Here is a 288,358-nt window from a genome sequence, read left to right on the forward strand (position 1 = left end):
TGAACTTATTCAAAGGAGAGAGAACACAATTACATCACCATGTCATATGAAAATTACCTAAAGGAACCACTGATATTTGTGACTTACCTAATACTATATTACACTGAATCTGAGACATTAATGATTGTATTGTAGTTTTTATTTTATGCTCCATGAAGATAAGACTACCAATTAAAGTAGGAAGCTATGCATTCTTATGAAATACTTTTTATTTTATATTTGTTCCAAGAGCTGCTTAGGCTTCTTTTCCGGTGTCTTTTATTACATAACACTCTTTTATGTATGGAAAAATGCTCAAATAAATTGAGTAAGATCTTTTTAAAACTTCTTCCCATTCAGGATCCAACTCCCCCATATTCCTTTTGATTCAGAGCTAGTGATGGTCAGGTTTTTCTACTCAATGTCATCTGTGCTACACCACAAGCATGGCTAACAACATTTTTAAAGGAAGCGATATAAGCTCTAAAAGCCTCAGGAGCTCTTAAACAGGTTTTGCAATTATGTAGCTTTGACTAACCAACTGTGACCCTCTCTTTGGGAAGGTTGCTAAGCACTCCTAATTCACCATCCCCTGCAACACTTTGATCCTGGGGTTTGAAGGAGTCCATCTCTACCGTCCCCTGGGTGGTTTTATGGGCCACTGACACTCTGTCTGCAAGTTTGGAGGCTGGAGCTTTGATGTCTGTGCACCGCAGGCAACAAGCCCACCCAGCTGAAGCCACCGTGAGAAGTGGTGGCACATTTCCATGGTGAAGCAATTGAAATGGAGGGCAAATTTGCCTTTCAAATCAATGAAACACATTCATGCCAAGTAATTCTGGGGCTCTTGCCATATGGCAGTCACTGGCCTGCAAGCCCCACATACATTGCCACATTTAATCCACAGAGCAGTGTGTCAGGAGGCACTGCCACCATCCCCATCTTACAAATGACATAAACAAGGGTGGGAGAAGTTAAGCAACTTGGCCCACCTGACAGCTTGTCGGTGAAGATAGTGAGTGATAACCCGAGACCAGCCCTGGCTCTTCCCAAGCCTCTCTGAGGGGATGTCACCTCGGAGAAGAGATGGTGGCCTGCCAGCACTTCGAGGGCTCTCTAGTGCTAAAATTGTGGGGACAGTGGAAGGGTCTGGCTCAGAGGGCAGTGAGCGGCCCCATCCGCACACTGAGGTTTCTACTTGTGGTCAGGGCCCAGCCCCCACGTTATCTCTCCCCAGGTGTACAGGTTAAACCAGGGGGGCAGGTGCAAGCAGCCTGCACACCTGCAGGAAACAAGCCCCACCCACCGGCACTCACGGGCCAGGGGTGGCCACTCAGACCCTGCCTGGAGGAGCAGAGGACTCCTGTGCTGACAGACTAGCCCCCACCCTAATGAGGGAGTCATCCCTGTCAGTAGTAGAGGAAGGAAATCAGTATCTCAACTAACAGAAAGATCTTTAATGTTTTATTCCTTGGATAAACATTGTGAAATCCTTATCGATTTTAAGTATGGTACTGGGCAAATACACCTTTTGAAAAGTGGCCTTTTAGAAAGTTGCTCACTGTTGATACAAAGTTGATCTTCCCCTCACCTGCTGAAAACCCTGAGGTCATCTCTCCCCAACCTGAGAGGACCTCTGGGGACTCGTGGAGGCACCTCAGATGGAGCCATCACTTTCACGAAAGCCTGTGATGACCCTGTGCTTTGTGCCCTGGCAGCCCCCTGCCCCAGCTGGTGAGCACCCACTGGTGAGCAGACCCCTTCTGCCCTCTTCAGATGCAGTTGTACTTAGAAGTTAAACTTCACAAAGCTTCACTTAAAAATTCTGCATATGGTCTTTCCCTGGCCATTAACTCATAATCAGGTAGGATCTACAAGCCCAACTATCTATGTGAAATGATTACTAGAGGGCTTATTTCACCCAGGACCTTAGAAAGACATCAGAAGTATGTATTGAGAATGTGTGAGACCAATTCTACAATGAGAAATATGTGTTTATTCTACAGGCTTATATACAGTGTCTGCAAAGACATGCTGTAGTTTTTGGTGTTGGCCTTCAGCTCTTCCTCAGTAAGAAGAATATAAAATACTCTTTTTACATTTACCAGAAGCTCTCCTGGCCCTGAGTTTGGCAGAAAGTCCCTGATCCCATGTGGACCTCTTCTGGGAGCCCCAGGCAGTCTGCACTGTGCTGGGCCGGCCCCTCCTTTCCTCTGTCCCCACCAGTGCTGAGACCAAAGCACAGCTGCTAGGTGTCACACTTAACCAACCGTTACCTATCAAAGGCTTTGCCCCCTCCCCGCCTGCACCAGTGCCGCTACTTACATCTTTCCACAGGAACCGTGCTAAGTGTGTGTGTGGTCTCATGCCCCCGGGGGCTGTGATGGCCCTTGGCAAGACCCACCCCACCCGCCACCACCTCTTCCCTCCTGCCTACCCTGGCTGAGCCAGAGTTCTGGTGGAAGAGACAGAAGACCTGGATTTGATTCCTGGAAATAAGATCCTGCACAAGTCATTTGGTTTCTTAGAGCTTCAGTTTCCTCATGGGTAAAGTCAGGATATATATATATATATAGATGTTCCCCATGATGGCTTCATGACCAAAGAACATCGCGTATATTAACAATCATTATAAATATGTGAATCATCGTCACCATCATCCTTGTCATTGAAGAGGCGTGATTACCATTAGCACTGTCATGTTTTCCTGTGGAAGCCACACCTGTCTCTGAGATAAGGCCTTCCAGGACTGGGTCCTCAAGATCAGGGGCTGGGAAGTGTTACTGTCACCATTAACCCCATTCAACAGCATTTATTAAATCCCCGGGTACTCTGGGCAGAGCTGGACAGGGGACAGGCAGAGTGCCTCTGCCTTCAGGGAGTTCAGGGTTTGACCTGGAGGCTGCCAGAGCTAATGTGTGGCGGGATGCAGCAGAGGAGAAGTCAACTGCCATGGAGAGGGGTGAGCCTAGGGTCAAGGTGCTCCAGTCTCCACCTCCCATCAGGAGGCCTAGAACAATCCAGCGTGTGAACTATGCTGGTCCAACCCTTGGCCCTGAAGAAATGGCTTCTCAAAGACAAGGAATAACATCGGCAACTTCTAATATTCATATTACTGATATACTGAAATATGAAAAAGTAAAAACAAAGCAGTGTTATAAAAATTGAGATATAATTGTTTGCATGTAACAAACTAATCCATACAAAACTTGATGAGAAGTCTGCATTCAAAGCCCCTGAGTGAGACCTGGGCCTTACACGGCACCCTGACACCCCCCTGAGGGCACCGCTTTCAGCGTTTTGAGCTTCCAAAGAACTGGGGTTGTTCAAGGGGACATAACACAGAGTAGATGGTAACATGGGACTGAGTGAGACCCATCTCATGCCCCAGCACACATCCTCTGAAGCTGCTACCAGCCCATCGCCTCTGTCACCTCAGCTGCACTGCACACCTCTCTGTCTATGCAGCTTGGTTCTGAGGCACATACTGCCCCGGAAAGTGTGCACGTTAACACCCAGTGGGGTCACTGCTTGACCTCCTTCCTCTGTCCCACAGGAGATAATTCTGATGCACATCCTACAGAAACCCAATAGGGTGGAGCCCCAGTGGCCTCAGAGTGATGGCCAGCTCAGCCAAGCAGCCTTGGGAAAACTCCCCCATGCCCACCTCCTCGCCCTAACCCTTCACCCCGGGTCCTTGGTATCACTGTCCAAACAAACAGTCCGCATCCAAGCCCTTCTCCTGGATGCTGATTTTGGGGAAAACATAGGTAAGATGAGGACTACTGTGCTATGATTTTGGACTCCAAATGCAGAGAAGAGAAGGCTCAAGCGTCGGAATAGGTGAGATGTGAGAGAAAAGATGGAGAGAGCAGGAGACAGAGGCTGTGCACAGACTTTGGGGAAATCCTCATTTATAGGGTGATGAGGAAGGGAATATGCTGGAGGGGCCCAGCAGGGGCGCCTGCGGCCCGTAAGTCTCTGACTACGTACTGTCTGTGGCTGCTGTGCCCTTCAGCAGTGTCCAAACTGGCCACTCAGACACTGCACACAAATTCATTATTTTGAAATACTTGATATGAGAAAGACCAATAAGAAATCCATTAAAATCATTACAAGAAGTTCCAACATTACTTTTGCCAGTGAAAGAGAAGAAAAGAAGAATTGCATGAGCCTTTAAATATAATTTCAACTGCTGTAAATTTTTGAATGGTTATAAAAAAATGGTTTTAAAACTTTTATCACCGACTTGTGTGAACAAGGTTTTTAGTCAATGGTGCCTTTAGGAATTTGAACAAATTATCACTAAGTCTGAGGCATAAACTTCATTGTAGCTATTTTAAGCCTCAAAACTGATACACAGAAAAAGCCAGCTCATGAAAGCCAGCTCAACTTTCTCATTTAAGAAGTTTTATGGATTCCTAGAATACTTAGACAAGTTTATTATTTAATGTCTTTCTTAAAATTGTGTATTTTATAATTTCTCATCAACCTTAAGTTATATAAAAATAATGTAATGAATATTTTCACCAAGTGTCAAATAAACCCCCAAATCCCCTGCAGGTCACTCCAGTGCACCATTCAAATATTGTTTTCTGTGTAAGACACACAAAAAAATAAGGTCAGGAAATGTTGTGGAAAGGAATCAAAGAGAATGAATAAAATGTTGATGTACATGTGTGGGCCAGGCTGCCACACGCCAGGCAACAGTCTTCCCAGCAAAGCGCCATGTCCAAGGGGTGAACCCCCAGGTGGGAACAGTACAGGAGGCCCAGAGGGTCACTGCAGCGGGTGGGGCCCAGGCAGAGTGAGCAACCAGCCGCATGCCTGCGCTTCAGGGGGAGAGGGTAGACGAGCGGCTGGTAGAAGGAGTGATGGGCTAAAACACAAGGCTTTGGGGAAGGGAGGAGTCAGGGATACCTGGGTTCAAATCCAATCCAGGTGAACATCTGTGGGGCCCACTGCCTTTACCTGCTCCCCTTTCCACACAGAAGCCCTTCTCGGGGTGTCCAGAGGCACCCTCCCTGAGATGTCACACAGCATCACACAGGCAGGAAGTGTTTCCATTTCAGAAGTGCTCCTCTCATCTCGGACTTCAATCAGCCAAATGTCGCTATACTCCCTGTTGCAACCGCAGCCACAATGGGCACCCTCAGCCTGCCACTCAGCCACTCACAGACACCAAGTCTCCACCTGGAAAGTCAAGGGATGGGGTGGGCCTGCCCTGCATTATAGGAGACACTGAACAGGCCTGGCTGTGCACAGTTAGGGCCTCTGGCCAGCTGAGGGACTCGGCCCACCCATGCTCCTTTTCAGATTTCTCATTTGTGAAATGAAAGGCCTTTATTATACGATCTTTAAGGTACCTTCCATCCCTAACATTTTCCATTTCTGAGTTAACCAATATCCAGAAGATTTAATTAAGTATTGGTTCAGATCATTGGATCAAAATCACTAGAATGGACTCCCTTGACAGGAAATATAGCTGCATTGTTCACAGCTATGTCCCTGGTGCTGAGAACAGACCTGGGCATACAGTAGGGACTCAATAAGTACTGAATGGATGGATGGATGGATGGATGGATGGATGTGCTTTCTAAGAATGTGTACCAAGCAAAGGCTGTTAAAGACATTAAGTTAATTCACTTGGGAAAAATTCAACTGGGCACAAGGACTCATCCCACCATGACAAAAGTAACCTGATTGGGGCATCACAGCCACATTGGGAAAATGCATTGAGAGTGGAGGATTGTGGACACATGCACATCAGAATTCCCAGATGATGGGCTCAGGGATGCTGTCAATTCTCACTTCCCAATTTCAGAAGGTTTCTAGAAGGAGAGAAGACTTAAAACTCTGTGAGGAGGGTGAAACTCAATGCTGTGTGCAAAAGAGCACACAGACCACGTGTAAGAAGCCATCAGACGCAGACTGAAGCCCAGGCACAAGGACTGGGGGAGGAGGCGTGGCAGAACCACTCCTGAAGCTGAATGGCCCGGTTCTTTCATTTGTTCAGTGGCCCCAACATCGCTGCCCTGGCTCTTTTCTTAGGTTCTCCTCTGAGCCCTCATCAGGACGGTAATGCCCAGCATGCCAGAGAACGCCTAGGAGCTGCCCACCGTCCCCAGGGAGGACCTTCACCCTCTAAAGTCAGCACTGAGCACCCACTGGAGGTCTGTCTATCCTCTGGCAGTCGGCGCCCGCCCAGCTCCGGGTCTCCTCCTCTGCTTTCATCAGGACTAATCCCGGAAATGCAAAGACCTCAAATGACAGCTGGGCAAGATCCTTAGGAAGGTGCCGTCCTCGGTACGGGACCACCCACTCACTGTGCAGGAGCCTCTGCTCTCGCAGACAGGTGAGAGGCTCTCCCTCCAGGCCCACCCGCTTCACTTACCTTTCCTCTCTGGGACTCCTGGTCCAGGGTCCGTGCTAGAACTCGATGTGCTTCGTCATCTGCAGTTGACCTGCAGGCCTCCCCCTACCCATCATCCCCTTTAAGTGGGAGAGCAGACTTCCCAGCTCCTAGCTCTGTTGTTTCAGTGGAATCACACACAAGCCACCAAGAGAATTGCTCACTCATCATCAGAACACCATCCCTGACATTGTATTTGCTTCCTGATGTGGCTTAAATAACACACATCTATGATTTTATAATCAATGGTCAGGAGGTCAGAAGCCCAAAATGGGTGAGGGGGCTGTCCTCCTTCTGGAGGCACCAAGGGACAGTCTGTGACTCTGCCTTTTCCAGCTTCTAGAGGCACCCGAAATCTCTGAGTGCTGGCCCTCCCCCACCTCCAAAGCCAGCGGCATAGTGCTGTCGTCTCCCCCCAACTCCGACTCCAACTCCGACTTACTCTGCTTCCATCCTCGCTCCTCCTCTCTCTGACTGTCCTGCCTCCCTCTTATATGGACCCTCATGGTGACATTGGCCAGCCTAGATAATCCAGGGTAATCTCCCTGTCTCAAGATCCTTAGTCTAGTCATCTGCACATATTCTCAGGGCCCAGGGTTTGGAGTGGTGACATTGTTGGGGGCCATGGCATGGCTTCAGAGACTCAAAACCACCCAATGGCTTCCTATAAAAAAAAAAGTAATGCCCTGACAATGCCTGAGCCAGCAGTTCCCCAGCTACCTCTTTGAGGTCAGTATTGACTAGTCTCTTGTGCACACTTGGTTAGCCACGTGATCCTGCTCGGGATTCCCCGTGCAGGCCAGGCCTGTGCTCAGGCGGGGCCTCAGCCTGCAAACCTTCCCTTGCAGGTGAACATGGCAGCTCTCTCTCCTCTCCCGTCTCTGCCTGAATATCACTTTCTCAGTGAGAACCTCCCTGACCACCCTTCCTAACATGGCAATGCTCCTCCTGCCTGCGCCTGCCTGGCATTCCCTACTCCCTGCTTTATTGCTCTTCTGGGCCCTTATCACCCTCCAGGACACTGTCTCAGTTCCTTTGCATCTGCTGACAGTCCACCCCTTGCACTGATAAGCTCCATGAAGAAGCTGGTGTCTGTCCTGGCCTAACTATAATCCCAGGGCCCCTACAATAGCCCCTAAAACTGAATGGGCACTCAGTAAACATCTGTGAAATTTCATTCCAAATAATTTTTTAAGCACCTATTATCATTGCACAATTCCAGGAGGCTCTGTCCACATCATAGTTTATGCCCCATTGCATCTGGTGGGAGAGTCTCTGTGTTAGAAGTAGGAAAGATAGAGAAAGAAGACCGTCTCTGTCCTCAAGGATTAGGACATCCAGCAGGAAAGGCAGAAGCAAAACCAAATAACAGCACTGTGGTGAGGCAGGCAGTAACCGACCCCTCACCTCTCCATCTCACGTAGGCACTGACAGCACGGCCACCTTGCCTGTACTTGGCTTTGACAGCCTCATGCAGTAAACAGCAGGCTTCCTCCACGAGGCTCAGAAGGCAGGTGTGTGATGACTCAGAGGGTTGTTTCCAATAGAAGCATAATAAAGCAACCCAATATCACTGATGCCTTGTTGCAGAACTGGGTCAGGCCAGCAGAGGCCATCGGCCGCATGCCGCCCATCTGAAAGAAGCTGGGTCCCCATGGCCCACAGCACAGTCTGCCAGGAGCCTACAGTGCCTACACCCTGAGCTCATAAAACTAAGTGCCCAGCTTGGACTCAAAACCCACATTGCTCTCTTTTATCTCCTCCTGGAGATGCAGTAGAACAGCTAGAATGAAAACAATTAATCAATGCTTCTAACACCGGAGCTTTTTTTCTCTGCGTAGCACCAATTATTTAATGTCATAGAAAGCAAGCTGCCTGCATGGGCTGAGGCTGCAATGCTTCCAGACAGCCTCCTCCCACAGATGACGCAAAGGTAAAGTCCCTCTGTGTTGGGCAGCCTCTGCCTGTGGAAGGCCAGAGGCCAGGTCCCAGCCTGGAGATGCACGTGCGTCTGCAGCGCTGTGCCCCTTCATCCATGCCTGGACTGACCGTTCACTGCCCCCACCCCAGGGTCTGGTCACGGAGCCTTCCTCTGCCTTAATTCAGGAGGCCAAGGGGCAGAAGGATCTACCCTGCTTACTCTGATCTGGCCGTAAATGGCTTGCATTTGGGGGCACCAGTGAGAAAGGCACAGCCCTATCAGGCAGCAGACAGCGCCCTGGGCAAACCAGTGGGTCCTCCACCCCACAGTCCCCACTGACCATGAGGACTCAGGAGTGAATCAGTCCATTAGACAGAATTCCCAGAGCACTTACTACCACACCACACACCGTGGGGGAAAGAAGGAATTTAAGTAGAATCTGTGTTCTCAAGACTACATGGACAAGCAGCTGGAAAACCATCCCACTCACGTAAACACATACACAACTGGGAGCCACATAGAAAGCACAGAGAGGATGGGTCAAAGAGCCAGCCAGGGGACACAGAGGCCACAGTGAGCCGAGGCAGTCGGGGGAGGCGTCCCGGGAGACGGCGAGGGGGCTGCTTCCTGGTAACGAGGGTCTGGCAGGCACCCCCGTGGGTAGAAGGAGGGGCATGTGCAGAGACCAGGCACAGGTGTTGCATGTCAAAAGGGTGACTGCAGACCCCTCCGCCTAGGACAGCAGACTCATTTGAGCAAAGCACAGGAGGCCAGCTTAGAGCAAGGCAAACAAGAAGCCAGCTGGTCTGCCTGCCAACCCGTGCCATCCTCTTCCAACATGGCAAACTCACAATGCCACCTCCAAACCAACCACTCCAAAGCACGCACTGTGTCCAAGCACTGTCTCTGCACTTTTCAGGTCCCACGTTACTTATTCAAACCAACAACCCTATGACCTGGACATCATTTTGTAAATGAGAAAACTGAGGCCCAGAAAGGCTAAGTGAGTGGACTGAGGTTGCACAGCCAGCAAGTGTTGGAGCTGGGTTTTGAACTGAGAGAGTCTAGCTCCAGAGCTCACCGAGTTGTTTTTATTCCCAGTGCCTTTATTTCTTCAGAAGTGATGTCTTTTTAGTCCACACTTTGCCTGACAACTACATCAATTAAGCCTTAACAGAAACAACCACCCATAGCTGGACCCCCACAGATCAAAACTGCGGGTCCTGGTTCCTGGAGCCTTGGAGTCCCCACCACTGGGTTGGTGTGCTGGCTCCCACACAGTCAGTTCACAGCAGCTGCTGAAGCCTGTCCACTCTGCCTGCTGGAACACCTCCGTAGGACCCCCAGGCCTCCCCCCTCCAGCAACAAAAAGATTAATACCTAACAGCCCACATTTTTAACTGCTGTGATACATTACCTTTTGCAAACAAGTGCTGATGGTGTCCAGAGAGGATGATTACTTATCCCTCTTGAGTAAAATAAGCAGAAGCCAACCTCAGGCTCTGGGGTTCCCTGTAGAATATGGGTCTAGGTGTTGTCAGAGCAAGCAATGGCTCTGATGAGACCTGGGAGAGGACACCTTCTGAAGGGCCAGCTCAGCCCTGCACATTTCCAGGTGCCTGCTGCCTCCCACCATAGGACGACCATCAGGGACCCTGTAAATGTGGGACCTTTGGGGCTGGTGACAATTTTGATGGGCTGCACTAAAAGAATCTGTTAAGATGGTTAAGATTTAACATGAATGACTGCCTAAATGCTTCTTTTTATGTGTGTATAAAACTGGTATCATCAAAGCAGAGCCTTGGAATGATTAATGTGCCTGCAGTCTGCAGGGAGTCCGGGCAAGGATTATTACCTGCCCAGAAGTATGGCCAGAGGGGCCCTGACAGGAAGGATGTGGGCAGCAGGTGAGAAGGAGCAGCAACAAGGCAAGGAGACAGGATGGGCCCGGGCGAGGGGCAGGGGCTCATCAGCGACGCTGGGCTTTGAGATGCCACCAGGAGAATGGAGATGCCACACATTGATGGGGAAGTTAGAAGGAGAGGAGTTTTATTTTATATGATAAATTGGTAGACTAGGCCAGCCTGGAACTTGGGAGAGAAGGGAGAGGTGGCATCCCACCTCAGCTGGAGGGCGGGGTTCATACCTTTCTCATCACAGTATTCTCTGCGCATGAAGATGCGAAGCCCATGGCAGTCACTCACGTCTTGAACACGACGATTTGAATACTGTCACTGTGACCATGGAGTCAGACCTTGACGTTTAACCAGGTTTGTGAGGACTTGGGACAGAAAGGTCGTGACTGTTAGGACCCATCCAGAAACCTGTGTATTTCTGTTCCGAGGTCATGAATGTCAGCTGTCTAATCTGATGACTGGAGCACAAAGGCCAGAAGCATGTAGTTCCATCAGGAATTTTCCTGGGCTTCCATGTGCCCCTTCCACCACAATCCCCCAAATAGATGGCTCCATGAGAGAGCAGACCTCTGAAGTCACAGCCCATTTATAAAGGAGCTTGGGTGCTCACTAATGCAGCTCTGGTGCTACAGCAAAGAGTAGCAAAAGCCTCAGGGAAAATGGGGAGAGATTAAATCAAGGCTTTCTTATGTCTTGGTGATTTGAGAAGCCACTGTTACCCAGAGGGCTGGCTCATGGTCTGGACTTTAAAATCCCTGGCCTGTGGAGTCTGGACCCACCAACCCAAATGCACACAGGAAATCCCCGTCCCTGCTGGAGTGTGACTATACAGACCCTGCTTCCCATCCAGGCTCTCAGCCCAAGACCCAGCCACATCCCATCACCAAAGGCAAGGTTCTGTACTTCAAGCTCTCATAATCACAGAGGTGGTTCGCAATGTATAAGATAGAAATGTCACTCCAGATGACACATTGGCTTCCCCAGAGCTAGAGGGGTGCCTCATCCACTAACTGGGTTGCAGGGACAAGGGCACCCAGCCAATGACCTCAGTGCTCTGGGAAGACACTGTGCACCCCTCCCACCTCCCTCTGAGCAGCATGACCACCAGGAAAGAGCCAGGAGCTTCCTGGCTGGACTCTCAAATTCCACTCCCATTTCATAGGTGAGGAAACAGAAGTTCAGAGGAGGTAATGAGTTGCCCAGGAAATAAGGGGCAAGTCCGTGTTCTCACCCAGGTATGTGTGACCCAGAATCCTGCATGGGGCCAGGGGGATGGACTGAAGAATAAAGAAAGGAGAGCCCCAGTCAAACGGCTCAGCACTGCCTCAGAGCCTGTCCACCCCCGGATGCCTTTCCCAGCCAGATCCCTGTTAGGGTAGAGGAAGGGTCAGGGCTCATACTGTAAGCTGGGCTCAGGCATCAGCCCGGCACACCCAGAAAGGAATGGGATGTGTGTTCCATTCAGATGCCCCGGAATCTTACCTCACACAAAGTGGACATTATGTCATCCATTTCTCTCTCCACAATGGTGGATTTGACAGAAAGAGGAACTGTATGGGCTGAGAAACCTACTTCCCATCCCACCAATTCCCATCGGCTTGCCCCTCACGGAATCAGAGCATCTTATCTTCCTCTGCTGCATTCTCCCATCACCCAGGACTGTCGCCTGCTCTCTGTCCTCATCCCTCCAGCGCCGGGTCCTTCTCTGAGTGGCCCTGGGCTCTTTTACCACCACTCCGTCGCCCAGCAGAGATTCCTGCCAGACAGGATGACCCAAACCACTGCATGAAGGCTGTCCTGATGCCAGGACGGGCTGGGGTCTGTGCGATGGCCTGGGGGCTAGACCACACAGGAGCACCTGTGCCGCCTCTCCTGTGCTCATGGCCCAGCACCAACAGTGGAGAGGAAATCCTGGGAGACTTTCTCGAGGCAGAATCTGCTCTCTCAGAGGGGGCTCTCAGTGGCTATGATGCCTCAGCAACTTTAAAAAGCAATGATCTCTGTGCCAGGCTTCCCTCTGAGAGCTGATGGGACCAAAAGAACAGCTTCACTCAGGGGGAAAAACAAGGGACAGAAAGTGTCAGGGTGAATACAGCCAGTCAGAGAGCATGGCTCTGCTGAGCTGGAGACTCTGGGGTGTGGTTTTGTTTTTGCTTTTCTCTTTGCTGAGATGCTTATGAGGCTGCTTCAGGGCACAGACAGCTCCTCTCGCTAAGATGCTTTGCAGGAGAGAAAGAAGGGAAGAGCCTCCAGCTTCCAGAAGAGTCTGCGTAAATCTGGGGGGTGATTTCAGGTCCAGAGCTGAGACTCCTGTGTGAACGGGCAAGTCAGGGTAGTAAATAGGGATTACTAATCGGTAACTGGCTCCCACCCCTAGAATTTGTCAGGTGTTTGGTAGCTGTTCTGATCCTCCCTCCACTCTTCACAGTTCATGTGTCACAGGGGCCAGTGGGCAGACTGGAAGCAGACCCAGGATGCTTTCCTGCTGCCTGAGGTCCTGGCAGGGTGCAAAGGGCCTGGATGGAGCTGTGCTTCCTGTGGAGATCTGGGTAAAGGCACCTTGCCTGTGGACAGCAGAGAGATACTAGTCACAGGTGCAGACAGCTGTTGGGTTTAAACCTGGCTGCCTTATTTACCAGCTGCAGGGTCTTATTCTCTGAATAGGAACAGTTCCAGGTGGAAATGCTACCCAAGGCGAGAGGGAAGCATCTCAGGCATCCATCTACCTCTTTCTGATGGACTTTGATCAGTATTTACTGATATATTAATAACAAAGTATTGATATATTTACTGCAACTAATACAGCACCTCAGATTCATTAAGCACCTATTATGCACATTGTACTTTCTAAGCAGTATGAAATAAAAAGCACAACACACCCCACATAGAACCACTAATACACAGAACAGCCCTTGAAAGCCCTTGGTTCATTTCTACCCATTCACTCAGCATTTAATCACACCGCCCAGCAGCCCCAGCTCTGATCTAGGCACTTCGGGAAATGCTGGGATGAGTCAGATACAGCTTCTAGCCTTACAGGGAATACATTCTGGTGGATAAAAATAAATTATGATTCACAAAAAGCCAGAGTGGAAGCTTAGGATTGTAGTGACTTCTGAGCTGGGCCCGGGCGTGTTCAGGAGGAGCTCAACAGATGGGAGAAGAATGGCTGCCTTTCCAGTAAAGACAGTGGATCACACATCGGGGAGGGGAGTTGCAAACACAGTAACAAATAACTGGCAAAGGGCAGAATGTGATAAATGTCAGATGAGTGTTTCTGACAGTAAATGTCAGACAAGTTAGAGAAAAGTGCCTGTTTGAATTGGGGGGATCGGGAAAACTATACAGAGAGGCCGGATTTTTACAAGGATCTTACAAAACACCCAGGCTTTGTTTAGTGGCTGGAGAAAGGAAGCGCACTCCAGGCAGAGGACAAGGTCAAGGAGAGCCAAATTCAGGACATCTGGAGGCAGGGCCACAGAGCTCAGAGTTTATTCTTGGAAGTGGGCAGTCGTGAAATGTCAGCTCCAAGGGGGCGGCTTGAGAAGAGGAGTGATTTCCCGTCCGAAGCAGAAAATCCCAAGCTGCAGAGCAGGACCGTCTCGGGCAAGCTCCGCAGCGAGGGATGGCAGGACAGCACCCATCTCCAGGGTGAGCCTGCTGCCCAGGGAAGCCTCCTTGCCCTTCAGAGGCTTACAAAGCACCCCTGCACCCCATCCGCCCCCACACACACAGTCCAGCAGCACTCACCCAGGGAGTGGCTGCTGCTCTTTATTCAGAGAGAGGCTTTTCTATCAAAAACAAAATGGAAACACCAAGGTCTCCTAAACAGTTCATCTTGAAAATACAATATTCCACTTTCTCTTTGCAGGTGGTGATGTGTGGTGCTCTGGACACCTTCTTAAGAAGATATGCCTCTTCTCTTGAAGCCTTGGAGCCCAGATGACTCCCCTCTGCTTTGTGCTATGTAGCAACTGCCCTGCCCAGGGGCCCAGCCAGACAACTCTCCAGTATTTACCTGAGGACACCAGGGAAGAGAAAACTATGCATGAACAAATCAGTAGCCTGACTTCCACAGAAAGGAATCAGGCAGGAAATAAAGATCACATATAATTCCATCGGCCTCTGCTAACATTTTAGTACTATATTTCTTCCTGGTATGTTTTTACAGATTTCTATACCATTGGTGTCATGTTATATGTACAATTGTGTATGCTACCTTTTTCCTAAGCACTTCCTGATGCCGGTCTGTAGCAGAATTCTCCTCTGACCCCTTGATCTGGCTAACTCTTACTCATTCTTGGTGTCCCAGCTTAGATGACATTTCTTCTAGGCAGAGTTCTCTGACTACTCATATTTTTAGTAACAGCCTCTCCTATGGGCTACCTTAGTCCTGTACCAAAGTCCTTATCAGCAGTAATAGAATTTCCTGGTTATGTAAGGGCCATGAGGCCAGGGAATGTGTCTGTTTTGACAATTGTATCCTCTATGCCTACCATAGTCCCTCACAATTATAGCCCCTATGCCTACCATAGTCCCTGACAATTGTATCCTCTATGCCTACCATAGTCCCTGACATTTGTATACTCTATGCCTACCATAGTCCCAGGTACATATTAAGTATTCCACAAATATTTGTTGGATGGATGCATGTCATTCTTTATAGACATCACATTTAAAGGTCACATAATATTTTAGTGTAAGGACATACCATATTTATAGCATGGTTGTATACCATAGTTGAACAATCCTCTATTTTCTTACTTTCCAGTTTTATTGAGCTATAATTGACATATAGCATTGTAATAGTTTTAGGTATACAACATAGTGATTTTATATATGTATATATATATGTTGCAAAATAATTGCCACAATAAGTTTAGTCAGCATCTGTCACCTCACAGTTACAATTTTTTCTTTTAATGATAAACAATTCTTAATTGTTTTACTCATTTGTTTCTTTTCTCTCCAGTAAACACTAAGTTCCACAAATTGCAGGAACCCTGTACTTTCTAGTCACCAGCATATCCCCAATATTGAATATGGTGTGTAGAACATAGCAGGTCTTGATATTTAAGGAATAAGTGATTTAAAGAGGGAATTAATATTTGGGTTGTGATTCTAATAAGTAACACTAGAATGAACATCCTTGTGCATGAATCTCAAACACAAAGGAGAACTATTTAATCAAATGGTTTGAACATATATAAAGACTTCTCATACATGTGCTCACACTGCTGTAGATTAAAGTCCTGCCATCAGTGATCAGCATATGAGAAAGCTGCTAATATGTCCTCAGTTCTTGTAGCACATCAAAAAAGATATCTTTCAAATCTTTGTTGATTTAGTAGGTGAAAATAGGAACTCATTTTCACTAATTTGCACTTATTTGATTCTAGGAAGAATTAACCTTTTTAATATGTTTCTTAGACCTTGGTATTTCAACCTGCCCACTTATTATCTTTATTATTTATGGGGTTTTAATATTTTTCTTCCCGATATAGGTGTGAGCTCTTCAGATAATTTATTCTTTGTTTTTGATAGCTGTAACTTTTTCCATTACATTTTCCTTTTCTCTATAGAACACTTCTGATGTACAGAATTTTCAAAAATCATCAAATTCTTGTTATTTCTTTTATTACTTTTATGTCTAAAATATGCTTTTTATTTCAAAGTATGCACAGACTTACATTTTTTTCTAATTTCAATTTCCCATTGACATATATCCCTTTTGACATATGGTATAAAGTGAAGTTCTAAAAAGCTTATTTTTCCCAAAGAACAAGTCATTTTTCCCCATAGTATCTGATTGCTTACCCCTTGCTGAGATGCCAGACCTCCTACAATCTATCAGGACTCTTATCTGGGTTACTCTGCGCTATATAAATCCCTCTCCTCCTCCTTGGCTACTATACTGCCTTGGTTAGTAATGATTTTTGATATGTTCTAACATATGGTAAAACACACCTCCCTATCATAATTCAACTCCTCTGTTCTCATTCTTAGCTGTTTTCTTAGCTCTGTATTTGGTGTGGGTGGGGCACGTGGGCAGGCAGAGAGCTGTGCGGGATCCAGTGAGCACTCACCCTTTCCGGCATGTCTCCCCCAGAAATAGAGGTCACAGGGCAGGGCCTGGCCCCTGCCAGCAAAGAGCTGCCAGCAGAAGATCCATACAGCAATTATGCAGCTAATCTAGAGCCCAAATGAACATTTTGATCTGAAATAATTTGGTACCTTGGGCCAAAATAAAGATAAGAAATAGAATATACAAAGTAGCAACATCATGGCATAATTACAAAAAAAAAAGGCACCTGTAAGCATGAATCCTGATCTCAGCTCTGCTGCTTCCCAGCTGTGTGATCAGGGATACCACGTCTCCTCTCTGGCTGCCCTATTTGCATCCGTGAATAGGTTGTATTAGATAGTCCTGAAATTCCTTTAGTTCTCTGAGTTTCTACCAGCCACATCTACAACTATTGTGCCTACATTTGCTTACTGATTAGCAAAATTTGGAAGATCTCACTCATTGGCCCTTAACCCTAATTATATGACATGTAATTTATCTTCAGCATTCCTGTCAATGACCTTTAGGGTCAAGCCTAAGACACCTACAGGACACTGGAGCATATTCCTAGGACCTCTGTGCCGATGCTGAAATCAGGAGTCAGACGGCCCTCACACTGCCCCCTGCTCTTTGGGATCAAGGCTGATGACAATGGTCCGGCCAGCCTCTTTCCCTCAATGACCAGTCAAATGGAACCAGCATGGGAGACACAGCCAAAGCCACAGGACTCAGGAGGGTCTGGGGAGGGCAGGCACAGGGACAGCGTATCACTGAAGGGTGCAGTAGGCTGGAAATGCCCAGGGCTCTGGACCCTGCAGGCAGGCTGCCAGTCTCAGGGTAAGTCCCCTTACCGCTGCATGGACTGCGGTCACCTGTGCGGTGACTTCTGGTGATACCTAGAAGGGGTCATTGTCCAGGTTCTTGTTGTTGCAGAAATTAGTTCTAATTCTGAAACACCCACTAACCCAAACAAATAAGGCTTTGCAGGGGGGCCCCAAATGTGGTTCTGGCTAAAATAAAGGAAATAGCTGAGTCCCCCACAAAGCTCCATCATGCAGACTTAAGGGAGCTACACTGTGCCTGAACCCAGAGGAGAGATTGGGAAGGGACCCAGCCTATCCCAGAGCCAGAAGTATCGGGAATATCATGGAAAGAAGAAAGATACAATGAAATGAAGCCTGAAGCTAAATTCCAGCTCACCACTCAGCAGCTGAGCAACATAGGGCACGTTGTTTAACCCCTCTGGGCTTCAGTCTTCACCTATAAAGTAGGAATTATTATTCATATAGATAGTGTCTCCATATGAGAGGCAATCAATAAATATTATTTTCTTCCTTTCCTCTTCCCAACCCAGGAGCAGAGATAAACTAAAAAGAGATACTGTCAAAAAAACAATTCAAATCCTGGCTCCCCACCTGTTTGTTAACAGGGTAAGTTGGATCTTCTCTTGAATCTCCCCCTTCTCAGCAGTGAAGGGGAATGATAATGCTCACAGCAGACAAGAGAGCAGTAGACAGATGTGAACATTCTTTATCCATTGAAAAGTGCCATGAAAAGGCAAGAACCCAGATTTTTAAAAATGGAGGAGGGCGCTTCTCTACAGATCCAGCGGTGCCTGGGGATGCCATGTGGCTGCTTGAGGGGTGGCTTCACCTAATGAGCACCCAGTTCCTGTCCTTAGAGCCAGTCCCGCAGGGGGCCTGGGTCCGGGAGGGAGGGCGCCCCCTGCTGCAGGAGCTAATGATGACATGATAACCTTCCCCGGGGGTGTCCTTCATCGCTGGGCAGCGAGCATGAGCTACTTTCTGGCTCGTCTTTGCCTCTCTCAGCGGGGCAGCGGCCTCTGTGCAGGAGCCCCGGGGACTCTCCAACAGTGGTTTTTCTTCACTGCAATGTTAGTCTTCAAGAAAATAGGATCAGAGGGCTCAGATACACTCCCTGACTCTGAGAAAAGTTAAATCGGGCTGATATGTCCCTTGGACTCTGGGCTCTGCCGTCCTCCCTGTAGGACACCTTCTCCCTCTCCCTCTCCTGAGGGCCTTCTTCAGGATGCAGTTTGATGAGCCCAGAACGCCCCCAGAACTCACCACACCATACTGCTTACATGTCCCCTTCCCCAGGAGCATGACCAAGCGGACCGCACCTCCTCGCTGTGTGTGTCTCCAGCGCCTGCTCATAACTGGCACTGGATGCAAGACACACCTAGACGCGCCTCCCCCCAAGGTCACGTGCTGAGGGCCCAGAGCAGCCGGGGCGAGCAGGGCAGTGTGGGGGTGGGGCTTGGCACACTGAGAAGGGCAAGGGAAAAGAACTGCCAGGAAACGGGGGACTTCAGCAGTGGGCCACTCCTGATTCGGGAACGGCATCCCACAGTGGGGACAGAGGCCCCGTTTTTGCCAGGAGACTCCTCAATTTTGAGGTCATCTACCTACAGCAACCGTATTTTCGAACCAAAATCTGAAAAATGAGGATAAGAACTAAATCACACATGGTAGCCCATTCAAGGACCCCATTTACTGAAATGAACACAATCATGAGAAATCAACAGCAGAGTTCCAGCTTCTTGGTGGAGGCATCCGTGCTCCCGGCCGGGCTGTGAGGAAGCCCCCCAAGCCAAGTTCCAGAAGCATATTGCAGGTTACTGTGCCGCAGCCAGTTCTGCGTCCTGGGCAACCTGGGGCAGTGGGGTGGGGCAGGAAGGGCTGTAGACTCACCCACCCAGTGCCTCGGGTCTCTGCAGAGAGCAGAGGTTTCCTCAGAGCCCATCTTGGCCAGGCATACTATCTTGAGCCCCTAAGGGACATAGAATGAACCAGGAGACCTGGGCCCTGCTCCAAGCTCTCAGATGCTGTGTGATCTTGGGCAAATCCCCTGGAACCTTAGTCTCCATACCCACAAAATGGGTGCATGGGACAGTCCATGGTTTTTCTGAGGCTCCCGGGAGCTCGCTGAGGTACTTGGGAAGCCAGGAAGAGGTGACCCACCACTGCCCCCACCACAGCCTGCCTCACCCTCAACCCCAGGGCTTAACCCACCTGAAGCAGGAACAGTAATTCTTTTATCTGTTGTAAACACTGGAGATTATTATTGTTTGGGAAAATCAAGTATGTAAACCACTGGACTGGATATCGTCTAAGAATCTTCCTGGCTTTTATCCCTGCGCGCCTCTTCAGTAGAACTGGACAGCAGAGCAGAGCCTGGCTCCAGACGGTTTCCCAGGCAGCCCCACGAGCGGACACCTCCCAGAAGGCGGGGGCTTCTCCTGGTGGAATGAAAGGGTCAGGACGGAGGTAACGTCCCCCCTCTCAGCTGGGACCAGAAACACATGGGGCCTGCTGCCCTCCCGCTATAGCTGTGCACCCTCCAGCAGCTGTTTCAGCTTCTCTGACTTGCTGTTTCCCTGCCTGCTAACTAAAAGGAAAACACTTCCCTGAAAGGTATTGACGCAGGGAAGTGTGGGACTCCTGGGAGGGCCTCTCTGAGTGCAGGTCCTTCCTTTCCCACTGTAAGGGGAGAACACTGGTTTGCTGCTTCTAAAAATAGCATTCCTGTATCCAGAGTTCTGTTTTTGGTTTATTTTTTCATAAGAGGCTTGACTGAGGAAAAATGTATAACCTTCTTGCATTATTATTAAAAGCATCCTTTAATCCTGCTGTGAAGAGCAGCAATTTATTTGGGGGTGGGGGCTCGGGAATAGCAAATTGCACCTCCAGAACAGAGTCGTCATCAGTTTATAAGCCCTCCAGGCCACTAAGCCAGGACTTCCACTGACCCTGCCAATGTGCAGGTACAGAAGAGGACAGGAAGGAGGGGGTCCCCTGCCCCTCGACCCCCACCCAGGATCCTGGGGAGCACCAGCCCCATCTCACGCAGCAGGACTGCAGCCTGACAAACATCTGGGAAAGGGAAGGTGAGCTGAGAGTGTGTGAGGTCCCCGAAGCTGCAGATGCTCGCACCCCATGATCCGGCTTAGGCAGGGGTGTGTCAGTGCCTGCCTGTGGGCCCCAGATACTATGCTCAGCTACTGCTCATCCTGCCCCTCCTAGGTGAGTCCCTGTCTCTTCTAGGCCTCTAGGGCTGGCACACCCACTGCTTACCCCCTTCCAGGAACTGGGAAACTTTAGTTCATACAGTTGGTCTCCTGCTGCATCCGCCAGAGCTTTCTGCATAAGCCTCCTGCCAGCCTGACCTTCTCCAGGCACCTCTGTGCCAAGCTCCCCCACCTGCCAACCTTTTAGTTCACCTCCCCATTCCATGGCCCCTGGGATCCAGCTGGCTGTCTTCCCTGCTGCTAAAACCTGCTCTGTGGACTGCCCTGAGCTGCCCAGTCTCTTAACTCATAATCCTGATATTTTGCTGTCAAGAAAACCTCAGATCTAAGAGACCTTGTTTCCATCATCTCCCTTGATAGTGGCCCTTGAATGCTATCAAGCCTACTACCACGCCCAATCTACCTGAAGATCAAGGTTCTTTATCACCATAATGCTAAGCAGACAATGCTAAACAAATTCCCCCACAGAATTACTAAGAAGTAATTAGGTTTAGACATAGTCATACATGCTAATCAAAGACATCTAGAATTAAAAGAGTCTTATACACAGCTCACCAAGCCCATCTACCCCATTTCAATGTAAAAAAAACTCAAACTCAGGAAGGGGAAGTGATTGCTGGTGGTCACATAGCAAGTCAATCACTTACAAAGGGAATAGCAATTCCTCCAGACACCGTGGGTGATAGGGATGGTCTAGGAATGGTCCTGCCTGGAGACAGGAACAGGACTAAGAGGCAGGAGTGGACACCAGGGCTCAGCAGCAGGAAAATGGAAGGAGCATTTTACTAATGGTGAGCTTCTCTGGCCCCTTCAAGTTAGTGTGGCTCTGAAGAGTTAAAAGAAAGGTTCTGAAAGCATTTGGTCTCTGTATGCTCCCAGTCCCAGCAAATTTATTTCCATTCTCTTTCTCTTGTACTCATCAGATACCATAGACCAAGGCAATGTGGCCAAGAGACCCATATGCAAAAGATGGACCAGATTTGAGACCCTACATTCCAGAACACTCACAGAACATGGGCAGAGGACACGTTTGGGAGAAAGAATATGCTGCTCTCTTCCTACCTCGGTCCAGAGCTGTCCTCCCAGGGAGGGAAGATGGGGGAGAGCATCAGACTGGGCCAAAAGAACACCTCGTGTTTCTGGGCTTTTCTCCTTGAGGAGCCTCAGGACCCCAGTGTGGCTGTGCTGGTCTAACTGGATTGTAAGAGAGAGAAGGAATTTGAAGCCCACATGACAGAAGAATCCAGCTTACTCTGCAGCTTGCACTGAAGAGCTAAATGACATGTAATTCAGTTAAAGGAAAAAGAAGCAAACCTCATCACAACAGTTGAAAACACAAAAACAACAAATAAACAGCTGCTTTGAGCCTGCAACAAGGAGGCCAATTTGATTTTTGCAGAAAGAAAAGTGCCGTCTTTTGTGTGTGTGTGTGTGTGTGTGTGTGTGTCTGTGTGTGTGTGTCTGTGTGTGTGTGTGCCTGTGTTGGGAGGGGCAGCTCTCTTCAAGAAGCTGCAGCTGCAAGCAGTTCAGAGCACGGCATTAGCCACGTTCCTGGAATAATTTGCTAGATTAGAACTCCACAGTTCACAGCACACAGAGTAGGGCCCCAGGTCACAAAAATAATGAGCTGCACCCCATACATGCCACCAGTGCACGTGCACACACACACACTCACACACACACACGCACACAGGATTCTTGGCTGGACCATAGAGAGAAATATTTGCACCCTGAGGCCAACAGCCCTGATCTTGAAAAATGTATTCCGACACTCCTTCCCACCAGCCATGGGCCACTGAGGCAAGCAGTGTGGCTTTTCCCGTTCAGTGTGTATTAAGGCAAACCCCTGTCACAGAGCTTCAAGGCATCAAGTCAGGATGAAGATTCCTGGGGCCCTTCCGCATATTAGTAAATCTGAATCTCCTGGGGTCCAGTGAGCCTGTGTTTCCACAGGAATCTCAGTGAACCTTTTGCAGACAAAAGTTGAAGAAGTACTTGGTGACACTGCATCTCAGAGCTTCAGCTGGCTATTGCTATAGAAATTCTGCGTAATGGAAACAAATGAACAAAACCTTAGTGGCTTAAAACAACGGCCATTTGTAGTCACAGATCTGCAGCCCAACAGGGCAACTCAGCTTCAGGCTGCAGGCCTGCAAATGCTGGGGCCTGTCCACAGGTTCTGGGCCCAGGCCAAGGGGCAATAACTCTTCTCACAGCTATGGCACAGGTGGAAAAAGGCAAAGGTCTACAGAGCCTCTTAAGCCCTGGCTTCAGCATGGCTTGATGTCACTTCCACCCCATTCCGATGTCCCAGGTAAGTTACATAGACAGGCCCCGAGTCAAAGAACAGGAAACCATACTGCCTGCAGCAAGACTATGACAGGGGTGTACATTCAGGGAGCGGTGAAGAATTGGGACCAACTGAGCCTCACAGTTCCTTATTTTCTTCATCTACAAAAAAGCCTCAGTTCTCTTATTCTATCTGTAAAATGGGTACATAGTAATCCCTGTCCCTACCTCTCTCATGGAAGCAATTCAAAGATGTAACATAGTCATAATAAGAAGATAGTGTGTTAGACAGTGGTTTGTAAATGGTATGAGATGATATGTACATTAGCTAAGATGACTATTATTCCTAAGCACAAGCCTAGAATAGTGGAGGCTGCTAACCAGATGACCTCTGCATTCTGACAGGTCTTCCAAACCCACATCGGAGGCTGAATTATATGGTGTTCCCTGTGCTTGCTTGCCTGCTCGCCCCTCCTGCTGCCATGCTCTCAGCACACTAGGGAACACAGAAGGAGCACCTTTGACCTAAGCCTTCCTACTGGAGAGGGTACATTGAAATTTCTAAATGCCCCAGCCATGTGAAAAGATCCAGAACCTTTCACGGTGGACATGGCCCCAACCTGACGCCCCTGCTCCTCAATACCCTTCATCATTTTGGCCTCCAGGAATGGATGGATCCCAGCTGGTCAGCAGGTATGTCACTCTCAGGGTGACCAGAGCTCCAGCACTTATGGTAAAAGCCTGTTCTGTTTGGTGAATTGGTGTGGTCCCCATGTGCTTATTAGGAAGAGCTCTGCCTGGTCCCTCAACCTCAGGGAAGATGCAGATTGGTGCTGGGGTACGTCTGCCCCACACACTCATGATGCTGGGCCAGCAGCATGGAATCATAGCTCCAGGTTTCATCACGCCTCTCCACAGCCCTGTGCTCTGTTCCTAGGTCACTCAGGGACACTGGGCACCTGCAAGTGAGCATGCGGTCTAGTGGAGGGGAGCCCCAGGTGCCCGGAATATGCCCATTTCCCTTAGACCACTGAGCCTAAGCTTGAAGCCAGACACTGGTCCCTAGCTAACTCCTTTGACATTCATCTGGGACTGGGCTCCTTCTGTGTTCTTGGATCCATGAACGTCAGGTGAGTCCTGCCACTCACAGCAGAAACGTGGTCTGAAGCCACATCCTCCCTTCCCCCACTCCCCTACCTCTCCCAGAGCTCCCTCAGGGTCAGTGTTGACTGGGTACTCATCTGTCTAGAACTGAGGGAGAGGTAATAAAGATGTAACTAGAGCTCAATGAGCTTTTTCAATCTTCAGATTCAAGATTTTTGACAAACCAAGAAAAATGTCCGTGTTGCTACCTTTTCTCCTTCTTTTCCTTCTGCAGCTCCTGCTACTTACATGTGAAGTCTCCAGAATCTGCCCTCCACTTCCCTCTTTTTTTCTTCCTCATAATTCCCAACTATTTTTTACCCTGTATTTGAGATATTTCTTCCACTTGATCTTCTAAGACACTAATTTGCTTCTCAGGAGTTGGCATTTTCTTTAATCCAGCTACTGAAGTTTTCAGTTTGGAAACATGGCTTCCGAGCCTAGAAAGTCCCCACTATGCTGTGATTTCATCTCCCTAGGTGTTTGGGTTCTGTAGTCACTCTTGTTGTTCCCCTCTGTGGCCTCTAGCAGAGGCACCTACCCTGCGTGTTCTGATTGTTCTCTCCCTCATGCCGAAGGGATCTTTTCACTGTGCTTCAGTTTTCCTTTGCTACCCCATATTTATTTCATGGTGCTTTCAAGATACTGAATTTCCATGAGCAGAGGCAAAGCAGCATTGCTGTGAGTCCTGGCGATAAACTCTCAGTCCAAAAGAAATGAAAAGATGGACATCCTGCTGCCTCCAAACTCTCATCCTGTCTTGTGCCCAGGCTCCAGAAGGAAGGCTCTCTGATTCTATTCCATGCAGCTAGAGTAAGATTCTCTCAGCCTCCGGGGTGGAGAGGGACACAGGCCAGCCCTGCAGCTTCCAGCAGTTTTTCTTAATCTGGGGAGACCAGTCATTTCCAACTGTCTATTCGGAATTCATACTTATACTCTCTATTCAGAACTCAATATCCATCTCAAACTTAAAGACCAAAACAGAATTCTTGGTTTGTCCTAAAAAATCTGATTCTCTTTCTGCTATTCCCCTTCTTTGATCCACAAACCTCTTAATTCCTCAGTGTCCCTCATCATGCACATCCAAAATCCATCAAATCTTCTTGGTATCCTAGGTCTCATTAGCACATTTTCCTATCAAGACATTTTTTTTATAACTACAGTAATCAGACTTTCCTTATCAGGCCGTGTAGTCCTAAGTTTTGCCTCCCACTTCTGATTATTTAGTAAGGCGTTCATGCATTCGAACATGTGTGTGAAGTACCTACTGGACACTAGGCCCTAGGTTAGGTGCTCGGAATGTACTGGTTGACCAGCCCTGGTCCTCACCCTCGAGATGCTTATTATGTACAGCTGGGGAAATGTGTCTACAAGCAGGAAATACTGCACAAAGGGCAGAGGACTATAGGGAAAAGAAACGGGAGTGAGGGGCGCCCATTTTCTCTGACACCATTTCTCTGATTCAGTCCCTTCCTTCTTCTCTCTACCTCCCAATATCTCTTCCTATTTAACAGGAGTCCCGAATGTTTTGCATTCTGCCTGTCCCCACTCTCCGTGAATGTTTTCCCCACCTGTCTGATGCCTTATTTCTCTCATGCATCTCTCCTGCTCCACCCTCTTTCCCCGGCAGGAGCTCCTGAGACCTTCTAGTCTTAATCCTATAGAGCATTGCTGGAAGGAGCTGCCTCCCCTGTGAGTCCACCTCCCCCAGCAGCTTGAGAACCACATTTTATTACCTTCTCTTACCTGCTCCCCTTACTTTCAATATCTGAAGTCAGCACCATTTAAGAGTAAAAGATCCTGGCTTGGCAAACCTTCATTCTAGCTGTTCTCAGCTCTGCCAGCCTTATAATTTTAGGGAAATATCAGGACCTCTTGGACTACAGTGTCCTCATTTGTAAAATGAAAAAAATTACACAAGATCTCTTTTGGAGGAGAAGGTCTCTTCTAGACTTGACATCCTATGATTTTATAAAACTTGTTGACTATGAACATAATGGAACATAGGAAATGAAAAGAAATGAAAAGATGGACATTCCTGCTGCCTCCAAACTCTTACCCTGTCTTGTGCCCATGAACTTGGCTACTCAAGGAGAAATTATTGGACTCATGGTATCAGCATCACCTTAGAACTTTACAGAAATTCAGGATATAAGGCCTTCTGAATCAGAATCTACATTTTAATCAGATTCTAATCAGAATCAGTAGATTCCTAATTACTTTAAATTTTGAGAGGCACTAGAGCACGTGACCCACAGAGTTAAAGGGAGGCAGATTTCAGTTTTCATAGAAAGAACTTCCTGATTTAAAAAGCTACCGTAGAGGGAAGGGATGTCTTAGAAGGTAACGGGGCCTCTGGCATCGGGTTAAATCGATCTAAGACAGGCACCCCTGAGGGTGTTGTACAGAATAGCATATCCTGCAGGGGTTTGGGTGAATTACCTCCGGTTCCTTCTAGTTCTGAGCTATAGGGGTTTTAAATCTACCTCTGCCCATTTCCTTGGTTCTATCCAAGGGGCCGCTGGAGCCAGAATGTAAGCCCACTACTCTACTTAGCTGGTTTTGAGAAACTATTGCCCAATGCAGATGTAATGGTGGAAGACAGCAGAGCAGCACAGAGGAGAGTGACAGGTGCCCCTCCCAATGGTGCACTATTTCCCTCTTGCCCAGGGACCCTTTCTGGAAAAACCCCTTGGCTTGTAACAGACCCATAAATCTCTTTCCTGCCTGGACTGCACAGAGCCCCTTTTTCCTTTCATGGTCAAGGGCTTGGATTCTCAACTTAGAAGCTTATTCTTGTTCAAATTAGTCCATCTCATAGATAGAATTAGAAACTGGGCGATGATTTGGAAAATACAATCAATTTAGTCCAATTGCACTTGCATGTCAGCTCCATCCAATAATGAAGAATTTGCTCCTCAGGCTCTGGTGCTGCCAGAGTGCCATTATCAATGGACTGAGGTAAGTCTGACAGCACAGGAGCCAAATAGGTTAAGGGCTACCTTCGGCCCCAAGCAAAGGCTCCTGCCAGGGCCAGAAGGGAGGTAGGGGAAGGGAAACTAGTGATCAGATTCTACCAAAGAAGGAACACCTGACCACAGAGGACAATGACTGCTGTGAGGTCAGACCCCAAGACAGGGGCAGAACAAGACAGTCACCCATCTGTGCTCAGCTTTCTTATATATAATTTGGGGGTAATGGGACCCACCTTGCCCTTATCATGGGGTTATACTCAGGAACAAACAACATAATTTATGTGAAACTTCTTTCATTTTTAATAAACACTTACAACATCTGATAATCATCTGGCATCTAGCATGTAAGAAGCATTGCGCTCAGTGAAAGAACTGATTTGATGAACAAGACATAGTCTGAACTCCTGTGGAACTCATGTGTAATTATATACTGACCAAATAAATAGTGGAGATGATGGTGATGAGCATAGAGGTGGTGGCGATGGTGATTACAATGAAGACATGATGATGATTAAGCTTTTGCCCCAGAAGGTACTCTTGGCCAGGGCTTGATTCTAATGTGCAGTGAAAGATTACTCCTCCCATGCACATCTTGGCTCTGAGCTAAGAGAAATTAAAATGCTTTTGTACAAAGCAAACAATATACATATTTTATGAAATACATTTCTCTGCCTGTTTAATTGTGGGATCTTCAAGAGAAGCAAAGAGAGTCACCATTCACCACTGAGATGAATGGATTGGGTTTTATAGACCTCAGCCTCAGCAGGGCCTCTGCCCACTGGAAATGTCCGGGCTCTCCAGGCCCACTGGGGGTCAAAGCATGCAGGAGAACTGGCAGCCATGTGATGTGGCCCGGGCTGCTTTCTTTCCTCTCTGGCCTCAGTGTGAACCAAATGGAAAAATTTAAATGTCTACTTTCCCATTGCTTAAGGTTTCTTAAGCCTGTTTTATCACAAATGAATCTGCTGAAATTCATGAAGATGATAGGGAGAGAAGAAGCAAGGACAGTGGGAATGGCCTGCCTAGTAGCTCTAGTTGTATTCCCAAGTTGTCTCATTGCAAACACACTCCCAGCCTACCCCTTAATCCCAAACCTAAAACAAGGACATTTCAGCAACACACCCCAAACAATACTAGGAGCTTTAAGGACTGTTTCCAATTGTGAGTGTGCTGGGCCTTCCTGTCTGGCAACCATGGAGTTAGTTCTACTAGATGGTGTTTGTGTGACCACTTAGCTAGGCTAAGTCTAGAGGAGGTTCTCTGATTGCCCTAGCTTTATCAGCAGGCTACTGTCATTCAGCAAGGTGTATTTAATCTAAAAACAAAACAAAACAAAATGAACAACACACAGTAGGCTCATAGACACTAAGAAGTGACTGCTGGTCACTATGGGGAGGGGTTGGGGTTGAAATAGGTGAAGGGGATAAAGAGGCACAAAACTTAAATCAGAGTATAAATTACGGGGATGAAAGTACAGCATAGATAAAATAGTAGTTCTGTAACATCCTTCTTTATGGACAGATAGTAACTACACTAGTTGGGGTGAGTATCTAATAATGTACATAATGTTGAATCACTATGTTGTACACTTGAAACGAATTTAATATTGCATATCCTTTGTATATACTTCCGTTCAATACAATATCTATTGTATATACCTCAAAAAAATTATTATTTTTAAGAATGAGAAAAAAGAAAAACAAGGTCGGTGTACCAGCAAACTGGTGACTCAGAGGTGGACCTCAGAGCTATGTCATGGACAGCTCACTTTCAAGTTCTGCCAGTTGGGCCACTGACATGCAGAGAGGATTGTAATTTGATTTGGGAGACCCATTGTGCCAGGAACTCATCATATTTGTACTACCAAGAACATGTCATCAATTCCATAGAGTGCTGTCTTTGTGTCTATTTATTTGTCCCTTTTCCCTTTAGGCTGTAAGCTCATTGCAGGAAATATAATGTACTGCCCAAAAACAAGCACCTAACAGACACTGGTAGAAGTTAGTTGAAGGGTGAACTAATGAATTTTTTTTTTTAAAGAAAGAAAAAAAGGAGAACACACAGAATCACTAAGTTTTAGGGACATATAATCCCAGAAGGTAAAAGGATCTTAGATATCACTAGCATGAATGGCCATCACTACCCTACTACCCATCAAGGCAAACCTCATGGTGCTCTGTCCTGCTTGCCACAGATGTAATTTTAGAACACTTTACACAGCACTTCACTCACCCACAACTAATTTACTAAAACTGGCATGCACAATAAAGTTGATTTGCCATTCCTGATCTAGTTCAGACCCTCATTTGGAATATGGGACATCTTAAACTTCTTCAGTCCTCCCCTGAATATATTGTTTCTACTCATATGTCTTATCTGGCTGTCACTTTAAAGAAGCTCCTGCCTTTTTCAAAGAAACACAGCTATGAGGCCTGGAAACAGGCCGGTTTTGCATTGCAGATGATGGTTTTATGGGACACTTCTGGGAGTCAGACTGTAGGAGCTGGGCCAGGACCACAGCAGAGGCAGGGCTCCTGTCCTGCTTAACTACACAATAAACACGTAATAGCTTGTCCCACAGGACAGACTCGGGCTTTGCATACTAAATATTTTGGTGCTAGGTTTGGGGGGCCTCTGAGAAGAGGGGCTTCCTCATGGTAGTTTAAGGAGGAGGAGGAGGAGATGAAGTCATTCAGGGAGATCCAGGGGCCACGCAGATGTTTCCAGCAAGGGCTAAGTGATGGAGATGCACTAAAGCTCGATGTGGAAGGGAAGGATCTCCACTTACCTGTAGAGGCCAAGCAGAAAGAAAGAAAAAGGGTAGGATGGTGGTAGTTATGACCCCAACACCCTGTGGGACTAGTGTAAATGAATGTGCTTGTGTGTGTATGCACATGCATGTCTTTATGTAGTGGTGGATGCAGGTATGCAGATGTGCATGCACACATGTGTGCACTTGAGGTATAAGAGAGTTTAGTGTGCTGGGTGTGTGTCTGTTCCTGTGTGCCTGCTATGTGTCTACATAGCTGTTTGTGTATTTGTGTGTGTTCATGCACTTGGGGTATTGCCAAAACTTCCCACGGAAACTAATGGCAGGCTGTTCTCTCTTCACTGAGACTTATCGTGCTAATTTTAATCCCACATTATTGTTTTAAGTTGGCTCTAAAAATTAATATTAAAAATTTCTGTAAACAGAGCCTGGGGCTAAATTGCAAGACAGGTCCCTAGGAAGGGTTTTAATATCACTATTGTTCTTATAAGAATGGTGAAGGTAAAGCTTGTCACCTTCCCTGTTCCCAGTGATTACCTCCGGTTAGCAAAAGGGAGAGCCCCCAGGATACCTGCAGAGGGGGTCCAACTGACCACAGCCTGTCAGGACCAGCTGGACTCAGACCAGTTAGTCCAACCCCTGGTTTCATTACTGCGGAGACTGGCTGTGAGGGAAGGCAGTCTCCCAAATTAGTCTGAACCCAGGCCTCCTTACTGTGTGAGTCCCACCATGAGAGGCTGTGCCTGTCCCAGAGGAATTAAGGGAGAAATAGTCATGATCCCCACCAAGGTCTCACGCACATTCCCTACATGCTGCTGCTGATCCCCTCTGTTGGTCTCAGTTTCCCTGTTTGTAAAATGAGGGGTTAGAGCTTGAAACTCTCTAAGGTCATTTCTGCCTTGCCATTTGGTGATCTTGTGACTGGGACTGGCTGGCTCAGCTGGGGAAAGAGGCAGTTTATACACCATGCAAACTGATGGCCAGGCCCCTCCTTGTACTCTTATGTGCTGCCCTTTCCTGCTCCTGCACCTGCCCTTCCCTCCCTCTAGATGGTGCGAAGGGGGAAGAAGAACATGGTCATGTGTAGGCAAGGAGAACACGGTCTCAGCACAGGTTCTCTCAGCTGATAGTCTGAAGCAGGAAGGTTATTCCAACTGGGGAAGGAAAATGCAGAGTAGAGTTCACTATAATTTATGCCTTATTAAGAGACTAAGGAAATGATCCTGCAGTGCAGCAGGAGGTACTCAGGTTAGATCTGAAAGAATTTCCTTGCTGGCAATGAGGGCTGTTAAGCACAGGAACAGAAGAGGGAGTGAGAGGGAGGGACAGTTGTCCGTAGAGGCAGTAATTAGTTATTTTTTCAAGTGTCTGTGAGATGATGTGGACCGTAGAGTCCCTTCCTCACCTTAAGGTCTTGACCAATGTGGCTGATTCTGAAGCCCCTGCCCTACTGCTACCCCACCCTCCAGCCCCTGTACATACTTGGGAGAAGCAGGACCTGGCTCAGTACTGACCAGGACAGAGAAGGTGGCAGGCGTGGTACAATTCTCATTCAACAGTGCCCGACAGTGGGTCTAGAGTTGGTTACCAGGAAAGGGAAGAAGGTGTCAGACCTTGTGGAAGATTCTGCTACTTAAAATCTCTGACACACTCTGGCCCTGCTGGGGCCAGAACCCCAGCGACAGGCACTGGTCTTCATCTGGCGCTATGGAGAAGGCACAGATGGCCCTGACCACAGGTGTCCAGGAAGAGGAATAGCCTGGGATACAAACCTTTAAAGCGTATATAAGGACAGCTTCTAAGTCTAGGAAGTTGACACGAAAACATCTAGAAGTATCTCTATAGATGGCTACCTGTCATGGCTAGGTCTGCACCCCCCATACATGCGTGCACACACGCGTGCATAGGCACGGACTCACTGGTCACACGTCCCCCAGTCCACCCCACTCACCCAGCCCAGGACGGAGAAGCGGCTTCTTTGCCCAGGCAGCCCTGGGAAACTCCTGGATAGCCTGCTGGCTCCTGTGCTCCAACCCTTGTCCTATTCTAACTCCTGCTCCACCCCAAGAATCGCCTCTGGCCTTTCCTTTGGACCGTCAGGGGGCACTGTGAGCGGTGCTGACACTCAGCAGCTCGACGTACACTTCCAGGAGGCAGAAGGCCCGCAGGTGAGACTGCTTTATTGCCCCGTGCCTGAAGATCCCCATCTCCATCCCACCGAGGCACGTACCATCTGCCCCCAACAGCCATCCCGCACTCTGGGTCCCTGAAGCCAAGGAGGGAGCCGCACCCTCCCCGCTCCCAGGCTCTGCCTAGCGGTCCGGGAGAAACGCCCCCCACCCCAACTGCCCGGCCAGGAAACAATCACCGTTTGAGAAAGGCTGCCAAGCTGGGCACCAGGAACAGCCAGGATGGAGGCGGGGTAGGATGGGGGTGCAGGCGGCTGGCCGGCAGAGCTTTAACCCTCGAGAGCCGAGACCGGGGGTGCTACCCCGGCCAGCAGCCCCCGCCGCAGCGCCCGGAGCCGGGGCCGCCCCCGCCGGAAAGGGACGGTGCGCAAGTGTGCAAGGGGGTGATTCCAATCCCGGGGGCTGGCGGCCTCCTCCTCGCGCCCCCGCCGCAGCTGCCGAGGTTGGTACCGACCAGTAGCTGCACGGTCCCGCCGGCAGCTCCGCTTGCGGCAGGCCGCGTGGGGGCGGTGCCGGGGCGGAGGCGCTCTCATCCGCGGCGGCACCGGCGCACCGCCGCCGAGGGGACTCCGTGCCGGCCGGGTCTGCTCAGCTCCGGCCGCGCGCCCGCCCCTCCCTGCCGCCTCCTGCTCGCCCTCCGCCTGCGGCCGCAGTTCCACTGAGCCCGGAGGAGCTGGCCGGGCCAGGCGGGCGCGCTGACCCGCGGTCATGAAGTGGCCCCCAGGGGCCCGGAGCCAGATTGCCCCGAGGGAGGGAGGCGCTCGCGGCCCGGGACAGCCACCTGGAGGCAACGGGGCTGGCGCGTAGGGGCCGCCGCCCGCGATGGACGCTAGGGACGATCCGGAGTCACCGCCGCAGGTCAGTGCCCCCGAGCTCCATGCCCCGCGACCCCCACAGGCGCTGCCGCCGCGCAAAGAACCCCTTTATGCGTCCCCATCAGTACCCATGCCATGTCCTCCTGGTGAGAACTTTTGTGGTGTGTGTGTGTGTGTGTGTGTGTGTGTGTGTGTGTGTGTGTGTGTGTGTGTGTGTGTGTGTGTGTGTGTGTGCGTGTGTGCGTGCGCGCGCGCGGTCTTGGTTTTGCGTGCAGTGGGCAGCTGGAAGGGAGATCCGGAACAGGGCCGGGGCTGGGAGGCGCTGCCTCTGAAGGGCTGTGAGACAAAACCTGGGGGATGCCTGCTCTCTGCCGGCAGTAAGGGGGAGAGCTGGTTCTCAGCAGCCTCTAACAACTGGCCCAGGCTCTGGGCTCCAGAGTCCCTTTCCACCTCAGCAGGTGATTCCTGGTGGCCCTGAGGGCTCAGGGGCCAGTACCCTGAACGCACCCCTGCATCCCAGCAATCATCCCCACCCACTCGGAGCCTCCAGGCACTGACAAGTTAATGCTCTTCAGGGGACCCCAGCTCTGCACCTCTGCAGGGGAGGCTGAGGTGCTGAGAGGTAGCAAAGGTGGCAAAGAGAACTTGGGATCTTCATTGTAGCCAAGAGCTAGGAGTCATAGCCAACCCACCCTTCTGCCCCTGGGCTTAGGCCTGAGGTCCTGATCCCTCCAAAGTCAGAACATGCTCCTTCCCAAAGGCAGCTGAGAGGAGCCAGACGAAAGAAGGAAGGAAGAGACCACAGGGTCTCACGGTGCCAGTGAAAGGAGGTGACAGCCTGACACCAAGCTGCTAAGGTCAAGAGACACCTCCCTCCCCAACACACACTAACAGATAAATGAACAAGGCCTTGATTAGCGCCCCCTTATCCTTCCTCCACCCTTCCAGTCCTACTCTCAGCCGTGCACTATTTGGATGGATTCTTGCAGAAGTGGGATCTGAGGGACTCAGGGATGTCTTAGTTCACAGGACTCTGAAAGCAGCCCTTGCTGATAATTGCTAGCCCTGATTTGGTGGCGCAGCCCTACCTACCTAGGTACCAGCCTGGGTGGAGAGTCCTTGGGACCCTGAGCTTGGTCTGTGGGGCCTGCACTGTTGAAAAGGGGATTGGGTGGGGATGTCCTGGGTGCATAGCACTGTAGAGTCGTACGTTTTTATGTGGGTCTGGGAGGCACACAGCTTCATAAGTGACTCTGGTTGCGGTGGCGTGGGGGGTGGGGGAAGCGGCTGCTCTAGGGTTTCTAAGATTCATCTTCCATGCCTCCTGTCTCCCTACCTCTGCTAGTAGCCACGGTAGAGATTGAGGCATTTCCTCGCAGAACCTGCTTAGCTGGTGACCATTATTGACCTTATTAGACTGAACATCAAGTCCCCCTTCCTTCATATGAGGTGAAGACACTTCCCCATGAGACCCTCAAAGATACTGTCCACTCTGCCAATCCATGCCTGGCACATGGAGCTACCTGCCATCTTCCTCTGCCCCTTTTGGTGGCAGAGGTTGGGGTCTGCAGAACTCTAAAATAAGACTCCCTGATTTGCAAGATGTAGTGGCATCTGTGGGGGTAAGGGGAGCAGGGAATACTGAGCAGTAACTCAGAGCCAGCAGAGGCCTCAGCAGGTACTAGGGCAGCTTTCTCTTTCTGGCCCTGAGCAACCAGCCATGCTACTCATGGCTGACCATGTGCAAATCCTCCAGCCACTCTCCTTTCTGCACAGGTGGATGACCAGGTGCACCACGTACAGTTCTTCCCAGCGGGAGGCCCTCCTACCACCATTGTCTTCAAGGTCACCCCATGGGCTTACAGTGGGTCACAGCCCTTTGGTATTGTCTTGCACACATCAAGCTTCTGTGAACTGAGACTGTCTTTCTGAGACTCTACCAGCTGCTAGTAGGGGCTGCCCACAGAGCCACAGCTGCAACCTGAAGTGAGACCTGGTGTACCATGGACGGTGATGGGGAGGTTCCCCTGCCTGGGTACTTCCTTTCCCCCTGCTCACCTGGTCCTGGAGGACATGTTTGTGCCATCATCACCATGGCCTTTTAGCATCTTTACATTATGCACTGAATACTTCCAACAAGAGCCATCCTATTCCATAATCCAAAATAATTAACATGTCCTGCAAATTCCTCCAGCTGCTGAAATGGCTATTTCTAGGAGGTACAGGTACACCCACTAAGGCATTCTCTCCCACCAGTGTTCCAGCCCAGATCATCCCCGGTGAAAAGGTTTTAACAATTTCACCAAAGCCACATGCTTCATCTACCACCAGTGATGGGCTCTCATGGCTGGCTTCCAATGGACGACAGATTTCCAAAATCCCATTTTAGAGTCTGCATCCTAAGACCACATCCCGTACCAACTGATGTAGGCTGAGTTCCCCAGGGAAACAAACCCCACAAGATTCTGAGATTTGCACGCAGGGCGTTTCTTGAGAAGTGCTCTTGAAATGGCACCCCAGGACTGAGGGGAGCTGAAGCGGAAGTTAAACTGCGATGTAACTGCAGGAGAGATGCCAGCCCATCCTACCAGCTGCTCAGGAGCTGGATGACCCTTCAGTGTCATTCCCACTGGAGCTACAACATTGGCATTTGTAATGCTGAACTCACCAGTCATTGAATGCTGCTGCCAGTAGGAAGAGGGATCGTGTTGGGTGGGCCACCAGCCTTCAGGGAGGATTGTTGCAAAATGTCAACAGGCAATGCTTCTGAAAGCAGGGGTTTGAGTGTGTCAGTCAGGAACCAGGCAGCACAGCATGGCATCCCCTCCTGGAAGTACAACGACCAGATGCTCTCTGCCCTCTTCTCATGACAGGGCACCATAGAGCCAATGAAAATGCCTGCACTTCTGAGTCAGACACACATAAGTCTCCACTCTGAATCTTCCAAAACAAAGAAAAAAAACCCCTCAGAATAGGGCTAATCATGCTTATGAGGCAGGGACCATGGGTTTAGACAGAGTAGGGTGAGGGCCTCAGGAAACAACAAAGCAAGATATTCTGAGATCTGCTTTGGCCTGCTGGGGGGCCCAGCTTGGTTTTCTGACTCTACCCAGGTGCTGCTTCTCTTCCTCCAGCCCTAGTCAAGGGATTTGCCACGTGGGCAATTTAACAAGCAAGCCCAAAACAAACAGGAAGGATTCCATCTTGAAAATAAGATTGCATTTTAAAACGGAATTTGTTATAAAGTAACTTTCTTAACATCTTCTTTAACAACAGACAATAACTCAGCCCACCTTGGGAGCAAAGCAGGCAGCCTTGAGTGATAGGCTCCTAAACCAGGAAGCTGCTATCCTGGGAGGAAATCAGAGCAGTACATTTCTTGTAAATAACCCAGAAGACTAATAAGAAACTTAATGTCTCTTCAAAGATAAACATTTGGGGCCACTTGGCAGGTGTACATCCCTAGCCCTTTGTCTCTCAACTGCCTATAAAACCCCTAGACAGGGCACCACCCCGGACTCCTGTGCCCTCCTGGCCTGAGCAGGAGCTCTGTCCTCTTGCTTTATCTCTAAATGAAAGCCTCTGCCTTGCTCTCCTACGTTGAGTGTTTGAGAACAAGAACTTCGACATCACATATGACTCAGACTTGTAAAGATTCAGTATTTGCAATGGTTTATTAATAACCTATTCTGGGTCAGGCACAGCCCCAGCTCCTGCCCTGGGGGTGGTTTCACTACAGTTGGGGGATACAGGTAGGTGCTGGGAAGGCACAGGGACAGGCCTGTGGAAGTGTTTACAAAGGAATGCTGAGAAAATACCTGCAAGGATCTGGGACCATCAGCTTCTCCATAAATGGAAACCCTGGGTCACATGACTCAAAAAAAATGCTGGACTGACGTTCCTGTATGAACATGTCTAGGGGTTTAAATGTGGCTCCATGTGCAACACGCCTCCAGGCAGCTAGTGAGAACACAAGGGTTACTGGTCTTCCTCCCTCCATCACCAAATCTCCGAAAGACACGCATGAGACTGCAGCACTCTGGGGCTACTTAGCTCACAAATCTGCATTCGCAGGAAGCACATGAGAGCTGCTGCTCCAGGCCCCCAGGACCCAGAGTGGCCCTAGCCCTCTGCTTTTATCTCACAGCTGTGAGACACAAGGACACGGGAGTGGGCGTGGCCGTGTGAGGAAGCCATGCATCCCTGAGAGACACAAGCTTCCCAGGAAGGAGGAGAGGGCCAGAGCAAGCTCCCTGGTCAGGCACGGGCAGGCTGAGGTAAGTCTGCAGTAAGAGAAAATGCTCTGAAAGGAGAGCCTGGGAACCTGCCAACCAGACCGTATGGCCATGGGTGAAGCCGCAGTCCCTGGGAGCTGAGTTGCATTCCTCTGAACTGCGGTTGGCCTCTGTGGCATCCATGCTGGGAGCAGCTGGGAGCGGCTGCGGGAGCGCAGGCAGGATGCTTACATGCAGGAAAAGGTACAGTGCGACTTCACACTGTGTTCCCCAAACCAGCCTGGTGTTCTTCACCAGCACCACCCATGTGTGGGCCACAGGTGGTGCTGGGGCCACGGGTCCTGCCACCACCTCTTTGGGGACACACTCCTTCCACTTGCTTCTCAGAGAGCTGCTGAATCTGGAAAAGGCTGCAGAGGCACAGAAAATGGGGCAGGAAGTGCAGAGCAGCATGCCCCAGGGACAAAAGTCTTGTAAGTGGGCTGTCGGCAGTGTGTAGAAGGGGAATGTCTGTCTTTGACACACAGGAGGACCCCTCTGGCCCCTGAGTGTACCCTCCTGCCCCTCCAGATCCCTGAGGTATCGCAGAGATTCTATGGCACCGTCACAGAGTCACTCCCATGGACACAGCCTCCTGGTGACCCCCAAGGCTGCCCAGTGTTAAATTCAGCAGCCATCTGTGTTGCTCCCGTCTCTGCGACCTCGGCATCAGTCTCTCCCAGACACACCCTGTGCCTCCCTGTCTTCTCACCTCTTGGCCTTGAAAGCCCTCTGCTCCCCTCCTCTGAGTCCTTCAGAGCTCCCCTCAGCACTCACCCACTCCCACCAGCAGACCAGAGAGGTCTGCCCCCGCTGCCAGCATCACCCACCACACCTACCCGAGGCCTGCTGTGCCCTCCCCCCAGCGTCTCTCTGGCTGACTCACAGCTCTCTCATGAGCAGGGGTCTCACCTTCCTGCTTCCTGGAACTTCGTAGGCATTTAAGGATAGACACTAGCTTCTGCTTCCCAAAGATCTCTTAAAGGTTAAAAAGCAAAACTTTTATACTCCAAGGAATCTATCTCTTGATATTCCATGTTTGTATTTATGATTTGGGTGAAGTATCAAAGTAAATTTTGCTAACTTGGTGGAGTCACCCAGATGGCCTGCCAGCAGCGCCATGGAATTCAGAAAGGCCTTGACGTATAAAAATTAATAGAAATGACTTGCTTTCCTTGTGGCAATGTTCTGCACTAAGCTCTGGCACCTTGTTAGCTATAGGATGTCCTGATCAACCTGACTTCAAGTGTGAAAGAAGGGTTGTGCTTAGGGGCAGGTTGACAACAGCTAAGCTGTGGTATAATTTCCAGAAACGCATGGGAGTCTGTGTTGATGAGAAGCTCGGTTGTTACATCCAAGGCTGGTCGGCAGGTTACCACCCAAGTCAGTTCAAGGAAAAACACGCAGGAGTGGAGCCTCTCGTTCTGAGCACCAGATGGCAGGAGGGGCTGGCAGATGGATCCTATCCATGAGCAGCGTTCACGGTCACAGAAATACGGAAACCACATGTGAGGGCCATTCTGTGTGAGAGGAGGGGCCCAGGAACACCGCCAGGGAAGAAATAACCCCAGCGGCTGGCCCCTCGGTGTGCACACTGTGCAGTCATGGGGCCCTGAGCTTAGAGGGCCCTGTGCTTGGCTTACTGCTCCACTGGCCCCAGTTTCAAGCTCTGGACCACAACGGGGCCCTGCCATCCCAGTCAGAGGGCACAGTGTGTATGGTTATTTCTGTTGCTCTGAAGGAGAATCCACAGGCGTCTAATCAGGCATCATCATGTCGGGGTGTCCTGAGGCCCTCTGTGCTGCGCGCCACACTGAGCCCTGTCCTGATCGTGGGTCAAATACCAGCCAGCCGAGCAGCCGAGGTCCCTACCCTGTGGGAGTCACCTTCCATACAGAGAGAGGAAAATAAGCAAGCAAACTGCTATATGGGCTAGGATCATGTCAGATGATAGCTCTGACTGCTACAAGGAAGAACAAAATCCAGCCAAGGTATGGAGTGAGAGGAGCCTGTGGGTTGTCGCTCTCCTTCTGTAGAGATGTCTGAGCCTGAGGATGCGCAGTCGGCACGCAGCTGTCAGGAGAGAAATTCTGCACCGGAGAGCAGGCATTGCAACGAAAGAGACCGTCAGGCAATCACAGTCTGGAGGGAACGCCTGTGCGGCTGGGCCAGGTGGACAGGGAACGTGGGGGTGGCCAGTGGATCAGGGGTCCCAGGCCACAGAGCTGGGGGTTGTGGCATGGAATTTGGGTTTTATTTTAGGTTGCCCAGGAAGCCATCAAAGGAGTTAAGCCAGGACCAAGCAGAACGAGTAGGTGCACTAAGGAGGCGGAGCTGGTGGAGAGGTGAGGTCTCCTGAGCGGCTGTCACCCTGCATGGGACCCTGGAGGGAAGGAGACGTGCCTGAGACGGGAGTGGCCCAGCACTCCTCAGAGTCAGGGTAGTTGATGAAAAGCCAGACTCCACTCAATGTCTCTACACTTCAGGTTATATTTTTTTATATCATTAATCTACAATTAGATGAAGAACATTATGTTTACTAGGCTCCCCCCATTACCAAGTCCCCCCCACAAACCCCTTCACAGTCACTGTCCATCAGGGTAGTAAGATGGTGTACAGTCACTACCTGTCTTCTCTGTGTTGCACAGCCCTCTCCATGCCCCCCCCCGACATTATACATGTTAATTGTAATGCCCCCCTTCTTTTTCCCTGCCCTTATCTCTCCCTTCCCACCCATCCTCCCCAGTCCCTTTCCCTTTGGTAACTGTTAGTCCATTCTTGGGTTCCGCTTCAGGTTATTGTTGTTTTTGCTATTGTTTTAGTACATAACATACAGGTAGTACCTCCTCCGTAAGGTTGTTGTTATGATTTAAGTAGACGAGGTATCAGTTGCTCAGAACAGCCTGGGACACAGCAAGGGTTAAGAAATGCAGCTATATTATTATTGGTGATGCACAACCAGGTGAGATTTGGGAGCATCAACTGCATAACCTGCCTGTAAGTAACAGTCCTCTTCGCTTAAGCAGGAGATGCATCAGTTTTCATATCTGAGAGATGGATAAGCCAGTGACAACCAGGGTCTCAGTGATGACCACAGAACAGAGAGTCTGACTGATACCAGCTGGCCAGCAGGAAGGGTCAGCTCCAGGAGGATCAGGCAGGAATAGTGGCCAGGGCCAGGGCGGAGACTGAGTCACGAGGAGGTGGCACTGGATCGCAGGTGCTGAGGGAAGGACACCTTCAAGGTCATGGCAAACAGGTGTGCCTTTTGCTCCTTCAGTTCTTCCCTCCAGGCATGCTGAATGTTGCTTTGATGGTAGCTAAGGTCTGCAGGGCCTGCTTGTAGTTCAAGCTGAGCATTTTCAGCATCGGAATCCAAACACTCAAACTGCCAGGGCAGCTGAGGGGTGAGGGGCAGGCTTCTGAAATTTCCTTAAATAGAAGGATTGAGAGTGTGTGTGGGTGAGAGGACAGAACAAGAAGAGATTCAGCAGAAAATCTTTCATTCTTGCTAATTGCAAGACAACAAGGTGCGTCTGCTTAGAAAGTTAGAAATACTCCACACAAATATGAGGAAGCCCTCAGAGAAGAACAAAACCCGCCTGCAGCCCCACACACCCTCCTTAGAACCACCTGCACTCACAAAGTGGGAAGGGCCATTGCAGAGCAATGAAAGATGAAGTTGGAACATAGCTGTGCTCCTGCTTAGTGACAATTTCTCTCTCCTCTAAGTGAGAAAATCATCACTTTCTCCAAGCTAAGAGAAATGTGGAACAGGAATGTATTGAAAAAAAGAGAAGACAGATGCAAATTTCCATTGCCAGGCCAACATGTGAAGAGCTTGGAAGCCATCACTCATGGACTTCTAACAAGAAAAAAAGCTAAATAAACCAAAAAATTCTTCTTACATATATCAGAGTATTGGGGTCATAGGCCAAAGGCTGATCTAATAACTGGAGGGGAGATAGATGCAGAGAATCACTGCTTTGCAGGAGCAGAAACTGGTGATGGAGCCCAGTAGGGACACTTAACTGCAGTTGATGGATTGCTGGAGGCTTGATGTGGACTAGCCTGAGACACAGCCAGCTGATCTTTCACCAGTAGCAAAGGCAGTTTAATGAAGACAGGGGGGTCTTTTCAACAAATGGTGATGGAACGATTGGACATCCACATGCAAAAAAAAAAGAAATTTAGGCAAAGAACTTAACAACTCACAAAAACTAACTCAAAACAGATCAAAGACTTAAATGTAAAATGCAAACGTAAACTATAAAACATCTAGGTGACCTTGGTTTTGGTGATTACCTATTAGATAAAATATCAAAGGCACAATCCATGAAAAGAAAAGTTGGTAAGTTGAATACTATTAAAATGAAACACTGCTCCGTCAAAGAAAGAAGACAAGCCACAGACTGTGAGAAAATATTTGCAAAACACACATCTGATAAAGCACTGGTACCCAAAATATGCAAAGAACTCTTAAAATTGAACAGTAAGAAAACGAACATCCCAACTAAAAAATGTACAAAAGATCTCAACGACATTTCACTAAAGAAAAAATTCAGGTGGCAAATAAACATATGAAGTGATGCTTCACATCATATGTCATCAGAGAATTGCAAATTGAAACAACGTGGTACCACCACAGACCTATGAGAATGGCCAGAATCCAGAACACTGACAACACCAAATGCCGATGAGGATGCGGCAACAGGAACTCGTTCGTTGCTGTATGGATGCAAAATGGTGCAGCTACTCTGGAAGACAGCTTGGTACTTTATTACTAAGGTAAACATACTCTTATCATACGAGCAGCAGTGCTCCTTTGTATTTACCCACATGAGTTGAAAACTTATGTCCACCCAAAAGCCTGCACATGGGTGTGTAGAGCAGTTTTAGTCAAAATTGCCAAAACTTGGGAACAACCGCCATGTCATTCAATCAGTGAATGCATAAGCAAACAATTGCACATCAATAGGAGGGGATACTACATTCAGTGAGATGAGCTATCAAGCCACGCAATGATGGAAGAGATTTCAATGTGTGTTGCTAAGTGAAAGATACCAACTTGAAATGCCACCTACTGTATGATTTCAATTATATCCCATTTTGGAAAAGGCAAAACTATAGAGACAGTGAAATGATTGGTGGTTGCTGGGGTTCAGGAGGCTGGAAGAGGGGAGAAACAGCAGAGCACATAGAAATTATAGGGCAGGGGAAACTACTCTGTATAAACTCCCTAAAATGGAGGACCCACGACATTATGTGTTTGTGAAAACCCATAGAATGGACAACAAAAGAGTGAACCCTAATGTGAACTATGGACTTTGGTTAATAATGTATCAATGTTGATGTATTAATTGTAACCAATGTACCATAGCATGCTAATCACGATGCAAGATGTTAATAATGAGGGATGCTTAGGCTGTACGGGAACTCTGTACTTCCTGCTCAGGTTTTCTGTAAACCTAAAACTGCTGTAAAAATTCAAGTCTATTACTGAAAAAACATGATAAAACACAATTTTAAGACCTCTGTAGCCAGACATCATTTCTAGGTAGGATGGTGTCAATATAATTCAGGGCATTAACTAAAAAGGGAGAAAAATTCAATGACTTTTTGATAATTTTATTTTTTATTTCTTATTTTTATTTTTATTTTTGAGAGGGCATCTCTCATATTTATTGATCAAATGGTTAACAACAATAAAATTCTGTATAGGGAGGTCAATGCTCAATGCACAGTCATTAATCCATCTCAAGCCTAGTTCTCTTCAGTCTCCAAACTTCTGAAGCATAACGAACAAGTTCTTACATGGTGAACTAATTCTCACATAGTGAATAAGTTCTTACATGGTGAACAGTACAAGGGCAGTCATCACAGAAACTTTCGGTTTTGATCACGCATTATGAACTATAAACAATCAGGTCAAATATGAATATTCGTATGATTTTTATACTTGATTTATATGTGGATCCTACATTTCTCCCTTTATTATTTTTATTTTTAATAAACTGCTGAAGTGGTAGGTAGAAGCGAGATAAAGGTAGAAATCATAGTTTAGTGTTGTAAGAGAGCAATTGTAGATGATCAGGTGTGTGCCTGTAGATTATGTGCTAATCCGAGCTAGACAAGGCAATAAAACATCCATGGATGCAGAAGCTTTCTCTCAACACAGGGGGGGTGAGGTTCTAAGCTTCACCACTGTTGTTCCCCAAGTTCTCACCTGATAGCCCCCCTGCGACTGTGCCTGTCTTAGGTTGTTCCTCCCTTGAGGAATCTTACCCATCTCTGGCTAACCAGTCATCTTCCGGGGCCATACAGGGAAATGTAAAGTTGGTAAGTAAGAGAGAAGCCATATTGTTTGAAAAGCTTAGCTTTTTACTTCTTTGCAGATTTATGCCCTGTGGCTTCTATGCCCAGCACTTGTCTCAAGGTATCTTTACCACCTGGAGGAATTATGATACTCGGTAAATTCGATATGAGGCACGAATTCTATTTAAGGGTTGTAATTAGGAAGGAGGAAGAAAAGCTATAGAGGTAGCAGATGGAAGAAAACATGGGAGGGTTGATTATTTCTTTGACATATCTTCTTGTAGAGTACCTTAAGCATGTATAGGTTTTAAACTACTAACTAACTTGCGCACACATATTAACATAATAGGAATAGGGTGACATAAACAAAGCAAATCTATAATTACCAGCCATCTCCAGTGAAGCCAAGAAAACCATTTAGGCACCCTAGGCATTTGTGAAAATTAGTCTATGATATGATGGATATTGTCCAACTGTACTTGAACAGTCTGAGAGAAGTCAGACAAACTAAAGCAACCCATTTCTGGGATCTGTTCACATCCCATATGCTCTTTTAACCGTAGATAGTCTATAGTCGTAAGATTTTGGAGCGCTACAACTTGCACCCCTCCCAACTCCTGATTGAGTTCCAACAGTACAGATCCGGTCAAATTCATTGTCTCACTGTATGCACATGCCAGCCTAGAGATCTCCCTCCTCATTCCAGTGGCAAGTCCAGGAAACGGTGGGGTGGACACAGCCACACCTGCAGCATCACACAGATCCCTGTGGAGGCTTTTTGATGATCATCCCCCGGCACAAGTCCTCCAGAGAGTGCTGATGCCGGAAGCTCCTCCTCATATCGTATCTTAGTTCATTTTCTGGGTAGCCAAGCTAGGCCTTGATCTTCTGCATAGAAACAAACAGACCCTTTGCCCACACTTTGACATGCCCTCTATACCACTGTGCAGAACTCATTGGAGGTCAGCACACAGGAACTGATTTTTTTTTTAATCTTTAATGTACACTTACATGAAGAATACTATGTTTACTATGCTCTCCCCTATACCAGGTCCCCCCTAAAAACCACATTACGGTCACTGTCCATCAGCATAGCAAAATGTAGAATCCCTACTTGTCCTCTCTGTGTTGTACAGCCCTCCCTCCCCTTTCTCCCTCCCCCCACTATGCATGCTAATCTTAATATCCCTCTTCTTCTTCCTCCCCCTTATCCTCCCTGCCTACCCATCCTCCCCAGTTCCTTTCCCTTTGGTACCTGTTAGTCCATTTTTGGGTTCTGTAATTCCGCTGCTGTTTTGTTCCTTCAGTTTTTCCTTTGTTCTTATACTCCTCAGATGCGTGAAATCATTTGGTGTTTCTCTTTCTTTGCTTGGCTTATTTCACTGAGCATAATACTCTCCAGCTCCATCCATGTTGCTGCAAATGGTAGGATTTTTCCTCTTCTTATGGCTGAGTAGTATTCCATTGTGTATATGTACCACATCTTCTTTATCCATTCATCTACCGATGGACATTTAGGTTGCTTCCAATTCTTGGCTATTGTAAATAGTGCTGCGATAAACATAGGGGTGCATCTGTCTTTCTCAAACTTGATTGCTGCGTTCTTAGGGTAAATTCCTAGGAGTGTAATTCCTGGGTCAAATGGTAGGTCTGTTTTGAGCATTTTGATGAACCTCCATACTGCTTTCCACAATGGTTGAACTAATTTACATTCCCACCAGCAGTGGAGGAGGGTTCCCCTTTCTCCACAGCCTCGCCAACATTTGTTGTTGTTTGTCTTTTGGATGGCAGCTCTCCTGACTGGTGTGAGGTGATACCTCATTGTAGTTTTAATTTGCATTTCTCTGATAATTAGTGATGTGGAGCATCTTTTCATGTGTCTGTTGGCCATCTGTATTTCTTTTTTAGAGAACTGTCTGTTCAGTTCCTCTGCCCATTTTTTAATTGGGTTATTTGTTTTTTGTTTGTTGAGGCGTGTGAGCTCTTTATATATTCTGGATGTCAAGCCTTTATCGGATCTGTCATTTTCAAATATATTCTCCCATACTGTAGGGTTCCTTTTTGTTCTATTGATGGTGTCTTTCGCTATACAGAAACTTTTCAGCTTAATGTAGTCCCACTTGCTCATTTTTGCTGTTGTTTTCCTTGCCCGGGGAGATATGTTCAAGAAGAGGTCCCTCATGTTTATGTCTAAGAGGTTTTTGCCTATGTTTTTTTCCAAGAGTTTAATGGTTTCATGACTTACATTCAGGTCTTTGATCCACTTTGAGTTTACCTTTGTATATGGGGTTAGACAAAGATCCAGTTTCATTCTCCTACATGTAGCTGTCCAGTTTTGCCAGCACCATCTGTTGAAGAGATTGTCATTTTGCCATTGTAAGTCCATGGCTCCTTTATCAAATATTAATTGACCATATATGTTTGGGTTAATTTCTGGAGTCTCTAATCTGTTCCACTGGTCTGTGGCTCTGTTCTTGTGCAAGTACCAAATTGTCTTGATTACTATGGCTTTGTAGTAGAGCTTGAAGTTGGGGAGTGAGATCCCCCCTCCTTTATTCTTCTTTCTCAGGATTGCTTTGGCTATTCGGGGTCTTTGGTGTTTCCATGTGAATTTTTGAATTATTTGTTCCAATTCATTGAAGAATGTTGCTGGTAATTTGATAGGGATTGCATCAGATCTGTATATTGCTTTACCAGGATGGCCATTTTGACGATATTAATTCTTCCTAGCCATGAGCATGGGATGAGTTTCCATTTGTTAGTGTCCCCTTTAATTTCTCTTAAGAATGACTTGTAGTTTTCAGAGTAAAAGTCTTTCACTTCTTTGGTTAGGTTTATTCCTAGGTATTTTATTCTTTTTGATGCAATGGTGAATGGAATTGTTTTCCTGATTTCTCTTTCTATTGGTTCATTGTTAGTGTATAAGAAAGCTGCAGATTTCTGTGTGTTAATTTTGTATCCTGCAACTTTGCTGTATTCCAATGTCAGTTCTAGTAGTTTTGGAGTGGAGTCTTTAGGGTTTTTTATGTACAGTATCATATCATCTGCAAATACTGACAGTTTAACTTCTTCTTTACCAATCTGGATTCCTTGTATTTATTTGTTTAGTCTGATTGCCGTGGCTAGGACCTCCAGTACTATGTTAAATAACAGTGGGGAGAGTGGGCATCCCTGTCTGGTTCCCGATCTCAGAGGAAATGCTTTCAGCTTCTCGCTGTTCAGTATAATGCTGGCTGTGGGTTTACAATATATGGCCTTTATTATGTTGAGGTACTTGCCCTCTATTCCCATTTTGCTGAGAGTTTTTATCCTGAATGGATGTTGAATTTTGTCAAATGCTTTTTCAGCATCTATGGAGATGATCATGTGATTTTTGTCTTTCTTTTTGTTGATGTGGTGGATGATGTTGATGGATTTTTGAATGTTGTACCATCCTTGCATCCCTGGGATGAATCCCACTTGGTCATGGTGTATGATCCTTTTGATATACTGTTGAATTCTGTTTGCTAATATTTTATTGAGTATTTTTGCATCTACATTCATCAGGGATATTTGTCTGTAATTTTCTTTTTTGGTGTGGTCGTTGCCTGGTTTTGGTATTAGGGTGATGTTGGCTTCATAGAATGAGTTTGGGAGTATTCCCTCCTCTTCTATTTTTTGGAACACTTTAAGGAGAATGGGTATTAAGACTTCTCTGTGTGTCTGATAAAATTCCGAGGTTAATCCGTCTGGCCCTGGGGTTTTGTTCTTGGGTAGTTTTTTGATTACCGTTTCAATTTCTTTGCTCGTAATTTGTTTGCGTTTCTTCCTTGGTCAGTCTTGGGAGGTTGTATTTTTCTAGGAAGTTGTCCATTTCTTCTAGGTTTTCCAGCTTGTTGGCATATAGGTTTTCATAGTAGTCTTTAATAATTCTTGGTTTTTCTGTGGGGTCTGTCGTGATTTTTCCATTCTCATTTCTGATTATGTTGATTTGTGTTGATTCTCTTTTTCTCTTAATAAGTTTGGCTAGAGGCTTATCTATTTTGTTTATTTTCTCAAAGAACCAGCTCTTGGTTTCGTTGATTTTTGCTATTGTTTTTATTCTTCTCAATTTTGTTTATTTCTTCTCTGATCTTTATTATGTCCCTCCTTCTGCCGACTTTAGGCCTCATTTGTTCTTCTTTTTCCAGTTTCAATAGTTGTGATGTTAGACTATTCATTTAGGATTGTTCTTCCTTCTTCAGGTGTGCCTGGATCGCTATACACTTTCCTTTTAAGACTGCTTTTGCTGCATCCCACAGAAGTTTGGGGCTTTGTGTTTGTTATTGTCATTTGTTTCTATATATTCCTTGATCTCTATTTTGATTTGTTCATTGATCCATTGATTATTTAGAAGCATGTTGTTAAGCCTCCATGTGTTTGTGAGCCTTTTTGTTTTCTTTGTAGAATTTATTTCTAGTTTTATACCTTTGTGGTCTGAAAAGTTGGTTGGTAGAATTTCAATATTTTGGAATTTACTGAGGCTCTTTTTGTGAGCTAGTATGTGGTCTATTCTGGAGAATGTTCCATGTGCACTTGAGAAGAATGTATATCCTGTTGCTTTTGGATGTAGAGTTCTATAGATGTCTGTTAGGTCCATCTGTTCTAGTGTGTTGTTCAATGCCTGTGTGTCCTTACTTATTTTCTGCCCAGTGGATCTATTCTTTGGGGTGAGTGGTGTGTTGAAGTCTCCTAAGATGAATGCATTGCAGTCTATTTCCCTCTTTAGTTCTGTTAGTATTTGTTTCACAAATGCTGGTGCTCCTGTGTTAGGTGCATATATATTTAGAATGGCTATATCCTCCTGTTGGACTGAGCCCTTTATCATTATGTAGTGTCCTTCTTTCTCTTGTTACTTTCTTTGTTTTGAAGTCTATTTTGTCTGATATTAGTACTGCAACCCCTGCTTTCTTCTCACTGTTGTTTGCCTGAAATATGTTTTTCCATCCTTTGACTTTTAGTCTGTGCTTGTCTTTGGGTTTGAGGTGAGTTTCTTGTAAGCAGCATATAGATGGGTCTTGCTTTTTTATCCATTCTATTACTCTATGTCTTTCTATTGGTGCATTAAGTCCATTTACATTTAGGGTGACTATTGAGAGATTTGTACTTATTGCCATTGCAGGCTTTAGATTCATGGTTACCAAAGGTTCAAGGTTAGCTTCTTTAGTATCTTCCTGCCAAACTTAGCTCGCTTATTGAGCTGTTATATACACTGTCTGGAGATTCTTTTCTTCTCTCCCTTCTTATTCCTCCTCCTCCATTCTTCATATGTTGTATGTTTTGTTCTGTGCTCTTTTTAGGAGTGCTCCCATCTAGAGCAGTCCCTGTAAGATGCCCTGTAGAGGTGGTTTGTGGGGAAGCAAATTCCCTCAGCTTTTGCTTGTCTGGGAATTGTTTAATCCTGCCATCATATTTAAATGATAGTCATGCTGGGATACAGTATCCTTGGTTCAAGGCCCTTCTGTTTCATTGCATTAAATATATCATGCCATTCTCTTCTGGCCTGTAGGGTTTCTGTTGAGAAGTCTGATGTTTGCCTGATGAGTTTTCCTTTATAGGTGAGCTTTTCCTCTCTAGCTGCCTTTAAAACTCTTTCCTTGTCCTTTTTCCTTGCCATTTTAATTATTATGTGTCTTGGTGTTGTCCTCCTTGGATCCTTTCTGGTTGGGGGTTCTGTGTATTTCCGTGGTCTGTTCGATTATTTCCTCCCCCAGTTTGGGAGGAAGTTTTCAGCAATTATTTTCTTCAAAGAGACTTTCTATCCCTTTTCCTCTTTCTTCTTCTTCCAGTACCCTTATAATAGGAATATTATTCCTTTTGAATTGGTCACATAGTTCTCTTATTGTTGTTTCGTTCCTGGAGATCCTTCTATCTCTCTCTATGTCAGCTTCTGTATATTCCTGTTCTCTGGTTTCTATTCCTTCAATGGCCTCTTGCATCTTATCCATTCTGCTTATAAATCCTTCCAGGGATTGTTTCACTTCTGTGATCTCCTTCCTGACATCTGTGATCTCCCTCCGGACTTCATCCCATTTTTCTCTGCATCTCTGTCAGCATGTTCATGATTTTTATTTTGAATTCTTTTTCAGGAGGACTGGTTAGGTCTGTCTCCTTCTCAGGTGTTGTCTCTGTGATCTTTGTCTGCCTGTAGTTTTGCCTTTTCATGGTGATAGAGATAGTTTGCAGAGCTGGTACGAGTGACAGCTGGAAGAGCTTTCCTTCTTGTTGGTTTGTGGCCTTCCTCTCCTGGGAGAATAGTGACCTCTAGTGGCTTATGCTTGGCAGCTGTGCGCAGACAGGGCTTCTACTACCTGTCCATTTGCTACAGAGTTTATATCCGCTGTTGCTGTGGGCGTGGTCTGGTTAGGGCTGCTCCTCCAAAATGGTGGAGCCCCGTTGGATGGGGAGCGGCCGGGAGGCTATTTATCTCTGTAATGGGCCTCTGTGCTCTCTGTTGCCCAGGGGTTTAGAGTGCCCAGAGATCCCCAGATTTCCTGCCTCTGGGCTAAGTGTTCTGTCCTGCCCCTTTAAGACTTCCAAAAAGCACTCTCCAGACCAAAACAACAACAGCAACAACAAAAGAGGGAAAAGAAAAAAAAAGGAAAAAAACACGCGATTTTCTTTGTCCTCAGGCGACGGTCTCAGGCACCCACTCACTGGTCTTGCTGCGCTGTTTCCCTACTATTGGGGTCCCTGTCCCCTTAAGGCTTCCAAAAAGCACTCGCCAAAAAAAAAAGGGAAAAATGTGTGATATTCTTTGTCCACAGGCGCCAGTCTCAGGCACCCGCTCACTAGCCTTACTGCCCTGTTTCCCTGCTATTGGGGGTTCCTGTCCCTTTAAGGCTTCCAAAAAGCACTCACCAAAAAAGAAAAAAAAGAACTGCTCCACTTTCTTTCCACCCGCCGGGAGCCGGGGGGAGGGGCGCTCGGGTCCTGCCGGTCTTGGGCCTGTATCTTACTCCCTTCGTGAGGTGCTGGGTTCTCGCAGGTTTGGATGTGGTCTGGATGTTTTCCTGTGTCCTCTGGTCTCTATTTTAGGAAATTGTCTTTGTTATATTTTCATAATTCTATGTGGTTTTTGGAGGAGAGTTCCTCTGCTCTGCTCATTCCGCCATCTTGGCTCCGCCCTGGGCCCTTGATAATTTTTTAAATAACATTTGATGAATTTTATTCATGATGAAAAAGATCTTAACACTATTAATCTTAAAAATGGTATCTATTAAGTTAAATCATATGAAATTGCCATTCTTGTAGATCAGACCCCCAAAACAAATACCATATTTACAGTGAATTACTGAAAGAGCAAGAAAAGAATGCCTACTGTAATTGCTGCTATTCAGGATTGTACTGGAGGTCCTAGTCCGTGTCTGAAAAAAAGAAATGATACACATGAGTAATGGAGAGAAGGAAATAAACTGTACCTATTAACAGCATAATTGTGAACATAGAACCAGAAGAATTCATGTAACAATTTTTGGAATCAGTAAGTTTTGTTGTAAAAATTCACATACACACACACATTTCCCGTGCCCTTATCTAACTTGGATCCGGCATCGTCAACACTCAATACCGGTTTGTTGGATTATTTTCCATAAAGGGCCACTGGGTCAGTTCTGAGAGCGCAGTGTCTGGTCCAGGATTCAGGCCGGCAAATTTCCAAGTGGCCAGGGACAGATGAGAGGGCTTCCAGTCGTGCAGCCCACCATTCCCCCATCCCTACCCAGAAAAAGGTGGGAAATGTGTTGCTGATCTGTTGAAGGATGTTGAGCGGCCAGCAATTACCCTGTATCAGCCCCGCCGCACCCTGTGAACTCTAATTGAAAGTTTAATTGTCTGTCCTGCCTGCAGGATTAGAAATTAATTTTGTGGATATGATCTGATCACTTTGGTATCCCCAGCACCTGGCAAAGAAGTGGCTTATAAAAGGGCATTGGAAGTGTTTGCCACTCTCGAATATGTGTAGCTTACTTATCTTACTTCTGAGATGGGAATATAGAGTTAGCTTCCTTTTAGGCATTATACTGACAGGCCTTGGGAAACTACCTATGACACTTAGCCAGCACTGTGGTCTCAGCACAGCAGTGAATTCTCCTACCTCCAGCCTGACGTTACATATTGTACATTATCTGAATTTACTAAGTCTGTGGTGGAGTGCCAGCTTCCAAGGGCACTTAAGGCCTCTAATAGTGTATGATTCAGTGGTCATCTCTAAAACAGAATGTACTGCACAGACTTGGTGAAATATTCCTTAGAGTAAGGGGGATTTATAAATCTTATAAAGAAGCAAACTTTGTAAAATGCGTGAAATGCAGGTCAATCTCATCTTGAGCCTATTGACTAAGATCTTTTATGCTTTCAGACAATTAGATCAGGGACTCACATCAGTGGATGCATCTTTATTGCAGCCAATCAAAGCTTCAAAGAAACTACAGAAGAAAAGAAACTTTAAGTGCCCCTGAGGGACCAATTAACACCTTGAAATTTTCTTCTAAAAGCTTTTTTATTGGATACCTGACTAACACATGCTTAAATTCTAGGCTGATAATAGAATCCTAGTAGGGTTCTTTGGGTTTTCTTTTTTTTTTTAACCCATTTGCCAGTCTACACTGAGCCGTAGATAATCAGAGTATGAGGATAAACTAATTTTAAATAAGTAAGAGTAATTGTGCATGGGAGAAAAAGCAAATCGTCAGCAAAAACATTCTTCATGATACCGTTCTGGTTAGTATATTCTGCTATGTACTTTACCCATAATATAGTCTATGATTATAGAATTTTCACAGAGATACAGGTATATTTTAATACTCATGGTATTTACATAAACTTATAAGTTGATAAACAATATGTCTACATAAAAGTACACAAATACGTGTATACTCTGCGTTTTGCAAAGTGAACATAGCCATGTAACCACCACCAACAAGGGAATAAATAGAACCCCTATCCTGATTCAGTCACTATTCACATCCTCTCCAAAGGGAATTCGGTCCTAACTGCTTATACCATAAATTCACTTTGGCTGCTTTTGATCTGGAACAAGATAAGTATATATACTTCTGTTTCACTTCTTTTGCTCAGCATTTTATTCATACCATTCAACCTGCTGTAGGGTCTAGCAGTAGTTTATCATTGTTCTATACTATAGCATTATATGAATATACTACAGTTTTCCCCCACTGTTGACAGATATCTGTGTCGTTTCTCACTTGGCACTATTAATGACAGCTGCCACATTCAATCCTGTAGATGGCTGAGTTTTGATGCACTGTGTTTCTGTTGGGCATATACCTAGAGGTGAAATTTCTGGCTCACCTTTGTGCATGTATATGTTACACTTTAGTCAATATTAATAGCCAGCTCTTCGAATGGCTTTACCAGTCAATATTCCAGCCCTCAGAATGAAAATTCCAGTAGTTCCTTTGCTCTCCATCCCACCATTTCTGTTTGCATTTCCTATTTCAACCATCCTGGGGGGTATATAGTGTTAGTTAGTTGTGATTTGAATTTGAATTTCCCTGATAACCAACTAGTTTGAGTGTCTTCTTCATGTATGTATTTATCAGTTTGGACATCCTGTTTTGTGGGATGCCCATTCAACTGCTTTGCCATTTTTAAAAATCCTACTGCTTTGAAAGTTCTCTACATTCTGGATAGAGGCCCTTTCTTTGTTCAGTGTAAGTAATGTGGGCACCTCCCATTCCTTGGGCAGCCTGTTCCTTCCCATAATGGTCTCTGTCAATGGACAGAAAGCCTTCACTCGAATGTAGCACAAGTTATCAGCCCTTTTCTCCATGTTTCATGCCTTCCCTCCTGAGCTCAGGAAGATATTCTCCCATGTTACACACCCGAAGATTTACTTCTCATGTTTCAGTCTATCATCATGGAAATCATTTTTTGTTTATTGGGTGAATTGAAGGTTAAGGTCACCTCCCCTTCTATTTGCCCTCTGTTGCTCTGAAGGCATGATCTGTGGGTTGTGTGCTCTTTGGTCCTTCCAGCTTCTGCTTCATTTTTAAATCCACTTCTTTCCTCAGTTACATTGCCTCCTTTCTGAGCTTCCTTAATTATTTTCTTATGCTGATTATTCTTAAGTATCTGGAGGGGGTTAGGTTGTAGTTTCATCTGTTCTGTGAGCATGTCTTTCTGACATTCTTTGCTGTAAGGATTCTATTCTGTTCCTTACTCTCATTGGTCTACAAACATCATATGGGATTCAGCTAGAATCCTTTCCTGTTGCTCATTTTTATATGAAATTGGTTTTCCTAGACTTTAGAAAGGAGAGATCAGTAGAGCTTTGCTAGTTCACCTCTGTCGCTCTTTCTGCTGCATAAGTAAAATGGGCAACAGCATGACTGGGTGCTTTCGTGACCACCCGGCTCTGTCCCCTCTCCACCTTATCTGGGCCTCCCATTTCACTGGCCCACTGGCCCTGTCCTGTTCAGCTCGGCTTCTCTTCCCAGCAGATTTCCTCCCTGCATACAGCTCTGTCTTGTAAGGGATCTTCAGATGGCTGTTTTTCACAGCTCACAAGGCTCAGCTTGCTCAAGCCCTCAAAACATGACAGAGGACCTTGCATTCACTGGGGAACTGGAGAAAGAAGAGCCCGTGTCAGTTTCAGCTGCTCCTCTCAGACTGGCCCCCAGCTGTGCCTACCAGTGTCCTCACCGGGATGCTGATGGATTCTGCTTTTAGATCATCACACAGTCTCTTGTTTCCCTCATGCTGACAACATGCAGCACATAGAACAGCTGAGGCATTCCCTACTTGTTCACACTCGGGGGTTCTACGGGATGACTTTGTTGTATCTACTATCTTATTTTTCTGGATTTCCTATCCTCTATGATGTTATGAATGGTTTCAGAAGGATTAAAAATCTAAGCTGTAGCTGCTGAAGAATTTTCACAGCATTCTTTCAGTAGGGTCTGTTTTCATGTCCCTAGCATTTTAGAATTTGGCCCATGCCAAGTGGGGTGGAGAGGAAGAGCTTGGCTTTATGGCTGCTGTCTCCCTTCTCCATTCAAATGTCCAGCTGCCTCCCTCACACGGGGCCTGGGGAAGCCGGCTTGGAGAAGCGCTTGCAGAAGAGTCTGCGGATTATGCCTTGTCAATCTGGACTCTTTCCAGAACGAGAACTGACACGCTGCCCACCACGGTGCACTGTCGGTCAGGAGTAAGTCGACGGCAGAGAGACTTAGGACGAGGATGTGGGCTCCCAGGTGCCAGAGGGCCAAGTTAGTGGTGGAAGACAGGTGTGGATTCAGGTCCCTGAGGACTTGGATAAGGTCCTATGTTTGGGGCTTCTAGGGTTAGAGAAGATAAATGAGAATGAGAAAAAGTAGCTTCAAAAGCCCCCAGAAGGACCCATAACTCAGAGATTTGAATAGGCCTTATCTATAAATGTATTCTCCATTCTGACTGATTAGAAATACAAGGAATATAATTAGTTAAAAACCACTTTTTTCTAAATTCTGAAATACTTTGGGGAAACAGGTTCCATGTACTGGGGAGTAGACACTATGGTAATCTCTCTCCCTTTAAGAAAGTATTCCTTTTGGAACAAGTTATCTGCTGTTTGAAAACATGCAGCCAGTGTTCTTGAGCCCTTGATAGATGCCGGAGCAGTAGTCATGGTCAGTCAGGCTTGAGGCCTGGAACAATGGGCATTCTGAGCAGTGATATGAGGAGATGTCACTGAAGGCGACCTTCACCGAGGTGAGGGCGAGGTTAGGAAAATCACCCAGGGAGAGTGCCATCTCCAAGGGCTAGCAGTGTGGGGGGACCATAACGCTGTGAGGCGAGGGGGCTCTTCCAGGACCCAGGGAACTAGTACGCCCCACTCTTCCAGAGACCCTGGAGTGGACTTCAGGCCAGGGTCAGGTGCCATGGCTGCCACAGTGCGCCAGGAGGATGCAGGGCACAGTGGGTGATCTCCATCTGCCCTGACACAGGGGAGCAAGCAGCAGAGGTCCCCGACCCCAAGGAGTTGATTTTTCTAGTGGAGAAGGGAGACAAAAAGCAAGCATACAGTTTAAAGTTCAGTAGGAAGAAAAGCCGGGGGAGAGGAGGGGAAGGGGTGGAAGCGGGGTGCTGACGCCCCCAGGGGTTCATCTAGTAGAGGTTCTGAGAAACGCCTTGGGAGCATAGGCTTGACTGGGAGGCCAATTCAGGAGCAGAGAGAGCAAGTGCCCAGGGATGGGAGCTTGCTTGGGATGCTTAAGGTACATCGGCATTAAAAGGGGACTTGTTTTCTGTTAAGCTACTGAATAAAGCACGAGGACTTACCAGTAAATATCACCACCTGGAAGCAGGGTTTCCTCTGAACGTATAAGAGCAGCAAGGAACACAGGACAAAGCAGAAGTGTTCTCAGACGCCGAGACACCTTCCTACATGTCCAAATATTCAGGGGAGTCCTACCTGCCTTCCTCGCTGCCCCACACTTTGCCCTTTCAAGGAGACGGTGAGCTGTGAAGTGGTAGCAGGGAAAATGCAGCTCCTGTCCTGGAGGGGATGTAAAATCCCAGGAGGAATCCTGGATTGGGAGGTGCTCATCAGGGAACCCCCACCATTGCCTGGGGCCTCAGCTGCACCTGGGAGTCCTGGGGAACCCTGGTAGGGTAAAGGAAGGAGTGAAGAATGAGGGAGGAAGAAGAGGAGAGGGGGGAGGGGGAGGAAGGGGGAGGGGAGGGGGAGGCGGGTAGGAGAGGGAGCAGGAGCAGGGGTCCGAGCACTTATGGAGCCCAGACTGTGCTGGGATTATTCTAAGCACTGTGCGTCGTTGACTCATTTAACCCTCAGTCCTATGGGTTGGTACCGGAATCACAGCTTTCTTAAAGATGATGGGACTGAGACACAGAGGAGTCAGCCAGTCTGTGCCAAGGCCTCAGAGCACAAGTGGAGGCACTGGCCTGTGAGCCTGGGGCCTGACTCCAGAGCCAGGGCCTAAGGGCACAAGTGGAGGCACTGGCCTGTGAGCCTGGAGCCTGACTCTAGAGCCAGGGCCTCAGAGCACAGGTGGTGGTGCTGGCCTGTGAGCCTGGGGCCTGACTCTAGAGCCAGGGCCTAAGGGCACAAGTGGTGGTGCTGGCCTGCGGGCCTGGAGCCTGACTCTAGAGCTGCACTCTCAAGGCCACAGCTCCTCCAGATGAGCCTTGAAGCAGGAAGGACCACCCCAGGGACGCACACCTCCACCTGGACCCGAGAAGCATGGCGCCTCTCCCTCCAGCCCCCATGCTCCAGGCAGGACTTGGAGGGCCACTTTTCTTTCTGATTATAATTAAGGCCACCCCTAATTATAATTCCTCCAGATTTCACTTGGGGTAGCTGGGAGGAGGGAAAGGAACGGTGCTACACCCAAGGTTTCCCTATTTGGAGGTACATACTGCACGTCCTCTCCTTTCCCTATCCCAGCTGTACCCCAGAAGCCCCCAGTCACAGTGGCCTTCTGCTGCACCATCCACCCACCAGCTCTCAAAAAAGGCCAGGCTTCTGTGGGGTACAGATTGCATCAGGCAGAAGTACATCGAGGCACACTCAGATTGGTCACTGAGCAACTGCTGATTCAGGGAAGGACAGAATGCAGAGAAAACACTAAAAATGATCAAGTTCCCAAGAGCAGCAACAGCAGCGCCCCCATCCGCCGCCAGATTCTTGCAGGGGTTGTCAGCAGACAGGACTGGAGTCTGGAAGGAGAAGCTGTGGGGAGAGAGCCCCCTAAGCAGCCAGCCCTCGGTGACCCCACAGGACAGAGGGAAACCGACCCCCACCTCTCTACCCCCGCCGTGCCAGTGGTGTTCTGCCTACTGGTGGGGCCTGTCCAGCAGAGGGAGCGCAAGGCAGGGCCCACAAGGGAAGCCCCCAGGCCTGCAGGACCTGGGGGAGGGTGCATGCAGCTTTATTTATAATAGTCTCTAACTGCGAAAAACAGAATCAGCTGTCACATATCAGTACAACGACATACTGCTCAACAACGAAAACGAATGACCAGCCAATGCACACAACATCATGAATGAATATGGAAAGCCATATGCTGAGTGAAAGAAAATGGATGCGAAAGTCTGCAATGAATTCTAGAAAAGCAGAGACACAGTGACAGAAAAGGAAATATGGGTGCCAATTCCCAGGGGTCATGGGGGCTGCACTAAAATGGACATAAAGAAAATCTTCTATAACTCATTGTGGTGATAGATATTCTACTATGCATACTTGTCAAAATGCATCAAATTGTATACTTAAAGTTGATAACTCTTATTGAATGTAAATTATGTGTTAATAAAACTGATTAAACAGCACTGACAGCAACTGAATACAGAAGTAAAGTAAAGCGCAAGCAGTTGTTCTGAGGGAAGCACGGTCGTGTACTGGAGCACAGCAAAATAACCAGCCCTTTATTCACAGAGATCCCAGTGAGGGAAAGCGGGTGTAGTCACAGAACACACAGCCGTCCTCTTTTTGAAGCTGAAGGAGGCGATGTAAAGCGGTCTTTCCTGAGCAGGGCTCCCTGAAACAGATTTCCTCCTGCCTGCGCAAATACGGGTAGAGCTCCGTGTAAAGCCCTTTGCGTTAGAGCACCAGCCTTGGCCAGTGGGTGGGGGTGTCTGAAGGCAGCACCCCGAGGGCGAGTGTGCTGGGCACCAGGCGGGGAGCACAGGCCAGCAGGGTGGGGCTGGGGCTGGCAGTCACGTCCCTGAGGCGGGTGTCAGGTGAGTCTGACCACCAGATGTAGACACTAGACTCTCATTTATTTAAAATCATGATTCTCTTTCCAGACGTGAGGTAACTCAGTATGGATTTAGGAGATACTGAATTTTTGTTTAATTACCTTAATCCACGTGCCAGGTAAAGGCCTTAAGTCCCACTCTGGCTTCCAAGTGCTGTCTTCACTGTTCTCAGATCTACCTGCTTGACTTCAAAGACACCAACTTATCATTATAGATTCTGAAACACAAATTCTGGCAACATGTGTATACATCAGAGTATTATGTTGAATTTGTTCTGTCTTTGTTTTCTGGAGAAAATGGAACAACCCATTTATTCTCACTTCTTTTGCAAAGTGTATGTTATCTTCCTTGGAAACACCACTTTCTGGCCCATTCCAGCCAGTGAGGACTTTCCCTACCAGTATGACATACGGAGGACCATCACTGGATGACAAGAAATCCTGTTATTTATTGAGAGATATATGAAATGAAGGGATGAGGACACATTTAAAAGGTTTAAAGAGAAGTGGAAAGTGCTTCCTCACCTCAAGGGTACATTTTAAAGCCTCCAGCTTCAGCTCTCAATGAACAGATCCACAATTCAATTCCCAAGCCAGACTTTCCTCTGGTCGGGTCAGGCAGAATTATCACAAGTGCAGAGATGAGTTGTTCCAAAAAGTCTCTCAACCAGGGAATAACTCCTCTTGATGAAGTAACCAGCTCTGGAGGGTCAGAGGCACTGAGGACAGGTTGCTCCATTTTCAAAGGAGGGCATGTTTATGGGGCTCTGCACCACTCCAGGCAAAGGGGGTATTCGTTTAATGAGGATTCTCTGTCTGGAGTTGAAATGAGGCACCGTCAGGGCCAGTTGTGTTTGCATACAGACTACAGTCTGCTGCAAATTCAAGGTTCCCAGGTCGAATTCAGACAAAGCTGTTTGAGAAGTACTGTACAAAATTAAATATAGCTCTTTCTTCATCTCTCTTCCCTTATTGAATGAGCACATACCCCACTGTGTCCACTGATGTGTGTGCATGAAAATGCACACACACAGCATGCTCGTCAAAGACAAGGCACTGGGACAAGCTCTGGCAGCTTTTGTCACTTCAAATCGAATATAGCCTGGCACATGCTAAATAATTGCTAACCTGCATTATGACTGCATATACACAAGTACACACAAGAATACACAGGCCATGCAAAGGCACACTGGGTTGTCAACACCACCTCATGTGTACTCACACATGTGCACAGTGTGAGAAGAGTCTTTGACCCATCTGGACAAACAGAGGTGTATACCTTCCTGGCCCAAGTGTGTGAACTCAGATGCACACAGCCACACACAGGTGTGTCACTCCCAGGCCAGGGTCAGCACGATGGCCCCCCACGACCTCACAGTACCCATTTGCATGCTTGACTTGCCCTTGCCTGTCCTTAGACCCTCTGAGATGCACGTGGGCAGGTCTCCACAAGACCCATGCCCACCCTGTTATGGGCTGTGCCCCTACCACTCAAAGGGCAGCATGCCTCCACACTCCAAAGTATTCTGCCCACAGTCTTGGCAGCCTGCCCTCCCCAGCAGCCTGTAGGGATAAGAGCCTACACAGAGCACCTCTGGTTTCAGGGGAACCCTGGCCCAGGAAAAGCCTTCCAGTGTTCCCCATCCTGCCAGTATTAAGTCTAAACCCCTTTGGGCTGTGTGCAGGGTCAGACACGAGCGCCCTCCGCTTGGGCCGCAGCCCCCACCGCCTCCACTGTAAACTGCCACCAGAAGCACCTCCTGCTGTCACAGGCTGCAGGGCCTTCTTTACGCCTTCCCCACCCCAGCAAGCTCCTCCAAGGTCCTCAAAATCCGACTCAAAGATCAAAGCCTATCTGAATAGTCCCCAGAATGCAGTTTCCTTCTCTGTGCCCGGCCTGGCCCCGTGCTGTGGCATGGATTGTGCTGCATTGAGATGATTCTGCTGGGGTCAAACCCACCTTCTCCCACTAGCCTGCTCTGTCCCAAATCCTCTGGCCCTATAGATCCTCCCACCTCGCTTTCCACTCTCTGTCCTTTACTCAGGGCCCATTCGTATCAGTCTCCATCTTGGGCCTCAAAAAAACTAAACCTGTTGCTGCCTTTGGGCCTTTGCACTGCCCCTCATCCTTCAAGTCTCAGCTCAAATGCCCCTTCACAGGGGTCTCTGGACAACCCCTTGCCCTGCCACTCTGTTAGTCATGCTTTGTATTTTCTTTGCAGCTCATCCACAGCCTACAATTGCCCCATTCAGCTGCTTCCCAGTTCTCACCTGTCCCCCCACTTAGAATGTCAGCCTGCCAGTCTCATGCTCTTTCAGCCACTTGGAACTGTTTTCCCATCAGGCCCAGACTCTCTGAAGGACAAGGACTGTGGTTAATATTCACAGCTCTTTCCTTGGTATCTGACTCTCCAGGGGCAATAGGAGCTTTTGATGTCATTCAAACAAGGCCTCTGCCCCCTCGGGTAAGGCTGAGGACACAGAGCTGCTCGGTTTGAAGCCCCCATACACACACGCATACACCCACACACGCACCCAGGCACCTCACGCTCTCTGACTAGTTTGGGGCCCCTCTAGAATCACTAGAGCTCTGATGAGCTGAATGTGAAAAACACCCCACTAGGGAGTTGGCTGAAGCATGTAGCTGGCATCTGACATTTGTGTCCCCCGAAGTCCATCTATGAAATCATAGGTCCCAATTTGATGACATTAGCAGGTGGGGCTTTGGGAGGTGATCAGGTCATGAGGGTGGAGCCCTCGTGGATGGGATTAGTGCTGTTTAAGAGCCTCCCCTGTGGTTCCCCTGACCTTCCTTCCACATGAGGACGCAGTCCGAAGTTTGCAGACTGCCACCTGGAAGGCAGCCCGCGCCAGAGCCCAGGCAGGCTGGCACCCTGATCTTGGACTTCCAGACTCCAGACGTAGGCGGAAAAGATTTCCGTTGCTTACTGGGCACCTGGGCTGCGGTACTTGCTGTGTCGCCCAAAGGGCCAAGGCACATGTGTTCCTTGATCTACGTTCTGGGCTCTCCAGGTGAGGAAAAGGCAAACAGCTGCAGTGACTGACGCCTGGGGAGAGTCAGCACACGCGGGAGGCCTTCACACCCGCTCCCTCTGTAGACGGGAGGCTGTGGGAGTCAGGAAGCTGGAGGCCTCACGGAGACCAACAAAGGGACGCTCACGGGGAATCACGTCTCACTGTGCACGGGTGAGATCAGCCAGGGGCTCCTTCATCCGCCTGTGGCAGACGGTGCCTTCTGAGAAGCCCGAGCCACCGCGTTAGAGACAGACTCGCAGAGAAAGGGGTCTGGGCTACTCCCTGCGTCCGTCAGGGTCCTCCAGAGACACAGAACCAACAGCATGGGTATAGAGACAGAAATTTATTTTAGGAAGTATCTCACATGAATAAGCATAGAACAAATACCTGTAAGGAGGCTGGCCATTCCAAAATCTGCAGGGTGGACCAGAAGGAAAGAGCCAAATTTGCAGTTTATCTCTGAAGCCTGTCTACTGGAGAATTCCCTCTTCCTCTGGGGATGTCAGCCTTTTGTTCTAACCAGGCCTTCATCTGATCGGATGAGGCCCACCCATTCCTGGAGAGCAATCTACTCAAAGTCCACTGACTTAGGTGTTAATGTTGTTCAAAAACACCCTCACAGACACATCCAGATTTACTTTTTTTTTTAATTACCAAAGTATTGTTGATATACAATTGTATATTGATTTCAAGTATACAACACAGTGGTTCAACCCATATTATTAAATCATCTGTATTAATGTTTGACCAGACATCTGGGCACCATGGCCAGCCACATGGACACATGAAGCAATATCCGAGCCACAGATTATGGCTGGTCAGAGCTCAGGGCCACAGACAGGGCAAAGCCCCAAGACACAAGAATCGCGCTCTGCATCCCCTGTTCCCAGGCGGCATCTCAGGGATGGTATGAAGCTGGCCACAGCTATAGAGCTCCTCTAACTTCTGCACCTAATGAACCTCCAAAGCTCCTGCCAGCCGAGCTACTACTCCCAACCAGGAACGGCAGAGCCCATCTTCAGCACTTCCTCTGCAGTCACAGTGCAGCTGGACAGGCAGCCGGCCAGCCCTCAGACAGCAGCGCTCTCCTCCCAGCAGCTCTGACATCCCTGCCGGTGCACAGGGCCCCTCCCCCTGACCTGCTCCCCGCTTTCCCAGGGTGACTGCATGCTCTCTCTGCCCCAGGGCCCTCACCTACCACACTGCACCCCTGTCTCCATCACTTCCCTCGCCCCCTTCCCTTCCAGCCCCTCCACACTCTTTCTCTCTTCTCCACTGCTGTTCCCATCCCTCTCCCCTCCTCCATTCCCCTCACCGGCATGACCCTCCTCCCTTCCCAGCCGCTCTCCCCATTTACCCACCTTCCTCTCCCACCAGCCACCCACCCAGTGCTGCCCTCCATCGCTGAGCTCCTAACCCCTGACCCCTCCCACAGGACCAGGAGGGAGTGGGAGCTGGGAGTTGCCCCTCCGGCTGGTGCCCAGCAGCTGGGTTGGTCCCTGAAGGCATGCCCTGAGAGGCTAGGAGTCCGGGGCCCACCTCGGACCCACTTGCCGTGTTCTCCTCGGTTCTCCTCACGTCCGTGAGACAGCCTCTCCTGCAAGTGCACGTCTGCTGACAGAAAGTGACGGCAGTCACACATCCCTGGGCTGAAGCACCAGTGGTCACCCAGTATGAGATGTCCAGTGGCCATGAGCTTAGTGTGGAGGCAGCGTCCTATGTAGGTAAGGTGCCTTCTGGGGTTAGAAGGCTTAGGCTCACATCCCAGGCCTCCCGATTGTTAGCTGCGGGAGCTTGGGGGGCAGTGTAGCCCCTGCTCTAGTGTCTGCAAAATGGAAATGTGACGTGTGGCCCACAGCCTCTCAGGAGGCTTAGATACATGGATGCCTGGGAAGCAAAGGGGCCAGCACGGAAGAGCTCTGCCCACGCCCTGCTGTGTGGGCCTGGTTCAGCCTTGGGCACCAAGGGGAATTGTTCACGTACCAGGACACTGTAGGAGGAGTGGGGGAGTCCTGGCCACCAGGAATGGCGTCCCCTCAGCCTCTTCCTAACAGGTAACAAGGTCTCCTGACCCTCCCTCACCTAGATGGGGATGGGGCTGACTTCCTTTCTCCTCCCAAGTTGCCAGGCGAGCTCCGTTCCTCCTGCTCTTTCCCTCCTGATGTAAAACCAAACATTTGCCCTGTGCTGTGTGTGTTGCAGGATATCCCGTGCGTCTCAGCGCACACAGAACCGTGCTGCACAGGATGTCCTCTGGGAGAGCGACGGTGAGATTCAAAGCATGAACTCGGAACTACGAAGCCGGCTTTGTCAAGGCTGCAGACCTAGAGGATGTGACCGTCTCCGGGATGGCAGGGAAGGTCCCCCTGGGCCTCCAGAGGCCTGACCTCCAGCAGAGGCTGGGAGCAGGCTGCAGTTGCTGGAGGCTGACTGGTGCTAACCAACCACCACCACTGGGCAGAAATAGCTTTCACCAGGTGTGGGACACAGGTTACACAGGGAAACATTTTTCTCAGCAAAGAAGAAAAGGTAAAGAAACATATCCAAGAAAGAAAGAAAAACATATGGCAATAGAGAAGGAATTCTGCAGGCTCAGAGGAGAAGATTGCTTTATTTATCAGGAGAACTCAGCAAGACACTAAGAGCCCTTGCTTGTGGGGTGTTGCCAACTCTCCCTGGTTTACACCAGGATCCTTTTAAGAAACAAAGCTGGAAATGGGGAAGGAGAGATCTCAGGCCTCCAAACACTCTTCCCTTATCACCTGCCCCCCAGTGCACTGGTAAGGAGTGGGGGACCCTTACCCTCTCCCAGTCTGTGGTCACCTGAAGCCTCAGCCCTGCCTGCCTCACCAAACTCATGTGGCACCCCCCTATTGATGATGCCTCAAGTAACAATCGCAGAGGGGGTGGGACTGGGAGCAGAAAATACAGCCTTGATTGGCCTTTGTGCTGTGGCCCTGGGTCGAAATTACTCTGTAGGTGAACTTCAGTCTTTGCAAAAAACAAATTTCAAATCACTTGTTGTCAAGACCATATTTCAAATTATGTGTCTTTCTGGTTCTTAATTATTTCGGGGAACCAAGGACATAATTATGAAGGCCAGCTAATGCCCTCAAGTATGCATGTGTGTATGTGTACATGCAGGCCTATGTGTATATATATATGTTCATGTAGGTATGTGTGTGTCTAAGTCTGTGTGTGCATGAACATGCTTGAGTTAGGTGTGTGTGCGCATGTGTCTGTTTGCTTAGATAACTCTTTTCCATCTCTTACATGCATGGTAGGTAGACATCCATGTCACCCAAGCCTCCAGGAAGGCCAGCTCTTGGCCAGCAGACCTGGTGTGAGGGGCAGTGGTAGGGGTCTACAGCAGAGGTTCCTTGTCCCAGACTCAAACACCGTGCACTGTAAACAGAGTCTGCACACCAAAACAGGTCATTAATGGGCTCTGAGAGGACAAGAGGCCTTCAAGGAGGCCAGGAACTTCGGCTCCTAGCACGCCCCATAGCACAGAACTGCCTCCACAGACACAGACAGCCTGCCTGCGAGTCCAGTGTGCACAGGGCAGGATTAGGCTCCTTGCCAGCCTACCTCCCCCTATCATGTCTGTCCATCCCCCACACCTGTGAGTGTGCTTCCAGCTGCAAGTGTGGAGATATCCACTAGCTGGGACACCACTGTAAGGACAGTCACTTCCTCAGGTTCTAACTACAAGTCTGGATGCAGAGCGGTGCCCGCTCAAGTCAGCAGAGCAGGGGGACAATGACATCAAGGACTTCCCTCATGGCATCTTTCCAGCTCGCATCCTCACAGACTGCAGACATCCCTCTTCCTGTTTGCAGAATGGCAGTAGCAGGTCCCAGCCTGAAATGTAGGCATGACCTTGTCATGAAACAAAGAAGTGGGGCATTTTCTTCCCTCCAAGTGTTCACCAAGGAGGAAAAACTTTGTCCCAAACTCTGCATCTGACTCTGCCTCAAGCTTTTTGGATAAGATTGGGTCACAGTCCCATGAACTAGTCGGAAAACAAACTGGAAGAGCACATGTCTGACCTCTTCAGCCCCCTGTGGAGTGATGGGGAGATCATTTAGGGAAGCAGACATCCATATGTGTAGGTGGCACTTGTACCCAAACACACCAGCCATCACACATGCTGGTCCCTCTGTCCTTATTGCCTTCCCCTCCCCAATCCCATCTTTGCTTACAAACTCCTACTGGATCTAGAAAGTTCCCTCACCTCCCTCTGAACATCATGGACTCCCCATGTAGTAGAGTTGCTTTATTAAATCCCACCCTGAAAATTCCATCTCGTTACCGTCCACATCTGCTCTGCTAATGTGAGCTTCCTGACCCCAGGGACTGTGCCTTACTTGTCTGCATGCTCCAGACTCCTCCTCTCTGGCCCCACTGAACCCCACACCCAGCTGGTCAGCTTATAGTCGTAACTCCGGAGGAAATATATTTATCTGTTTCTCTAGACAGTGGAAAGGGTTATCAAGGAGAGAGACTTCGGCAGGTGAGAGACACACTTCCCCATCACTTGGAGGAGCTGAGCAATGACCTATGGGATGCCCTTAAGGGAGAGGGACAGTTATTGAGAAGACAGGTTGCGCTCCTGGGAGATGCATTAGCAGCAAGGGAGGAGGCAGCAGAATCCGTGTTGCAGGAGGCCTTGGGGGAGGGGGAGGAAAGAGCCCTTCAGCCCCGGAGATGGCAGAGGAGCTGTCCAGGGAGCATGAGGGATGTGGCCGAGGGCCAGTCTGTTGCCAAGGCCACCACCAGAGGCACCAGCCTCTCCCATATTAAAGGCCCACCTGATTGTAATTAAGAAAATAAAAACTCATCAGCCATGGGCTCCTCAGGGGAAGGAGCCTGCCCATCCCCAGGTTGTAGGGCACTCCATGCTCCGCTCCTACCCAAGATGAGCTGGTGGACGTGAGCTTCCAGTTTCAGCAGAAGCTTTCGGAACCTCTGCCTCCACGGCTTTTGCATGTCTGGAATATGGGGTTGGAAAACCTTGTTATGTTGGGTTCTGAAATGGGTGGACTGCCTTCCCTAACGACTCACCCTTCACTCCAGCAGCAGTGGCCAAGTGCCCCTCACACCTCAGGGAATCAGGCCCTTCTGGACTGGCTGACAGCAGCCATCAGGGCAATTTGGCCTAATCAGGGTGATATACCCTACTTAAACACCAGCTGGGAAACATATGTAGAACTCCAGCAAGTATTACGGGAGTTGGACATGAAAAATATCATCTATAATATGGACCCCCAGGGCCCCAGTGCAGAGCTGTTCACTGTAGGAATGAGAAACCTGGTGCTGCATACAGCTCCCCCAATTCTCTTTGTGTCCCTAGTGACTATTCTTCCTCCCACCACAGGTCAACCCCGTAAGTGAGGCTACTCGTACTTTAGAAGATCTGGGGGAGGTTGAAACAATAAGGGCACAGAAGGAAGTACAGGCTACAACTGAAAGGAGAGGTGCAAAGGGCCCTGTGAAGGTCTCGAGGACACAGATGTGGGGTAATTTGATAAAGGCCGAGGTAGTGAAAGAAAAACTTGATGGCCAGCCCAATAGGATCTTGTTAGAACTGTGGCACCAATTAAAGCCAGAGCAGCAGTTCCAGACACTGAGGCCCAGGACTCGGAAGCAGCATGCAAAGCCCCATATCTGGCCTGTGTCCTTGCAAGACTCCTGGTGGGCAGTACTCAGGATTTGCCTGGCCGCCCCCCCCCCCACAGGATGATGATTGGGTGTCGTGGCTTGACTGAGGTGGGGGTCAAGGCCCCCACTTTGGGGGATGTGGTGGCAACCAGAGGCCACATCTTGAATTAGTAATTTATTGGTCCCTGCTGTATGTACAACGTGTCCTGGTGCTGCTGGACACAAGGGCTGAGTGTTACCTGATTTATGAAACCCTGAGCATTTTCCTGGGACCCCTGTGTGAGAGATGGCTATGCGGGTAAGATAATTAGAGTGAAGAAAGCCCAAATCCCACTGGGGATAGGGCGTTACCCTCAAAGGAGTATACTGTGTACACTTCTCCCATCCCTGAATATATTTTGGGGGTAGATATCCTCCAGGGCCTGTGGTTAATACTGCAGGTGAGTTCAGACTAAGGGTACATGTGGTAAAGGCAGTTCTGAGGATACATGCAAAGCACCCATCTGTAGCTCTGCCCGAACCCAGGTGGGTGACAAGTATTAAGCAGTATAAATTGCCTGGGGGACACAAGGCAATTGGAGAAACTCTATAGGAATTGGAGAAGGTGGGCATCATAAAGCCCACTCATAGTCCTTTTAATGCCCTGGTGTGGCCAGTGAGAAAGCCAGATGTCTCCTGGCATATGACTGTGGCCTACAGGGAATTGAATGAAATCACACTCCCTTTGCATGCTGCTGTCCCCTCTATAGCAGCACTTATGGACACACTCAGTCATGAACTAGAGACGTATCACTATGCTGTGGACCTTGCTAATGCTTTCTTCACTATTGACATAGCACATGTCAGTCAGAAACAGTTTGCCTTCATGTAGGAAGGCCGGCAGTGGACGTTCACTGTCCTTCCACAGGGGTATCTCCACAGTCCCACCATCTGTCACGGACTTGTAGCCCAGGACTTGGTCACATGGAAGAAACCACAAATGGTAAGGCTGTATCACTACATTAATGATAGTATGCTCACATCTGAATCTCTTGCAGATTTGTGAGGGGCAGTTCCTAGACTGCTGCAACATCTACAGGAGAAAGGATGGGCTGTGAACAGCACCAAGGTTCAGGGACATGGCTTGTCTGTAAAGTTCTGGGGGGTTGTCTAGTCAGGTAAAACTAAAGTTTTTCCTGAAGCAGTCATAGAAAAGGTCCAGGCTTTCCTTACCCCAACCACTGTGGCAGTATTACCAGAGTTCTGGGTCTTTTAGGCTACTGGGGAATGTTTATCGCACACTTGACACAAATTCTGAGGCTGTTATATCAGTTGGTGTGAAAGGGCATCAGGTGGGACTGGGATGAAATATGTGCAGCAGCTTTTCCTACTACTAAACCAGCAGTCAAGGCCACATAGGCCTTGAGTGTAATGGACTCACCAAGGCCCTGTGAGCTAGATGTTCATGTAACCAAAGATGTTCATGGGTGGGGCCTTTGGCAGCAGCTTGAATGAACATGCCAACCTATTGGATTCTGGTCACAACTATGGAAAGGCACAGAGATCTGGTATACCCTGATAGAGAAGCAACTGGCTGCTATGCATCATGTCTTACTGGCTATGGAGCCCATCACCAGAACAGCTCCAATCAAGATAATAACCACCTGTCCCATCATGGGGTGGGTGAGAGACTGGACCCAAATGCCACAGAGTGGCATGGACAGACATCTACGCTGGTCATATGGGGTACATATTTACAGCAGCATAGCGCCCTCTCCAATAGCCCTTTAAGTGGAGAACTCTAACACTTATTGGGGCCAGTGACCTATACCAGTGGAAAGCAGAAAAGAATTTGCTTTGGAACCACTGGTAGCCAAGAGTCCCTATCAGGAGGGAAAAGCCCCTATATCTGAAGATGCTTACATCTGTACAAATGGCCTCTCAAAGTGGAGGACTGTGGCTTTCCATCCTAAGACTGAGAGAATATGAATGGAGGATGGAGAGGGGAAAAGCAGCCAATGGGCTGAGTTGTGGGCTGTATGGCTTCTGATCACCCAGGAGCTCTCCCCCATAGTTGTCTGCACTGACATCTGGGCCGTCTATTGGCGCTTGACTCTGTGGCTACTGACATGGTACCATGCCACCTGAATGGTTGGTCACTGGCCCCTTTGGTGGCAAGAGCTGTGGCAAGACCTACGGGCCTCTGGTCAGACTAAGACTGTTACCATATATCATGTGACTGGCCAGTTGCTTTTGACATCCCCAGGAAATGATGAAGCAGACACATTGTCCCAGGTGCGTTGGCTAGAAGGAAAGCCTGCCTCTGATGTAACCCAATGGTATTTTGCACACAGGGCAAAAGACATTGTTGGCTATAGCCTGTCAGAAGGGCTTGCTGTTGACCTCTGAAGAAGTCAGCAGAGCCTGGAAGGAGTGCTTTGTGAGCTCTAAGAGGGATTTGCACTGAGTCCCACAGCAACACGGGACAATAGTAAAGGAACTGATACCCCTTCTCGGGTGGCAGATAGACCATACTGGGTCACTGCCCATATCAGAAGGATATCAGTATGCCACGGCTTGTGTGGACACAGCTACTGGACTGTTGGTTGCTTTCCCTGCACATCATGTAGCTCAGCAAACCACCAGAAGGGGTCTAGAGCATCTCTTTGCAGCCTATAGCCAGCCTCAGGTGATTGACAGTGATCAAGGCACCCATTTTACTGGACATGTATTACAAGAATGAGTACAGCAATTTAAGATAAAGTGGAAGTTTCATATACCATATAACCATACTGGGGCAAGCATGATAGAGAGGTACAATGGTTTGTTGAAATCTGGCCTGAAGTGAGACAACAATAATCTACAGGGCTGGTCAGCTCGCCTATGGACAGTGCTGTGGCATTTGAATGAGAAGCCACATAAAGGAGCTTTGACCCTGTGGATATGCTCACACACCTTGCTGCCTCTCCTAAACGTACATGCAAACCAAAGAGGAGTTATTGAAGCCAGGATATGGTCAGCACAGCAACATCCTGCTACCAGCCCCAAAAGCATTAAACCCTGGAGACTCTGTTGATTGGATGTGGCCCTGGACATTTAAACACATGGACCAGCAATGGCTGGCCCTCCTGGCATATTGGGGAGAAGGCCTGGAAGCTGGCCTCCTGTGTATTCCTGCAGTAACAGCAGAGTGGCCCCCAAAGATCACAGTAGTGAACCAAAAACATCTGGAAGGTAAGAGCATTTATGGGAAAGTTTTGTTTTATATTTACAGCCAGTGCATGTACCTCCCATAGATCTGTATATGGACACATCTGTAACTCCCACAGGTCTGGGAGTGAAAGTCTAAAATACTAGACCAGGATGAGAACCCATTCCTGCCACTGTGCTATCACAGGAGCACTCAATTGCATGCATCCTACCTGATGGACAAGATTTGCCTATGCTGGTGTCATTAAAACATGTATCTTATTGCCCTTAAGGTTATTTTCTCCTACAGTTCCTCTGGCCTGGACGTGGCTCCTGGATGCAGCTGCTGCCTGGTGATTGCTCTGGACTCCCTACCTGTTCAACCACCGACCACCTGTGGAATGAATGAGCTATGAACTTAATCTGATATGAATTTGGACCTAGCTGAATCCTTCAGCTTGAGGATTATTATGATGTTACTGTTGTTGTTATTGTGCATTATTAGTCTGGTTACAGGGCTTCAGTTTTCTCACCCAAGGGCCATTGCAGAAAATGGGGAGTGAGTAGATTGTGAGGTGAGATTTCTGGAGGGATGTACTGTGGGTGAAATTGCAATATTTCCAGAATCTCTTGCCTGTCCTTAGTGCATCTCCATATAAATAAGTGTTTCTGGGGGTGGAAAGGAGTAGTTCATCTCCATATCAATAGGTGATTACATTGGGGAGGAGGGCATATCTGGACCTGAAAGGTTGGGTGGGGTCCCTTTTTGCAGACGTGTCACCAGAGACATGGGCAAGCAGATATGGACAACTGCTTGTAATTATATAAATAGGTTTCTCCCACTTAATTTCTCCCTTTGACTGATTTCAGTTTCAAAGGTGTTTTCCCCCAGGCTGGGAAAGAATTTTCTCCCTGGAGTTACAGACACCCGTGCGCATTTGGGAGCCTGGAGCTTTTTTGGCTGAGAGGAGGAAATCGTTCCTGGTGTCGTGGAGCGAGGGATGGTGCTCAGGTCTTCAGGCACCAAGTCAGGTGCTCCTGACACCCTTCCTGCCAGCAGGTGTCACCACCAAAAATGACAGTGACTGCGCATCCCTCTCCCAGAGGCTGGATAGCAAATGGCATCTCAGGAGGAGAGACACAGCCTTCCACGGGGGCTTATCTCTGATGTGACTCGGACCACCTCCCACAGGGTCCCCAGAGGCCCGAGCAATGACTGGGGAGTGTTGGGGCATCTGCCACTCTGGGCCCTGCACAAAGGCGAGCTTTCCATTTGGCACTGGCTTTCAGCTTGGCTGCACCCCACCGAACTCACCGGCCACCCATGGTCTCTGCTTCAGGAGAGATTTCACCTGCTGGGAGGTGGCCCATGCTGGGTCTCTGCAAGGTCGGCTCTGGGGCATGGGCTCGTGTGTGTGTCTGTGCGCTCTGCTCCAGTCCAAGTATTCATAAAGTGGTGGGATGTGAAATACAGCTTTGGAGCTTACCTTCCACAGTCCGGGGAGAATGTGTATATCCGTGTCTGGTTAACAGGAAAGGGACTGTATTTTCTACATCACTGATTTGTCATCATTAAGGCTTCATATACAGTGCTGTGTGAGTCAGCCTCAGGAACATGCTTCTCTTATTTTATTTACTTCAGCTGAAATCACCTCCAGCTCTCTGAATGTTCAAATAGACTGGATTCAATGTGGGGTGACTGCCACCCCTACTCTATCAAGGGTTACTTCTCATTTATGTTCAGAGTGGTTTTAGTGAGGCGCTCACAATTAAATCACAGTACTGACAAGAGCACCTTGGGGTTTGGGCACCCAGATTATGCATGCTTGTGGGGAAGAGCAGGGGAGCTAACCCCACTGGCCCCTGGCCCCTCACCAGGTACACCCAGACAAGCTCCCTGAACCTGGCAGTGCCCTCTGGCTGCAACAGGGATTTCCTAGGAGAAGGAAGTACACAGCTTCCCCAAGGCACAAGTTTGGGACATGGGTTGTAGAGACCAGATTCCTGATTGAGACAAATACCCATTGGACTCAATAAAGAGTCTACACATCCCCAAACCCTCAGCCCCATCCTGCACCTCTGGGCAGTCACCCTTCAGGAGCCAATCCCCTCCAGCTGTGTGACAGGCCTGCCAGAGCAGAGGTTTGCCTCCTGACTCACACAGAAGCAGGTGACAGTCATCCTAATGCACAGTCGTGCTGTCACACACAGAAACACACTCAGGAGCAAGAACATAGGCTCGCGGCCACATGGTCATCTGCAGACGCTCACAGGGAGAGTCACATGATGCACACAGATATTCATTTACTGTTACATCACTCTTTTCTTTACAGCAATTGTCACTAAACTGAAATTATGTTAGTTGTCTTGATTTTTGTCCCTCTTCATAAGGCAGAGATGTTTACCAAATCTCTTTTGTCCTCCTCCTGGACCTGGTTAGACTGACCTCCCAGCCCCCTGGTAAGTAGATGTGCTCAACCTATATGCCTTGTGATGGATGTCGTGACCCCAAAATACCATTCTCCATGATCCTGCCCCCTTACTGCCAGCCTCCTGCCAATGAACTCAATGGACACATTTTGAAATTTTCATTACAAATTAGAAATTAGAAAAGAATTTATCAGTCATTAAGGCACTGAGATTTTGGAGTTTATTTGTAGAGCACCTAACAGTGTCTGAATTCCAAATGCTCAGTACATTCTTCCAACCAGGAAGCCAGCTGCGTGGGGGTAGAGGCAAGTCTTTGCTCTATGCCACCCTCCATCCAGCACCCAACACACAGCAGGCTCTCATAAGTACTTGCAGAATGAATGAGTGAGTGAATGAATGAATGAGTGAATGAAGGTCTGTGCCCTGGGTACTTTCACATGCCCTCCCTCTGCATCCCCTACTTCTCCAGCACAGACGTCACCCTCTCTGGGAGGCTCTCCCTGACCCAGTCTGGATTGGGTGCCTCTTCCTGGCCATGTACAAAGGAGGACCTGTCTCTCAGGTCAGGGAGTCTTGGCATTGCATCCCATGCCCTATAAGCCGCAGAGCCTTACATGGCATGGCTGGGCTCCCAACTCTACTGTGGGGCTCCTCTGACAGCAGAAGCTTCATGAACATGGGCTACATGAGCAAATGGAGAAACTAATATTTATTAACACATTAGCCTGAAAATCACTTTCACAGACAAATGTCCCCCGCCATCCAGATCTGTTTGATTCCTAGGTTCAGACAGTGAGAACAGTGGTAACAAGGGCAGCATGACCTGAATCTGCTACTTCTTGTGTTGATACCAAGTACTGAGAATGCAGGTGATAAACTGGATAATGATCTCTTTTGTTAATCTTCTAGTTAGTAAGTAAGAGAGCAAGTGTCACCTGCACTTCAGTGCATTTCACCTCTGCAGTAATCCTCTGAGGTATTAACATCCCTGTGGTAAATGGCTCTCTGTGTTCAGAAATGTTGAGTAATCTGCCGAACCACGCCCAGCATGTGAATGGTAAAACTAGACCTGGACCTCAGCCAGGATGCTCGCTCCCTCTGTGCCCTCTACAGAAACCTGAGATTGTCTAAGAACAGCAGCAGGAGGGCCTGAATTTTCTGGTAAAGCCTGATTTTAAATGGTTTCCCTATTATACTTGCAAGTGCCCTCGAACTTATCAGGCCCTGGTGCAGTTCCCCCTTGGAGAACATGGTTTCCACCTGCCCAAGGCCCAGCCCAGGCAGACATGCGTATTATCTATCAGGTACTTCAGACACTGAGCTCCATGAAGACTCATCCCTGAAACCACCGCCATCCACCCTTGCTGCCATGCTGCCTGTCTTATCCCTACCACCCATGCCCACAACAGACCCTTTTCTCCTAGGAAACCAGGGGCCTCCTGGGGAAGCCTTTCCTCTTTCCCTGGCCTCCCAGCATTCTGTGGTCCAAGCTGACAAGGCGTGGGGAAAGCTCAGGGCTGGGAGGGCTCCCTGACCAGGGTGGGGCTGGGGGACAAGGCATCCAGACCCTGACTGAGCCATTTCACTGAACAGCACGGGAAAGTTGGCAGCACAATTGACTCCTGCACCTGTGAAAATGTAGGTCCGTGTTTCAAAGCAAATAAAAAAGCATGACCATCTGAGGGAAAGATAGAAGGGAAGCAATTACAAAACATAGATTAAATAACCAGCAGATAACAAGCCAAGTAATAAGTATCAACACATGGAGATAAAGGAAAACAAGTCAGTGGCTTGCAACTGCTTCCCAAACTTGTCAGGAGGACCCCTCCTTTCTGATGATGGCCAGTGGAACGCTGCTCCATCTCTGGGACCTGCTCACTCTTCTCTCTGCCCTGTGCTTGCAGCTGTCTCAACCCAGGCGATTCCCTGTCCCGGAGGGAGTAGCGGTTGGCCCCTGCCACAGGCTGTATGGGCTTAGGTGCAGTTTGTGGGTGTTAGGAGGAGACAGCACTTGGGGGTGCTCTGGGAGCTCTGAGAGCCCCAAGACTTCTGCTGGGGTTGTTAGCTTTGGACAGCGTTAGCATGAAGTCCTCCAAAACCCCATGTCCAAAACCCCCACTTGAATGGAGTTGTCTCAATATTGTTACAGCTTTGCTCCTTTCACTGGCAATTTAACTGCCAGAAGGGAAAGGCCAGAGAGGGTTCTGGAAGGTGGGCAATAATCTTTGTGAGAACACCCACATCTGGAGTTGGTTCTGTTGGTTCCCTGTTAACCTACTGTGTGGCCTTGAGTAAGTTAGTTAACTTTTCTGGGCCTCAGTTTCCCCTCAGTAAGACAAGGGTTTCACAAGATGATCTTTCTGACAGCAGGACACAAGCAACAATGGAAGGTTTCTTGTCTGCTCAGTGGTTGAGGTGCAAAGCGGACAGAGCCCAGGAGGCAGACCACCCTTTTCCTCCTCGAAGGACTGAACAAGCCATGTGAGGTGTGTCACCTGAGGTTCCCCCCAAGCTGGTCGCCACGTCATCATCCCTGCATCCCTCACTCCCTCACCAGCATCCTTCCAACCTACCTGGGTGACAGCTGAGTGATAGCTGGGGGCCTTAGCTGGGTGGCTTAGGGGGTGACAGTGAAATGCTTGGTTGGGGGGTTCAGCTGGGTGGCTTAATGGGTAACTCAGCTGAGTGGCTTAGCTCGGTGACTGGCTGGGTGCATTATCTGGGTTGTTTAGTGGGCGACTTAGTGGATGACTTAGCTGGGGGGTTTAGCTGGGTGGCTTAATGGGTATCTTAGCTGAGTGGCTTAGTTGGGTGACTTAGTAGGTGACTTGGCAGGGTGACTTGGCTGGGTGACCTGGATGGCTGACTTAGTGGGTAACTGACTGGGTGACTTGGCAGACACTCAAAACTTCTATGCTTTCTGTTCTCACCTGTCCAACAAGGACAAGAATACCCATCTTCATTGACTTCACTGTTATGTTGTAAGGAACCATCAGGAGCATAGACATGAAAAATATTTAAAAATATAAAAATACAAGCTGAAAAGAGGAAGGAGCCAAGATTGCGGCATGAATAGGGCAGCAGAAATCTCCTCCCAGAACCATATACATTTTTGAAAATACAACAAATACATATATTGTTAATGAGAGACCAGAAGATATCATACAACAGCCAGGCTACATCTACACCTGCAAAAACCCAGTGCCTCATGAAGGGGGTAAGACAGCCACGGCCTGGTGGGACCCGAGCGCACCCCCCACACCAGATCCCCGGAAGGAGGAGAGGAGTTGGAGCAGGGGAGGAGTGGAAGCCCAGGACTGCTAAATACCCTTAATTATCCCAGTTGCCTTCACTGGGAGCGCAGACACACAGTGTGTGGTGTGCTGGATACTTTGGAAATGGAACCGTAAAACCTAGGAACGGCTTCCCACAGCTAACACTCCTGGGACAAAAGAAAAGCGAGTCCTTTTTGAAAGTCTTAAAGGGATAGGAGCCTCACAGCTGGATGGAAGCATCTCAACACACTCAGCCCAGCAGCTGGGAATCCTAGGGAACTCCAGGTGCCCTAACACCCTGCGCAGCAGTGCAGGCTCTGAAGCCCCTCATGGTGATAAACAGGCTCCCACCTGTTCCCCTTCTGGTACGGCCCCGCCATAGCGGGGCAGCAGCCTGAGACAGGCCCGGGTCACAGCAGCTGTGCGGAGCCTCCCCCCACAGCTGCCCAGTCCAGACTCAGAGACCCCATTGACATGCAGCTGCCCAGCACAAGCCACTAGGGGTTGCCTTCTTGCAGGAGAGGAAGGTGAAGAGCAAGCAGGAAGGAACTTTCTTCTCCCAGCTAATACATGCGCCAACTGTTCATGACTACTTATATCACCATGAAAAGGCAGGAAAATTTGATCCAGACCAGAATCACACAGACATCCCCTAAGAGGGAACCTGGGGAGATAGATTTAACCAATTTTCCTGAAAAAGAATTCAAAATGAAGGTCTTAACCATGCTGATGGAGCTGCAGAGAAAAATGCAAGAGATAATGGATAAAGTTGGGAGGGAGAATAAAGAAATAAAACAATATCTGGAAGAACTTTAAAGCAGAATGGACAAGGTGCAAGAGGTCGTTAATGGAATAGAAACCAGAGAACAGGAACACAGAGAAGCTGATGCAGAGAGGGATAAAAGGATCTCCAGGAATGAAAGAATATTAAGAGAACTGTGTGACCAATAAAAATGGAACAAAATTTGCATTATAGGGGTACAAGAAGAGAGAAAAAAGAGCTAGAAAGTGACTTTGAAGAAATAATTGCTGAAAACTTCCTCAAACTGGGGGAGGAAATAGGTGCTCAGACCACAGAAGCACACAGAAGTCCCAACAGAAGGGACCCAAAGAGGACACCACCAAGACACATAATAATTAAAATCGCAAAGATCATGGACAAGGACAGAGTATTAAAGGCAGCTAGACAGAGGAAAAAGATCACCTACAAAGGAAAACCCATCAGGCTATCATCAGATGTCTCAACAGAAACCTTACAGGCCAGAAGAGAATGGCGTGATATATTAAATGCAATGAAACAGAAGGATCTTGAACCAAGAATACTGTATCCAGCAGGATTATCATTTAAATATGAAGAAGGGATTAAACACTTCCAAGACAAGCAAAAGTTGAGGGAGTTTGCCTCCCAAAAACCACCTCTACAGGGTATTTTAGAGGGACTGCTCTAAATGGGAGCACTCCTAAGGCTCCCAGAGAAATGTCACCAGAGAAAATAAAATCACAGCAAAGAAAGCAGACCAACCAAAGACTAACTAAAGATGAAAAATAAAATCAACTACCCACAAAAGCAGTCAAAGGAAACACAAAAGAGCACAGAACAAAACACCCAACATATGAAGAATGGAGGAGGAGAAATAAGAAGAGAGAGAAATAATCACCAGACACTGTTAATAATAGCTCAATAAGCAAGTTAAGTTAGACAGTAAGATACTAAAGAAGCCAATCTGGAACCTTTGGTAACCACGAACCTAAAGCCTCCAATGGCAATAACTACATATCTTTTAATAATCACTCTAAATGTTAATGAACTGAATGCACCAATCAAAAGACACAGAGTAATAGAATGGATAAAAGAAAGCAAGACCCATCTATATGCTGCTTAAAAGAGACTCACCTCAAACCCAAAGACATGCACAGACTAAACTCAAGGGATGGAAAAAGATATTTCATGCAAACAATGCGGAGAAAAAAGCAGGTGTCGCAGTACTACTATCAGACAAAATAGACTTCAAAACAAAGAAAATTACAAGAGATAAAGACATTACATAATGATAAAGGGCTCAGTCCAACCATTATGAATATATATGCACCCAACACAGGAGCAGCAGCATATATGAAACAAATACTAATAGAATTAAAGGAGGCAATGCATTCATTTTAGGAGACTTCAACATAACACTCACTCCAAAGGATCCGCAAAACAGATCCACAAAACAGAAAGTAAGTAAGGACACAGAGGCATGAATAGCACACTAGAACAGATGGACTTAATAGATGTTGGCAGCCGCGCTCAGAAAATAGCGCCCAATGCAGGGCAGCCGGAAGGCCCCGAACTTCCTAATGACAAATCATCCCACACCACTAAACTACATGCTAATTGCGCCTTGGCATAAGGACCAATGAGACCCACCAAATGGTTATGCTAATAAGGCATATGGAGCCGCACCAACCAGGTCAGAGCATGAGAACTATATAAGCAAGCCTCTCCTTCCCCTCTGGGTCCTGCCCAACTCATTTGTTTCACAAAGAGCTGAAGAATAAAGCTTTCTGCAGAAGAATCCTGCTGTTGTTGCATGCTGTTCTTGCCAGCGAGGACAGGGCACGCGACAAGTGGTGCCGAATCCCAGGAACCAGAACATCACCGGCACAGGGAGGACCCTTCAGACATCTGGAGAGGATTCAGAACTGCAGGTCAGAAGAAAGCCCGGAGGGGTAAGTTCCGAGAGGCCCCTGCTTTTTAGGATGATGGTTGATGGTTCTCTGTAAATAAGGAGGCACCATGGGGAATGCACCGTCATTAGTCACGGCGCTGCAGACAGCTCTCAAAGAGCGAAACTTGAAGGTCTCCAGCAAAGTCTTAGGATCTTTTGTGAAGGAGATAGACCGTGTGGCCCCCTGGTTCATTTGTTCAGGGTCCCTTTCAATCCCGAGCTGGGACAAACTGGGGAAAGATCTTGATAGAGAGGAGGAGGAGGGTAGCCTGAGGGGAGGCACCAGGCCCCTCTGGAAACTGATTAGAGCTTGTCTGCAAGATGAGAGATGTGAAAAGGTAATAAAAGAAGGTCAGAGAGCATTGACAGATATCCAAGAGAGCATGTCAGAAACGGAACGGGAAACAGAGAGCCCGCACGGCCGAAAAAAGGCCACAAAAACGAAGGTAAAGAAACCTCAGAGTGAGGGAGAAAGCCCGCCTAGGGCAAAAGCGAAAGAGCCCCGAGAAGCGAGTGACGATCGCCTCGGAGAAAATAGTAAATACCCCTGGAAAGAGTTGAGGGACCTCCAACTCTCCAATAGGGAATCTGAGGAGGAATTAACGTCCGCAGAGGAAGGGGAAGAGAATAAAACCGCAGAGTGCAGAAGTAAGGGAACCAGCAAAGTTGAAAAGCGGACCAAGGAAAAAATGAAAGCAGGGTGTCCCCCGACGCCCGTTGCCCCGCCACCTTACGTGAGTGGCGCACTCTCCTTTTGCCACCCAGATACTCTTCAGGCAATTAGACAAATGTTTCCTGTATTTGAGGATAATGGCGTACGCTCTCACCAGCCCCTGAGCCATAAACAAGTTAAGGAGTTAGCAGAATCCGTTCGGGCTTATGGAGTCAGTGCTAACTATACCATAGCACAAGTTGAGAGATTAACAGAGACAGCCATGACACCCGCAGACTGGCAATATGTAACTAAGGCATGCCTTTCTAGTATGGGGCAATACATAGAATGGAAGGCATTGTGGCATGATATCAGCATGACCCAGGCACGCGCAAACGCGGCCGAAGGACAGCCTGCGTGGTCATATGATATGCTGACGGGCCAAGGACAGTGGGTAGCCAACCAGACCGCCTTCCCCTTACAGGTATACGCACAAATAAACACGTGCACTGCCAAGGCATGAAAAGCCCTCACCAACAAAGGAGAAGTATCAGGCAATTTGACAAAAATTATTCAGGGGCTGAGCGAGCCATTTTCTGACTTTGTCGCTCGTATGATGGAGGCCGCAGGCAGAATATTTGGAGATCAGGAACAAGCAATGCCCCTAGTGGAGCAATTAGTATTTGAACAATATACCAAGGAATGCAGACAGGCGATAACACCCTGGAAACAAAAAGGGATACATGCCTGGTTGAAAGCCTGTAGAGAAATAGGAGGGCCACTCACCAATGCGGGCCTAGCCGCGGCCATATTACAGAGCCACAAACAAGCCAGGATCACTAACAGAAGTATCAAATGCTTTCAATGCGGGAAATTAGGACATATAAAGAGAGAGTGTAGGAGCCCAGCTTCAGAACAAACAACCCAAAAGACCCCTGGGTTGTGCCCTAAGTGTAAGAAAGGCAGGCATTGGGCTAATGAGTGCCGGTCTATTAAAGATATAGAAGGGAAACCCTTAGAACTGCCAAAAAACGCCCAGAGGGGCCCCCGTCACCAGGGCCCGCAAATATATGGGGCAACCAGCACGCAAGTGTCATTCGGGAACAACCAGGCCCCCCAAGGAGAGCCCACTTCAGGTTCCGCGGGATTGGACATCCGTGCCACCACCAGAATAGTGTTGACTCCACAGATGGGAGTTCAGCCTATCCCTTCAGACTTTAAAGGCCCCCTACCACCAAATACCATTGGGTTACTCCTAGGGCGCTCTTCTGCTGCATTGAAAGGCCTGGTAGTTCATCCCGGAGTCATAGATCAAGATTATGAAGGACAGGTAAAAATCATGTGTTTGGCCCCTAGAGGAATCTACCCTATATCTCCGGGAGACCGCATAGCCCAGCTCTTAGTTTTACCTAGTCTCCACGCCAATTATCCTGCTACCAACACGGAGAGGGGAGAAAGGGGCTTCGGCTCCTCTGACTGGGATTCAGCCTTCATAGTATTAGATTTAGCAGACAGACCAAAATTAACTCTTCAAATAGAGGGAAAGAGCTTTGAGAGAATCCTAGACACTGGAGCAGATAAAAGTATTATCTCTGCAACCTGGTGGCCCTCCAAGTGGCCTGTGACCCAATCCTCACATTCATTACAAGGTTTAAGATATGAGTCAAGCCCTTCAATTAGTGCCAAACCATTGAAATGGCGAGCCCCTGAAGGACAAGAGGGTACAGTCACCCCTTATGTACTCCCTCTACCGGTCAATTTATGGGGGAGGGATGTCATGAGAGACTTAGGCCTCAAACTCATTAATGAATACTCCACCCCCGCCCAAGGCATGATGATGGACATGGGATACATCCCTGGCAAGGGGCTGGGGAAACACCAACAGGGACACATAGAGCCCATCCTGCCCAAAGTAAAGAATGACCGTCACGGCCTGGGTTTTTCATAGGGGCCATTGAAGATGCCATGCCCATACCTTGGCTCACAGAGGAGGCCGTATGGGTTCCTCAGTGGCCCCTATCCTCTGAAAAATTAGAAGCAGCTCATTGCTTAGTGCAAGAGCAGCTCCAAGTGGGACACCTAGAACCCTCTGTGTCCCCATGGAACACACCCATATTTGTAATCAGGAAAAAGTCAGGATCATGGAGGTTGCTTCATGATCTGAGAGCAGTAAATGCTCAAATGAGAATGCTTGGACCCGTACAACGGGGACTGCCACTCCTCTCTGCCTTACCCAAAGAATGGAAAGTGCTCATAATAGATATTAAAGATTGTTTCTTTTCTATACCTCTAAGCTCCAAGGACAGAGAAAGATTTGCTTTTACTTTGCCAGCTATTAACCATGAACAACCCGATGCCAGATTTCAGTGGAAGGTCCTCCCTCAAGGAATGGCAAATAGCCCCACCATATGTCAACTGTACGTTCAGCGAGCGCTAGACCCAATTCGTAAGACCTATCCCACGCTAAAGATCATCCATTACATGGATGACATCCTTCTTTGCTCCCCACAAACAGCGGAAATAGAAGAAGCATATATAGATCTCACTAGATCCCTAGAAAATTGGAGACTGAATATAGCAAGCGAGAAGGTCCAAAAATCTAGTGTTAGCAAATTCCTAGGAGCAACCATTTACACAGATGTAATTTGCCCCCAAAAGCTTGAGATAAGACATAATCAATTGCGAAATTTGAATGACTTCCAAAAACTCCTAGGAGATATTAATTGGTTGCGCCCATACTTAAAGATACCCACCACTGAATTGACTCCACTATTTAAAACCCTAGAAGGAGACCCACAACTAACGTCACCGCGCTCCCTCACACCTGAGGCATTACAAGCCATTCGCAAAGTAGAACAGGCTTTGATGACAGCACAATTAAATAGAGTGCAATCGAATGAACCCTTTGAGTTGTGTGTGCTTCCCACCCCGGAGCTGCCAACAGCAGTTTTATGGCAGCACGGCCCACTGATCTGGATCCATCCCCAAGCCTCTCAGGCTAGGACAATAGAGTACTATCCGGCAGCCGTGGCCAAACTTGCTTTGAGAGGAGTAAAAACCTCCATGACACATTTCAGAGAGGCTCCAGCTAAAATTATAACCCCTTACAGCGTAGAACAGATACAAGTATTATGTGCTATGAACGATGATTGGGCCATACTTGCTTACAGTTTCTCAGGAACCTTTGATAATCATTTCCCTAAACATCCCCTCATCAACTTCGCCAAAAATCATCTCCTAGTATTTCCTCGGGTCACTAGCCTAACCCCGCTGCCTCATGGAAAAACAGTTTACACAGACGGGTCTAAGACAGGCACAGGTGCCTATGTCCATGATGGCAAAGTTGTGACAAAAGGCTACACGCCTGACACTCCACAAATAGTGGAATGTCGCATAGTCTTAGAGGTCCTACAAATCTTTCCTGAACCTTTAAATATTGTGTCTGACTCCTGTTATGTAGTTAATGCAGTCAAATCTCTAGAAGTGGCCAGGCTAATCAAAGCGTCCAGCCCAGTAGCCACTTTGTTCAAACAGATACAATCAGCACTACTTCATAGGCAATCTCCTTTGTATATAACTCATATCAGAGCACATTCAGGCCTTCCCGGGCCTATGACCCAAAGAAACCACCTGGCAGACCTCGCAACCAGAAATATAGCTTTTCCCCTGCTAGACCCTATCACCACAGCTTCAAAATTCCATACACAATTTCATGTCACTGCCGAAACACTGCGCAAGCGGTTTAGCATAACCAGGGCCGAAGCTAGGAACATTGTCCTTAGCTGCCAACATTGCTGCAGCTTCCTTCCCACACCTCATGTTGGGATCAACCCCAGAGGTATTAGGCCTTTACAAGTTTGGCAAATGGATGTGACGCATATTTCGTCTTTTGGGAAACTGAAATATGTACATGTATCCGTGGATACTTGTTCAGGAGTCATCTTTGCCTCCCCATTGTCAGGAGAGAAAGCTTCCCATGTCATCCAGCACTGCCTTGAGGCTTGGAGCGCATGGGAGTTACCACAGATTCTGAAAACAGACAATGGCCCAGCCTATACCTCTACAAAATTTGCTCAATTTTGTCATCACATGGGGATAAAACATATCACTGGCCTTCCCTACAACCCACAGGGTCAAAGGATTGTGGAACGTGCGAACCGCACGCTCAAATCCTATTTACTTAAACAAAAAGGGGGAATTGAAGATATACCCCCCACACCAAAAACTGCCATAGCCCTAGCACTTTTCACTATAAATTTTTTGAATCTGGATGCTCAAAGCCATACAGCAGCGGATCGCCATAATCAGTGGCCAAAAGACCCACAAGAACTAGTAAAATGGAAGGACGTGTTATCTAACCAATGGAAGGGCCCGGATCCAATCATAATCAAATCCAGGAGAGCTGTGTGTGTTTTCCCCCAGGGTGAAGAAAATCCCTTCTGGATCCCGGAGCGCCTAACGAGGAAAGTCCTAAACAAAGGAGATGACTTCGCTATGCCTCCTGACCCTGCTCCTGACACTGGAGACCCCGACTCAGAGAGTATTGAGATGGGGAATCCTGTCTGCCTTTCCTAAGCCTATGCCTGTCCGTTTCAATGCAGCCGTTTTTCCGCGCTTTTTCACTACCAATGCTAGTATGAACTTGCCCTACTTAGTTAAAGACACCCTAGTAGCTCCCCTGGGAGAAAACCGATCCTTTGTAACTAATGGGTCATTATGCTTCACCACTCAGAATCTAGCTAGCTGTATCTCCCTGAAACGGAAGAAATACAGATAGTTCAGTGACATAATTCTAGAGGCCAGTAGCCTCCCTGTTATGTCAGCTAAATTTGAAGGGCCTAATAAGGAAGGGAGCCCGCCCTATAAAAACATGACTATCCACCAGATGGTTCTCTAGATCAATGGCACATTTGTACACTCTCCCAGGAACAATTCCACCGACAGGACTCGTCAACCCAAATATGCCTCCCATTGTGTGGGCGACTATGAGGGAGAGCTGTGGCCCTGGACTGACTGTCAGTCAACTGTAGTAACGTGGGCAACTGAGAGGCAGGTAAAAATCTGTATTTTTACCATCTCCCCAGATATGGAGGGACGGCCAGCCAATGAAGCTTGGTGGCCAGTAAAGGTGCTCGAAGGCGAGTTTCGTCAGCAGCTGAGCATGAACCCCTTCCATAAATGGATGCTGTGTGGAGTCAATGGCTCGTGTACCGACCTCTCCCCCTTTTCCGCCCTCCAGGGTGGGGGAATCAGTGTAAAAAATATCACCTTTTGGTGCGAGAATAACCACATGCGCGCACACTGGAACATGATCATGACCCATAACAACGAGAACTACACGTGTTCAGCAAAATCAGGTCCAGAGTCACCTGATTCCCTTTTTCCACCTTCTCCAGTATGCGTATACCCCCCATTTCTGTTTATCTTATCCAATAGTAGCTTTGACTCCTGCTCCAATGAAACCTGCTTTCTGTCTCAGTGTTGGGATGCGCGTAACTTTACCAATGCTTTGGTAGTCCGCATCCCCCGTTGGGTCCCTGTTCCCGTAGACGCCCCTAACACCATGACTCTGTTTCGAGAAAGGCGCGATTTCGGTGTTACAGCCGCCATAGTGCTCCTGATCTCCGCGACCGCGGTCGCAGCCACCGCCGCTGGTATAGCTTTAGACACCTCCATCAAATCGGCTACAGAGCTCAATAACCTTCCAGCCTCAGTAGCTTCTGCCCTAGACCAACAGTCCACACTTGATGGCAAACTGAAAGGAGGAATAATGATCCTCAATCAACGCATAGATCTCGTGGAGGAACAAATAGAGGTGCTCTGGCAAATAGCCCAATTGGGATGTGAGCAGAAATATCGTGCCCTCTGCATCACTAGCATTCAATATAAAAATTTTACACAGGCAGCTAATCTGTCACGAGACCTGTCCCAGTATCTTTCAGGAAACTGGTCCCAAGACTTCGATGGGACACTAGAAGAGCTGCGGCGAGAAATTATCCACATCAACTCCACCCGTCTAGATATCTCCGTAGCGGAAGGACTCTCTTCCTGGTTCCTCAGAGCTCTCTCCCACGTCAAAGAGTGAGCGGGAATGGCTAGGATGGGCGTGTTCCTGCTTGGAGGTCTCATGCTCTTACTCTGGTTGTTATGCAGAGTCCGCAACCAACATAAGCAGGACAAGGTGATCCTTGCTCAAGCCCTAATGGCGATAGACGTTGGCGCCTCTCCCCAAGTGTGGCTCAACATGCTTAAGAAGGAAGCTCAGCTTTAGCTTGAGGTAGCTCTTGCACCCTGAGCCCATGTGGCACTGCACCAGGCCCGAGTACCTCAATGCTTAATCACAGCTTTCTTTAAGAAGCTCATGGTGCAAGAGCGTTGAGAAAAAGGGTCCAAACCCTTTGTACCAAGCGGTCCCAACGCCAGCCAGAGGATGCGAGGCAAAGCACTGCAAGAGGTCTTGGACCCCTCTGAGAGGCATGCCTGACTGCATAGGGGTAGATGCCCAGAACCCCTCTCCAAAAAGGGGGCATCAGGAAGTATGATGGAGATCAGGCCTCTGTCTCCGCCTCTGCTGGCAAGTTCCGCCTTGAGCTTCTGTTAGACAAAAAAGGGGGAGATGTTGGCAGCCGCGCTCAGAAAATAGCGCCCAATGCAGAGCAGCCGGAAGGCCCCGAACTTCCTAATGACAAATCATCCCACACCACTAAACTACATGCTAATTGCGCCTTGGCATAAGGACCAATGAGACCCACCAAATGGTTATGCTAATAAGGCATATGGAGCCGCACCAACCAGGTCAGAGCATGAGAACTATATAAGCAAGCCTCTCCTTCCCCTCTGGGTCCTGCCCAACTCATTTGTTTCACAAAGAGCTGAAGAATAAAGCTTTCTGCAGAAGAATCCTGCTGTTGTTGCATGCTGTTCTTGCCGGCGAGGACAGGGCACGCGACAAATAGACATCTATAGAAATCTACATCCAAAAGCAACAGGATACACATTCTTCTCAAGTGCACATGGAACATTCTCCAGAATAGACCACCTACCAGGCCACAAAAAGAGCCTCAGTAAATTCAAAAAGATTGAAATCCTACCAACCAACTTTTCAGAACACAAAGGTATAAAACTAGAAATAGATTGTACAAAGAAAGCAAAAAGGCTCACAAACACATGGAGGCTTAACAACATGCTCCTAAATAATCAATGGATCAATGACCAAATTAAAATAGAGATCAAGCAATATATGGAAACAAATGACAACAACAACACAAAGCCCCAACTTCTGTGACATGCAGCAAAAGAAGTCTTAAGAGGAAAGTATATAGCAATCCAGGCATAATTAAAGAAGGAAGAACAACCCCAAATGAATAGTCTAACATCACAATTATTGAAATTGGAAAAAGAAGAACAAATGAGGCTTGGAAGATCATGGCAGTAAGAACAAAGGTCATTCTAACTTTATATAATTTTCATTATGAATGTCCTTTGCTTTTCCAAGATTGAGTATGGCAAAAAATCATCAGACATGAAGAAACAGCTGGATATGGGGATTTTTTATTGAGAAGAGTGGTCCAAATTGAGGGTGTTGACATGAAGTAAAATAGACCTTGAATAGAGCTGCTTGAAGAAGCTGCTCTACCACCACTTGCAAAAACAAGCATCCAGTGGATGAAACTTCATTGGCAGCAGTGTCAAAAGAGATAATGGTGTCTGGGAGGAAGAAAAAGCTGTTTGTCATCAATAATGTGGACTCAGCAGGTCCCGTGGCAGCACCGCAGGTTGTGAAGGCTCTGAGGTGTACACGTGCCCACACTTAGGGAGCCTCCACGTGTAAGAGAAGCGGGCTACCAAAACATCCCCCTGGGTTAGGGTGCAGGGAAACTACAGCACCCGGAAGCCTTAGCAGAATGCATGGATGAAGGGCTCGGTGGTGCAGAGTTATCCAGTGAGGGTCCACCTGAAGAAAGGGCCTGAACATCAGGATCCTGAGCTGCGAATGCTGTGCTGAGCAAGAGGCGCTTCTTGGCCGGGGCCTGGTCAGTCAGCTCCTGAGTCCCCTGCTCCCGAGGACGACGGCCAGGACCACGCCTGCCAGTTGGGTGGAGACCCAGGTCAGATGGGTCCTGGGTTGTCAGCAGGGCTGAGCCACGCTCCACGGACCGACAAGTGGCATCCCTGCCCTGAGCCACAGAGGGAGGAACAGAGGCCTGCACATGGCGCCGAGATGCGGGCAGCCTAGGGGCGCGGCGGTGACCCCCTCGCCCCACAGCCACATTCCTGGCAGGGCTCAGTGAGCGGCAGGGCGGCAGGTCCCGGAGGCCCAGTGTGGCTCTCCTGGTTGCCCACAACTCCTTCCAGGTGCCCAGCTCTTGGCTGCCCATTGCTGCAGGTGCCACATGGTTCACTGCCTCCCGGTCCTGCCCGCGCTTCCAGAGCTCATAGCGCTCAGGCTGCAGGGTGCGCACGAAGACATCAATGGGAAAGCTGACCCTGGCCTCCCCGCAGCTGCACTGAGAGGCCGCTTTGCCGTAATCAATCCAGCGAGGCATGGCAAAGTTGATGGCCTCCGCGCAGTTGAAGCCGTGGTTGAAGCCAGCGTGGTACCCGTACGGAAATGTCACTATGAACTCGCCAGCCTCCTGCGTGACCCGACTGAAGGGGATCCTGTTGTCCCTGAGGACAGTGGGAGAGATGAGGGCCACCTTGTGCCGCAGGAAGGCCCCACAGCTGTGGGCACTAGCCGGGAAGAGCTCCTTGGCCAGGTGTTCCAGGCGCCAGCCATGCTCCGGGGGCACTGCATACCACGTTTTGGGCTCCCCAAAGTGCACATAGTTGATACTGTATAAGTCCATGTCCTCCGTGTGCCACGCGAACGTGGTCTTCCACATCCCGAAGTACAGGTAGGGTGTGTTGACACCTTCGATGACCACCCCACACTCCTGCTCCAGCAGATCCTGAATGGTTCCCAGGTGTCTGAGGTTCCACTGCTTGGTGTTTTTAGCAAATAAGGAGCCGTTGACGTCAGCGCCATAGATTGGTGAACTGTAGAGCCGGGTTTTCCAGAATTTTCGCTCCAAATCGTCAAAATCTACGTGTGGTGGTGCCTGATATTTACCACTCTTCGCCAGGTCACGATACTCCCCGACCGTCATGGCCTTCTTCTTTTTGGAGTACTGAGTGAACACACCAGCCCTACCCAGGACGTCCTGCTGGAGGGGAGAGGGGATTAGGATGTCACCGATGTCACTGTATGTCTTCCTGGTTTCCCACCCCTTGGGGGGTATTATCTTGGCCACACCTGCTCGGTGTGCACCTTGAGATTCCATATAAATAATATATTTCTCAAAATCATTAAACTCTTCTTCAGTTGGGTAGAAGGTCATGATTCTACAACTTGGATTCTGGGTACAGCTTGGCTGAGACATCATGGCTTCCGTAATGAAGAACAAACAAACTCTCAGGTCTTCAGCTATGGTCTGGATAGTTGAGCATGGTGGAAAATGCTATTATTCCAAAATTGGTTTGAGTGTCTCTGAGTCAGCAGGAAACACCCGTGGACTTTGGTGTAAATGAGATGATGTTTTGGGGCTTGCTGATTCACCAGGAGACGGCCCCCTGGGCAGAAGCTGATACAGGAGCTGAACGTGCAACTCTGTGATGTTCCTCAGCTGGCACTGGGGTTTGTTCTCTGAGGCCTCCTGACTCAAGCAGTCCTGGGTGCACGGTGTCCAAATGTACTGTCTTCAGGACAGTGTTTAAAACAAAACCTAGAAGAAAGAATACAGAAGCTTGAACATCAATGTTTGGAGGAAGTTATTCAGGAGCTACAAGTAAAATACCATGGGATCCCACCATGGGATATTATCCCACACTCAAAGAAAGGCTAAAATTTTATAAGATTGACAATGTAGGATGTGGTGTTGATGTAGAACAATGGGAATTCTCATACCCTCATAGAAAGAATGGAAATCACACTTTGGGGAACTATTTAGACAGTATCTACTAAAATTGAACTTATGCATGTGTAAGACTGGACATACGCATGTGCTATGATTCAACAGTTACCACATGTCTAGGTAATCTGTATAGCTCTGCATGGAAAGTCACCTCCATTAATGCTCATAACAATATTATTTCTAGTAGCAAATACTGGAGACAAGCCAAATGTCCATCAACAGTAGAATGGACATACACTGTGGTACAGTCCTACAGTGGAATACAATAGAGCACTGCAAATTACATGAGCATATAGGGATAATTTTGCACACATAATACTGGGCAATATTATCCAGACCTAAAAGAATATCAAATCCATTATTCCAATTTTACATGAAATTTCATCTTTTTATATAAGTATATATAAAGAAGGAGGTAAAGTAATCTATGTTAGAAGTTAGAGCAGTGGTTACCTTTGAGAAAGAGAGGTTGTGAGTGGGAAAGTGAGGGGGTCTCTGGAGAAACATTAATATTTTGTTTGGAATCTAGGTGCTGGTTACACAGCCATCAGAATAGCTAATTGTTATCATTCATCTGGCAGTTATGATTTTCACAAATTTCCATATGTTTATTTAAAAACAGAGTTTAGAGTGAGAAGCACTGAAGACTAAGAGACATATTTCATTGTATTAAAAGAAAAAGGAAGAATGAAAATAAATGAACTAAACATTTGATTGAAGAAGCTAGGAAATGGGAGAAGGAGGAGTAAAGAAATAAGAAAGAATAAAGATGAAATTAATGAAAATAATACATACAAAACAGAAGGATGATGCAATAATGTCATTTGAAGAGACTAAGAAATGCAACAAACCATGAGCATAACTGATAAGAAAGGATAGAAAGTGGAAATAATACTAGGAATTAAACTGTGCATAGATCTAGTAATATAGTAGAGAATTTTTCTAAATCTCAAGAGAATCTTATGAGCATCTGACATCAACATTTTAAACAGATAAGAAGATGATTTTCTAGAGAGGAAACATACATAAAATGAATCCAAGTAAAACAAGAAAGCTCCAATATCCCAAATAAGAATCTGGATCAAAGCATGACTCTTAAAAAACCCTAAGACACACATTCATAGGTGAACCTAGCAAATTTTTAAGAAAACAACTGATTATACAAATCTTTCATGCTATAGAAAAGGTTGAAAAGTTACTCAGATGAGGCTAACTTATCTGATTGGCAAGCTGGAAAAGGACAACAGAAAATAAAGCATAAATGAAAGCTTGCTAAGTAGAATATTATCTAACCAATAAAGCAAAATGCTAAAAGAACAATATATCATGATCAAATAGACTGTATCTCAGGAATGCAAGGATGATTCAGCATCCCAAGATGTAATGATATAATCAGATATTAATGAAGGAAATGAAAAATAACATCAGCTCATAGGTACCAAAAAATGATTTCATAAATTGAACATTCATTCATGATTTGAAAACTCTTTACTTGAAAACCATTAAGAAAAATTTCTACTGTAAGATAAAGTGTTTCAATGTAAAAACAAATAGCAAGTGTCCTTAACAGTGAAACAAGAAAAACATTCTCTTGTTTAAGGTAGAAAAACAAGATACATCAGCAAACTCTCCCATTAGCATGATCTCAAGTGGTCCTTTCTTATAATTTCCTAGTTGTTCCCCTCTACAAATAATCTGTTTTCACCTTAAACTTTGGACACGCTGACTCCATCCTACTTAGAATCCTCCCACTGTTCTGAAGGTCCCTGCATGATCTGGGCCGCCATCAGCCCTTCCCCAGGCTTTCTCCTATTCCTGGCTGGGTCTCCTACCCCTTCAAGGCTGAGCTTAGATATGATCTTTTCAGTGAGGTCTCCTCTGGTAGTTGTTTAGGATAAAATTAGTGATTATTTTCTCTCAAGAAAACATATACACTCTTCTCAAGAAAACCTCGCCAAATGAAACATACTGCTGATCAGGATTTATAAGTCTCTTCAAAATTCTAATAAAATCAGCCGCACCCCAATTCCATCAACCCCAGTCTAATCACAACTGAATCCAATCAGCTATCCAACCAGCTCTTTCAATAGAAATACCCTTCCTTGTTCTAGTAAGTGGCATCCTTTTCAGTGTTATCAGCCCACAAAACATTGGTGTTCTGCCTGAATTTTTTTCTCTGAGATTTCTTATAAGAAAATAGAAAGGGAAAAGAGGACTGCCAACCCTCAACAAATCTGAAATCATATTTTAAAAATAAAAAAACTTGTAAGCTCAAACAAATGGCTTCCTTCCACAGCCAGAGTTACAGAGACTAGAGCTCAGGTCTGCAGCAAGCATTGGTTTGCTACAGTCTTACAAAAGCCACTAGCAAGGGCCAGAGAGAGCAAGCCTGTCCTTTGCCCCAGAAAGCAGCCCCAAAGGAATGAGAGACCTCGGAATAAAAGACTCACTTGTTAAGAGGCGAAACATGCCTACTCCTGTCATAAGTTGGTGTATGAAATCAGAGACTTCCTAGAGGTTCTGAATCCACTTGGAGTCACCTTACAGAATTATTGGGAATTTGTGAATTACTGGTTCTGGACAAATTCTCTGAAAATTTGTCAGAAACCTAGGGCAGATCCAGGTTTGTGGGGTCTGAAGATAATACAAATGTCAGGGCCTTCTTAGGAATGGAAAGATTTCCCTGGGAAAGCTGCCGGGATGGGAGGGAAAGTCGTAGAGTAAAGAGCACGGTGGTCTGGGCACAAAACACCGTTGGTGCTGCGGGGTCTGCACAGAGCCACATGGAGATGAAAGTCAGGCCAAGAAAATGGGGTGAGGGGGGGCTCCCAGGAGGAGGGAACCCCATTCCCTTTAGAGGTCCAGCCGTTTAATTTTCCTCACCCTGTTGTCTCCCCAATAAGACTTCAAAAGATCAGCTTGCCTGCCACAGTGTAAAATAGTAACACCCCCTATACCTCCTGTGGTCCCCAAGCAACTGTGTTTCCTTATTGGAGGTCCATTCAGATGAAAGGAAGCTGGGGCTGGGGCCCATTCTGCTACTACGACTGCCCCCAGGGGTGTTGCCAGTTTGGCTTCTTTGACTAAATATAATTAATCCCTTCTTCCTTTGGGTCTAGGGTTTGGGGCAAAAATAGCAAAGGAAGGACTTGCTCTCTGTGACCCCTGCTGGTGGCTTTTGTAAGAGTGTGTCAAACCAATGTTTGCTGCAGACATGAATACTAGTGGCAGGGACCCTTGAAGTGAGCAGTAAGTGACCTCTGCCTTAGCTGGACCCTCATGCACCGAAGAATCTGCAAAACGTGGGATAAGGAGGATCAATACACTCTTCTCCTTTTTCAATGTAAACATCAGAGGATGGAAGGAGGGTCACAGCTGGTGAAACTATCTCCAGGGCTTTGTAGGACATATTGTAATTAAATTGAGGTGGAGGGAGATGATGACAATCTGGCTCATTCTTAGGGAGTATGAAAAATGCAATTTATTTAGACTCTAAAGAACACCATCTCCCCCTTCCCTTTTCCAGATATACCTAATGAACACTCAGAGTTTGGGGATAGGTTGTTATAAAAGAGCAACTTGTCCAGAAATGACCCTAGATATTCCCCCAGGTGGATGGAACATGCTCAAGTTCAGATTCCTGTGGGAACAGTGGCTTCCTTCCCATGGCTGGGGAACTGTACTGTCCAAAGGAACTTGAGGTCCCCAGCTGCCTCCTAAAGCAGAGGGCTGCTGGCCTTCCCAGACAGCTCCTGTATATGGTGGCATGACTTCCAGGCTACTTGATTCCCCAAGTCTGTACATCCTTTTCCTGATAAAGTTGCTGTCACCAAAGCTCTATATGAAGGAAGAGCATTGGGGGAAGGGGCCCCTCCCTTAGAACAAAACCCAAGACATGCCCAGGATTCCTCCTGAAAAAGGGATTCCTCTCTGTGGAATTCTGAAGAAATGGGAAGACTGTGTGCGTTGTTTTGACACACACTTACAAGGGTATCAAGTCCTTAACTCATACTGTGTAACTTTGTGGCATTTATCCCCATACTTTGCACTACTATTGGCAACTCCACAATGGCCAATGGCAGAATTATTCCCCATAGAGGAGGAGCATTTAAATAATAAGCTTCCAGCAGGGTTAGGGCTTTACCAGGCAGGTGTATTTCAGGGAGAGAGAAACAAGGGTACTGATGACTGGATGGAGGGACAAAATGGTGATTATAAGCATGGATAATTAAATTTATCCTGTGTAAAAAGGAGATGAGAACATGAGGGTAGAGATGGAGAATGAAAGAGTATTTGATTTGTGGGCTGAATTTCTCCATTAGGTCAAATAATTCTGTTAAAACACTGGGAAATGTAAGCTAGAAAGAGAATGGGATGCTTGAAACAGATTTTTGAACTCAGGACATTTTTTAACTATCTTACTGATGTCTTCAAATTCTCCCTTTCACTTCATGCTATTCAACTTTAAACTGCCCTCCTCTTCCACCATTATTTCTCCCATATTTCCCTTCCATCTTTGTCCTTAAATTCCATCCTTTCTCAAGTACATCAACTTGATCTCATATCTTCCCTTACTGACCCAAAAAGCACCATGTCTTCCTTCACCTCTTGTAGTTCTTGTTTAGCACTTATAATTTATACCTTATATAATATGAACAGCAAGAGACACCTATACTTAGCACTTCCCTCTGCCAGGCCCTTTATTAAGCACTTTCTATATAATATCTCATTGAAACCTCACAGCTAGTTTATGAAGTCGGCACTATTATTACCCCTAATCAGTGGAGTAGAAAATGAAATGTAGAATAATGTATATTTAATTCAACAGCTTGTGTCTCCATCTCTAGAACTTCCTCTGCTCTCTCCATGGCTATCTCTTCTGTTAAATTCCTTAAATCAACACCTCCCCCTTATTCCAGGACACAGTCAATTAAATATTACAGTCATCTTTGTCTCTCTTAAATCATCAATTATCACTCTCTTTCCTGACTTAAGCTACCGTCATCCCTCTCACCTTCATTTCATTACCAAACATGTTGAAAACATACATGAAAATAGTTTGCATCCACAAATGCATTTCCTCCCCTCTCCCACCTTCTGGTTCTGCCCCCACTTCTCTGCTGAAACTGATGGCTACAGATCAAGCTGTTCCCTCCCCAATGCCGCTGCAGGGGTTACACTTTATCTCTGTACATCCTTGGTTCACAGACACCTTCTTGCTCCTAAAAGGTCGCTGACCTCACAATTTAAATATTGCTCATATGAATATGTGCTCATAGGTTTTTCCCAGTTTGCCATTTAGTTTATAACTTTAATTCTATTTCATTTAAAGTGTTTTTGACATACATTTCCATGTCTTATGGTGCTGTTTGTCTTTTCCTTTATAATGTCTTTCACGTATTTTATATTCAGTAAGTTACTTCCCTGTCCAGAGGCAGGTAAGTATTCCTTCATGGTTTTTTTCTTTTTTGTACATTAATTTTATCTGTAATTCTGATTTTAATTATACCTTTCATTCTAACTGGTTTATTTTATTAATTTGTTTTATTGTCTTGTGTGTATGGTGTAAGGAATAAGGAAGATGAAACTGGTCCACAGGCCTCTATATATGACATATTTGCTGTGTATTTTCTCTGTTTACAGAAGCTTTTTGCTGTCCCAGTGTTCTTAAATTTTTTCAATCTTAAAATTCAGGTGTTTTGATTTTAAGACATTTTTTAAGTCTTCTTTGAAGACTTCCTCTACATTTTTCCTATGCACATTAACTCTAATTCCTGTTATTTGGATATTGGACCTCATGGATTGGACCTTAATTTTTGTATCTTTTCTTCTCCCACTTTTCTATCCGTTTACCACTACACATTCTCTTTTGAAAAATCCCATCATCTTTACCTCCCCAAACTCCTTCAATTGTCTTTTTCATTTCCCCTATCAAAATTTTAATTTCAAGCAGGTCATTTCTGATCCCTTAGCTCTTTTTGTACCTTCCCCCACCCTTTTTTCCCTCAGTCTTATTGTCCTGTTCTTATTTCACAGGCGCACTTCTTCAATCTCTCTGAAAATAGTAAAATGTCAATGGCTTTGAAGTGTTTTTTTCCCCCTGCATGGTCTGTTTCTTTGACATTTCTTTTTACATTTTTTTTCATTTTGTTTTCTATCTTTCAGGTGTAAGGCTTTCCTCAAATGTCTGATGATCCTTAGTAGTTGGCTCATATATGAGTATAGCCCAAAAAAAGCTGATGAAAAACTGGGTGTATGGATAGGTTTGGTGATTGTGCTTCCCTGAATGGTGATCTGGCGGGGTTGGGTCTGGGTGAAGCTCTGACACCCGCATCTCTAAGAGCTGGTCATATGCAACAGTGAAGCACCTTCCAATCTTCCTCCTGGGAGGGACAGGCCTGCTTCCCCACCACATGGAAAAATATCCTGAAATTTCCAATACCCAACTTGTGAAGCTCACCAAATCAATTTGTTTTCCCGATGACAAGCATACTGCCGATGGTTTCTGTAAGTTCTCTGTTCAGAGACTACCTTTTCCACTTGCTCGAGAAAATGAAACTTGGTTTTCCATCAAGATGAGAGAGGAGTTTATCCTGCTACCAGAGAATGCGAGGGAGTCTGAGGCTCCAGCTACTTCATAGACTTTCAGCAAATCTTCCTTAGCCTCCGTCCGCATTAAGAGGAAGCCAGTGCTGTGAAATCCCAAGCCTTCTGGAGTCTGTGGACAGTTGTGTTCCTGCTTAGCTTTTCTGTCAGTTTAAGATTCAACTTTCTCGGGTTTGAGAAATTGGTTTCTATGTGTCCATCTGTTTTCAAATTTTACTACTATCTTCTTTCCTTTACTGTATGCTCTCTTTGTAACATTTCTTAAAACAAAAATTCTAGTACTGTCACTTCAGTGGAGTTTGGATTGAGCAAAGTAAAAGATTGTGTCACCATCTTTTTCTCTTTGTTTTCCCAGATGTATCTTTCAATGGCTGCTTCCACAAACCCTTGGCTGCAAATGTTCCTAGCCATTGTCTCTGACTCCATGTTATCTCCCCCTCACTTCTCTTTTCTTAGTTATAACCCCTGCCTTCCTGATATAGGTCCTACTTGCGGGACCCTTCCCTAGCAATCCTAGACCTTAGTGAGGACTCTGTCTTCCACATTCCATGAGTACTATTTGCTTGGACCATTTATTTGGTGCTTGATACAAATTGCTGAGGTGGGAGCTCTCCAGCATATTCCTTTCACCTCTAATGGGCACTTATCTAAAGTAATAAATTCCTTCCATGAGATGTGCTTGCTTCTCTCTCTCCAAGATATTTTCATGTTTCTGCCTCACAAGCTTCAACATTCCCTTCTTGATAAGCTACATGGAAAAGTTAAGATAAAAAGGTGACTTTTGGGGCAGGAGCCAAGATGGCGGCGTGAGTAGAGCAGTGGAAATCTCCTCCCAAAAACACATAGAGCTATGAAAATATAACAAAGAAAAATCTTCCTAAAATAGAGACCACAGGACACAGGACAACATCCAGACCACATCCACACCTGCAAGAACCCAGCGCCTTGTGAAGGGGGTAAGATACAAGCCCCAGCCCGGCGGGACCCAAGCGCCCCTCCCCCCGGCTCCCGGAGGGTGGAGAGAAACCGGAGCAGTTTTTTTTTTTTTTTTTTGGCGAGCGCTTTTTGGAAGCCTTAGAGGGACGGGCCCCCGTTGCTGGGGAGGCAGGGTGGCGGGATCGGTGAGGAGGTGCCTGGGAACGGCGCCGGAGGACAAAGAATATCCCGCGTTTCTCCCTGCGAGACCTGGGGGCGGGTGCCTGAGACCGGTGCCTGAGGACGGAGGAGGTCGCGCGTTTTTCCCCTTTTTTTTTTTTCTCTTTTTGGCGAGCGCTTTTTGGAAGCCTTGAAGGGACGGGGACCCCAGTGCTAGGGAGGCACGGTGGCGGGACTGGTGAGCGGGTGGCTGGGACCGGCGCCTGAGGACAAAGAATATCCCCCGTTTTTCCCTGCGGGACCGGTGGGCGGGTGCCTGAGACCAGCACTTGAGGACAGAGGAAATCGCGCGTTTTTCCCCTTTTTTTTCTCTCTTTTCTGCGAGTGCTTTTTGGAAGCCTAAAAGGGACAGGGACCCCGGTGCTAGGGAGGCAGGGCGGCGGGACTGGAGAGCGGGTGCCTGGGACCGGCACCTGAGGACAAAGAATATCCCGCATTTTTCCCTGTGGGACCGGTGGGTGGGTGCCTGAGACCAGCACCTGAGGACGGAAGAAATCGCGCGTTTTTCCCCTTTTTTTTCTCTCTTTTTCCCGAGTGCTTTTTGGAAGCCTTGAAGGGACAGGGACCCCGGTGCTAGGGAGGCAGGGCAGCGGGACTGGTGAGCGGGTGCGTGGGACCAGTGCCTGAGGACCAAGAATATTGAGCGTTCCTTCCCTGCGGGACCGGTGGGTGGCTGCTTTTTGGAAGCCTTGAAAGGACAGGGACCCTGGTGCTAGGGAGACAGGGCAGCAGGACCAGTGAGCGGGTGCCTGGGACCGGCACCTGAGGACAAAAAAAAAAAAAAAAATCGCTTGTTTTTTCCTTTTTTTTCCTTTTTTTTTTCTCTTTCTTTCTGTTCCCTCTCTCATTGTTGCTGTTGTTGTTTTGGTTTGGAGAGTGCTTTTTGGAAATCTTAAAGGGGCAGGACAGGTCACTTAGACCAGAAGCAGGGAATCTGGGGATCTCTGGGCACTCTAACCCCCTGGGCAGCAGGGAGCACAGAGGCCCCTTACGGAGATAAATAGTCTCCTGGCTGCTCCCCCTCCAACGGGGCTCCACCATTTTGGAGGAACAGCCCCAGCCAGGCCAAGCCCACAGCAACAGTGGAGATAAACCCCAAAGCAACTGGGCAGGAAGCAGAAGCCCTGTCTGTGCACAGCTTCCCAGCACAAGCCACTAGAGGTCGCTATTCTCCCAGGAAAAGGCTACAAACCAACAAGAAGGGAAGCTCTTCCAGCGGTCACTTGTACCAGCTCTGCAAACTATCTCTATCACCATGAAAAGGCAAAACTACAGGCAGACAAAGATCACAGAGACAACACCTGAGAAGGAGACAGATCTAACTAGTCCTCCTGAAAAAGAATTCAAAATAAAAATCATGAACATGCTGACAGAGATGCAGAAAAAAATGCAAGAGCAATGGGATGAGATGCAGAGAAAAATGCAAGAGCAGTGGGATGAGATGCAGAGAAAAATGCAAGAGCAGTGGGATGAAGTCCGGAAGGAGATCACAGATGTCAGGAAAGAGATCACAGAAGTGAAACAATCCCTGGAAGGATTTATAAGCAGAATGGATAAGATGCAAGAGGCCATTGAAGGAATAGAAGCCAGAGAACAGGAACGTATAGAAGCTGACATAGAGAGAGATAAAAGGATCTCCAGGAATGAAACAACACTAAGAGAAATATGTGACCAATACAAAAGGAAAAACATTCGTATTATAGGGATACCAGAAGAGGAAGAAAGAGGAAAAGGGATAGAAAGTGTCTTTGAAGAAATAATTGCTGAAAACTTCCCCAAACTGGGGGAGGAAATAATCGAACAGACCATGGAATTATACAGAACCCCCAACAGAAAGGATCCAAGGAGGACAACACCAAGACACATAATAATTAAAATGGCAAGGATCAAGGACAAGGAAAGAGTTTTAAAGGCAGCTAGAGAGAAAAAGGTCACCTATAAAGGAAAACCCATCAGGCTAACATCAGACTTCTCAACAGAAACCCTACAGGCCAGAAGAGAATGGCATGATATGCTTAATGCAATGAAACAGAAGGGCCTTGAACCAAGGATACTGTATCCAGCACGACTATCATTTAAATATGATGGTGGGATCAAACAATTCCCAGACAAGCAAAAGCTGAGGGAATTTGCTTCCCACAAACCACCTCTACAGGGCATCCTACAGGGACTGCTCTAGATGGGAGCACCCCTAAAAAGAGCACAGAACAAAACACACAACATATGAAGAATGGAGGAGGAGGAATAAGAAGGGAGAGAAGAAAAGACTCTCCAGACAGTGTATATAACAGCTCAATAAGCGAGCTAAGTTAGGCAGTAAGATACTAAAGAAGCTAACCTTGAACCTTTGGTAACCACGAATCTAAAGCCTGCAATGGCAATAAGTACATATCTTTCAATAGTCACCCTAAATGTAAATGGACTTAATGCACCAATCAAAAGACATAGAGTAATAGAATGGATAAAAAAGCAAGACCCATCTATATGCTGCTTACAAGAAACTCACCTTAAACCCAAAGATAAGCATAGACTAAAAGTCAAGGGATGGAAAAACATATTTCAGGCAAACAACAGTGAGAAGAAAGCAGGGGTTGCAGTACTAATATCAGACAAAATAGACTTCAAAACAAAGAAAGTAACAAGAGATAAAGAAGGACACTACATAATGATAAAGGGCTTAGTCCAACAAGAGGATATAACCATTCTAAATATATATGCACCCAATACAGGAGCACCAGCATATGTGAAGCAAATACTAACAGAACTAAAGAGGGAAATAGACTGCAATGCATTCATTGTAGAAGACTTCAACACACCACTCACCCCAAAGGATAGATCCACCGGGCAGAAAATAAGTAAAGACACACAGGCACTGAACAACACACTAGAACAGATGGACCTAATAGACATCTATAGAAGTTTACATCCAAAAGCAACAGGATATACATTCTTCTCAAGTGCACATGGAACATTCTCCAGAATAGACCACATACTAGCTCACAAAAAGAGCCTCAGTAAATTCCACAATATTGAAATTCTACCAACCAATTTTTCAGACCACAAAGGTATGAAAGTAGAAATAAATTCTACAAAGAAAACAAAAAGGCTCACAAACACATGGAGGCTTAACAACATGCTACTAAATAATCAATGGATCAATGAACAAATCAAAATAGAGATCAAGGAATATATAGAAACAAATGACAACAACAACACTAAGCCCCAACTTCTGTGGGATGCAGCGAAAGCAGTCTTAAGAGGAAAGTATATAGCAATCCAGGCACACTTGAAGAAGGAAGAACAATCCCAAATGAATAGTCTAACATCACAATTATTAAAACTGGAAAAAGAAGAACAAATGAGGCCTAAAGTCAGCAGAAGGAGGGACATAATAAAGATCAGAGAAGAAATAAACAAAATTGAGAAGAATAAAACAATAGCAAAAATCAACGAAACCAAGAGCTGGTTCTTTGAGAAAATAAACAAAATAGATAAGCCTCTAGCCCAACTTAATAAGAGAAAAAGAGAGTCAACACAAATCAACATAATCAGAAATGAGAATGGAAAAATGAGAATGGAAAAAAAGAATTATTAAAGACTACTATGAAAACCTATATGCCAACAAGCTGGAAAACCTAGAAGAAATGGACAACTTCCTAGAAAAATACAACCTCCCAAGACTGACCAAGGAAGAAACACAAAAGTTAAACAAACCAATTACAAGCAAAGAAATTGAAACAGTAGTCAAAAAACTACCCAAGAACAAAACCCCGGGGCCGGACGGATTTACCTCGGAATTTTATCAGACACACAGAGAAGACATAATACCCATTCTCCTTAAAGTGTTCCACAAAATAGAAGAAGAGGGAATACTCCCAAACTCATTCTATGAAGCCAACATCACCCTAATACCAAAACCAGGCAAAGACCCCACCAAAAAAGAAAATTACAGACCAATATCCCTGATGAACGTAGATGCAAAAATACTCAATAAAATATTAGCAAACAGAATTCAACAGTATATCAAAAGGATCATACACCATGACCAAGTGGGGTTCATCCCAGGGATGCAAGGATGGTACAACATTCGAAAATCCATCAACATCATCCACCACATCAACAAAAAGAAAGACAAAAACCACATGATCATCTCCATAGATGCTGAAAAAGCATTTGACAAAATTCAACATCCATTCATGATAAAAACTCTCAGCAAAATGGGAATAGAGGGCAAGTACCTCAACATAATAAAGGCCATATATGATAAACCCACAGCCAGCATTATACTGAACAGCGAGAAACTGAAAGCATTTCCACTAAGATCGGGAACCAGACAGGGATGCCCACTCTCCCCACTGTTATTTAACATAGTACTGGAGGTCCTAGCCACGGCAATCAGACAAAACAAAGAAATACAAGGAATCCAGATTGGTAAAGAAGAAGTTAAACTGTCACTATTTGCAGATGATATGATACTGTACATAAAAAACCCTAAAGACTCCACTCCAAAACTACTAGAACTGATATCGGAATACAGCAAAGTTGCAGGATACAAAATCAACACACAGAAATCTGTAGCTTTCCTATACACTAACAACGAATCAATAGAAAGAGAAATCAGGAAAACAATTCCATTCACCATTGCATCAAAAAGAATAAAATACCTAGGAATAAACCTAACCAAGGAAGTGAAAGACTTATACTCTGAAAACTACAAGTCACTCCTAAGAGAAATTAAAGGGGACACTAATAAATGGAAACTCATCCCATGCTCATGGCTAGGAAGAATTAATATCGTCAAAATGGCCATCCTGCCGAAAGCAATATACAAATTTGATGCAATCCCTCTCAAATTACCAGCAACATTCTTCAATGAATTGGAACAAATAATTCAAAAATTCATATGGAAACACCAAAGACCCCGAATAGCCAAAGCAATCCTGAAAAAGAAGAATAAAGTAGGGGGGATCTCACTCCCCAACTTCAAGCTCTACTACAAAGCCATAGTAATCAAGACAATTTGGTACTGGCACAAGAACAGAGCCACAGACCAGTGGAACAGATTAGAGACCCCAGAAATTAACCCAAACATATATGGTCAATTAATATTTGATAAAGGAGCCATGGACATACAATGGCAAAATGACAGTCTCTTCAACAGATGGTGCTGGCAAAACTGGACAGCTACATGTAGGAGAATGAAACTGGACCATTGTCTAACCCCATATACAAAGGTAAACTCAAAATGGATCAAAGACCTGAATGTAAGTCACGAAACCATTAAACTCTTGGAAAAAAACATAGGCAAAAACCTCTTAGACATAAACATGAGTGATCTCTTCTTGAACATATCTCCCCGGGCAAGGAAAACAACAGCAAAAATGAGCAAGTGGGACTACATTAAGCTGAAAAGCTTCTGTACAGCGAAAGACACCATCAATAGAACAAAAAGGAACCCTACAGTATGGGAGAATATATTTGAAAATGACAGATCTGATAAAGGCTTGACGTCCAGAATATATAAAGAGCTCACACGCCTCAACAAACAAAAAACAAATAACCCAATTAAAAAATGGGCAGAGGAACTGAACAGACAGTTCTCCAAAAAAGAAATACAGATGGCCAAGAGACACATGAAAAGATGCTCCACATCGCTAATTATCAGAGAAATGCAAATTAAAACTACAATGAGGTATCACCTCACACCAGTAAGGATAGCTGCCATCCAAAAGACAAACAACAACAAATGTTGGCGAGGCTGTGGAGAAAGGGGAACCCTCCTCCACTGCTGGTGGGAATGTAAATTAGTTCAACCATTGTGGAAAGCAGTATGGAGGTGCATCAAAATGCTCAAAACAGACCTACCATTTGACCCAGGAATTCCACTCCTAGGAATTTACCCTAAGAACGCACCAATCAAGTTTGAGAAAGACAGATGCACTCCTATGTTTATCGCAGCACTATTTACAATAGCCAAGAATTGGAAGCAACCTAAATGTCCATCTGTAGATGAATGGATAAAGAAGATGTGGTACATATACACAATGGAATACTACTCAGCCATAAGAAGTGGAAAAATCCAACCATTTGCAGCAACATGGATGGAGCTGGAGAGTATTATGCTCAGTGAAATAAGCCAAGCGGAGAAAGAGAAATACCAAATGATTTCACTCATCTGAGGAGTATAGGAACAAAGGAAAAACTGAAGGAACAAAACAGCAGCAGAATTACAGAACCCAAAAATGGACTAACAGGTACCAAAGGGAAAGGAACTGGGGAGGATGGGTGGGCAGGGAGGGATAAGGGGGGGGAAGAAGAAGGGGGTATTAAGATTAGCATGCATGGGGGGTAGGGAGAAAGGAGAGGGTGGGCTGCACAACACAGAGAGGACAAGTAGTGACTCTACCACATTTTGCTAAGCTGATGGACAGTAACCGTAATGTGGTTGTTAGGGGGGACCTGATATAGGGGAGAGCATAGTAAACATAGTATTCTTCAGGTAAGTGTAGATTAAAAATTTAAAAAAAAAAAAGAAAGAAAGAAAAGGGGGATTACTCCTTAACAGGATAAAACTATTGGTAAATCAAAGATCAACGCATGCTTTAAATATCCTTAATGTTGATCACTTAAAGGGTGTCAGATGATCAGCTATGGAGGTACTCTTTTCTGATAATATTCCTTTCTCTTAATTAAAAAAAAAAAAAAAAAAAAGCAGTTACTGTGTGCTGACCTCCAATGAGTTCTGCACAGTGGTATAGAGGGCATGTTAAAGTGTGGGCAAAGGGTCTGTTTGTTTCTACGCAGAAGATCAAGGCCTAGCTTGGATACCCAGAAAATGAACTAAGATACGATATGAGGAGGAGCTTCCGGCATCAGCACTCTCTGGAGGACTCGTGCCGGGGGATGATCATCAAAAAGCCTCCACAGGGATCCGGACGATGCTGCGGTTGTGGCTGCATCCAGCCCACCGTCTCCTGGACTTGCCATAAGAAGGAGGAGGGAGATGTCTAGGCTGGCATGTGCATACAGTGAGACAACGAATTTGACTGGATCTGTACTGTTGGAAATCAACCAGGAGTTGGGAGGGTTGCAAGTTGTAGCACCCCAAAATCTCATGACTATAGACTATCTATGGTTAAAAGAACATATGGGATGTGAACAGATCCCAGAAATGGGCTGCTTTAATTTGTCTGATGGTTCAAGTACAGTTGGACAATATCCATCATATCATAGATAAATTTTCACAAATGCCTAGGGTGCCTAAATGGTTTTCTTGGCTTCACTGGAGATGGCTGGTAATTATAGATTTGCTTTGTTTATGTCACCGTATTCCTATTATGTTAATATGTGTGTGCAAATTAGTTAGTAGTTTAAAACCTATACATACTTAAGGTACTATACAAGAAGATATGTCAAAGAAATAATCAATCCTCCCAAGTTTCCTTCATATGCTACATCTATAGCTTTTCTTCTTCCTTCCTAATTACAAACCTTAAATAGAATTCATGCCTCATATCGAATTTACCGAGTATCATAATTCCTCCAGGTGGTAAAGATACCTCGAGACAAGTGCTGGGCATAGAAGCCACAGGGCATAAATCTGCAAAGAAGTAAAAAGCTAACCTTTGCAAACAATATGGCTTCTCTCTCACTTACCAACTTTACATTTCCCTGTATGGCCCCGGAAGATGACTGGTTAGCCAGAGACGGGTAAGATTCCTCAAGGGAGGAACAACCTAAGACAGGCACAGTCGCAGGGGGGCCATCAGGTGAGAATTTGGGGATCAACAGAGGTGAGGCTCAGAACCTCACCCCCCCTGCTTTGAGAGAAATCTTCTGCATCCGTGGATGTCTTGCTGCCCTTGTCTAGCCTGGATTAATACTTAGTCCATAGGCACACACCTGATCATCTGATCATCTACATTTGCCTTCTTACAGCACTAAACTATGTTTTCTACCTTTATCTTGCATCTACCTACCACTTCAGCATTTTATTAAAAATAAAAATAATAATAATAATAGGAGAAATGTGGGATCAACATATAAATCAAGTACAAAAATCAAATGAATATTCATATTTGACCTGATGGTTTATAGGTCATATTGCATGATCAAAACCGAAAGTTTCTGTGATGAATGCCCTTGTACTGTTCACCATGTAAGAATTTATTCACTCTGTAAGAATTCGTTCACCATGTAAGAACTTGTTCGTTATGCTTCAGAAGATTGGAGACTGACGAGAATTAGGCTTGAGATGGATTAATGATTGTACATTGAGCATTGACCCCCCTATACTGAATTTTATTGTTGTTAACAACCATTTGATCAATAAATATGAGAGATGCCCTCTAAAAAAAAAAAAAAAAAAAAAAAAAAAAAAGGTGACTTTTTCTGTATACTTTGTGCTCCAAAGTCCAATATTTGGTGTAGATTTCCTACTTAGCAACATCCACGAATATAGATATAAAGACTTCTGGCAGGAAGTGTGAGGTATGAACACCATAGAGTAATTGTGACATAGTTGGAAGAGTGCAGATGAAATCATGACAAATATTGGAGCTTGACCTTTATTTTTACTTGCCGGGAAGACATGTCCTTCATATTAGCAACTTAAATATCACATTATGACTTCATTGTGACATGAAGTAAGTTGAGCATGGTAGTATGAACCTCATTAGTCTTCTCTATTTGCTTTCCTCTGTTACAGGGGCACTTAGCAGTCACAGTGGTACCCGGAGCAGAGAGCAGCAGGAGCCAGAAGCCTTCCTGAGCCCCTTATCGCCAAGACACAGCCACGCTGTTGACTTTGGAGGCAACATCTAATATATGCTTCTTTGAATTGTCAATACATTTTGAAGACATTGCTTGAGTAGCACATAAGCCTCGTTCTTGGATTCTCCAAGAGATTCTGTAAATTACTTTAATGCTTAAAAAAAACACTTCTTCGCCTTAATGTAGTGAATTCTATGGTATGCAACTAAAGAATCCTGACCAATACACTGTCTCCCTCATTCCCATTCCTAAATTGCTCTTACATATTTTAGCTGTTTCTTTTGTTTTCCTAGTATTTGCAGACTTTTCAGTTTTAGAGATTGTGGGCACTCATACCACAAAAGGCATGGGTTAAGTTCTGTTTCATCCTAACACAGAGACTTCCCCTGCCTCAGCCTGTCATGTAGATACAAAAACTTTTTGGTTAAATCAAGTCTGAATTTTTACCATGTAAAATTAGTCTCAGCTGAGTCACGTAGTGTGCTATGATTACACTGCCTTGCATGTACAAAATTGTATCTATCCTATAGTAAATAATTTTCTTATTATCTCATTTGCTTGGGTTAATACACATTAACTCATTCCCAAATTCATTTCCACTAGTGTACACCTCTTCTAACTACATAAACCACATCAGGTACTAAATCAGATTTCTCTTTTTAAAATATTTTGCCTGGAGCTTTCATATGCTTTCTTAAACCTGGATTGGCTAGTCTTTGGACTGTTGCAGAGCCTGCATCCTGGGGTTTGTTAACCATAATCCTGGGGATTCCCTTTCCCTCAATATTATGTTAGACCCCTTGATTCCACCCATCTCTCTTCTTCCCTAGTGTATGCCCTTGTGTCAGTGAGCACATCCACCACCAGAAGCATCTTTGGAAGCTTCATCAGAGATTATGAAGGAGCTCACAGAATCTCCAAGAGGACGGGGGAATAGGGTTTGGAGTCTGCATCCAGAAACAGTATCCAAATTATCCAACAATCTATATTAAGGTATTCCTATACCTCCTGTGGTCAAAGACACCAAAGACCTTGAGCAAGAGACACTACTGACTAGAACTTATGCCACTATTGCCTCTGAAAGCCCAATCTCTCACCACCCTCTCCAGGAACAGTTCCTGTACAAAATCGATTTCCTCACATTTCCTCAAATTGAGGTCTCCATGGAAGTGTCTGACTGGAGGAGCCCAGGTCATGTGCCTACATATTTGCTGCAATAGATGCTGGACAATTGAGTTCTGGCTTCAACCTTGTAAAGGGAAGGGTCATAATGTGGGAATTTCCCAATATAAAAAGGGAATTCAGAGTTATTGGCTGGTCACAAATATAACCACTGTCTGGCAAAGTTTCTATGTCTGAAGTGTCTTTGTTCTAATTTTATACTTTTCTTTTGGGATTCTGATGACACTGTTTCACTGAATTCTAGCTTCTAGAAATCCAAAACCAATTTGTTTTCTGATCCTTTTTGTGCAACCCACTTTTACTCTCTGCATAGCTTTAGGATATTCTTTTGCTCTTAATTTTCTCAGATTCGATCAAGATGATTGGTCTTATTTTTCAACAATTGTTCTAGAACTTCTGATGTAGAAACTCATGTCCTTCATGGCTGAGAAATTTTCTTAAATAAGTTCTTTGTATATTCCTTTCCACTATTTTTAGTTCTTGCTCTGTGGAAATACATTTGGATATTAAACCTCTTAGACTGATCATCTAATTTTGTTATCTTTGCTCTATTTTCCATCTTTTTGTTCATTATATTTTATTTTCCAAGCTTTCTAGCAGTTCATTTCCAGAAATTCTTTTGTTGTCTGGATATTCCTTTTATTATAGATTTCTGATGTTTTTCTATGGCTGCAGCTTTTCTTTTCTCTCTCTAGAAGTGTAAATTTTAGGGATTTTTTTTTAAAGATTCATTTGTGCTCTATGTTATATCTGTCTATTTCCTCTGAATCCACCCTTCCAGGATATTTTGGGTTCTTTTATGTTAAATGTTTTCCTCATATGTCTAGTTATCCTTTGTGTATGTTTAAGACTCAAGCATTATAGAGTTGGTTTCCTATGTAAACCTGGTCGGCTTCACGGAGAGTGCTCTGACAAGGAGCCAGTCATTTTTTGCAGCTGGGGGCAACTGTCAGTATCTAGAGGTAAGAGTATAATAAAAAGACTTTAATTGTATGCATCTATCTCATTTGAAAATAGAGCCCAGGAATTTATTCTGTCTTAATATTTTGTTCTTCAGACACATTAAAAATAGTGAAAAAAGAATATATAGCAAAAACCTGCATTCCAACCAGCCCAGAATTAACATCTTTATATTGCCATGTTTGCTTCAAATGGTTTTTAAAAATAGCTTTATCGAAATGTAACTTACATAACAAAAATATCACCCACTCTAAGTGTACAATTCAGTAATTTTTGGTATATTTACAGAGTTGCGCAACCATCACCATTACCTGATTTTAGAACATTTTCATCATTCCAAAAAGAAGCCTCATGCCATTTGCAGTCACAGCCCATTTCCATCCTCAGCTCCAGACAACCTTTAATCTACTTTGTCTTGATTTGCCTATTCTGGACAGTTCATATAAAAAGGGTCATATGATATACAGTCTTTTGTGTCCATTTATTTCACTCAGCATGTTTTGGAGTTCATTCATATTGTAGCATATATGAGCATTTTGTCTCTTTCTGTGGTTGAATAATTTTTCACTTTTATGAATAGATCACATTTTATTTATGCACTCATCAGCTGATAACATTTGGGTTGTTTTAATCTTTTGGCTATTATGAATAATGCTGTTATGAAATTCATGTACAAATCTCTAAGTGGACATTAATTTTTCCTGTGTAAATACCTAGGAATGGAATTGTGTTATATAGCAGCCCTATGTTTAATGTTTTGAGAAACTGTTAGGCATTTTCCCAAAGTGCCTTCAACATTTTAAATTTCCACCAGCAAATACATATGAGGGTTCTAATTTCTCAATGTCCTAATGAACACTTGTCTTTTTGTCTTTTTTTTATTCCATTTCTAGTCAGCATGAAGTCTTATCTCATGGTTTTGATTTGCATTTCCTCAATGACTAACGATGCTGAGCATTTTTCCCTATGTTTATTGGCCATATATATTTTTTGAAGAAATTTCTATTCCAATACTTTGCTCATCTTTTTGAGTTATTTGTCTTTTTGAGTTGCAAGAAGTGTTTATATGTCCTGGTTACAAGTCCTTTGTTGAATGTATGATTTGCAAATATTTTCTCTCAGTCTGTGGGTAATCTTTTCACTTTCTTATATCTTTTGAAGTGCACAAGTTTTAAATTTTGATGAAGTCCAATTTATCAATTTTCTTTATTGCTTGTGCTTTTGGTGTTTTATGTAATAAATTATTGCCTAGCTCAAGGTCATGGAGATATATGCCTGTGTTTTCTTCTAAGAGTTTCTGGTTTTAGCTTACATTTGGGTCTATAGCCAATTTTGGCTTCATTTTTGTGAATGGCATGAGGTAGGGATCCGTGTTCATTCTTCTGTAGGTAGATATCCATTGATTCAGCAACATTCATTGAGAAGACTATTATTTCACTTTTGTCTTGAAACATTTGTTAAAATCAATTGACCACAAATATAAGGGTTCATTTCAGACTCTCAATTCTATTTCATTCAACTACATAGCTATCCTTATACCAGTGTCTTATTATAGTTTTGTATAGTTTTGTATATTAAAGTTTTGAAGTGGAGACATGTGAGTCATCCACATTTTAAAATTCCTTTTCAAGACTGTTATGGTTATTCTGGGTCCTTTATGTTTACATATCAATTTAAGATCAGCTTTTAATTTCTGGAGGTTAGGGGTGGGGAGTCAGAGGAAAAATAGAGATTACACTGAATCCATAGATCAATTTGGTGAGTATTGCCATCTTAACAATATTAAATCACCTGATCCATGAATATGGAATGCTTTTCCATTTATTTAGCTCTTCTTTAAGAGTGTTTCATAATTTCTACAGTAGAAGTGATGTACTTTTTTGTTTATTCCTAAACATTTATGTTTTTGATGCTATTGTGAATGGAATTAACTTTGCAGAATTTTCATTGTGTATAGAAAGCAATTGATTTTTGAATAATGATCTTGTATCCTGCAATCTTACTGAACTTGTTTATTAGGTCTAGCAGTTTGTTCATGGTTCCTTAAGATTTTCTCTACATAAAATGATTTCATGTATCAATATAGTTTTATCCTTCCTAATTTGGATGTCTTTTATTTCTTTTTGTTGCCTAACAGCCCTGACTAGAAGACCAGTGTAATGCTTAATAGAACTAGTGAGAACAGACATCCTGAAGGGTCTTGTCCCTGCAGCAAGTACTTTTAAATAGAAGAAATAAATACTTCCAGTGAAGAAGTTCCTTTCAGATTCAAACACAAATCCTAATTTTTTTCTCCTCCTTAGCATCGTGGATGAGGTGCACTTTCTGTGGATGTTTTTGTGTGTGCATGTGCATTATATACTAATCCAGAGTATTGTATTGTGCATCTATTTTTATTTTATATAAATGATTTCATACTAAATATGTTAACACTTCTGCAATTTTTAAATTCAACACTAACAGATTCAAGATATATTTATATATACCTATATATACATACCTACATATATAGTCTGTCATAAGAATATATTTTATTGATGTATTTCTCTATTGGGGAGTATTTGGATTAGTTTCCAGTGTTTTACTATAAACAATGCTGCATTCAAAACCTTTTATATGTGTCCTTGTAATTATATGTGATAATTTACCTAAGGTAGATCTTCCTAAGTGTTATTTTTATGTGGTATAGAAATTATATCACCATATTTTTAGGTAGTGTAGAAATAATACAAATTACATTTTGTATATTGTTATGCAATGTCAAGTTGCTTTACCTACTGATTTTCCTAATTAACACTCTCACTAGCAGAGAAGGAGTTTCTTTCTCCACACCGCCAGATGTACTTGATGTCAAATTTCTGGTTGTTGGTGATTTGATTGGCAAAATAATTTATCACCTTTTATATGAATATGTTGCCTGTTTCCTGGTGATGTGCATTTTCATAGATTTAATGGCCTTTTCTGGGTTTTAGTTTTGTAAATTACTGGTTATATAGTTCATTTTTTCAGTTAAATTGTTTTTTTCTGATTTATAAAATTTTCTAAATATTTGGGATACTAATTCTCTATCTATTGTATTGTAGCAAATATATCATCCCATGCCACCAACTTCACTTGGATTTATGGATCTTAATTATTTTGAAAAATTAAGCATAATCATTTATTCATCTTTTCCATTGTGATTTGTTCCCTTCCTGTTTAAGTAATCCATTCTTCCATGAAGTCACAAAGATTCATTTTCATTGTTTTCTTTGTTTTTCATCTTTGCTTTACCCATTTAGAATTGTGTTATTGTTGGGAGGTAGGTATCTGTGTGGTTATTGTTAGGATTTTTGGTATAAATCTAATTGTCTACCACCATTTTCCCCACCGAGTTGGAATACTCCACTCTTGTATGCCAAGTTCAAATATGAGCATGGATCTCTTTCTAGACTCTTCATTTAAGTCCATTATTTGCCCATTTCTGTGACAAAACTATAGTTTTAATTTAATTAAGTAGCTTTACACTTGGTATTGATACTCGGTAAGGCAAGTCCCCATGTCTTTATTCATCTTTAAAATTAGTAGAGCTAAACGTCAGTATTTATTTTAGAATAAATTTGTCAAGTTCCATAAAAATCCTACTGATCTGAACTGAAATTGCATGCAGTTAAAATAAATTTGGTGGTGGACATATCTCCCATATTGGGCATTCCCATCAATTAATTGGTATATTCCTCCATTTATTCAGATCTTATATGTGTTTATAAAGTTTCAGAATTTTACCCATAATGATAATGTATGTTTCTTTAGATATATCCTTAGGGATTTTATAATTTTTGAGTGCTTTGTAAATGGATACTTTTTCTATTAATTTTTATTATTTATTGATCTTATATCTCTTTTCAAACCTTATACTTATTTCCTATTAGTTTGTAAGCTTGGACATGATTCTAAAGTTTTTCATATAGATGATATTTTCTGGAAAAAAGGCAAAAATTATTACCTCTTCTTTTCCAATAGTCATAGCTCTTATTCTTTTTCTTTCTTTCTTTCTTTCTGTAGCTGGGTGGGAATGGCAGTCTTATATAATTAGATACAATCTCCAGTAAAATGTTGAATGTTGACTTAGTAGAAATTATACCCTCATTTCAGACTTTAACAAGTGTGGCTCTCACCTTTAACATTAAGTTACATCCTATCATTTATCACCTTAAGACACACTTTTAAGACTACCAGGGACCAAGGGAAATCAGACATCAATCAGGACTCTACTAACTCATCAAGTAGTTGAAAAACAACAAAGAATACTTGAGCAAGGCAATCTAAAAATTGACCTGATGGGCATATATTGAACTTCTGTAGTCCTAAACTGTAGTATCAAAATTTTTTCAAGTACTTCTTAAATTTCACAAAATTGATTATAAAGCTGTGGCCATAAAACAAGTTTTAACAAATGTAAGAGGATAGAAAGCAGGTTCTCTGACCATACAATAAAGTTATGAATTACTTTAAAAAAGATAACTAGAAAAATCCCCAATTTTATAAAATTAAAAATGCGTTCTAATTAAAACTTTAACTACAAAGCAGTAAAAATGGGAATTAAGAAATACTTTAAATGAGAGCAAATATTATGTGCTGAAACCTGTGAGATGTTGGTAAGCAATAGTAAAAGGGAGATTTATAAGCTTAAATAAATATCTAAGAAAAGATAAAGAGAGCTAAGCATCTAACTTGTCTGGAAGTTAGAAAAAGAACACAGCAAATAAAGTAGAAGAAAGAAAATAATAAAAAGAATACCAGGATTGATGAAATAGAGAGGAACAAAAGTAAAAGTTGGCTTGTTGAAAAGTCAAAATTAACAAACTTCTGGTGAAAATGGGAAAGACCAGAGATCAAAGTCACACTCATACCGGAAAAGATAAAGCATCATCACTACAGATGCTGCACATGGAGAAAAAAATTTAGTAAGTACAGTGTGACAAGTTTAAGCCACTATATTTTAAAATTCAGGTGAAATAAGTAAATTCTTAGAAAAAAAAACAGCAAAATTGACAAAAGAAAAAATAGAACACCGACTATAAACATCAAGGAAACTGAAGTGCTAGTCAAAACTTTAAACAAAGAAAATCTAGGCCCAGAAAATTTTACCAAACATTCAAGGAAGAGGTAGTTCCAAGCTTAGACAAATTTTCCCATAGAAGATTAAGTATTTTCCAACATGTTCTATAATATAAACTTTATTAAAGAAGTCTTAAATAAAGACACTATGAAAAAGGAAAATAATGGGCCAATCTCTCTTAGGAACATAGGTGCAAAAGTCCTAAATAGAATCTGAGTAAACAGATTCCTGCCATATACTCATCATGATCAAGATGGGTTTATTTCAGGAATGAAAGGTTAGTTGACAGTTAAATAAATTAATATATTAACACACACAGACTAAAAGAGAATCACATTAGATGCCGACAAGTGTTTGAGAAAATTCCTTATCCATTTAGCGAACTAAAATTTGTGGGGGGAAATTTTAATTGAATAAAATGCACTGACCCAAAACCTTCAGTAAAAATTGTACTTAACAATGAAAATTTGAAAGCTTTCCCGTTAAGATCAGGGAGAAGACAAGGAAGCCTATGATCTCACTGGATGTCCGACCTGACATAAGGCAGGAAGGGGAAAAAAGAAGTGGGAAAAAGACTGGGAAGGAGAGAGAAGCTATCCTTATTCACAGATATGACTGTCTACCTAAAAAATCCCAAAGAGTTATGAGTTTACTAAGAGGGTTTAGCAAGGTCTCTGCATTTGAAGTACAATATATAAAAAACAATAATACTTACATATACCAGCAACAAACAATTGGACAATCAAATTAAGAAAGAGACAACTTATTAAAGTATTAAAAATTGAGCAGCACCTAAGGCTAAAGCTAACAAAAATTTACAAGATTTCTATGGAAACAATAATATAAATTTACTTAGAAGCAATTAAAGAAGACCTAAATAAATGGAAAGACATAACCTGTTAATAGATTTAGACTCAATATTGTAGAACTGTCAATCTCATCTTGAGATTCAGTTATCCCAAAAGTAATTTTGTAAAACATTACATTTAAGATTTTATATTTAAGTGCTAAGGGCCAAGAAGAGCCCAGCACGCAGAAGAGATGGACAAGGCCAGGCTTGCTTCACAGGATTATTCCAAGAACCTCTATCACACTACCCATAGAACAAATTTCTGATGCGTCTGTGAAAGGCATGACTATAAACCCTTCAGAAGATAGTATCTGACAATACCAATGTAACCTCAAAGTAGGGAAGAATTTCTTTAGAAATACCATGCACTAAGCAAAAAGGAAAAGACTGATAAACTGTATTACCCTAATATCAATGGTTTTGTACATCAAAATATACCAAAAAGAAAAGCCAAGAAGTGGAAAACATATATGTAGCTCAAATAAGTGACAGAGAACTGGTGCCCAATGTATTAAGAACCCACAGAAATCAATATAAAAAGAAGATAATTCAGTAGACTTAAACAGATATCCCACAAAAGAAGAAACTCAAGTGAACAATAAACATAAATGAAGTGATTAGCAATGAAGGAAAAGCAAATTAAGAGCTCCATAAGATATCACTATAAACCCACCAGATTACCTAGAATTGAAAAGTTGGACAATATCAAGTGTGGTGAGATTATAAGACAAGGAAAACTCAACCTGCTGATGGGGTATATAAATGAAATGTATACCCACGCACCTCTACACATTTACAAAAATGTACATCGTGGCATTATTTCTAATATCACCATACTGGAAACATAATTATTAGAATGAATTATCTTGTGTATTTTTTTAATTGAGCACTTTACTATAGAATTAGAAAGAACAAATATTATAAATCTAAGAAAACCTGGTGGAAGGACTAAGTGACATTAATATTAGAAATTAATGAATTGGTTAGTATTTGTAAAAGCTGAATGGTAAGTACATCCAAAAAGGTAGACGCCTGCAAAAGCAAAGCTAGTCAAGAGGGAAAAAGAGCATATGTGGTAGGAATAAGTGAAAAAGTAGGAGTAAGAAAAAAGGTACAGTAACATAATACTTTAGGTAAATACATGATATTAAAAGGAAGCTAAATAATTTTAAAATATTTTAATTGACATCATTGAAAAAAGTAACAACTATGGAATAAACTGGAAATAATTTTTTAAATTAATAAATAATCATTCTTCCTCCCAAGCTGTTGGGCCCAGATGTCCTCATGGGGGTAGCTTGGGGTTGGGAATCAGGGTGCAGAGTATAAACAGTCCAGTATACTGTGTACTTTTACCCAATTAAATTCTATAAAGTATACAACAGCTATATGAAAGCAAAACATAAAAGCATACAATTCATTTCCATAAACATTTTGAACATTTTACATGATTCATTTATATAAACATTTTTCACATTTATATAAAGTTCAAAAATTAGAAAGACTACATATCATTTAGAAATGAGTACATAGACATTAATTGAATTTATTTGGGGGCTTTACAGTTAATTGTATGAATGTCCAACATTTTTTGAAAAGTATATTTCTTTTGTTTTAGTTGAAGGATTTTATATACATATATAAATGAGACATATAAATATATATGCAAATATAAATACAGTAAGCATATGTATCTGTGCACACAATGCATCAATGTTGCTAATTTGTTTAATCTGGCAGAGATTGCCATTAAAAAAATTTCCATCATTACAGATTTGTCAGTTTTATCTTTTAATTCTTTATTATTGTCTCAACATTTCCAGACCATGCAATTAGTTACATACATGTTCATGACTTAATATTTTCCATTTCTTTGGAATGTAAAAGATGCCCCACAAATGTCCTTGTTAATGCTACTCAAAGAATACTTTTGATAATTAATTTGCTACACAGTTTTTTGTTGTTTTTTAATATTTGCCTGGTACGTCCTTTTCTATCCCTTTATTTTCTATATTTTAGTTCTCTCATTTTAACTGTTTTTTTTTAATATGCTTGCTTTTAATTGTCTTAGTAATAATGGAGTGGCCAGAAAGTGATAGGTAGCTATGTGCTTGGATCGGATAAGAGGTGGTTAAATTATAATATTATCTAGTAATGTAGCCTGGACCATCAGCAAATTTCATTTTGAGGGTGTTCCCAGGAAATCTCCTCTCTGGGTCCCAAAGTATCTTCAATTAAAATCAGGATTTGTTGGGAGAAGGCAAGCTACTTTCTTTTTCTATCCTTTTCACTTATCAAAACAGATTAAAGCACCAGCTTTTTATATTAGAAAATTAATCATTTTTAGGTTAAAAATAGAACAGATGCTATCATTTATACTACTTTAAATGTAATTTCTAACTTGTGAGCATTGAGTTTTTTCCTCCATTTTCTTACTAAAAGCCTCAAGCAAAATTGTCACATTTTGTGGGCTGGTAACTTTGTAATGAAAGGGTTTACTAGCATTGGAGAAAGTGATTCAATTAGAAGAGGAGGGAAGTGGATTAAATGAGAGTTGTGACTGGATTCAGGGTGGGGCTGACTGAATTAGAATTTTGATGGTATGTATAGAGCCTAATAATCACATGATTTTCATTTAGAGATTCTTTCCTGAAAAGAAATCATCTTTCTATGTCTTAGCATATCTTCACTGCAAATCTGAATTTCGGACTAGCAGAATGTTAATTATTTTTTCCCTTTAAAATATAAAAGAGATTAAGACAGTAACTTTTTACATAAAAATGTGACTTTTTCCTGTTAAAACTCATTCATTCATTCAGTCATTCACTCATTTGAAAATCGTTGTGGGTACCTATTGGTGCCAGGCTCTGTCTCAGATGCTTGGCTTACATCACTGGGCAAAACAAAGATTCTTGCATTTGTAGAATTTATATGCTGTATGGGACAGAGAAAGAAATAATCAAACAAATTTATATAGGGTTGAATAAGGATCATGCTATACAGGATCATGGATGATATGTGCTACACAGAAAAGAAAAGTAGAACAGGTTAAGGGAGATAAGGAATGCAGGAGGGTGGGGACCAAGGTAGAAGATGGCTGAAACGTTAAACAGGCTGTCACGGTTGGTAGACCTGATTTGAACAAAGACTTGAGCAAGACAGGTAAGAGTATTCTTGGCTGTGCAAAGGCACTAAGACAGGGGCTATGTTCAGACAACACCAAGAGAGGCACAAGCAACACAGGAGGTCAACTAGATAGGGGAGAGTCTTGTAGGTTAGTATGAGTCCTTTGACTTTTACTGTAAGGGCAATGGGGAGCCAATGCCTCCCCACTGTCTGACTCTATCCCCTTTTCTCCCAATCCCATTCAATAATATTATTAATTAAAAGAATTATTGCCAGTTTGATGCTCTAATGTGGTAAATTCATTCTTAGTTTACTTTCATTTTCATAATAGGGAAGTTGAGTATCTTTTATGTTTGTTGTCTATTTGGAATTGCTGTTTCTGGATGGCTTCTTTATATTCTTTGCCTATTTTTTCACTGGGCTGTATTTGGTATGTGTACTACTATTAATAATAGTACTAGCAGTAATAAAGTTTTACATGTTATAGGCATAACAGAATTTACCTGCTAATTGAATATTTATCTTTTGACTTAATTTGGGGCATCTTCTGCCATAAAATTAAATTTTTATATAGATAAAAATTTTAAGTTATTTCTCTTGTAGCTCTTAGGTGTCCTGCCTTGATCGAAAGGTCTTTACAAACCCTAGGTTGTACAAAAAGTCTCTTAAATTTCCTTTTTAAATGTTTACAGTTTTTTTTTCTTTTGGATGTTTAATTCAACTGCACTGAAGCTGGAATTCCTACATCCTGCCATAAGAATAATCAGTTTTGCAATCACAGCTATTATATAAAACATCCTTTATACATTGATTAAAATAGTAATGTTGTCATATTAAAATGAAGGAGCATTTTTTTTTCAGTTGCCTAATGATTTATTCATTCTCTTTTGTGAAGCTTACATTGTAGGCATGTTTAGGCTAAATTTTTTTTTCTTCCTTTTCTTTTGAAGGAGCGTTTTTTTAGGCTAAGATATACTACACCAGATCCAAAAGCTGGTGAGAATGACCTGAAGGGGATGGATTCACAGATAATTAAAGACAGGAAATACAGCAGGGCGCCAGGTGCTGGGAAAGCTGGAGGACTTGGGATCCAGAGAACAACGGAGAGGGTTTGGGGTCACCACACGTGGGAAACTGAGGGTACAGGCAGAGTCAAGGGCAGCTGGTAGATCTGCCTGGGGGGAGATAAGCAGGCCTTGTTTAAGAGCCTCTTTCCCCAGAGAAGTCAGGGCATCACCAGCTCCTGGGAAAGAGGGTCAGGAGGGAACATGGGTGGAAGAGGGGTGTGGACTTGAGCAACGGGGAATGTGGGAAGTCATATTATTTATTGCAGAGTGGCAATAAAAAATTAAGAGTATAAGAGGATTAGCAGGAGAAGTAAGGCCTCGAATAGATTTTTGTATTGATGGGTTTAAAATGAGAATTCTTGGGAGGTTATATAAGATTTTTGCGAGCAAAGGCAGCTGATAGGATGAATTTTAACTTTTTAGTAAACTTTATTTTAGTTCCTTTTTCTAATACTTTCAAAACATTTAAGCCAAAAGCTTTGTAGTTTTCTTATTTGTACTTTAAAATCAGTTACATAAACTTTTTACTTAATGCTTATTAACACTTTAATTTTCTTATTTCTTATTAATACTTTTAGACCATTAAATCAAAGCTTTAAATTTCACAAACTGATTAGATGTTGCTATTAATGAAATTACAGGAGTGGTTATTTAATCATGGTTGGTTATCAAAAGATTAGGTGGTGGGCTAGATATTAAATGAATCAGGGTCATTAATTCAGACATGATGAAGGCCACTAGAACAAAAACCAAGGGTATTTTCTGTAATGGTGTCAGCACCTTGTCATTATTACTTCATTTGTCCACTTCATAGTTCAACAATCAGTCATTCATTCAACAAATACTTACTCAGCACCTATTATGTGCCACGCACTGTTCTATCTGCGGAGGGTACACACGTGAACAAGACACAAGGTTCCTGTTTTCCTGGAACTTATGTTCTAATACAGGAAGATAGACAATAATAAAAAATAATATTAATAATAATAACAGCTAACATTTAGCAAGTATTGTTGGCTGAGACAGTTTTAAACACTTTCAAGTATTCATTTAAATCTTACAGCATTATATGGTAGAGACTAGAATTATCTTAATTCTGTACATGAGGAAACTGAGGCACAGAAAAGGAAAAGAACCTGCCTAAGGTCACAGAGCTAGCAGAGGGCAGAGCTGGAATTTCAAACCATGAGAGTCAGGCTGTAGAGCTCTTTCTCTTAATGACTTTGCCATGCTTCCTCTCAGACAAGAAAAACGGCAGTAAACAGTGAACAGAGTAAAGTTCAGGATTGTTTAGTACTATGAAATAATAATAAAGGGTGATGCGACGGTATTTTTGTGTTGGAGGTGAAGATGTAGAGACGAGGCATGGAGGTGACATCTGAGCTGAGACCTGAAGGATGGTGATCTGTTATCGTGGGACACAGGCAGCAGAGCAAAGACAGCACAGTGGAATCTTTCCCTGTTTGTGAAACAGAAATGCCCAGCTGGTGGTAGCTAGGGCTTAGTATGTGAGAGTGATTGATGGGAAGTGAAGTCAGAGATAGTCAGGAACAAGAGCCCATGGGGCCTCTGGTCACATTAAGGAATTTGATTTTTTTTATTCTAAAATCAGTAGATTCTTATGCAGAGAAGCAACATTACCTGATTCATAACTTTTAAAGATCAGTCTCACTGCTATATTGACTTTAGGACAAAAGTGGAAGCAGGAACAGCTCCCCTCCCACTAGAACTTAGGCTTCTTTAAAAATACAACTTTTAACCAACAATACAAATACAACCTTTGCTTTGGAGACTAATATTTTTGCAGGAACGGTACCTTTATAAAGATCGTGGTTGTCCCCGTATATATATGTTCTTTCTTCAAATTCAATTAAATGAAAATACTAGTTATTCAGCCCAACTCTCTAGGCTCGCTGGGTCTAGCTCAGCAGAAACGAAGCAGGAGCCGGTGGATCAGCTGGGCGCAGTCCTTTTCTACGCTCTCTGTCGCTAGGCGGGGATGTGGACGCTCTGTCGGTAGCCGGAGATGTGGAGTCGGCTACCCGGAGCTTTCTGTCCACCAAAGAGTCTAGCAGGGAGTCGGGGAAGGAAAAGACGGACGAGACCTCCAAGGTACAGCACCGCGCTTAGAGTCCACTCTGAAGCACTGGTGTCAAAGGGCCACTCACTCTAACGCCTAGGCTCGGCCCCACCCCGTCGTCATGCCAACGTACCCCTTGGCTTCCGCGGATTGGTGGCTGCCTCCGACTATGACGTGCCTCCGACTATGACGTGATTCCGCCTATGACGTGCGTCCGACTATGACGTGCCTCCGACTATGACATGCCTCCGACTATGACGTGCGTCCGAAGAGCCCGGGGTCCAAGCTGACAAGGAGTGGGGAAAGCTCAGGGCTGGGAGGGCTCCCTGACCAGGGTGGCGCAGGGGACAAGGCATCCAGACCATGACAGCCATTTCACTGAACACCACGGGAAAGTTGGCAGCATAATTGAGTCCTGCACCTGTGAAAATGTAGGTCCGTGTTTCAAAGCAAATAAAAAAGAATGACCATCTGAGGGAAAGATAGAAGGGAAGTAATTACAAAACATAGATCAAATAACCATCAGATAACAAGCCAAGTAATAAGTATCAACACATGGAGATACAGGAAAACAATTAAGTCAATGGCTTGCGACTGCTTCCCAAACTTGTCAGTTGGACCCCTCCTTCCAGGTTACGGCCAGCGGAACGCTGCTCCATCTCTGAGACCTGCTCACTCTTCTCTCTGCCCTGTGCTTGCAGCTGCCTCAGCCCAGGCTCTTCCTTGTCCCGGAGGGAGTAGCAGCTGGCCTCTGCCACAGGCTGTGCGGGCTTAGGCGCAGTTTGTGGGTGCTAGGAGGAGACAGCACTTGCGGGTGCCGTGGGAGCTCTGAGAGCTGCAAGACTTATGCTGGGGTTGTTAGCCTTGGACAGTGTTAGTGTGAAGCCTCCAAAACCCCATGTCCAAAACCCTCACTTGAATGGAGTTGTCCCAATATTGTTACAGCTTTGCTCCTTCCACTGGCAATTTAACTGCCAGAAGGGAAGGGCCAGAGAAGGTACTGGAAGGTGAGCAATAATCTTTGTCACAACACCTACATCTGGAGTCGGTTCTGTTGGTTTCCTGTTAACCTACTGTGTGGCCTTGAGCAAGTTAGTTAACTTTTCTGGGCCTCAGTTTCCCCTCAGTAAGACAAGGGTTTCACATGATGATCTTTCTGACAGCAGGAGTCAAGCAACTCAGGAAGGTTTCTTCTCTGATCAGCGGATGAGGCCCAAAGCAGACAGAGCCCAGGAGGCAGACCACCCTGCCCCTCCTCAAAGGACTGAACAGGTGTGTGAGGTATGTCATCTGAGGTTCCCCCCAAGCTGGTCGCCACGTCATCATCCCTGCATCCCTTACTCCCTCACCGGCATCCTTCCAACCTGCAGCAGGAGGCTGCCTGCCCATGGGGGTTACTTCCCTCAGCTTCCAGTGGGGAACAAGATGCTCTGAGGCTTGGCAGTTAGAGCCCTGAGGTCCTCCCAGAACTCCTAAGCCCACTGGTCTTGGTGTAGATTAGGACAGCCGCAGAGAGGTGACGTGACATGTGTCAGCTTTCACACATGCGGGGTCGGGGCTTGGAGCAAACTACTTTGCAACTGGGCTTCACACCACCTATTCACGGTCGTTTGTGGGGGGAAATTAAGAAATGTATAACACCCAAGGATTCAAAGGGTTGGGCCGCACAGTAACAGGAGCAGGCCGGAAACTAGACTCCGGGTTTCCTGGATTTGAGACCCATATTCCTCCTACTATGATTTGTTTGTTCTGGAAAGAAATAGCACCTCCTCCTGACCTTTAGACACTACTCAATAGAGGACTTGGTGGAGTGGGGTCCTTTTTTTTTCCAGGACGGTGATATGAACTTGTCCAGGGGGAGTACTGAACTGGGGTGGAAGAGCTGGGCTCAAGTGCCAGCTCCACAATCGGGTGACAGCTGAGTGAAAGCTGGGGGCCTTAGCTGTGTGGCTTAGGGGTTGACAGTGAAATACTTGGTTGGGGGGTTCAGCTGGGTGGCTTAATGGGTAACTCAGCTGAGTGGCTTAGCTGGGTGACTGGCTGGGTGGATTATCTGAGTTGCTTAGTGGGCGACTTAGTGGATAACTTATCTGGGTGGCTTAATGGGTATCTTAGCTGAGTGGCTTAGCTGGGTGACTTAGTAGGTGACTTGGCAGGGTGACTTGGCTGAGTGGCCTGGATGGCTGACTTAGTGGGTGACTGGCCAGGTAACTTAGTGGGTAACTGGCTGGGTGGCTTGGCAGACACTCAACCCTTCTATGCTTCCTGCTCTCACCTGTCCAACAAGGACAAGAATACCCATCTTCACTGACTTCACAGGTATGTTGTAAGGAACCATCAGGAGCATAGACATGAAAAATATTTAAAAATATAAAAATACTGGCCCAACAGAAAGATTTGTTACTATTAAGGGTTTTCCAGACTGTGCTTAATGAAGACTGAAAACATTATGGAAGTGTTTTCCTGCAATGTTCAAATACTCGGCAAGTGTAAGCATCGCTGCTGCTGTTCACTGGGTGGGACGGTGTGGAGGTGGGGACGGACGTGCTCAAGGTCAGCGGCCTGGTCTCAAGGGCAGAGATCCGACTTCCTCGGGGCATTCTCCCCAGGTCCTGGGCCTGCCCCTCATCCTGTTGACGTGCTGCAGGCAGGCTCCCAGCTGGGTTTGTTTGCCTGTTGAAACCCCTTCTGTTACAATCCCACTTATCAAAACAGCTTCCATTCGTCAGAAAGGGCAACTCTGCATAATAAATTACACTGGTGTAATCAAATATTTCCATCGATTGAATTAGGTTTAATTGGTTGTCCCTAAGACTGTTCCTCTCCTTTGCAGCAGAGCTGGCTGCCCCCTGCTAACCCCCTCCTATCCTCTGTGCCAGGAGCAGTTCCTGAAGCAGCCAGACCACTGGGGAGGCCTGGCCTGAGACCCCCCCAGTTCCTGACTACACAGGGTATTTGCTTGGAGCACTGGCACGGGTACCTAGATGCTCCGCTATCACAGCACTCAGAGATCCTTCCTTATTGGTGCCTACAGAGTGTTGACATATTTCCTTTTAATAGCTGAAAAGTGTGTTATTCCATGGATGTAACATACTTGATTTATCTCCACTGGCAGAACACCTTTGGGTGGGATTTCAGCTCTTCATTCACTTGGGCAAGTCATTCTATTCTTGAGGCTCAAATCACTCTTCCGCAGCAAGGAGAAGGTGAACCTGCTGTGCCTACCTGACAAGGCGGGCGCTGAGCTAGAAGAGCAGTAAGCCTGCCACAGCATCATTTCACTTAATCTTCGGAGCAACCTACAAAGCAGGAGTTATCACGCTGGATACAGAGGAGGAGGCCAAGGCACAGAGAGTTGGATGGAATTTGCAAGGTCATGTCATGGGTAAGTGATGCAGCTGGGTCAGGCCTCAAGAGGACACGTGTGAAAACAATCAGGCATGGAAAATCCCCATGAGACAAGGCTTGCTATGGCCATAGGGTCAAGGACCAAGCAGGTGGCATGCCCAAGGGAGCCCTGGCTGCCCACTGATCCACCTGCTGACACCTCATTCTACCCTAGATGAAGCAGAAGCAAGGGTGGCTCGGGGATCAGTAGGAGGGGGCTTCAGAGTCCACCCTGGGCCTGCCTGTGGGGCCCCGGCTGCCTTCTGTGATGTTCTCACTGATGTCCTTACCTCCCTGCTGTTTCTCTGCTCTTGGCTCATGACTGCACCCCCAGGGCTCAGCCCAGTGTGCAGCACAAGACAGGTGAGTACTCAATGCATGTTGTAGCCAAACAATTAGGCAAGGAACAACATTAAGGAAACCAGCCTCTGGCTGTGAGCAGGGCAGATATTCAGCGGAGGAGAGCAGATAGAGCCAGCTGGTGAGAACTTCTCGCCATGGGCCCTCCTACCTCAGGGCCGTGCGCTCTGGGGAGGTGACAAGAGCAGGGTCTCCAAGACTCTTCCATTCCAGGGACGTGGGAGTCACAAGCTAGGACACAGGAAAGCAGGGCCTCATCTGCTGTGAGCACAACTGCTGTGAGCAGCATGTCCTTCTCTAGGGTGGTGTGTGGCCTAGGCCTGGGCTGCCGTGTCCCCACTCGGAGCACGGAGAGATGACCTCCTGGGAATCTGCACCATGCTCCAGCAAGGGGCTGGCCTGGGCCCAGGGCAGGGTATAGCCCATGCTACAGCCTTGGACCAAGTCCAGCCTGCTGCCTGTTTTTGTACAGCAGGCACTCAGGTGCTCTTATAATCTACCGATGGCTGATATTCCCACAACAGCTGCATTTCGTAGTTGTGAGAGAGAACACATGGCCCACAAAGTCTGAAATACTGTCTGGCCCTTACCTGTCTGAGCCTGGCCTAGAAAGAGCCCCAGACACTCCATCCTCTACTGCAACTGTCTCCAGCCCTGACTACCTCTTCCCGCTCACCACGTCTTAGTATAAGGGCAGCCCAGGCAGGGTGATATTCACATATTGAACAGCTGATGTTCAGTTCAGAGCAGAGGCATCTATCCTCTGCTGCCACCCCTGATTCCAGAGGCCCGAGCAGCAGGGGACACTGCGGGGAGGTTGCAGCCTCACTCAGGCGTGCTGAGGGGCAGATGAGGAGATGGACAGGAACATGGTGCAGGAGAGGCACGTGCGGCCGCCCAGCCTCTGCCTTCCTGACTTCGGTGATGACAGCAAGGCATGCAGGTGCTTTGGCTGCAGCCACCGTAAACTTCCCAGGTCAGACTCTGAGCCTGAGCCTGGACACAGAAACGTCAGGCAGCACTGGCCTGGCTGAATGAGACCTGCCCAGCCTCCCCCAGGAGCCCCCCCTTTGCCTCCTCATGCAGCCCGGCCTCCTCAGGCAGACGAGAGTGGCTAAGTGTTGGCTAGAGGGAAAATTGCCCAGGATGCCTTAAAGCACATTCCAGCCATGACCCGCAGAATAATCTCTTAAAAAATAAATCCAGCTGGACACTCAGCTGAAAACAGCTTCCTAAAAACTGCAGGAGAAATTGGACACTTTATTTCAGGGACAAAATAACTGGGCAGATGAATCACCAGGAGAAGGACTCATTTCAGCAACTCCAATCCAGGCTGGAGTTGCTGAGGCTCACCTGGGGGAAGGGCTCCTGGGCCTTTTCTTCTTCTCAGGTGAGACTAAGAAAATGCTGTGCAGGAAAATGGCCAAGTGGCGGAGGCCCCAGGAGATTAAACCCTGTCCTGGAATGAACTTGACTTCTCAATTCGCCCAATGGCCCACATTCTCTGAGCACTGTCTCTGGTCCATCCTGGGGGTATCAGCCCCTAAGAGTTTTCTTGAAGATTTTTAAATCTGCAAGACCCAGCCTCCAAATGCTATTTTGATCTAAGAGGAAATCTCTGGTACTGTCATTTTCCTGGTCCGAGTCTTCTGTGGTTATTAGCCTAAGTAACAGCAGTGTCTGTGCTTCAAACGTGAACAGGACATCCATTCATCCAGGGCTGCATTTGGCAAATACCTTCTCCAAACTATCTTCAATCCTCATGACATCCCGGAGAGATATATAATTCTGTTTTCCCCATTTCACAGTTGGGAAAATCGAGGATGCTCAAGCTTGCATACCTTTTCCCAAACTACACGTTAGCAGACGGCAGAGCTGCCCCGTGAGTCTTCATACTCACGCATGGCTGTGTGCCTCACCAACCACAAACCTTTCTCTCCAACACTTAAATCTCTTCCAGGAACTCTCCCAAGAGGCAGGCAGCATGGCATTGTGGATGCAACATGAACTTTAGAAATTAGGATCTTTCTTACCAACCTACACTTGCTTAGTGTGGATTCTGTGGCATGGAGCTGATATATGTCTACCTTGCCCTGTGCTTGTAGTGAAGGTCCTTAGCCCATGTGCTCACCCACGCCTAGGCAGCTCCCTCAACCCTTGATAATGTGTGCACTCCAAATCGGTCGTTTGATAACAGCACCCCATACTCTGGCCTTCTCAACCACCTGATCAAGACAAGAAAATACTTCTTCTGCAGTAAGTGAAATAAGTAGAAAGAACCAGAAAAAAGAACAGGAAAAATTACAAATATCATATTTTTAAAGGTATTAATATTCCAGACAGAAAAGAAGCCTGCCAAGTGAGCTCACAGTCACAAGGCTGTTTCTCCCAGTGGGCTTTGGATTCTGGGCTTGGATCAGTGCAAGGCCTTGGCCTCGCTGCTGGAGGAATGAATAACTACAAGAGTTTTCATTAGCTGTGCGAGGCTGAAGCACAAGTTGGGTATGTGAAATACCTTAAACACACAACTGGACATTTTCTGAAGTCAGGGAAGGAGACTAAGGAAGCAACTCAAAGCATGGCCTAAATCTTCTAAAGCCAGAATGAAGTCCCCTGAAGACTTGCTGTACCCAGGAAAGAAAGACCCACCACCAGAAGAGGGCCTGCCTCAAAATCACTATGCATCTCCCCTTCAAGACGTTCGTGGGCTCTGAGTCTTGTGGGATTCCTAAGCTGGAGTCAGAGGCTCTGGAACTCTCAAGGGCAGTGCTGGACACCCACCGACTTTGAAGGCTGAGCTGATGAGCGAGGGCAAGCCAGACAGGGTGAGTGGGCAATTTCCTTCCTTTTGCTTTCTGCCTATTAAAATCCATGCCCTCTCCATGGTAGAAGATGACTGTCGCCTTTGTATTCAGTCCAACAATTTCTGCTCTCTAACTGCAATGGTTAGTCCATAACTATTGAACACAAATGTGGGTCAGGTCAAAATCTGCCATCTTGTCACAGATAATAAAAGAAAGTAGTTTTATATTTAGCATATCTAGTGCTTTTCATTCCTTTCTGCAGGTCCCAATTTTTACCTGGTATGATTTCCTTTCAGCCTGAAGAACATCCTTTAGTATTTCTTTCAGTTTAGTCTGCTGGCAACAAATCCTCACAATTTGCATTATCAGAAATTCCCTTTATCTTTGCAGCTATATTTGAGGGATTTGGATATAAAATTCTGGGTTGATATGATTTCTGTTTCTCCTTTCAATTCTGTAAAATGTTGCCCTGTATGCGGCAGGTCTATTTGCTCCAACTGTTTTCAAGATTTGATCATCTTTGATTTTTAGGAGTTGACTAGGATTTGCCCAGGTGTGGTTTTCTTTGTATTTATCCTGAGGAATTTTTGGTTTTCTTCGATTTGTACATTTACGTTTTTCTTCAAACTTATGGTACATTAGTCTTGGTTTTATGTGTTGCTGTGATATGAATCTATAGAAAAGCAAGTCCCTCTAAGTGGCATATTGTTTCATCAGAAGATCTTTGCAGCTATGCCATCATTACCTACTTTTTCAGAGACTCCCATCAATGGCACTGTGTTTTTTTTCCATTTATTTTTCCTCTCTGTTCTCCACATGGAATAATTTTTATTGAACTGTCTTCTAATTCAGGGATTAATTATTTTTTCTTCAATGTCCAATCTGTCAGTTAGCCCTTTTGGTGAATTTTTTTTCATTTAGGTCACTATGTTTTTACTCCTGAATTTCTTTCTGATTCTTGTTTGTAATTTCCACTTATTTGTTGACAGTACCTATCTGTTCACTCATTAAAATTAATTTTTAAAAAGTCCCTTAACATACTTACAATAACTGCTTTGAACTTTTTGTCTACTATGCCCAACACATGAGCTATCCCAGTGTAAGCTTTTACTCATTGACTTTATTTTTTGCCAGTGAACAGAATTTTCCTGTTTCTTTGTTTCTCTAGTAATATTTTATTATACATGGGTACTGTGATCATGCATCATAAAATTCAGGATTCTGTTATGTTCTTCTGAAGAGTAAATTTTTGTTCTAATAACTAACTCAATTATAGGTGAACTGCCTTAAACACCATCTTGGTATTATGTGTTGTTGTGATAGGAATCTATAGAAAAGCAAGCCCCCTAACTGGCAGAACTCGAACTCCAAATCCAAAATTATTTTTAAATGTTTAATTACTGTTAGCCTTGACTCTACAGAGTGGTCCTGCCTCCAAAGCTGTGGCCTCTCCTGTGTTTCTGCCAGATTCCTGGGCATATGAGTTATCCCTACTCTGGCTAAACTCTACTATCTCTCAGCACTGTTGAACTCCAGTACCTTCCTTCTATCCTCAAACCCATAGCAACTGCCTTGTGGCAGACTTCACATAGACTCACCCTGCCCACAGCATCCCAGCCTTTGGGAATGAGCTCAGAAAAAAATCCCTGCACAGATTTCTGCCACCTCTGAATGTAGGTCTCTCTGCTCTAGTTCTTTGTGAACCAAGTCTTATTAAAATGACAATCCAGACAAAATTCAGCTTATTTCACTATTGAAGAGATACTCTTTCCCCCCTTCTACCTAAAAGAGGCAAATGAAGTGTAAGTAGAGGAATAAAACATCTCCTAGAATCTTTAAAGCTCTTTTATACACAATATGTGTTACACAATGAAACAAAAATCACTAGACAGGCAAAGTAGAAAACAAAATGCCAACTCATTAAGAGAAAAAGCAGACAGACCAATGGATCTGGTGTTAGAGTTAGCAGCAAAAACTTAAAACTATGATTAAGATTTTTATAAATAGTAGAAAAGAGCAACAATATAGATGACAGATGGGGATTTTGACATGTATAATTGGAACCAGTCAGTAAGTGAAAAATGCAATATTTGAGTAGTAATCAATTAAGTATCGGTTATTCAATCAGTACATTTAAAGTTATATTGAATATAGCCAAATGCAAAGTTAGTGAACTATAAGGGAAATGAAAGGAAAGTACACAGAAAAATAAATGGAGAATGCACCCAGAGATCAGGACATGCAGGACGCACTCCATACGATTAGAATGAGTATAACAAGGGGCAGCAGAATGACAGGCTTGAAGATATGTGGCAGAAGCAATTTTCAAAGAAATCATGGTTGAAAACTGATAAAAGATAACAACTCACAGATTTAAGAAATCAGCAAACCTCAAGCAGGATAAATACCCAAAAATGTACACCTCTAGGCATATTATAGTCAAACTGCTGAAGGAGAGAAAAGAGAGAGTGGGAGGGAGAGATCTTAAAAATAACAGGGCTTAAAAAATTACCTTCAAAAAACTATAATAAGAGCTGACTTTTCAAAATATTGAAATAAAAAATAATGGAGTGTTGTTTTTAAAACATTGTAAGAAAAAGATGAGAATCCTCTAAAATTGAAGATTATTTTTTTAAAAGCCTTTGGATAAATAAAATATTTGGCTAGCAAGCCTTAACTACAGTACATACTAAAAAGCATTATCAGGTGGAAAGGAAATGTCCTAGGTGGAAATACAGAATCACATGAATAAATGAAAATAACTGGAAAGTAAAAATATATAGGCCAATTAAAATGAATATCACCTGTAGAAAAAAATAATATTGATGTCTTATACAGTTTCAAATATATGTAGAATTAAAATGAATAATAATAATAATAATAAAGCAAAAGGAACCAGGGGTAAATGGAATGGAAATATTCTAAAATTCTAGCAACATCAGAGAATTGGTAAAAACATCATTTTTATTTTATGGTGAGAGGTCAAAGATGTATGTTGTACTATCTATAGTAACTGGGAAAAAAATAATAGAAGATATGCATAACTAATTAATTTTTTTAAATGGGATAATAAAAGTATCAGATTAATTTAATGAAACTCAGGAAAGGAGCGGAAAATTTATCATAAACTTGTTTGTTCAACTAGGAAATTAATAGTAACATGGCAACTGTACTCCCACTCAAGTCAGTAATGACATTAAACATAAATAGAGTGTTGGTAATATTCTGTTTCTTGAACTGTGGGCCCATTACCTAGGCGTGTTCAGGTTGTAAAGATGTAAACTTATGATTTGTACATTTTTCCGCTTGGATTTGTATCTTATGTATTATTTAAAAGGTATTTTTCAGCATTCTGGAAATGCCTACATTCTGGGAAGTTATATTCCAAAATGACAAAGGCAATGAGATGGGGCTGGTGAAAGACACTTACCCTTTTATTTATGTGTATTTTATAATATTTAAAAAATTTTAATGTTTGTTCTTTGCATAATTACCAAAAATTTAAATATACTTTAAAAGCAATAGAAAATAAATAAATACAAAGAGGGTAGACCCAAACTCTGTCCCCTGGCCCCTCCCTTAAGTGTACCACTCTTGACATCTGATGCTGGGTGTGCGTGCAACATCCCCCCACCCAACCCCTGCAGCTGTCAACTCACCTGGGTTTCAAGTTCAGGGCAAAAACTGAAATAAAATAGGTTGGAAATAAAGGATTCTTAATTATTAGGGGGCACAGAAGGGTCTCATAAGCCTGTAATTTTTCTTCCCTCCTTTATCATCCCCCCACCAGGAGGAGCTGCAGGCCCTGGTCTCATGGCTTGAGTTCTGGGTGGGGGCCACAAAGCTGGGCAATGGGAAAAGGCAGAGAGCTTTCTTTGCCCTTTCTTACTGGCTTGAAAGTATTGCAAATTCTTTACAATGTCTCACAGAAGAATGACTCAAACTCAGTACCAGTGGCTGGGGTATCTGGAGTTTTCTTCAGCACAAGGAAGGGATTTAGCCCAAGGTAGATGCATGTTTCTTTTGGTCCAATTCCTTCGAGCAAAAGCATTGATGTCAACACACTCCAGGGATCACAGTGCAGTCCTTGGACAGGGACAAGTGTGGGTGCCGAGGCTGCCTCCTGGGCAATCAGCAATGTCAAACAAACCTGCCTGCCACCTCTCTCTTGCTCCAACAATCCTTGCCAGCATGCTTGTGTCCATTGGAACAGCTAGGTGAGGGGAGAATGTGAAGGGATGGGAGGAAAAACTTGCACGTAGACACTCCGTGGGCACCCCAAACCCAACACATCCACGAGTAGACTCATCACCGACTCCCAGCCCACCTGTCCTTCAGTAACCTTTACACCACTCACCCAAACTGGGGACCTTGGAGCCACCCCTCCTGGCCCCCATGGGCCCTTGTTGCCACAGCTGTCACCTGAGATTCACTTCAGTCTGTTTCTTCTGTTCCCCAAGACCCTCACCACGGACTTGTCACACTGACCTTCACCCCCACACACCATCTGTCATGCTGGTCCCAGGAAATCTCATTACAGGTGGTCTCGTGCGGCCAGCAGGGTGGAGATCAGCCCTTCAGGGCTACAGACAGGGCTTCTCACTACGGCTTCTCACCCACAAGCACCACCGACCTCCCTTCCTGCTCCTGTTCCCCATGCACGGCTACACAAAATTCCTCTCTACCACTTGGAGGACCATATTCCTGGGCACCTCCCTCCACCTCCTCCTTCAAGACCGCGCATAGATGCCCATCTTCAGAGAAGCCTTCCTTTCCCAGGTCAGAGCTCTTGCTCTGCCTCCGTAAGACTTTGCACATTCTCTTCTTTACCATCAGCTTTTAAGCATGTACTACATATGAAATATCACCCTAAGTGCCTTGTATAGCTCATCTAATTTAATACCTACAATTCTGCAATCCAAGTAACATAGTCATCCTTATTTTCCTGATGAAGAAAATGATCCATTAGTTAAAATATGTATTCAAAGTCTCTAATCCAGACTTGACTCAGATTTTAATGCAGGGCTATGTGAGTAGCTCCCGGAGCCCCACACAGTGTGTGTGCACAGGCTGTGAGCTTCCTGAGGCTGGGGATGGGGCCATGCCTCACAGAGGAGAAGCTCAGTCCTTATTTATGAAAACAGTGGTGATCCTGCTTTATTTACTGAGGGCTAGTGAATAGGCTGAAGCAGTATACAAGGTGTCCTCCAGTCTTCCTTTTTTAAATGCCATCTGAGCAAACGGATTGCAAATAGAGCTCAAGGTGTAGACCCTCCCTGGGATGCTGGTGAGCCTTAGGAGCACAGCACTGGTCAAGGCTGCCTGTTGCTCCCTGGGAAGATAGGCACACACCCTCTGAGTGACAGCACTGGAGAGACAGAAGAAATAAAGCAGAATGCTGGGGTGATGTGACACCCTCTGTCACTTTCACCAAAATCTTACAAGAGAGACGGACTTCAACTAGAGCTAGCACGTGTGCAAGCAGGGTGGGAAAGAAATACCCCATTTTCTTTCCTGTGCCCTGCATAAGTTGAATGAGTTTTTGCAAAGCTAAAATATAGCTGAATACGGCTGTACAACAAGCTGCAATAGTTATAAAAGGGGCTGTGAAGTGGGAACATTAGTGGAAGATAAACGAAGATCCCAACCCAACCCTCTATCAGCCCTTTTATTAAGAGCTTTTTGCAGATATGGGAGTCCATGCCCCACAGAGGGCTGATTAGGGGTATTGTCGTAGCCATCATTAATTCATAAGCTAAGGGGATGGGCCAAGCTACAAAGGCCAATGAGTAAAAAGTACACAAATATTCTGGCTTAAAGGATGTCTAGACATGAAAAAATGTGGCTGTGGTTATTTGTACATTAAAATGCTCAGAAAAAAATAGACTGGAAGCCAATTTGGGTCGAGAGAACTGTATTTCTAAAGAAACCTCCAGGCCCAGTCTGCCATAAACTGCAGAAGTCCTGAACTGTACTCATTTCTCTGGCCTCACGCACACTCATTTCAGGGTGTTAAACCAGGCATACCCCGGGGAAGGACCAGCTCTCCAGTGCCCACTTACAAGGAGGCAGGATTAGGACTGGCAGGGAGGACCCTCCTGAGGCAGAGCCAGAGACCGTAGGGGATAGGGAGCCACTCTCGGAGAGCTGCAGGGGCAGCCACATGGCCACCAAGGAGCCAGGTCCATGGTTGGGAGCGAGTCTCCTCTGTGCTTCACTAGCAGGGTCTGAGCATTGCTATGGACCAGTCATTTATGTGCTTCTCATTCCCCCTTTCATGAATGCAAAGTTGCTTTTTTTAACTGTGGTTATTTTAATTCTCCACAATGACAAATTGGGTAGATTGAGAGCAAACCTACCTACCTTCAGTTCATGGTCACCAGCCTATAGGAAGCTGTATCTGAGACCGATGGTGAGGTCGGCCCATAACACTGCAATACAAGGACCTGGACCATAAGCGGGATGCAGTGACTGGGCAAGATTGCGGGTCTGCCTTAGGAACAGAGGCATGGAGTCATCCATGTGGGAAGACCTCTGTCCACAGAAGGTGGAGAACCAAAGTGGCGGATGCAGCAGACACTGCCAGCAGCCTTCCCAGTACCCATTCCACCCATCTCTGTTACTAGCATCTCCCTACATCTAAGGGTAAAAATGTGCCAATCAGAAAACTACATTGCCCTTGCAAGTACTTATGGCTAGCAGCCTTCCCAGTACCCATTCCACCCATCTCTGTTACTAGCATCTCCCTACATCTAAGGGTAAAAATGTGCCAATCAGAAAACTACATTGCCCTTGCAAGTACTTATGGCTAGATGACTAAATCCTGGCCAGTGAGATGCAAGCAGAAGACTTGGTATGATGTTTGGAGGGAGATACCTCTTTGCCCTTTTCCCTAATGCTCCTAACAAGACATGAACATGGTGGGTGGAGACCCAGGCACTGTTTTGGTCCCTGAGGAGATCTGAAATCTGGAATTGATGTGATAAAAATGCCAAATATAAATATAAGTAGGGTTATCACATCACCTGCCATGAGACAAAATCACCCACCCCTAGATTCCTAGATCCCTAGATTCATGGCAAGGGGAAACCTTCAGCTTTGTTAAGCTACTGGTTTTACATATCCTCTTTTCTTGCCAGAAACTGAACACAATTCTTAAGTAATCCAGGCTCATCGCTTTTCCTGAGTCTTAGTTTCAGCATCTGTAAAATGGGAACAAAAAATGCTTATATCCAAGATATTTTGTGAGAAGTTAAATGGAATAAAATATTTCAAAAGCCCAGCCAAATATTGATGAGGAAATAGAAACACTACTACTACTAAATCTACTACTACTACTACTACTACTACTACTACTACTACTACTACTACTACTATTATTATCATTATTCAGTCATTAGTGAGTGACTATTTCAAGCCAGGATTCAACACAGGGAGTCTGACAGCCAAGGCCCTATGTTTCATTTTAGAATCCTATTGATCCTTAACACTTTAGCACTGGCTAAGGGGCACTCAACAACCCAGAACAGAGGACAGGAATATTTTGTTTGACATCAAGCATCAGGAGGGTTCACTGCATGCAGCAGAAAGAGTTTAAAACAGGGTCAGAAAACATTTTTCACAAAGGACCAGGGAGTAAATACATTGGCTCTGTGGGTCATCCGACCTCTGTTGTAGCCACTAATATTGCAGTGGGAGGCGAAAAGCAGCTGTAGGAAGTATGCAAATGAATGATCATGGCTGTGTTCCAATTAAAATTGTATTTACAAAAATAATGGGGCTAGATTCGTCCAGTGCACTGTGGTTTGCCGGCCCCTGGCCTAGAGGGATGCACACTGAGAAGAGGCACAAAGCAGACCTGGAGGAGTCTGGTTCTATAGCCAAGTATCCTAGGGCCCCACCTGGGACATGGAGGCCCTGTGACCTGCTCCTGCTGGTCCCCTTGTGCTCTTCCTGGGGCTCTTAGAACAAGTCCTGTCCAGCCTGCATACCCCTCGGTATGGAGCATTTCCTTCTCCACCCCCAGCTCTGCTTCACCTAAGTAGCTACTACTCATCCTTCAGTTCATGCAAGACACTTGGACATGACATCTTTCAGGAAACCATCCTGACCCCACACTGGGCGAGGCCACTTGGCTGATGGTTCCCCGTGCAACTGGTTCTCTTCCCTATTAGATTGTATCCGTCACAAACTGTGCACAGATGTTGAGAGAACAGAGTTCTCTCATGGGGGGCAGTGATGCTCTGGGCTAATCAGAGAGGGTTTCTGGGACAGGTGAGCTTTAAGCTGGAGGTCAGACAAGTGGGAGAACTTGACACCCAGGGCCCCAGGGCCAGGACTGAGGCATGAGTCGGCCCTTAACCCCAGCAGGTGGCATTAGCCAGTCCCAGCTCTGTGGGCACCTTGCCAAAAAGAGGTGTCTTCAACAGGCTGTTAACCTTGGTAATGAAAGCACAACTTTATGACCAAAAGAAATTGGCTAAATATTAATTTTATTCATACTAGAAAATTAATGCTTGGAGGAGTGACCCAGGAGTAGTAAGGACCTCTGGTTTCAACCATGAGGGGGGAAAGCATGGAGTCATTTCCTGATGTTGAGGGTAATGTTCCCTTTATTATATTGCAGCAGAAGTAATTTTAACTCTCCTCCTTTTTGTGAGGGAGTATTCTGCTTTCCAGTTCCGGGAGTTTCACTTCTTTCTGGGGGAGGAGAGGGAGGGCGATGAGACAGCCTGGCCTGCCACCCCTCTGCCCCCTCCCGCCCCCTCCATGTGGCATCAACATGAAGGGGCTCCATGTGCCCTGGTCCCGTCTGCAGGGCTTAGGAGATGTGACCCAGGCTCTGCAGCCTCCGTGATGCCGAGGGGCTCAGCGTTTCCTCACCTGTTCTCACCCACCAGACAGCACCTGGCCCTACAGGCTGAGGCTTGGGGAGAGGAATGAGGAAGAAAAGCAGACATGGGGGAAGAGAAGGCAGGAAGAGGAGGGAGGGCGGGGGAGGCGGGCATAAGCAGCGTTTACTGAGAGCCTGCCAGAAGCGACTCACATCAGGGGCTTTGCCTGCTTGACCTCATTTAAGTCTTACAACAATCCTTTGAGATTCAAACGACTCCCCTACTTTGGAGATGGAGAAACTGAGTCTTGGGGAAGGTACTGAAGTTGGAAACCATGTGATTTCAATCCAGCTCCGTGTGATTGTGCCTCACGGTGGTCCCTGCCCCTCCCTTGGCCTCCCGCCCTCATGGCATCCGCCATCTGAGCCCCTCTGGAACAAGGGGGCCAGACAGGAGGCAGAGGCACAGCAAGGCAGCACGGACGTGTTACCAAGAGTACTGAGGGCTCCAGAGGGTCCAGTGCATGTTCCTGCAAGCTTCTTCCTGTCACACAGATGTGATCTGATCCCTCTGAGGGGTCAGCAGGCCTCCTGTGGCCGAGCCCCCGACCCTCAGCCTGCACTCCAGGGAAATCGCATGGCTAAGAAACTGCACAGTCACATGGATTCAAACAAAGGCTACTTGACTTACCTGAAAATGCCAGAGATGTGGCGCCGATCCTCAGGGTGCCTCCTGCCCGAGCTCGCGGAGTCACTCATGGAGTACAGTAGCCTTTGAGGGAAGGAAAACATGACTGAAGATAAACTGCTTCAGGAAGGCTGGCCTCCCTCTGGCCTTCTGGAGTAAAGGTGTGGTGAGTTTGGGCCTGGCAGGGATCCCGCCGGAGTGGCGTGGGTTGGGTTGAGAGCGTGGGCTTCAGTGTGGGACGGACCCGGCTCAAATCCACACCCTGACCCTACTTGTTTGGTACTTCAGGCGAGACCCTTAGTCCTTTGAGCCCCGGCCCCCGTGTCCATAGATGGATTAATAACACCACACAGCTTTGTGAAGGTTGGACAGGAAGGAATGTAAGGAACTCAGCACAAGAACCCCCAGCATGTGTGTGCAGCCACGGGGCACGTAGCATGAAGTTCTGCCACTGTGAGGACATATGAGAGGTTCTCTGTTTGCTGGGACACTTAATTCTCAACATGCATGCTTCCCCTTTTAGCACTCCGCTTCACTGACCACCAAGACATCACTGAACTATGGCTCCTTCTCCTGAAATCCAGGAAATCAGGGTCTAGAGAAAGTCTATTGCCAGACATAGTTACAGTATCTTCTAGTGCAACTTCTCTGGCCATCCTCCCCAGCAGGTCAGCAGGTCATGACTGGCAGCAAGCTTGGGAAGCAGAAGAGCCTCACAGGGCACATACAGTCTCTGCCAAGCGTCGTCTCCCCAGAGCCACGAGAATCACATCCCAGGTACACGGAAAGGCTTTGAGCCAGCCTTGGTCAAGCTGATATTTAGGCACATCACTCTTATTTTCTCAGAGCACTTCTCTTCTGAAAGTGAATTGGTGCAGTGTTTGAATCCAGAATGATCACGACTGGGCCATTCTCCGGACTTCATTCCGATGGACTTTAAATGCCACTGACCACCAGGTGCCTCCTCTACTCTCTGAGGTCTTAAATCTATTAACAAACAAGGCTGAAAATCTTCAAATGGCTTGAGCCCACTGTTAATAATTCTGAAAAAACCTGGGAATTTTTAGTGCCCGCATTACTTGGAACTGATTGACACTCATTTTAAAATGTATCCAGGATTTGTTAAAATCAAGCCTAGTGAGGCCAACAGGGAGAATTGCTAGGGAAAAGGTAGTTTGTTACTGAGAGGAGGGGGCCCACACGCCATGCAGGGCAACACCAGGTTCCAGGATCTGTAAGAGCAAGAGGAAAACGATGTGAACAAAAGCCTTTAGGGTGGTTGTTGCGGGGAAGGAGTGGGTGAGGCGGAAGCAGCTAAGCAGGCTGAGGACTGAGCAAGAAGAGTATGGCTGGCAGGCTCTGCGAGATCAAGGTGATCCCTGGTTGTCCAGCACCTGACCCTGGGGTGATTTAGGACAGAGGGATGGTGTCCCAGACTGGAGGAGCCTTATGCAAGGAGCAGGTAGCAGATGGGCTCTGGTTTCATTGGTTTCAGCATCAAAGACCGGCTCCCAGACAACTGCCATCTCCCGGAATCTCCATCCACGGGACTCCAAGATGTCAAAACTTCATAAAATAACAACAACAACAACGAAAAGCATGATTAATACAACTCTTTTCAATGGCTTGCTGTCTTAAGATCATATTTGCATTTGATTTATATAATATTTTATTAGTGGAGTTATTAGCATTATTGCTATACACAGTCTTTCTGTCTATAGGCTTCTTTGGGTCATTACCAATATAATGCTGAATTTGGTCAAAGGGAGCATTAAATTATTCCCTGCATAAGGCTTACAAGGTGGCCCTGCACTTTTCCATCCAGGAATTTCCAAGTATGTTCCTTGGAGGTGCAGGTGGGCAGTTCTGCTTTGTAAGCAGCCCTGCCTTCACCGAGCTAGTGGTTCTGTTTGGAAAAGCTGTCTCTGTATTACCTGATGCTGCTGGTAAGCAACATACTTTTAACGATCTATAGTTCCTTTAGTGTCTTGGCATAAATGGAGAGAGAAAGAGAGAAAGGAGATGGGAGCGACAGCTTTATGACAGGCTCAGATGCCACAGGTCAAGAAAAGCCAGCCCACTTCTATTTGAGCTTTTATTTTCTTTGCCCGGAGGGTTGGTGGGTTGGGGGTACCTCCTCAGTGTCTGAATCTCAGGAATCTGGCTGACCAGAAGCAATCTTTAGCATACCTCCAAAGCAGTGCTTTTGACCTAGAGATAAGACTTTACCTCGAATGCCAGTAATCACATACATATTTATTAAAGGTTTTTTTAACAAAATAACACTTAACTTTGCATGTTTGTTTTGTGTTTTACTGCTGCTATCAAATTGATTTCACAACCAGTAATGGTCTTTAACCTGCAGTTTGGAAAACCCTGTTCTGAAGAAGCACAAAGCCTACCAGAAGTTGCCACTAGAAGCCATGGTCAATATCTTATTGATAGTTTATTTTTAATTAAATATCTTTACTTTTTTTATTGAAAATTCAAGCAATATGCAATTTGCTGCAATAAAGGAAAGAAAAAGTCTCCCACACCTGGAGACACCTGCCATTTCCTCTCAGTGACCTTCTGCCCAAACTAGCCCCTTGCCTACACACAAGTACATATGCATATATTTTTCTACAGATGGTATCATACTGCACAAGCTGTTCTATGCCTTTATTTAATGCTAAATGTCATTCAAGTAATTTCACTTTAATCACCATTTTTTAAGAGTTACAATGTTTTACTGTAAGGGTTTGCATAATCTGCTGTACTAATTCATGATCAGTAGGCAACAGAAACAACAATAGGCTGTTTCTATTGTTTTGTGGTTAGCAAGAATACTTTTACAAACACCCTTGATCATATACATTTTTGCACCGCTTTAATTTTCTACTAATGGTAAACCTGGAAATGGACTTGTTGTTTCAAAGGGTAAACACATTTATATTTGAGACATATTACCAAACTGCCCCCAAAATGTCAGGACACCTTCTATTAGCACTTGAGATTGTCCAAATTCTCACATCTCTAACACTGGGTTTTGTCTTATTTTTTAATTTTTTTCCAGTATGATGATAGAAAGATATCTCATTATTGTTTCTGTTTGCATTTATTTGTTAGTGAAGATAAAAATGTTTGCATAGGTTAATTGTACATCTGTATCTCTTTGGTATGTGTGTATGCATGTAAATCACCTGTTCAAACCCCGCCCCATTTTTCTATTTCCATTGGGTTGTTCATCCTGCTCTTGTTGATTTGGAAAAGGCAATCATGTTCTGTGGTACAGTTTGGGTTCCTAAGCCCGCCTGCCCAGGTTCCACAATCTGCATAACCCGTGGAGGAGTTAACCTCTCTTTATATGCTTCTTTATCCACAACCTGGCATAGTAATAATATCCTTCTTAGAGCTGCCATGGGGATTATGTGAGTTAGTGAGTCTAAGATAAGTAAGACAGTACCTGGTACCTAATAAGCACTCAGTAATATCACATTAAGGATGGGGCAAAATTCAAAATATTTTGGCAAGTGTGCAGCATGGGCATCAACCAATCAGGATGAAAGTCAGCTGCCGCATCTGAGCAGCCCCCTGCAGGCATTGGTCTAGATTCCTGGGTTTGAGGGAGGGGCGGCTGGTCCTGGGGGCGCTGGTGACAGGGTGCGGGTCACTCAGAGGCTCAGGGAAGCAGCAGCTCTTTACAAACTGGTGTGGAAGACTTCCCGGATTCTGGCATGAGTGCAGCTGCCCGCCTTTGCACGTGGCTGTGCTAACAACCTCCGCACGTGAGGCAAGAGGCTGCAGTTCCGCGCTTGTCCCTCGGCTTTGTCCACGAGTTCCTAAAGCTTTACAATGTATGTGATCAGGATTACCATCGTTCCTTTCATGCTTTTGAAAGGCCTTACCCCTCCAAACATTATAGTGTTCAGCCATGTTTTCTTCTAGTATTTTCATGGCCCTTTTTAACATGTAAAATCTTCTACAGTGAATTTACATTTTCTGTCAATGTTTAGCTTTTAAACAGTGATTCTTATTGCCAGAAATCACACTTTATGGACTGCAATTTAAAATACACACATATATGTATGTATAATATAGTAATATATATAACATCTGTGTATGCATATATGGTATTACACATAATGTACCATCAGTACACAAACAATGAAGAATAAAGGTGGTGGCATGCACCCAGCACCCGGACCATTACTGAGATTGCCCTGTGGGGGACTCACAGCTCCCTGGCCTGTGCACACGTCCCGATTACATACTTGGGTGTTTATTTGACTAGCAGTTGTCTCTCCCACTCTCTGGGGTGAATTGCATGAGGACAAGGATGGAGTCTGTTTCAACTCACCATTCTTCCCTGATCCCTAGCACAGAGCCCAGAATGTAGTGAGAGACCACAGTATTTGTTGACTGAGTCAATGAAAAAGGGGGAGATAGAGCGAGTGAAGGAGAGAGAGAGAGAGAGGTAGAGAAAGGGAGAGGGAAAGAGAGAGCAGAGAGAGAGAGGAAGGGTGGGAGGGGAGAGAGGGACTGAGGGAGCAGCCAGGGTCCTGCAGTCTACGCAGTCTGTGTGTCTCCAGCCTAGCCTGTCACTCCTCTGTGCTTTCCCACACAGGGGCTGGGCACAGGGGGTTGACCTACAGTAGGAATAGATCAGGTATACAGGACTGTATACAGGTATACAGCATGGCACCCAGAAGCCCCCACCTCCAGGCTCCTGGGGAGAGAAGGCTCTCGCACGGGTTTGCAGTCTGCAGAGCCCACACCAGTCACATTATCTCCACCTCAATCCACTGCAGCTCCAGGCACTGGGCGTGTGAATTGCCATCAGTGAAGTGACAAAGACTCAATTAAGGAAGGAGATCTGAAGACAAAGCTGTCACCTGACAAGAAGGGGACAACAGCAGCTCTTTTCAGGGAAAGTGCTCCCAGTGGACCCCTCCTTTGTACTGGAGAAAGGTGAGCCCCGCAGAGACTGCTGTCACGACTGCTGCCGGCACCTGCAACAGGCCCAGCGCCCTCGGCCATGCTGTGAGGAGGGCCAGGAGCAGGAGCACGGCCCTTTGCTCTGTCTGCCATCCTCCAGGCTGCCGGGGACAGTGGGTCCTAAAAGGGAGACGTGGAGAAGCTTGGCTGAGCTGCCACCTGGGGGCAAGTTGCCTTCTGAGTGAGGAGGACCCGGAGACCCCTGCTCCTGTCTGCAGCTGCGGGTCAGCCCTGGGCTGGGCGCTTGGAGCAGCACAGTGAGCAGGACACTGGCCTGGCAGCACACTGGCCACAAGTCACGTGTGCTGGCCCCCGGGAACAGGCTGGATTCCCTGGCTTCTCCATGTTTCCATTCTCTGCTCAGAAAATGGGGCATTTCCAATAACATGGCTGCTTGTTGTCAGGGGGAGAAGCAAGGACTCAGGGGGTCAGTGCTGACCCCACTACCTGCTAACTACTGAGGCCTCAAACAAGCCTCACCTCTCAACTGGGTCCCCCCCCCATTTTCCCCCATTCTGCCAAAGGGTCACGATCTCACTCCCTGCTCACGTGCTTCCAGGATCTCAACGGTCCCCAATCCCATTATGACTGTCCTGGCTCAGCGTTTCAAAGCCCTCACCCTCTCTCAGCTCCCAAAGTGCATTCTAGCTTCGTGTCCCCACCCCTCTGCCCCCTACATGCTCACCAGTGCAGACCACCACTCCTCACAGTCCTCGTGATTCCCATCAGGTTTTATTCCTCCTTCCATGTGTGAGCTCACGGCAATCTTTATCTCCACTTCTTACATTATTTCTTTATTTCACATGCTCACATTTTATATTTTTTATTACTACATCATTTTACCTATTGGATTATGCCCTCCTAGGCAACATTTCCCACAAAATTTAGCTCACAGACGTGTACATATTATATACATATCATATATATTACATGGATGTGTCTGGAATGGATGAATAGATACATATATAAGTGAATGAATGAATAAACTTAACTTACCTCGTCCATACCTGTAAACCTCAGAGAAGCTCGGCTGAGCTGCCACCTGGGGGCAAGTTGCCTCCTGAGTGAGGAGGACCCTGTGACCCCTGCTCCTCTCTTTTCTCAGCTCAACTCTGTGAGTTGATATGAAAAGCGATTGTGATGTACTGAATAAAAGTGCTCTGCAATTTGAAAATAGTTACTGGATAAGAAGTGAAGTTATCATCGCGGAGTCTCTCCCTCTGTGTCTTCCGGCAGCAGGTGGTGTGGAGCACTGCCACAGAGCACAGGCCACGCAGCACGGCCACGGAGCACAGGCAGGAGGAAGAAGCACCGAAACCCCGGCTCCAAGACCCCCTGAAGCAGTGGTCTCTGCTTTCGTTTGGTTTGGTTGTCCAGGCCAGAAACATTTTTATTCCCTGAATACTTTTCCTGCCTCCAAGGTCACAGTGTCTCCCTAGATGCTGCCACTCACTGAGGCCTCCTCTAAGCCCAGGGGTGTCTGGAACTTAGAAAACCTAGAGGCTGAAGAGAAGCTTGCAGGAAGCATTGCTGGAAGGACACACAGACACATCCGTGACCCTGGAGGGGAGGGAAGCAGGTACAGCAGAGAGTCAGGAAACTCACAAAGAGCAAGTTCCCCACAAACACTGAGGCGGGGCTCCATTCCCTGCCTTGTTTCAGGCAGCTTTGTCTTCTAAAGACCCTACATAAATGGCCACTGAAAATTGAGAGAACATAGCAATACGTGGAGAGCAGCAGACAGAACCTGCAGAGCTTGAGCTCTTCAAAGATGGAAGGGCCGTTCCTGACAGGTGGGGATGGAATGAAGCTGGGACACTGATGGGGCATCAGGCTAGAGACCCCAGACCTTGTGGCACCTCACTCCTAAGATAGACAGGAGAAGCCTGTCCCTAGGTGGGGATGCTCCCCTCTGGGTCTGGAGTGGAGACACCTGCTGCCAGAAAGCTCTGGGAACACAGCTGAATAGGCGCTAGAATGCAGAGGAAGTCACAGCCCCAACCCAGGGAGCCCCTTGTTTACACTGGGACCTGGACAAAACCTGAAACTCACAAGAGGAAGCCCAGCACTCACAGAGACAATCAAACGTTCTTTAAATTCCCTTGCCTGTGCCCACGTGTGACTCGTGATTGAAAATGTCTGTGATTGAACAGGCATTCATAAACCACCCACACCTCCCTGAGGGGGTTAGGAAAGGGTGAGAGGGTGGGGAATGCTGTTTTTAAGGTGGATAAAATGCCACCCAGCAAGGGGACCTCGAGAGTGCAGCCACAGAGGGCCCAGAGATTACCGGGCCCAGCAAACCAAGGCTGGGCCCAGGCCTGGTGGAATGACTGGGAAGCAGCCAGGAGGGTGTGCACCTGCCTTGGCAGCATCCAACAGCTTGAGGTGGGGTGACAGGAGGCTAATAAGGGCTACCCAACCCCCAAGAAGCATAAACCCCATTTACAGTGTGTCTACTCCTCCCCAGAGAGCCAGAGCCACTCACATCTGCTCTGGAGGCCAACTGTACTCATATCGTCCAGCACCAGGATCGATGGTAGCACTGGAAGCCCAGAGTCGGCCCAGGTCTTTTACACCCACAAGCCAGCCCACCATGAACACTAAGGCCTTTCTTCTTGCCCGCACACCACCATACCCCTAAGTCCAAGTGGCTAGACTAAAGCAAATTCTGGTTGTCTCTAAAAATCCTGACACGTCATGTCCTTAGGCCTGCAAAGGGTTCTGTTAAGTCAGAAAGGGACTAGAAACATGTCCGCCCACTCCTGAAGGCATGAAAGGAAGGTGTCATCTCTCCCAAGAGTGCAGCTTCCTGCCTGTGTTGGGGGAACCAAGAATAAGGGTGAATGTTCACAAAAGGGAACACTTTCTCTCTCAGAGCACATACTTATTGAGCACTTTGCATGATTGCATTATTTACTTCTTTTAGAATTCAAGGAACAGACACATTTTATGCCCAATGTATTGATGAGGAAACAGAATCTCAGGCAGCCAAAGTGTATGGACCTCATGCCATGGTAGGGGCCAGAATCCCCCAGTGCTGTGGAGAGGGGTTCTGATCCCAGGGACTTCCTGGAAACCACTTCGGGAGCCAGGGTGGGGGTGCACACAGGAAAGCCGGGTATACCCCCAAACGAGCATATGGCATGCACTTCTCTTAGGGGCCACAGAGACCAGGTTGTTGAATGATACCCCCACAGAGCCAGGTCCTTAGGTCCCCCACTGCACAGGTATACACCCCTAGTCTCTGGGGTGAGACAGGTCACCCACAAGTGTGTGGGTGCGACAACAGAAGTCACACTCCACCAGGGAGAGCCCAGGCCACCTCCAGGGGTTGCTTTTCTATGGGGCTGCAGACTGTGGGGGCAGCCTGACTGGAAGACCGTTCACCTGACCAGCCGTGGGCTGCTCTTGGACGTGGACTCAGGTCTCTGACAGTTTCTGGGAGCTCTGCCAAGGAGTCAGGGAGAGCAGCAGGGCTCCTCGCGGGGCTCCTGAACCCGGCGGCAGCAGCGTCTCTAGCTGGTGGGAACAGTGAGAGCACAGCAGGCGGGCGGTTAGGAGGCCGTGGTGCATCCTCTCTACGCCTCTAGTGAAACACCTGGGTGTCTCTGAGGTCCATTCCAACTCAAACTTTGCTGCTGGGACTCGTCTTCTTCCTGTACCGCACCATCGGGCCCAGGAACAGGCACTGTTGTGTGGCCCCAGGCCCTGGCTGCCTCCCTCCACTTCCCCCTGGGACCCCCGCCCATGGACAGGTAGAGGTCCCACCCCTCGATGTGATTAAGCCATCTGAAGCCATTAGGCAGGATCATCGACTAAAGAGTGCTAAACAGGCTGCACACTTAAGTACAGGGTGACAGAGAGAACAGGCTGTCTGATCTGTTGTTAAGCAGTAGATTGTCATTCAAACACGATGTTCGTCATTCCACTGTGTGGATTCTAATTAACTGTCAGAAATGCACTGTTGAGGGGATGATGGATTGTACTGGGGAAACTATTAATACAGCTCATTCACTTCTGCCATGTGCAGCCTGGGCCCAGAGCACTTGACTCCGGAGTTGCCCAGCGGCACTGAGATGGCTGCTCCGAGCCAGCAATGAAGAGGTCATCAGCGTCACCACACCTGCACCAGTTCCAGGTCTGCCAATTGCAGCAGACCTGGGGGTGGCCTCAGATGACAGCCCACAGAGTAGTAAAGGATGCCTACAGCCTGAAGCAGGGCACTAAACTCAATGAAATGGAAATTACACATAGAGCTGTATGTATGTTGCTCTGCCAAAACTAATGGCATGATGGTGAGGAAGATGTAGGGTTGACAATAAGAGTCGCTAAGTAGGGTAAACCCACCACCCAAAAAGCTGGTGCAAAAACAGTCTGCACTGAGAGATGTTCCCTGTACGTATAGCTCCGTGAGGCTGCCTGCCTCATGGTTTTACATTGGTCACAGTGTGCAAGTCTATCAAACACATATATTAAAAGATTATATTAGTTTGGGCTCTCTACAGAAACAGAATCAATGGGAGAGAGAGAAGGATTTCTTTGAAGGAATTAGGTCATGTGATTATAAGGATGGCATGCCCACATCCACAGGGCACGCCAGCAGGCTGGAAACTGAGGTGAGCATTGATTCAGCTGTCCGAGCAGAATTCCTTCTTCCTTAGAAAAACTCCGTGTTTGGTCTTAAGGCCTTCAGCTATCCTCATGCAGGATAATCTTATTTACTTCTTTATAGTCAACTGATTGCAAACGTCGATCACATCTACAAAATACCCCCATAGCAATATCTAGACTAGTGTTCAACCACACGGGCAGCAGAGACTGACCAAGTTAACACAAAAATTAACCACCACAAACCAACCTGAACTTATTCAAAGGAGAGAGAACACAATTACATCACCATGTCATATGAGAATTACCTAAAGGAACCACTGATATTTGTGACTTACCTAATACTATATTACACTGAATCTGAGACATTAATGATTGTATTGTAGTTTTTATTTTATGCTCCATAAAGATAAGACTACCAATTAAAGTAGGAAGCTATGCATTCTTATGAAAAATTTTTTATTTTATATTTGTTCAAAGAGCTGCTTAGGCTTCTTTTCCTGTGTCTTTTATTACATGACGCTCTTTTATGTATGGAAAAAGAAAATGCTCAAATAAATTGAGTAAGATATTTTTAAAACTTCTTGCCATTCAGGGTCCAACTCCCCCATATTCCTTTTGATTCAGAGCTAGTGATGGTCAGGTTTTTCCACTCGATGTCATCTGTGCTGCCACAAGCATGGCTAACAACATTTTTAAAGGAAGCGATATAAGCTCTAAAAGCCTCAGGAGCTCTTAAACAGGTTTTGCAATTATGTAGCTTTGACTAACCAACTGTGACCCTCTCTTTGGGAAGGTTGTTAAACACTCCTAATTCACCATCCCCTGCAACACTTTGATCCTGGGGGTTTGAATGAGTCCATCTCTACTGTCCCCTGGGTGGTTTTCTGGGCCACTGACACCCTATCTGCAAGTTTGGAGGCTGGAGCTTTGATGTCTGTGCACCGGCAGGCAACAAGCCCACCCAGCTGAAGCCACTGTGAGAAGTGGTGCCACATTTCCATGGCGAAGCCATGGAAATGGGGGGCAAATTTGCCTTTCAAATCAATGAAACACATTCATGCCAAGTAATTCTGGGGCTCTTGCCATATGGCAGTCACTGGCCTGCAAGCCCCACATACATTGCCACATTTAATCCACACAGCAGTGTGTCAGGAGGCACTACCACCATCTCCATCTTACAAATGACATAAACAAGGGTGGGAGAAATTAAGCAACTTGGCCCACCTGACAGCTTGTCGGTGAAGATAGTGAGTGATAACCCGAGACCAGCCCTGGCTCTTCCCAAGCCTCTCAGAGGGGATGTCACCTCACAGAAGAGATGGTGGCCTGCCAGCACTTTGAAGGCTCTCTAGTGCTAAAATTGTGGGGACAGTGGAAGGGTCTGGCTCAGAGGGCAGCGAGCAACCCCATCCGCACACTGAGGTTTCTACTTGTGGTCAGGGCCCGGCCCCCACATTATCTCTCCCCAGGTGTACATTTTAAAGAGGGGGGCAGGTGCAAGCAGCCTGCACACCTGCCAGAAACAAGCCCCACCCACCGGCACTCACGGGCGGGGGGGTGGCCACTCAGACCCTGCCTGGAGGAGCAGAGGAATCCTGTGCTGACAGACTAGCCCCCACCCTAATGAGGGAGTCATCTCTGTCAGCAGTAGAGGAAGGAAATCAGTATCTCAACTAACAGAAAGATCTTTAATGTTTTATTCCCTTGGATAAACATTGTGAAATCCTTATCGATTTTAAGTATGGTACTGGGCAAATACACCTTTTGAAAAGTGGCCTTTTAGAAAGTTGCTCACTGTTGATACAAAGTTGATCTTCCCCTCACCTGCTGAAAACCCTGAGGTCATCTCTCCCCAACCTGAGAGGACCTCCGGGGACTCTTGGAGGTGCCTCAGATGGAGCCATCACTTTCAGGAAAGCCTGTGATGACCCTGTGCTTTGTGCCCTGGCAGCCCCCTGCCCCAGCTGGTGAGCACCTGCTGGTGAGCAGACCCCTTCTGCCCTCTTCAGATGCAGTTGTACTTAAAAGTTAAACTTCACAAAGCTTCACTTAAAAATTCTGCATATGGTCTTTCCCTGGCCATTAACTCATAATCAGGTAGGATCTACAAGCCCAACTATCTATGTGAAATGATTACTAGAGGGCTTATTTCACCCAGGACCTTAGAAAGACATCAGAAGTATGTATTGAGAATGTGTGAGACCACTTCTACAATGAGAAATATGTGTTTATTCTACAGGCTTATATACAGTGTCTGCGAAGACATGCTGTAGTTTTTTGTGTTGGCCTTCAGCTCTTCCTCAGTAAGAAGAATATAAAATACTCTTTTTACATTTACCAGAAGCTCTCCTGGCCCTGCATTTGGCAGAAAGTCCCTGATCCCATGTGGACCTCTTCTGGGAGCCCCAGGCAGTCTGCACTGTGCTGGGCCAACCCTCCTTTCCTCTGTCCTCACCAGTGCGGAGACAAAAGCACAGCTGCTAGGTGTCACACTTAACCAACCGTTACCTTTCAAAGGCTTTCCCCCCTCCCCGCCTGCACCAGTGCCGCCACTTACATCTTTCCACAGTGAATGTGCTAAGTTTGTGTGTGGTCTCATGCCCCGGGGGCTGTGCTGGCCCTTGGCAAGACCCACCCACCCCCCCACCACCTCTTCCCTCCTGCCTACCCTGGCTGAGCCAGAGAGTTCTGGTGGAAGAGACAGAAGACCTGGATTTGATTCCTGGAAATGAGATTGTGCACAAGGCACTTGGTTTCTTAGACCTTCAGTTTCCTCATGGGTAAAGTCAGGATATATAGATGTTCCCCATGATGGCTTCATGACCAAAGAACATTGTGTATATTAACAATCATTTATAAATATGTGAATCATCGTCACCATCATCCTTGTCATTGAAGAGGCATGATTACCATTAGCACTGTCATGTTTTCCTGTGAAAGCCGCGCCTGTCTCTGAGATAAGGCCTTCCAGGACTGGGTCCTCAAGATCAGGGGCTGGGAAGTGTTACTGTCACCATTAACCCCATTCAACAGCATTTATTAAATCCCCGGGTACTCTGGGCAGAGCTGGACAGGGGACAGGCAGAGTGCCTCTGCCTTCAGGGAGTTCAGGGTTTGACCTGGAGGCTGCCAGAGCTAATGTGTGGTGGGACACAGCAGAGGAGAAGTCAACTGCCATGGAGAGGGGTGAGCCTAGGGTCAAGGTGCTCCAGTCTCCACCTCCCATCAGGAGGCCTAGAACAATCCAGCGTGTGAACTATGCTGGTCCAACCCTTGGCCCTGAAGAAATGGCTTCTCAAAGACAAGGAATAACATCGGCAACTTCTAATATTCATATTACTGATATACTGAAATATGAAAAAGTAAAAACAAAGCAGTGTTATAAAAATTGAGATATAATTGTTTGCATGTAACAAACTAATCTATACAAAACTTGATGAGAAGTCTGCATTCAAAGCCCCTGAGTGAGACCTGGGCCTTACACGGCACCCTGACACCCCCCTGAGGGCACCACTTTCAGCATTTTGAGCTTCCAAGGAACTGGGGTTGTTCAAGGGGACATAACACAGAGTAGATGGTAACACAGGACTGAGTGAGACCCATCCCATGCCCCAGCACACATTCTCTCAAGCTGCTACCAGCCAGTCGCCTCTGTCACCTCAGCTGCACTGCACACCTCTCTGTCTATGCAGCTTGGTTCTGAGGCACATACTGCCCCGGAAAGTGTGCACGTTAACACCCAGTGGGGTCACTGCTTGACCTCCTTTCTCTGTCCCACAGGAGATAATTCTGATACACATCCTACAGAAACCCAGTAGGGTGGAGCCCCAGTGGCCTCAGAGTGATGGCCAGCTCAGCCAAGCAGCCTTGGGAAAACTCCCCCATGCCCACCTCCTCGCCCTAACCCTTCACCCCGGGTCCTTGGTGTCACTGTCCAAATGAACAGTCTGCATCCAAGCCCTTCTCCTGGATGCTGTTTTTGGGAAAAACATAGGTAAGATGAGGACTACTGTGCTATGATTTTGGACTCCAAATGCAGAGAAGAGAAGGCTCAAGCGTCGGAATAGGTGAGATGTGAGAGAAAAGATGGAGAGAGCAGGAGACAGAGGCTGTGCACAGACTTTGGGGAAATCCTCATTTATAGGGTGATGAGGAAGGGAATGTGCTGGTCCTGATGGTGCATGACACGCCTCGGTCCCCACACTCGCCACTCTGCCCTCAGTCCTGCTCTCCTCCCACCATCCGTCCTCCCACCAGGCTCTCCAGCAGAGGGGAGGAGAACCCCAGGCGGTGGGAGGGTGCCCGAGGACCTGGCGTCACTGCACAGGGAGGCGGCGGTGAGCACGAATGGCGGTCATCGCATCTGATCACCAAGAGCCGCTGAGGCAGAGGAGGGCTGAGGAAATGCCGCTGACCCAGCATCTCAGGCCCTGGGGACCCTGGAGAAAGCGGGATGCAGACCGCGTGAAGCCAAAGACTGGGCGGCTGGCAGAGCCAGAGGGAGCGCCGGGGTCAGTGACTAGGCAGTGAGCAGGCGGGGACAGCCCCAGGGGAAGGGTGGGCACAGGACCTTGGAAAGGAAAGGGTCTGGGGGAGTGTGTCAGAGGACGTGCCAGGAGGGGGGACAGCACTGTGAAGATGGCAGGAGCCCCTGCTGCCCTTAGCACCAGGCTCCACAGGCCCTGGCAAGGGAGTCTGTCTTGTTCTGTGTCCACACCACACACACCGGTCACCTAGCAGAGTCCAGCACACGCTGGGTGGTGCACAAGTACCTGCAAGTGAAATAGGAGAGAAGAAAGAGGGGAAGGTGAGGAATAGAGACTTTGAGATACCAAAGAAGGGAGTTAGATGAGGGTTTCCACTGAGTAATCTCAACTTTCTCACTGGAGTAGGAGGGAAATGTCATCTGCTTAAAATGAGACGGATGGAGGAAGCTCCAGAGGGTTCTGCCATGTGGAGGGGGCATGGAAAAGCCTCCATCTGCTAAGCAGAGCTTCCCAACTGTCCGGGCAGGTCAGAGCCTAAGACTGGAGCACCAGCCCTGAGCGCAGAGGGCCAGGTTGGCCCTGATGGTCCAAGCAGCCCAGAGGGGCTTCTCGAGAGTGACACACACACAATAAAGTCACCAGCACGGGACCAGCAGCCCAGCATGACGCTCTGAGTGTGGCAGAAGGGTGCCAGGCCACAGCACCTCTGCTGCAGAGGCCCCTGCTTCTGGCCAGCAAGGGGGCCAAGGAGTCTCTGTGACCCCATCACCCAGGGCAGGGCCTGTAGCTAAGGAGCAGCCCTGCAGGCAGGGGCAGGGGCAGGAGGGGCCCGGCAGGGGGGCCTGCAGGGGAACCTGCAGGCAGGGGCCTGTACGTCTACGTCTACGTGCTATCTGTGGCTGCTCTGCCCTTCAGCAGTGTCCAAACTGGCCATTCAGACACTACACACAAATTCATTATTTTGAAATACTTGATATGAGAAAGACCAATAAGAAATCCATTAAAATCATTACAAGAAGTTCCAACATTACTTTTGCCAGTGAAAGAGAAGAATTGTATGAGCCTTTAAATATAATTTCAACTGCTGAAAATTTTTGAATGGTTGTAAAAAAAATGGTTTTAAAACTTTTATCACCTACTTGTGTGAACAAGGTTTTTAGTCAATGGTGCCTTCAGGAATTTGAACAAATTATCACTAAGTCTGAGGCATAAACTTAATTGTAGCTATTTTAATCCTCAAAACTGATATACAGAAAAAGTCAGCTCATGAAAGCCTGCTCACCTTTCTCATTTAAGAAGTTTTATGCATTCCTAGAACACTTACACAAGTTTATTATTTAATGTCTTTCTTAAAATTGTGTATTTTATAATTTCTCATCAACCTTAAGTAATATAAAAATAATGTAATGAATATTTTCACCAAGTGTCAAATAAACACCCAAATCCCCTGCAGGTCACTCCAGTGCACCATTCAAATATTGTTTTCTGTGTAAGACACACAAGAAAGTAAGGTCAGGAAATGTTGTGGAAAGGAATCAAAGAGAAATGAATAAAAGGTTGATGTACATATGTGGGCCAGGCTGCCACACACCAGGCAACAGTCTTCCCAGCAAAGCGCCACGTCCAAGGGGTGAACCCCCAGGTGGGAACAGTACAGGAGGCCCAGAGGGTCACTGCAGCGGGTGGGGCCCAGGCAGAGTGAGCAACCAGCCGCATGCCTGCGCTTCAGGGGGAGAGGGTAGACGAGCGGCTGGTAGAAGGAGTGATGGGCTAAAACACAAGGCTTTGGGGAAGGGAGGAGTCAGGGATACCTGGGTTCAAATCCAATCCAGGTGAACGTCTGTGGGGCCCACTGCCTTTACCTGCTCCCCTTTCCACACAGAAGCCCTTCTCGGGGTGTCCAGAGGCACCCTCCCTGAGACGTCACACAGCATCACACAGGCAGGAAGTGTTTCCATTTCAGAAGTGCTCCTCGCATCTCGGACTTCAATCAGCCGAAATGTCGCTGTACTCCCTGTTGCAACCGCAGCCACAATGGGCACCCTCAGCCTGCCACTCAGCCACTCACAGACACCAAGTCTCCACCTGGAAAGTCAAGGGATGGGGTGGGCCTGCCCTGCATGATAGGAGACACTAAACAGACCTGGCTGCGCCCAGTTAGGGCCTCTGGCCAGCTGAGGGACTCGGCCCACCCATGCTCCTTTTCTGGCATCAGATTTCTCATTTGTGAAATGAAAGGGTTTTATTATACGATCTTTAAGGTACCTTCCATCCCTAACATTTTCCATTTCTGAGTTAACCAATATCCAGAAGATTTAATTAAGTATTGGTTCAGATCATTGGATCAAAATCACTAGAATGCACTCCCTTGACAGGAAATATAGCTGCATTGTTCACAGCTATGTCCCTGGTGCTGAGAACAGACCTGGGCATACAGTAGGGACTCAATAAGTACTGAATGGATGGATGGATGGATGGATGGATGGATGGATGGATGGATGGATGTGCTTTCTAAGAATGTGTACCAAGCAAAGGCTGTTAAAGACATTGTTAAGTTAATTCACTTGGGAAAAATTCAACTGGGCACAAGGACTCATCCCACCATGACAAAAGTAACCTGATAGGGGCATCACAGCCACATTGGGAAAATGCACTGAGAGTGGAGGATTGTGGACACATGCACATCAGAATTCCCAGATGATGGGCTCAGGGATGCTGTCAATTCTCACTTCCCAATTTTGGAAGGTTTCTAGAAGGAGAGAAGACTTAAAACTCTGTGAGGAGGGTGAAACTCAATGCTGTGTGCAAAAGAGCACACAGACCACGTGTAAGAAGCCATCAGACGCAGACTGAAGCCCAGGCACAAGGACTGGGGGAGGAGGCGTGGCAGAACCACTCCTGAAGCTGAATGGCCCGGTTCTTTCATTTGTTCAGTGGCCCCAACATCGCTGCCCTGGCTCTTTTCTTAGGTTCTCCTCTGAGCCCTCATCAGGACGGTAATGCCCAGCATGCCAGAGAACGCCTAGGAGCTGCCCACCGTCCCCAGGGAGGACCTTCACCCTCTAAAGTCAGCACTGAGCACCCACTGGAGGTCTGTCTATCCTCTGGCAGTCGGCGCCCGCCCAGCTCCGGGTCTCCTCCTCTGCTTTCATCAGGACTAATCCCGGAAATGCAAAGACCTCAAATGACAGCTGGGCAAGATCCTTAGGAAGGTGCCGTCCTCGGTACGGGACCACCCACTCACTGTGCAGGAGCCTCTGCTCTCGCAGACAGGTGAGAGGCTCTCCCTCCAGGCCCACCCGCTTCACTTACCTTTCCTCTCTGGGACTCCTGGTCCAGGGTCCGTGCCAGAACTCGATGTGCTTCGTCATCTGCAGTTGACCTGCAGGCCTCCCCCTACCCATCATCCCCTTTAAGTGGGAGAGCAGACTTCCCAGCTCCTAGCTCTGTTCTTCCAGTGGAATCACACACAAGCCACCCAGAGAATTGCTCACTCATCATCAGAACACCATCCCTGACATTGTATTTGCTTCCTGATGTGGCTTAAATAACACACATCTATGATTTTATAATCAATGGTCAGGAGGTCAGAAGCCCAAAATGGGTGAGGGGGCTGTGCTCCTTCTGGAGGCACCAAGGGACAGTCTGTGACTCTGCCTTTTCCAGCTTCTAGAGGCACCCGAAATCTCTGCGTGCTGGCCCTCCCCCACCTCCAAAGCCAGCGGCATAGTGCTGTCGTCTCCCCCCAACTCTGACTCCAACTCCGACTTACTCTGCTTCCATCCTCGCTTCTCCTCTCTCTCTGACTGTCCTGCCTCCCTCTTATATGGACCCTCATGGTGACATTGGCCGGCCTAGATAATCCAGGGTAATCTCCCTGTCTCAAGATCCTTAGTCTAGTCATCTGCACATATTCTCAGGGCCCAGGGTTTGGAGTGGTGACATTGTTGGGGGCCATGGCATGGCTTCAGAGACTCAAAACCACCCAATGGCTTCCTATAAAAAAAAAAGTAATGCCCTGACAATGCCTGAGCCAGCAGGTCCCCCGCTACCTCTTTGAGGTCAGTATTGACTAGTCTCTTGTGCACACTTGGTTAGCCACGTGATCCTGCTCGGGATTCCCCGTGCAGGCCAGGCCTGTGCTCAGGCGGGGCCTCAGCCTGCAAACCTTCCCTTGCAGGTGAACATGGCAGCTCTCTCTCCTCTCCCGTCTCTGCCTGAATATCACTTTCTCAGTGAGAACCTCCCTGACCACCCTTCCTAACATGGCAATGCTCCTCCTGCCTGCGCCTGCCTGGCATTCCCTACTCCCTGCTTTATTGCTCTTCTGGGCCCTTATCACCCTCCAGGACACTGTCTCAGTTCCTTTGCATCTGCTGACAGTCCACCCCTTGCACTGATAAGCTCCATGAAGAAGCTGGTGTCTGTCCTGGCCTAACTATAATCCCAGGGTCCCTACAATAGCCCCTAAAACTGAATGGGCACTCAGTAAACATCTGTGAAATTTCATTCCAAATAATTTTTTAAGCACCTATTATCATTGCACAATTCCAGGAGGCTCTGTCCACATCATAGTTTATGCCCCATTGCATCTGGTGGGAGAGTCTCTGTGTTAGAAGTAGGAAAGATAGAGAAAGAAGACCGTCTCTGTCCTCAAGGATTAGGACATCCAGCAGGAAAGGCAGAAGCAAAACCAAATAACAGCACCGTGGTGAGGCAGGCAGTAACCGACCCCTCACCTCTCCATCTCACGTAGGCACTGACAGCACGGCCACCTTGCCTGTACTTGGCTTTGACAGCCTCATGCAGTAAACAGCAGGCTTCCTCCACGAGGCTCAGAAGGCAGGTGTGTGATGACTCAGAGGGTTGTTTCCAATAGAAGCATAATAAAGCAACCCAATATCACTGATGCCTTGTTGCAGAACTGGGTCAGGCCAGCAGAGGCCATCGGCCGCATGCCGCCCATCTGAAAGAAGCTGGGTCCCCATGGCCCACAGCACAGTCTGCCAGGAGCCTACAGTGCCTACACCCTGAGCTCATAAAACTAAGTGCCCAGCTTGGACTCAAAACCCACATTGCTCTCTTTTATCTCCTCCTGGAGATGCAGTAGAACAGCTAGAATGAAAACAATTAATCAATGCTTCTAACACCGGAGCTTTTTTTCTCTGCGTAGCACCAATTATTTAATGTCATAGAAAGCAAGCTGCCTGCATGGGCTGAGGCTGCAATGCTTCCAGACAGCCTCCTCCCACAGATGACGCAAAGGTAAAGTCCCTCTGTGTTGGGCAGCCTCTGCCTGTGGAAGGCCAGAGGCCAGGTCCCAGCCTGGAGATGCACGTGCGTCTGCAGCGCTGTGCCCCTTCATCCATGCCTGGACTGACCGTTCACTGCCCCCACCCCAGGGCCTGGTCACGGAGGCTTTCTCCGCCTTAATTCAGGAGGCCAAGGGGCAGAAGGATCTACCCTGCTTACTCAGATCTGGCCGTAAATGGCTTGCATTTGGGGGCACCAGTGAGAAAGGCACAGCCCTATCAGGCAGCAGACAGCACCCTGGGCAAACCAGTGGGTCCTCCACCCCACAGTCCCCACTGACCATGAGGACTCAGGAGTGAATCAGTCCATTAGACAGAATTCCCAGAGCACTTACTACCACACCACACACCGTGGGGGCAAGAAGGAATTTAAGTAGAATCTGTGTTCTCAAGACTACATGGACAAGCAGCTGGAAAACCATCCCACTCACGTAAACACATACACAACTGGGAGCCACATAGAAAGCACAGAGAGGATGGGTCAAAGAGCCAGCCAGGGGACACAGAGGCCACAGTGAGCCGAGGCGGTCGGGGGAGGTGTCCCGGGAGACGGCGAGGGGGCTGCTTCCTGGTAACGAGGGTCTGGCAGGCACCCCCGTTGGTAGAAGGATGGGCATGTGCAGAGACCAGGCACAGGTGTTGCATGTCAAAAGGGTGACTGCAGACCCCTCCGCCTAGGACAGCAGACTCATTTGAGCAAAGCACAGGAGGCCAGCTTAGAGAAAGGCAAACAAGAAGCCAGCTGGTCTGCCTGCCAACCCGTGCCATCCTCTTCCAACATGGCAAACTCACAATGCCACCTCCAAACCAACCACTCCAAAGCACGCACTGTGTCCAAGCACTGTCTCTGCACTTTTCAGGTCCCACGTTACTTATTCAAACCAACAACCCTATGACCTGGACATCATTTTGTAAATGAGAAAACTGAGGCCCAGAAAGGATAAGTGAGTGGACTGAGGTTGCACAGCCAGCAAGTGTTGGAGCTAGGTTTTGAACTGAGAGAGTCTAGCTCCAGAGCTCACCGAGTTGTTTTTATTCCCAGTGCCTTTATTTCTTCAGAAGTGATGTCTTTTTAGTCCACACTTTGCCTGACAACTACATCAATTAAGCCTTAACAGAAACAACCACCCATAGCTGGACCCCCACAGATCAAAACTGCGGGTCCTGGTTCCTGGAGCCTTGGAGTCCCCACCACTGGGTTGGTGTGCTGGCTCCCACACAGTCAGTTCACAGCAGCTGCTGAAGCCTGTCCACTCTGCCTGCTGGAACACCTCCGTAGGACCCCCAGGCCTCCCCCCTCCAGCAACAAAAAGATTAATACCTAACAGCCCACATTTTTAACTGCTGTGATACATTACCTTTTGCAAACAAGTGCTGATGGTGTCCAGAGAGGATGATTACTTATCCCTCTTGAGTAAAATAAGCAGAAGCCAACCTCAGGCTCTGGGGTTCCCTGTAGAATATGGGTCTAGGTGTTGTCAGAGCAAGCAGTGGCTGTGATGAGACCTGGGAGAGGACACCTTCTGAAGGGCCAGCTCAGCCCTGCACATTTCCAGGTGCCTGCTGCCTCCCACCACAGGACGACCATCAGGGACCCTGTAAATGTGGGACCTTTGGGGCTGGTGACAATTTTGATGGGCTGCACTAAAAGAATCTGTTAAGATGGTTAAGATTTAACATGAATGACTGCCTAAATGCTTCTTTTTATGTGTGTATAAAACTGGTATCATCAAAGCAGAGCCTTGGAATGATTAATGTGCCTGCAGTCTGCAGGGAGTCCGGGCAAGGATTATTACCTGCCCAGAAGTATGGCCAGAGGGGCCCTGACAGGAAGGATGTGGGCAGCAGGTGAGAAGGAGCAGCAACAAGGCAAGGAGACAGGATGGGCCCGGGCGAGGGGCAGGGGCTCATCAGCGACGCTGGGCTTTGAGATGCCACCAGGAGAATGGAGATGCCACACATTGATGGGGAAGTTAGAAGGAGAGGAGTTTTATTTTATATGATAAATTGGTAGACTAGGCCAGCCTGGAACTTGGGAGAGAAGGGAGAGGTGGCATCCCACCTCAGCTGGAGGGCGGGGTTCATACCTTTCTCATCACAGTATTCTCTGCGCATGAAGATGCGAAGCCCATGGCAGTCACTCACGTCTTGAACACGACGATTTGAATACTGTCACTGTGACCATGGAGTCAGACCTTGACGTTTAACCAGGTTTGTGAGGACTTGGGACAGAAAGGTCGTGACTGTTAGGACCCATCCAGAAACCTGTGTATTTCTGTTCCGAGGTCATGAATGTCAGCTGTCTAATCTGATGACTGGAGCACAAAGGCCAGAAGCATGTAGTTCCATCAGGAATTTTCCTGGGCTTCCATGTGCCCCTTCCACCACAATCCCCCAAATAGATGGCTCCATGAGAGAGAGCAGACCTCTGAAGTCACAGCCCATTTATAAAGGAGCTTGGGTGCTCACTAATGCAGCTCTGGTGCTACAGCAAAGAGTAGCAAAAGCCTCAGGGAAAATGGGGAGAGATTAAATCAAGGCTTTCTTATGTCTGGGTGATTTGAGAAGCCACTGTTACCCAGAGGGCTGGCTCATGGTCTGGACTTTAAAATCCCTGGCCTGTGGAGTCTGGACCCACCAACCCAAATGCACCCAGGAAATCCCCGTCCCTGCTGGAGTGTGACTATAGAGACCCTGCTTCCCATCCAGGCTCACAGCCCAAGACCCAGCCACGTCCCATCACCAAAGGCAAGGTTCTGTACTTCAAGCTCTCAGAATCACAGAGGTGGTTCACAATGTATAAGATAGAAATGTCACTCCAGATGACACATTGGCTTCCCCAGAGCTAGAGGGGTGCCTCACCCACTAACTGGGTTGCAGGGACAAGGGCACCCAGCCAATGACCTCAGTGCTCTGGGAAGACACTGTGCACCCCTCCCACCTCCCTCTGAGCAGCATGACCACCAGAAAAGAGCCAGGAGCTTCCTGGCTGGACTCTCAAATTCTACTCCCATTTCATAGGTGAGGAAACAGAAGTTCAGAGGAGGTAATGAGTTGCCCAGGAAATAAGGGGCAAGTCTGTGTTCTCACCCAGGTATGTGTGACCCAGAATCCTGCATGGGGCCAGGGGGATGGACTGAAGAATAAAGAAAGGAGAGCCCCAGTCAAACAGCTCAGCACTGCCTCAGAGCCTGTCCACCCCCGGATGCCTTTCCCAGCCAGATCCCTGTTAGGGTAGAGGAAGGGTCAGGGCTCATACTGTAAGCTGGGCTCAGGCATCAGCCCGGCACACCCAGAAAGGAAGGGGATGTGTGTTCCATTCAGATGCCCCGGAATCTTACCTCACACAAAGTGGACATTATGTCATCCATTTCTCTCTCCACAATGGTAGATTTGACAGAAAGAGGAACTGTATGGGCTGAGAAACCTACTTCCCATCCCACCAATTCCCATCGGCTTGCCCCTCACGGAATCAGAGCATCTTATCTGCCTCTGCTGCATTCTCCCATCACCCAGGACTGTCGCCTGCTCTCTGTCCTCATCCCTCCAGCGCCGGGTCCTTCTCTGAGTGGCCCTGGGCTCTTTTACCACCACTCCGTCGCCCAGCAGAGATTCCTGCCAGACAGGATGACCCAAACCACTGCATGAAGGCTGTCCTGATGCCAGGACGGGCTGGGGTCTGTGCGATGGCCTGGGGGCTAGACCACACAGGAGCACCTGTGCCGCCTCTCCTGTGCTCATGGCCCAGCACCAACAGTGGAGAGGAAATCCTGGGAGACTTTCTCGAGGCAGAATCTGCTCTCTCAGAGGGGGCTCTCAGTGGCTATGATGCCTCAGCAACTTTAAAAAGCAATGATCTCTGTGCCAGGCTTCCCTCTGAGAGCTGATGGGACCAAAAGAACAGCTTCACTCAGGGGGAAAAACAAGGGACAGAAAGTGTCAGGGTGAATACAGCCAGTCAGAGAGCATGGCTCTGCTGAGCTGGAGATTCTGGGGTCTGGTTTTGTTTTTGCTTTTCTCTTTGCTGAGATGCTTATGAGGCTGCTTCAGGGCACAGACAGCTCCTCTCGCTAAGATGCTTTGCAGGAGAGAAAGAAGGGAAGAGCCTCCAGCTTCCAGAAGAGTCTGCGTAAATCTGGGGGGTGATTTCAGGTCCAGAGCTGAGACTCCTGTGTGAACGGGCAAGTCAGGGTAGTAAATAGGGATTACTAATCGGTAACTGGCTCCCACCCCTAGAATTTGTCAGGTGTTTGGTAGCTGTTCTGATCCTCCCTCCACTCTTCACAGTTCATGTGTCACAGGGGCCAGTGGGCAGACTGGAAGCAGACCCAGGATGCTTTCCTGCTGCCTGAGGTCCTGGCAGGGTGCAAAGGGCCTGGATGGAGCTGTGCTTCCTGTGGAGATCTTGGTAAAGGCACCTTGCCTGTGGACAGCAGAGAGACACTAGTCACAGGTGCAGACAGCTGTTGGGTTTAAACCTGGCTGCCTTATTTACCAGCTGCAGGGTCTTATTCTCAGAATAGGAACAGTTCCAGGTGGAAATGCTACCCAGGGCGAGAGGGAAACATCTCAGGCATCCATCTACCTCTTTCTGATGGACTTCTATCAGTATTTACTGATATATTAATAACAAAGTATTGATATATTTACTGCAACTAATACAGCACCTCAGATTCATTAAGCACCTATTATGCACATTGTACTTTCTAAGCAGTATGAAATAAAAAGCACAACACACCCCACATAGAACCACTAATACACAGAACAGCCCTTGAAAGCCCTTGGTTCATTTCTACCCATTCACTCAGCATTTAATCACACCGCCCAGCAGCCCCAGCTCTGATCTAGGCACTTCGGGAAATGCTGGGATGAGTCAGATACAGCTTCTAGCCTTACAGGGAATACATTCTGGTGGATAAAAATAAATTATGATTCACAAAAAGCCAGAGTGGAAGCTTAGGATTGTAGTGACTTCTGAGCTGGGCCCGGGCGTGTTCAGGAGGAGCTCAACAGATGGGAGAAGAACGGCTGCCTTTCCAGTAAAGACAGTGGATCACACATCGGGGAGGGGAGTTGCAAACACAGTAACAAATAACTGGCAAAGGGCAGAATGTGATAAATGTCAGATGAGTGTTTCTGACAGTAAATGTCAGACAAGTTAGAGAAAAGTGCCTGTTTGAATTGGGGGGATCGGGAAAACTATACAGAGAGGCCGGATTTTTACAAGGATCTTACAAAACACCCAGGCTTTGTTTAGTGTCTGGAGAAAGGAAGCGCACTCCAGGCAGAGGACAAGGTCAAGGAGAGCCAAATTCAGGACATCTGGAGGCAGGGCCACAGAGCTCAGAGTTTATTCTTGGAAGTGGGCAGTCGTGAAATGTCAGCTCCAAGGGGGCGGCTTGAGAAGAGGAGTGATTTCCCGTCCGAAGCAGAAAATCCCAAGCTGCAGAGCAGGACCGTCTCGGGCAAGCTCCGCAGCGAGGGATGGCAGGACAGCACCCATCTCCAGGGTGAGCCTGCTGCCCAGGGAAGCCTCCTTGCCCTTCAGAGGCTTACAAAGCACCCCTGCACCCCATCCGCCCCCACACACACAGTCCAGCAGCACTCACCCAGGGAGTGGCTGCTGCTCTTTATTCAGAGAGAGGCTTTTCTATCAAAAACAAAATGGAAACACCAAGGTCTCCTAAACAGTTCATCTTGAAAATACAATATTCCACTTTCTCTTTGCAGGTGGTGATGTGTGGTGCTCTGGACACCTTCTTAAGAAGATATGCCTCTTCTCTTGAAGCCTTGGAGCCCAGATGACTCCCCTCTGCTTTGTGCTACGTAGCAACTGCCCTGCCCAGGGGCCCAGCCAGACAACTCTCCAGTATTTACCTGAGGACACCAGGGAAGAGAAAACTATGCATGAACAAATCAGTAGCCTGACTTCCACAGAAAGGAATCAGGCAGGAAATAAAGATCACATATAATTCCATCAGCCTCTGCTAACATTTTAGTACTATATTTCTTCCTGGTATGTTTTTACAGATTTCTATACCATTGGTGTCATGTTATATGTACAATTGTGTATGCTACCTTTCACCTAAGCACTTCCTGATGCCGGTCTGTAGCAGAATTCTCCTCTGACCCCTTGATCTGGCTAACTCTTACTCATTCTTGGTGTCCCAGCTTAGATGACATTTCTTCTAGGCAGAGTTCTCTGACTACTCATATTTTTAGTAACAGCCTCTCCTATGGGCTACCTTAGTCCTGTACCAAAGTCCTTATCAGCAGTAATAGAATTTCCTGGTTATGTAAGGGCCATGAGGCCAGGGAATGTGTCCGTTTTGACAATTGTATCCTTGACAATTGTATCCTCTATGCCTACCATAGTCCCTCACAATTATAGCCCCTATGCCTACCATAGTCCCTGACAATTGTATCCTCTATGCCTACCATAGTCCCTGACATTTGTATACTCTATGCCTACCATAGTCCCAGGTACATATTAAGTATTCCACAAATACTTGTTGGATGGATGCATGTCATTCTTTATAGACATCACATTTAAAGGTCACATAATATTTTAGTGTAAGGACATACCATATTTATAGCATGGTTGTATACCATAGTTGAACAATCCTCTATTTTCTTACTTTCCAGTTTTATTGAGCTATAATTGACATATAGCATTGTAATAGTTTTAGGTATACAACATAGTGATTTTATATATGTATATATATATGTTGCAAAATAATTGCCACAATAAGTTTAGTCAGCATCTGTCACCTCACAGTTACAATTTTTTCTTTTAATGATAAACAATTCTTAATTGTTTTACTCATTTGTTTCTTTTCTCTCCAGTAAACACTAAGTTCCACAAATTGCAGGAACCCTGTACTTTCTAGTCACCAGCATATCCCCAATATTGAATATGGTGTGTAGAACATAGCAGGTCTTGATATTTAAGGAATAAGTGATTTAAAGAGGGAATTAATATTTGGGTTGTGATTCTAATAAGTAACACTAGAATGAACATCCTTGTGCATGAATCTCAAACACAAAGGAGAACTATTTAATCAAATGGTTTGAACATATATAAAGACTTCTCATACATGTGCTCACACTGCTGTAAAGTCCTGCCATCAGTGATCAGCATATGAGAAAGCTGCTAATATGTCCTCAGTTCTTGAAGCACATCAAAAGCATATCTTTCAAATCTTTGTTGATTTAGTAAGTGAAAATAGGAACTCATTTTCACTAATTTGCACTTATTTGATTCTAGGAAGAATTAGCCTTTTTAATATGTTTCTTAGACCTTGGTATTTCAACCTGCCCACTTATTATCTTTATTATTTATGGGGTTTTAATAGTTTTCTTCCCAATATAGGCCTGAGCTCTTCAGGTAATTTATTCTTTGTTTTTGATAGCTGTAACATTTTCCATTACATTTTCCTTTTCTCTATAGAACACTTCTGATGTACAGAATTTTCAAAAATCATCAAATTCTTGTTATTTCTTTTATTACTTTTATGTCTAAAATATGCTTTTTATTTCAAAGTATGCACAGACTTACATTTTTTTCTAATTTCAATTTCCCATTGACATATATCCCTTTTGACATATGGTATAAAGTGAAGTTCTAAAAAGCTTATTTTTCCCAAAGAACAAGTCATTTTTCCCCATAGTACCTGATTGCTTACCCCTTGCTGAGATGCCAGACCTCCTACAAGCTATCAGGACCCTTATCTGGGTTACTCTGCGCTATATAAATCCCTCTCCTCCTCCTTGGCTACTATACTGCCTTGGTTAGTAATGATTTTTGATATGTTCTAACATATGGTAAAACACACCTCCCTATCATAATTCAACTCCTCAGTTCTCATTCTTAGCTATTTTCTTAGCTCTGTATTTGGTGTGGGTAGGGCACGTGGGCAGGCAGTGGGCTGTGCGGGATCCAGTGAGCACTCACCCTTTCCGGCATGTCTCCCCCAGAAATAGAGGTCACAGGGCAGGGCCTGGCCCCTGCCAGCAAAGAGCTGCCAGCAGAAGATCCATACAGCAATTATGCAGCTAATCTAGAGCCCAAATGAACATTTTGATCTGAAATAATTTGGTACCTTGGGCCAAAATAAAGATAAGAAATAGAATATACAAAGTAGCAACATCATGGCATAATTACAAAAAAAAAGGCACCTGTAAGCATGAATCCTGATCTCAGCTCTGCTGCTTCCCAGCTGTGTGATCAGGGATACCACGTCTCCTCTCTGGCTGCCCTATTTACATCCGTGAATAGGTTGTATTAGATAGTCCTGAAATTCCTTTAGTTCTCTGAGTTTCTACCAGCCACATCTACAACTATTGTGCCTACATTTGCTTACTGATTAGCAAAATTTGGAAGATCTCACTCATTGGCCCTTAACCCTAATTATATGACATGTAATTTATCTTCAGCATTCCTGTCAATGACCTTTAGGGTCAAGCCTAAGACACCTACAGGACACTGGAGCATAATCCTAGGACCTCTGTGCCGATGCTGAAGCCAGGAGTCAGACGGCCCTCACACTGCCCCCTGCTCTTTGGGATCAAGGCTGATGACAATGGTCCGGCCAGCCTCTTTCCCTCAATGACCAGTCAAATGGATCCAGCATGGGAGACACAGCCAAAGCCACAGGACTCAGGAGGGTCTGGGGAGGGCAGGCACAGGGACAGCGTATCACTGAAGGGTGCAGTAGGCTGGAAATGCCCAGGGCTGCGGACCCTGCAGGCAGGCTGCCAGTCTCAGGGTAAGTCCCCTTACCGCTGCATGGACTGCAGTCAGCTGTGCGGTGACTTCTGGTGATACCTAGAAGGGGTCATTGTCCAGGTTCTTGTTGTTGAGAAATTAGTTCTAATTCTGAAACACCCACTAACCCAAACAAATAAGGCTTTGCAGGGGGGCCCCAAATGTGGTTCTGGCTAAAATAAAGGAAATAGCTGAGTCCCCCACAAAGCTCCATCATGCAGACTTAAGGGAGCTACACTGTGCCTGAACCCAGAGGAGAGATTGGGAAGGGACCCAGCCTATCCCAGAGCCAGAAGTATCGGGAATATCATGGAAAGAAGAAAGATACAATGAAATGAAGCCTGAAGCTAAATTCCAGCTCACCACTCAGCAGCTGAGCAACATAGGGCACGTTGTTTAACCCCTCTGGGCTTCAGTCTTCACCTATAAAGTAGGAATTATTATTCATATAGATAGTGTCTCCATATGAGAGGCAATCAATAAATATTATTTTCTTCCTTTCCTCTTCCCAACCCAGGAGCAGAGATAAACTAAAAAGAGATACTGTCAAAAAAACAATTCAAATCCTGGCTCCCCACCTGTTTGTTAACAGGGTAAGTTGGATCTTCTCTTGAATCTCCCCCTTCTCAGCAGAGAAGGGGAATGATAATGCTCACAGCAGACAAGAGAGCAGTAGACAGATGTGAACATTCTTTATCCACTGAAAAGTGCCATGAAAAGGCAAGAAGCCAGATTTTTAATAAATGGAGGAGGGCGCTTCTCTACAGATCCAGCGGGGCCTGGGGACGCCATGCGGCTACTTGAGGAGTGGCTTCACCTAATGAGCACCCAGTTCCTGTCCTTAGAGCCAGTCCCGCAGGGGGCCTGGGTCCGGGAGGGAGGGCGCCCCCTGCTGCAGGAGCTAATGATGACATGTTAACCTTCCCCGGGGGTGTCCTCCATCGCTGGGCAGCGAGCATGAGCTACTTTCTGGCTCGTCTTTGCCTCTCTCAGCGGGGCAGCGGCCTCTGTGCAGGAGCCCCGGGGAATCTCCAACAGTGGTTTTCCTTCACTGCAATGTTAGTCTTCAAGAAAATAGGATCAGAGGGCTCAGATACACTCCCTGATGCTGAGAAAAGTTAAATGGGGCTGATATGTCCCTTGGGCTCTGGGCTCTGCCGTACTCCCTGTAGGATACCTTCCCCGTCTCCCTCTCCTGAGGGCCTTCTTCAGGATGCAGTTTGATGAGCCCAGAATGCCCCCAGAACTCACCACACCATACTGCTTACATGTCCCCTCCCCCAGGAGCATGACCAAGCAGACCGCACCTCCTCGCTGTGTGTGTCTCCAGCACCTGCTCATAACTGGCACTGGATGCAAGACAGACCTAGACGCGCCTCCCCCCAATGTCACGTGCTGAGGGCCCAGAGCAGCTGGGGGCGAGCAGGGCAGTGTGGGGGTGGGGCTTGGCACACTGAGAAGGGCAAGGGAAAAGAACTGCCAGGAAACGGGGGACTTCAGCAGTGGGCCACACCTGATTCGGGAACGGCATCCCACAGTGGGGACAGAGGCCCCGTTTTTGCCAGGAGATTCCTCAATTTTGAGGTCATCTACCTACAGCAACCGTATTTTCGAACCAAAATCTGAAAAATGAGGATAAGAACTAAATCACACATGGTAGCCCATTCAAGGACCCCATTTACTGAAATGAACACAATCATGAGAAATCAACAGCAGAGGTCCAGCTTCTTGGTGGAGGCATCCGTGCTCCCGGCCGGGCTGTGAGGAAGCCCCCCAAGCCAAGCTCCAGAAGCACATTGCAGGTTACTGTGCCGCAGCAAGTTCTGCGTCCTGGGCAACCTGGGGCAGTGGGGTGGGGCAGGAAGGGCTGTAGACTCACCCACCCAGTGCCTCGGGTCTCTGCAGAGAGCAGAGGTTTCCTCAGAGCCCATCTTGGCCAGGCATACTATCTTGAGCCACTAAGGGACATAGAATGAACCAGGAGACCTGGGCCCTGCTCCAAGCTCTCAGATGCTGTGTGATCTTGGGCAAATCCCCTGGAACCTTAGTCTCCATACCCACAAAATGGGTGCATGGTACAGTCCATGGTTTTTCTGAGGCTCTCAGGAGCTCCCTGAGGTACTTGGGAAGCCAGGAAGAGGTGACCCACCACTGCCCCCACCACAGCCTGCCTCACCCCCAACCCCAGGGCTTAACCCCCTTGAAGCAGGAACAGCAATTCTTTTATCTGTTGTAAACACTGGAGATTATTATTGTTTGGGAAAATCAAGTATGTAAACCACTGGACTGGATATCGTCTAAGAATCTTCCTGGCTTTTATCCCTGCGCGCCTCTTCAGTAGAACTGGACAGCAGAGCAGAGCCTGGCTCCAGACGGTTTCCCAGGCAGCCCCACGAGCAGACACCTCCCAGAAGGCGGGGGCTTCTCCTGGTGGAATGAAAGGGTCAGGACGGAGGTAACGTCCCCCCTCTCAGCTGGGACCAGAAACACATGGGGCCCTCTGCCCTCCCGCTATAGCTGTGCACCCTCCAGCAGCTGTTTCAGCTTCTCTGACTTGCTGTTTCCCTGCCTGCTAACTCAAAGGAAAACACTTCCCTGAAAGGTATTGACGCAGGGAAGTGTGGGACTCCTGGGAGGGCCTCTCTGAGTGCAGGTCCTTCCTTTCCCACTGTAAGGGGAGAACACTGGTTTGCTGCTTCTAAAAATAGCATTCCTGTATCCAGAGTTCTGTTTTTGGTTTATTTTTTCATAAGAGGCTTGACTGAGGAAAAATGAATAGCTTCTTGCATTATTATTAAAAGCATCCTTTAATCCTGCTGTGAAGAGCAGCAATTTATGTGGGGGTGGGGGCTCGGGAATAGCAAATTGCACCTCCAGAACAGAGTCGTCATCCGTTTATAAGCCCTCCAGGCCTCTAAGCCAGGCCTTCCACTGACCCTGCCAATGTGCAGGTGCAGAACTGGACAGGAAGGAGGGGGTCCCCTGCTCCTCGACCCCCACCCAGCACCCTGGGGAGCACCAGCCCCATCTCACGCAGCAGGACTGCAGCCTGACAAACATCTGGGAAAGGGAAGGTGAGCTGAGAGTGTGTGAGGTCCCTGAAGCTGCAGATGCTCACACCCCATGATCCGGCTTAGGCAGGGGTGTGTCAGTGCCTGCCTGTGGGCCCCAGATACTATGCTCAGCTACTGCTCATCCTGCCCCTCCTAGGGGAGTCCCTGTCTGTTCTAGGCCTCTAGGGCTGGCACACCCACTGCTTACCCCCTTCTAGGAACTGGGAAACTTTAGTTCATACAGTTGGTCTCCTGCTGCATCCGCCAGAGCTTTCTGCATAAGCCTCCTACCAGCCGGACCTTCTCCAGGCACCTCTGTGCCAAGCTCCCCCACCTGCCAACCTTTTAGCTCACCTCCCCATTCCATGGCCCCTGGGATCCAGCTGGCTGGCTTCCCTGCTGCTAAAACCTGCTCTGTGGACTGCCCTGAGCTGCCCAGTCTCTTAACTCATAATCCTGATATTTTGCTGTCAAGAAAACCTCAGATCTAAGAGATCTTGTTTCCATCATCTCCCTTGATAGTGGCCCTTGAATTCTATCAAGCCTACTACCACGCCCAATCTACCTGAAGATCAAGGTTCTTTATCACCATAATGCTAAGCAGACAATGCTAAACAAATTCCCCCACAGAATTACTAAGAAGTAACTAGGTTTAGACATAGTCATACATGCTAATCAAAGACATCTAGAATTAAAAGAGTCTTATACACAGCTCACCAAGCCCATCTACCCCATTTCAATGTAAAAAAACTCAAACTCAGAAAGGGGAAGTGATTGCTGGTGGTCACATAGCAAGTCAATCACTTACAAAGGGAATAGCAATTCCTCCAGACACAGTGGGTGATAGGGATGGTCCAGGTATAGTCCTGCCTGGAGACGGGAACAGGACTAAGAGGCAGGAGTGGACGCCAGGGCTCAGCAGCAGGAAAATGGAAGGAGCATTTGACTAATGGTGAGCTTCTCTGGCCCCTTCAAGTTAGTGTGGATCTGAAGAGTTAAAAGAAAGGTTCTGAAAGCATTTGGTCTCTGTATGCTCCCAGTCCCAGCAAATTTATTTCCATTCTCTTTCTCTTGTATTCATCAGATACCATAGGCCAAGGCAATGTGGCCAACAGACGCATATGCAAAGGTGGACCAGATCTGAGGCCCTGCATTCCAGAACACTCACAGAACATGGGCAGAGGACACGTTTGGGAGAAAGAATATGCTCCTCTCTTCCTACCTCGGTCCAGAGCTGTCCTCCCAGGGAGGGAAGATGGGGGAGAGCATCAGACTGGGCCAAAAGAATACCTCGTATTTCTGGGCTTTTCTCCTTGAGGAGCCTTAGGACCCCAGTGTGGCTGTGCTGGTCTAACTGGATTGTAAGAGAGAGAAGGAATTTGAAGCCCACATGACAGAAGAATCCAGCTTACTCTGCAGCTTGCACTGAAGAGCTAAATGACATGTAATTCAGTTAAAGGAAAAGGAAGCAAACCTCATCACAACAGTTGAAAACACAAAAACAACAAATAAACAGCTGCTTTGAGCCTGCAACAAGGAGGCCAATTTGATTTTTGCAGAAAGAAAAGTGCCGTCTTTTGTGTGTGTGTGTGTGTGTGTGTGTGTGTGTGTGTGTGTGTGTGCACGCGCCTGTGTTGGGAGGGGCGGCTCTCTTCAAGAAGCTGCAGCTGCAAGCAATTCTGAGCAAGGCATTAGCCACGTTCCTGGAACAATTTGCTAGATTAGAACTCCAAAGTTCACAGCACACAGACTAGGGCCCCAGGTCACAATAATAATGAGCTGCACCCCATACATGCCACCAGCACACACACACACACACACAGAGTCTTGGCTGGACGATAGGGAGAAATATTTGCACCCTGAGGCCAACAGCCCTGATCTTGAAAAATGTATTCCAACAGTCCTTCCCACCAGCCATGGGCCACTGAGGCAAGCAGTGCGGCTTTTCCCGTTCAGTGTGTATTAAGGCAAACCCCTGTCACAGAGCTTCAAGGCATCAAGTCAGGATGAAGATTCCTGGGGCCCTTCTGTGTATTAGTAAATCTGAATCTCCTGGGGTCCAGTGAGCCTGTGTTTCCACAGGAATCTCAGTGATCGTTTTGCAGACAAAAGTTGAAGAAGTACTTGGTGACACTGCGTCTCAGAGCTTCAGCTGGCTATTGCTATAGTAATTCTGCGTAATGGAAACAAAGGAACAAAACCTTAGTGGGTTAAAACAATGGCCATTTGTAGTCACAGATCTGCAGCCCAACAGGGCAACTCAGCTTCAGGCTGTAGGCCTGCAAATGCTGGGGTCTGTCCACAGGTTCTGGGCCCAGGCCAAGGGGCAATAACTCTTCTCACAGCTACTATGGCACAGGTGGAAAAAGGCAAAGGTCTACAGAGCCTCTTAAGCCCTGGCTTCAGCATGGATTGATGTCACTTCCACCCCATTCCAATGTCCCAGGTAAGTTACATAGACTGGCCCCTAGTCAAAGAATAGGAAACCATACTGCCTGTAGCAAGACTATGACAGGGGTGTACATTCAGGGAGTGGTGAAGAATTGGGACCAATGGAGCCTCACAGTTCCTTATTTTCTTCATCTACAAAAAAGCCTCAGTTCTCTTATTCTATCTGTAAAATGGGTACATAGTAATCCCTGTCCCTACCTCTCTCATGGAAGCAATGCAAAGATGTAACATAGTCATAATAAGAAGATAGTGTGTTGGACAGTGGCTTGTAAATGGTATGAGATGATATGTACATTAGCTAAGATGACTATTATTCCTAAGCACGAGCCCAGAATAGTGGAGGGTGCTAACCAGATGACCTCTGCATTCTGACAGGTCTTTCAAACCCACATCGGAGGCTGAATTATATGGTGTTGCCTGTGCTTGCTCGCCTGCTCACCCCTCCTGCTGTCATGCTCTCAGCACACTAGGGAACACAGAAGGAGCACCTTTGACTGACCCAAGCCTTCCTACTGGAGAGGGTGCATTGAAATTTCCAAATGCCCCAGCCATGTGAAAAGATCCAGAACCTTTGAAGGTGGACATGACCCCAACCTGACACCCCTGCTCCTCAATACCCTTCATCATTTTGGCCTCCAGGAATGGATGGATCCCAGCTGGTCCGCAGGTATGTCACTCTCAGGGTGACCAGAGCTCCAGCACTTATGGTAAAAGCCTGTTCTGTTTGGTGAATTGGTGTGGTCCCCATATACTTATTAGGAAGAGCTCTGCCTGGTCCCTCAGCCTCAGGGAAGATGCAGATTGGTGCTGGGGTACGTCTACCCCACACACTCATGACGCTGGGCCAGCAGCCTGGAATCATGGCTCCAGGTTTCATCACGCCTCTCCACAGCCCTGTGCTCTGTTCGTCACTCAGGGACACTGGGCACCTGCAAGTGAGCATGTGGTCTAGTGGAGGGGAGCCCCAGGTGCCCGGAATATGCCCATTTCCCTTAGACCACTGAGCCTAGGCTTGAAGCCAGACATTGGTCCCTAGCCAACTCCTTTGACATTCATCTGGGACTGGGCTCCTTCTGTGTTCTTGGGTCCATGAACATCAGGTGAGTCCTGCCACTCACAGCAGAAACATGGTCTAAAGCCACATCCTCCCTTCCCCCACCCCCCTACCTCTCCCAGAGCTCCTCTCAGGGTCAGTGTTGACTGGGTACTCATCTGCCTAGAACTGAGGGAGAGGTAATAAAGATGTAACTAGAGCTCAATGAGCTTTTTCAATCTTCAGATTCAAGATTTTTGACAAACCAAGAAAAATGTCCATGTTGCTCCTTTTTCTCTTTCTTTTCCTTCTGCAGCTCCTGCTACTTACATGTGAAGTCTCCAGAATCTGCCCTCCACTTCCCTCCTTTTTTATTCCTCATAATTCCCAACAATTTTTTGCCCTGTATTTGAGATATTTCTTCCACTTGATCTTCTAAGACACTAATTTGCTTCTCAGGAGTTGGCATTTTCTTTAATCCAGCTACTGAAGTTTTCAGTTTGGAAACATGGCTTCCAGGCCTAGAAAGTCCCACTATGCTGTGCTTTCATCTCCCTAGGTGTTCGGGTTCTGTAGTTGCTCTTGTTGTTCCCCCCCATGGCCTCTAGCAGAGGCACCTACCCTGCGTGTTCTGATTGTTCTCTCCCTCATGCCGAAGGGATCTTTTCACTGTGCTTCAGTTTTCCTTTGCTGCCCCATATTTATTTCATGGTGCTTTCAAGCTACTAAGTTTCCCTGAGCAGTGGCAAAGCAGCATTGCTGTGAGTCCTGGCGATAAACTCTCAGTCCAAAAGAAATGAAAAGATGGACATCCTGCTGCCTCCAAACTCTCATCCTGTCTTGTGCCCAGGCTCCAGAAGGAAGGCTCTCTGATTCTATTCCATGCAGCTAGAGTGAGATTCTCTCAGCCTCAGGGGTGGAGAGGGACACAGGCCAGCCCTGCAGCTTCCAGCAGTTTTTCTTAATCTGGGGAGACCAGTCATTTCCGACTGTCTATTCAGAATTCATATTTATACTGTCTATTCAGAACTCAATATCCATCTCAAACTTAAAGGCCAAAACAGAATTCTTGGTTTGTCCTAAAAAATCTGATTCTCTTTCTGCTATTCCCCTTCTTTGATCCACAACCCTCTTAATTCCTCAGTGTCCCTCATCATGCACATCCAAAATCCATCAAATCTTCTTGGTATCCTAGGTCTCATTAGCACATTTTCCTATCAAGACATTTTTTTTATAACTACAGTAATCAGACTTTCCTTATCAGGCCGTGTAGTCCTAAGTTTTGCCTCCCACTTCTGATTATTTAGTAAGGCGTTCATGCATTCGAACATGTGTGTGAAGTACCTACTGGACACTAGGCCCTAGGTTAGGTGCTCGGAATGTACTGGTTGACCAGCCCTGGTCCTCACCCTCGAGATGCTTATTATGTACAGCTGGGGAAATGTGTCTACAAGCAGGAAATACTGCACAAAGGGCAGAGGACTATAGGGAAAAGGAACGGGAGAGAGGGGCGCCCGTTTTCTCTGACACCATTTCTCTGATTCAGTCCCTTCCTTCTTCTCTCTACCTCCCAATATCTCTTCCTATTTAACAGGAGTCCCGAATGTTTTGCATTCTGCCTGTCCCCACTCTCCGTGAATGTTTTCCCCACCTCTCTGATGCCTTATTTCTCTCACGCATCTCTCCTGCTCCATCCTCTTTCCCCGGCAGGAGCTCCTGAGCCCTTCTAGTCTTAATCCTAGAGAGGATTGCTGGAAGGAGCTGCCTCCCCTGTGAGTCCACCTCCCCCAGCAGCTTGAGAACCACATTTTATTACCTTCTCTTACCTGCTCCCCTTACTTTCAATATCTGAAGGCAGCACCATTTAAGAGAAAAAGATCCTGGCTTGGCAAACCTTCATTCTAGCTGTTCTCAGCTCTGCCAGCCTTATAATTTTAGGGAAATATCAGGACCTCTTGGACTACAGTGTCCTCATTTGTAAAATGAAAAAAATTACACAAGATCTCTTTTGGAGGAGAAGGTCTCTTCTAGACTTGACATCCTATGATTTTATAAAACTTGGTGACTATGAACATAATGGAACATAGGAAATGAAAAGAAATGAAAAGATGGACATTCCTGCTGCCTCCAAACTCTTACCCTGTCTTGTGCCCATGAGCTTGGCTACTCAAGGAGAAATTATTGGACTCATGGTATCAGCATCACCTTAGAACTTTTTAGAAATTCAGGATATAAGGCCTTCTGAATCAGAATCTACATTTTAATCAGATTCTAATCAGAATCAGTAGATTCCTAATTACTTTAAAGTTTGAGAAGCACTAGAGCATGTGACCCACAGAGTTAAAGGGAGGCAGATTTCAGTTTTCATAGAAAGAACTTCCTGATTTAAAAAGCTACCATAGAGGGAAGGGATGTCTTAGAAGGTAACGGGGCCTCTGGCATCGGGTTAAATCGATCTAAGACAGGCACCCCTGAGGGTGTTGTACAGAATAGCATATCCTGCAGGGGTTTGGGTGAATTACCTCTGGTTCCTTCTAGTTCTGAGCTATAGGGGTTTTAAATCTACCTCTGCCCATTTCCTTGGTTCTATCCAAGGAGCCGCTGGAGCCAGAATGTAAGCCCACTACTCTACTTAGCTGGTTTTGAGAAACTATTGCCCAATGCAGATGTAATGGTGGAAGACAGCAGAGCAGCACAGAGGAGAGTGACAGGTGCCCCTCCCAATGGTGCACTATTTCCCTCTTGTCCAGGGACCCTTTCTGGAAGAACCCCTTGGCTTGTAACAGACCCATAAATCTCTTCCCTGCTTGGACTGCACAGAGCCTCTTTTTCCTTTCCTGGTCAAGGACTTGGATTCTCAACTTAGAAGCTAATTCTTGTTCAAATTAGTCAATTAGTCCATCTCATAGATAGAATTAGAAACTGGGCGATGATTTGGAAAATACAATCAATTTAGTCCAATTGCACTTGCATGTCAGCTCCATCCAATAATGAAGAATTTGCTCCTCAGGCTCTGATGCTGCCAGAGTGCCATTATCAATGGACTGAGGTAAGTCTGACAGCACAGGAGCCAAATAGGTTAAGGGCTACCTTCGGCCCCAAGCAAAGGCTCCTGCCAGGGCCAGAAGGGAGGTAGGGGCAGGGAAACTAGTGATCAGATTCTACCAAAGAAAGAAAACCTGACCACAGTAGGACAATGACCGCTGTGAGGTCAGGCCCCAAGACAGGGGCAGAACAAGACAAGTCACCCATCTGTGCTCAGCTTTCTTATATATAATTTGGGGGTAATGGGACCCACCTTGCCCTTATCATGGGGTTATACTCAGGAACAAACAACATAATTTATGTGAAACTTCTTTCATTTTTAATAAACAATTATAACATCTGATAATCATCTGGCATCTAGCATGTAAGAAGCATTGCGCTCAGTGAAAGAACTGATTTGATGAACAAGACATAGTCTGAACTCCTGTGGAACTCATGTGTAATTATATACTGACCAAATAAATAGTGGAGATGATGGTGATGAGCATAGAGGTGGTGGCGATGGTGATTACAATGAAAACATGATGATGATTAAGCTTTTGCCCCAGAAGGTACTCTTGGTCAGGGCTTGATTCTAATGTGCAGTGAAAGATATTCCTCCCATGCACATCTTGGCTCTGAGCTAAGAGAAATTAAAATGCTTTTGTACAAAGCAAACAATATACATATTTTATGAAATACATTTCTCTGCCTGTTTAATTGTGGGATCTTCAAGAGAAGCAAAGAGAGTCACCATTCACTGAGATGAATGGATTGGGTTTTATAGACCTCAGCCTCAGCAAGGCCTCTGCCCACTGGAAATGTCCGGGCTCTCCAGGCCCACTGGGGATCAAAGCATGCAGGAGAACTGGCAGCCATGTGATGTGGCCCGGGTAGCTTTCTTTCCTCTCTGACCTCAGTGTGAGCCAAATTGAAAAATTAAAATGTCTACTTTCCCATTGCTTAAGGTTTCTTAAGCCTGGTTTATCACAAATGAATATGCTGAAATTCATGAAGATAGGGAGAGAAAAAGAAAGGACAGTGGAAATGGCCTGTCCTAGTTGCTCTAGTTGTATTCCCAAGTTGTCTCATTGCAAACACACTCCCAGCCTACCCCTTAATCCCAAACCTAAAACAAGGACATTTCAGCAACACACCCCAAGCAATACTAGGAGCTTTAAGGACGGTTTCCAATTGTGAGTGTGCTGGGCCTTCCTGTCTGGCAACCATGTAGTTCTACTAGATGGTGTTTGTGTGACCACTTAGCTAGGCTAAGTCTAGAGGAGGTTCTCTGATTGCCTTAGCTTTATCAGCAGGCTACTGTCATTCAGCAAGGTGTATTTAATCTAAAAACAAAACAAAACAAAATGAACAACACACAGTAGGCTCATAGACACTAAGAAGTGACTGCTGGTCACTATGGGGAGCGGTTGGGGTTGAAATAGGTGAAGGGGATAAAGAGGCACAAAACTGAAATCAGAGTATAAATTACGGGGATGAAAGTACGGCGTAGAGAAAATAGTAGTTCTCTGACATCCTTTTTTATGGACAGATAGTAACTACACTAGTTGGGGTAAGCATCTAATAATGTACATAATGTTGAATCACTATGTTGTGTACTTGAAACGATTTAATATTGCATATCCTTTGTATATACTTCTGTTCAATACAATATCTATTGTATATACTTCAAAAAAATTATTATTTTTAAGAATGACAAAAAGAAAAACAAGGTCGTTGTACCAGCAAACTGGTCACTCAGAGGTGGAACCTCAGAGCTATGTCATGGACAGCTCACTTTCAAGTTCTGCCAGTTGGGCCACTGACATGCGAGAGGATTGTAATTTGATTTGGGAGACCCATTGTGCCAGGAACTCATCATATTTGTACTACCAAGAACATGTCATCAATTCCATAGAATGCTGTCTTTGTGTCTATTTATTTGTCTCTTTTCCCTTTAGGCTGTAAGCTCATTGCAGGAAATAAAATGTACTGCCCAACAACACGCACCTAACAGACACTAGTAGAAGTTAGTTGAAGGGTGAACTAATGAATTTTATTTAAAAGAAAGAACAAAAGGAGAACACATAGAATCACTGATTTTTAGGGACATATAATCCCAGAAGGTAAAAAGATCTTAGATATCACTTAGCATGAATGGCCATCACTACCCTACTACCCATCAAGGCAAACCTCATGTTGCTCTGTCCTGCTTGCCACAGATGTAGTTTCAGAACACTTTACACAGCACTTCACTCGTCCACAACTAATTTACTGAAACTGTCATGCACAATAAAGTTGATTTGCCATCCCTGATCTAGTTCAGACCCTCATTTGGAATATGGGACCTCTTAAACTTCTTCAGTCCTCCCCTGAATATCTTGTTTCTACTCGTATGTCTTACCTGGCTGTCACTTTAAAGAAGCTCCTGCCTTTTTCAAAGAAACACAGCTATGAGGTCTGGAAACAGGGCCCTGTGTGGATGTCAGCCTGGCTTCTACAATGTGATGCCTTCCTACCAAGCCCAAGTTTTCGGAGTCCTGATATTGCTTATGTCCAGATGCTAAAATATATGCCTCTCATGAGTGGTGCTGGCCTCGGTGCTGAAACATAGATATGTATATATGAGACTGTAAAACCTACATTATTGAGGATTTAGGATGTTGCTTTGCTGAATGAGGAATTAGAGACCAGAAAGCCCAAAATGACCATCCATTTGCAGAGAACAGAGCTGGAGAATTAGAACTATCAGATGAGTGCTCTAACCCACAGGGCCCTGCAAGAGCTCTCCCTAAATCCTTGAACCATTTATCCATCACTAGGCTATATGAGGACAGATCACCAGCTCCCCTAAAAACCCTGAGTACATGCGCCCAGCAAGTAGCCATCAGATGAAGGACAGTTTTCCCAGTTTCAGGCCTGGGTGCAGTCATCTCTAGGGTGTGGCATCTGGTGAGCAGCAACACTGGCCTGGAGAAGGGCAGAAGGCTCAGAACTGCCACCTTTAGGATCTCACCAAAGGGCCTGCTGCTGAGCAGTGTCCAGGCTTTCTACCCTTGCCATCGTGAATTCTTTCCAAAGCCTGAGGAAAAGCTTGATCCTCAGCATTCAGCACCCTTTTCATTCATATGTCCATACTCCTCCTTGCTGCCCAGAAATCCTGACAGATTCTTGCTTGTTTTTTAAAGCCAGCCAGAAAACATTCCTCAGCCCCTTCAGCTCCCCATGAGGCTGTCAGGGAGCACTTAGTGTGAGTTCTCTCTTTTCCTGTCTGCCATAGCACACGGATGAGGCCACCTGTGGGATGGGAAAAGAGCAGCAGAATCCGCTAATTATGGGTATCTCCCACCCCAACTTCTGCCATTCTCTTGGCTCCAGGAGAAAAGAAAAAGAAATACATTCACAGGCCTGAGGAGTCTTGAAAGGGAAGAGAGAGGTGTGCTCCTGACACACTGAGCAAGATATTTCTCCAACCTTTTAACACAAAACATTTCTTCCAGAATGTGCCTGATCAGAACTCACGACTCTAAGTCTGAAGTTTACCTGCAACTGTTACAGTATCCTCTTCTCTTCCACCCAAAAAAGCCACTATATCCAGCATCTCAGGTGATAACACAGAGAATCTGGGGGCCATTGCCAACTGTGGCCCTATCCCTCCGGGGTTTGCCATCTGCAGCAGCCCTTGCCCAGGGCTCAGTCTGCCCTAGACAGCCTAGTGCCTGCCACTGCTTCCTTCCTTCAGAATAATCCAGTGGTAGGTGCCATGCAGAGAGTGAAATGCAGACGCCTCAGGCTTGAGACGATAACCAGACTGGGAATACAAACTGGATCTTCCATGTATCTATTTTCAGCTCCTGGCAGAGAGTAGGTTCCCAGAAACTGGATTGAATGAATGGATGAAATCAGAGCACCCACAAGGGAAGACTCCTAGTTCCTTCTTTGTCTTCCAGATACCAAAAAGAGAAGGTGAGAGTAGCTCAGGGGCAGGGAGTCACTTCTGCAGAAGCTCTGTTAACACCCAAAGGCCTGAGAAGCCTGCCCTCCACCCTGGTTGTAGAGGCCAGTCGAAGAAAGAAATAAGTGACTACATCCATCACATTTAGTGAACAGCTCCTTCTAGAAGACACTTGTACAGGAGTGCAGTCATGCACTCAAATCCCCAAACTCTGAAAGGGAATGTCCTTACTTCATACTGCTCTGTCCTTGCCCTCCATGCTCCAGCCTTCCTGCCTGGTTTTGTTTCACAAACACACACCTTTTCCTACCTCCAGGCTTGGGCCTCTGTTCTCCAGCTCTGCATGCAGCTGGACCTTCTCATCCCCTAAGGCACAGCTCAACTGTGACCTCCTGACAGAGGCTTTCCTCGGTCTTCCCCTGTAGTTAGCTCCTCCAGTGATTCTCCCAGCTCTTCCTAAGGTTGATTTCTTTCCTGTGTCTCATTCAACATCTTTGTTTATTCTGTTTATTTGCTTGCCTATTACATTCACTAGCATATAAACTCCTAAGGTGTACTCAGATGACGAACAGCATGAGTTCTAGAACTAGACTGCCAGCATCAAATGCTAACTTTGTCACTTACTAAACATGTGACCTTGATTAAATTCCTAAATACTGTGCCCAAATTCCTGACCTGTGCAACAGAATTTATAATAGAAACTTATCATATACAGTATCTCATAAATAAACATCATGAAATTAGTTAACATACATGAAGACTTAGAACATGATCTGGTCTATATAAAGTGCCTAATCAAAGTTAACTTTTTAAATTGCTGTTGTTTATTGCTGTATTTGTTTTACTGTGATTCTTATCATCCTGGTGCCCAGCACAGTGCCTGGCATATATAACAGGCATATAATATTAACTGAACAAGTGAAAGTATGCATGCCTGAACAAGACCCTCCAGAGAAGTGCAGAGACAGTTCCATGGGATTGACAGGAAGGCTGGTACCTCGTGACACACCTGAATCAGAGGGACGGCAGGAAGAGGGCAGTGGGCCAGAGTAGAGTCTTGGAAGAACTGAAAGAGCCCTTGCACTTGCTCTGTGGCTGACCCAGGTTGCAAGGGACTTGGAGGGAGTGGGTTCTGGGAGTAATTGGGGACATCAAGGGGCAATGGCGGCTGTTTTCATTCCCCCCAGAGAACAGGGAATGGGCCCAAGTGTGCCTCAGAGACACACTTCCCTGAGTCACAGGGCTCTGTTCATGGCCTCTCATGCCTTATTCAGCCACAGGAAAAACAAAGCAAAACAAAAATTAAGCCATTTTGACAGCCTGAAGCCATGCCACTGCTCCCTTCTTACAGATGCAGAGATCTGAGATTGGAAGGGGCAGCCTTGCTGCTGCAGCTTAGGAAGAACTCTCACCCTGTGGAAAGGAAAGAAGACAGGGCAGCTGAAAGTCCTGGTAACCAAAGGGTCTTTTCCAATTTGTCATGGGAACAAGAACAGTCCAGATTCAGCAACCTCCTGCCTAAGGAGACTTAAAAGGCCACCCTGCTTTCTCGCTCTGAGCCATGAGCTCAACTGCCCAAAACAACACAGGCACACACATCCAGCACGCTCATCCAGAACCAGGCACTGTGGGGGCATTTTGTGTGTGTCTGCCAGTTACTGCAGGCCTTCCTAGGCCCTGGGGGATTCACCATGGCCCCACAGCAGAGTGGGGCCGGTGCCTCTGGCTCTGTCACTCCCTGGGGAGGAAAGGGCTGCAGTGATGGGCGGGCACATACAGGGGACAGTGAGGGATTCTTGCACCCTGACACTCACATCAGCCCAAACCTCTGTGGCAGGCTCCAGGGGGATGGCTGCCTAGAAACTTAGACAGCTAGCCCAACACTGGGTCCCAGATGGGCAGGGAGCAGCTCAGCTGCTTCCCCAGCCCCTCTCTGGGGTGGTAAGCTGAGAGGGAAGGGCAGGTCAGAAAAGGAAGCATCATTACAAATTAGGAGCCGACCAAAGCTCCTGCTGAAAGAGAGGCCAGCAGAGGCAGAGGGGACCCACAAGAGGAACAACTAACTGATAAGAGTAAGCTAATTGTTATTCATATTAAATTAGGGCACAGGTGATTTGGAGAAAACCTACAGACCCTCCCAGATGTTCTGCCGGTTTTGCATTGCAGATGATGGTTTTATGGGACACTTCTGGGAGTCAGACTGTAGGAGCTGGGCCAGGACCACAGCAGAGGCAGGGCTCCTGTCCTGCTTAACTACACAATAAACACGTAATAGCTTGTCCCACAGGACAGACTCGGGCTTTGCATACTAAATATTTTGGTGCTAGGTTTGGGGGGCCCTGAGAAGAGGGGCTTCCTCCTGGTAGTGTAAGGAGGAGGAGGAGAAGATGAAGTCATTCAGGGAGATCCAGGGGCCACGCAGATGTTTCCAGCAAGGGCTAAGTGATGGAGATGCACTAAAGCTAGATGTGGAAGGGAAGGATCTCCACTTACCTGTAGAGGCCAAGCAGGAAGAAAGAAAAAGGGTAGGATGGTGGTAGTTATGAACCCAACACCCTGTGGGACTAGTGTAAATGAATGTGCTTGTGTGTGTATGCATATGCATGTCTTTATGTAGTGGTGGATGCAGGTATGCAGATGTGCATGCACACATGTGTGCATTTGAGGTATAAGAGAGTTTAGTGTGTTTGCATGTGTGTCTGTCCCTGTGTGCCTGCTGTGTGTCTACATAGCTGTTTGTGTATTTGTGTGTGTTCATGCACTTGGGGTGTTGCCAAAACTTCCCACGGAAACTAATAGCAGGTCGTTCTCTCTTCACTGAGCCTTATCGTGCTAATTTTAATCCCATATTATTGTTTTAAGTTGGCTCTAAAAGTTAATATTAAAAATTTCTGTAAACAGAGCCTGGGGCTAAATTGCAAGACAGGTCCCTAGGAAGGGTTTTAATATCACTATTGTTCTTATATGAATGGTGAAGGTAAAGCTTGTCACCCTCCCTGTTCCCAGTGATTAGCTCCGGTTAGCAAAAGGGAGAGCCCCCAGGACACCTGTAGAGGGGGTCCAACTGACCACAGCCTGTCAGGACCAGCTGGACTCAGACCAGTTAGTCCAACCCCTGGTTTCATCACTGCGTAGACTGGCTGTGAGGGAAGGCAGTCTCCCAAATTAGTCTGAACCCAGGCCTCCTTACCGTGTGAGTCCCACCACGAGAGGCTGTGCCTGTCCCAGAGGAATTAAGGGAGAAATAGTCGTGATCCCCACCAAGGTCTCACACACATTCCCTACATGCTGCTGCTGATCCCCTCTGTTGGTCTCAGTTTCCCTGTTTGTAAAATGAGGGGTTAGAGCTTGAAACTCTCTAAGGTCATTTCTGCCTTGCCATTTGGTGATCTTGTGACTGGGACTGGCTGGCTCGGCTGGGGAAAGAGGCAATTTATACACCATGCAAACTGACGGCCAGGCCCCTCCTTGTACTCTCCTGTGCTGCCCTTTCCTGCTCCTGCACCTGCCCTTCCCTCCCTCTAGATGGTGCGAAGGGGGAAGAAGAACATGGTCATGTGTAGGCAAGGAGAACATGGTCTCAGCACAGGTTCTCTCAGCTGATAGTCTGAAGCAGCAAGGTTATTCCAATTGGGGAAGGAAAATGTAGAGTAGAGTTCACTATAATTTATGCCTTATTAAGAGACTAAGGAAATGATCCTGCAGTGCAGCAGGAGGTACTCAGGTTAGATCTGAAAGAATTTCCTTGCTGGCAATGAGGGCTGTTAAGCACAGGAACAGAAGAGGGAGTGAGAGGGAGGGACAGCTGCCCCTAGAGGCAGTAATCAGTTATTTTTTCAAATGTCTGTGAGATGATGTGGACCTTAGAGTCCCTTCCTCACCTTAAGGTCTTGACCAATGTGGCTGATTCTGAAGCCCACTGCCCTACTGCTACCCCACCCTCCAGCCCCTGTACATACTTGGGAGAAGCAGGACCTAGCTCAGTACTGACCAGGACAGAGAAGGTGGCAGGTGTGGTACAATTCTGATTCAACAGTGCCCGACAGTGGGTCTAGAGCTGGTTACCAGGAAAGGGAAGAAGGTGTCAGACCTTGTGGAAGATTCTGCTACTTAAAATCTCTGACACACTCTGGCCCTGCTGGGGCCAGAACCCCAGCGACAGGCACTGGTCTTCATCTGGCGCTATGGAGAAGGCACAGATGGCCCTGACCACAGGTGTCCAGGAAGAGGAATAGCCTGGGATACAAACCTTTAAAGCGTATATAAGGACAGCTTCTAAGTCTGGGAAGTTGACACGAAAACATCTAGAAGTATCTCTATAGATGGCTACCTGTCATGGCTAGGTCTGCACCCCCCATACATGCGTGCACACACGCGTGCATAGGCACGGACTCACTGGTCACACGTCCCCCAGTCCACCCCACACAGCCAGCCCAGGACGGAGAAGCGGCTTCTTTGCCCAGGCAGCCCTGGGAAACTCCTGGATAGCCTGCTGGCTCCTGTGCTCCAACCCTTGTCCTATTCTAAGTCCTGCTCCACCCCAAGAATCGCCTCTGGCCTTTCCTTTGGACCGTCAGGGGGCACTGTGAGAGGTGCTGACACTCAGCAGCTCGACATACACTTCCAGGAGGCAGTAGACCCGCAGGTGAGACTGCTTTATTGCCCCGTGCCTGAAGATCCCCATCTCCATCCCACCGAGGCACGTACCATCTGCCCCCAACAGCCATCCCGCACTCTGGGTGCCTGAAGCCAAGGAGGGAGCCGCACCCTCCCCGCTCCCCAGCTCTGCCTAGCGGTCCGGGAGAAACGCCCCCCACCCCAACTGCCCGGCCAGGAAACAATCACCGTTTGAGAAAGGCTGCCAAGCTGGGCACCAGGAACAGCCAGGATGGAGGCGGGGTAGGATGGGGGTGCAGGCGGCTGGCCGGCAGAGCTTTAACCCTCGAGAGCCGAGTCCGGGGGTGCCAGCCCGGCCAGCAGCCCCCGCCGCGGCGCCCGGAGCCGGGGCCGCCCCCGCCAGAAAGGGACGGTGCGCAAGTGTGCAAGGGGGTGATTCTAATCCCGGGGGCTGGCGGCCTCCTCCTCGCACCCCCGCCGCAGCTGCTGAGGTTGGTACCGACCAGTGGCTGCACGGTCCCGCCGGCAGCTCCGCTGCGGGGCGGGGCCGCGTGGGGGCGGGGGCGGGGCGGAGGCGCGTCAGCCGCGGCGGCACCGGCGCATCACCGCCGAGGGGACTCCGTGCCGGCCGGGTCTGCTCAGCCCCGGCCGCGCGCCCGCTCCTCCCTGCCGCCTCCCACTCGCCCTCCGCCTGCGGCCGCAGTTCCGCTAAGCCGGGAGGAGCCGGGCCGGGGCAGGCGGGCGCGCGGACCCGCGGCCATGAAGTGGCCCCCAGGGGCCCGGACCCAGATTGCCCCCAGGGAGGGAGTCGCTCGCGACCCGGGACACCCACCGGGACAGGGGGGCAACGGGGCCGGAGCGAAGGGACCGCCGCCCGCGATGGACGCCAGGGACGATCCGGACTCGCCGCCGCAGGACAGTGCCCCCGAGCTCCGAGCCCCGCGCCCCCCGCAGGCGCTGCCGCCGCGCACAGAGCCCCTTTATGCGTCCCCATCAGTACCCATGCCATGTCCTCCTGGTGAGAGCTTGTGTGTGTGTGTGTGTGTGTGTGTGTGTGTCCGCGCGCGCGCGGTCTTGGTTTTGCGTGCAGTGGGCAGCTGGAAGGGGGATCGGGAACAGGGCCGGACTGGGAGGCGCTGCCTCTGAGGGGCTGTGAGACAAAACCTGGGGGATGCCTGCTCTCTGCCGGCAGTAAGGGGGAGAGCTGGTTCTCAGCAGCCTTAACAACTGGCCCAGGCTCTGGGCTCCAGAGTCCCTTTCCACCTCAGCAGGTGATTCCTGGTGGCCTGGAGGGCTCAGGGGCCAGTACCCTGACCGCACCCCTGCATCCCAGCAATCATCCCCACCCACTCGGAGCCTCCAGGCACTGACAAGTTAATGCTCTTCAGGGGACCCCAGCTCTGCACCTCTGCAGGGGAGGCTGAGGTGCTGAGAGGTAGCAAAGGTGGCTAAGGGAACTTGGGACCTTCATTGTAGCCAAGAGCAAGGAGTCATGGCCAACCCACCCTTCTGCCCCTGGGCTTAGGCCTGAGGTCCTGATCCCTCCAAAGTCAGAACATGCTCCTTCCCAAAGGCAGCTGAGAGGAGCCAGACGAAAGAAGGAAGGAAGAGACCACAGGGTCTCACGGTGCCAGTGAAAGGAGGTGACAGCCTGACACCAAGCTGCTAAGGTCAAGAGACACCTCCCTCCCCAACACACACTAACAGATAAATGAACAAGGCCTTGATTAGCGCCGCCTTATCCTTCCTCCACCCTTCCAGGCCTACTCTCAGCCGTGCACTATTTGGATGGATTCTTGCAGAAGCAGGAGCTGAGGGACTCGGGGATGTCTAGTTCACAGGACTCTGAAAGCAGCCCTTGCCAATAATTGCTAGCCCTGTTTTGGTGGCGCAGCCCTACCTACCTAGGTACAAGCCTGGGTGGAGAGTCCTTGGGACCCTGAGCTTGGGTTGTGGGGCCTGCACTTTTGAAAAGGGGATTGGGTGGGGATGTCCTGGGTGCATACCACTGTGAAGTCGTATGTTTTTATGTGGGTCTGGGAGGCACACAGCTTCATAAGTGACTCTGGTTGCGGTGGCGTGGGGGGCGGGGGAAGTGGCTGCTCTAGGGTTTCTAAGATTCGTCTTCCATGCCTCCTGTCTCCCTACCTCTGCTAGTAGCCACGACAGAGATTGAGGCATTTCCTCCCAGAACCTGCATAGCTGGTGACCATTATTGACCTTATTAGACTGAACATCAAGTCCCCCTTCCTTCATATGAGGTGAAGACACTTCCCCATGAGACCCTCGAAGATACTGTCCAATCCATGCCTGGCACATGGAGCTACCTGCCATCTTCCTCTGCCCCTTTTGGTGGCAGAGGTTGGGGTCTGCAGAACTCTAAAATAAGACTCCCTGATTTGCAAGATGTAGTGGCTTCTGTGGGGGCAAGGGGAGCAGGGAATACTGAGCAGTAACTCAGAGCCAGCAGAGGCCTCAGCAGGTACTAGGGCGGCTTTCTCTTTCTGGCCCTGAGCAACCAGCCATGCTACTCATGGCTGACCATGTGCAAATTCTCCAGCCACTCTCCTTTCTGCACAGGTGGATGATCAGCTGCACCATGTACAGTTCTTCCCAGCGGGAGGCCCTCCTACCACCACTGTCTTCAAGGTCACCCCATGGGCTTACAGCGGGTCACAGCCCTTTGGTATTGTCTTGCACCCATCAAGCTTCTGTGAACCGAGACTGTCTTTCTGAGACTCTACCAGCTGCTAGTAGGGGCTGCCCACAGAGCCACAGCTGCAACCTGAAGTGAGAATTGGTGTACCATGGACGGTGATGGGGAGGTTCCCCTGCCTGGGTACCTCCTTTCCCCCTGCTCACCTGGTCCTGGAGGACATGTTTGTGCCATCATCACCATGGCCTTTTAGCATCTTTACATTATGCACTGAATACTTCCAACAAGAGCCATCCTATTCCATAATCCAAAATAATTAACATGTCCTGCAAATTCCTCCAGCTGCTGAAATGGCTATTTCTAGGAGGTACAGGTATACCCACTAAGGCATTCTCTCCCACCAGTGTTTCAGCCCAGATCATCCCCTGTGAAAAGGTTTTAACAATTTCACCAAAGCCACATGCTTCATCTACCACTAGTGATGGGCTCTCATGGCTGGCTTCCAATGGATGACACATTTCCAAAATCCCATTTTAGAGTCTGCATCCTAAGACCACATCCCATACCAACTGATGTAGGCTGAGTTCCCAGGCAAACAAACCCCACAAGATTCTGAGATTTACACGCAGGGCGTTTCTTTAGAAGTGCTCTTGAAACGGCACCCCAGGACTGAGGGGAGCTGAAGCGGAAGTTAAACTGCGATGTAACTGCAGGAGAGATGCCAGCCCATCCTACCAGCTGCTCAGGAGCTGGATGACCCTTCAGAGTCATTTCCACTGGAGCTACAACATTGGCACTTGTAATGCTGAACTCACCAGTCATTGAATGCTGCTGCCAGTAGGAAGAGGGATCGTGTTGGGTGGGCCACCAGCCTTCAGGGAGGATTGTTGCAAAATGTCAACAGGCAATGCTTCTGAAAGCAGGGGTTTGAGTGTGTCAGTCAGGAACCAGGCAGCACAGCATGGCATCCCCTCCTGGAAGTACAACGACCAGATGCTCTCTGCCCTCTTCTCATGACAGGGCACCACAGAGCCAATGAAAATGCCTGCACTTCTGAGTCAGACACACATAAGTCTCCACCCTGAATCTTCCAAAACAGAGAAAAAAAGCCCCTCAGAATAGGGCTAATCATGCTTATGAGGCAGGGACCATGGGTTTAGACAGAGTAGGGTGAGGGCCTCAGGAAACAACAAAGCAAGATATTCTGGGATTTGCTTTGGCCTGCTGGGGGGCCCAGCTTTGTTTTCTGACTCTACCCAGGTGCTGCTTCTCTTCCTCCAGCCCTAGTCAAGTGATTTGCCACGTGGGCAATTTAACAAGCAAGCCCAAAACAAACAGGAAGGATTCCATCTTGAAAATAAGATTGTATTTTAAAACCGACTTTGTTAAAAATAACTATCTTAACATCCTCTTTAACAACAGACAATAACTCAGCCCACCTTGGGAGCAAAGCAGGCAGCCTTGAGTGACAGGCTCCCAGACCAGGAAGCTGCTATCCTGGGAGGAAATCAGAGCAGTACATTTCTTGTAAATAACCCAGAAGACTAATAAGAAACTTAATGTCTCTTCAAAGATAAACATTTTGGGGCCACTTGGCAGATGTACATCCCTAGCCCTTTGTCTCTCAACTGCCTATAAAACCCCTAGACAGGGCACCACCCCGGACTCCTGTGCCCTCCTGGCCTGAGCAGGAGCTCTGTCCTCTTGCTTTATCTCTAAATGAAAGCCTCTGCCTTGCTCTCCTACATTGAGTGTTTGAGAACAAGAACTTTGACATCACTTATGACTCAGAGTTGTAAAGATTCAGTATACTCAATGGTTTATTAATAACCTATTCTGGGTCAGGCACAGCCTGGGGTGGTTTCAGTACAGTGGTACAGTGGGGGGGTACAGGTAGGTGATGGGAAGGCACAGGGACAGGCCTGTGGAAGTGTTTACAAAGGAATGCTGAGAAAATACCTGCAAGGATCTGGGACCATCAGTTTCTCCATAAATGGAAACCCTGGGTCACATGACTCAAAAAAAATGCTGGACTGACGTTCCTGTAGGAACATGTCTGGGGATTTAAATGTGGCTCCATGCGCAACACGCCTCCAGGCAGCTAGTAAGAACACAAGGGTTACTGGTCTTCCTCCCTCCATCACCAAATCTCCGAAAGACACGCATGAGACTGCAGCACTCTGGGGCTACTTAGCTCACAAATCTGCATTTGCAGGAAGCACATCAGAGCTGCTGCTCCAGGCCCCCAGGACCCAGAGTGGCCCTAGCCCTCTGCTTTTATCCCACAGCTGTGAGACACAAGGACACGGGAGTGGGCATGGCCGTGTGAGGAAGCCATGCATCCCTGAGGGGCACAAGCTTCCCTGGAAGGAGGAGAGGGCCAGAGCAAGCTCCCTAGTCAGGCACGGGCAGGCTGAGGTAAGTCTGCAGTAAGAGAAAATGCTCTGAAAGGAGAGCCTGGGAACCTGCCAACCAGCCCGTAAGGCCATGGGTGAAGCTGCAGTCCCCGGGAGCTGAGTTGTGTTCCTCTGAACTGCGGTTGGCCTCTCTGGCATCCAGGCTGCGTGCTGGGAGCAGCTGGGAGCAGCTACAGGAGCGCAGGCAGGATGCTTACATGCAGGAAAAGGTGCAGCGCGACTTCACACTGTGTTCCCCAAGCCAGCCTGGTGTTCTTCACCAGCACCACCCATGAGTGGGCCACAGGTGGTGCTGGAGCGATGGGTCCTGCCACCACCTCTCAGGAACATGCTCCTTCCACTTGCTTCTTAGAGAGGTGCTGAATCTGGAAAAGGCTGCAGAGGCATAGAAAATGGGGCAGGAAGTACAGAGCAGCATGCCCCAGGGACAAAAGTCTTGCAGTGTGTAGAAGGGGAACGTCTGTCTTTGACACACAGGAGGACCCCTCTGGCCCCTGAGTCTACCCTCCTGCCCCTCCACATGCCTGAGGTATCGCAGAGATTCTATGGCACTGTCACAGAGTCACTGCCGTGGACACAGCCTCCTGGTGACCCCCAGGGCTGCCCAGTGTTAAATTCATCAGCCATCTGTGTCGCTCCCATTTCTGCGACCTCGGCGTCAGTCTCTCCCAAACACACCCTGTGCTTCCCTGTCTTCTCACCTCTTAGCTTGAAAGCCCTCTGCTCCCCTCCTCTGAGTCCTTCAGAGCTCCCCTCAGCACTCACCCGCTCCGGCCAGGCTTCCCCACCAGCAGACCAGAGAGGTCTGCCCCCCCTGCCAGCATCACCCACCACACCTACCCGAGGCCTGCGGTGCCCTCCCCCAGGCGTCTCTCTGGTTGACTCACAGGTCTCTCATGAGCAGGGGTTTCACCTTCCTGCTTCCTGGAACTTAGTAGGCATTTAAGGATAGACACTGGCTTCTGCTTCCCAAAGATCTCTTAAAGGTTAAAAAGCAAAACTTTTATACTCCAAGGAATCTATCTCTTGATATTCCATGTTTGTATTTATGATTTGGGTGAAGTATCAAAGTAAATTTTACTAACTTGGTGGAGTCCTCCAGATGGCCTGCCAGCAGCGCCATAGAATTCAGAAAGGCCTTGACGTATAAAAATTAATAGAAATGACTTGCTTTCCTTGTGGTAATGTTCTGCACTAAGCTCTAGCACCTTGTCAGCTATAGGATGTCCTGATCAACCTGACTTCAAGTGTGAATGAGCGGTTGTGCTTAGGGGCAGGTTGACCACAGCTAAGCTGTGGTATAATTTCCAGAAATGCACGGGAGTCTGTGTTGATGGGAAGTTCGGTTGTTACATCCAAGGCTGGTGGGCAGGTTACCACCCAAGTCAGTTCGAGGACAAACACGCAGGAGTGGAGCCTCTCATTCTGAGCACCAGATGGCAGGAGGGTCTGGCAGACGGATCCCGTCCATGAGCAGAATTCACTGTCACAGATATGCAGAAACCACATGTGAGGGCCATTCTGTGTGAGAGGAGTGGCCCAGGAACACCGCCAGGGAAGAAATAACCCCAGTGGCTGGCCCCTCAGTGTGCGCCCTGTGCAGTCACTGGGCCCTGAGCTTAGAGGGCCCTGCGCTTGGCTTACTGCTCCACTGGCCCCAGTTTCAAGCTCTGGACCACAACGGGTCCCTGCCATCCCAGTCAGAGGCCACAGAGTGGATGGTTACTTTTGTTGCTGGGCAGCCGAGGTCCCTACCCTGTGGGAGTCACCTTCCATACAGAGAGAGGAAAATAAGCAAGCAAACTGCTATATGGGCTAGGATCATTTCAGATGATAGCTCTGACTGCTACAAGGAAGAACAAAATCCAGCCAAGGTACAGAGTGAGAGGAGCCTGGGGGTCGCCGCTCTCCTTCAGAAGAGATGTCTGAGCCTGAGGATGCGCAGTCACCACGCGGCTGTCAGGAGAGAAATTCTGCACCGGAGAACAAGCATTGCAATGAAAGAGACCATCAGGCAATCACAGTCCAGAGGGCATGCTGGTGCGGCGGGGCCAGGTGGACGGGGGAACGCGGGGGTGGCCAGTGGATCAGGGGGGCCCAGGCCACAGAGCTGGGGGTTGTGGCATGGAATTTGGGTTTTATTTTAAGTGGCACAGGAAGCCATCAAAGGAGTTAAGCCAGGACCAGGCAGAACCAGTAGGTGCACCAAGGAGGCGGAGCTGGTGGAGAGGTGAGGTCTCCTGAGCGGCTGTCACCCTGCATGGGACCCTGGAGGGAAGGAGACGTGCCTGAGACGGGAGTGGCCCAGCACTCCTCAGAGTCAGGGTAGTTGATGAAAAGCCAGACTCCACTCAATGTCTCTACGCTTCAGGTTATATTTTTTTATATCATTAATCTACAATTACATGAAGAACATTATGTTTACTAGGCTCCCCCCTTCACCAAGTCCCCCCCACAAACCCCCTCACAGTCACTGTCCATCAGGGTAGTAAGATGCTGTACAGTCACTACTTGTCTTCTCTGTATTGCACAGCCCTCCCCATGCCCCCCCCCCACATTATACATGTTAATTGTAATGCCCCCCTTCTATTTCTTCTTTTTCCCTGCCCTTATCTCTCCCTGCCCACCCATCCTCCCCAGTCCCTTTCCCTTTGGTAACTGTTAGTCCATTCTTGGGTTCTGCTTCAGGTTATTGTTGTTTTTGCTATCGTGTTATTGTTTTAGTACATAACATACAGGTAGTACCTCCTCCGTAAGGTTGTTGTTATGATTTAAGTAGACGAGGTATCAGTTGCTCAGAACAGCCTGGGACACAGCGAGGGTTAAGAAATGCAGCTATGTTATTATTGGTGATGCACAACCAGGTGATATTTGGGAGCATCAACTGCATAACCTGCCTGTAAGTAACAGTCCTCTTCGCTTAAGCAGGAGATGCATCAGTTCTTATATCTGAGAGATGGATAAGCCAGTGATAACCAGGGTCTCAGTGATGACCACAGAACAGACAGTCTGACTGATACCAGCTGGCCAGCAGGAAGGGTCGGCCCCAGGAGGATCAGGCAGGAATAGTGGCCAGGGCCAGGGCGGAGGCCGAGTCACGAGGAGGTGGCACTGGATCGCAGGTGCTGAGGGAAGGACACCTTCAAGGTCATGGCAAACAGGTATGCCTTTTGCTCCTTCAGTTCTTCCCTCCAGGCGTGCTGAATGTTGCTTTGCTGGTAGCCAAGGTCTGCAGGGCCTGCTTGTAGTTCAAGCTGAGCATTCTCAGCATCGGAATCCAAACCCCCAAACTGCCAGGGCAGCTGAGGGGTGAGGGGCAGGCTTCTGAAATTTCCTTAAATAGAAGGATTGAGAGTGCATGTGGGTGAGAGGACAGAACAAGAAGAGATTCAGCAGAAAATCTTTCATTCTTGCTAATTGCAAGACAACAAGGTGCGTTTGCTTAGAAAGTTAGAAATACTCCACACAAATGTGAGGAAGCCCTCAGAGAAGAACAAAACCCGCCTGCAGCCCCACACACCCTCCTTAGAACCACCCGCACTCACAAAGTGGGAAGGGCCATTGCTGAGCAACGAAAGATGAAGTTGGAACATAGCTGTGCTCCTGCTTAATGACAATTTCTCTCTCCTCTAAGTGAGAAAATCATCACTTTCTCCAAGCTAAGAGAAATGTGGAACAGGAATGTATTGAAAAAAAGAGAAGACAGATGCAAATTTCCATTGCCAGGTCAACATGTGAAGAGCTTGGAAGCCATCACTCATGGACTTCTAACAAGAAAAAAAGCTAAATAAACCAAAAAATTCTTCTTACATATATCAGAGTATTGGGGTCATAGGCAAAAGGCTGATCTAATAACTGGAGAGGAGATAGATGCAGAGAATCACTGCTTTGCAGGAGCAGAAACTGGTGCTGGAGCCCAGTAGGAGCACTTAACTGCAGTTGATGGATTGCTGGAGGCTTGATGTGGACTAGCCTGAGACACAGCCAGCTGATCTTTCACCAGTAGCAAAGGCAGTTTAATGAAGACAGGGGGGTCTTTTCAACAAATGGTGATGGAACTATTGGACTTCCACATGCAAAAAAACAGAAATTTAGGCAAAGAACTTAACAACTCACAAAAACTAACTCAAAACAGATCAAAGACTTAAATGTAAAATGCAAACGTAAACTATAAAACATCTAGGTGACCTTGGTTTTGGTGATTACATATTAGATAAAATATCAAAGGCACAATCCATGAAAAGAAAAGTTGGTAAGTTGAATACTATTAAAATGAAACACTGCTCTGTCAAAGAAAGAAGACAAGCCACAGACTGTGAGAAAATATTTGCAAAACACACATCTGATAAAGCACTGGTACCCAAAATATGCAAAGAACTCTTAAAATTGAACAGTAAGAGAACAAACATCCCAACTAAAAAATGAACAAAAGATCTCAACAGACATTTCACTAAAGAAAAAATTCAGGTGGCAAATAAACATATGAAGTGATGCTTCTCATCATATGTCATCAGAGAATCGCAAATTGAAACAATGTGGTACCACCACAGACCTATGAGAATGGCCAGAATCCAAAACACTGACAACACCAAATGCCGATGAGGATGCGGCAACAGGAACTCGTTCGTTGCTGTACGGATGCAAAATGGTGCAGCTACTCTGGAAGACAGCTCGGTACTTTATTACTAAGTTAAACATACTCTTATCATAAAAGCAACAGTGCTCCTTTGTATTTACCCACATGAGTTGAAAACTTATGTCCACCCAAAAGCTTGCACATGGGTGTGTGGAGCAGTTTTAGTCAAAATTGCCAAAACTTGGGAACGACCGCCATGTCATTCAATCAGTGAATGCATAAGCAAACAATTGCACATTAATAGGAGGGGATACTACATTCAGTGAGATGAACTATCAAGCCACGCAATGATGGAAGAGATTTCAATGTGTGTTGCTAAGTGAAAGATACCAACTTGAAATGCCACCTACTGTATGATTTCAATTATATGACATTTTGGAAAAGGCAAAACTATAGAGACAGTGAAATGATTGGTGGTTGCTGGGGTTCAGGAGGCTGGAAGAGGGGAGAAACAGCAGAGCACATAGAAATTATAGGGCAGGGGAAACTACTCTGTATGATAATAATAGAATGGAGGACCCACGACATTATGTGTTTGTGAAAACCCATAGAATGGACAACAAAAGAGTGAACCCTAATGTAAACTATGGACTTTGGTTAATAATGTATCAATGTTGATGTATTAATTGTAACCAATGTACTATAGCATGCTAATCACGATGCAAGATGTTAATAATGAGGGATGCTTAGGGTGTACGGGAACTCTGTACTTCCTGCTCAGGTTTTCTGTAAACCTAAAACTGCTGTAAAAATTCAAGTCTATTACTGAAAAAACATGATAAAACACAATTTTAAGACCTCTGTAGCCAGACATCATTTCTAGGTAGGATGGTGTCAATATAATTCAGGGCATTAACTAAAAAGGGAGAAAAACTCAATGACATTTTGATAATTTTATTTTTTATTTTTTTTTATTTTTATTTTTTGAGAGGGCATCTCTCATATTTATTGATCAAATGGTTGTTAACAACAATAAAATTCTGTATAGGGGGGTCAATGCTCAATGCACAGTCATTAATCCATCTCAAGCCTAGTTCTCTTCAGTCTCCAATCTTCTGAAGCATAACGAACAAGTTCTTACATGGTGAACAAATTCTTACATAGTGAATAAGTTCTTACATGGTGAACAGTACAAGGGCATTCATCACAGAAACTTTCGGTTTTGATCACGCATTATGAACTATAATCAATCAGGTCAAATATGAATATTCGTTTGATTTTTATACTTGATTTATATGTGGATCCCACATTTCTCCCTTTATTATTTTTATTTTTAATAAACTGCTGGAGTGGTAGGTAGATGCAAGATAAAGGTAGAAAACATAGTTTAGTGTTGTAAGAGAGCAATTGTAGATGATCAGGTGTGTGCCTGTAGACTATGTGCTACTCCGAGCTAGACAAGGCAATAAAACATTCATGAATGCAGAAGCTTTCTCTCAACACAGGGGGGTGAGGTTCTAAGCTTCACCACTGTTGTTCCCCTAGTTCTCACCTGATAGCCCCCCTGTGACTGTGCCTGTCTTAGGTTGTTCCTCCCTTGAGGAATCTTACCCGTCTCTGGCTAACCAGTCATCTTCCGGGGCCATACAGGGAAATGTGAAGTTGGTTAGTAAGAGAGAAGCCATATTGTTTGAAAAGCTTAGCTTTTTACTTCTTTGCACATTTATGCCCTGTGGCTTCTATGCCCAGCACTTGTCTCGAGGCATCTTTACCACCTGGAGGAATTATGATACTCAGTAAATTCGATATGAGGCACGAATTCTATTTAAGGGTTGTAATTAGGAAGGAGGAAGAAAAGCTATAGAGGTAGCATATGGAAGAAAACATGGGAGGGTTGATTATTTCTTTGACATATCTTCTTGTAGAGGACCTTAAGCATGTATAGGTTTTAAACTACTAACTAACTTGCGCACACATATTAACATAATAGGAATAGGGTGACATAAACAAAGCAAATCTATAATTACCAGCCATCTCCAGTGAAGCCAAGAAAACCATTTAGGCACCCTAGGCATTTGTGAAAATTAGTCTATGATATGATGGATATTGTCCAACTGTACTTGAACAGTCTGAGAGAAGTCAGACAAACTAAAGCAACCCATTTCTGGGATCTGTTCACATCCCATATGTTCTTTTTTTTTTTTTTTTTTTTTTTTTTTGAGAGGGCATCTCTCATATTTATTGATCAAATGGTTGTTAACAACAATAAAATTCAGTATAGGGGGGTCAATGCTCAATGTACAATCATTAATCCATCTCCAGCCTAATTCTCGTCAGTCTCCAATCTTCTGAAGCATAACGAACAAGTTCTTACATGGTGAACGAATTCTTACAGAGTGAATAAATTCTTACATGGTGAACAGTACAAGGGCAGTCATCACAGAAACTTTCGGTTTTGATCATGCAATATGACCTATAAACCATCAGGTCAAATATGAATATTCATTTGATTTTTGTACTTGATTTATATGTTGATCCCACATTTCTCCTATTATTATTATTATTTTTATTTTTAATAAAATGCTGAAGTGGTAGGTAGATGCAAGATAAAGGTAGAAAACATAGTTTAGTGCTGTAAGAAGGCAAATGTAGATGATCAGATGATCAGGTGTGTGCCTATGGACTAAGTATTAATCCAGGCTAGACAAGGGCAGCAAAACATCCACGGATGCAGAAGATTTCTCTCAAAACAGGGGGGGTGAGGTTCTGAGCCTCACCTCTGTTGATCCCCAAATTCTCACCTGATGGCCCCCCTGCGACTGTGCCTGTCTTAGGTTGTTCCTCCCTTGAGGAATCTTACCCGTCTCTGGCTAACCAGTCATCTTCCGGGGCCATACAGGGAAATGTAAAGTTGGTAAGTGAGAGAGAAGCCATATTGTTTGCAAAGGTTAGCTTTTTACTTCTTTGCAGATTTATGCCCTGTGGCTTCTATGCCCAGCACTTGTCTCGAGGTATCTTTACCACCTGGAGGAATTATGATACTCGGTAAATTCGATATGAGGCACGAATTCTATTTAAAGTTTGTAATTAGGAAGGAAGAAGAAAAGCTATAGATGTAGCATATGAAGGAAACTTGGGAGGATTGATTATTTCTTTGACATATCTTCTTGTATAGTACCTTAAGTATGTATAGGTTTTAAACTACTAACTAATTTGCACACACATATTGACATAATAGGAATACGGTGACATAAACAAAGCAAATCTATAATTACCAGCCATCTCCAGTGAAGCCAAGAAAACCATTTAGGCACCCTAGGCATTTGTGAAAATTTATCTATGATATGATGGATATTTTCCAACTGTACTTGAACCATCAGACAAATTAAAGCAGCCCATTTCTGGGATCTGTTCACATCCCATATGTTCTTTTAACCGTAGATAGTCTATAGTCATAAGATTTTGGAGCGCTACAACTTGCACCCCTCCCAACTCCTGATTGAGTTCCAACAGTACAGATCTGGTGAAATTCATTGTCTTACTGTATGCACATGCCAGCCTAGACATCTCCCTCCTCATTCCAATGGCAAGTCCAGGAAACGGTGGGATGGACGCAGCCACACCTGCAGCATCACACGGATCCCTGTGGAGGCTTTTTGATGATCATCCCCCGGCACGAGTCCTCCAGAGAGTGCTGATGCTGAAAGCTCCTCCTCATATCGTATCTTAGTTCATTTTCTGGGTATCCAAGCTAGGCCTTGATCTCCTGCATAGGAACAAACATACCCTTTGCCCACACTTTGCATGCCCTCTATACCACTGTGCGGAACTCATTGGAGGTCAGCACACAGGAACTGATTTTTTTTAAATCTTTAATCTACACTTACATGAAGAATACTATGTTTACTATGCTCTCCCCTATACCAGGTCCCCCCTAAAAACCACCTTACGGTCACTGTCCATCAGCATAGCAAAATGTAGAATCCCTACTTGTCCTCTCTGTGTTGTACAGCCCTCCATCCCCTTTCTCCCTCCCCCCACTATGCATGCTAATCTTAATATCCCCCTTCTTCTCCCCCCCCCCGATCCCCCATGCCCACCTATCCTCCCCAGTTCCTTTCCCTTTGGTACCTGTTAGTCCATTTTTGGGTTCTGTAATTCCACTGCTGTTTTGTTCCTTCAGTTTTTCCTTTGTTCCTATACTCCTCAGATGAGTGAAATCATTTGCTGTTTCTATTTCTTTGCTTGGCTTATTTCACTGAGCATAATACTCTCCAGCACCATCCATGTTGCTGCAAATGGTTGGATTTTTCCACTTCTTATGGCTGAGTAGTATTCCATTGTGTATATGTACCACATCTTCTTTATCCATTCATCTACCGATGGACATTTAGGTTGCTTCCAATTCTTGGCTATTGTAAATAGTGCTGCGATAAACATAGGGGTGCATCTGTCTTTCTCAAACTTGATTGCTGCGTTCTTAGGGTAAATTCCTAGAAGTGGAATTCCTGGGTCAAATGTAGGTCTGTTTTGAGCATTTTGATGAACCTCCATACTGCTTTCCACAATGGTTGAACTAATTTACATTCCCACCAGCAGTGGAGGAGGGTTCCCCTTTCTCCACAGCCTCGCCAACATTTGTTGTTGTTTGTCTTTTGGATGGCAGCTATCCTTACTGGTGTGAGGTGATACCTCATTGTAGTTTTAATTTGCATTTCTCTGATAATTAGTGATGTGGAGCATCTTTTCATGTGTCTGTTGGCCATCTGTAGTTCTTTTTTAGAGAACTGTCTGTTCAGTTCCTCTGCCCATTTTTTCATTGGGTTATTTGTTTTTTGTTTGTTGAGGCATGTGAGCTCTTTATATATTCTGGACATCAAGCCTTTATCGGATCTGTCATTTTCAAATATATTCTCCCATACTGTAGGGTTCCTTTTTGTTCTATTGATGGTGTCTTTCGCTGTACATAAACATTGCAGCTTAATGTAGTCCCACTTGCTCATTTTTGCTGTTGTTTTCCTTGCCCGGGGAGATATGTTCAAGAAGAGGTTACTCATGTTTATGTCTAAGAGGTTTTTGCCTATGTTTTTTTCCAAGAGTTTAATGGTTTCATGACTTACGTTCAGGTCTTTGATCCATTTTGAGTTTACCTTTGTATATGGGGTTAGACAAAGGTCCAGTTTCATTCTCCTACATGTAGCTGTCCAGTTTTGCCAGCACCATCTGTTGAAGAGATTGTCATTTTGCCATTGTATGTCCATGGCTCCTTTATCAAATATTAATTGACCATATATGTTTGGGTTAATTTCTGGAGTCTCTAATCTGTTCCACTGGTCTGTGGCTCTGTTCTTGTGCAAGTACCAAATTGTCTTGATTACTATGGCTTTGTAGTAGAGCTTGAAGTTGGGGAGTGAGATCCCCCCTCCTTTATTCTTCTTTCTCAGGATTGCTTTGGCTATTTGGGGTCTTTGGTGTTTCCATGTGAATTTTTGAATTATTTGTTCCAATTCATTGAAGAATGTTGCTGGTAATTTGATAGGGATTGCATCAGATCTGTATATTGCTTTACCAGGATGGCCATTTTGATGATATTAATTCTTCCTAGCCATGAGCATGGGATGAGTTTCCATTTGTTAGTGTCCCCCTTAATTTCTCTTAAGAATGACTTGTAGTTTTCAGAGTATAAGTCTTTCACTTCTTTGGTTAGGTTTATTCCTAGGTATTTTATTCTTTTTGATGCAATGGTGAATGGAATTGTTTTCCTGATTTCTCTTTCTATTGGTTCATTGTTAGTGTATAGGAAAGCTACAGATTTCTGTGTGTTAATTTTGTATCCTGCAACTTTGCTGTATTCCGATATCAGTTCTAGTAGTTTTGGAGTGGAGTCTTTAGGGGTTTTTATGTACAGTATCATATCATCTGCAAATACTGACAGTTTAACTTCTTCTTTACCAATCTGGATTCCTTGTATTTCTTTGTTTAGTCTGATTGCCGTGGCTAGGACCCCCAGTACTATGTTAAATAACAGTGGGGAGAGTGGGCATCCCTGTCTGGTTCCCGATCTCAGAGGAAATGCTTTCAGCTTCTCGCTGTTCAGTATAATGCTGGCTGTGGGTTTACAATATATGGCCTTTATTATGTTGAGGTACTTGCCCTCTATTCCCATTTTGCTGAGAGTTTTTATCATGAATGGATGTTCAATTTTGTCAAATGCTTTTTCAGCATTTATGGAGATGATCATGTGGTTTTTGTCTTTCTTTTTGTTGATGTGGTGGATGATGTTGATGGATTTTTGAATGTTGTACCATCCTTGCATCCCTGGGATGAATCCCACTTGGTCATGGTGTATGATCCTTTTGATATACTGTTGAATTCTGTTTGCTAATATTTTATTGAGTATTTTTGCATCTACATTCATCAGGGATATTGGTCTGTAATTTTCTTTTTTGGTGGGGTCTTTGCCTGGTTTTGGTATTAGGGTGATGTTGGCTTCATAGAATAAGTTTCGGAGTATTCCCTCCTCTTCTATTTTTTGGAACACTTTAAGGAGAATGGGTATTATGTCTTCTCTGTTTGTCTGATAAAATTCCGAGGAAAATCCATCTGGCCCTGGGGTTTTGTTCTTGGGTAGTTTTTTGATTACCGTTTCAATTTCTTTGCTCGTAATTGGTTTGTGTTTCTTCCTTGGTCAGTCTTGGGAGGTTGTATTTTTCTAGGAAGTTGTCCATTTCTTCTAGGTTTTCCAGCTTGTTGGCATATAGGTTTTCATAGTAGTCTTTAATAATTCTTTGTTTTTCTGTGGGGTCTGTCGTGATTTTTCCATTCTCATTTCTGATTATTTTGATTTGTGTTGATTCTCTTTTTCTCTTAGTAAGTTTTCCTAGAGGCTTATCTATTTTGTTTATTTTCTCAAAGAACCAGCTCTTGGTTTCGTTGATTTTTGCTATTGTTTTATTCTTCTCAATTTTGTTTATTTCTTCTCTGATCTTTATTATGTCCCTCCTTCTGCCGACTTTAGGCCTCATTTGTTCTTCTTTTTCCAGTTTCAATAGTTGTGATGTTAGACTATTCATTTGGGATTGTTCTTCCTTCTTCAGGTGTGCCTGGATAGCTATATACTTTCCTTTTAAGACTGCTTTCGCTGCATCCCACAGAAGTTGGAGCTTTGTGTTGTTGTTGTCATTTGTTTCTATATATTCCTTGATCTCTATTTTGATTTGTTCATTGATCCATTGATTATTTAGAAGCATGTTGTTAAGCCTCCATGTGTTTGTGAGCCTTGTTGTTTTCTTTGTAGAATTTATTTCTAGTTTTATACCTTTGTGGTCTGAAAAGTTGGTTGGTAGAATTTCAATATTTTGGAGTTTCCTGAGGCTCTTTTTGTGAGCTAGTATGTGGTCTATTCTGGAGAATGTTCCATGTGCACTTGAGAAGAATGTATATCCTGTTGCTTTTGGATGTAGAGTTCTATAGATGTCTGTTAGGTCCATCTGTTCTAGTGTGTTGTTCAATGCCTGTGTGTCCTTACTTATTTTCTGCCCAGTGGATCTATCCTTTGGGGTGAGTGGTGTGTTGAAGTCTCCTAAGATGAATGCATTGCAGTCTATTTCCCTCTTTAGTTCTGTTAGTATTTGTTTCACAAATGCTGGTGCTCCTGTGTTGGGTGCATATATATTTAGAATGGTTATATGCTCCTGTTGGACTGAGCCCTTTATCATTATGTAGTGTCCTTCTTTATCTCTTGTTACTTTCTTTGTTTGGAAGTCTATTTTGTCTGATATTAGTACTGCAACCCCTGCTTTCTTCTCACTGTTGTTTGCCTGAAATATGTTTTTCCATCCTTTGACTTTTAGTCTGTGCTTGTCTTTGGGTTTGAGGTGAGTTTCTTGTAAGCAGCATATAGATGGGTCTTGCTTTTTTAGCCATTCTATTACTCTGTGTCTTTTGATTGGTGCATTAAGTCCATTTACATTTAGGGTGACTATTGAGAGATATGTACTTATTGCCATTGCAGGCTTTAGATTCATGGTTACCAAAGGTTCAAGGATAGCTTCTTTAGTATCTTACTGCCTAACTTAGCTCGCTTACTGAGCTGTTATATACACTGTCTGGAGATTCTTTTCTTCTCTCCCTTCTTATTCCTCCTCCTCCATTCTTCATATGTTGTATGTTTTGTTCTGTGCTCTTTTTAGGAGTGCTCCCATCTAGAGCAGTCCCTGTAAGATGCCTTGTAGAGGTGGTTTGTGGGAAGCAAATTCCCTCAGCTTTTGCTTGTCTGGGAATTGTTTAATCCCACCATCATATTTAAATGATAGTCATGCTGGATACAGTATCCTTGGTTCAAGGCCCTTCTGTTTCATTGCATTAAATATATCATGCCATTCTCTTCTGGCCTGTAGGGTTTCTGTTGAGAAGTCTGATGTTAGCCTGATGGGTTTTCCTTTATAGGTGACCTTTTTCTCTCTAGCTGCCTTTAAAACTCTTTCCTTGTCCTTGATCCTTGCCATTTTAATTATTATGTGTCTTGGTGTTGTCCTCCTTGGATCCTTTCTGTTTGGGGTTCTGTGTATTTCCGTGGTCTGTTCGATTATTTCCTCCCCCAGTTTGTGGAAGTTTTCAGCAATTATTTCTTCAAAGAGACTTTCTATCCCTTTTCCTCTTTCTTCTTCTTCTGGTACCCCTGTAATACGAATATTATTCCTTTTGGATTGGTCACATAGTTCTCTTAGTGTTGTTTCGTTCCTGGAGATCCTTCTATCTCTCTCTATGTCAGCTTCTGTATATTCCTGTTCTCTGGTTTCTATTCCTTCAATGGCCTCTTGCATCTTATCCATTCTGCTTATAAATCCTTCCAGGGATTGTTTCACTTCTGTGATCTCCTTCCTGACATCTGTGATCTCCCTCTGGACTTCATCCCATTGCTCTTGCATTTTTCTCTGCATCTCTGTCAGCATGTTCATGATTTTTATTTTGAATTCTTTTTCAGGAGGACTGGTTAGGTCTGTCTCCTTCTCAGGTGTTGTCTCTGTGATCTTTGTCTGCCTATAGTTTTGCCTTTTCATGGTGATAGAGATAGTTTGCAGAGCTGGTACGAGTGACCGCTGGAAGAGCTTTCCTTCTTGTTGGTTTGTGGCCTTCCTCTCCTGGGAGAATAGCGACCTCTAGTGGCTTATGCTTGGCAGCTGTGTGCAGACAGGGCTTCTGCTACCTGCCCATTTGCTACGGAGTTTATATCCACTGTTGCTGTGGGCATGGCCTGGTTAGGGCTGCTCCTCCAAAATGGTGGAGCCCCGTTGGATGGGGAGCGGCCAGGAGGCTATTTATCTCTGTAATGGGCATCTGTGCTCCCTGTTGCCCAAGGGGTTAGAGTGCCCAGAGATCCCCAGATTTCCTGCCTCTGGGCTAAGTGTTCTGTCCTGCCCCTTTAAGACTTCCAAAAATCACTCTCCAAACCAAAACAACAACAGGAACAACAAAAGAGGAAAAAGAAAAAAAAAGGAAAAAAACACGCGATTTTCTTTGTCCTCAGGCGCCGGTCTCAGGCACCCTCTCACCGGTCTTGATGCCCTGTTTCCCTACTATTGGGGACCCTGTCCCCTTAAGGCTTCCAAAAAGCACTCGCCAAAAAAAAAAAGGGAAAAATGCGTGATATTCTTTCTCCACAGGTGCCAGTCTCAGGCACCCGCTCACCAGCCTTACTGCCATGTTTCCCTGCTATTGGGTCCCTGTCCCTTTAAGGCTTCCAAAAAGCACTCACCAAAAAAGAAAAAAAAACTGCTCTGGTTTCTTTCCACCCGCCGGGAGCCGGGGGGAGGGGCGCTCGGGTCCTGCCGGGCCGGGGCTTGTATCTTACCCCCTTCGCGAGATGCTGGGTTCTCGCAGGTGTGGATGTGATCTGGATGTTGTCCTGTGTCCTCTGGTCTCTATTTTAGGAAATTGTCTTTGTTATATTTTCATAATTCTATGTGGTTTTGGGAGGAGAGTTCCTCTGCTCTACTCACGCCGCCATCTTGGCTCCACCCTGGGCCCTTGATAATTTTTTAAATAACATTTGATGAATTTTATTCATGATGAAAAATATCTTAACACTATTAATCTTACAAATGGTATCTATTAAGTTAAATCATATGAAATTACCATTCTTGTAGATCAGACCCCCAAAACAAATACCATATTTACAGTGAATTACTGAAAGAGCAAGAAAAGAATGCCTACTGTAATTGCTGCTATTCAGGATTGTGCTGGAGGTCCTAGTCCATGTCTGAAAAAAAGAAATGATACACATGAGTAATGGAGAGAAGGAAATAAACTGTACCTATAAACAGCATAATTGTGAACATAGAACCAGAAGAATTCATGTAACAATTTTTGGAATCAATGAGTTTTGTTGTAAAAATTCACATACACAGACACACTGCCCGTGCCCTTATCTAACTTGGATCCGGCATCGTCAACACTCAATACCGGTTTGTTGAATTATTTTCCATAAAGGGCCATGGGTCAGTTCTGAGAGCGCAGTATCTGGTCCAGGATTCAGGCTGGCAAATTTCCAAGTGGCCAGGGACAGATGAGAGGGCTTCCAGTCGTGCAGCCCACCTTTCCCCCATCCCTACCCAGAAAAAGGTGGGAAATGTGTTGCTGATCTGTTGAAGGATGTTGAGCGACCAGCAATTACCCTGTACCAGCCCCGCCGCACCCTGTGAACTCTAATTGAAAGTTTAATTGTCTGTCCTGCCTGCAGGATTAGAAATTAATTTTGTGGATATGATCTGATCACTTTGGTATCCCCAGCACCTGGCAAAGAAGTGGCTTATAAAAGGGCATTGGAAGTGTTTGCCACTCTCGAATATGTGTAGCTTACTTATCTTACTTCTGAGATGGGAATATAGAGTTAGCTTCCTTTTAGGCATTATACTGACAGGCCTTGGGAAACTACCTATGACACTTAGCCAGCACTGTGGTCTCAGCACAGCAGTGAATTCTCCTACCTCCAGCCTGACGTTACATACTGTACATTATCTGAATTTACTAAGTCTGTGGTGGAGTGCCAGCTTCCAAGGGCGCTTAAGGCCTCTAATAGTGTCTGATTCAGTGGTCATCTCTAAAACAGAATGTACTGCACAGACTTGGTGAAATATTCCTTAGAGTAAGGGGGATTTATAAATCTTATAAAGAAGCAAACTTTGTAAAATGCGTGAAATGCAGGTCAATCTCATCTTGAGCCTATTGACTAACATCTTTTATGCATTCAGACAATTAGATCAGGGACTCACATCAGTGGATGCATCTTTATTGAAGCCAATCAAAGCTTCAAAGAAACTACAGAAGAAAAGAAACTTCAAGTGCCCCTGAGGGACCAATTAACACCTTGAAATTTTCTTCTAAAAGCTTTTTTATTGGATACCTGACTAACACATGCTTAAATTCTAGGCTGATAAATAGAATCCTAGTAGGGTTCTTTGGGTTTTCTTTTTTTTTTTACCCATTTGCTAGTCTACACTGGGCTGTAGATAATCAGAGTATGAGGAAGAAACTAATTTTAAATAAGTAAGTGTAATTGTGCATGGGAGAAAAAGCAAATCATCAGCAAAAACATTTTTCATGATACCGTTCTGGTTAGTATATTCTGCTATGTACTTTACCCATAATATAGTCTATGATTATAGAATTTTCACAGAGATACAGGTATATTTTAATACTCATGGTTTTTACAGAAACTTTTAAGTTGATAAACAATATGTCTACATAAAAGTACACAAATATGTGTATACTCTGCGTTTTAAAAAGTGAACATAGCCATGTAACCCCCACCACCAAGGGAATAAATAGAACCCCTGTCCTGATTCAGCCACTATTCACATCCTCTCCAAAGGGAATTCGGTCCTAACTGCTAATACCATAAATTCACTTTGGCTGCTTTTGATCTGGAAGAAGAGATGTATATATACTTCTGTTTCACTTCTTTTGCTCAGCATTTTATTCATAACATGCAACCTGTTGTAGGGTCTAGCAGCAGTTTATCATTGTTCTATACTATTGCATTATATGAATATACTACAGTTTTTCCCCACCGTTGACAGATATCCGTGTCGTTTCTCACTTGGCACTATTAATGACAGCTGACACATTCAATCCTGTAGATGGCTGAGTTTTGATGCACTGTGTTTCTGTTGGGCATATACCTAGAGGTGAAATTTCTGGCTCACCTTTGTGCATGCATATGTTACACTTTAGTCAATATTAATAGCCAGCTCTTCGAATGGCTTTACCAGTCAATATTCCAGCCCTCAGAATGAAAATTCCAGTAGTTCCTTTGCTCTCCATCCCAGCATTTCAGTTTGCATTTCCTATTTCAACCATCCTGGGGGGTATATAGTGTTAGTTAGTTGTGATTTGAATTTGCATTTCCCTGATGACCAACTAGTTTGAGTGTGTTTTTCATGTATGTATTTATCAGTTTGGACATCCTGTTTTGTGAGATGCCCATTCAACTACTTTGCCATTTTTAAAAATCCTACTGCTTTGAAAGTTCTCTACATTCTGGATAGAGGCCCTTTCTTTGTTCAGTGTAGTAATGTGGGCACCTCCCATTCCTTGGGCAGCCTGTTCCTTCCCATAATGGTCTCTGTCAATGGACAGAAAGCCTTCACTCGAATGTAGCACAAGTTATCAGCCCTTTTCTCCATGTTTCATGCCTTCCCTCCTGAGCTCAGGAAGATATTCTCCCATGTTACACACCCGAAGCTTTACTTCTCACATTTCAATCTATAATCATGGAAATCATTTTTTGTTTATTGGGTGAATTGAAGGTTAAGGTCACCTCCCCTTCTATTTGCCCTCTGTTGCTCTGAAGGCATGATCTGTGGGTTGTGTGCTCTTTGGTCCTTCCAGCTTCTGCTTCATATTTAAATCCACTTCTTTCCTCAGTTACATTGCCTCCTTTCTGAGCTTCCTTAATTATTTTCTTATGCTGATTATTCTTAAGTATCTGGAGGGGGTTAGGTTGTAGTTTCATCTGTTCTGTGAGCATGTCTTTCTGACATTCTTTGCTGTAAGGATTCTATTCTGTTCCTTACTCTCATTGGTCTACAAACATCATATGGGATTCAGCTAGAATCCTTTCCTGTTGCTCATTTTTATATGAAATTGGTTTTCCTAGACTTTAGAAAGGAGAGATCAGTAGAGCTTTGCTAGTTCACCTCTGTCGCTCTTTCTGCTGCATAAGTAAAATGGGCAACAGCATGACTGGGTGCTTTCGTGACCACCCGGCTCTGTCCCCTCTCCACCTTATCTGGGCCTCCCATTTCACTGGCCCACTGGCCCTGTCCTGTTCAGCTCGGCTTCTCTTCCCAGCAGATTTCCTCCCTGCATACAGCTCTGTCTTGTAAGGGATCTTCAGATGGCTGTTTTTCACAGCTCACAAGGCTCAGCTTGCTCAAGCCCTCAAAACATGACAGAGGACCTTGCATTCACTGGGGAACTGGAGAAAGAAGAGCCCGTGTCAGTTTCAGCTGCTCCTCTCAGACTGGCCCCCAGCTGTGCCTACCAGTGTCCTCACCGGGATGCTGATGGATTCTGCTCTTAGATCATCACACAGTCTCTTGTTTCCCTCATGCTGACAACATGCAGCACATAGAACAGCTGAGGCATTCCCTACTTGTTCACACTCGGGGTTCTACGGGATGACTTTGTTGTATCTACTATCTTATTTTTCTGGATTTCCTATCCTCTATGATGTTATGAATGGTTTCAGAAGGATTAAAAATCTAAGCTGTAGCTGCTGAAGAATTTTCACAGCATTCTTTCAGTAGGGTCTGTTTTCATGTCCCTAGCATTTTAGAATTTGGCCCATGCCAAGTGGGGTGGAGAGGAAGAGCTTGGCTTTATGGCTGCTGTCTCCCTTCTCCATTCAAATGTCCAGCTGCCTCCCTCACACGGGGCCTGGGGAAGCCGGCTTGGAGAAGCGCTTGCAGAAGAGTCTGCGGATTATGCCTTGTCAATCTGGACTCTTTCCAGAACGAGAACTGACACGCTGCCCACCACGGTGCACTGTCGGTCAGGAGTAAGTCGACGGCAGAGAGACTTAGGACGAGGATGTGGGCTCCCAGGTGCCAGAGGGCCAAGTTAGTGGTGGAAGACAGGTGTGGATTCAGGTCCCTGAGGACTTGGATAAGGTCCTATGTTTGGGGCTTCTAGGGTTAGAGAAGATAAATGAGAATGAGAAAAAGTAGCTTCAAAAGCCCCCAGAAGGACCCATAACTCAGAGATTTGAATAGGCCTTATCTATAAATGTATTCTCCATTCTGACTGATTAGAAATACAAGGAATATAATTAGTTAAAAACCACTTTTTTCTAAATTCTGAAATACTTTGGGGACACAGGTTCCATGTACTGGGGAGTAGACACTATGGTAATCTCTCTCCCTTTAAGAAAGTATTCCTTTTGGAACAAGTATATCTGCTGTTTGAAAACATGCAGCCAGTGTTCTTGAGCCCTTGATAGATGCCGGAGCAGTAGTCATGGTCAGTCAGGCTTGAGGCCTGGAACAATGGGCATTCTGAGCAGTGATATGAGGAGATGTCACTGAAGGCGACCTTCACCGAGGTGAGGGCGAGGTTAGGAAAATCACCCAGGGAGAGTGCCATCTCCAAGGGCTAGCAGTGTGGGGGGAGCATAAGGCCGTGAGGCGAGGGGGCTCTTCCAGGACCCAGGGAACTAGGACGCCCCACTCTTCCAGAGCCCCTGGAGTGGACTGCAGGCCAGGGTCAGGTGCCATGGCTGCCACAGTGCGCCAGGAGGATGCAGGGCACAGTGGGTGATCTCCATCTGCCCTGACACAGGGGAGCAAGCAGCAGAGGTCCCCGACCCCAAGGAGTTGATTTTCTAGTGGAGAAGGGAGACAAAAAGCAAGCATACAGTTTAAAGTTCAGTAGGAAGAAAAGCCGGGGGAGAGGAGGGGAAGGGGTGGAAGCGGGGTGCTGACGCCCCCAGGGGTTCATCTAGTAGAGGTTCTGAGAAACGCCTTGGGAGCATAGGCTTGACTGGGAGGCCAATTCAGGAGCAGAGAGAGCAAGTGCCCAGGGATGGGAGCTTGCTTGTGATGCTTAAGGTACATCGGCATTAAAAGGGGACTTGTTTTCTGTTAAGCTACTGAATAAAGCACGAGGACTTACCAGTAAATATCACCACCTGGAAGCAGGGTTTCCTCTGAACCTATAAGAGCAGCAAGGAACACAGGACAAAGCAGAAGTGTTCTCAGAAGCCGAGACACCTTCCTACATGTCCAAATATTCAGGGGAGTCCTACCTGCCTTCCTCGCTGCCCCACACTTTGCCCTTTCAAGGAGACAGTGAGCTGTGAAGTGGTAGCAGGGAAAATGCAGCTCCTGTCCTGGAGGGGATGTAAAATCCCAGGAGGAATTCTGGATTGGGAGCTGCTCATCAGGGAACCCCCACCATAGCCTGGGGCCTCAGCTGCACCTGTGAGTCCTGGGGAACCCTGGTAGGGTAAAGGAAGGAGGGAGGAAGGAGGGAGGAAGAAGAGGAGAGGGGGGAGGGGGAGGAGGTGGAGGGGAGGGGGAGGCGGTTAGGAGAGGGAGCAGGAGCAGGGGTCCGAGCACTTATGGAGCCCAGACTGTGCTGGGATTATTCTAAGCACTGTGCGTCGTTGACACATTTAACCCTCAGTCCTATGGGTTGGTACCGGAATCACAGCTTTCTTAAAGATGATGGGACTGAGACACAGAGGAGTCAGCCAGTCTGTGCCAAGGCCTCAGAGCACAAGTGGAGGCACTGGCCTGTGAGCCTGGGGCCTGACTCTAGAGCCAGGGCCTAAGGGCACAAGTGGTGGCACTGGCCTGTGAGCCTGGAGCCTGACTCTAGAGCCAGGGCCTCAGAGCACAGGTGGTGGCGCTGGTCTGTGAGCCTGGGGCCTGAGTCTAGAGTCAGAGCCTAAGGGCACAAGTGGTGGCCTGGCCTGTGAGCCTGGAGCCTGACTCTAGAGTCAGGCCTAAGGGCACAAGTGGTGGCGCTGGCCTGTGAGCCTGGGGCCTGACTCTAGAGCCAGGGCCTAAGGGCACAAGTGGTGGCGCTGGCCTGCGGGCCTGGAGCCTGACTCTAGAGCTGCACTCTCAAGGCCACAGCTCCTCCAGATGAGCCTTGAAGCAGGAAGGACCACCCCAGGGCCGCACACCTCCACCTGGACCCGAGAAGCATGGCGCCTCTCCCTCCAGCCCCCATGCTCCAGGCAGGACTTGGAGGGCCACTTTTCTTTCTGATTATAATTAAGGCCACCCCTAATTATAATTCCTCCAGATTTCACTTGGGGTAGCTGGGAGGAGGGAAAGGAACGGTGCTACACCCAAGGTTTCCCTATTTGGAGGTACATACTGCACGTCCTCTCCTTTCCCTATCCCAGCTGTACCCCAGAAGCCCCCAGTCACAGTGGCCTTCTGCTGCACCATCCACCCACCAGCTCTCAAAAAAGGCCAGGCTTCTGTGGGGTACAGATTACATCAGGCAGAAGTACATCGAGGCACACTCAGATTGGTCACTGAGCAACTGCTGATTCAGGGAAGGACAGAATGCAGAGAAAACACTAAAAATGATCAAGTTCCCAAGAGCAGCAACAGCAGCGCCCCCATCCCCCGCCAGATTCTTGCAGGGGTTGTCAGCAGACAGGACTGGAGTCTGGAAGGAGAAGCTGTGGGGAGAGAGCCCCCTAAGCAGCCAGCCCTCGGTGACCCCACAGGACAGAGGGAAACCGACCCCCACCTCTCTACCCCCGCCGTGCCAGTGGTGTTCTGCCTACTGGTGGGGCCTGTCCAGCAGAGGGAGCACAAGGCAGGGCCCACAAGGGAAGCCCCCAGGCCTGCAGGACCTGGGGGAGGGTGCATGCAGCTTTATTTATAATAGTCTCTAACTGCGAAAAACAGAATCAGCTGTCACATATCAGTACAACGACATACTGCTCAACAACGAAAACGAATGACCAGCCAATGCACACAACATCATGAATGAATATCGAAAGCCATATGCTGAGTGAAAGAAAATGGATGCGAAAGTCTGCAATGAATTCTAGAAAAGCAGAGACACAGTGACAGAAAAGGAAATATGGGTGCCAATTCCCAGGGGTCATGGGGGCTGCACTAAAATGGACATAAAGAAAATCTTCTATAACTCATTGTGGTGATAGATATTCTACTATGCATACTTGTCAAAATGCATCAAATTGTATACTTAAAGTTGATAACTCTTATTGAATGTAAATTATGTGTTAATAAAACTGATTAAACAGCACTGACAGCAACTGAATACAGAAGTAAAGTAAAGCGCAAGCAGTTGTTCTGAGGGAAGCACGGTCGTGTACTGGAGCAGAGCAAAATAACCAGCCCTGTATTCACAGAGATCCCAGTGAGGGAAAGCGGGTGTAGTCACAGAACACACAGCCGTCCTCTTTTTGAAGCTGAAGGAGGCGATGTAAAGCGGTCTTTCCTGAGCAGGGCTCCCTGAAACAGATTTCCTCCTGCCTGCGCAAATACGGGTAGAGCTCCGTGTAAAGCCCTTTGCGTTAGAGCACCAGCCTTGGCCAGTGGGTGGGGGTGTCTGAAGGCAGCACCCCGAGGGCGAGTGTGCTGGGCGCCAGGCGGGGAGCACAGGCCAGCAGGGTGGGGCTGGGGCTGGCAGTCACGTCCCTGAGGCGGGTGTCAGGTGAGTCTGACCACCAGATGTAGACACTAGACTCTCATTTATTTAAAATCATGATTCTCTTTCCAGACGTGAGGTAACTCAGTATGGATTTAGGAGATACTGAATTTTTGTTTAATTACCTTAATCCACGTGCCAGGTAAAGGCCTTAAGTCCCACTCTGGCTTCCAAGTGCTGTCTTCACTGTTCTCAGATCTACCTGCTTGACTTCAAAGACACCAACTTATCATTATAGATTCTGAAACACAAATTCTGGCAACATGTGTATACATCAGAGTATTATGTTGAATTTGTTCTGTCTTTGTTTTCTGGAGAAAATGGAACAACCCATTTATTCTCACTTCTTTTGCAAAGTGTATGTTATCTTCCTTGGAAACACCACTTTCTGGCCCATTCCAGCCAGTGAGGACTTTCCCTACCAGTATGACATACGGAGGACCATCACTGGATGACAAGAAATCCTGTTATTTATTGAGAGATATATGAAATGAAGGGATGAGGACACATTTAAAAGGTTTAAAGAGAAGTGGAAAGTGCTTCCTCACCTCAAGGGTACATTTTAAAGCCTCCAGCTTCAGCTCTCAATGAACAGATCCACAATTCAATTCCCAAGCCAGACTTTCCTCTGGTCGGGTCAGGCAGAATTATCACAAGTGCAGAGATGAGTTGTTCCAAAAAGTCTCTCAACCAGGGAATAACTCCTCTTGATGAAGTAACCAGCTCTGGAGGGTCAGAGGCACTGAGGACAGGTTGCTCCATTTTCAAAGGAGGGCATGTTTATGGGGCTCTGCACCACTCCAGGCAAAGGGGGTATTCGTTTAATGAGGATTCTCTGTCTGGAGTTGAAATGAGGCACCATCAGGGCCAGTTGTGTTTGCATACAGACTACAGTCTGCTGCAAATTCAAGGTTCCCAGGTCGAATTCAGACAAAGCTGTTTGAGAAGTACTGTACAAAATTAAATATAGCTCTTTCTTCATCTCTCTTCCCTTATTGAATGAGCACATACCCCACTGTGTCCACTGATGTGTGTGCATGAAAATGCACACACACAGCATGCTCGTCAAAGACAAGGCACTGGGACAAGCTCTGGCAGCTTTTGTCACTTCAAATCGAATATAGCCTGGCACATGCTAAATAATTGCTAACCTGCATTATGACTGCATATACACAAGTACACACAAGAATACACAGGCCATGCAAAGGCACACTGGGTTGTCAACACCACCTCATGTGTACTCACACATGTGCACAGTGTGAGAAGAGTCTTTGACCCATCTGGACAAACAGAGGTGTATACCTTCCTGGCCCAAGTGTGTGAACTCAGATGCACACAGCCACACACAGGTGTGTCACTCCCAGGCCAGGGTCAGCACGATGGCCCCCCACGACCTCACAGTACCCATTTGCATGCTTGACTTGCCCTTGCCTGTCCTTAGACCCTCTGAGATGCACGTGGGCAGGACTCCACAAGACCCATGCCCACCCTGTTATGGGCTGTGCCCCTACCACTCAAAGGGCAGCATGCCTCCACACTCCAAAGTATTCTGCCCAGAGTCTTGGCAGCCTGCCCTCCCCAGCAGCCTGTAGGGATAAGAGCCTACACAGAGCACCTCTGGTTTCAGGGGAACCCTGGCCCAGGAAAAGCCTTCCAGTGTTCCCCATCCTGCCAGTATTAAGTCTAAACCCCTTTGGGCTGTGTGCAGGGTCAGACACGAGCGCCCTCCGCTTGGGCCGCAGCCCCCACCGCCTCCACTGTAAACTGCCACCAGAAGCACCTCCTGCTGTCACAGGCTGCAGGGCCTTCTTTACGCCTTCCCCACCCCAGCAAGCTCCTCCAAGGTCCTCAAAATCCGACTCAAAGATCAAAGCCTATCTGAATAGTCCCCAGAATGCAGTTTCCTTCTCTGTGCCCGGCCTGGCCCCGTGCTGTGGCATGGATTGTGCTGCATTGAGATGATTCTGCTGGGGTCAAACCCACCTTCTCCCACTAGCCTGCTCTGTCCCAAATCCTCTGGCCCTATAGATCCTCCCACCTCGCTTTCCACTCTCTGTCCTTTACTCAGGGCCCATTCGTATCAGTCTCCATCTTGGGCCTCAAAAAAACTAAACCTGTTGCTGCCTTTGGGCCTTTGCACTGCCCCTCATCCTTCAAGTCTCAGCTCAAATGCCCCTTCACAGGGGTCTCTGGACACCCCCTTGCCCTGCCACTCTGTTAGTCATGCTTTGTATTTTCTTTGCAGCTCATCCACAGCCTACAATTGCCCCATTCAGCTGCTTCCCAGTTCTCACCTGTCCCCCCACTTAGAATGTCAGCCTGCCAGTCTCATGCTCTTTCAGCCACGTGGAACTGTTTTCCCATCAGGCCCAGACTCTCTGAAGGACAAGGACTGTGGTTAATATTCACAGCTCTTTCCTTGGTATCTGACTCTCCAGGGGCAATAGGAGCTTTTGATGTCATTCAAACAAGGCCTCTGCCCCCTCGGGTAAGGCTGAGGACACAGAGCTGCTCGGTTTGAAGCCCCCATACACACACGCATACACCCACACACGCACCCAGGCACCTCACGCTCTCTGACTAGTTTGGGGCCCCTCTAGAATCACTAGAGCTCTGATGAGCTGAATGTGAAAAACACCCCACTAGGGAGTTGGCTGAAGCATGTAGCTGGGATCTGACATTTGTGTCCCCCGAAGTCCATCTATGAAATCATAGGTCCCAATTTGATGACATTAGCAGGTGGGGCTTTGGGAGGTGATCAGGTCATGAGGGTGGAGCCCTCGTGGATGGGATTAGTGCTGTTTAAGAGCCTCCCCTGTGGTTCCCCTGACCTTCCTTCCACATGAGGACGCAGTCCGAAGTTTGCAGACTGCCACCTGGAAGGCAGCCCGCGCCAGAGCCCAGCCAGGCTGGCACCCTGATCTTGGACTTCCAGACTCCAGACGTAGGCAGAAAAGATTTCTGTTGCTTACTGGGCACCTGGGCTGCGGTACTTGCTGTGTCGCCCAAAGAGCCAAGGCACATGTGTTCCTTGATCTACGTTCTGGGCTCTCCAGGTGAGGAAAAGGCAAACAGCTGCAGTGACTGACGCCTGGGGAGAGTCAGCACACGCCGGAGGCCTTCACACCCGCTCCCTCTGTAGACGGGAGGCTGTGGGAGTCAGGAAGCTGGAGGCCTCACGGAGACCAACAAAGGGACGCTCACGGGGAATCACGTCTCACTGTGCACGGGTGAGATCAGCCAGGGGCTCCTTCATCCGCCTGTGGCAGACGGTGCCTTCTGAGAAGCCCGAGCCACCGCGTTAGAGACAGACTCGCAGAGAAAGGGGTCTGGGCTACTCCCTGCATCCGTCAGGGTCCTCCAGAGACACAGAACCAACAGCATGGGTATAGAGACAGAAATTTATTTTAGGAAGTATCTCACATGAATAAGCATAGAACAAATACCTGTAAGGAGGCTGGCCATTCCAAAATCTGCAGGGTGGACCAGAAGGAAAGAGCCAAATTTGCAGTTTATCTCTGAAGCCTGTCTACTGGAGAATTCCCTCTTCCTCTGGGGATGTCAGCCTTTTGTTCTAACCAGGCCTTCATCTGATCGGATGAGGCCCACCCATTCCTGGAGAGCAATCTACTTTACTCAAAGTCCACTGACTTAGGTGTTAATGTCGTTCAAAAACACCCTCACAGACACATCCAGATTTACGTTTTTTTTTTAATTACCAAAGTATTGTTGATATACAATTGTATATTGATTTCAAGTATACAACACAGTGGTTCAACCCATATTATTAAATCATCTGTATTAATGTTTGACCAGACATCTGGGCACCATGGCCAGCCACATGGACACATGAAGCAAAATCCGAGCCACAGATTATGGCTGGTCAGAGCTCAGGGCCACAGACAGGGCAAAGCCCCAAGACACAAGAATCGCGCTCTGCGTCCCCTGTTCCCAGGCGGCATCTCAGGGATGGTATGAAGCTGGCCACAGCTATAGAGCTCCTCTAACTTCTGCACCTAATGAACCTCCAAAGCTCCTGCCAGCCGAGCTACTACTCCCAACCAGGAACGGCAGAGCCCATCTTCAGCACTTCCTCTGCAGTCACAGTGCAGCTGGACAGGCAGCCGGCCAGCCCTCAGACAGCAGCGCTCTCCTCCCAGCAGCTCTGACATCCCTGCCGGTGCACAGGGCCCCTCCCCCTGACCTGCTCCCCGCTTTCCCAGGGTGACTGCATGCTCTCTCTGCCCCAGAGCCCTCACCTACCACACTGCACCCCTGTCTCCATCACTTCCCTCGCCCCCTTCCGTTCCAGCCCCTCCACACTCTTTCTCTCTTCTCCACTGCTGTTCCCATCCCTCTCCCCTCCTCCATTCCCCTCACCGGCATGACCCTCCTCCCTTCCCAGCCGCTCTCCCCATTTACCCACCTTCCTCTCCCACCAGCCACCCACCCAGTGCTGCCCTCCATCGCTGAGCTCCTAACCCCTGACCCCTCCCACAGAACCAGGAGGGAGTGGGAGCTGGGAGTTGCCCCTCCGGCTGGTGCCCAGCAGCTGGGTTGGTCCCTGAAGGCATGCCCTGAGAGGCTAGGAGTCCGGGGCCCACCTCGGACCCACTTGCCGTGTTCTCCTCGGTTCTCCTCACGTCCGTGAGACAGCCTCTCCTGCAAGTGCACGTCTGCTGACAGAAAGTGACGGCAGTCACACATCCCTGGGCTGAAGCACCAGTGGTCACCCAGTATGAGATGTCCAGTGGCCATGAGCTTAGTGTGGAGGCAGCGTCCTATGTAGGTAAGGTGCCTTCTGGGGTTAGAAGGCTTAGGCTCACATCCCAGGCCTCCCGATTGTTAGCTGCGGGAGCTTGGGGGGCAGTGTAGCCCCTGCTCTAGTGTCTGCAAAATGGAAATGTGACGTGTGGCCCACAGCCTCTCAGGAGGCTTAGATACATGGATGCCTGGGAAGCAAAGGGGCCAGCACGGAAGAGCTCTGCCCACGCCCTGCTGTGTGGGCCTGGTTCAGCCTTGGGCACCAAGGGGAATTGTTCACGTACCAGGACACTGTAGGAGGAGTGGGGGAGTCCTGGCCACCAGGAATGGCGTCCCCTCAGCCTCTTCCTAACAGGTAACAAGGTCTCCTGACCCTCCCTCACCTAGATGGGGATGGGGCTGACTTCCTTTCTCCTCCCAAGTTGCCAGGCGAGCTCCGTTCCTCCTGCTCTTTCCCTCCTGATGTAAAACCAAACATTTGCCCTGTGCTGTGTGTGTTGCAGGATATCCCGTGCGTCTCACTCAGCGCACACAGAACCGTGCTGCACAGGATGTCCTCTGGGAGAGCGACGGTGAGATTCAAAGCATGAACTCGGAACTACGAAGCCGGCTTTGTCAAGGCTGCAGACCTAGAGGATGTGACCGTCTCCGGGATGGCAGGGAAGGTCCCCCTGGGCCTCCAGAGGCCTGACCTCCAGCAGAGGCTGGGAGCAGGCTGCAGTTGCTGGAGGCTGACTGGTGCTAACCAACCACCACCACTGGGCAGAAATAGCTTTCACCAGGTGTGGGACACAGGTTACACAGGGAAACATTCTTCTCAGCAAAGAAGAAAAGGTAAAGAAACATATCCAAGAAAGAAAGAAAAACATATGGCAATAGAGAAGGAATTCTGCGGGCTCAGAGGAGAAGATTGCTTTATTTATCAGGAGAACTCAGCAAGACACAAAGAGCCCTTGCTTGTGGGGTGTTGCCAACCCTGCCTGGTTTACACCAGGATCCTTTTAAGAAACAAAGCTAGAAATGGGGAAGGAGAGATCTCAGGCCTCCAAACACTCTTCCCTTATCACCTGCCCCCCAGTGCACTGGTAAGGAGTGGGGGACCCTTACCCTCTCCCAGTCTGTGGTCACCTGAAGCCTCAGCCCTGCCTGCCTCACCAAACTCATGTGGCACCCCCCTATTGATGATGCCTCAAGTAACAATCACAAAGGGGGCGGGACTGGGAGCAGAAAATACAGCCTTGATTGGCCTTTGTGCTGTGGCCCTGGGTTGAAATTACTCTGTAGGTGAACTTCAGTCTTTGCAAAAAACAAATTTCAAATCACTTGTTGTCAAGACCATATTTCAAATTATGTGTCTTTCTGGTTCTTAATTATTTCGGGGAACCAAGGACATAATTATGAAGGCCAGCTAATGCCCTCAAGTATGCATGTGTGTATGTGTACATGCAGGCCTATGTGTATATATATATGTTCATGTAGGTATGTGTGTGTCTAAGTCTGTGTGTGCATGAACATGCTTGAGTTAGGTGTGTGTGCGCATGTGTCTGTTTGCTTAGATAACTCTTTTCCATCTCTTACATGCATGGTAGGTAGACATCCATGTCACCCAAGCCTCCAGGAAGGCCAGCTCTTGGCCAGCAGACCTGGTGTGAGGGGCAGTGGTAGGGGTCTACAGCAGAGGTTCCTTGTCCCAGACTCAAACACCGTGCACTGTAAACAGAGTCTGCACACCAAAACAGGTCATTAATGGGCTCTGAGAGGACAAGAGGCCTTCAAGGAGGCCAGGAACTTCGGCTCCTAGCACGCCCCATAGCACAGAACTGCCTCCACAGACACAGACAGCCTGCCTGCGAGTCCAGTGTGGACAGGGCAGGATTAGGCTCCTTGCCAGCCTGCCTCCCCCTATCATGTCTGTCCATCCCCCACACCTGTGAGTGTGCTTCCAGCTGCAAGTGTGGAGATATCCACTAGCTGGGACACCACTGTAAGGACAGTCACTTCCTCAGGTTCTAACTACAAGTCTGGATGCAGAGCGGTGCCCGCTCAAGTCAGCAGAGCAGGGGGACAATGACATCAAGGACTTCCCTCATGGCATCTTTCCAGCTCGCATCCTCACAGACTGCAGACATCCCTCTTCCTGTTTGCAGAATGGCAGTAGCAGGTCCCAGCCTGAAATGTAGGCATGACCTTGTCATGAAACAAAGAAGTGGGGCATTTTCTTCCCTCCAAGTGTTCACCAAGGAGGAAAAACTTTGTCCCAAACTCTGCATCTGACTTTGCCTCAAGCTTTTTGGATAAGATTGGGTCACAGTCCCATGAACTAGTCGGAAAACAAACTGGAAGAGCACATGTCTGACCTCTTCAGCCCCCTGTGGAGTGATGGGGAGATCATTTAGGGAAGCAGACACCCATATGTGTATGGGGCAGCTGTACCCCAACACACCAGCCATCACACATGCTGGTCCCTCTGTCCTTATTGCCTTCCCCTCCCCAATCCCATCTTTGCTTACAAACTCCTACTGGATCTAGAAAGTTCCCTCACCTCCCTCTGAACATCATGGACTCCCCATGTAGTAGAGTTGCTTTATTAAATCCCACCCTGAAAATTCCATCTCGTTACCGTCCACATCTGCTCTGCTAATGTGAGCTTCCTGACCCCAGGGACTGTGCCTTACTTGTCTGCATGCTCCAGACTCCTCCTCTCTGGCCCCACTGAACCCCACACCCAGCTGGTCAGCTTATAGTCGTAACTCCGGAGGAAATATATTTATCTGTTTCTCTAGACAGTGGAAAGGGTTATCAAGGAGAGAGACTTCGGCAGGTGAGAGACACACTTCCCCATCACTTGGAGGAGCTGAGCAATGACCTATGGGATGCCCTTAAGGGAGAGGGACAGTTATTGAGAAGACAGGTTGCGCTCCTGGGAGATGCATTAGCAGCAAGGGAGGAGGCAGCAGAATCCGTGTTGCAGGAGGCCTTGGGGGAGGGGGAGGAAAGAGCCCTTCAGCCCCGGAGATGGCAGAGGAGCTGTCCAGGGAGCATGAGGGATGCGGCCGAGGGCCAGTCTGTTGCCAAGGCCACCACCAGAGGCACCAGCCTCTCCCATATTAAAGGCCCACCTGATTGTAATTAAGAAAATAAAAACTCATCAGCCATGGGCTCCTCAGGGGAAGGAGCCTGCCCATCCCCAGGTTGTAGGGCACTCCATGCTCCGCTCCTACCCAAGATGAGCTGGTGGACGTGAGCTTCCAGTTTCAGCAGAAGCTTTCGGAACCTCTGCCTCCACGGCTTTTGCATGTCTGGAATATGGGGTTGGAAAACCTTGTTATGTTGGGTTCTGAAATGGGTGGACTGCCTTCCCTAACGACTCACCCTTCACTCCAGCAGCAGTGGCCAAGTGCCCCTCACACCTCAGGGAATCAGGCCCTTCTGGACTGGCTGACAGCAGCCATCAGGGCAATTTGGCCTAATCAGGGTGATATACCCTACTTAAACACCAGCTGGGAAACATATGTAGAACTCCAGCAAGTATTACGGGAGTTGGACATGAAAAATATCATCTATAACATGGACCCCCAGGGCCCCAGTGCAGAGCTGTTCACTGTAGGAATGAGAAACCTGGTGCTGCATACAGCTCCCCCAATTCTCTTTGTGTCCCTAGTGACTATTCTTCCTCCCACCACAGGTCAACCCCGTAAGTGAGGCTACTCGTACTTTAGAAGATCTGGGGGAGGTTGAAACAATAAGGGCACAGAAGGAAGTACAGGCTACAACCGAAAGGAGAGGTGCAAAGGGCCCTGTGAAGGTCTCGAGGACACAGATGTGGGGTAATTTGATAAAGGCCGAGGTAGTGAAAGAAAAACTTGATGGCCAGCCCAATAGGATCTTGTTAGAACTGTGGCACCAATTAAAGCCAGAGCAGCAGTTCCAGACACTGAGGCCCAGGACTCGGAAGCAGCATGCAAAGCCCCATATCTGGCCTGTGTCCTTGCAAGACTCCTGGTGGGCAGTACTCAGGATTTGCCTGGCCGCCCCCCCCCCACAGGATGATGATTGGGTGTCGTGGCTTGACTGAGGTGGGGGTCAAGGCCCCCACTTTGGGGGATGTGTTGGCAACCAGAGGCCACATCTTGAATTAGTAATTTATTGGTCCCTGCTGTATGTACAACGTGTCCTGGTGCTGCTGGACACAAGGGCTGAGTGTTCCCTGATTTATGAAACCCTGAGCATTTTCCTGGGACCCCTGTGTGAGAGATGGCTATGCGGGTAAGATAATTAGAGTGAAGAAAGCCCAAATCCCACTGGGGATAGGGCGTTACCCTCAAAGGAGTATACTGTGTACACTTCTCCCATCCCTGAATATATTTTGGGGGTAGATATCCTCCAGGGCCTGTGGTTAATACTGCAGGTGAGTTCAGACTAAGGGTACATGTGGTAAAGGCAGTTCTGAGGATACATGCAAAGCACCCATCTGTAGCTCTGCCCGAACCCAGGTGGGTGACAAGTATTAAGCAGTATAAATTGCCTGGGGGACACAAGGCAATTGGAGAAACTCTATAGGAATTGGAGAAGGTGGGCATCATAAAGCCCACTCATAGTCCTTTTAATGCCCTGGTGTGGCCAGTGAGAAAGCCAGATGTCTCCTGGCATATGACTGTGGCCTACAGGGAATTGAATGAAATCACACTCCCTTTGCATGCTACTGTCCCCTCTATAGCAGCTCTTATGGACACACTCAGTCATGAACTAGAGACGTATCACTATGCTGTGGACCTTGCTAATGCTTTCTTCACTATTGACATAGCACATGTCAGTCAGAAACAGTTTGCCTTCATGTAGGAAGGCCGGCAGTGGACGTTCACTGTCCTTCCACAGGGGTATCTCCACAGTCCCACCATCTGTCACGGACTTGTAGCCCAGGACTTGGTCACATGGAAGAAACCACAAATGGTAAGGCTGTATCACTACATTAATGATAGTATGCTCACATCTGAATCTCTTGCAGATTTGTGAGGGGCAGTTCCTAGACTGCTGCAACATCTACAGGAGAAAGGATGGGCTGTGAACAGCACCAAGGTTCAGGGACATGGCTTGTCTGTAAAGTTCTTGGGGGTTGTCTAGTCAGGTAAAACTAAAGTTTTTCCTGAAGCAGTCATAGAAAAGGTCCAGGCTTTCCTTACCCCAACCACTGTGGCAGTATTACCAGAGTTCTGGGTCTTTTAGGCTACTGGGGAATGTTTATCGCACACTTGACACAAATTCTGAGGCTGTTATATCAGTTGGTGTGAAAGGGCATCAGGTGGGACTGGGATGAAATATGTGCAGCAGCTTTTCCTACTACTAAACCAGCAGTCAAGGCCACATAGGCCTTGAGTGTAATGGACTCACCAAGGCCCTGTGAGCTAGATGTTCATGTAACCAAAGATGTTCATGGGTGGGGCCTTTGGCAGCAGCTTGAATGGACATGCCAACCTATTGGATTCTGGTCACAACTATGGAAAGGCACAGAGATCTGGTATACCCTGATAGAGAAGCAACTGGCTGCTATGCATCATGTCTTACTGGCTATGGAGCCCATCACCAGAACAGCTCCAATCAAGATAATAACCACCTGTCCCATCATGGGGTGGGTGAGAGACTGGACCCAAATGCCACAGAGTGGCATGGACAGACATCTACACTGGTCATATGGGGTACATATTTACAGCAGCATAGCGCCCTCTCCAATAGCCCTTTAAGTGGAGAACTCTAACACTTATTGGGGCCAGTGACCTATACCAGTGGAAAGCAGAAAAGAATTTGCTTTGGAACCACTGGTAGCCAAGAGTCCCTATCAGGAGGGAAAAGCCCCTATATCTAAAGATGCTTACATCTGTACAAATGGCCTCCCAAAGTGGAGGACTGTGGCTTTCCATCCTAAGACTGAGAGAATATGAATGGAGGATGGAGAGGGGAAAAGCAGCCAATGGGCTGAGTTGTGGGCTGTATGGCTTGTGATCACCCAGGAGCTCTCCCCCATAGTTGTCTGCACTGACATCTGGGCCGTCTATTGGCGCTTGACTCTGTGGCTACTGACATGGTACCATGCCACCTGAATGGTTGGTCACTGGCCCCTTTGGTGGCAAGAGCTGTGGCAAGACCTACGGGCCTCTGGTCAGACTAAGACTGTTACCATATATCATGTGACTGGCCAGTTGCTTTTGACATCCCCAGGAAATGATGAAGCAGACACATTGTCCCAGGTGCGTTGGCTAGAAGGAAAGCCTGCCTCTGATGTAACCCAATGGTTTTTTGCACACAGGGCAAAAGACATTGTTGGCTATAGCCTGTCAGAAGGGCTTGCTGTTGACCTCTGAAGAAGTCAGCAGAGCCTGGAAGGAGTGCTTTGTGAGCTCTAAGAGGGATTTGCACTGAGTCCCACAGCAACACGGGACAATAGTAAAGGAACTGATACCCCTTCTCGGGTGGCAGATAGACCATACTGGGCCACTGCCCGTATCAGAAGGATATCAGTATGCCACGGCTTGTGTGGACACAGCTACTGGACTGTTGGTTGCTTTCCCTGCACATCATGTAGCTCAGCAAACCACCAGAAGGGGTCTAGAGCATCTCTTTGCAGCCTATAGCCAGCCTCAGGTGATTGACAGTGATCAAGGCACCCATTTTACTGGACATGTATTACAAGAATGAGTACAGCAATTTAAGATAAAGTGGAAGTTTCATATACCATATAACCATACTGGGGCAAGCATGATAGAGAGGTACAATGGTTTGTTGAAATCTGGCCTGAAGTGAGACAACAATAATCTACAGGGCTGGTCAGCTCGCCTATGGACAGTGCTGTGGCATTTGAATGAGAAGCCACATAAAGGAGCTTTGACCCTGTGGATATGCTCACACACCTTGCTGCCTCTCCTAAACGTACGTGCAAACCAAAGAGGAGTTATTGAAGCCAGGATATGGTCAGCACAGCAACATCCTGCTACCAGCCCCAAAAGCATTAAACCCTGGAGACTCTGTTGATTGGATGTGGCCCTGGACATTTAAACACATGGACCAGCAATGGCTGGCCCTCCTGGCATATTGGGGAGAAGGCCTGGAAGCTGGCCTCCTGTGTATTCCTGCAGTAACAGCAGAGTGGCCCCCAAAGATCACAGTAGTGAACCAAAAACATCTGGAAGGTAAGAGCATTTATGGGAAAGTTTTGTTTTATATTTACAGCCAGTGCATGTACCTCCCATAGATCTGTATATGGACACATCTGTAACTCCCACAGGTCTGGGAGTGAAAGTCTAAAATACTAGACCAGGATGAGAACCCATTCCTGCCACTGTGCTATCACAGGAGCACTCAATTGCATGCATCCTACCCGATGGACAAGATTTGCCTATGCTGGTGTCATTAAAACATCTATCTTATTGCCCTTAAGGTTATATTCTCCTACAGTTCCTCTGGCCTGGACGTGGCTCCTGGATGCAGCTGCTGCCTGGTGATTGCTCTGGACTCCCTACCTGTTCAACCACCGACCACCTGTGGAATGAATGAGCTTTGAACTTAATCTGATATGAATTTGGACCTAGCTGAATCCTTCAGCTTGAGGATTATTATGATGTTACTGTTCTTGTTATTGTGCATTATTAGTCTGGTTACAGGGCTTCAGTTTTCTCACCCAAGGGCCATTGCAGAAAATGGGGAGTGAGTAGATTGTGAGGTGAGATTTCTGGAGGGATGTACTGTGGGTGAAATTGCAATATTTCCAGAATCTCTTGCCTGTCCTTAGTGCATCTCCATATAAATAAGTGTTTCTGGGGGTGGAAAGGAGTAGTTCATCTCCATATCAATAGGTGATTACATTGGGGAGGAGGGCATATCTGGACCTGAAAGGTTGGGTGGGGTCCCTTTTTGCAGACGTGTCACCAGAGACATGGGCAAGCAGATATGGACAACTGCTTGTAATTATATAAATAGGTTTCTCCCACTTAATTTCTCCCTTTGACTGATTTCAGTTTCAAAGGTGTTTTCCCCCAGGCTGGGAAAGAATTTTCTCCCTGGAGTTACAGACACCCGTGCGCATTTGGGAGCCTGGAGCTTTTTTGGCTGAGAGGAGGAAATCGTTCCTGGTGTCGTGGAGCGAGGGATGGTGCTCAGGTCTTCAGGCACCAAGTCAGGTGCTCCTGACACCCTTCCTGCCAGCAGGTGTCACCACCAAAAATGACAGTGACTGCGCATCCCTCTCCCAGAGGCTGGATAGCAAATGGCATCTCAGGAGGAGAGACACAGCCTTCCCCGGGGGCTTATCTCTGATGTGACTCGGACCACCTCCCACAGGGTCCCCAGAGGCCCGAGCAATGACTGGGGAGTGTTGGGGCATCTGCCACTCTGGGCCCTGCACAAAGGCGAGCTTTCCATTTGGCACTGGCTTTCAGCTTGGCTGCACCCCACCGAGCTCACCGGCCACCCATGGTCTCTGCTTCAGGAGAGATTTCACCTGCTGGGAGGTGGCCCATGCTGGGTCTCTGCAAGGTCGGCTCTGGGGCATGGGCTCGTGTGTGTGTCTGTGCGCTCTGCTCCAGTCCAAGTATTCATAAAGTGGTGGGATGTGAAATACAGCTTTGGAGCTTACCTTCCACAGTCCGGGGAGAATGTGTATATCCGTGTCTGGTTAACAGGAAAGGGACTGTATTTTCTACATCACTGATTTGTCATCATTAAGGCTTCATATACAGTGCTGTGTGAGTCAGCCTCAGGAACATGCTTCTCTTATTTTATTTACCTTCAGCTGAAATCACCTCCAGCTCTCTGAATGTTCAAATAGACTGGATTCAATGTGGGGTGACTGCCACCCCTACTCTATCAAGGGTTACTTCTCATTTATGTTCAGAGTGGTTTTAGTGAGGCCCTCACAATTAAATCACATTACTGACAAAAGCACCTTGGGGTTTGGGCACCCAGATTATGCATGCTTGTGGGGAAGAGCAGGGGAGCTAACCCCACTGGCCCCTGGCCCCTCACCAGGTACACCCAGACAAGCTCCCTGAACCTGGCAGTGCCCTCTGGCTGCAACAGGGATTTCCTAGGAGAAGGAAGTAGACAGCTTCCCCAAGGCACAAGTTTGGGACATGGGTTGTAGAGACCAGATTCCTGATTGAGACAAATACCCATTGGACTCAATAAAGAGTCTACACATCCCCAAACCCTCAGCCCCATCCTGCACCTCTGGGCAGTCACCCTTCAGGATCCAGTCCCCTCCAGCTGTGTGACAGGCCTGCCAGAGCAGAGGTTTGCCTCCTGACTCACACAGAAGCAGGTGACAGTCATCCTAATGCACAGTCGTGCTGTCACACACAGAAACACACTCAGGAGCAAGAACATAGGCTCGCGGCCACATGGTCATCTGCAGACGCTCACAGGGAGAGTCACATGATGCACACAGATATTCATTTACTGTTACATCACTCTTTTCTTTACAGCAATTGTCACTAAACTGAAATTATGTTAGTTGTCTTGATTTTTGTCCCTCTTCATAAGGCAGAGATGTTTACCAAATCTCTTTTGTCCTCCTCCTGGACCTGGTTAGACTGACCTCCCAGCCCCCTGGTAAGTAGATGTGCTCAACCTATATGCCTTGTGATGGATGTCGTGCCCCCAAAATACCATTCTCCATGATCCTGCCCCCTTACTGCCAGCCTCCTGCCAATGAACTCAATGGACACATTTTGAAATTTTCATTACAAATTAGAAATTAGAAAAGAATTTATCAGTCATTAAGGCACTGAGATTTTGGAGTTTATTTGTAGAGCACCTAACAGTGTCTGAATTCCAAATGCTCAGTACATTCTTCCAACCAGGAAGCCAGCTGCGTGGGGGTAGAGGCAAGTCTTTGCTCTATGCCACCCTCCATCCAGCACCCAACACACAGCAGGCTCTCATAAGTACTTGCAGAATGAATGAGTGAGTGAATGAATGAATGAGTGAATGAAGGACTGTGCCCTGGGTACTTTCACATGCCCTCCCTCTGCGTCCCCTACTTCTCCAGCACAGACGTCACCCTCTCTGGGAGGCTCTCCCTGACCCAGTCTGGATTGGGTGCCTCTTCCTGGCCATGTACAAAGGAGGACCTGTCTCTCAGGTCAGGGAGTCTTGGCATTGCATCCCATGCCCTACAAGCCGCAGAGCCTTACATGGCATGGCTGGGCTCCCAACTCTACTGTGGGGCTCCTCTGACAGCAGAAGCTTCATGAACATGGGCTACATGAGCAAATGGAGAAACTAATATTTATTAACACATTAGCCTGAAAATCACTTTCACAGACAAATGTCCCCCGCCATCCAGATCTGTTTGATTCCTAGGTTCAGACAGTGAGAACAGTGGTAACAAGGGCAGCATGACCTGAATCTGCTACTTCTTGTGTTGATACCAAGTACTGAGAATGCAGGTGATAAACTGGATCAATGATCTCTTTTGTTAATCTTCTAGTTAGTAAGTAAGAGAGCAAGTGTCACCTGCACTTCAGTGCATTTCACCTCTGCAGTAATCCTCTGAGGTATTAACATCCCTGTGGTAAATGGCGCTCTGTGTTCAGAAATGTTGAGTAATCTGCCGAACCACGCCCAGCATGTGAATGGTAAAACTAGACCTGGACCTCAGCCAGGATGCTCGCTCCCTCTGTGCCCTCTACAGAAACCTGAGATTGTCTAAGAACAGCAGCAGGAGGGCCTGAATTTTCTGGTAAAGCCTGATTTTAAATGGTTTCCCTATTATACTTGCAAGTGCCCTCGAACTTATCAGGCCCTGGTGCAGTTCCCCCTTGGAGAACATGGTTTCCACCTGCCCAAGGCCCAGCCCAGGCAGACATGCGTATTATCTATCAGGTACTTCAGACACTGAGCTCCATGAAGACTCATCCCTGAAACCACCGCCATCCACCCTTGCTGCCATGCTGCCTGTCTTATCCCTACCACCCATGCCCACAACAGACCCTTTTCTCCTAGGAAACCAGGGGCCTCCTGGGGAAGCCTTTCCTCTTTCCCTGGCCTCCCAGCATTCTGGGGTCCAAGCTGACAAGGCGTGGGGAAAGCTCAGGGCTGGGAGGGCTCCCTGACCAGGGTGGGGCTGGGGGACAAGGCATCCAGACCCTGACTGAGCCATTTCACTGAACAGCACGGGAAAGTTGGCAGCACAATTGACTCCTGCACCTGTGAAAATGTAGGTCCGTGTTTCAAAGCAAATAAAAAAGCATGACCATCTGAGGGAAAGATAGAAGGGAAGCAATTACAAAACATAGATTAAATAACCAGCAGATAACAAGCCAAGTAATAAGTATCAACACATGGAGATAAAGGAAAACAAGTCAGTGGCTTGCAACTGCTTCCCAAACTTGTCAGGAGGACCCCTCCTTCCTGATGATGGCCAGTGGAACGCTGCTCCATCTCTGGGACCTGCTCACTCTTCTCTCTGCCCTGTGCTTGCAGCTGTCTCAACCCAGGCGATTCCCTGTCCCGGAGGGAGTAGCGGTTGGCCCCTGCCACAGGCTGTGTGGGCTTAGGTGCAGTTTGTGGGTGTTAGGAGGAGACAGCACTTGGGGGTGCTCTGGGAGCTCTGAGAGCCCCAAGACTTCTGCTGGGGTTGTTAGCTTTGGACAGCGTTAGCATGAAGTCCTCCAAAACCCCATGTCCAAAACCCCCACTTGAATGGAGTTGTCTCAATATTGTTACAGCTTTGCTCCTTTCACTGGCAATTTAACTGCCAGAAGGGAAAGGCCAGAGAGGGTTCTGGAAGGTGGGCAATAATCTTTGTGAGAACACCCACATCTGGAGTTGGTTCTGTTGGTTCCCTGTTAACCTACTGTGTGGCCTTGAGTAAGTTAGTTAACTTTTCTGGGCCTCAGTTTCCCCTCAGTAAGACAAGGGTTTCACAAGATGATCTTTCTGACAGCAGGACACAAGCAACAATGGAAGGTTTCTTGTCTGCTCAGTGGATGAGGTGCAAAGCGGACAGAGCCCAGGAGGCAGACCACCCTTTTCCTCCTCGAAGGACTGAACAAGCCATGTGAGGTGTGTCACCTGAGGTTCCCCCCAAGCTGGTCGCCACGTCATCATCCCTGCATCCCTCACTCCCTCACCAGCATCCTTCCAACCTACCTGGGTGACAGCTGAGTGATAGCTGGGGGCCTTAGCTGGGTGGCTTAGGGGGTGACAGTGAAATGCTTGGTTGGGGGGTTCAGCTGGGTGGCTTAATGGGTAACTCAGCTGAGTGGCTTAGCTCGGTGACTGGCTGGGTGGATTATCTGGGTTGTTTAGTGGGCGACTTAGTGGATGACTTAGCTGGGGGGTTTAGCTGGGTGGCTTAATGGGTATCTTAGCTGAGTGGCTTAGCTGGGTGACTTAGTAGGTGACTTGGCAGGGTGACTTGGCTGGGTGACCTGGATGGCTGACTTAGTGGGTAACTGACTAGGTGACTTGGCAGACACTCAAAACTTCTATGCTTTCTGTTCTCACCTGTCCAACAAGGACAAGAATACCCATCTTCATTGACTTCACTGTTATGTTGTAAGGAACCATCAGGAGCATAGACATGAAAAATATTTAAAAATATAAAAATACAAGCTGAAAAGAGGAAGGAGCCAAGATTGCGGCATGAATAGGGCAGCAGAAATCTCCTCCCAGAAACATATACATTTTTGAAAATACAACAAATACAACTATTGTTAAAGAGAGACCAGAAGATATCATACAACAGCCAGGCTACATCTACACGTGCAAAAACCCAGTGCCTCATGAAGGGGGTAAGACAGCCACGGCCTGGTGGGACCCGAGCGCACCCCCCACACCAGATCCCCGGCAGGAGGAGAGGAGTTGGAGCAGGGGAGGAGTGGGAGCCCAGGACTGCTAAATACCCTTATTTATCCCAGTCACCTTCACTGGGAGCACAGACACACAGTGTGTGGTGTGCTGGATACTTGGGAAATGGAACCGTAAAACCTAGGAACGGCTTCCCACAGCTGACACTCCTGGGACAAAAGAAAAGCGAGTGCTTTTTGAAAGTCTTAAAGGGATAGGAGCCTCACAGCTGGATGGAAGCATCTCAGCACACTCAGCCCAGCAGCTGGGAATCCTAGGGAACTCCAGGTGCCCTAACACCCTGCGCAGCAGTGCAGCTCTGAGGCTCCTCATGGCGATAAACAGCCTCCCACCTGTTCCCCTTCTGGTGCGGCCCTGCCATAGCAGGGCAGCAGCCTGAGACCGGCCAGGCCCACAGCAGTTGTGCAGACTCAGAGGCCCAGACCAGACTCAGAGACCCTATTGACATGCAGCTGCCCAGCACAAGCCACTAGGGGTTGCCTTCTTGCAGGAGAGGAAGGTGAAGAGCAAGCAGGAAGGAACTTTCTTCTCCCAGCTAATACATGCGCCAACTGTTCATGACTACTTATATCACCATGAAAAGGCAGGAGAATTTGATCCAGACCAGAATCACACAGACATCCCCTAAGAGGGAACCTGGGGAGATAGATTTAACCAATTTTCCTGAAAAAGAATTCAAAATGAAGGTCTTAACCATGCTGATGGAGCTGCAGAGAAAAATGCAAGAGATAATGGATAAAGTTGGGAGGGAGAATAAAGAAATAAAACAATATCTGGAAGAACTTTAAAGCAGAATGGACAAGGTGCAAGAGGTCGTTAATGGAATAGAAACCAGAGAACAGGAACACAGAGAAGCTGATGCAGAGAGGGATAAAAGGATCTCCAGGAATGAAAGAATATTAAGAGAACTGTGTGACCAATAAAAATGGAACAAAATTTGCATTATAGGGGTACAAGAAGAGAGAAAAAAGAGCTAGAAAGTGACTTTGAAGAAATAATTGCTGAAAACTTCCTCAAACTGGGGGAGGAAATAGGTGCTCAGACCACAGAAGCACACAGAAGTCCCAACAGAAGGGACCCAAAGAGGACACCACCAAGACACATAATAATTAAAATCGCAAAGATCATGGACAAGGACAGAGTATTAAAGGCAGCTAGACAGAGGAAAAAGATCACCTACAAAGGAAAACCCATCAGGCTATCATCAGATGTCTCAACAGAAACCTTACAGGCCAGAAGAGAATGGCGTGATATATTAAATGCAATGAAACAGAAGGATCTTGAACCAAGAATACTGTATCCAGCAGGATTATCATTTAAATATGAAGAAGGGATTAAACACTTCCAAGACAAGCAAAAGTTGAGGGAGTTTGCCTCCCAAAAACCACCTCTACAGGGTATTTTAGAGGGACTGCTCTAAATGGGAGCACTCCTAAGGCTCCCAGAGAAATGTCACCAGAGAAAATAAAATCACAGCAAAGAAAGCAGACCAACCAAAGACTAACTAAAGATGAAAAATAAAATCAACTACCCACAAAAGCAGTCAAAGGAAACACAAAAGAGCACAGAACAAAACACCCAACATATGAAGAATGGAGGAGGAGAAATAAGAAGAGAGAGAAATAATCACCAGACACTATTTATAATAGCTCAATAAGCAAGTTAAGTTAGACAGTAAGATACTAAAGAAGCCAACCTTGAACCTTTGGTAACCACGAACCTAAAGCCTCCAATGGCAATAACTACATATCTTTTAATAATCACTCTAAATGTTAATGAACTGAATGCACCAATCAAAAGACACAGAGTAATAGAATGGATAAAAAAAAGCAAGACCCATCTATATGCTGCTTAAAAGAGACTCACCTCAAACCCAAAGACATGCACAGACTAAACTCAAGGGATGGAAAAAGATATTTCATGCAAACAATGCGGAGAAAAAAGCAGGTGTCACAGTACTAGTATCAGACAAAATAGACTTCAAAACAAAGAAAGTTACAAGAGATAAAGACATTATATAATGATAAAGGGCTCAGTCCAACAAGAGGATATATCCATTATGAATATATATGCACTGAAAACAGGAGCAGCAGCATATATGAAACAAATACTAACAGAATTAAAGGAGGCAATGCATTCATTTTAGGAGACTTCAACATAACACTCACTCCAAAGGATCCACAAAACAGATCCACAAAACAGAAAATAAGTAAGGACACAGAGGCATGAATAGCACACTAGAACAGATGGACCTAATAGACATCTATAGAAATCTACATCCAAAAGCAACAGGATACACATTCTTCTCAAGTGCACATGGAACATTCTCCAGAATAGACCACCTACCAGGCCACAAAAAGAGCCTCAGTAAATTCAAAAAGATTGAAATCCTACCAACCAACTTTTCAGAACACAAAGGTATAAAACTAGAAATAGATTGTACAAAGAAAGCAAAAAGGCTCACAAACACATGGAGGCTTAATAACATGCTCCTAAATAATCAATGGATCAATGACCAAATTAAAATAGAGATCAAGCAATATATGGAAACAAATGACAACAACAACACAAAGCCCAAAGTTCTGTGACATGCAGCAAAAGCAAGTCTTAAGAGGAAAGTATATAGCAATCCAGGCATAATTAAAGAAGGAAGAACAACCCCAAATGAATAGTCTAACATCACAATTATTGAAATCGGAAAAAGAAGAATAAATGAGGCCTGGAAGATCATGGCAGTAAGAACAAAGGTCATTCTATCTTTATATAATTTTCATTATGAATGTCCTTTGCTTTTCCAAGATTGAGTATGGCAAAAAATCATCAGACATGAAGAAACAGCTGGATATGGGGATTTTTTATTGAGAAGAGTGGTCCAAATTGAGGGTGTTGACATGAAGTAAAATAGACCTGGAATAGAGTTGCTTGAAGAAGCTGCTCTACCACCACTTGCAAAGACAAGCATCCAGTGGATGAAACCTCATTGGCAGCAGTGTCAAAAGAGATAATGGTGTCTGGGAGGAAGAATACGTTGTTTGTTATCAATAATGTGGACTCAGCAGGTCCCGTGGCAGCACCGCAGGTTGTGAAGGCTCTGAGGTGTACACGTGCCCACACTTAGGGAGCCTCCACGTGTAAGATAAGCGGGCTACCAAAACGTCCCCCTGGGTTAGGGTGCAGGGGAACTGCAGCACCCGGAAGCCTCAGCAGAATGCAGGGATGCAGGGCTCGGTGGTGCAGAGTTATCCAGTGAGGGTCCACCTGAAGAAACGGCCTGAACATCAGGATCCTGAGCTGCACATGCTGTGCTGAGCAAGAGGCGCTTCTTGGCCGGGGCGTGGTCAGTCAGCTCCTGAGTCCCCTGCTCCCGAGGACGACGGCCAGGACCACGCCTGCCAGTTGGGTGGAGACCCAGGTCAGATGGGTCCTGGATTGTCAGCAGGGCTGAGTCATGCTCCAGGGGCCGACAAGTGGCGTCCCTGCCCTGAGCCACAGAGGGAGGAACAGAGGCCTGCACATGGCGCCGAGATGCGGGCAGCCTAGGGGCGCAGCGGTGACGCCCTCGCCCCACAGCCACATGCCTGGCAGGGCTCAGTGAGCGGCGTGGCGGCAGGTCCCGGAGGCCCAGTGCGGCTCTCCTGGTTGCCCACAACTCCTTCCAGGTGCCCAGCTCTTGGCTGCCCGTTGCTGCAGGTGCCACATGGTTCACTGCCTTCTGGTCCTGCCCGCGCTTCCAGAGCTCATAGCGCTCAGGCTGCAGGGTGCGCACGAAGATATCAATGGGAAAGCTGACCCTGGCCTCCCCGCAGCTGCACTGAGAGGCCGCTTTGCCGTAATCAATCCAGCGCGGCATGGCAAAGTTGATGGCCTCCGCGCAGTTGAAGCCGTGGTTGAAGCCAGCGTGGTACCCGTACGGAAATGTCACTATGAACTCGCCAGCCTCCTGCGTGACCCGACTGAAGGGGATCCTGTTGTCCCTGAGGACAGTGGGAGAGATGAGGGCTACCTTGTGCCGCAGGAAGGCCCCACAGCTGTGGGCACTAGCCGGGAAGAGCTCCTTGGCCAGGTGTTCCAGGCGCCAGCCATGCTCCGGGGGCACTGCATACCACGTTTTGGGCTCCCCGAAGTGCACATAGTTGATACTGTACAAGTCCATGTCCTCTGTGTGCCATGCAAACGTGGTCTTCCACATCCCAAAGTACAGGTAGGGTGTGTTGACGCCTTCGATGACCACCCCACACTCCTGCTCCAGCAGATCCTGAATGGTTCCCAGGTGTCTGAGGTTCCACTGCTTGGTGTTTTTAGCAAATAAGGAGCCGTTGACGTCAGCGCCATAGATTGGTGAACTGTAGAGCCGGGTTTTCCAGAATTTTCGCTCCAAATCTTCAATATCTGAGTGTGCGGGCGCCTTATATTTAGCACTGTTTGCCAGGTCACGATACTCCCCGACCGTCATGGCCTTCTTCTTTTTGGAGTACTGAGTGAACACACCAGCCCTACCCAGGACGTCCTGCTGGAGGGGAGAGGGGATTAGGATGTCACCGATGTCATCGTAGGTCTTCCTGGCTTCCCACCCCTTGGGGGGAATTATCTTGGCCACACCTGCTCGGTGTGCACCTTGAGATTCCATATAAATAATATATTTCTCAAAATCATTAAACTCTTCTTCAGTTGGGTAGAAGGTCATGATTCTACAACTTGGGTTCTGGGCACAGTTTGCCTGAGACATCTTGGCTTCCGTAATGAAGAACAAACAAACTCTCAGGTCTTCAGGTGTGGTCTGGATAGTGGAGCATGGTGGAAAATGCTATTATTCCAAAATTGGTTTGAGTGTCTCTGAGTCAGCAGGAAACACCCGTGGACTTTGGTGTAAATGAGATGATGTTTTGGGGCTTGCTGATTCACCAGGAGACGGCCCCCTGGGCAGAAGCTGATACAGGAGCTGAACGTGCAACTCTGTGATGTTCCTCAGCTGGCACTGGGGTTTGTTCTCTGAGGCCTCCTGACTCAAGCAGTCCTGGGTGCACGGTGTCCAAATGTACTGTCTTCAGGACAGTGTTTAAAACAAAACCTAGAAGAAAGAATACAAAAGCTTGAACATTAATGTTTGGAGGAAGTTATTCAGGAGCTACAAGTAAAATACCATGGGATCCCACCATGGGATATTATCCCACACTCAAAGAAGGGCTAAAATTTTATAAGATTGACAATGTAGGATGTGGTGTTGATGTAGAACAATGGGAATTCTCATACCCTCATAGAAAGAATGGAAATCACACTTTGGGGAACTATTTAGACAGTATCTACTAAAATTGAACTTATGCATGTGTAAGACTGGACATACGCATGTGCCATGACTCAACGGTTACCACATGTCTAGGTAATCTGTATAGCTGTGCATGGAAAGTCACCTCCGTTAATGCTCATAACAATATTATTTCTAGGAGCAAATACTGGAGACAACCCAAAAGTCCATCAACAGTAGAATGGACATACACTGTGGTACAGTTCTACAGTGGAATACAATAGAGCACTGCAGATTATATGAACATATAGGGATAATTTTGCAAATGTAATACTGGGCAATATTATCCAGACCTAAAAGAATATCAAATCCATTATTCCAATTTTACATGAAATTTCATCTTTTTATATAAGTATATATAAAGAAGGAGGTAAAGTAATCTATGTTAGGAGTTAGAGCAGTGGTTACCTTTGAGAAAGAGAGGTTGTGAGTGGGAACGTGAGGAGGTCTCTGGAGAAACATTAATATTTTGTTTGGAATCTAGGTGCTGGTTACACAGCCATCAGAATAGCTAATTGTTATCATTCATCTGGCAGTTATGATTTTCACAAATTTCCATATGTTTATTTAAAAACAGAGTTTAGAGTGAGAAGCACTGAAGACTAAGAGACATATTTCATTGTATTAAAAGAAAAAGGAAGAATGAAAATAAATGAACTAAACATTTGATTGAAGAAGCTAGGAAATGGGAGAAGGAGGAGTAAAGAATAAAGAATAACGATGAAATTAATGAAAATAATACATACAAAACAGAAGGATGATGGCAAAAATGTCATTTGAAGAGACTAAGAAATGCAACAAACCATGAGCATAACTGATAAGAAAGGATAGAAAGTAGAAATAAACAATAGTAGGAATTAAACTGTGCATAGATCTAGTAATATAGTAGAGAATTTTTCTAAATCTCAAGAGAATCTTATGAGCATCTGACATCAACATTTTAAACAGATAAGAAGATGATTTTCTAGAGAGGAAACATACACAAAATGAATCCAAGAAAAACAAGAAAGCTCCAATATCCCAAATAAGAATCTGGATCAAAGCATGACTCTTAAAAAACCCTGAGACACACATTTATAGGTGAACCTAGCAAATTTTTAAGAAAACAACTGATTATACAAATCTTTCATGCTATAGAAAAGGTTGTAAAGCTACTCAGATGAGGCTAACTTATCTGATTACCAAGCTGGAAAAGGACAACAGAAAATAAAGCATAAATGAAAGCTTGCTAAGTAGAATATTATCTAACCAATAAAGCAAAATGCTAAAAGAATAATATATCATGATCAAATAGACTGTATCTCAGGAATGCAATGATGATTCAGCATCCCAAGATGTAATGATATAATCAGATATTAATGAAGGAAATGAAAAATAACATCAGCTCATAGGTACCAAAAAATGATTTCATAAATTGAACATTCATTCATGATTTGAAAACTCTTTACTTAAAAACCATTCAGAAAAATTTCTACAGTAAGATAAAGTGTTTCAATGTAAAAACAAATAGCAAGTGTCCTTAACAGTGAAACAAGAGAAACATTCTCTTGTTTAAGGTAGAAAAACAAGATACATCAGCAAACTCTCCCATTAGCATGATCTCAAGTGGTCCTTTCTTATAATTTCCTAGTTTTCCCCCTCTACAAATATCTGTTTTCACCTTAAACTTTGGACATGCTGAGTCCGTCCTACTTAGAATCCCCCAATTGTTCTGAAGGTCCCTGCATGATCTGGGCCGCCATCAGCCCTTCCCCGGGCTTTCTCCTATTCCTGGCTGGGTCTCAGAGGAGCCTGCACTCCTCCTCCTACCTGATGCTCTTTACACATAGGCAGCTCTCCTACCCCTTCAAGGCTGAGCTTACATATGATCTTTTCAGTGAGGTCTCCTCTGGTAGTTGTTTAGGATAAAATTAGTGATTATTTTCTCTCAAGAAAACATATACACTCTTCTCAAGAAAATCTCGCCAAATGAAACATACTGCTGATCAGGATTTATAAGTCTCTTCAAAATTCTAATCAAATCAGCTGCACCCCAATTCCATCATCCCCAGTCTAATCACAACTGAATCCAATCAGCTATCCAACCAGCTCTTTCAATTGAAATATCCTTCCTTGTCTAGTAAGTGGCATCCTTTTCAGTGTCATCAGCCCACAAAACATTGGTGTTTTGCCTGAATTTTTTTCTCTGAGATTTCTTATAAGAAAATAGAAAGGGAAAAGAGGACTGCCAACCCTCAACAAATCTGAAATCATATTTTAAAAATAAAAAAACTTGTAAGCTCAAACAAATGGCTTCCTTCCACAGCCAGAGTTACAGAGACAGAGCTCAGGTCTGCAGCAAGCATTGGTTTGATACAGTCTTACAAAAGCCACTAGCAAGGGCCAGAGAGAGCAAGCCTGTCCTTTGCCCCAGAAAGCAGCCCCAAAGGAATGAGAGACCTCGGAATAAAAGACACACCTGTTAAGAGGCAAAACATGCCTACTCCTGTCATAAGTTGGTGTATGAAATCAGAGACTTCCTAGAAATTCTGAATCCATTTGGAGTCAACTTACAGAATTATTGGGAATTTGTGAGTTACTGGTTCTGGACAAATTCTCTGAAAATGTGTCAGAAACCTAGAGCAGATCCAGGTTTGTGGGGTCTGAAGATGATACAAATGTCAGGGCCTTCTTAGGAATGGAAAGATTTCCCTGGGAAAGCTGCCGGGATGGGAGGGAAAGTCGTAGAGTAAAGAGCACGGTGGTCTGGGCACAAAACACCGTTGGTGCTGCGGTCTGCACAGAGCCACGGGGAGATGAAAGTCAGGCCAAGAAAATGGGGTGAGGGGGGGCTCCCAGGAGGAGGGAACCCCATTCCCTTTAGAGGTCCAGCCGTTTAATTTTCCTCACCCTGTTGTCTCCCCAATAAGACTTCAAAAGATCAGCTTGCCTGCCACAGTGCAAAATAGCAACATCCCCTATACCTCCTATGGTCCCCAAGCATCTGTCTTTCCTTATTGGAGGTCCATTCAGATGAAAGGAAGCTGGGGCTGGGGCCCATTCTGCTACTACTACTGCCCCCAGGTGTGTTGCCGGTATGGCTTCTCTGACTAAATATAATCCCTTCTTCCTTTGGGTCTAGGGTTTGGGGCAAAAATAGCAAAGGAAGGACTTGCTCTCTGTGACCACTGCTGGTGGCTTTGTAAGAGTGTGTCAACCCAATGTTTGCTGCAGACATGAATACTAGTGGCAGGGACCCTTGAAGTGAGCAGTAAGTGACCTCTGCCTGAGCTGGACCCTCATGCACCAAAGAATCTGCAAAACGTGGGATAAGGAGGATCAATACACTCTTCTCCTTTTTCAACGTGAACATCAGAGGATGGAAGGAGGGTCACAGCTGGTGAAACTATCTCCAGGGCTTTGTAGGACATATTGTAATTAAATGGAGGTGGAGGGAGATGATGACAATGTGGCTCATTCTTAGGGAGTATGAAAAATGCAATTTATTTAGACTCTTAAGAACAACATCTCCCTGTTCCCTTTTCCAGATATACCTAATGAAAACTCAGAGTTTGGGGATAGGTTGTTATAAAAGAGCAGCTTGTCCAAAAATGACCCTTGATATTCCCCCAGATGGATGGAACATGCTCAAGTTCAGATTCCTGTGGGAACAGTGGCTTCCTTCCCATGGGGAACTGTACTGTCTGAAGGAACTTGAGGTCCCCAGCTGCCTCCTAAAGCAGAGGGCTGCTGGCCTTCCCAGACAGCTCCTGTATATGGTGGCATGACTTCCAGGCTACTTGATTCCCCAAGTCTGTACATCCTTTTCCTGATAAAGTTGCTGTCACCAAAGCTCTATATGAAGGAAGAGCATTGGGGGAAGGGGCCCCTCCCTTAGAACAAAACCCAAGACACGCCCAGGATTCCTCCTGAAAAAGGGATTCCTCTCTGTGGAATTCTGAAGAAATGGGAAGACTGTGCGTTGTTTTGACACACACTTAGAAGGGTATCAAGTCCTTAACTCATACTGTATAACTTTGTAGCATTTATCCCCATACTTTGCACTACTATTGGCAACTCCACAATGGCCAATGACAGAATTATTCCCCATAGAGGAGGAGCATTTAAATAATAAGCTTCCAGCAGGGTTAGGGCTTTACCAGGCAGGTGTATTTCAGGGAGAGAGAAACAAGGGTACTGATGACTGGATGGAGGGACAAAATGGTGATTATAAGCATGGATAATTAAATTTATCCTGTGTAAAAAGGAGATGAGAACATGAGGGTAGAGATGGAGAATGAAAGAGTATTTGATTTGTGGGCTGAATTTCTCCATTAGGTCAAATAATTCTGTTAAAACACTGGGAAATGTAAGCTAGAAAGAGAATGGGATGCTTGAAACAGATTTTTGAACTCAGGACACTTCTTAACTATCTTACTGATGTCTTCAAATTCTCCCTTTCACTTCATGCTATTCAACTTTAAACTGCCCTCCTCTTCCACCATTATTTCTCCCATATTTCCCTTCCATCTTTGTCCTTAAATTCCATCCTTTCTCAAGTACATCAACTTGATCTCATATCTTCCCTTACTGACCCAAAAAGCACCATGTCTTCCTCCACCTCTTGTAGTTCTTGTTTAGCACTTATAATTTATACCTTATATAATATGAACAGCAAGAGACACCTATACTTAGCACTTCCCTCTGCCAGGCCCTTTATTAAGCACTTTCTATATAATATCTCATTGAAAGCTCACAGCTAGTTTATGAAGTCGGCACTATTATTACCCCTAATCAGTGGAGTAGAAAATGAAATGTAGGAAAATGTATATTTAATTCAACAGCTTGTGTCTCCATCTCTAGAACTTCTTCTGTTCTCCCCATGGCTATCTCTTCTGTTAAATTCCTTAAATCAACACCTCCCCCTTATTCCAGGACACAGTCAATTGAATATCACAGTCCTCTTTGTCTCTCTTAAATCATCAGTTATCAGTTATCAGTCTCTTTCCTGACTTAAGCTACCGTCTTCCCTCTCACCTTCATTTCATTACCAAACATGTTGAAAACATACATGAAAATAGTTTGCATCCACAAATGCATTTCCTCCCCTCTCCCACCTTCTGGTTCTGCCCCCACTTCTCTGCTGAAACTGATGGCTACAGATCAAGCTGTTCCCTCCCCAATGCCGCTGCAGGGGTTACACTTTATCTCTGTACATCCTTGGTTCACAGACACCTTCTTGCTCCTAAAAGGTCGCTGACCTCACAATTTAAATATTGCTCATATGAATATGTGCTCATAGGTTTTTCCCAGTTTGCCATTTAGTTTATAACTTTAATTCTATTTCATTTAAAGTGTTTTTGACATACATTTCCATGTCTTATGGTGCTGTTTGTCTTTTCCTTTATAATGTCTTTCACGTATTTTATATTCAGTAAGTTACTTCCCTGTCCAGAGGCAGGTAAGTATTCCTTCATGGTTTTTTTCTTTTTTGTACATTAATTTTATCTGTAATTCTGATTTTAATTATACCTTTCATTCTAACTGGTTTATTTTATTAATTTGTTTTATTGTCTTGTGTGTATGGTGTAAGGAATAAGGAAGATGAAACTGGTCCACAGGCCTCTATATATGACATATTTGCTGTGTATTTTCTCTGTTTACAGAAGCTTTTTGCTGTCCCAGTGTTCTTAAATTTTTTCAATCTTAAAATTCAGGTGTTTTGGTTTTAAGACATTTTTTAAGGTCTTCTTTGAAGACTTCCTCTACATTTTTCCTATGCACATTAACTCTAATTCCTGTTTTTTGGATATTGGACCTCATGGATTGGACCTTAATCTTTGTATCTTTTCTTCTCCCACTTTTCTATCCCTTTATTACTGTACTCTCATTTGAAAAATCCCCTCATCTTTACCTCCCCAAACTCCTTCAATTGTGCCTTTTTCATTTCCCCTATCAAAATTTTAATTTCCAACAGGTCATTTCTGATCCTTAGCTTTTTTTGTACCTTCCCCCACCCTTTTTCCTCTCAGTCTTATTGTCCTGTTCTTATTTCACAGGCGCACTTCTTCAATCTCTCTGAAAATACTAAAATATCAATGGCTTTGAAGTGTTTTATTCCCCCTGCATGGTTTGTTTCTTTGAAATTTCTTTTTACATTTTTTTTTTCATTTTTGTCTCTATCTTTCAGGTTAAGGCTTTCCTCAAATGTCTGATGATCCTTAGTAGTTGGCTCATATATGAGTATAGCCCAAAAAAAGCTGATGAAAAACTGGGTGTATGGATAGGTTTGGTGATTGTGCTTCCCTGAATGGTGATCTGGCGGGGTTGGGTCTGGGTGAAGCTCTGACACCCGCATCTCTAAGAGCTGGTCATATGCAACAGTGAAGCACCTTCCAATCTTCCTCCTGGGAGGGACAGGCCTGCTTCCCCACCACATGGAAAAATATCCTGAAATTTCCAATACCCAACTTGTGAAGCTCACCAAATCAATTTGTTTTCCCGATGACAAGCATACTGCCGATGGTTTCTGTAAGTTCTCTGTTCAGAGACTACCTTTTCCACTTGCTCTGGAAAATGAAACTTGGTTTTCCATCAAGATGAGAGAGGAGTTTATCCTGCTACCAGAGAATGCGAGGGAGTCTGAGGCTCCAGCTACTTCATAGACTTTCAGCAAATCTTCCTTAGCCTCCGTCCGCATCCAGAGGAAGCCAGTGCCGTGAAATCCCAAGCCTTCTGGAGTCTGTGGACAGTTGTGTTCCTGCTTAGCTTTTCTGTCAGTTTAAGATTCAACTTTCTCGGGTTTGAGAAATTGGTTTCTATGTGTCCATCTGTTTTCAAATTTTACTACTATCTTCTTTCCTTTACTGTATGCTCTCTTTGTAACATTTCTTAAAACAAAAATTCTAGTACTGTCACTTCAGTGGAGTTTGGATTGAGCAAAGTAAAAGATTGTGTCACCATCTTTTTCTCTTTGTTTTCCCAGATGTATCTTTCAATGGCTGCTTCCACAAACCCTTGGCTGCAAATGCTCCTAGCCATTGTCTCTGACTCCATGTTATCTCCCCCTCACTTCTCTTTTCTTAGTTATAACCCCTGCCTTCCTGATATAGGTCCTACTTGCGGGACCCTTCCCTAGCAATCCTAGACCTTAGTGAGGACTCTGTCTTCCACATTCCATGAGTACTATTTGCTTGGACCATTTATTTGGTGCTTGATACAAATTGCTGAGGTGGGAGCTCTCCAGCATATTCCTTTCACCTCTAATGGGCACTTATCTAAAGTAATAAATTCCTTCCATGAGATGTGCTTGCTTCTCTCTCTCCAAGATATTTTCATGTTTCTGCCTCACAAGCTTCAACATTCCCTTCTTGATAAGCTACATGGAAAAGTTAAGATAAAAAGGTGACTTTTTCTGTATACTTTGTGCTCCAAAGTCCAATATTTGGTGTAGATTTCCTACTTAGCAACATCCACGAATATAGATATAAAGACTTCTGGCAGGAAGTGTGAGGTATGAACACCATAGAGTAATTGTGACATAGTTGGAAGAGTGCAGATGAAATCATGACAAATATTGGAGCTTGACCTTTATTTTTACTTGCCGGGAAGACATGTCCTTCATATTAGCAACTTAAATATCACATTATGACTTCATTGTGACATGAAGTAAGTTGAGCATGGTAGTATGAACCTCATTAGTCTTCTCTATTTGCTTTCCTCTCTTACAGGGGCACTTAGCAGTCACAGTGGTACCCGGAGCAGAGAGCAGCAGGAGCCAGAAGCCTTCTTGAGCCCCTTATCGCCAAGACACAGCCACGCTGTTGACTTTGGAGGAAACATCTAATATATGCTTCTTTGAATTGTCAATACATTTTGAAGACATTGCTTGAGTAGTACATAAGCCTCATTCTTGAATTCTCCAAGAGATTCTGTAAATTACTTTAATGCTTAAAAAAAACACTTCTTCGCCTTAATGTAGTGAATTCTATGGTATGCAACTAAAGAATCCTGACCAATACACTGTCTCCCTCATTCCCATTCCTAAATTGCTCTTACATATTTTAGCTGTTTCTTTTGTTTTCCTAGTATTTGCAGACTTTTCAGTTTTAGAGATTGTGGGCACTCATACCACAAAAGGCATGGGTTAAGTTCTGTTTCATCCTAACACAGAGACTTCCCCTGCCTCAGCCTGTCATGTAGATACAAAAACTTTTTGGTTAAATCAAGTCTGAATTTTTACCATGTAAAATTAGTCTCAGCTGAGTCATGTAGTGTGCTATGATTACACTGCCTTGCATGTACAAAATTGTATCTATCCTATAGTAAATAATTTTCTTATTATCTCATTTGCTTGGGTTAATACACATTAACTCATTCCCAAATTCATTTCCACTAGTGTACACCTCTTCTAACTACATAAACCACATCAGGTACTAAATCAGATTTCTCTTTTTAAAATATTTTGCCTGGAGCTTTCATATGCTTTCTTAAACCTGGATTGGCTAGTCTTTGGACTGTTGCAGAGCCTGCATCCTGGGGTTTGTTAACCATAATCCTGGGGATTCCCTTTCCCTCAATATTATGTTAGACCCCTTGATTCCACCCATCTCTCTTCTTCCCTAGTGTATGCCCTTGTGTCAGTGAGCACATCCACCACCAGAAGCATCTTTGGAAGCTTCATCAGAGATTATGAAGGAGCTCACAGAATCTCCAAGAGGACGGGGGAATAGGGTTTGGAGTCTGCATCCAGAAACAGTATCCAAATTATCCAACAATCTATATTAAGGTATTCCTATACCTCCTGTGGTCAAAGACACCAAAGACCTTGAGCAAGAGACACTACTGACTAGAACTTATGCCACTATTGCCTCTGAAAGCCCAATCTCTCACCACCCTCTCCAGGAACAGTTCCTGTACAAAATCGATTTCCTCGCATTTCCTCAAATTGAGGTCTCCATGGAAGTGTCTGACTGGAGGAGCCCAGGTCATGTGCCTACATATTTGCTGCAATAGATGCTGGACAATTGAGTTCTGGCTTCAACCTTGTAAAGGGAAGGGTCATAATGTGGGAATTTCCCAATATAAAAAGGGAATTCAGAGTTATTGGCTGGTCACAAATATAACCACTGTCTGGCAAAGTTTCTATGTCTGAAGTGTCTTTGTTCTAATTTTATACTTTTCTTTTGGGATTCTGATGACACTGTTTCACTGAATTCTAGCTTCTAGAAATCCAAAACCAATTTGTTTTCTGATCCTTTTTGTGCAACCCACTTTTACTCTCTGCATAGCTTTAGGATATTCTTTTGCTCTTAATTTTCTCAGATTCGATCAAGATGATTGGTCTTATTTTTCAACAATTGTTCTAGAACTTCTGATGTAGAAACTCATGTCCTTCATGGCTGAGAAATTTTCTTAAATAATTTCTTTGTATATTCCTTTCCACTATTTTTAGTTCTTGCTCTGTGGAAATACATTTGGATATTAAACCTCTTAGACTGATCATCTAATTTTGTTATCTTTGCTCTATTTTCCATCTTTTTGTTCATTATATTTTATTTTCCAAGCTTTCTAGCAGTTCATTTCCAGAAATTCTTTTGTTGTCTGGATATTCCTTTTATTATAGATTTCTGATGTTTTTCTATGGCTGCAGCTTTTCTTTTCTCTCTCTAGAAGTGTAAATTTTAGGGATTTTTTTTTAAAGATTCATTTGTGCTCTATGTTATATCTGTCTATTTCCTCTGAATCCACCCTTCCAGGATATTTTGGGTTCTTTTATGTTAAATGTTTTCCTCATATGTCTAGTTATCCTTTGTGTATGTTTAAGACTCAAGCATTATAGAGTTGGTTTCCTATGTAAACCTGGTCGGCTTCACGGAGAGTGCTCTGACAAGGAGCCAGTCATTTTTTGCAGCTGGGGGCAACTGTCAGTATCTAGAGGTAAGAGTATAATAAAAAGACTTTAATTGTATGCATCTGTCTCATTTGAAAATAGAGCCCAGGAATTTATTCTGTCTTAATATTTTGTTCTTCAGACACATTAAAAATAGTGAAAAAAGAATATATAGCAAAAACCTGCATTCCAACCAGCCCAGAATTAACATCTTTATATTGCCATGTTTGCTTCAAATGGTTTTTAAAAATAGCTTTATCGAAATGTAACTTACATAACAAAAATATCACCCACTCTAAGTGTACAATTCAGTAATTTTTGGTATATTTACAGAGTTGTGCAGCCATCACCATTACCTGATTTTAGAACATTTTCATCATTCCAAAAAGAAGCCTCATGCCATTTGCAGTCACAGCCCATTTCCATCCTCAGCTCCAGACAACCATTAATCTACTTTGTCTTGATTTGCCTATTCTGGACAGTTCATATAAAAAGGGTCATATGATATACAGTCTTTTGTGTCCATTTATTTCACTCAGCATGTTTTGGAGTTCATCCATATTGTAGCATATATGAGCATTTTGTCTCTTTCTGTGGTTGAATAATTTTTCACTTTTATGAATAGATCACATTTTATTTATGCACTCATCAGCTGATAACATTTGGGTTGTTTTAATCTTTTGGCTATTATGAATAATGCTGTTATGAAATTCATGTACAAATCTCTAAGTGGACATTAATTTTTCCTGTGTAAATACCTAGGAATGGAATTGTGTTATATAGCAGCCCTATGTTTAATGTTTTGAGAAACTGTTAGGCATTTTCCCAAAGTGCCTTCAACATTTTAAATTTCCACCAGCAAATACATATGAGGGTTCTAATTTCTCAATGTCCTAATGAACACTTGTCTTTTTGTCTTTTTTTTATTCCATTTCTAGTCAGCATGAAGTCTTATCTCATGGTTTTGATTTGCATTTCCTCAATGACTAACGATGCTGAGCATTTTTCCCTATGTTTATTGGCCATATATATTTTTTGAAGAAATTTCTATTCCAATACTTTGCTCATCTTTTTGAGTTATTTGTCTTTTTGAGTTGCAAGAAGTGTTTATATGTCCTGGTTACAAGTCCTTTGTTGAATGTATGATTTGCAAATATTTTCTCTCAGTCTGTGGGTAATCTTTTCACTTTCTTATATCTTTTGAAGTGCACAAGTTTTAAATTTTGATGAAGTCCAATTTATCAATTTTCTTTATTGCTTGTGCTTTTGGTGTTTTATGTAATAAATTATTGCCTAGCTCAAGGTCATGGAGATATATGCCTGTGTTTTCTTCTAAGAGTTTCTGGTTTTAGCTTACATTTGGGTCTATAGCCAATTTTGGCTTCATTTTTGTGAATGGCATGAGGTAGGGATCCGTGTTCATTCTTCTGTAGGTAGATATCCATTGATTCAGCAACATTCATTGAGAAGACTATTATTTCACTTTTGTCTTGAAACATTTGTTAAAATCAATTGACCACAAATATAAGGGTTCATTTCAGACTCTCAATTCTATTTCATTCAACTACATAGCTATCCTTATACCAGTGTCTTATTATAGTTTTGTATAGTTTTGTATATTAAAGTTTTGAAGTGGAGACGTGTGAGTCATCCACATTTTAAAATTCCTTTTCAAGACTGTTATGGTTATTCTGGGTCCTTTATGTTTACATATCAATTTAAGATCAGCTTTTAATTTCTGGAGGTTAGGGGTGGGGAGTCAGAGGAAAAATAGAGATTACACTGAATCCATAGATCAATTTGGTGAGTATTGCCATCTTAACAATATTAAATCACCTGATCCATGAATATGGAATGCTTTTCCATTTATTTAGCTCTTCTTTAAGAGTGTTTCATAATTTCTACAGTAGAAGTGATGTACTTTTTTGTTTATTCCTAAACATTTATGTTTTTGATGCTATTGTGAATGGAATTAACTTTGCAGAATTTTCATTGTGTATAGAAAGCAATTGATTTTTGAATAATGATCTTGTATCCTGCAATCTTACTGAACTTGTTTATTAGGTCTAGCAGTTTGTTCATGGTTCCTTAAGATTTTCTCTACATAAAATGATTTCATGTATCAATATAGTTTTATCCTTCCTAATTTGGATGTCTTTTATTTCTTTTTGTTGCCTAACAGCCCTGACTAGAAGACCAGTGTAATGCTTAATAGAACTAGTGAGAACAGACATCCTGAAGGGTCTTGTCCCTGCAGCAAGTACTTTTAAATAGAAGAAATAAATACTTCCAGTGAAGAAGTTCCTTTCAGATTCAAACACAAATCCTAATTTTTTTCTCCTCCTTAGCATCGTGGATGAGGTGCACTTTCTGTGGATGTTTTTGTGTGTGCATGTGCATTATATACTAATCCAGAGTATTGTATTGTGCATCTATTTTTATTTTATATAAATGATTTCATACTAAATATGTTAACACTTCTGCAATTTTTAAATTCAACACTAACAGATTCAAGATATATTTATATATACCTATATATACATACCTACATATATAGTCTGTCATAAGAATATATTTTATTGATGTATTTCTCTATTGGGGAGTATTTGGATTAGTTTCCAGTGTTTTACTATAAACAATGCTGCATTCAAAACCTTTTATATGTGTCCTTGTAATTATATGTGATAATTTACCTAAGGTAGATCTTCCTAAGTGTTATTTTTATGTGGTATAGAAATTATATCACCATATTTTTAGGTAGTGTAGAAATAATACAAATTACATTTTGTATATTGTTATGCAATGTCAAGTTGCTTTACCTACTGATTTTCCTAATTAACACACTCACTAGCAGAGAAGGAGTTTCTTTCTCCACACCGCCAGATGTACTTGATGTCAAATTTCTGGTTGTTGGTGATTTGATTGGCAAAATAATTTATCACCTTTTATATGAATATGTTGCCTGTTTCCTGGTGATGTGCATTTTCATAGATTTAATGGCCTTTTCTGGGTTTTAGTTTTGTAAATTACTGGTTATATAGTTCATTTTTTCAGTTAAATTGTTTTTTTCTGATTTATAAAATTTTCTAAATATTTGGGATACTAATTCTCTATCTATTGTATTGTAGCAAATATATCATCCCATGCCACCAACTTCACTTGGATTTATGGATCTTAATTATTTTGAAAAATTAAGCATAATCATTTATTCATCTTTTCCATTGTGATTTGTTCCCTTCCTGTTTAAGTAATCCATTCTTCCATGAAGTCACAAAGATTCATTTTCATTGTTTTCTTTGTTTTTCATCTTTGTTTTACCCATTTAGAATTGTGTTATTGTTGGGAGGTAGGTATCTGTGTGGTTATTGTTAGGATTTTTGGTATAAATCTAATTGTCTACCACCATTTTCCCCACCGAGTTGGAATACTCCACTCTTGTATGCCAAGTTCAAATATGAGCATGGATCTCTTTCTAGACTCTTCATTTAAGTCCATTATTTGCCCATTTCTGTGCCAAAACTATAGTTTTAATTTAATTAAGTAGCTTTACACTTGGTATTGATACTCGGTAAGGCAAGTCCCCATGTCTTTATTCATCTTTAAAATTAGTAGAGCTAAACGTCAGTATTTATTTTAGAATAAATTTGTCAAGTTCCATAAAAATCCTACTGATCTGAACTGAAATTGCATGCAGTTAAAATAAATTTGGTGGTGGACATAGCTCCCATATTGGGCATTCCCATCAATTAATTGGTATATTCCTCCATTTATTCAGATCTTATATGTGTTTATAAAGTTTCAGAATTTTACCCATAATGATAATGTATGTTTCTTTAGATATATCCTTAGGGATTTTATAATTTTTGAGTGCTTTGTAAATGGATACTTTTTCTATTAATTTTTATTATTTATTGATCTTATATCTCTTTTCAAACCTTATACTTATTTCCTATTAGTTTGTAAGCTTGGACATGATTCTAAAGTTTTTCATATAGATGATATTTTCTGGAAAAAAGGCAAAAATTATTACCTCTTCTTTTCCAATAGTCATAGCTCTTATTCTTTTTCTTTCTTTCTTTCTTTCTGTAGCTGGGTGGGAATGGCAGTCTTATATAATTAGATACAATCTCCAGTAAAATGTTGAATGTTGACTTAGTAGAAATTATACCCTCATTTCAGACTTTAACAAGTGTGGCTCTCACCTTTAACATTAAGTTACATCCTATCATTTATCACCTTAAGACACACTTTTAAGACTACCAGGGACCAAGGGAAATCAGACATCAATCAGGACTCTACTAACTCATCAAGTAGTTGAAAAACAACAAAGAATACTTGAGCAAGGCAATCTAAAAATTGACCTGATGGGCATATATTGAACTTCTGTAGTCCTAAACTGTAGTATCAAAATTTTTTCAAGTACTTCTTAAATTTCACAAAATTGATTATAAAGCTGTGGCCATAAAACAAGTTTTAACAAATGTAAGAGGATAGAAAGCAGGTTCTCTGACCATACAATAAAGTTATGAATTACTTTAAAAAAGATAACTAGAAAAATCCCCAATTTTATAAAATTAAAAATGCGTTCTAATTAAAACTTTAACTACAAAGCAGTAAAAATGGGAATTAAGAAATACTTTAAATGAGAGCAAATATTATGTGCTGAAACCTGTGAGATGTTGGTAAGCAATAGTAAAAGGGAGATTTATAAGCTTAAATAAATATCTAAGAAAAGATAAAGAGAGCTAAGCATCTAACTTGTCTGGAAGTTAGAAAAAGAACACAGCAAATAAAGTAGAAGAAAGAAAATAATAAAAAGAATACCAGGATTGATGAAATAGAGAGGAACAAAAGTAAAAGTTGGCTTGTTGAAAAGTCAAAATTAACAAACTTCTGGTGAAAATGGGAAAGACCAGAGATCAAAGTCACACTCATACCGGAAAAGATAAAGCATCATCACTACAGATGCTGCACATGGAGACAAAAATTTAGTAAGTACAGTGTGACAAGTTTAAGCCACTATATTTTAAAATTCAGGTGAAATAAGTAAATTCTTAGAAAAAAAAACAGCAAAATTGACAAAAGAAAAAATAGAACACCGACTATAAACATCAAGGAAACTGAAGTGCTAGTCAAAACTTTAAACAAAGAAAATCTAGGCCCAGAAAATTTTACCAAACATTCAAGGAAGAGGTAGTTCCAAGCTTAGACAAATTTTCCCATAGAAGAGAAAGTATTTTCCAACATGTTCTATAATATAAACTTTATTAAAGAAGTCTTAAATAAAGACACTATGAAAAAGGAAAATAATGGGCCAATCTCTCTTAGGAACATAGGTGCAAAAGTCCTAAATAGAATCTGAGTAAACAGATTCCTGCAATATATTCATCATGATCAAGATGGGTTTATTTCAGGAATGAAAGGTTAGTTGACAGTTAAATAAATTAATATAATAATACACACAGACTAAAAGACAATCTCATTAGATGCCGACAAGTGTTTGATAAAATTCCTTATCCATTTAGCGAACTAAAATTTGTGGGGGGAAATTTTAATTGAATAAAATGCACTGACCCAAAACCTTCAGTAAAAATTGTACTTAACAATGAAAATTTGAAAGCTTTCCCGTTAAGATCAGGGAGAAGACAAGGAAGCCTATGATCTCACTGGATGTCCAACCTGACATAAGGCAGGAAGGGGAAAAAAGAAGTGGGAAAAAGACTGGGAAGGAGAGAGAAGCTATCCTTATTCACAGATATGACTGTCTACATAAAAAATCCCAAAGAGTTATGAGTTCACTGTTTTAATTAATAAGAGGGTTTAGCAAGGTCTCTGCATTTGAAGTACAATATATAAAAAACAATAATACTTACATATACCAGCAACAAACAATTGGACAATCAAATTAAGAAAGAGACAACTTATTAAAGTATTAAAAATTGAGCAGCACCTAAGGCTAAAGCTAACAAAAATTTACAAGATTTCTATGGAAACAATAATATAAATTTACTTAGAAGCAATTAAAGAAGACCTAAATAAATGGAAAGACATAACCTGTTAATAGATTTAGACTCAATATTGTAGAACTGTCAATCTCATCTTGAGATTCAGTTATCCCAAAAGTAATTTTGTAAAACATTACATTTAAGATTTTATATTTAAGTGCTAAGGGCCAAGAAGAGCCCAGCACGCAGAAGAGATGGACAAGGCCAGGCTTGCTTCACAGGATTATTCCAAGAACCTCTATCACACTACCCATAGAACAAATTTCTGATGCGTCTGTGAAAGGCATGACTATAAACCCTTCAGAAGATAGTATCTGACAATACCAATGTAACCTCAAAGTAGGGAAGAATTTCTTTAGAAATACCATGCACTAAGCAAAAAGGAAAAGACTGATAAACTGTATTACCCTAATATCAATGGTTTTGTACATCAAAATATACCAAAAAGAAAAGCCAAGAAGTGGAAAACATATATGTAGCTCAAATAAGTGACAGAGAACTGGTGCCCAATGTATTAAGAACTCACAGAAATCAATATAAAAAGAAGATAATTCAGTAGACTTAAACAGATATCCCACAAAAGAAGAAACTCAAGTGAACAATAAACATAAATGAAGTGATTAGCAATGAAGGAAAAGCAAATTAAGAGCTCCATAAGATATCACTATAAACCCACCAGATTACCTAGAATTGAAAAGTTGGACAATATCAAGTGTGGTGAGATTATAAGACAAGGAAAACTCAACCTGCTGATGGGGTATATAAATGAAATGTATACCCACGCACCTCTACACATTTACAAAAATGTACATCGTGGCATTATTTCTAATATCACCATACTGGAAACATAATTATTAGAATAAATTATCTTGTGTATTTTTTTAATTGAGCACTTTACTATAGAATTAGAAAGAACAAATATTATAAATCTAAGAAAACCTGGTGGAAGGACTAAGTGACATTAATATTAGAAATTAATGAATTGGTTAGTATTTGTAAAAGCTGAATGGTAAGTACATCCAAAAAGGTAGACGCCTGCAAAAGCAAAGCTAGTCAAGAGGGAAAAAGAGCATATGTGGTAGGAATAAGTGAAAAAGTAGGAGTAAGAAAAAAGGTACAGTAACATAATACTTTAGGTAAATACATGATATTAAAAGGAAGCTAAATAATTTTAAAATATTTTAATTGACATCATTGAAAAAAGTAACAACTATGGAATAAACTGGAAATAATTTTTTAAATTAATAAATAATCATTCTTCCTCCCAAGCTGTTGGGCCCAGATGTCCTCATGGGGGTAGCTTGGGGTTGGGAATCAGGGTGCAGAGTATAAACAGCCCAGTATACTGTGTACTTTTACCCAATTAAATTCTATAAAGTATACAACAGCTATATGAAAGCAAAACATAAAAGCATACAATTCATTTCCATAAACATTTTGAACATTTTACATGATTCATTTATATAAACATTTTTCACATTTATATAAAGTTCAAAAATTAGAAAGACTACATATCATTTAGAAATGAGTACATAGACATTAATTGAATTTATTTGGGGGCTTTACAGTTAATTGTATGAATGTCCAACATTTTTTGAAAAGAATATATATTTCTTTTGTTTTAGTTGAAGGATTTTATATACATATATAAATGAGACATATAAATATATATGCAAATATAAATACAGTAAGCATATGTATCTGTGCACACAATGCATCAATGTTGCTAATTTGTTTAATCTGGCAGAGATTGCCATTAAAAAAATTTCCATCATTACAGATTTGTCAGTTTTATCTTTTAATTCTTTATTATTGTCTCAACATTTCCAGACCATGCAATTAGTTACATACATGTTCATGACTTAATATTTTCCATTTCTTTGGAATGTAAAAGATGCCCCACAAATGTCCTTGTTAATGCTACTCAAAGAATACTTTTGATAATTAATTTGCTACACAGTTTTTTGTTGTTTTTTAATATTTGCCTGGTACGTCCTTTTCTATCCCTTTATTTTCTATATTTTAGTTCTCTCATTTTAACTGTTTTTTTTTAATATGCTTGCTTTTAATTGTCTTAGTAATAATGGAGTGGCCAGAAAGTGATAGGTAGCTATGTGCTTGGATCGGATAAGAGGTGGTTAAATTATAATATTATCTAGTAATGTAGCCTGGACCATCAGCAAATTTCATTTTGAGGGTGTTCCCAGGAAATCTCCTCTCTGGGTCCCAAAGTATCTTCAATTAAAATCAGGATTTGTTGGGAGAAGGCAAGCTACTTTCTTTTTCTATCCTTTTCACTTATCAAAACAGATTAAAGCACCAGCTTTTTATATTAGAAAATTAATCATTTTTAGGTTAAAAATAGAACAGATGCTATCATTTATACTACTTTAAATGTAATTTCTAACTTGTGAGCATTGAGTTTTTTCCTCCATTTTCTTACTAAAAGCCTCAAGCAAAATTGTCACATTTTGTGGGCTGGTAACTTTGTAATGAAAGGGTTTACTAGCATTGGAGAAAGTGATTCAATTAGAAGAGGAGGGAAGTGGATTAAATGAGAGTTGTGACTGGATTCAGGGTGGGGCTGACTGAATTAGAATTTTGATGGTATGTATAGAGCCTAATAATCACATGATTTTCATTTAGAGATTCTTTCCTGAAAAGAAATCATCTTTCTATGTCTTAGCATATCTTCACTGCAAATCTGAATTTCGGACTAGCAGAATGTTAATTATTTTTTCCCTTTAAAATATAAAAGAGATTAAGACAGTAACTTTTTACATAAAAATGTGACTTTTTCCTGTTAAAACTCATTCATTCATTCAGTCATTCACTCATTTGAAAATCGTTGTGGGTACCTATTGGTGCCAGGCTCTGTCTCAGATGCTTGGCTTACATCACTGGGCAAAACAAAGATTCTTGCATTTGTAGAATTTATATGCTGTATGGGACAGAGAAAGAAATAATAAAACAAATTTATATAGGGTTGAATAAGGATCATGCTATACAGGATCATGGATGATATGTGCTACACAGAAAAGAAAAGTAGAACAGGTTAAGGGAGATAAGGAATGCAGGAGGGTGGGGACCAAGGTAGAAGATGGCTGAAACGTTAAACAGGCTGTCACGGTTGGTAGACCTGATTTGAACAAAGACTTGAGCAAGACAGGTAAGAGTATTCTTGGCTGTGCAAAGGCACTAAGACAGGGGCTATGTTCAGACAACACCAAGAGAGGCACAAGCAACACAGGAGGTCAACTAGATAGGGGAGAGTCTTGTAGGTTAGTATGAGTCCTTTGACTTTTACTGTAAGGGGCAATGGGGAGCCAATGCCTCTCCACTGTCTGACTCTATCCCCTTTTCTCCCAATCCCATTCAATAATATTATTAATTAAAAGAATTATTGCCAGTTTGATGCTCTAATGTGGTAAATTCATTCTTAGTTTACTTTCATTTTCATAATAGGGAAGTTGAGTATCTTTTATGTTTGTTGTCTATTTGGAATTGCTGTTTCTGGATGGCTTCTTTATATTCTTTGCCTATTTTTTCACTGGGCTGTATTTGGTATGTGTACTACTATTAATAATAGTACTAGCAGTAATAAAGTTTTACATGTTATAGGCATAACAGAATTTACCTGCTAATTGAATATTTATCTTTTGACTTAATTTGGGGCATCTTCTGCCATAAAATTAAATTTTTATATAGATAAAAATTTTAAGTTATTTCTCTTGTAGCTCTTAGGTGTCCTGCCTTGATCGAAAGGTCTTTACAAACCCTAGGTTGTACAAAAAGTCTCTTAAATTTCCTTTTTAAATGTTTACAGTTTTTTTTTCTTTTGGATGTTTAATTCAACTGCACTGAAGCTGGAATTCCTACATCCTGCCATAAGAATAATCAGTTTTGCAATCACAGCTATTATATAAAACATCCTTTATACATTGATTAAAATAGTAATGTTGTCATATTAAAATGAAGGAGCATTTTTTTTTCAGTTGCCTAATGATTTATTCATTCTCTTTTGTGAAGCTTACATTGTAGGCATGTTTAGGCTAAATTTTTTTTTCTTCCTTTTCTTTTTGAAGGAGCGTTTTTTTAGGCTAAGATATACTACACCAGATCCAAAAGCTGGTGAGAATGACCTGAAGGGGATGGATTCACAGATAATTAAAGATAGGAAATACAGCAGGGCGCCAGGTGCTGGGAAAGCTGGAGGACTTGGGATCCAGAGAACAACGGAGAGGGTTTGGGGTCACCACACGTGGGAAACTGAGGGTACAGGCAGAGTCAAGGGCAGCTGGTAGATCTGCCTGGGGGGAGATAAGCAGGCCTTGTTTAAGAGCCTCTTTCCCCAGAGAAGTCAGGGCATCACCAGCTCCTGGGAAAGAGGGTCAGGAGGGAACATGGGTGGAAGAGGGGTGTGGACTTGAGCAACGGGGAATGTGGGAAGTCATATTATTTATTGCAGAGTGGCAATAAAAAATTAAGAGTATAAGAGGATTAGCAGGAGAAGTAAGGGCTCAAATAGATTTTTGTATTGATGGGTTTAAAATGAGAATTCTTGGGAGGTTATATAAGATTTTTGCGAGCAAAGGCAGCTGATAGGATGAATTTTAAGTTTTTAGTAAACTTTATTTTAGTTCCTTTTTCTAATACTTTCAAAACATTTAAGCCAAAAGCTTTGTAGTTTTCTTATTTGTACTTTAAAATCAGTTACATAAACTTTTTACTTAATGCTTATTAACACTTTAATTTTCTTATTTCTTATTAATACTTTTAGACCATTAAATCAAAGCTTTAAATTTCACAAACTGATTAGATGTTGCTATTAATGAAATTACAGGAGTGGTTATTTAATCATGGTTGGTTATCAAAAGATTAGGTGGTGGGCTAGATATTAAATGAATCAGGGTCATTAATTCAGACATGATGAAGGCCACTAGAACAAAAACCAAGGGTATTTTCTGTAATGGTGTCAGCACCTTGTCATTATTACTTCATTTGTCCACTTCATAGTTCAACAATCAGTCATTCATTCAACAAATACTTACTCAGCACCTATTATGTGCCACGCACTGTTCTATCTGCGGAGGGTACACACGTGAACAAGACACAAGGTTCCTGTTTTCCTGGAACTTATGTTCTAATACAGGAAGATAGACAATAATAAAAAATAATATTAATAATAATAACAGCTAACATTTAGCAAGTATTGTTGGCTGAGACAGTTTTAAACACTTTCAAGTATTCATTTAAATCTTACAGCATTATATGGTAGAGACTAGAATTATCTTCATTCTGTACATGAGGAAACTGAGGCACAGAAAAGGAAAAGAACCTGCCTAAGGTCACAGAGCTAGCAGAGGGCAGAGCTGGAATTTCAAACCATGAGAGTCAGGCTGTAGAGCTCTTTCTCTTAATGACTTTGCCATGCTTCCTCTCAGACAAGAAAAACGGCAGTAAACAGTGAACAGAGTAAAGTTCAGGATTGTTTAGTACTATGAAATAATAATAAAGGGTGATGCGACGGTATTTTTGTGTTGGAGGTGAAGATGTAGAGACGAGGCATGGAGGTGACATCTGAGCTGAGACCTGAAGGATGGTGATCTGTTATCGTGGGACACAGGCAGCAGAGCAAAGACAGCACAGTGGAATCTTTCCCTGTTTGTGAAACAGAAATGCCCAGCTGGCGGTAGCTAGGGCTTAGTATGTGAGAGTGATTGATGGGAAGTGAAGTCAGAGATAGTCAGGAACAAGAGCCCATGGGGCCTCTGGTCACATTAAGGAATTTGATTTTTTTTATTCTAAAATCAGTAGATTCTTATGCAGAGAAGCAACATTACCTGATTCATAACTTTTAAAGATCAGTCTCACTGCTATATTGACTTTAGGACAAAAGTGGAAGCAGGAACAGCTCCCCTCCCACTAGAACTTAGGCTTCTTTAAAAATACAACTTTTAACCAACAATACAAATACAACCTTTGCTTTGGAGACTAATATTTTTGCAGGAACGGTACCTTTATAAAGATCGTGGTTGTCCCCGTATATATATGTTCTTTCTTCAAATTCAATTAAATGAAAATACTAGTTATTCAGCCCAACTCTCTAGGCTCGCTGGGTCTAGCTCAGCAGAAACGAAGCAGGAGCCGGTGGATCAGCTGGGCGCAGTCCTTTTCTACGCTCTCTGTCGCTAGGCGGGGATGTGGACGCTCTGTCGGTAGCCGGAGATGTGGAGTCGGCTACCCGGAGCTTTCTGTCCACCAAAGAGTCTAGCAGGGAGTCGGGGAAGGAAAAGACGGACGAGACCTCCAAGGTACAGCACCGCGCTTAGAGTCCACTCTGAAGCACTGGTGTCAAAGGGCCACTCACTCTAACGCCTAGGCTCGGCCCCACCCCGTCGTCATGCCAACGTACCCCTTGGCTTCCGCGGATTGGTGGCTGCCTCCGACTATGACGTGCCTCCGACTATGACGTGATTCCGCCTATGACGTGCGTCCGACTATGACGTGCCTCCGACTATGACGTGCGTCCGAAGAGCCCGGGGTCCAAGCTGACAAGGAGTGGGGAAAGCTCAGGGCTGGGAGGGCTCCCTGACCAGGGTGGCGCAGGAGACAAGGCATCTAGACCATGACTGAGCCATTTCACTGAACACCACGGGAAAGTTGGCAGCATAATTGAGTCCTGCACCTGTGAAAATGTAGGTCCGTGTTTCAAAGCAAATAAAAAAGAATGACCATCTGAGGGAAAGATAGAAGGGAAGTAATTACAAAACATAGATCAAATAACCATCAGATAACAAGCCAAGTAATAAGTATCAACACATGGAGATACAGGAAAACAATTAAGTCAATGGCTTGCGACTGCTTCCCAAACTTGTCAGTTGGACCCCTCCTTCCAGGTTACGGCCAGCGGAACGCTGCTCCATCTCTGGGACCTGCTCACTCTTCTCTCTGCCCTGTGCTTGCAGCTGCCTCAGCCCAGGCTCTTCCTTGTCCCGGAGGGAGTAGCGGCTGGCCTCTGCCACAGGCTGTGCGGGCTTAGGCGCAGTTTGTGGGTGCTAGGAGGAGACAGCACTTGCGGGTGCCGTGGGAGCTCTGAGAGCTGCAAGACTTATGCTGGGGTTGTTAGCCTTGGACAGTGTTAGTGTGAAGCCTCCAAAACCCCATGTCCAAAACCCTCACTTGAATGGAGTTGTCCCAATATTGTTACAGCTTTGCTCCTTCCACTGGCAATTTAACTGCCAGAAGGGAAGGGCCAGAGAAGGTACTGGAAGGTGAGCAATAATCTTTGTCACAACACCTACATCTGGAGTCGGTTCTGTTGGTTTCCTGTTAACCTACTGTGTGGCCTTGAGCAAGTTAGTTAACTTTTCTGGGCCTCAGTTTCCCCTCAGTAAGACAAGGGTTTCACATGATGATCTTTCTGACAGCAGGAGTCAAGCAACTCAGGAAGGTTTCTTCTCTGATCAGCGGATGAGGCCCAAAGCAGACAGAGCCCAGGAGGCAGACCACCCTGCCCCTCCTCAAAGGACTGAACAGGTGTGTGAGGTATGTCATCTGAGGTTCCCCCCAAGCTGGTCGCCACGTCATCATCCCTGCATCCCTTACTCCCTCACCGGCATCCTTCCAACCTGCAGCAGGAGGCTGCCTGCCCATGGGGGTTACTTCCCTCAGCTTCCAGTGGGGAACAAGATGCTCTGAGGCTTGGCAGTTAGAGCCCTGAGGTCCTCCCAGAACTCCTAAGCCCACTGGTCTTGGTGTAGATGAGGACAGCCGCAGAGAGGTGACGTGACATGTGTCAGCTTTCACACATGCGGGGTCGGGGCTTGGAGCAAACTACTTTGCAACTGGGCTTCACACCACCTATTCACGGTCGTTTGTGGGGGGAAATTAAGAAATGTATAACACCCAAGGATTCAAAGGGTTGGGCCGCACAGTAACAGGAGCAGGCCGGAAACTAGACTCCGGGTTTCCTGGATTTGAGACCCATATTCCTCCTACTATGATTTGTTTGTTCTGGAAAGAAATAGCACCTCCTCCTGACCTTTAGACACTACTCAATAGAGGACTTGGTGGAGTGGGGTCCTTTTTTTTTCCAGGACGGTGATATGAACTTGTCCAGGGGGAGTACTGAACTGGGGTGGAAGAGCTGGGCTCAAGTGCCAGCTCCACAATCGGGTGACAGCTGAGTGAAAGCTGGGGGCCTTAGCTGTGTGGCTTAGGGGTTGACAGTGAAATACTTGGTTGGGGGGGTTCAGCTGGGTGGCTTAATGGGTAACTCAGCTGAGTGGCTTAGCTGGGTGACTGGCTGGGTGGATTATCTGAGTTGCTTAGTGGGCGACTTAGTGGATAACTTATCTGGGTGGCTTAATGGGTATCTTAGCTGAGTGGCTTAGCTGGGTGACTTAGTAGGTGACTTGGCAGGGTGACTTGGCTGGGTGGCCTGGATGGCTGACTTAGTGGGTGACTGGCCAGGTAACTTAGTGGGTAACTGGCTGGGTGGCTTGGCAGACACTCAACCCTTCTATGCTTCCTGCTCTCACCTGTCCAACAAGGACAAGAATACCCATCTTCACTGCCTTCACAGGTATGTTGTAAGGAACCATCAGGAGCATAGACATGAAAAATATTTAAAAATATAAAAATACTGGCCCAACAGAAAGATTTGTTACTATTAAGGGTTTTCCAGACTGTGCTTAATGAAGACTGAAAAGATTATGGAAGTGTTTTCCTGCAATGTTCAAATACTCGGCAAGTGTAAGCATCGCTGCTGCTGTTCGCTGGGTGGGACGGCGCGGAGGTGGGGACCGACGTGCTCAAGGTCAGCGGCCTGGTCTCACGGGCAGAAATCCGACTTCCTCGGGGCATTCTCCCCAGGTCCTGGGCCTGCCCTGCATGCTGTTGACGTGCTGCAGGCAGGCTCCCAGCTGGGTTTGTTTGCCTGTTGAAACCCCTTCTGTTACAATCCCACTTATCAAAACAGCTTCCATTCGTCAGAAAGGGCAACTCTGCATAATAAATTACACTGGTGTAATCAAATATTTCCATCGATTGAATTAGGTTTAATTGGTTGTCCCTAAGACTGTTCCTCTCCTTTGCAGCAGAGCTGGCTGCCCCCTGCTAACCCCCTCCTATCCTCTGTGCCAGGAGCAGCTCCTGAAGCAGCCAGACCACTGGGGAGGCCTGGCCTGAGACCCTCCAGTTCCTGACTACACAGGGTATTTGCTTGGAGCACTGGCACGGGTACCTAGATGCTCCGCTATCACAGCACTCAGAGATCCTTCCGTATTGGTGCCTACAGAGTGTTGACATATTTCCTTTTAATAGCTGAAAAGTGTGTTATTCCATGGATGTAACATACTTGATTTATCTCCACTGGCAGAACACCTTTGGGTGGGATCTCAGCTCTTCATTCACTTGGGCAAGTCATTCTATTCTTGAGGCTCAAATCACTCTTCCGCAGCAAGGAGAAGGTGAACCTGCTGTGCCTACCTGACAAGGCGGGCGCTGAGCTAGAAGAGCAGTAAGCCTGCCACAGCATCATTTCACTTAATCTTCAGAGCAACCTACAAAGCAGGAGTTATCACCGCTGGATACAGAGGAGGAGGCCAAGGCACAGAGAGTTGGATGGAATTTGCAAGGTCATGTCACGGGTAAGTGACGCAGCTGGGTCAGGCCTCAAGAGGACATGTGTGGAAACAATCAGGCATGGAAAAGCCCCATGAGACAAGGCTCGCTATGACTATAGGGTCAAGGACCAAGCAGGTGGCATGCCCAAGGGAGCCCTGGCTGCCCACTGATCCACCTGCTGACACCTCATTCTTCCCTAGACGGAGCAGAAGCCAGGGTGGCTCGGGGTTCAGTAGGAGGGGGCTTCAGAGTCCACCCTGGGCCTGCCTGTTTGGCCCCGCTGCCTTCTGTGATGTTCTCACTGATGTCCTTACCTCCCTGCTCTTTCTCTGCTCTTGGCTCATGACTGCACCCCCAGGGCTCAGCCCAGTGTGCAGCACAAGACAGGTGAGTACTCAATGCATGTTGTAGCCAAACAATTAGGCAAGGAACAACATTAAGGAAACCAACCTCTGGCTGTGAGCAGGGCAGATGTTCAGCAGAGGAGAGCAGATAGAGCCAGCTGGTGAGAACTTCTCGCCATGGGCCCTCCTACCTCAGGGCCCATGCGCTCTGGGGAGGTGACAAGAGCAGGGGTCTCCAAGACTCTTCCATTCCAGGGACGTGGGAGTCACAAGCTAGGACACAGGAAAGCAGGGCCTCATCTGCTGTGAGCACAACTGCTGTGAGCAGCATGTCCTTCTCTAGGGTGGTGTGTGGCCTAGGCCTGGGCTGCCGTGTCCCCACTAGGAGCATGGAGAGATGACCTCCTGGGAATCTGCACCATGCTCCAGCAAGGGTCTGGCCTGGGCCCACGGCAGGGCAGCCCCATGCTACAGCCTTGGACCAAGTCCAGCCGGCTGCCTGTTTTTGTTCAGCAGGCACTCAGGTGCTCTTATAAACTACCGATGGCTGATATTCCCACAACAGCTGCATTTCGTAGTTGTGAGAGAGAACACATGGCCCCACAAAGTCTGAAATACTGTCTGGCTGGCCCTTACCTGTCTGAGCCTGGCCTAGAAAGAGCCCCAGACACTCCATCCTCTACTGCAACTGTCTCCAGCCCTGACTACCTCTTCCCCGCTCACCACGTCTTAGTATAAGGGCAGCCCCAGGCAGGGTGATATTCACATATTGAACAGCTGATGTTCAGTTCAGAGCAGGAGGCATCTATCCTCTGCTGCCAACCCCTGATTCCAGAGGCCCGAGCAGCAGGGGACACTGCGGGGAGGTGCAGCCTCACTCAGCTCAGGCGCGTGCTGAGGGGCAGATGAGGAGATGGACAGGAACATGGTGCAGGAGAGAGGCACGTGCGGCCGCCCCAGCCTCTGCCTTCCTGACTTCGGTGATGACAGCAAGGCATGCAGGTGCTTTGGCTGCAGCCCCGTAAACTTCCCAGGTCAGACTCCTGAGCCTGAGCCTGGACACAGAAACGTCAGGCAGCACTGGCCTGGCTGAATGAGACCTGCCCAGGCCTCCACCGAGGAGCCCCCCTTTTGCCCTCCTCAATGCAGCCCCGGCCTCCTCAGGCAGACGAGAGTGGCTAAGTGTTGGCTAGAGGGAAAATTGCCGCAGGATGCCTAAAAGCACATTCCAGCCATGACCTGCAGAATAATCTCTTAAAAAATAAATCCAGCTGGACACTCAGCTGAAAACAGCTTCCTAAAAACTGCAGGAGAAATTGGACACTTTATTTCAGGGGACAAAATAACTGGGCAGATGACTCACCAGGAGAAGGACTCATTTCAGCAACTCCAATCCAGGCTGGAGTTGCTGAGAGCTCACCCAGGGGAAGGGCTCCTGGGCCTTTTCTTCTTCTCCTCAGGTGAGACTAAGAAAATGCTGTGCAGGAAAATGGCCAAGTGGCGGAGGCCCCAGGAGATTAAACCCTGTCCTGGAATGAACTTGACTTCTCAATTCGCCCAATGGCCCACATTCTCTGAGCACTGTCCTCTGGTCCATCCTAGGGGTATCAGCCCCTAAGAGTTTTCTTGAAGATTTTTTAAATCTGCAAGACCCCTGCCCTCCAAATGCTGCTTTTGATCTAAGAGGAAAATCTCTGGTGCTGTCAATTTTCCCTGGTCCGAGTCTTCTGTGGTTATTAGCCTAAGTAACAGCAGTGTCTGTGCCTTCAAAATGTGAACAGGGACATCCCATTCATCCAGGGCTGCATTTGGCAAATACCTTCTCCAAACTATCTTCCAATCCTCATGACATCCCGGAGAGATATATAATTCCTGTTCTTCCCCATTTCACAGTTGGGAAAATCGAGGATGCTCAAGCTTGCATACCTTTTCCCAAACTACACGTTAGCAGACGGCAGAGCTGCCCCCGTGAGTCTTCATACTCACGCATGGCTGTGTGCCTCACCAACCACAAACCCTTTCTCCTCCAACACTTAAATCTCTTCCAGGAACTCTCCCAAGAGGCAGGCAGCATGGCATTGTGGATGCAACATGAACTTTAGAAATTAGGATCTTTCTTACCAACCCTACACTTGCCTTAGTGTGGATTCTGTGGCATGGAGCTGATATATGTCTACCTTGCCCTGTGCTTGTAGTGAAAGGTCCTTAGCCCATGTGCTCACCCACAGGCCTAGGCCAGCTCCTCATCAACCCTTGATAATGTGTGCACATCCAAATCGGTCGTGTTTGATAAAAGCACCCCATACTCTGGCCTTCTCAACCACCTGATCAAGACAAGAAAATACTTCTTCTGCAGTAAATGAAATAAGTAGGAAAAACCAGAAAAAAAGAACAGGAAAAAATTACAAATATCATATTTTTAAAGGTATCAATATTCCAGACAGAAAAGAAGCCTGCCAAGTGAGCTGACAGTCACAAGCTGTTTCCCCAGTGGGCTTTTGGATTCTGGGCTTGGATCAGTGCAAGGCCTTGGCCTCGCTGCTGGAGGAATGAATAACTACAAGAGTTTTCATTAGCTGTGCGAGGCTGAAGCACAAGTTGGGTATGTGAAATACCTTAAACACACACAACTGGACATTTTCTGAAGTCAGGGAAGGAGACTAAGGAAGCAACTCAAAGCATGGCCTAAATCTTCTAAAGCCAGAATGAAGTCCCCTGAAGACTTGCTGTACCCAGGAAAGAAAGACCCACCACCAGAAGAGGGCCTGCCTCAAAATCACTACGCATCTCCCCTTCAAGACGTTCGTGGGCTCTGAGTCTTGTGGGATTCCTAAGCTGGAGTCAGAGGCTCTGGAACTCTCAAGGGCAGTGCTGGACACCCACAGACTTTGAAGGCTGAGCTGATGAGCGAGGGCAAGCCAGACAGGGTGAGTGGGCAATTTCCTTCCTTTTGCTTTCTGCCTATTAAAATCCATGCCCTCTCCATGGTAGAAGATGACTGTCGCCTTTGTATTCAGTCCAACAATTTCTGCTCTCTAACTGCAATGGTTAGTCCATAACTATTGAACACAAATGTGGGTCACGTCAAAATCTGCCATCTTGCCACAGATAATAGAAGAAAGCAGTTTTATATTTAGCGTATCTAGTGCTCTTCGTTCCTTTCTGCAGGTCCCAATTTTTACCTGGTATGATTTCCTTTCAGCCTGAAGAACATCCTTTAGTATTTCTTTCAGTTTAGTCTGCTGGCAACAAATCCTCACAGTTTGCATTATCAGAAATTCCCTTTATCTTTGCAGCTATATTTGAGGGATTTGGATATAAAATTCTGGGTTGATATGATTTCTGTTTCTCCTTTCAATTCTGTAAAATGTTGCCCTGTATGCGGCAGGTCTATTTGCTCCAACTGTTTTCAAGATTTGATCATCTTTGATTTTTTAGGAGTTGACTAGGATTTGCCCAGGTGTGGTTTTCTTTGTATTTATCCTGAGGAATTTTTGGTTTTCTTCGATATGTACATTTATGTTTTTCTTCAAACTTATGGTACGTTAGTCTTGGTTTTATGTGTTGCTGTGATATGAATCTATAGAAAAGCAAGTCCCTCTAAGTGGCATATTGTTTCATCAGAAGATATTTGCAGCTATGCCATCATTACCTACTTTTTCAGAGACTCCCATCAATGGCACTGTGTTTTTTTTCCATTTATTTTTCCTCTCTGTTCTCCACATGGAATAATTTTTATTGAACTGTCTTCTAATTCAGGGATTAATTATTTTTTCTTCAATGTCCAATCTGTCAGTTAGCCCTTTTGGTGAATTTTTTTTCATTTAGGTCACTATGTTTTTACTCCTGAATTTCTTTCTGATTCTTGTTTGTAATTTCCACTTATTTGTTGACAGTACCTATCTGTTCAGTCATTAAAATTAATTTTTAAAAAGTCCCTTAACATACTTACAAGAACTGCTTTGAACTTTTTGTCTACTATGCCCAACACATGAGCTATCCCAGTGTAAGCTTTTACTCATTGACTTTATTTTTTGCCAGTGAACAGAATTTTCCTGTTTCTTTGTTTCTCTAGTAATATTTTATTATACATGGGTACTGTGATCATGCATCATAAAATTCAGGATTCTGTTATGTTCTTCTGAAGAGTAAATTTTTGTTCTAATAACTAACTCAATTATAGGTGAACTGCCTTAAACACCATCTTGGTATTATGTGTTGTTGTGATAGGAATCTATAGAAAAGCAAGCCCCTCTAACTGGCAGAACTCGAACTCCAAATCCAAAATTATTTTTAAATGTTTAATTACTGTTAGCCTTGACTCTACAGAGTGGTCCTGCCTCCAAAGCTGTGGCCCCTCCTGTGTTTCTGCCAGATTCCTGGGCATATGAGTTATCCCTACTCTGGCTAAACTCTAGTATCTCTCAGCACTGTTGAACTCCAGTACCTTCCTTCTGTCCTCAAACCCATAGCAACTGCCTTGTGGCAGACTTGACATAGACTCACCCTGCCCACAGCATCCCAGCCTTTGGGAATGAGCTCAGAAAAAAATCCCTGCACAGATTTCTGCCACCTCTGAATGTAGGCCTCTCTGCTCTAGTCCTTTGTGAACCAAGTCTTATTAAAATGACAATCCAGCAAAATTCAACTTATTTCATTGAAGAGATAATCTTTCCTCCCCTTCTACCTAAAAGAGGCAAATGAAGTGTAAGTAGAGGAATAAAACATCTCCTAGAATCTTTAAAGCTCTTCTATACACAATATGTGGTACACAATGAAACAAAAATCACTAGACAGGCAAAGTAGAAAACAAAATGCCAACTCATTAAGAGAAAAAGCAGACAGACCAATGGATCTGGTGTTAGAGTTAGCAGCAAAAACTTAAAACTATGATTAAGATTTTTATAAATAGTAGAAAAGAGCAACAATATAGATGACAGATGGGGATTTTGACATGTATAATTGGAACCAGTCAGTAAGTGAAAAATGCAATATTTGAGTAGTAATCAATTAAGTATCGGTTATTCAATCAGTACATTTAAAGTTATATTGAATATAGCCAAATGCAAAGTTAGTGAACTATAAGGGAAATGAAAGGAAAGTACACAGAAAAATAAATGGAGAATGCACCCAGAGATCAGGACATGCAGGACGCACTCCATACGATTAGAATGAGTATAACAAGGGGCAGCAGAATGACAGGCTTGAAGATATGTGGCAGAAGCAATTTTCAAAGAAATCATGGTTGAAAACTGATAAAAGATAACAACTCACAGATTTAAGAAATCAGCAAACCTCAAGCAGGATAAATACCCAAAAATGTACACCTCTAGGCATATTATAGTCAAACTGCTGAAGGAGAGAAAAGAGAGAGTGGGAGGGAGAGATCTTAAAAATAACCAGGGCTTAAAAAATTACCTTCAAATAAACTATAATAAGAGCTGACTTCTCAAAAGATTGAAATAAAAAATAATGGAGTGTTGTTTTTAAAACATTGTAAGAAAAAGATGAGAATCCTCTAAAATTGATGATTATTTTTTTAAAAGCCTTTGGATAAATAAAATATTTGGCTAGCAAGCCTTAACTACAATACATACTAAAAAGCATTATCAGGTGGAAAGGAAATGTCCTAGGTGGAAATACAGAATCACATGAATAAATGAAAATAACTGGAAAGTAAAAATATATAGGTCAATTAAAATGAATATCACCTGTAGAAAAAAATAATATTGATGTCTTGTACAGTTTCAAATATATGTAGAATTAAAATGAATAATAATAATAATAATAATAATAATAATAAAGCAAAAGGAACCAGGGGTAAATGGAATGGAAATATTCTAAAATTCTAGCAACATCAGAGAATTGGTAAAAACATCATTTTTATTTTATGGTGAGAGGTCAAAGATGTACATTGTACTATCTATAGTAACTGGGAAAAAATAATAAAAGATATGCATAACTAATTAATTTTTTTAAATGGGATAATAAAAGTATCAGATTAATTTAATTAACTCAGGAAAGGAGCGGAAAATTTATCATAAACTTGTTTGTTCAACTAGGAAATTAATAGTAACATGGCAACTGTAGTCCCACTCAAGTCAGTAATGACATTAAACATAAATAGAGTGTTGGTAATATTCTGTTTCTTGAACTGTGGGCTCATTACCTAGGCGTGTTCAGGTTGTAAAGATGTAAACTTATGATTTGTACATTTTTCCGCTTGGATTTGTATCTTATGTATTATTTAAAAGGTATTTTTCAGCATTCTGGAAATGCCTACATTCTGGGAAGTTATATTCCAAAATGACAAAGGCAATGAGATGGGCTGGTGAAAGACACTTACCCTTTTATTTATGTGTATTTTATAATATTTAAAAAATTTAAATGTTTGTTCTTTGCATAATTACCAAAAATTTAAATATACTTTAAAAGCAATAGAAAATAAATAAATACAAAGAGGGTAGACCCAAACTCTGTCCCTGGCCCCTCCCTTAAGTGTACCACTCTTGACATCTGATGCTGGGTGTGCGTGCAACATCCCCCCACCCAACCCCTGCAGCTGTCAACTCACCTGGGTTTCAAGTTCAGGGCAAAAACTGAAATAAAATAGGTTGGAAATGAAGGATTCTTAATTATTAGGGGGCACAGAAGGCTCTCATAAGCCTGTAATTTTTCTTCCCTCCTTTATCATCCCCCCAACAGGAGCAGCTGCAGGCCCTGGTCTCATGGCTTGAGTTCTGGGTGGGGGCCACAAAGCTGGGCAATGGGAAAAGGCAGAGAGCTTTCTTTGCCCTTTCTTACTGGCTTGAAAGTATTGCAAATTCTTTACAATGTCTCACAGAAGAATGACTCAAACTCAGTACCAGTGGCTGGGGTATCTGGAGTTTTCTTCAGCACAAGGAAGGAATTTAGCCCAAGGTAGATGCATGTTTCTTTTGGTCCAATTCCTTGGAGCAAAAGCATTGATGTCAACACACTCCAGGGATCACAGTGCAGTCCTTGGCGTCCAGGGACAAGTGTGGGTGTCGAGGCTGCCTCCTGGGCAATCAGCAATGTCAAACAAACCTGCCTGCCACCTCTCTCTTCCTCCAACAATCCTTGCCAGCATGCTTGTGTCCATTGGAACAGCTAGGTGAGGGGAGAATGTGAAGGGATGGGAGGAAAAATTTGCACGTAGACACACCGTGGGCACCCCAAACCCAACACATCCAGGACTAGACTCATCACCGACTCCCAGCCCACCTGTCCTTCAGTAACCTTTACACCACTCACCCAAACTGGGGACCTTGGAGCCACCCCTCCTGGCCCCCATGGGCCCTTGTTGCCACAGCGGTCACCTGAGATTCTCTTCAGTCTGTGTCTTCTGTTCCCCAAGACCCTCACCACGGACTTGTCACACTGACCTTCACCCCCACACACCATCTGTCATGCTGGTCCCAGGAAATCTCATTACAGGTGGTCTCGTGTGGCCAGCAGGGTGGAGATCAGCCCTTTATGGCTACAGACAGGGCTTCTCACTACGGCTTCTCACCCACAAGCACCACCGACCTCCCTTCCTGCTCCTGTTCCCCATGCACGGCTACACAAAATTCCTCTCTACCACTTGGAGGACCATATTCCTGGGCACCTCCCTCCACCTCCTCCTTCAAGACCGAGCATAGATGCCCATCTTCAGAGAAGCCTTCCTTTCCCAGGTCAGAGCTCTTGCTCTGCCTCCGTAAGACTTTGCACATTCTCTTCTTTACCATCAGCTTTTAAGCATGTACTACATATGAAATATCACCTAAGTGCCTTGTATAGCTCATCTAATTTAATACCTACAATTCTGCAATCCAAGTAACATAGTCATCCTTATTTTCCTGATGAAGAAAATGATCCATAAGTTAAAATATGTATTCAAAGTCTCTAATCCAGACTTGACTCAGATTTTAATGCAGGGCTATGTGAGTAGCTCCCGGAGCCCCACACAGTGTGTGTGCACAGGCTGTGAGCTTCCTGAGGCTGGGGATGGGCCATGCCTCACAGAGGAGAAGCTCAGTCCTTATTTATGAAAACAGTGGTGATCCTGCTTTATTTACTGAGGGCTAGTGAATAGGCTGAAGCAGTATACAAGGTGTCTCCAGTCTTCCTTTTTTAAATGCCATCTGAGCAAACGGATTGCAAATAGAGCTCAAGGTGTAGACCCTCCCTGGGATGCTGGTGAGCCTTAGGAGCACAGCACTGGTCAAGGCTGCCTGTTGCTCCCTGGGAAGATAGGCACACGCCCTCTGAGTGACAGCACTGGAGAGACAGAAGAAATAAAGCAGAATGCTGGGGTGATGTGACACCCTCTGTCACTTTCACCAAAATCTTACAAGAGAGACGGACTTCAACTAGAGCTAGCACGTGTGCAAGCAGGGTGGGAAAGAAATACCCCATTTTCTTTCCTGTGCCCTGCATAAGTTGAATGAGTTTTTGCAAAGCTAAAATATAGCTGAACACGGCTGTACAACAAGCTGCAATAGTTATAAAAGGGGCTGTGAAGTGGGAACATTAGTGGAAGATAAACGAAGATCCCAACCCAACCCTCTATCAGCCCTTTTATTAAGAGCTTTTTGCAGATATGGGAGTCCATGCCCCACAGAGGGCTGATTAGGGGTATTGTCGTAGCCATCATTAATTCATAAGCTAAGGGGATGGGCCAAGCTACAAAGGCCAATGAGTAAAAAGTACACAAATATTCTGGCTTAAAGGATGTCTAGACATGAAAAAATGTGGCTGTGGTTATTTGTACATTAAAATGCTCAGAAAAAAATAGACTGGAAGCCAATTTGGGTCGAGAGAACTGTATTTCTAAAGAAACCTCCAGCCCAGTCTGCCATAAACTGCAGAAGTCCTGAACTGTACTCATTTCTCTGGCCTCACGCACACTCATTTCAGGGTGTTAAACCAGGCATCCCCGGGAAGGACCAGCTCTCCAGTGCCCACATCCAAGGAGGCAGGATGAGGACTGGCAGGGAGGACCTCCTGAGGCAGAGCCAGAGACCGTAGGGGATAGGGAGCCGCTCTCGGAGAGCTGCAGGGGCAGCCACATGGCCACCAAGGAGCCAGGTCCATGGTTGGGAGCGAGTCTCCTCTGTGCTTCACTAGCAGGGTCTGAGCATTGCTATGGACCAGTCATTTATGTGCTTCTCATTCCCCCTTTCATGAATGCAAGGTCGCTTTTTTTAACTGTGGTTATTTTAATTCTCCACAATAACAAATTGGGTAGATTGAGAGCAAACCTACCTACCTTCAGTTCATGGTCACCAGCCTATAGGAAGCTGTATCTGAGACCGATGGTGAGGTCGGCCCATAACACTGCAATACAAGGACCTGGACCATAAGCGGGATGCAGTGACTGGGCAAGATTGCGGGTCTGCCTTAGGAACAGAGGCATGGAGTCATCCATGTGGGAAGACCTCTGTCCACAGAAGGTGGAGAACCAAAGTGGCGGATGCAGCAGACACTGCCAGCAGCCTTCCCAGTACCCATTCCACCCATCTCTGTTACTAGCATCTCCCTACATCTAAGGGTAAAAATGTGCCAATCAGAAAACTACATTGCCCTTGCAAGTACTTATGGCTAGATGACTAAATCCTGGCCAGTGAGATGCAAGCAGAAGACTTGGTATGATGTTTGGAGGGAGATACCTCTTTGCCCTTTTCCCTAATGCTCCTAACAAGACATGAACATGGTGGGTGGAGACCCAGGCACTGTTTTGGTCCCTGAGGAGATCTGAAATCTGGAATTGAGGTGATAAAAATGCCAAATATAAATATAAGTAGGGTTATCACATCACCTGCCATGAGACAAAATCACCCACCCCTAGATTCCTAGATCCCTAGATTCATGGCAAGGGGAAACCTTCAGCTTTGTTAAGCTACTGGTTTTACATATCCTCTTTTCTTGCCAGAAACTGAACACAATTCTTAAGTAATCCAGGCTCATCGCTTTTCCTGAGTCTTAGTTTCAGCATCTGTAAAATGGGAACAAAAAATGCTTATATCCAAGATATTTTGTGAGAAGTTAAATGGAATAAAATATTTCAAAAGCCCAGCCAAATATTGATGAGGAAATAGAAACACTACTACTACTAAATCTACTACTACTACTACTACTACTACTACTACTACTACTACTACTACTACTATTATTATCATTATTCAGTCATTAGTGAGTGACTATTTCAAGCCAGGATTCAACACAGGGAGTCTGACAGCCAAGGCCCTATGTTTCATTTTAGAATCCTATTGATCCTTAACACTTTAGCACTGGCTAAGGGGCACTCAACAACCCAGAACAGAGGACAGGAATATTTTGTTTGACATCAAGCATCAGGAGGGTTCACTGCATGCAGCAGAAAGAGTTTAAAACAGGGTCAGAAAACATTTTTCACAAAGGACCAGGGAGTAAATACATTGGCTCTGTGGGTCATCCGACCTCTGTTGTAGCCACTAATATTGCAGTGGGAGGCGAAAAGCAGCTGTAGGAAGTATGCAAATGAATGATCATGGCTGTGTTCCAATTAAAATTGTATTTACAAAAATAATGGGGCTAGATTCGTCCAGTGCACTGTGGTTTGCCGGCCCCTGGCCTAGAGGGATGCACACTGAGAAGAGGCACAAAGCAGACCTGGAGGAGTCTGGTTCTATAGCCAAGTATCCTAGGGCCCCAACTGGGACATGGAGGCCCTGTGACCTGCTCCTGCTGGTCCCCTTGTGCTCTTCCTGGGGCTCTTAGAACAAGTCCTGTCCAGCCTGCATACCCCTCGGTATGGAGCATTTCCTTCTCCACCCCCAGCTCTGCTTCACCTAAGTAGCTACTACTCATCCTTCAGTTCATGCAAGACACTTGGACATGACATCTTTCAGGAAACCATCCTGACCCCACACTGGGCGAGGCCACTTGGCTGATGGCTCCCCGTGCAACTGGTTCTCTTCCCTATTAGATTGTATCCGTCACAAACTGTGCAAAGATGTTGAGAGAACAGAGTTCTCTCATGGGGGGCAGTGATGCTCTGGGCTAATCAGAGAGGGTTTCTGGGACAGGTGAGCTTTAAGCTGGAGGTCAGACAAGTGGGAGAACTTGACACCCAGGGCCCCAGGGCCAGGACTGAGGCATGAGTCGGCCCTTAACCCCAGCAGGTGGCATTAGCCAGTCCCAGCTCTGTGGGCACCCTGCCAAAAAGAGGTGTCTTCAACAGGCTGTTAACCTTGGTAATGAAAGCACAACTTTATGACCAAAAGAAATTGGCTAAATATTAATTTTATTCATACTAGGAAATTAATGCTTGGAGGAGTGACCCAGCAGTAGTAAGGACCTCTGGTTTCAACCATGAGGGGGAAAGCATGGAGTCATTTCCTGATGTTGAGGGTAATGTTCCCTTTATTATATTGCAGCAGAAGTAATTTTAACTGTCCTCCTTTTTGTGAGGGAGGATTCTGCTTTCCAGTTCCGGGAGTTTCACTTCTTTCTGGGGGAGGAGAGGGAGGGCGATGAGACAGCCTGGCCTGCCGCCCCTCTGCCCCCTCCCGCCCCCTCCATGTGGCATCAACATGAAGGGGCTCCATGTGCCCTGGTCCCGTCTGCAGGGCTTAGGAGATGTGACCCAGGCTCTGCAGCCTCCGTGCAGCCGAGGGGCTCAGCGTTTCCTCACCTGTTCTCACCCACCAGACAGCACCTGGCCCTACAGGCTGAGCCTTGGGGAGGGGAATGAGGAAGGAAAGCAGACATGGGGGAAGAGAAGGCAGGAAGAGGAGGGAGGGCGGGGGAGGCGGGCATAAGCAGCGTTTACTGAGAGCCTGCCAGAAGCGACGCACATCAGGGGCTTTGCCTGCTTGACCTCATTTAAGTCTTACAACAATCCTTTGAGATTGAAACGACTCCCCTACTTTGGAGATGGAGAAACTGAGTCTTGGGGAAGGTACTGAAGTTGGAAACCATGTGATTTCAATCCAGCTCCGTGTGATTGTGCCTCAAGGTGGTCCCTGCCCCTCCCTTGGCCTCCCGCCCTCATGGCATCCGCCATCTCTGCCCCTCTGGAACAAGGGGGCCAGACAGGAGGCAGAGGCACAGCAAGGCAGCACGGACGTGTTACCAAGAGTACTGAGGGCTCCAGAGGGTCCAGTGCAGGTTCCTGCAAGCTTCTTCCTGTCACACAGATGTGATCTGATCCCTCTGAGGGGTCAGCAGGCCTCCTGTGGCCGAGCCCCCGACCCTCAGCCTGCACTCCAGGGAAATCGCATGGCTAAGAAACTGCACAGTCACATGGATTCAAACAAAGGCTACTTGACTTACCTGAAAATGCCAGAGATGTGGCGCCGATCCTCAGGGCGCCTCCTGCCCGAGCTTGCGGAGTCACTCATGGAGTACAGTAGCCTTTGAGGGAAGGAAAACATGACTGAAGATAAACTGCTTCAGGAAGGCTGGCCTCCCTCTGGCCTTCTGGAGTAAAGGTGTGGTGAGTTTGGGCCTGGCAGGGATCCCGCCGGAGTGGCGTGGGTTGGGTTGAGAGCGTGGGCTTCAGTGTGGGACGGACCCGGCTCAAATCCACACCCTGACCCTACTTGTTTGGTACTTCAGGCGAGACCCTTAGTCCTTTGAGCCCCGGCCCCCGTGTCCATAGATGGATTAATAACACCACACAGCTTTGTGAAGGTTGGACAGGAAGGAATGTAAGGAACTCAGCACAAGAACCCCCAGCATGTGTGTGCAGCCACGGGGCACGTAGCATGAAGTTCTGCCACTGTGAGGACATATGAGAGGTTCTCTGTTTGCTGGGACACTTAATTCTCAACATGCATGCTTCCCCTTTTAGCACTCCGCTTCACTGACCACCAAGACATCACTGAACTATTGCTCCTTCTCCTGAAATCCAGGAAATCAGGGTCTAGAGAAAGTCTATTGCCAGACATAGTTACAGTATCTTCTAGTGCAACTTCTCTGGCCATCCTCCCCAGCAGGTCAGCAGGTCATGACTGGCAGCAAGCTTGGGAAGCAGAAGAGCCTCACAGGGCACATACAGTCTCTGCCAAGCGTCGTCTCCCCAGAGCCACGAGAATCACATCCCAGGTACACGGAAAGGCTTTGAGCCAGCCTTGGTCAAGCTGATATTTAGGCACATCACTCTTATTTTCTCAGAGCACTTCTCTTCTGAAAGTGAATTGGTGCAGTGTTTGAATCCAGAATGATCACGACTGGGCCATTCTCCGGACTTCATTCCGATGGACTTTAAATGCCACTGACCACCAGGTGCCTCCTCTACTCTCTGAGGTCTTAAATCTATTAACAAACAAGGCTGAAAATCTTCAAATGGCTTGAGCCCACTGTTAATAATTCTGAAAAACCTGGGAATTTTTAGTGCCCGCATTACTTGGAACTGATTGACACTCATTTTAAAATGTATCCAGGATTTGTTAAAATCAAGCCTAGTGAGGCCAACAGGGAGAATTGCTAGGGAAAAGGTAGTTTGTTACTGAGAGGAGGGGGCCCACACGCCATGCAGGGCAACACCAGGTTCCAGGATCTGTAAGAGCAAGAGGAAAACGATGTGAACAAAAGCCTTTAGGGTGGTTGTTGCGGGGAAGGAGTGGGTGAGGCGGAAGCAGCTAAGCAGGCTGAGGACTGAGCAAGAAGAGTATGGCTGGCAGGCTCTGCGAGATCAAGGTGATCCCTGGTTGTCCAGCACCTGACCCTGGGGTGATTTAGGACAGAGGGATGGTGTCCCAGACTGGAGGAGCCTTATGCAAGGAGCAGGTAGCAGATGGGCTCTGGTTTCATTGGTTTCAGCATCAAAGACCGGCTCCCAGACAACTGCCATCTCCCGGAATCTCCATCCACGGGACTCCAAGATGTCAAAACTTCATAAAATAACAACAACAACAACAAAAAGCATGATTAATACAACTCTTTTCAATGGCTTGCTGTCTTAAGATCATATTTGCATTTGATTTATATAATATTTTATTAGTGGAGTTATTAGCATTATTGCTATACACAGTCTTTCTGTCTATAGGCTTCTTTGGGTCATTACCAATATAATGCTGAATTTGGTCAAAGGGAGCATTAAATTATTCCCTGCATAAGGCTTACAAGGTGGCCCTGCACTTTTCCATCCAGGAATTTCCAAGTATGTTCCTTGGAGGTGCAGGTGGGCAGTTCTGCTTTGTAAGCAGCCCTGCCTTCACCGAGCTAGTGGTTCTGTTTGGAAAAGCTGTCTCTGTATTACCTGATGCTGCTGGTAAGCAACATACTTTTAACGATCTATAGTTCCTTTAGTGTCTTGCATAAATGGAGAGAGAAAGAGAGAAAGGAGATGGGAGCGACAGCTTTATGACAGGCTCAGATGCCACAGGTCAAGAAAAGCCAGCCCACTTCTATTTGAGCTTTTATTTTCTTTGCCCGGAGGGTTGGTGGGTTGGGGGTACCTCCTCAGTGTCTGAATCTCAGGAATCTGGCTGACCAGAAGCAATCTTTAGCATACCTCCAAAGCAGTGCTTTTGACCTAGAGATAAGACTTTACCTCGAATGCCAGTAATCACATACATATTTATTAAAGGTTTTTTTAACAAAATAACACTTAACTTTGCATGTTTGTTTTGTGTTTTACTGCTGCTATCAAATTGATTTCACAACCAGTAATGGTCTTTAACCTGCAGTTTGGAAAACCCTGTTCTGAAGAAGCACAAAGCCTACCAGAAGTTGCCACTAGAAGCCATGGTCAATATCTTATTGATAGTTTATTTTTAATTAAATATCTTTACTTTTTTTATTGAAAATTCAAGCAATATGCAATTTGCTGCAATAAAGGAAAGAAAAAGTCTCCCACACCTGGAGACACCTGCCATTTCCTCTCAGTGACCTTCTGCCCAAACTAGCCCCTTGCCTACACACAAGTACATATGCATATATTTTTCTACAGATGGTATCATACTGCACAAGCTGTTCTATGCCTTTATTTAATGCTAAATGTCATTCAAGTAATTTCACTTTAATCACCATTTTTTAAGAGTTACAATGTTTTACTGTAAGGATTTGCATAATCTGCTGTACTAATTCATGATCAGTAGGCAACAGAAACAACAATAGGCTGTTTCTATTGTTTTGTGGTTAGCAAGAATACTTTTACAAACACCCTTGATCATATACATTTTTGCACCGCTTTAATTTTCTACTAATGGTAAACCTGGAAATGGACTTGTTGTTTCAAAGGGTAAACACATTTATATTTGAGACATATTACCAAACTGCCCCCAAAATGTCAGGACACCTTCTATTAGCACTTGAGATTGTCCAAATTCTCACATCTCTAACACTGGGTTTTGTCTTATTTTTTAATTTTTTTCCAGTATGATGATAGAAAGATATCTCATTATTGTTTCTGTTTGCATTTATTTGTTAGTGAAGATAAAAATGTTTGCATAGGTTAATTGTACATCTGTATCTCTTTGGTATGTGTGTATGCATGTAAATCACCTGTTCAAACCCCGCCCCATTTTTCTATTTCCATTGGGTTGTTCATCCTGCTCTTGTTGATTTGGAAAAGGCAATCATGTTCTGTGGTACAGTTTGGGTTCCTAAGCCCGCCTGCCCAGGTTCCACAATCTGCATAACCCGTGGAGGAGTTAACCTCTCTTTATATGCTTCTTTATCCACAACCTGGCATAGTAATAATATCCTTCTTAGAGCTGCCATGGGGATTATGTGAGTTAGTGAGTCTAAGATAAGTAAGACAGTACCTGGTACCTAATAAGCACTCAGTAATATCACATTAAGGATGGGGCAAAATTCAAAATATTTTGGCAAGTGTGCAGCATGGGCATCAACCAATCGGGATGAAAGTCAGCTGCCGCATCTGAGCAGCCCCCTGCAGGCATTGGTCTAGATTCCTGGGTTTGAGGGAGGGGCGGCTGGTCCTGGGGGCGCTGGTGACAGGGTGCGGGTCACTCAGAGGCTCAGGGAAGCAGCAGCTCTTTACAAACTGGTGTGGAAGACTTCCCGGATTCTGGCATGAGTGCAGCTGCCCGCCTTTGCACGTGGCTGTGCTAACAACCTCCGCACGTGAGGCAAGAGGCTGCAGTTCCGCGCTTGTCCCTCGGCTTTGTCCACGAGTTCCTAAAGCTTTACAATGTATGTGATCAGGATTACCATCGTTCCTTTCATGCTTTTGAAAGGCCTTACCCCTCCAAACATTATAGTGTTCAGCCATGTTTTCTTCTAGTATTTTCATGGCCCTTTTTAACATGTAAAATCTTCTACAGTGAATTTACATTTTCTGTCAATGTTTAGCTTTTAAACAGTGATTCTTATTGCCAGAAATCACACTTTATGGACTGCAATTTAAAATACACACATATATGTATGTATAATATAGTAATATATATAACATCTGTGTATGCATATATGGTATTACACATAATGTACCATCAGTACACAAACAATGAAGAATAAAGGTGGTGGCATGCACCCAGCACCCGGACCATTACTGAGATTGCCCTGTGGGGGACTCACAGCTCCCTGGCCTGTGCACACGTCCCGATTACATACTTGGGTGTTTATTTGACTAGCAGTTGTCTCTCCCACTCTCTGGGGTGAATTGCATGAGGACAAGGATGGAGTCTGTTTCAACTCACCATTCTTCCCTGATCCCTAGCACAGAGCCCAGAATGTAGTGAAAGACCACAGTATTTGTTGACTGAGTCAATGAAAAAGGGGGAGATAGAGCGAGTGAAGGAGAGAGAGAGAGGTAGAGAAAGGGAGAGGGAAAGAGAGAGCAGAGAGAGAGAGGAAGGGTGGGAGGGGAGAGAGGGACTGAGGGAGCAGCCAGGGTCCTGCAGTCTACGCAGTCTGTGTGTCTCCAGCCTAGCCTGTCACTCCTCTGTGCTTTCCCACACAGGGGCTGGGCACAGGGGGTTGACCTACAGTAGGAATAGATCAGGTATACAGGACTGTATACAGGTATACAGCATGGCACCCAGAAGCCCCCACCTCCAGGCTCCTGGGGAGAGAAGGCTCTCGCACGGGTTTGCAGTCTGCAGAGCCCACACCAGTCACATTATCTCCACCTCAATCCACTGCAGCTCCAGGCACTGGGCGTGTGAATTGCCATCAGTGAAGTGACAAAGACTCAATTAAGGAAGGAGATCTGAAGACAAAGCTGTCACCTGACAAGAAGGGGACAACAGCAGCTCTTTTCAGGGAAAGTGCTCCCAGTGGACCCCTCCTTTGTACTGGAGAAAGGTGAGCCCCGCAGAGACTGCTGTCACGACTGCTGCCGGCACCTGCAACAGGCCCAGCGCCCTCGGCCATGCTGTGAGGAGGGCCAGGAGCAGGAGCACGGCCCTTTGCTCTGTCTGCCATCCTCCAGGCTGCCGGGGACAGTGGGTCCTAAAAGGGAGACGTGGAGAAGCTTGGCTGAGCTGCCACCTGGGGGCAAGTTGCCTTCTGAGTGAGGAGGACCCAGCGACACCTGCTCCTGTCTGCAGCTGCGGGTCAGCCCTGGGCTGGGCGCTTGGAGCAGCACAGTGAGCAGGACACTGGCCTGGCAGCACACTGGCTACAAGTCACGTGTGCTGGCCCCCGGGAACAGGCTGGATCCCCTGGCTTCTCCATGTTTCCATTCTCTGCTCAGAAAATGGGGCATTTCCAATAACATGGCTGCTTGTTGTCAGGGGGAGAAGCAAGGACTCAGGGGGTCAGTGCTGACCCCACTACCTGCTAACTACTGAGGCCTCAAACAAGACTCACCTCTCAACTGGGTCCCCCCCCCCATTTTCCCCCATTCTGCCAAAGGGTCACGATCTCACTCCCTGCTCACGTGCTTCCAGGATCTCCAATCCCATTATGACTGTCCTGGCTCAGCGTTTCAAAGCCCTCACCCTCTCTCAGCTCCCAAAGTGCATTCTAGCTTCGTGTCCCCACCCCTCTGCCCCCTACATGCTCACCAGTGCAGACCACCACTCCTCACAGTCCTCGTGATTCCCATCAGGTTTTATTCCTCCTTCCATGTGTGAGCTCACGGCAATCTTTATCTCCACTTCTTACATTATTTCTTTATTTCACATGCTCACATTTTATATTTTTTATTACTACATCATTTTACCTATTGGATTATGCCCTCCTAGGCAACATTTCCCACAAAATTTAGCTCACAGACGTGTACATATTATATACATATCATATATATTACATGGATGTGTCTGGAATGGATGAATAGATACATATATAAGTGAATGAATGAATAAACTTAACTTACCTCGTCCATACCTGTAAACCTCAGAGAAGCTCGGCTGAGCTGCCACCTGGGGGCAAGTTGCCTCCTGAGTGAGGAGGACCCTGTGACCCCTGCTCCTCTCTTTTCTCAGCTCAACTCTGTGAGTTGATATGAAAAGCGATTGTGATGTACTGAATAAAAGTGCTCTGCAATTTGAAAATAGTTACTGGATAAGAAGTGAAGTTATCATCGCGGAGTCTCTCCCTCTGTGTCTTCCGGCAGCAGGTGGTGTGGAGCACTGCCACAGAGCACAGGCCACGCAGCACGGCCACGGAGCACAGGCAGGAGGAAGAAGCACCGAAACCCCGGCTCCAAGACCCCCTGAAGCAGTGGTCTCTGCTTTCGTTTGGTTTGGTTGTCCAGGCCAGAAACATTTTTATTCCCTGAATACTTTTCCTGCCTCCAAGGTCACAGTGTCTCCCTAGATGCTGCCACTCACTGAGGCCTCCTCTAAGCCCAGGGGTGTCTGGAACTTAGAAAACCTAGAGGCTGAAGAGAAGCTTGCAGGAAGCATTGCTGGAAGGACACACAGGCACATCCATGACCCTGGAGGGGAGGGAAGCGGGTACAGCAGAGAGTCAGGAAACTCACAAGGAGCAAGTTCCCCACAAACACTGAGGCGGGGCTCCATTCCCTGCCTTGTTTCAGGCAGCTTTGTCTTCTAAAGACCCTACATAAATGGCCACTGAAAATTGAGAGAACATAGCAATACATGGAGAGCAGCAGACAGAACCTGCAGAGCTTGAGCTCTTCAAAGATGGAAGGGCCGTTCCTGACAGGTGGGGATGGAATGAAGCTGGGACACTGATGGGGCATCAGGCTAGAGACCCCAGACCTTGTGGCACCTCACTCCTAAGATAGACAGGAGAAGCCTGTCCCTAGGTGGGGATGCTCCCCTCTGGGTCTGGAGTGGAGACACCTGCTGCCAGAAAGCTCTGGGAACACAGCTGAATAGGTGCTAGAATGCAGACGAAGTCACAGCCCCAACCCAGGGAGCCCCTTGTTTACACTGGGACCTGGACAAAACCTGAAACTCACAAGAGGAAGCCCAGCACTCACAGAGACAATCAAACGTTCTTTAAATTCCCTTGCCTGTTCCCACATGTGACTCGTGATTGAAAATGTCTGTGATTGAACAGGCATTCATAAACCACCCACACCTCCCTGAGGGGGTTAGGAAAGGGTGAGAGGGTGGGGAATGCTGTTTTTAAGGTGGATAAAATGCCACCCAGCAAGGGGACCTCGAGAGTGCAGCCACAGAGGGCCCAGAGATTACCGGGCCCAGCAAACCAAGGCTGGGCCCAGGCCTGGTGGAATGACTGGGAAGCAGCCAGGAGGGTGTGCACCTGCCTTGGCAGCATCCAACAGCTTGAGGTGGGGTGACAGGAGGCTAATAAGGGCTACCCAACCCCCAAGAAGCATAAACCCCATTTACAGTGTGTCTACTCCTCCCCAGAGAGCCAGAGCCACTCACATCTGCTCTGGAGGCCAACTGTACTCATATCGTCCAGCACCAGGATCGATGGTAGCACTGGAAGCCCAGAGTCGGCCCAGGTCTTTTACACCCACAAGCCAGCCCACCATGAACACTAAGGCCTTTCTTCTTGCCCGCACACCACCATACCCCTAAGTCCAAGTGGCTAGACTAAAGCAAATTCTGGTTGTCTCTAAAAATCCTGACACGTCATGTCCTTAGGCCTGCAAAGGGTTCTGTTAAGTCAGAAAGGGACTAGAAACATGTCCGCCCACTCCTGAAGGCATGAAAGGAAGGTGTCATCTCTCCCAAGAGTGCAGCTTCCTGCCTGTGTTGGGGGAACCAAGAATAAGGGTGAATGTTCACAAAAGGGAACACTTTCTCTCTCAGAGCACATACTTATTGAGCACTTTGCATGATTGCATTATTTACTTCTTTTAGAATTCAAGGAACAGACACATTTTATGCCCAATGTATTGATGAGGAAACAGAATCTCAGGCAGCCAAAGTGTATGGACCTCATGCCATGGTAGGGGCCAGAATCCCCCAGTGCTGTGGAGAGGGGTTCTGATCCCAGGGACTTCCTGGAAACCACTTCGGGAGCCAGGGTGGGGGTGCACACAGGAAAGCCGGGTATACCCCCAAACGAGCATATGGCATGCACTTCTCTTAGGGGCCACAGAGACCAGGTTGTTGAATGATACCCCCACAGAGCCAGGTCCTTAGGTCCCCCACTGCACAGGTATACACCCCTAGTCTCTGGGGTGAGACAGGTCACCCACAAGTGTGTGGGTGCGACAACAGAAGTCACACTCCACCAGGGAGAGCCCAGGCCACCTCCAGGGGTTGCTTTTCTATGGGGCTGCAGACTGTGGGGGCAGCCCAACTGGAAGACCGTTCACCTGACCAACAGCGGGCTGCTCTTGGACGCGGACTCAGGTCTCTGACAGTTTCTGGGAGCTCTGCCAAGGAGTCAGGGAGAGCAGCAGGGCTCCTCGCGGGGCTCCTGAACCCGGCGGCAGCAGCGTCTCTAGCTGGTGGGAGCAGTGAGAGCACAGGAGGCGGTGGGTTAGGAGGCCGTGGTGCATCCTCTCTACGCCTCTAGTGAAACACCTGGGTGTCTCTGAGGTCCATTCCAACTCAAACTTTGCTGCTGGGACTCGTCTTCTTCCTGTACCGCACCATCGGGCCCAGGAACAGGCACTGTTGTGTGGCCCCAGGCCCTGGCAGTCTCCCTCCACTCCCTCCTGGGACCCCCGCCCATGGACAGGTAGAGGTCCCACCCCTCGATGTGATTAAGCCATCTGAAGCCATTAGGCAGGATCATCGACTAAAGAGTGCTAAACAGGCTGCACACTTAAGTCCAGGGTGACAGAGAGAACAGGCTGTCTGATCTGTTGTTAAGCAGTAGATTGTCATTCAAACACGATGTTTGTCATTCCACGGTGTGGATTCTAATTAACTGTCAGAAACGCACTGTTGAGGGGATGATGGATTGTACTGGGGAAACTATTAATACAGCTCATTCACTTCTGCCATGTGCAGCCTGGGCCCAGAGCACTTGACTCCGGAGTTGCCCAGCGGCACTGAGATGGCTGCTCTGAGCCAGCAATGAAGAGGTCATCAGCGTCACCACACCTGCACCAGTTCCAGGTCTGCCAATTGCAGCAGACCTGGGGGTGGCCTCAGATGACAGCCCACAGAGTAGTAAAGGATGCCTACAGCCTGAAGCAGGGCACTAAACTCAATGAAATGGAAATTACACATAGAGCTGTATGTATGTTGCTCTGCCAAAACTAATGGCATGATGGTGAGGAAGATGTAGGGTTGACAATAAGAGTCGCTAAGTAGGGTAAACCCACCACCCAAAAAGCTGGTGCAAAAACAGTCTGCACTGAGAGATGTTCCCTGTACGTATAGCTCCGTGAGGCTGCCTGCCTCATGGTTTTACATTGGTCACAGTGTGCAAGTCTATCAAACACATATATTAAAAGATTATATTAGTTTCGGCTCTCTACAGAAACAGAATCAATGGGAGAGAGAGAAGGATTTCTTTGAAGGAATTAGGTCATGTGATTATAAGGATGGCATGCCCACATCCACAGGGCAGGCCAGCAGGCTGGAAACTGAGGTGAGCATTGATTCAGCTGTCCGAGCAGAATTCCTTCTTCCTTAGAAAAACTCCGTGTTTGGTCTTAAGGCCTTCAGCTATCCTCATGCAGGATAATCTTATTTACTTCTTTATAGTCAACTGATTGCAAACGTCGATCACATCTACAAAATACCCCCATAGCAATATCTAGACTAGTGTTCAACCACACGGGCAGCAGAGACTGACCAAGTTAACACAAAAATTAACCACCACAAACCAACCTGAACTTATTCAAAGGAGAGAGAACACAATTACATCACCATGTCATATGAGAATTACCTAAAGGAACCACTGATATTTGTGACTTACCTAATACTATATTACACTGAATCTGAGACATTAATGATTGTATTGTAGTTTTTATTTTATGCTCCATAAAGATAAGACTACCAATTAAAGTAGGAAGCTATGCATTCTTATGAAAAATTTTTTATTTTATATTTGTTCAAAGAGCTGCTTAGGCTTCTTTTCCTGTGTCTTTTATTACATGACGCTCTTTTATGTATGGAAAAAGAAAATGCTCAAATAAATTGAGTAAGATATTTTTAAAACTTCTTGCCATTCAGGGTCCAACTCCCCCATATTCCTTTTGATTCAGAGCTAGTGATGGTCAGGTTTTTCCACTCGATGTCATCTGTGCTGCCACAAGCATGGCTAACAACATTTTTAAAGGGAGCGATATAAGCTCTAAAAGCCTCAGGAGCTCTTAAACAGGTTTTGCAATTATGTAGCTTTGACTAACCAACTGTGACCCTCTCTTTGGGAAGGTTGTTAAACACTCCTAATTCACCATCCCCTGCAACACTTTGATCCTGGGGGTTTGAATGAGTCCATCTCTACTGTCCCCTGGGTGGTTTTCTGGGCCACTGACACCCTATCTGCAAGTTTGGAGGCTGGAGCTTTGATGTCTGTGCACCGGCAGGCAACAAGCCCACCCAGCTGAAGCCACTGTGAGAAGTGGTGCCACATTTCCATGGCGAAGCCATGGAAATGGGGGGCAAATTTGCCTTTCAAATCAATGAAACACATTCATGCCAAGTAATTCTGGGGCTCTTGCCATATGGCAGTCACTGGCCTGCAAGCCCCACATACATTGCCACATTTAATCCACACAGCAGTGTGTCAGGAGGCACTACCACCATCTCCATCTTACAAATGACATAAACAAGGGTGGGAGAAATTAAGCAACTTGGCCCACCTGACAGCTTGTCGGTGAAGATAGTGAGTGATAACCCGAGACCAGCCCTGGCTCTTCCCAAGCCTCTCAGAGGGGATGTCACCTCACAGAAGAGATGGTGGCCTGCCAGCACTTTGAAGGCTCTCTAGTGCTAAAATTGTGGGGACAGTGGAAGGGTCTGGCTCAGAGGGCAGCGAGCAACCCCATCCGCACACTGAGGTTTCTACTTGTGGTCAGGGCCCGGCCCCCACGTTATCTCTCCCCAGGTGTACATTTTAAAGAGGGGGGCAGGTGCAAGCAGCCTGCACACCTGCCGGAAACAAGCCCCACCCACCGGCACTCACGGGCGGGGGGGCCACTCAGACCCTCCCTGAAGGAGCAGAGGAATCCTGTGCTGACAGACTAGCCCCCACCCCAAATGAGGGAGTCATCCCTGTCAGTAGTAGAGGAAGGAAATCAGTATCTCAACTAACAGAAAGATCTTTAATGTTTTATTCCCTTGGATAAACATTGTGAAATCCTTATCGATTTTAAGTATGGTACTGGGCAAATACACCTTTTGAAAAGTGGCCTTTTAGAAAGTTGCTCACTGTTGATACAAAGTTGATCTTCCCCTCACCTGCTGAAAACCCTGAGGTCATCTCTCCCCAACCTGAGAGGACCTCCGGGGACTCTTGGAGGTGCCTCAGATGGAGCCATCACTTTCAGGAAAGCCTGTGATGACCCTGTGCTTTGTGCCCTGGCAGCCCCCTGCCCCAGCTGGTGAGCACCTGCTGGTGAGCAGACCCCTTCTGCCCTCTTCAGATGCAGTTGTACTTAAAAGTTAAACTTCACAAAGCTTCACTTAAAAATTCTGCATATGGTCTTTCCCTGGCCATTAACTCATAATCAGGTAGGATCTACAAGCCCAACTATCTATGTGAAATGATTACTAGAGGGCTTATTTCACCCAGGACCTTAGAAAGACATCAGAAGTATGTATTGAGAATGTGTGAGACCACTTCTACAATGAGAAATATGTGTTTATTCTACAGGCTTATATACAGTGTCTGCGAAGACATGCTGTAGTTTTTTGTGTTGGCCTTCAGCTCTTCCTCAGTAAGAAGAATATAAAATACTCTTTTTACATTTACCAGAAGCTCTCCTGGCCCTGCATTTGGCAGAAAGTCCCTGATCCCATGTGGACCTCTTCTGGGAGCCCCAGGCAGTCTGCACTGTGCTGGGCCAACCCTCCTTTCCTCTGTCCTCACCAGTGCGGAGACAAAAGCACAGCTGCTAGGTGTCACACTTAACCAACCGTTACCTTTCAAAGGCTTTGCCCCCTCCCCGCCTGCACCAGTGCCGCCACTTACATCTTTCCACAGTGAATGTGCTAAGTTTGTGTGTGGTCTCATGCCCCGGGGGCTGTGCTGGCCCTTGGCAAGACCCACCCCACCCACCACCACCTCTTCCCTCCTGCCTACCCTGGCTGAGCCAGAGTTCTGGTGGAAGAGACAGAAGACCTGGATTTGATTCCTGGAAATGAGATTGTGCACAAGGCACTTGGTTTCTTAGAGCTTCAGTTTCCTCATGGGTAAAGTCAGGATATATAGATGTTCCCCGTGATGGCTTCATGACCAAAGAACATTGTGTATATTAACAATCATTTATAAATATGTGAATCATCGTCACCATCATCCTTGTCATTGAAGAGGCATGATTACCATTAGCACTGTCATGTTTTCCTGTGAAAGCCGCGCCTGTCTCTGAGATAAGGCCTTCCAGGACTGGGTCCTCAAGATCAGGGGCTGGGAAGTGTTACTGTCACCATTAACCCCATTCAACAGCATTTATTAAATCCCCGGGTACTCTGGGCAGAGCTGGACAGGGGACAGGCAGAGTGCCTCTGCCTTCAGGGAGTTCAGGGTTTGACCTGGAGGCTGCCAGAGCTAATGTGTGGTGGGACACAGCAGAGGAGAAGTCAACTGCCATGGAGAGGGGTGAGCCTAGGGTCAAGGTGCTCCAGTCTCCACCTCCCATCAGGAGGCCTAGAACAATCCAGCGTGTGAACTATGCTGGTCCAACCCTTGGCCCTGAAGAAATGGCTTCTCAAAGACAAGGAATAACATCGGCAACTTCTAATATTCATATTACTGATATACTGAAATATGAAAAAGTAAAAACAAAGCAGTGTTATAAAAATTGAGATATAATTGTTTGCATGTAACAAACTAATCTATACAAAACTTGATGAGAAGTCTGCATTCAAAGCCCCTGAGTGAGACCTGGGCCTTACACGGCACCCTGACACCCCCCTGAGGGCACCACTTTCAGCATTTTGAGCTTCCAAGGAACTGGGGTTGTTCAAGGGGACATAACACAGAGTAGATGGTAACACAGGACTGAGTGAGACCCATCCCATGCCCCAGCACACATTCTCTCAAGCTGCTACCAGCCAGTCGCCTCTGTCACCTCAGCTGCACTGCACACCTCTCTGTCTATGCAGCTTGGTTCTGAGGCACATACTGCCCCGGAAAGTGTGCACGTTAACACCCAGTGGGGTCACTGCTTGACCTCCTTTCTCTGTCCCACAGGAGATAATTCTGATACACATCCTACAGAAACCCAGTAGGGTGGAGCCCCAGTGGCCTCAGAGTGATGGCCAGCTCAGCCAAGCAGCCTTGGGAAAACTCCCCCATGCCCACCTCCTCGCCCTAACCCTTCACCCCGGGTCCTTGGTGTCACTGTCCAAATGAACAGTCTGCATCCAAGCCCTTCTCCTGGATGCTGTTTTTGGGAAAAACATAGGTAAGATGAGGACTACTGTGCTATGATTTTGGACTCCAAATGCAGAGAAGAGAAGGCTCAAGCGTCGGAATAGGTGAGATGTGAGAGAAAAGATGGAGAGAGCAGGAGACAGAGGCTGTGCACAGACTTTGGGGAAATCCTCATTTATAGGGTGATGAGGAAGGGAATGTGCTGGTCTTGATGGTGCATGACACGCCTCGGTCCCCACACTCGCCACTCTGCCCTCAGTCCTGCTCTCCTCCCACCATCCGTCCTCCCACCAGGCTCTCCAGCAGAGGGGAGGAGAACCCCAGGCGGTGGGAGGGTGCCCGAGGACCTGGCGTCACTGCACAGGGAGGCGGCGGTGAGCACGAATGGCGGTCATCGCATCTGATCACCAAGAGCCGCTGAGGCAGAGGAGGGCTGAGGAAATGCCGCTGACCCAGCATCTCAGGCCCTGGGGACCCTGGAGAAAGCGGGATGCAGACCGCGTGAAGCCAAAGACTGGGCGGCTGGCAGAGCCAGAGGGAGCGCCGGGGTCAGTGACTAGGCAGTGAGCAGGCGGGGACAGCCCCAGGGGAAGGGTGGGCACAGGACCTTGGAAAGGAAAGGGTCTGGGGGAGTGTGTCAGAGGACGTGCCAGGAGGGGGGACAGCACTGTGAAGATGGCAGGAGCCCCTGCTGCCCTTAGCACCAGGCTCCACAGGCCCTGGCAAGGGAGTCTGTCTTGTTCTGTGTCCACACCACACACACCGGTCACCTAGCAGAGTCCAGCACACGCTGGGTGGTGCACAAGTACCTGCAAGTGAAATAGGAGAGAAGAAAGAGGGGAAGGTGAGGAATAGAGACTTTGAGATACCAAAGAAGGGAGTTAGATGAGGGTTTCCACTGAGTAATCTCAACTTTCTCACTGGAGTAGGAGGGAAATGTCATCTGCTTAAAATGAGACGGATGGAGGAAGCTCCAGAGGGTTCTGCCATGTGGAGGGGGCATGGAAAAGCCTCCATCTGCTAAGCAGAGCTTCCCAACTGTCCGGGCAGGTCAGAGCCTAAGACTGGAGCACCAGCCCTGAGCGCAGAGGGCCAGGTTGGCCCTGATGGTCCAAGCAGCCCAGAGGGGCTTCTCGAGAGTGACACACACACAATAAAGTCACCAGCACGGGACCAGCAGCCCAGCATGACGCTCTGAGTGTGGCAGAAGGGTGCCAGGCCACAGCACCTCTGCTGCAGAGGCCCCTGCTTCTGGCCAGCAAGGGGGCCAAGGAGTCTCTGTGACCCCATCACCCAGGGCAGGGCCTGTAGCTAAGGAGCAGCCCTGCAGGCAGGGGCAGGGGCAGGAGGGGCCCGGCAGGGGGGCCTGCAGGGGAACCTGCAGGCAGGGGCCTGTATGTCTCTGACTACGTACTATCTGTGGCTGCTCTACCCTTCAGCAGTGTCCAAACTGGCCATTCGGATACTACACACAAATTCATTATTTTGAAATACTTGATATGAGAAAGACCAATAAGAAATCCATTAAAATCATTACAAGAAGTTCCAACATTACTTTTGCCAGTGAAAGAGAAGAAAAGAAGAATTGTATGAGCCTTTAAATATAATTTCAACTGCTGTAAATTTTTGAATGGTTGTAAAAAAAATGGTTTTAAAACTTTTATCACCTACTTGTGTGAACAAGGTTTTTAGTCAATGGTGCCTTCAGGAATTTGAACAAATTATCACTAAGTCTGAGGCATAAACTTAATTGTAGCTATTTTAATCCTCAAAACTGATATACAGAAAAAGTCAGCTCATGAAAGCCTGCTCACCTTTCTCATTTAAGAAGTTTTATGCATTCCTAGAACACTTACACAAGTTTATTATTTAATGTCTTTCTTAAAATTGTGTATTTTATAATTTCTCATCAACCTTAAGTAATATAAAAATAATGTAATGAATATTTTCACCAAGTGTCAAATAAACCCCCAAATCCCCTGCAGGTCACTCCAGTGCACCATTCAAATATTGTTTTCTGTGTAAGACACACAAGAAAGTAAGGTCAGGAAATGTTGTGGAAAGGAATCAAAGAGAATGAATAAAATGTTGATGTACATGTGTGGGCCAGGCTGCCACACGCCAGGCAACAGTCTTCCCAACAAAGCGCCACGTCCAAGGGGTGAAACCCCAGGTGGGAACAGTACAGGAGGCCCAGAGGGTCACTGCAGTGGGTGGGGCCCAGGCAGAGTGAGCAACCAGCCGCATGCCTGCGCTGCAGGGGGAGAGGGTAGACGAGCGGCTGGTAGAAGGAGTTATGGGCTAAAACTCAAGGCTTTGGGGAAGGGAGGAGTCAGGGATACCTGGGTTCAAATCCAATCCAGGTGAACATCTGTGGGGCCCACTGCCTTTACCTGCTCCCCTTTCCACACAGAAGCCCTTCTCAGGGTGCCCAAGAGGCACCCTCCCTGAGACGTCACACAGCATCACACAGGCAGGAAGTGTTTCCATTTCAGAAGTGCTCCTCGCATCTCGGACTTCAATCAGCCAAAATGTCGCTGTACTCCCTGTTGCAACTGCAGCCACAATGGGCACCCTCAGCCTGCCACTCAGCCACTCACAGACACCAAGTCTCCACCTGGAAAGTCAAGGGATGGGGTGGGCCTGCCCTGCATGGCAGGAGACACTGAACAGACCTGGCTGCGCCCAGTTAGGGCCTCTGGCCAGCTGAGGGACTCGGCCCACCCATGCTCCTTTTCTGGCATCAGATTTCTCATTTGTGAAATGAAAGGGCTTTATTATACGATCTTTAAGGTACCTTCCATCCCTAACATTTTCCATTTCTGAGTTAACCAATATCCAGAAGATTTAATTAAGTATTGGTTCAGATCATTGGATCAAAATCACTAGAATGCACTCCCTTGACAGGAAATATAGCTGCATTGTTCACAGCTATGTCCCTGGTGCTGAGAACAGACCTGGGCATACAGTAGGGACTCAATAAGTACTGAATGGATGGATGGATGGATGGATGGATGGATGGATGGATGGATGGATGGATGGATGTGCTTTCTAAGAATGTGTACCAAGCAAAGGCTGTTAAAGACATTGTTAAGTTAATTCACTTGGGAAAAATTCAACTGGGCACAAGGACTCATCCCACCATGACAAAAGTAACCTGATAGGGGCATCACAGCCACATTGGGAAAATGCACTGAGAGTGGAGGATTGTGGACACATGCACATCAGAATTCCCAGATGATGGGCTCAGGGATGCTGTCAATTCTCACTTCCCAATTTCAGAAGGTTTCTAGAAGGAGAGAAGACTTAAAACTCTGTGAGGAGGGTGAAACTCAATGCTGTGTGCAAAAGAGCACACAGACCACGTGTAAGAAGCCATCAGACGCAGACTGAAGCCCAGGCACAAGGACTGGGGGAGGAGGCGTGGCAGAACCACTCCTGAAGCTGAATGGCCCGGTTCTTTCATTTGTTCAGTGGCCCCAACATCGCTGCCCTGGCTCTTTTCTTAGGTTCTCCTCTGAGCCCTCATCAGGACGGTAATGCCCAGCATGCCAGAGAATGCCTAGGAGCTGCCCACCGTCCCCAGGGAGGACCTTCACCCTCTAAAGTCAGCACTGAGCACCCACTGGAGGTCTGTCTATCCTCTGGCAGTCGGCGCCCGCCCAGCTCCGGGTCTCCTCCTCTGCTTTCATCAGGACTAATCCCGGAAATGCAAAGACCTCAAATGACAGCTGGGCAAGATCCTTAGGAAGGTGCCGTCCTCGGTACGGGACCGCCCACTCACTGTGCAGGAGCCTCTGCTCTCGCAGACAGGTGAGAGGCTCTCCCTCCAGGCCCACCCGCTTCACTTACCTTTCCTCTCTGGGACTCCTGGTCCAGGGTCCGTGCCAGAACTCGATGTGCTTCGTCATCTGCAGTTGACCTGCAGGCCTCCCCCTACCCATCATACCCTTTAAGTGGGAGAGCAGACTTCCCAGCTCCTAGCTCTGTTCTTTCAGTGGAATCACACACAAGCCACCCAGAGAATTGCTCACTCATCATCAGAACACCATCCCTGACATTGTATTTGCTTCCTGATGTGGCTTAAATAACACACATCTATGATTTTATAATCAATGGTCAGGAGGTCAGAAGCCCAAAATGGGTGAGGGGGCTGTGCTCCTTCTGGAGGCACCAAGGGACAGTCTGTGACTCTGCCTTTTCCAGCTTCTAGAGGCACCCGAAATCTCTGAGTGCTGGCCCTCCCCCACCTCCAAAGCCAGCGGCATAGTGCTGTCGTCTCCCCCCAACTCCGACTCCAACTCCGACTTACTCTGCTTCCATCCTCGCTTCTCCTCTCTCTCTGACTGTCCTGCCTCCCTCTTATATGGACCCTCA

General features: G+C 46.1%; 2 protein-coding genes and 6 long non-coding RNA genes across 15 annotated transcripts; 3 read left to right on the top strand and 5 right to left on the bottom strand.

The window, feature by feature from the left end:
- The first annotated feature begins 34,324 nt into the window (after positions 1–34,324).
- LOC140850010 (uncharacterized) lies at positions 34,325–225,087 on the top strand. 2 transcript variants are annotated; one of them, XR_012132628.1, is made up of 3 exons: positions 34,325–36,801; positions 214,618–221,295; positions 221,544–225,087. It is a non-coding gene; the product is annotated as an uncharacterized lncRNA (long non-coding RNA). The 2 variants fall into 2 exon arrangements; XR_012132627.1 differs by having other exon boundaries at positions 221,561–225,087.
- Positions 86,647–88,499, bottom strand: LOC140850051 (lysine-specific demethylase 4D-like). The gene has a single exon (XM_073239847.1). The coding sequence runs from the start codon at positions 88,207–88,209 to the stop codon at positions 86,647–86,649; it is 1,563 nt and encodes a 520-aa protein (XP_073095948.1). The 5' UTR covers positions 88,210–88,499.
- On the bottom strand, positions 115,018–119,802 carry LOC140850210 (uncharacterized). The gene is made up of 3 exons (XR_012132895.1): positions 119,373–119,802; positions 118,406–118,497; positions 115,018–116,297 (listed from the first exon to the last, which is right to left on the bottom strand). It is a non-coding gene; the product is annotated as an uncharacterized lncRNA (long non-coding RNA).
- On the top strand, positions 119,911–140,934 carry LOC140850211 (uncharacterized). Of its 3 annotated transcripts, none has more exons than XR_012132897.1 (4): positions 119,911–120,071; positions 120,803–120,917; positions 122,752–123,021; positions 140,499–140,934. It is a non-coding gene; the product is annotated as an uncharacterized lncRNA (long non-coding RNA). The 3 variants fall into 3 exon arrangements; XR_012132896.1 differs by lacking the exon at positions 140,499–140,934 and adding an exon at positions 125,344–125,497; XR_012132898.1 differs by lacking the exons at positions 122,752–123,021; positions 140,499–140,934 and adding an exon at positions 122,048–122,080.
- Positions 160,839–165,209, bottom strand: LOC140850212 (uncharacterized). Its single transcript, XR_012132899.1, has 3 exons — positions 165,117–165,209; positions 164,229–164,288; positions 160,839–160,975 (listed from the first exon to the last, which is right to left on the bottom strand). It is a non-coding gene; the product is annotated as an uncharacterized lncRNA (long non-coding RNA).
- Positions 225,088–229,848: 4,761 nt separating the features above from the next.
- LOC108388388 (lysine-specific demethylase 4D-like) lies at positions 229,849–232,000 on the bottom strand. The gene has a single exon (XM_037019012.2). The coding sequence runs from the start codon at positions 231,699–231,701 to the stop codon at positions 230,142–230,144; it is 1,560 nt and encodes a 519-aa protein (XP_036874907.2). The 5' UTR covers positions 231,702–232,000; the 3' UTR covers positions 229,849–230,141.
- Positions 232,001–249,325: 17,325 nt separating this feature from the next.
- On the bottom strand, positions 249,326–254,713 carry LOC140850011 (uncharacterized). The gene is made up of 3 exons (XR_012132629.1): positions 254,172–254,713; positions 253,205–253,296; positions 249,326–251,094 (listed from the first exon to the last, which is right to left on the bottom strand). It is a non-coding gene; the product is annotated as an uncharacterized lncRNA (long non-coding RNA).
- A 38-nt stretch (positions 254,714–254,751) lies between these two features.
- On the top strand, positions 254,752–257,212 carry LOC140850213 (uncharacterized). 5 transcript variants are annotated; one of them, XR_012132904.1, is made up of 3 exons: positions 254,752–254,851; positions 255,584–255,701; positions 256,833–257,212. It is a non-coding gene; the product is annotated as an uncharacterized lncRNA (long non-coding RNA). The 5 variants fall into 5 exon arrangements; XR_012132902.1 differs by having other exon boundaries at positions 254,761–254,851; positions 255,587–255,701; XR_012132901.1 differs by having other exon boundaries at positions 254,789–254,855; positions 255,587–255,701.
- Positions 257,213–288,358: the final 31,146 nt, after the last annotated feature.

Source organism: Manis javanica, chromosome 6, assembly GCF_040802235.1.
Source record: "Manis javanica isolate MJ-LG chromosome 6, MJ_LKY, whole genome shotgun sequence".
Classification (NCBI taxonomy): Eukaryota; Metazoa; Chordata; class Mammalia; order Pholidota; family Manidae; genus Manis; species Manis javanica.

What these genes read in the sequence shown, in the direction of transcription:
- LOC140850051 (XM_073239847.1), bottom strand. Translation starts at nt 88,209, where the DNA reads ATGATGTCTCAGCCAAGCTGTACCCAGAATCCAAGTTGTAGAATCATG.
- LOC108388388 (XM_037019012.2), bottom strand. Translation starts at nt 231,701, where the DNA reads ATGTCTCAGGCAAACTGTGCCCAGAACCCAAGTTGTAGAATCATGACC.